Source organism: Eulemur rufifrons, chromosome 23 (genome assembly GCF_041146395.1).
Source record: "Eulemur rufifrons isolate Redbay chromosome 23, OSU_ERuf_1, whole genome shotgun sequence".
Classification (NCBI taxonomy): Eukaryota; Metazoa; Chordata; class Mammalia; order Primates; family Lemuridae; genus Eulemur; species Eulemur rufifrons.
In genome coordinates, this window is record NC_091005.1 from 21,854,764 (window position 1) to 22,059,892 (window position 205,129).

Consider the following 205,129-nt stretch of genomic DNA (forward strand, 5'->3'; position numbering starts at 1 on the left):
TTAAATGCTTGTTGTAAATGAACCCTAGCAACAGGGCTGGGTTTTGCAGCCAGGTCACTGCTGGGCTGAACTAAAGACGGTGTGTTTGGTGACACGTGCAGTGTAGGTTCCCTTTCTTCTTTGCTGATCCCTGCCGGGGTACCTGGCCCCAGAGACTGAATCTTGATTGGCCTAAGCCAGTCACAGCATTCCTACCCCTCCTCCCACTGATTGGACAAGATGGGCATGTGACCTAGTGCTGGCCAATGAGGGGTAAGGAGGGTTGCCCCCAGCCTTCTTAGATGACTTGTGGCCACAGGAAGATCTCGTCTCTAAATTCCAATATCCTTTAGTGTCGTCGCCAAACATATTCCGCTTGACCATTCTCTGCCTTTCCCAACTTGAATTTTGCTCAGTTCCACCCAAACAATGACTGTAACTCAGGGCTGCATTCAAAATATTTAACAACCAGAATGACATGGGCGCCGGCCAATGAATGGCCATTGGCCATGTGGTAAATACCAGCTGAATATCAACCGCAAACACACTCTCCACTGTGGGCCGCCTGGGGTTGGCTCCTGGAGACAGAGATAAATTATGCACACTTACTGCTCTGAAGGTGGGCAGTCTGGTAGCTTCTATGAGAAAAAGTAGGTTAAGTCTAGAATACGACGTTTCGCATTTTTCCTGTAAACCTGAGGTTCTGGCCTTGGCTGCACATTAGAGTCACATGGGGAGCTTTGCCCAGACTGACTCAGCACGCAGGAGTGGCAGGGGCACCTGGGTTTTAACAAAAAGCCCCAGCTGAGAACCTCTGCTGTCAGCTCCCCATTCAGAGGCTAACTTCCACGGCCAAACGTTATTCTTGAGCCTCCTGCCAGTAATACAACTATCTGACTATCTGCAGGAACGGGGCCAGCCTATTAAAAGGTGTTTCCTTCCTTTTTCTTCACTGCTTACAAGGGAGCGGGTGTCTGAAGGAGGAAGAACATGCATGGGTGCCCTTCTGGGGCAACACGATGTCCCAGAATAAAGGACGGAACCTCACGGCCCCCCCCCCCCCGCCCCCGAAAACTCAACAGTCAAGTGAATGTCGAGACTAAAGGGACCTCTATTAACCCTAAAGTCAGCCAGGCAGGGCCTTAACCTATGGTTTCCCAAGGCCGTGCGGCCACAAACAGCCAATCTTCCAGCTAAAGGGAGGCAGAAAGTGCCTCCAAGGCTCCCCAGTGTCTCCTGGTTTGCAAATACACCGATTTGTGCCAGGGGATGCTGCAGGGACGCCACGGCACCCTAGCTACTCGCGTTTCCGCCTCCGGCACCAGCGGAGACCGCAACTCCCAGAAAACATCTGGGTAGGAAACGGAAGTGGGTTATGGCGCACTTTGTTCTGGGAAATATAGTTCATATAGGAGGCCGAGGCCGGAAAAGCCCAGAGAGCGGTGCATTCTGGGGAAGGTAGTTTTTAATGTAGCCTGAGAGCCAGGTCGTGGCAGGGGAGTAACAATTTTTGGTTTGGAGTTTACCTGTGGGATTTGGTTTTGTCACTCTCCACCCCCAACACCCAAGGAGACAGAGAGTAAGAGCTATGCATGCTTCCGTGATGTCAGTGGTGTCTGGGTCCGTTATTTCTCACTCAAACTTGAGTTAACGGGCTGCTTAACCTCCCTGAGCCTCTGTGTGCTTATCTGTAAAATGGTCATATTAATAATTCCCACTTCGCAGGCCTGATAACATCGATCAGACAGCTAGCAAGTGCCTGGCACACCGCATTGCTTAAATCCCTCTTCTCTTGGGATCATAGCAGCCTACGAGGCAAACCGATATGTTTTGTAGCAAGGGGCAAAGAATTCTGCCCTAGAACAGCGCTTTGGACTTTGTCATACTTTGGGAGTTATGGTTTTATTCAAATTCCAGCCAAAACTCATAGGGAAAATGTAAGGAAATCTTGTCCCATACAGAGAGGTTCAGCAAGGGTAAACCGTCTGCCTTACCAGCCAGGACATCGTGAAATGACAGTGAAAAAGTAAGACGAGCTCCTGGGGCAAGCAGCCTCACACAGTGCTAGTGAGAGTATTAATGAGTGGATCCTCTCTATAGGGTAATTGGGCAATAGCTTTCAAAATGACAAATGCATATACGTGTAGGCTCAGCAATTCCACCTCTAGGAATTTCTCCAAAGACATAAACATTTTCAAAATGACAGAAGTTGAAGAATATTCGCCGTAGCCCTGTTTTTCAAATAAGTGATTGGAAATCATCCATGGATAGAGGATGAGTTACATAAATTGTGGTGCATCCATACTCTGGAATACTATGTTGCCATTTAAAATAATGAGGTGTAACATTATTCCTGCAAAAAATAAAAATGTTCAACCTAAATCTACTGTGAGGAAAGAATCAGAGAAATCCAAGTTGAGGGAGATTTGCAAAACTGGCTCAGGCACTTAAAAATGTCAATGTCATAAAAGACAAAATAGACTGGGGGACAGTTCTAGATTACAGGAGACTAAAGAGACATGACTGTTAACTGCAATGGGTGATTCTAAATTGGAACCTGGATTTTTTTAAAATGACTTTTAAATAAGGCATCTGCAGAAATTTAATGGGATATAGATTGGATAATAGCATTGTATCAATACTGAATTTCCTGAATGTGACAATTGTGTTGTGGTTATGTAGGAGAATGTCCTTCTTAGGAGATACCTGCTGAAGTATTTAGAATGGAAATACTGTCAAATAGTTTAGAAAAAGGAAGCAAATGTGGCATATATTAATAACTGGTGAATCTAAGTTTAAAATATATGGTTGTTCATTTTCCTATTCTTGCAACTTTTTGATAATATTGAAAATTTTCAAAGTAAAAAGTACAGAGAAAAAAAAGAATGAAGAAGCTCTGTATATATTGATAGGGGGAAACCTTCAGGAAATATTGGTAAATTTAAATTTAAAAAAAAGGCCGGGTGCGGTGGCTCATGCCTGTAATCCTAGCACTCTGGGAGGCTGAAGCGGGTGGATCGTTTGAGCTCAGGAGTTCAAGACCAGCCTAAGCAAGAGCGAGACCCCGTCTCTACTAAAAATAGAAAGAAATTAGCTGGACAACTAAAAGTATATAGAAAAAATTAGCCAGGTATGGTGGCGCTTGCCTGTAGTCCCAGCTACTCAGGAAGCTGAGGCAGGAGGATCCCTTGAACCCAGAGTCTGAGGTTGCTGTGAGCTAGGCTGATGCCAAGGCACTCTAGCTGGGGCAACAAAGTGAGACTCTGTCTCAAAAAAAAAAAAAAAAAAAAATTAAAAAAAAAGCAAGATGCAGTGCAGTGTATGTAGAATGGTGGGGCATTTTTGTGGAAATGCACAAAAGACTTACCCTGGAGGAAGACACAAGAAAGAGGTGAAAGGGCTGCTCTGGGGAGGGGAACCGGTGTGGAGGGGGAGGGTCAGGAATAAGAAGGAGACTCACTTCTCACAAACCCTTTTAGACCTTTTGAATTGTGTATCATGTGCATATATAACCTATTCAGATTTTTTAAAATAATAACTTCGAAGAAGAACTGTTTCTGGGAAAGCACTTGTGGTCAGAAAACCCTACACTTGGCTCTCCTATTCCCCAGCTGTAGATCTGGTGGCAAACCCAAAACAGAAGGAAGGAAAACCAGTGACTTTCACATCTGTTTTAGCATCTAATTTTCATTACAACCCTGTGAACCAGGTAGGTTTTATCCAGCCCATTTTACAGACTAAAAAAACTGAGGCTTAGAGAGGCCCAGTGAGACACTGGCAGAGCTGGGATTGGAACTGAGCTCTGTCTAGTGACTGAACCTGACTCTTTCCCCTTCCAGGTGACCTCTCCAGAGCTGGGGGTGGCAGGAGAGGGCTCAGGGTGGAGGACAAGCGTGGGGTTTATTTCCAGACTCAGATGCTCACTCAAGCTCCTTCCATTGCCTGCCACTTTCCTAAGGGGCTCTCCAGGCAGGAAACAGCAAACTGGGAGTTTGATTTACATGATCTCATTCCATGGGTTTGGCCGTTTATCTAGTGGGCTAGGAGCTAACTCAGCCGCTTCTCTGAGCCCATCCCTGCTGCTTTTTACAATCTCTGTAATCCCTGAAGATGCAGATTTTTTAAAATATCTTGATTTTTTTTATCAAATTATATACCTTAAGTCTTTTTTAATTTTTTTAAAAGTAAAGAAATAGACGGATGTTATCAATTCAGACAGGAAAGTATTTGGAGGGCAATTTGGCATTTCCATCACAATTTAAAACCTAGTATATTTTGGTATGTGATCCAGCAATTACATGGCAAACAATTTTTTTTTCTTTTTTCTGAGACAGAGTCTCGTTCTGTCACCCTGGCTAGGGTGCAGTGGCATCATCAGTAGAAAAAAAAAATGATGCTCGATTTCACTAATTGTCAAAGAATGAAAATTAAATCCTGCCCTAAGCACTTTACTCACCTCGCCATAATGCCTGCGCTGTTGATGACTTCTTGATGATAGCATAAAAGACCTGTAACCAGCTGTTGCACTCTGAGACCAGAGTGGTCGTGAATATTTCTGCAGACCTAGAGTCAAGATGGTGCTGGCCAGCACAACTCATTCTGCACCTCGGGCAAGGCAGCAGAGTTTTGGCTTCACTACCAAGATAGCATCCCAGACCCCTTCTGCTGTTCCATTTGGCATCTTGGTAGTGCCGCCTCCTCTGGAGGTGTTTGAGGATTAGACTGTGCTGTGGTGGGGACTCCGAGGGAACCTCTGCAGAGATAAGGATCATTCATTTTTGTCCTTAACATTTTTCTGATTCTTTCTCCATTCATGGTAGCAGCGTGGCTGGTTTTCTCTAGACATATCCTGTCCCCAGCCTGCACCTGCTGCCAACCCTACGTCCAGCTTGGAGAGAAGAGAGGTACCCTGTGGCCCCCCCCCCCATCCTTATGTAACAGTCCCCTGACATGTAACAATAACCAGCATTTATTACATCTTACTGCATACCACGCATTGCATTTAACACCTCATCTATTAATAACACCTCATTGAATTCTCACCGCAACCTTTCCAGATAAGGGCTTTTGTTAGCTCCACTTGGCAGATGGAAAAACTGGGGCCCAGAGAAGGTAAGCAGCCTGCCCCTGACCACACAGCTAACAAATGTCAGGAGCAGGATTCGAACCCACAACTCCAGCAGTATGTTCTTCACTGTGACATAGGACTCCTCCATCATTGGTGAACCATGAGCCTGCTGAGTGTTGGGTGCTGGGCTGTCCCCTGCCCCCTGCTTCCACTGCCCCCTGCCCCTACACCTAGAGCTCCCCAAGGCTGGAGGCCTGGAGGCTCCCAGGGTTCTAGGGTGTTTTCAGGACATCACTGTGGAGTTAAGGTAGGTTCCTTTTCCCAGGGTGGAAGGTTCCAGGAAGCACCAGCCAGCTCCTGCACTTTTCCCAGGCCCAAAGGGGGTGGTGCGGGTGGGGACACGTCCTCTTTCAGGCTCTCTCACTGGCTCCAGACCACTTCCTCTTTCCCCCGGGGTGGAGGCGGCTGCGGCAGCTCTAATAGCAGCTGCCTGGGCAGGGGCCGAGGAGGCCTCTGAAACTCTCCTGGGCGGCTCACCCAGCTGGGCGGGGGGCACAGACCCACTTTGACTTCCATCCCCTCCTCCCTGGAGGTCTCTGTGAGCCCCAAGGGTGGGAAAAGGGACCCCCCCTCCACAGCCAGACCAAAAACGCTGACCCTGAGGCTGGCCACACTGCATTTAGGCTCAGCATGGGCTGCATCTGCTTCCAGCAACTTCCATGGAGGATGTGGCTTTGGGCCAGGACCCTAGCTTGGACAGCCAGACCCCTCAGGATGCCCAGGGAGGTGAGGGCCGCAGCCCAGCACCGGCCACCTGAACGGTGAATGGCTGGTAGAGGCGGAGCTGCTGGCTGGGAAGAGGGGGGTGTGGAAAGACGTGAGTTCTAGTCCTGCCTCTGCCACTTGTCAGCTGGGGGCCTGGGGCAGGCTGCTCTCCTCCTGTGGGCCTCAGTTTCCTTATCTGAGCAGTGGAGATAAATACCAGTACCTCAAAGTGTTCTAGAAATAAATACGGTCATACAAGTAATGTGCTAAGCACAGGGCCTGGTACACAGCAGGTGCTTAATAATGGCATTAGATGTTGTTAGCCAGAACCTGTGACTCAGCTCCTGCTGAGGGTGGCCAGCGATGTCCACCCAGGTCTGCTCCTGGCCTCTCACCTAGCCCTGGGCCCGGCTCTGCCCTCTCTCCACCCCCACCTTGTCCCTGCAGCCCCTCGCCTCCCCCTGCAGCAGGTGTGACCCTGAGCGCGGTTTACAAGAGCACCACCTGGGTTTGGTTTCTGCATGAGGCCCCATCTAGCCAGTCTGGTAAAACATCCGCATTGGTCATTCGTGGGGCATGCTGAGTTAGTTCAGTGTTGTGCCAAAGTCCTGGTGGTTGGTTTTTTGTTTTGCATTCTGGTAAAATATACATCAGATTTACCATATTAGCCATTTTAAGTGTACAGTTCAGTGGCATTAAGTCTATTCACGTTGCTGTGCTACCATCACCACCATTTGTCTCCAGAACTTTCTCATCTTCCCAAACGGTGAGTCTACATCCATTCAATAACTCCCTGTTCCCCCTCCCTGCAGCCCCCGTGCCTTTGACCACTCCAGGGACCTCATATAAGTGGAATTATCCAATATTTGTCCTTTTGTGACTGGCTTAGTTCACTTTGCAGAATGTCCTTAAGGTTCATCCACGTTGCGGTGTGTGTAGAATTTCCTTCCTTTTTACGACCGAATGATATTCCACGGTGTGGGTACACTGAATTTCATTACCCATCCATTTCGTAACGGACCCTTGTGTTGCTCCCAACTCTGGCCACTGTCAATGATGCTCCTCTGAGCAGGGGTGTACAAATGTCTGTTTGAGTCCCTGCTTTCAATTCTTTGGGGTACACACTGAAGTGGGGTTGTTGGATCATATGCTGATTCTATGTTTAGTGTTTTGAGGGGCTGGCCAAAGTCCTGGGGTTTCGATTAGGGCCACAGCATTGGGGAAGCCCCCCTGGCCACACTGTCGACAGGGAGGTTTGGAATCAGGAGGTGGATACTGGGTTCAAATCCTGGCTCTGTCCCTTCCTGGTGGTATGAACTTGGGCTGGTGACTGATCCTCGCTGTGCTTTAGTGTCCTCAGCTGTAAAACAGAAAGAGAGCAGTGCCTGCCGCAGGGGCTTGCGGAGCTAATTAGATAGGTTGATACAGGTGCAGGTATTAATGTATTCTTAGGCTGGTGCTCAGCACACGAGAAGCACTCAGTGGCTGTCAGCTCAGGGTAGCGGCACACCTGTGTTCCTGCTGAGATCCAGCCCTGCTACCTGGGCCTTATGCTTTGGTGGCACTGCACCAGCCTGGCCCATCTGTGGAGCATCCTTGGGGAGCTGGCCCTGTCCTGCCTGAGGACTGGTGCTTTCTTTTTCCCTTTTTCCAGGTTTGTGGGAGTCTCTCTTCATCTAGAGGCAGTTCCTCTTTCCCCCCGTCCATGGCTTACGCTTTTGAAGACAAAAGCCAGGAAGTAACACCCTGAACCAACTTTGGGAGAGCCTGAGCCAAGGGCCCAGTGGGGACACAGAGGATACTGACCCTCAGGCTGGCCAGGCACAGGCTAAGAGGAGCCCCTTCCTCTGTCCTCTGACCAGATCACTCTCAGTGAATTTTGGGAGGAGATGAGGGGAACTAGGAGGTGACCAGTGCCGTGGCCACCGACCCAAGGCCACAGCCAAGGACAAGGAGGAGGAGCCCTGGGCCGAGATGAAGGGAGCTGATGGTTTGGCCCTTTCATCGCCAGGAGAAGTCGCTGCAGGGCTGGGGTCGCGGCCTTGGGGGGGAGAGGCGGCTGCGGAGATGAGAACCCCCCATTCCTGGGCCGGCAGCCACCTCTCAGGTGGGGGCAAAGCCGATGTGAGGGCGCTGCTGGGGTCTCACCTGCCCCGGCTTCATCACAAGGAGAGGTTTCTGCTGACTACGGTGACTCCAGGAGGGCCAAGGACAGCCTCGCAGGGCTTTGCTCCTTGGGAACCATGACTGGGAGTTGACCTGGGGACCCCAGGTCTTAGGGACCCACTTCCAGCTTTGCCACGTCCACCCGTGGTGGGAGGGGAGGAGCAGGCTGCAGGGATACCTCTCCCACCCCCACCTCCTTCCCCTCCTTCCCTGCTGGCGTTTCCTCTTTCCTTTTAGCTGATGCTAAGCCGGGAGGGGAGCCACTTGGAAATTCACAAGGCCGTGCACTTCGCTCCACAGCTTGCAGCATCAGGGGCTGGGCAGGTGTAGGCAATACCTACTTTGGCGAGGGGATTACTGTAGAGCCCCGTGGCCAAGCTCAGCCATGGGGACTGCGACTCTACCTCATGCTCCTCCCCAGCAATGTCATGGCCTCTCAAGAGGGGCACTAACACCTACTCTGGGGTATTTAATAAAACACGTTATGAAGATTAGATGGAATAGTGTGGACGAAATGCCTGATGCACTGTAAGTACTCAAAAATTAGTTGTCATTATTATTTTTTATTTTAAAGAATAATCCAAGTGTGGAGCAGAAGCAGGGACCCCTCACAAAGTTCATCATCAAAGGAATAGCACAAAGCGAGGGAAACATTAGAAGGGAAAGAAGCAGCTGTGTGTCCTCAGGCAAATTGCCTGGCCTCTCTGAGCCCCTATTCCCTGATCTGTCAAATGGGCCTGGAAATCCCCCCTTCCCCTACTGTCGCAGGAGAGGTCAGATGGGATAAAAGTTGTGGTCAGTCTTGGCAAGCAGGGAGGTGCTGTCCATGAGAAATGACCCCCAGCCTGTCCCTTTAACTTCAGCTCCTGCTAAAAGCGTGCTCCTCTCAGAAGCTCCAGGCTATCGGGAAAACTTCCTTCCACAGAGTCCATCTGAAGGACAATCATTTCCCTGGTTCCTGCAGGTAAGGTCATGGTCTCCACCCAATCCTCCCATCCAAGCCCTGACTTCAGGCTGGTCGCCAGCACCAAGCCTGGCTTGTTTCCCTGGAGACCAGGGAAAGCACTGGCATTTCTGGGAGGAAAGATGGGATTTCTGTTCAAGGCCATGGTGGGCTTTAGAGGTCGGACAGGGTTTTGGTAGAGCAGGGTGGTAGAGCCGTTGTTGTTCCATCAGGAGAGAAGGCAGGGTCGGGAGCCCCAGTGGGTGGCTAACTCGCCACCACCCCCGCCTGCCTTCCAGACAGGGCTCTCGGGGAAGGTAGGGCTGGGCCGCTACGCTGCATTATCGTTGTCAGTATTAAGATTTATCTGGCCGGGCGCCATGGCTCACGCCTGTAATCCCAGCACTCTGGGAGGCCAAGGCAGGAGGATCGCTTGAGCTCAGGAGTTTGAGACCAGCCTGAGCAAGAGCGAGACCCCGTCTCTACTAAAAATAGAAAAAAAATAGCTGGGTGTGGTATTCACCTATAGTCCCAGCTACTTGAGAGGCTGAGGCAGGAGGATCGCTTGAGTCCAGGAGTTTGAGGTTGTAGTGAGCTATGATGATGCCACTGCACTCTAGCCTGGGCAACAATGAGACTCTGTCTCAAAAAAAAAAAAAAAAAAAAAAAAAAGTATCTCCTTTAACCATCAAAACAAACTTACAAGGCAGCTATTATAATTAACCCCACTTGACAGAAGAAGAAACTTAGGCACAGAGAGATTAAGTTTGTTGCCCAAGGTCACACAGCGGAGGAGCTGAAGCTGGACTCAAGTCCAGACCCGTGGACAGACCAGAGCTTGTGCAGGGGACCACACCAGATAGTGTCTCAGGCCAGGGGAGGACAGGCACAGAGCTGGGTGGGGGAAAGAAGGAAGGTAAGTACTAGTACCAGCTCCCACATAAAGCTTTCGTTAATATTGGTACTGAAGGGACACAGACTTCACGAGGAGAGTGTTCCTAGCAATATTTTATAGCTGAGGAGCTGGAAGCCTCTAGAGGTTAAGTGAGCTGCCCAAGCAAGCAAGCTACGTTTTGACCCCAGATGCGTCTGCTGCAAAGCCTCGCTCTCCCGGTGAACCTGTGCCTTATCTTGCTTCGTCGGCAGTTTGTTCCAAGTCCCGTCTGTCTTGAGGGCCCCGGGGCCTGGAGCCCAGGCCTGGAACACACAGGCCAGACCCTACACGTGTTTTCGGAAATTGTGTAAGGGATCCCAGTCGTCGTTCCCACTTGCTGCTACTTTGGGCAAAGGAGGGGAAATGTGGTAGGAAGTGCGGTGACCACACATCTTTTGTGGATGGATGTTTGCCTGGGCTCACACACTGCTGATGTGGAGAGTTTTGAAAAGAGAATCCTTCTGGAGTAGCTGCATCTCCTTTGCTTTTGAGTGAGTCAAAGGGAAAAAGAAAGCTCTGGGGCCAAGTTGAAAATTCCATCCCTCTATTCATCTACCCGTGCAATCATCCAATCATCCACCCAACCCTCCACCCTCCAGCCACCCATCCATCTTTTCATCCTCTCTCCATCCGTCCCTCCAGTAAACATTCGCGGGGCTCCAGCTTCTTGCTAGGCCCTGGAAACAAAACCCAAACAACCCCCCACAAACAAACAAAAAACAAAAGAGTAAGCCTCATGAAAAGAAAAGCCATTATTTGAAATTTTTCTCCGGTTCTTTTTTTTTTCTTCATATTTTAAAAACAACTTTATTGAGATACAATTCACATAACCATACAATTTCACCCATTTCAAGCATAAGATTCCATGGCTTTAGTGTATTGATGGAGTAGTGACGCCACCACCACAATCCATCTGGGAGCCTTGTCATCACCCCAGACAAAAACCCCAGGCCCATTAGCAGCCACTCCCCATCACCCCCAGGCCCCTTTAATCACACATCTACCATCTGTCTCTATGGATTTGCCTATTCTGGACACTTCATGTAAGTGGGACCAGGCCACATGTGGACTTTTGTCACTGGCATCCTTCACTTAGCTTAATGGGTTCAAGGTTCACCCGTGTTGTCGCGAGTATCAGCGCTTCATTTCTTTTTATTGCTGAGCAGTATTTCATTGTATGTGTGGATGCAGTCTGTTTACCCATTCATCAGTTGATGAATGTTTGGGTTGTTTCCACTTTGGGCTATTTTGAATAATGCTGCTGTTAACATTTATGTGCAAGTTTCTTGTGTGGACGTGTTTTCATTTCTGTGGGGCATTTACCTAGGAGTGGAATTGCTGAGTCATACAGTGAGTCTATGTTTAACCTTTTGAGGAACTACCAGACTGTTTTCCAAACAGCTGCACCGTTGTCCATTTCCACCGGCAGCAGCGTGCGAAGGTTTCGGTTTCTCCACACCCTCCCTGACGCTCGCTGCCGTCTGTGAGTTCAGCCGCCCCGGCCGGCTCTAAGTGGTTCTCGTTATGGTTTCAACTTGCATTTCCCAGATGGCGTCTTTTCAAGTCATTATCGGCCATGTATCATTTCTCGAGAGAAATGTCTCTTTGGATTCTTTAGCCATGTTTAGTTGGGTTATTTGTATTTTTATAATTGACATAATCTAGATGCAAGTCCCTCATCAGATGTATGATTTTCAAATATCCTCTCCCATTCTGTGAGCTCCAGTTCTTTTTTATTGTATATATATTTTTTTGATTATTAAAGTATACATCCTCATGCTAAGATATTTGAAAAATGCAGAAATGTATAAGGAGGTGGAAACAACCACCCAGAGACCACGCTAATTAAATACAATTAGTATTTAATCATGTTTCCTTTTTCTTTTGTCTTTTTAATCAATTTAATTCTGTATTTATTTATTTTTGACAGGTAATATCTGCACAGCTACAGAATTCTAAAGGTCTAAAATAGGAGATTAAGTGAGTTGCCTAAGCAGGAAAGCTTTGTTTTGAACCTAGGTGTGTCTACGGCAAAGCCTTGATCTCTCAGCCGCCTTATCTTGCTTCCTCTGTAGTTTGTTCCAAGTCTGATCTGTCTTGAGAGCCCCGGGGCCTGGAGCCCCGGCTGCCCAAACTCTTCCTAGGGACAGCTACTGTGGCTACTTTCTTGATGATTTTCTCGAGATAGCTTGTACATATGGGCATATACATGCCAGTTTCCCCTTAAATTGTAGGTTATTATCCCTTCCACTGAGCACTTGTCAATAGCTTCTTTTCAGTCTTTTACCTCTGCAAAGTTTTCTTTATATAGTTAAGAATCACTCTGAAGATACAATGTATCTATCAGTTGTGGCAGGTGGAGCAGGCACCCATTCTGGTGTTAGCAAAAGCAAGGAATTTATTAAAGGACATTAGGTGGCTTGCAGAATCTCCAAGGGGGCAGAGATCCAGGTCTGGAGCCTACACAGCCAGAAACAAAGCAAAACCAGGCATGAGATGGTTCTAGTAGAGCTGGGCCCCCTGCCAGGATTGGGCACAGAAAGCACAGCTAGTTCTGCTGGGCTCCGCACACTGCACCCTCTGGTCCTGCTGTCTTCAGATGTCAGGTGTCTGTGCCACCACCTTTGCCAGGTATGTGCTGTCTGACACCTGCTTCTCCTGTCACCAGCTTCTGAACACAGGCCTAATGCCGGTGCGTCTGACTGATGGGGCAGAGGTGAGCCTCTCTACCCTAGCTGCCAGGGAGTCTAGGAAAGCAAGATTCTGGCTTCCACCTGGGCAAGGTGTGGCCTCATAAGGGGCAGATGCCCCAGAGAAAGGTAAGTTTCACTAGGCATCCAAAAAGAATGGCAGAAGCCCACTACATAATGCTTTAATGTAAATATAATTATAAAATTATAATTCTTCTGATTTAAAAGCAGTACATGCGTGGGAGGTGATATGTTATAATGGCTGAGCTTGTGTTGTCTGGGGGCTGACTGCCTGGGTTCTAGCCACACCTCTTTCCTTTACTAGCCTTGTGAACTTGGGCGTGGTTTAAACTTCATTGTGCCCCCAGTTTCCTCATGAGTGAAGTGTGGATATCAAGGGAATATCCCTCACGGGTTGGGCTGAGGATTGAATGAGCTGACTGACAGAAGGTTTAGAACCGTACTTGGCTCATTGCATCTGCTAGATAGTTGTTTGCTCTTATTATTTTCCCAACATTTTATTATAAAAATATGAAAACATACAGGAAAGTTAAAAGAGTTGTACAGCAAGCACCCATCTAACCACCACCTATGGTTCCACCCTGAACAGTTTACTCTGTCTCTATCCATCTGTCTATGCCTCTGTCCAATTATTAATGTCTTAATTTTAATGCATTTCAAAGTAAAAGCAAATGCATACATACATGGGTATTATTTTTTTTAAACTAGCTGTCAACTGTTTAGATAATATGTATGTAAAATTTGTCTTGTACTTTCCTTTAGCATAAGGAAGAGTATCCTATGGGATGGAACAGAATTTACCAGGTAGAGGGGAGAGTGAGAGAGCAGGCCTTGACTTTCTGACAAGGGGAACAGCTGTGTGAAGGAATATGGGGCCCTCGAGGCAGGCTGATCGTGCAGTATCTCTTCACATGGACATTTAAAAATACTTGTTCAGATTTGATTTAGAGCAGAGACTAAAGAAGAGGCTTTAGAGAACAGCAAAGAAAGAGGGAGTTCCAGATGGCAGAACCCAGTCTCTCTGCTACTGCCCTGGACAATTCTGCTCCACCCCAAACTTGCAAGCTCCTCTCAGCAAGACAAACCTCTTGTATCAGTTATCTATTGCTGCATAACGAACTACTCCAAAACGTGGTGGCTTAAAATAGCAAAAAGTCATTAGCTGGGCAGTTCTGGCGCAGGGTCTCTCATGCAGGTGCAGGCAGATGCTGCCCTGGGCTGGGCTGATCTCAGAATCTTCCTCGCTCTCGTGTCTGGTGCTCATGCTGGGAAGACTGAGGCAGAGGGGAGCTGGAGCAGCCGGGGCTCCCTGGCCACCTCTCCACCTTCCCATCATGGTGAGTTCCGGGTGGCTGGTCTTAAGTCAGCTTGGGGGCTCCTAAGGGATCCCAAGGTAGGCAGAAGCCATCATGTGTTGTCCCTTCTGCCACATTCTGTTGAGGCAGCTGTAAAAAGTTATAAAGATCTGCCAGGTTCAAGGGGTGGGAACATGGACCCCACCTCTCACTGGAAGAATGTCAATGTCACATTGCAGAGGAGCATGTGGGATGGGGCGTGTGTCAGAGGAGGTGCCTTTGGAAAGTACAGTCACCTACAGCTGGGTTTTGAATAGACTTACTCTCCTTGGGGGCACTTTAGCCACATGGATTATTAGCCGAGCATACGTGGTGTGCTGCTCACCTTCCGCCCACGCAGCTATGTTTCTAGCCACAAGCTGAACACTCTGGTCATCCCTGTTGTCTCAGTGGCCTTTAATAAGCCTAATTTTCTCCATCTTGTTCATTATCTTGTGTAGCAGGTTAAACAGTATCCCCCCAAAATTCACATCCACCTGGAACCTCAGATGTGACCGCGTTTAGAAACAGCGGCTTTGAGGCTATAATCAAGTTACGATGCCATCATATTGGATTGAGGTAGACCCTAAATTAATGACTAGTGTCTTTACAAGAAGAGGGAAATTTGGACGTGCACAGAGGGAAGATGATGTTAGGACATGGGGACACAGAGGGACAGCAGCCTGGGACAACAGAGGCAGAGGCTGGAGTGACGCATCTACAAGCCCAGGCACCAAGGATTGCCAGCAGCCACCAAAGCTAGACGAATGGCCTGGAACAGACTTTTCCTCCAGAAGGAACAGCCCAGCCGACACTGTGGTCTCAGACTTCTAGCCTCCAGAACTGCGCACTGTGGCTTTGCTACGGCAGCCGTAGGAAACGGTGCACCCTGTCAGTGACACCTTGACCCCTTCCAAGTGCTGGTCTGCTGGCTGGTTGGCAGCTAAATTTGGACCTGGTGCAAAGGCTCAATCTATGAAAAATGTCCCCCGTGGACACTGCTGCGTAGCCGAGGAACTGAGATGACAGGACAGGGACCTGGGGGGCCCAACAGGGAGCCAGCCCTGTTGACAGGGAGGACCCGGGTAGCAGATACAGTCATTTGCCCTGAGTCATGAGGCACTGGTGTGTGTGTGCTTGCTTGGGTCTTTTTGTACTTTTTGTTTTTTAAATTGAAAAACCAGGCTTGGCCTTCCCAGGTGTGTCCTACATCTCCTGCCTCCCGGAGCCGGCGTGATTCTGTCAACAGGGGCACTGTTTACACTGGCAGCAGCCTCGACCTTTAGAGCCAGGAGGAAATCTGCCCACACTGACTTAGGCTGCTCTCTCCACGCTTAGGCCGTAAATGATTATTCACCAAAATACGGAGGATGCAGGGCAGGGGTGGGAAATGTAGCCGGCCGCACCTAGGGGAAGGCGCTGCTGCTCCCGACTGACCCCATGTCCTGTCCTCAGGCTTTGAGAGGTCCGAGATCTGCCCCCACTGTGCGACCTGTGCCCACTGTGCGACCTTCAAAGCAACCAGGCATCCCTCCAGGCCCCTGCCCTCGCTGAACCCACCGCCTGAGAAGTCTGTTCTCCTGGCACTCAGCCGGCTCCTCCTCCTCAGGTCACACTCAAATATCACCTCCTCCAGGAAGCCTTTATGACCACCCTGTGTAAACCCAGCCCTCCTCGCCCCCCATTCCATTCATCTGCACCATCAGAAATGATCTTGTTCGTGTGTTCCCTTGTTTATGGTCCGTCTTCCCCAGCGGAATAAAGGGCCGTAGGGATTTTTGTCTTTCCCCCCTTTATCCATTCTTGTGTTCTCGGCTTCTAGAACAGTGCCTGGAACACAGCAAGTGCTCACTTAATGTTGGGGAGTGGCAAATGTCTCAGGGAAGAACATCTCGACCCGTCTTCGTGCTTCCCGCCTGGCTCCCTCCTTCTGCCCACTCTGCTGCCCACAGAGTGATTTTTCCAAACCAGAAATCTGTCCAGGTCACTCTTCTGCCCTAAGACCTTCAGTAGCTCCCCATTGTTCCCAGGATAAAGCCCAAATGCATGCCAGTGTCACTTCAGGGCACCAACACCCTTCTCCCCCACATAAGTAAGCCCCTCCCCAGCGCATATGTCATTCCCACTGTCCCTGCTGCCTGGGACCCTGCCCCCGCTCCTGTCCTCCCATCCAACTTTTACAGGTCTCAGCTTAAGCACCTGCCCCTTTGGGAAGCCTCCTGACCCCCTTCCCCACCTTCACTGATCGTTGTTCCTCCCTCCCTGTGGACTTATCAATTGCATTGTCGTTATTTTTTTCATTAAAAAGCGTAATTGGCATTCAGTAAAATTCACCCTTTCTGGTATACATTTCTATGAGTTTTGACAAATGTATATCACAATAAATATATACAATTCCATGACCCCCCACCCTCTAATTCCATTATGCTCTTGTGTAGCTAATGCTTCCTCCCGCCTCAGCCCCTGGTGACTGCTGATCTTTTTTTCTGTCTGTATAGTTTTGCGTCTTCCAGAATATCATATGAATGGAACCGTGCTGTTTATAGCCTTTGATTCTGGCATCTTTTACGTGGCATACAGTAATGCATGTGGCATCCCTCCTCGGTGTGTGTTTTGGTGATTACGTTTTTATTGCTGAGTGCTGTTTCATTGTTTGCGTGTTTGCTTAGCCAGTCGCCAGTTGAAAGACATCTGGGCCGTTGCCAGTCTTCAGTGATTATGAACACAACTACTATAAACATTAGTGTGCAGGTTTTCTCGTAGACCTGTTTTCATTGCCCTTCGGTAAATACAGGTGGGATTGCTGGGTCATTCTGTAAGTGAATGTTTAACTTTTGAAGAAACTGCCCAGCTGTTTTCCAAAGAGGCTGCACAATGGTTCATTCCCACCGGTTGCTGCACATCCCTGCCTGCACTAGCTATTGTTAGTTATTTTTATTTCAGCCACTTTCATAGCTATATTATCATCTTTTTACCAGCCGGTCTCTCCCAGTAATCTGGGCCTCCGGACAGAGAATAAACCTTTCATCTCCCTATCTTCAGAGCCTAGAATAGTGGCTGCCATGTAGCAGGGGCACAGTAAATGCTGTGGACTGACTGACTCTATTCATAGAATGAATGAATTTACTGAATGAATGAATGATCTGTTGAAATGGTGTTTAAGGTGAGTTTGTCTCAGATGCCACGGGAAGGTGATTTAACTCTCCCTCTAGGGGAACTCACTATGAGATGGCCTTTCTGGAATTGTGGCCATAGGTAATGCCTCCTTACCATTACGGCTAATACCTTCCTATATCTGTCCAAAGTGCCCAGACTGCTTTCCACCTCTGAAAAGGCTCCCAGGCGTACTTTTCTCAATGGAAGTCACTGTTGCCCATACTAGAGGATGCCAGAGAATCATAATGGGGGTAGTAAATGCAGATCCCCAGGCCCTGCCCCTGAGGTTCTGATTCAGCAGGCTCAGCGTCTTTGGGCACATCTGAGACCTTCCTGAGAACCCCCCCTGGAGAGGGGAGGGTCCTCTGTGGGAGTGGAAATAGCTCTGGGTCTTGAAGAAGGCAGGGGCTTCGGAGTCCAGCCTTGCCACCAACTGGCACTTAATGCCTCTGAGCCTCAGTTTTCTCATCTGTAAAATAGTCATGAAAACAATTGAGCTTCCCAACTCCATGGTGGGGACCAAACACGTTTACCACATGAAGGGTCCTGGCCCAAGATAGGTGTTCGATAAACATTATTGATTTTTCTAGGCTAAAAGGGTTTTAAATGCTTCCCCCCTGCCCCCGTAGGCAACTGCTTTATATTTTAATTTTTATCGATGCATAACAATGCGGAGAAGTATACAGTTCCATGAATTTTCACACACTGAACACACCCACATAATCAACACCCCAATCCAGAAACCAGTGTCCCCAAACCTCGGCTGAGGCTTCCTGTTTAGTATCACCTTCCCAAGGTGATGGGAAAGTCTCCTGACTTTTAACAGCTTTGTTTTTGAACCAGTTTTAGTTTTCCATAACAACTAAGACACGCCCAATAAAGAATATTTAGAAAACACTGAAAGCAGAAAAAAAATCGGAGACAACTTGTTAACATATTGAACAGCCTTTTCAATACATTAATTTTTGATTGAGGTGTAACAGACATAAAATTGTGCAAGTCATAAGTATAAAGCTCAGTAAATTTTCCTAAAGTGAACACCCCAGGTAACCACCAGGTCAATACCTGGAGCATCACAGTCCCCCAAGCTCCTTCCTTCTGTCCCCGGTCAGGTGACAGTAACCACTACTCTGACTTCTAAGGGCACCGATCCGTTTTGCCAAACACAGCCTCGTTTGTAACAAAACTGCTCTCTCTCTGGTGCTCTTGGAGAACTCTTGCTCATCTTTCAAGATCCGGTTCTGAGGTCACCTCCTCTGAGAAGTCTTCCCAGCTCCATGAGGCAGAAGATTGACCCCTTGGTCCAAGCCTCTAACTCAGCTCTCGCCATTCTAGGACAGTAAATGCTTCTTCCTGCTGTCCCCCTCTCGAGGGGTAAATGGGTCTTAACCAACCTATTTACCTAATACAGGGTGTAGCAGGTTGAACTGTGACCACCCCCACCAAAAAGTTTGTCTACACCCTAAACCCCTGTACTTGCGAATGTGACCTTCCTGGGGAATAGGGCCTCTGTAGATGTAACTGAGTTAAGGATCTCAAGAGGAGATCATCCTGCGTTTAGAGTGGGCTCTGAATCCAGGGACCGGTGTCCTTATCAGAGAAGGGAAAGGGAGATTTGAGACAGAGAGGGGAGGGCAGAGGGAGGCAGCGATTGGTGTGATGCAGCCCCAGGCCAAGGGCTGTCAAGCATCACCATGAGCCAAGTGAGGCTAAGAGAAAGGCAGGGAACAGATTCTCCCGGGACCCTCAAGAGGGAACCAACCCTGCTGGCACCTTGGTTTCAGACTTTTGGCCTCTAGAACTGTGAGAGAAGAAATTTCTGTCTTTTTAAGTCACCAAGTTTATGGCAATTTGTTATGGCTGCCTTTGGAAGCTAAGACACAGGGCCTCGTATTGAGTAAGGGCTCAGTGTTTGTTGAATGAATGACAGAACTGAGTAAAGGAGGCTTGGTGGCCTGTGGTGGGAACAAGAGGGAGATCCCTGCATGATTTCTCTCTCTGTGCCAGCTGCCTCATGACAATGGCAGGACCCCATGGGTTGCCCACATGACATCATTTCCCTTCCACCTGCTCACAGTACCCTGTTTGGTCACATACCTTTGGGCACCCTCACGTGACTTGGGGAAAGCTAATCCATGCCAAGCGTCCAGCCCAATGTGGAATCCCATTTCCTTGGAGAGTGAGTGAGGCAGAACAGGCCAACGAGACAGGAAGGGAAAGCATGCTGGGGGGCTTGGGGAAAGGTTTACTCTTTCTCGATTTTGCCCCTTCAGATTGGATGCCAGGAGTGCCAGCCATGAAAAGAACCTGAGTCCCTGTTGATGCACTTGAACTTCTCATTGCACCGTGCCTGCCACTAACCACTCGTGGGCTTCCAGCGATGTGACATTGTTGATGGCCTCTTTGCGGAAGCTGAGCGCGTCCTAACTGATGCTCTGGCCATTACAACTAGGGGCTTTTGTCTTCAGCAGTGCCGACTGGGAAACCGAGGCTCAGAGAGATGAAGTCACATCCTTGGGGACACAGGCAGGTAAGTGGCAGGGCCGGGATTCACACCGAGATTCAGACCTGCCTATTTCCACATCCTGCGTTCTTAGCCACTCCTGTGCACACACTGTTGCTCTCGGGTCTACACTGCCTCTCTTGATTTTACGTGAGGCTTTGGGCCTGGCCGGGGCCTGGCTGCAGCGTGGTTCTCAGCACGGCAGGGTCATCGTGCCCATCGCAATGCGAGGACTGCCATGTCAGCTCTGGGGGTCCCACTTAACCAGGAATGATGCCCAGAACTTGGACACGTGTTGGCTGACTTACTCCTCCATGGCAGCCCTTAATTAGCAATGAGGAAAGTGGGGCTTCCAGAGGCTGAAGAGTCCGTGCAGAGCCACAGACAGTGAGCGGCAGAGCTAGGGTTCAGTCTGGCTCCAGAGCCCCTGTCGTGTGCCCTTCTGACTACACTCTGTGCTCGCTAGCACGGCTTTGATGATTACTGCTGCATCCCTGGAGCCCCTTGCAGGCACTCAGCTACTGTTTGTTGAATGCTCAAAAAAAAACCAAAACCCATGGAACCAGAGGCTCTTCCAATCAGGCTGCGATTTAAACAGTGGAGGAAACTGCCCCCCACGCAGAAGCTCACAGCCTCACCCCACTGAGGTCTGGAAGCCTGTTTTGGGTGGTACTTCCTCTCACAGAGGCCTGCCAGGCAGCAGCTGGGACTCGGCCCGTCCCCAGGGATGTGTGCTTCTCTGAACAATGTCAGGAAAGGAAACCAGACTCTCGGGGGTTTTCTGGTCATTTTGGCTGTGGAGGTAGAGGGGCAAGGTTGGCGAGGCTCCCTGGGGCGAGGTGGGGGCCTCAGCCTGCTTAGTGGTGTGCTCAGCCTGTGTTACACGTTATCTTCCTTTCTTTAAACAACTTTCTAAGGTGGGTGTTTAAACGGCTTTATCGAGATATAATCCACATCCCATACAATGCACCCATCTAACGCGTACAATTCAATGATGTTAGTATAGTCTCAGAGTTGTGCAACCATCATCAGAATTTGGGAACATTTCTATCACCCCAAAGAGAGACCCTGTACCCCTTAGCCATCACCTTCTTGTCCTCCCATGCCCCCTTGGCAGCCACCAATCGACTTTCTGTCTCTATAGATTTGTCAACTCTGGATATTCCAAAGGTGGGTCTCATGATGGGGAAATTAGAGGTTCAAAGGGGGTAACTTAGCAGCTCAGGGGTGCACAGCTAAGGAAAGGACAGACCTGGGACTTGAACCCAGATCCTCTGCTTTCCAAGTTCAGGCTTTCATGGGGCTTTTTTTTTTTTTCTTCTTCTCAGTAACAGTACTAAAAATTGCCAGGCCTGATTGTTGAACCGTGGTCCGCTCTGTCTCATCTGATCCTTACAACCATCCTTGGATGTAGGTGCAGTTATTATACCCATTTTGCAGAGAAAGAAACGGGCACAGAGAGGCTAATGGTCCGGTGCACCAAGGCTGCTAGCAAGGAGAAGAGGGCTACGGGGCACAAGCACGTGCATTCCTGGGCACCGGGGAGGAGCACAGGATGAAAAGAGTCAAGATAATGCCGATTAAGAGACGATTTTCTTTCAAGTTATTCTTTCTTACCCGCCTGCCCTGTTCTTTTTTCTTTTTATAAGAAAAGGAAAAGCAAGTTCCCTCCACCCTTTGAGGTCACTTCCTGACCCGTTTGTGAATCTACATGGAGTGGTTACAAACTCACTTCTCCCTGCCTGAACACCTCCTGTTAATGCTGGGGCTGGGCAATAGGCCTGTGGACTCATGGGTTCTGGCACCAGACAGACTCGGGTTCAAATCCTGCCTCTGACAGCTAACCTGTCGGGCCTTTCTGCCGTGTGTGTCCGAATATGCAGAGGGTTTCTCCCTCTCCCACTGTCCCTTGGAAAAGAAGAGTCATTTTAATACATTTGAGCCCTCTGGGAACCGGGGCTGCCGTCTCAATTATTTTGATTTTGAACAACCAAGTTGGACTTTGAGAAGGAGCCGGCCAGCCCCAAACACTCCTATTCCTGGCACTGATTCCTGCTGTCATTCACCTGGGGGGGGGAGTGGGTTCAGTAGAAACTGAGGCAGAAAAGAAAAAGAATTAAAAATATGAACAAAAAAGCAAACTGCTATCCACGATGATCATTATCTCATACACAAGGGATATTTTAACTCCCCAAATGCTACAGGCTCATGATCACGGACGAGGACAGAGTCCTTTAAACTGAAGCATGTGCCACATGTTCTCCTGGCTCCACTCCGCAGCTGGAACTAGTCTGTCACGACAGACTTCTGGGAGCCACGGCTCCCCATGGTGGTCCCCAAATGTTCTGATTGGACTCAATGTCACGCTGTCAGCAAGACATTTAACATGCTCCCCTACACGTGCAGACTTTGTAATGACAAATTATACATACATATGGCTGTACTAATATGTTATGTCCATTCTATAAAAATGAACCAAAACAGAAGTGTTAAAAGGATCGGTTGAACAAGTTGAAGTTCTAAAGAGAAACAAGGTAAAGAAATTTCACCGAGATTTAGTCATTATTCCTGGGGAATTGGCCCCATGATTTCAAGTGGTTGATGTCACATTGAGCCTTTCCAAGATCTCTTTAAAAAATAATATTGTAAGCGATCTCTCGTGACTAGCGCAGGTGCACACCTGAACGGGGCAATGAAAATAATGAACTGACAGGTCTTCTAAAGTCAGCAAGCGAATCCTTGGCTTTGGCTACAACATTTACAGTAAGAGTGACATTTAACTGGATTTAAACACGCTGTAACTCAAGCAGCTTAGAAGTGAAATTGAAGCTCTCTGACAGCTCCCTAGGTGACTAAAGGGGGCTCCCCTCACCAGGAAGATACTTCCTGCAAAGAAGCACTGGCAGGATTTGAATCAAATTGCTTCATGAAACACAAGAAAAGAAAAAACCACTATCTCCTAAAGAACAAAGTAGATGCTTCTCACCGGGAAAATGGGAGATCAATTGTCTGGGGTTCTTTGTTCCTTAGGACAACCTTTGGGGCTGGCACTATGTTGATCAGGTTTTACAGATGGGGAAACTGAGGCTGCAGGTGTTTAGGTGACCTGCCTCAGGTGGTAAGAGGTGGTCTGATGCCAGCACGGTCTCAGTGACGACTTCCAATTAGGGCCGTGAATAGTCAGCCCCAGGTGGGTGATTGTGGGGCGTAATTAACTGCACGTGAACGGCGGTGTGCAGGAGGCGCTCATCAATGCTACGTTATTGGGGAAGTCTGCCGGCTGCACCTGGCCAAGTGACCTCGGGCTGCCTCAGTTTCTGCCTGTGCCGGCAGAGGCGGGGCTCCAGGCCTGGGCAGGGAGGGAGCCGGGCGCGGGGCGCTGGGGCGCCCGGAGAGGCGGGCGGGGCTGGGTCCGCCCCGGGGCGGGCGGCGCGGGGGGCGGCCCCGGGAGTCACGTGGCGCGGGGCCGCGGCCGAAGCAGAAGTAGCGAGCGCGGGCGGGGAGGAGCAAGCGGCTGGGGGTGCCCGAGCCGGGACGGGGCGGCTGCGCGCGGGACCCCGGAGCCCGGACCCGCGGCGGGCGGGCGGCTGCACCCCGGCGCCACGGCCAGGTGAGTGGCACGGCCGAGCGGGACCTGCGCCCTGGGGACCCCGCGCGGGCTGAGCTGGTGCAGGGAGACCTGCACCCGGGGCTGGCGGGCGGGCGGCGGTGGGGCGCGCCGTCGGGGCCCGCGGTGCCCAGGGCCCGGCTGGTGACGACCAGAGTCTTGGCCCGGCCTTTGGCCACTTCCTTACCCGGGGCCGGCGCCACCGAGCCTGTTGGTGCCGTGGGGCGGTCCCGGCTTTGAATGGGACCCGGGAGGAAGCGGCGCGGTCGCCGTTTGGGGGTCGCGCGAGCGCCGGCGTTCGGAGCGCCCCTGGCCGGTCGGTGCCGCGTAGGGTGGCGCGGTTGCCCCCCGCCCCTCCCCGCGCCTCTGCGCCCGGAGCTCGCCGGCTCTGGCCGCGGCACTTCCCCGTAGCACACAGGTGGTTGCGGGGCGGGCGGGCGGGCGGGGGAGCGGTGGCACGGAAGGCGCAGCCTCTCCCCGGCAGGCGCTCGGGGAGTTTGCAGGGGGTCGCGATTCCCACCCACGGTCGTGTGCGTGATTATGCGTGTGCGTCTCTGCGTTTTCCTGGTTATGCTCTGCAACCCCCGAGAGGTCATTACCCCCATGGAGGAAGAATTCGAGTTAAGGATGTGTCCCGTCGGACAGAGGGCGCCTGGATTCCGGCGCAGGCTGGGGCCGGGTCCTCCTGGTACCTGATCTTGCACTAGAGTGAGCGAATACGGTGCGCGGGGGAAGGGGTGACTCGTCCGTCAGAACTTAATTTGAATTCCAGTTCCATCTGTGTGACCCCGGGCAAGTTGAAGTATCTTTCTGAGTGTCAGCCCCCCACTCCCACCCCAAACACTGGAGCCACGGGAGCCTGTTTTCCGGGGCTGTGTTGAGAATTGGGGCATATCCATGCCCAGGCACTTCTTTATTTTTTAAATTTTTTTTTTTTTTTTCTTGTTAGATACAGTATGTCCTCATAATGTATACATTATTTCTTGTACAATGATATGAAATAATATGGGAAATATTCATGATAAATTATTAAGTGAACAGTGCAAGTTAAAAACAATAGTTTCATATTTTTTTCCCCACCCCCCCTTTTTAAATTTTTAATGTTTTTATTTTTTAGAGACAGGGTCTTGCCCAGGATGCAGTGCAGTGGCATGGGCATAGCTCACCATAACCTCCAACTCCTGGGCTCAGACGATCCGCCTCAGCCTTCTGAGAAGCTGGGACTGCGGGCGCTCCCACTACGCCTGGCTAATTAAAAAAAAAAATATTTTTTTTTAAATTTTTTTATAGGGACGGGGTCTCCCTATGTTGCCCAGGCTGGTCTCCTCAAGTGGTTCTCCCGCCTTGGCCTTCCAAAGCACTGGGATTACAGGCGTGAGCCACTGCGCTAGGCCCAGGCTGTTCTTGAACCTCTGGTTCAAGGGCCCTTGGTGGAGCACAGGCCATCATCCTTAGCTACGATTCTGCAGGGAAACCTTACAGAATTTGGAGGTCCATGGCGGCCTCAAGCAGTTACTCCTATTACAAAGATACGTGTGTGTCACCTGCAATACTCACTGTGGGCTTCCGTGATGCTTCAATTACCTAATGACCTGCTGTCTCCCCCACCAGCAACTGGAGTGTGGCAAGCTCCTCTGGAAGAGGCGGGGCACAAATAGCCCTTTCACACTCATGGGTTGGAGTCAGTGGAAAAGTGCTAGTGAGAGAACGTTTGAAGACAACTTCTTAAGTTAGGAAACAGTAAAAACACACACAAAAAAGCTTATCCATTACATCACCACTTAAATTAACATAAAGTCAAGTGTGCTCTCTGCCCTTTCCCAGCCTCCGATAGTAACCACTGTCTCCTGGGTTTATAAGAACACAGCCTTTATAAAGATGTAATTGTAATATACTCACTGGTTTGCAACTCTTTTTTCACCTGTCTCATAAATCTTTCCAGATCAAATTGCTTATAGATCTTCCTCATTCTTTCCAATACCTGCTGAGCATTCTTTAATGTGTGGGTGACATTATTTATTTGAGGGACCCCCCAAATGGATGATTAGGTGACTTATTTTCTTTTTAAAAAACAGCCATTGCTTCTATGGGTTTGTATTACACATATCCTTGTGCATGTCTTTCTGCACATGTGTGATTGCTGGGTCAAAGTATATACATGCATTGCATTTTAACAGATACTCATAGGTTGCCCTAAAAAGGGAGGAGACCAATTTATACTACTCTCTATGCAGTGACACTGTTCCTTTGAAAATATGTGCTCCCCCACCATGCTGCAAGGTGGGTGTAAGGTGAGTGATGATGTCTCTCCAGCCATCGGAGGGGCAGTTACTGCTCAAGGATTCAGCCGTGCCGCATGTTAGCAGAACTGCTTAGTGGGGTTTTGGATGAAACCCTGGACTGCCCTAACACGCAGAGAGCACTGAAGAGACAAAAACGTCCTGGTTTTCTGGTTTTGTGTTCTTGTTTCTCAGAAGTTTATCTTGAGGCGAAGGACATGAAATTTACAAATGGCAAAACCTCTTATTAAATCTCAGCCACATTTGTATTTACATGATAAGTCATTTTACAGAATTACCCATTGAGGATGGGAAACAGGAACAAGAGAGGGGTTTCAAGGCTATTTCTTTCTTTCTTTTTTTTTTCTTTCTGAAAAAGCAGAAGCAAAATGGAAATTATTGTGATGGCTAGTGCCCGTCCATGGGGTCAAGTCCTCGGAGACCTGCTTGCCTGAGTTGCTAAAGCACAGGGCTCTGGAGGCCTGAGCTGGGAGCTGGCTGGATTTTGGTGGTTGACTCCAAAGACCCTTTGGCCATGAGCATCTGTTTCCAGTTGGTGAAAGGCAGCTCGAGAGAGCCGGTGTTTGTGGTTGAGCTCACCCACTGGGCTTCTGAGCTGGAAGTGAGTGGAATCCCAGGGAAGGTTGAGTCTAAGTTCCTCCCAGAGCCAGGGTTGGAAAGAACTGAGGACTCTAGTGCCCTGTCCTGGTTTCCATTTAATTGGGGTTGCTGTGATGGGGCTCGTGTTTCCTACTTATGTGCCACTGGATGTTGGCCTGGACACCTGGGAGTGGGGAACTCTAGAGGTGAAGGCCGGGGGCAGTCAGCAGAGTGAATTGCTTCGGAGTTGGGATCAAGTTCAAATCTTGTTTCGGCCGCTTTCTAGCTGTGTGGCCTTGGACAAGTCCCTTCACCTCTTTTGTGAGGGTCAGGGGCTGCCAAAGGAGTTAACATCTGGCCAAATTCTGCCAGGGGATTCTGGTTCCGTAAAGCAGGTGCTGAAGGTTTGGGGGCTTGGGATTCGGATGAGGGTTCTGATCCTTGTGTTGCCACTGATCTACATGACCTTGATCAAGTCATTTCACCTCTCGGGACTTCACTTTTCCCCTCCGGTATTTCTCATTGAGATAAATGAGATGAACCTGGCATGGCAGAGGGTCCACTAAACAGCTACTTCGCAAGGATGAGACAGGCCATGGGCACCTTGGTCATCCCTGTGTCCTGGGTGATGATCAGGAGGTCATTTTAGATTCCCCAGATGAGATGCATTTAACGCTCAGCAGAGTTTGGCTCACCCTGCTAGTTCTGTCTCCTGGCCTCTGCTTAAGCCAGTTCCTCCTGCTTCATCTTACAGAGTGAATTCAGATGCCCACTTTTTCCTCTGCAAGCTTTCCGGGGCCTTTAAGTGCCTAACCCTACTTCATACTAAATTTGAGCCTTTCTCGTTGCTCCCTGGCACGCCCCCCCCCCCCCCATGCATGTCTCTGCTGCAGCATTTCTAACTACGTTGTTTGTCAGTTTGTTGCCAAATAGGCAGAGAGCAGGTGTGATTCTCTCCGCTGCTGGCACAGCTGAGGAGGTGCCTTTGGGATGGGTGCATGGTGGAGGGAGGAGGGGGCAAAGGGCATGGCTGGGCCTTTCCCCACTCCCCCTCATCTGCATCCTAGCCTCTGGCTCAGTGCCTGGCATAGAGTTGACAGTTGATTAATGCGTTCACCAGTGGCTGATTAGTATTAACGGAGGGCCTAAGTGCTGCAGGCTATACAGACATTGTAGGTTTTAGTCCTTCCAGCAGCCCCTTGAGGGGATTTGACTCTCATTTTACAGAGGAGGAAACCGAGGCCCAGATTTGGAGCAACTTGGCAGGAGGCTGAGCCAGGCTGGAAGCGCAGACAGCTCTGCTGAGCACCTGCCTTTCACTTTTGGATCTTTGGATCTGGGAGACTTCTCTCTAGTGCTACTCTGTAACCTGTGGCGCCACAGTGTAACAACTCTGGGTATCAAAAGGGATTTGGAGAGAGAGGAGGGGATAAGAAAGATACACAGTGGCCAGGCCCAGTGTGTGGCTCACGCCTGTAATACTAGCACTCTGGGAGGCCGAGGTGGGAGGGTCGCTTGAACTCACCCAGGGGTTTGAGGTTGCAGTGAGCTATGATGATGCCATTGCACTCTACCCGGGTGACGGAGTCAGACTGTGTTTCACAGGGGTGGGGGGGGGCGGGGAAGATACACAGAACAAATGATAGGAATTGGAACAATAATAGCCAAATCTAAGGAGTGCTGACTTTGTATCATTGTTTTAAAGGCCTGAGAGATGTTATCTTCTTTAACCCTTACAAAAACTTTGGGAAGTGGATACTGTTACCTTCTTTTACTGGAGTGGAAATTAAGCCCAGAGGGTTAGGTGATTCCTGTGACGGCTGCAGCCTCACTGGCCGGGTGGTTCGGCTCCAGACCGAGCCTGAGGAGCCCCTTCACTCTCAGCCCCGTCGCAGGGCAGACGATGTGTCTTTGGACACTTGGGAGGCAGGATAGGGGAGTGCGGCAGAGTGGGGGCTCAGGGAGCTGCGGCAGGGTTTTGAGCAGAGGACTGACATGATTCGATTCATGTCCTAAAAGGATGCTTCTGGCTACTGGTTTGAAAATTGACCCAGGGGGCCAGGGCAGAAGCGGGGAGAACAGTGACCAGGTGATTAGAATAATTCAAGTATGAGATCCTAGGAGGAACCAGTGAAGCTGTGACATGGGCTGGAGTCTGGATTTGCTGATGGATTGGATGTGGGCATGAGAGAGTGCAGATGAAGGTGCCGCCGAGATTTTGGGCCCACAAAATCTTGTAAATATCAACCACCCACAAGAATGAGCAGTGCTCAAGGGCACCCCTGGGTGCCGGGCATTGCACTTGGGGCTTCCTATCTGACCACTCCTATTTTAGGACGGATGAACCTGAGGTGTGGAAAGGGCTCAAGCGGCCTTCCCAGGGCCACACAGTCAGCAGGAACCTACACCAGGGTTTGAACCTGTGGCTTCTGGGCCCTGACATTTTCTACCCTTTTGGCCCCGTTTCTACACACAGGAATCAATTGCTCAGGTCTCCACGGATAATTCTGAACTTTTTAATTTTTTTTTATTTTTTCTATTCCTAATTTTGCTTAGGAAGTGAAGGGATGATTGAAAACCTCTAGGCAGGATAGAAAAGGATGCTGGTGGTGGGGTGGGGCTTGGGAGCCAGCCTGGGGTGCTTTGGCTATTCAAATATTCTACAGGATAAAAGCAGGTGGGGAGAGAGGGAGTCACCTCCAGGCGGGGGTGATTTGGTTATTCAAAGCCCAGGTAACGGTGAAGTCATTGAGGCCAGGGGCTCCTTCCACACCTTGACTTCCATTTAAACCTTTGTGTCCTTCCTGGGCTCTCAGAGTGGCCGGTGATTTCTTGCCACTAGAACCATCTCTTAAAACTCACCCTGAGGGTCATGAGACAGGATTTTGGCTCCTGAAGTCCATGCCCTATTGACCAAACCCCCCCTCAGTTAATTAAAATCAATTCACTCTTTCATTCTGCCCTTTCAGCCTCCTGACTTCTCCTGACCCCGTCCTTCTCCCTGGAGTGGCCGACAATGACCACCATGGTCAACGTGGATGCCCTTCCGGAATATGAGAAGAGTCAGATCAAGAGAGCCCTGGAGCTGGGGACGGTGATGACCGTGTTCAGCTTCCGCAAGTCCACCCCTGAGCGGAGGACTGTCCAGGTGATCATGGAGACGCGGCAGGTGGCCTGGAGCAAGACCGCTGACAAGATCGAGGGCTTCTGTGAGTAGCTGCTGAGCAGGGCAGTGTGGCCCATCCTCCTGGGCCCCGGCCTGAGGACCTCTCCCCTTCCTGTTTCAGTCATCACTGGAATTGTTGGCTCGATGTATTCTTCTGGTCTTCTGAAAATGAAAGTGTTGCCACTTTGTGTGGGTCTCCGATGGGGTTGATAGCAGGTGGGGGAAGTTCAGCCAGGAAAGCTCTGGTGAAATAGCATTCAGACAGCTCGTCTGGGCTGGTGAGTTTGTTCCCTGTCTGACAGCGTCAGAGTTGTCTGGTTCCCAGGGCTGGTCAAGTTTTCTGCCCTCCTAGGTGCTAACCGGCCCGAGCTTGCAGAAACTCACAGATCGGTAGCCAAATGCCTGTTGTGTGTTACTGCAGATGACAGCAGTCAGAGGCCTTTGCGCTCATCTCCCACGAAGTGCTCGAGTCATTTTATGTTTTGTAGCTTTCACGTGAAGTTCTGGTCCCATGGAGGTGTCTTCCCTTTTCCATGTCCTTCAGGTTGGGCCATTGGCTCAGTTCCCAAAGTTTCTGAGACTTTTTAACAAAGAGTAAGGGTATTTAAGCAACTTGCAGTTGTAAAGACTTGCTTTAATTTGTATTTTTTTTAATTAACTAATTTTTAATTGAAAAATGTACTCTTGGGGTTTGGGTTGTCAACTCACAAATATTAATAAGTGTTTCTCTTCCTCTGCCCTTAACCCATGCTCCAGAGGCAAGCTCACTACTGTTTCTTTCATCTTTCAGAAATAGTCCGTGCTTGTGTAATGTGTGTGTGTGTGTGAGTGTGTGTGTGTGTTTAAACACAAACGGGGACTTCTACATACACTTCTGGACCTTGATTTCTTTTTTTGATAAATCATTTTTGGGCTTGTTCCTTATAAATACACATTGATCTACTTACTCTTTCATGGCCACGTAACGCACGATGGCACTGGCTGCAATGTGACTGTTTAACTCCAGAGATGGACATTGTGTGCTGTTTCCAGTCTTTTGTTATTAGCTGAAGCAACCATCTTTGCACTCTTTTAAAATAAATTTTGAGATATAATGCACATAACAATCCACCCATCGTACACTGCATGTGCAATGCAGTAGTTTTAGTATATTCACAAATATATGCCAGCACCCCCGCAATCAGTTTCAGAATGTTCTTATCACCTCAAGAACAAACCCCATGCCAAGCCGTTTAGCCGTCATCCACTAGCCCTATGCAACTGTTAATCTACTTTCCGTCTCTCTAAATTTACCTGTGCTGGGCATTTCATATAAATGGAATCATATGTGACCTTTGGTGACATAATGTTTTTATCATCGACTTTGTAGCCTATATCAGAATTTCCTCTATATGGCTGAAAAACATTCCATTACATGGGCAGACCACAATTTGTTTATCCATTCATCTGTTCATATGGCCATTTGGGTGGTTTCTACCTTTTGGCTAAGGTGACTAGTGCTGCTATGAACATTTGTGTGCAAGTTTTTGTGTTTGCTTTTTCTTTCTTTTGGGTATATACCTAGGAGGGAAATTGCTGGATCGTGCACTAACTCTGTTTAATCATTTCAGGAACTGCCAAACTGTTTTCCTAAATGGCTGCACCATGTATATTCTCACTGGCGATATAGGCGGTTTATCCCTGCTTTGTTCTTTTATGCACACGTGTGGGTATGTCTGATGGACAATTTCCTAGATTTATTTCTGAGTTAAAGGTTGCAGCATGTTCTAACTTCGCAGGGAAGTTTGGCAGCACTCCACGAAGGAGGTTGTTCCACTTAATGCTCCAGCCATGAGGTCTGAGAGTTCCCACCCCCACGCCCTCATCCACCTGCCGGGGGGAGCCGCACGTGGCCATTCACCGGTGGACTCTGGTGGCTTGGTGTCATGCTTGATTTGCTCTGTCACCATGGGTGAGACTGAGCAGCTTTTGAAAGGTTGCTCCTGGCTTCAGGGCCAAGTGGGTCTCAGAAGGCACAGAGCCAGAAGCCCAGCTTTGGGATGTCTGTGGGGGGGGGGCAGCCAACTTGCCTCCCAGTTTTGTTTGCATTGGCCACACTCCAGCTCCCGGGTGGCCCCAAAACCTGTTGCAGCTGGGGTGGGGGGGAAGGAGGGGACAGGCAATGATGGCAAATGCAGGTGTGCCATGTCTCTTCCTGACCTGCAGGTCCCAAGCCTGCCTGCCCATCAGAAACACGTAGGCAGGGGGCCTTTTAGTAAATCAAAGTACAGGGCATTGGCATCTTCTCCTGAAGCTGGTTCTGGTGGAGACGGGTGTGAGACAGGATTTTGGCTGGAAACCCGTGCCCTGGAACTCTCCACTTCAGTCAAGTCCTGTCAATTTACTGTTGTTCCGTCTGTTCGGCCTCCTTGTTTCCTCCACTCTCTCCCTGGAGTGACTGAGGATGAAGACCTTCCAGCACTTTGGCTGGGACTCAACAGTATAATAAGCCCCCCAGCTGACCCTGGTAACAGCCAGGTTTCACATACGCCACTTGCGAGCCGCTCTTTTTCTCCCCACTCCTTGCCCCCATTTGAATGTCTGCTCTGTCGGGCCCTGTTCAAAGTGCTAGACACACAGCAGTAATTAAATTAGATTCAAATCCTCCAGAAGCCTTTTTGTTAGGTACAAACAGTGTGGGGTTTGACTCCCAGCACCACTTGACGAGCTTTGCTGCGTGACCTTGGGCAAGTCACCTCCACTCTCTGAGCTTTGATTCCCTTCTCCGTAGAATGGGAGTGACACTGGTGTCCACCCCGCAGGGTTATGGTTGGGAATAGAAGATGAGTAGGTGTCTCTCAGGGCTTCGGAACAGGTCATCTCACGTGATGGGCACCTGGTCGGTGGGAACTGCTGTCATGGTCTCTGCTGTTGCCAACGAGTGGAGTCCGGCTTGCCTAGGGGTGTAAAGCTTTGCATAGGTGAGTTGGACTTTATCTGGGGAGCAGTAGGGCCCGTTGATAGGTTTGCAGAAGAGGGATGACATGACTGGATTTGCACTTTGACCCTGCTGTGGGAGGTCCTGGTTGAGATGGTGGTGTTTATAAAGTGACTGTAAAAGCCAAATTGGGGGTAAAGAGCTTAAAAACGGTACTGCCCCCACCACCTTGAGAGAGCAGGCCTTCCGCCCTGGGAGGGGACTGCCAGTGCCTCCTGCTGTGAAGGGTGGCATCTGGAGGGGAACCCCCAGCTCTAGCAACTCCTTCTTGGGGTTCTAGTCGGCAGAAATTCATTGATTACTATGGGGTCTGCAGGGGGCATGAGAGGAGCGTGTGGTTTTGGGGTACTTGGCAAGTGGCGTGTAACTTTTGGACAGGTGTCACAAACCCCGTGCAGGCCTGGATGAAAACCCTGGATCCTAATGTCTAAAGCAGTGAGTGGTTCTGAACTAGGATGATTTTATGCCCCCACCCTGGGGTGAGGGGCATTTGACAATGTCTGGAGACATGTTTGGTTGTCACAACGGGGGGACAAGGTGCCACTGGCATCAGGTATGTAATGGCCCAGGATGCTAGTGAACATCCTACAATGCACAGGACAGCCCCCACCACAGAGAGTAATCTGATACCAGATGTCAGTGGTGCTGGGGTTGAGAAACTGCTCTAAAGTCATGTGTTGGCTTTGCTTAGAGCTATACAGTGTCACTGGGTAAAATAGGGTTTTGCTTTGCCCCTTGTCTTGATGGAGCCGTCTCATTTGTTCAGCACACGTTTGCCATCATACTGGGTGCCAGACTCCGCTGAGAGAGAGGAGGAGGGGAGACAGGCTCAGAAAGCAGCCCTTGCAGGATTGAGTGATTAGTACCACAGTGGGGGTTGCACCCGGTGTAGTGTGAAGAGGGAAGGGTCTCGTCCATGTGGGTGTGGGGGAGATGGTGGGGAGTGGGAGGCCTCATAGTGAAGGAGCTGCTTGTGTGGAAAGTGATGGAGAGCTTTGCCGGGGGGCAGCAGGGATTAGTGGGTCCCATTTAATGTGAACGAGTAGATTTATGGATCGGAGGTCTGGGCAGGGCTCAGCTGGGTGATTCTTCTACTCTTTGTGGCCCAGACTGGGGTCATTTGGTGGTACTCAGCTGGTGTGTCACCTGGCCTGGAAGGTTCCAGAATCTTCACTCACACATCTGGTGCCTTGGTGGTGATGGCTGGAAGACTGGGCTCAGCTGGGACAGTTGACCCAGTGCCGACCACGTGGTGGTTTCAGGTTGAAGAGTCCAAGGCAGAAGCTGCAAATCTGCTTATGACTTAGCCTCAGATGTCCCAGAACATCTCTTGCACCAGCTCAGGTTCAAGGAAAGGGAATTCCCCTAATAGAGAGGGCGTGGCCTGCACACGCAAAGTGGGAAGGAACTGATGGCAGCCACCTGGAGCCAAACTGCTGCACGAACATGCAGACTCTGGATCCAGACTTCCGGTTCAAATCCCTGCTCTGCCACCTACTGGAGGCGTGACCAGAAGCAAGTTATTTTAACCTCTCTGTGCCTCAGTTTCCCTGTCCATCAAGTGACATAACAGAACTTCCTATCTTATTGGGCAGGAATTAAAGGGATTTTGTGTACTTTTTTTTTATATGTGGGAAATATTGCATAACTGAAACTTAAAATAATAAAAGCAAAAAGTGAAGAGCCACTGGGTGGGGAGCCCCGGGGTCTGGCCTCTGAGGGAGACGACTGTGGATCCTGAGCACGCCGCCTCACTTCCTGGCCTTTGGGCTCCCCATTGCTTTCCAAGGGTGTTGGCTAAGATGGTGCTAGAATTCTTTCCATCCTGGCCCTCTGCACGGAGAGTTAACGAGCCGGGAGTCTCTGAACGCAGGGCGGGGGCTGCGGAACTTCTGGGCAGCGCTGCGTATGTGGGTTTCCTTCCCTTCCAGCCGGCCCTGGCTGAGCAGTCCCCAGGTGGAAAGGGTCCTGCACCGGGGCCTTTCTGAGTTGAGCCTTAGGTGTCCCCTGGCATCCTGTCCCTTTGGGAGGCCTGGGGTGTGTCTTGGGAGCTGACGTGGTGCCACCTGCCTGTGGTCTGGCCGGGGCTGGTGGTGGCGATGGGGCCCTCTGAGGGCCTGGACCACGTCCACCTCCAGTGAACAGGCTTTTCATCCTGACATTTGTACTTTCGCTTAGGCGTGTTTTCCGCATCTGCTTATTTTGGACAACTTGCGGCTGCCCAGGAGTGAGGGATTCTCAAGCACAGAAGCTGTTTCCTTGGTTTTAGGCTGCTGGGTTGCCTGCCAAGTAACAATAGCAGGAATGATGCCATGGATGAGAGCCACTTCCAGCGGGTGCTCACCGCGTGGCTGTCCCCATGAAGGCACGTCCAACGTAACAGCTCGTTAACCCCCTGCGAGTGATCCTGTGAAGCAGAAATTATCCCCACTTCGTGTATGAGGAGATTCAGTTTTGGGGGGACGAGGTGACGCCGCCAGGAAAGGGCAGAGCTATAATTTGAACTCGTTTTGTGTACGGGTCGGGATCTCACGTCGTCTTCCCGCTCTGTGTTGCTTTCTTCTCCTAAATGATCTCAAAGACGTTTCAGTTCTGCATGTGCGAGAGAAACACCCTGCGTGGGACCCAAGGACAGCAGCTTCCTTTCGACTTTCTTTGTTGCAGCAGGAGGGAAATGCGTTAATTACTTCCGTGTGCAGAGGCCACGCTCTGCTGGGTGCTGGACACGCTCTGCTGGGTGCCGGAGACACCAGGAGGAAGAAGACTTTGTCCCCCTCCTAGAGATGCCTGGATCAGTGGGGCGACAGGACACGATGGGAAGAGACCACGAGGGCGGTGTGGGAAAGTGCCGATGGGGCCAGGGGTGGTGACATGGGGTTTTGCCGTGTCTTGGCTCATTCTGAAACCCATCCTTGGAGTTCTTTCCATTAAAACTATGAATATTGGGCCGGGCGCGGTGGCTCACGCCTGTAATCCTAGCACTCTGGGAGGCCGAGGTGGGCGGATCGTTTGAGCTCAGGAGTTCGAGACCAGCCTGAGCAAGAGCGAGACCCCACCTCTACTAAAAATAGAAAGAAATTATATGGACAGCTAAAAATATATATAGAAAAAATTAGCCGGGCATGGTGGCGCATGCCTGTAGTCCCAGCTACTCGGGAGGCTGAGACAGGGGATCGCTTGAGCTCAGAAGTTTGAGGTTGCTGTGAGCTAGGCTGACGCCACGGCACTCACTCTAGCCTGGGCAACAGGGTGAGACTCTGTCTCAAAAAAAAAAAAAAAAAAAAACTATGAATATTTTTGGAAGTTGTTATTTTACAATGAAGAAGTAGGTGTGTTCTCACTGGCATCCCATAAGAAGAAATCCGTTGTCAGAAAGTGGTCCCCTCGCTCCTGCGGCCGAGCATCTCATCAGAAAGGAGACTCAGCCGGGGCCCCCAGTGTCCACAGACTTGCTTATTTTCTGGGTGTACGCGTGCAGTGATGTGCACGAAACCTCAGACTCCGGAGCCGACCGCCCAAGTTCAACTCCCAGCCCTGCCACTCGGTAAAGGTGCGGCCTTAGTCTTCTCACATCACCTCTTTCTTTGTGCCTCCATTTCCTCATCTGTAAAATGAGGAGAATGAAAGAACCTGTTCCACGGGGCTCTTGTGAGGGTGAAATGTAGCAATACATGTAAACTGCTTCAACGGTGCCTGCCACAGAGCATGGGCTCAAGTATCGCCTGCTCTTGTCGGTGTCATCTTCATCATCATCATTGTCGTCGTCAACAGACGTCAAGGGAAATGATGTTGTGGAAAAGATGAGCTACTAATAAATATTAGAACTTCCATTTGCACAATGATTTTCCTTCCTGCACCCAGTGGATCGTCCTGCTCTCTCTCTGGGACACGCGTCCTCCGTGCTGGAGCCTGCCAGGGTGAAAAATCGAGTTGACGTTTTTATTCTTGGTGGTGACACAGCCCTGCTTTCATGCTGGATGATGGAGGAATTGGTTTGTCTTGTGATTCAAGGGTTGTTTCCTATCCCTGATGGTGATCACCAGTGTGCTTAGGATTCACTCCTTTGTTGATTTTGCAAATACTCAAGGAGGACCTGGTGTGTGTTGGGCATTATGTTTGTCACTGGGGATAAAGTGGTGAACAAAGACAGTGAAGGTCCCTAGAGGAACTTACAGTCTCGTAGAAAAAGTCAAAGTAACACATTCAATCGTTTTGGATTGTGATGGGTGCTAAGAAGGCAAGAAACAGGATGCTGTGACAAGGGTAACCAGCCAGGGGTGCTGTTTTAGCTAGGGCAGGCCTCAAGGCAGCCTTTCTGTAGAGGTGACATTTGAGCTGAGACTTGAAGGGTGAGAAGGAGAGAGCCATGGCAAGCTCCGGAGGGAGAGCATTCCAGCAGAGGGCACAGCAATAAAGCTTCCCTATTAGGATGGGCTAACTGTAGTAACAAGTTATTTCTTGATAGGATACAAGTTTACCTCTCACTCAAGTCATGGTCCTGTGGGATTGAGGGGTGGGACTCTGTGCCATCTGGTGGCACCTTTGTTCCTTGAGGTATTGAAGGCCACCACAGGACCCTCCATCCGGCCAGCATTTGGAGGAAGAGGAAGAGTGGAGGATGGCTCAGGAGGTTTTTATGGGCGGGACCTGGAACTGGTGCGCCTCTTTCTTCCCACCTTCCATTGGCCAGAACTTGGCATGTGACTAACTGCAGAGGATGCTGGGGAACACATGTGCTCTGCTATGTGCCAAAGAATAGGACGTGGGTTTGGTGGGCATCCTTCCAGGCTCTTCCACAGCCCCTAATTTTGGGGGGTACAGAGGCAGCTGTAGGTGCCCCACTGAAGGCCAAGAGCTAGAATGGTTGCAAGGGTTTGGAGGTCCTGGGGGAGTGCAGGACAGTGACAGCCTTTCCACTGGGCCCTGTGGCGAGGGGAGGTGGCAAGCTGTCGGCACTGAGGACCCTCCCCCTCTGTGATGAGAGCCACTGACGGTGACATCTCCCTTAGACAGGCCTGGTCTGCCCACTTAGGTTTCGTCTCAGAGCTTCAGCCCTCCCCTCCTCTGTCCCCACACCTCGGCTTTCCGTTGCTGACACATTGGTCATCGCTTTGGCCTCCTAGTGTCCCAGCAATGGACGCTCAGGTCTCCTCTTGGCCGTGTCTTTTCAAGCTACTGTGTGTGGATTGGCTGCTTTTGGGACCAGTGTCCTCTGGCACGGTCAGCTATGGCTGGGCGTAGGGGTGGGTTAGGGGTGGTCACCTGTTAGAGAACATTGGCTCCTTCAGGGCTTGTGGGCGGGGGTGGGTACCTGTTATGGGTGAATCATCCCCGCCAAATTCACCTGTTGATGTCCTAGCCCCCAGTGCCCCAGAAGGTGGTCTTATTGGGAAGTAGCATCCTTGCACATGTAATTAGTTAAGGTGAGGTCACATTGGAATAGAGCGGACCCCAATCCAATGACTGGCGTCCTTATGAGAAGAGGGGAGAGAGGCGCATGGGAAGAGGAGGCCGAGTGAAGGCAGAGGCAGAGGCAGAGGCTGGAGCAATGCATCTGTGAGTTCGGGAACGCCAAGGGTGCCCAGACATCGCCAAAACTAGCAGAGAGGCATGCAACAGATTCTCCCCTAGAAGGAACCGACCTGGCACCCAACCTTGCCAGCGCCTCCAGAACTGAGACAACACGTTTCTGTTGTTTCGGCAGCTCGGTGTGTGGTACTTGCTTAATGGCAGCCCTAGCACACGAATGCGCTTCCTTTGAAAGGAGCCCGAGGACAAACGGGTGACCCCTGTGAGGGATGGACACATCTGCCCACGGATATTACAGACAAGTTGGAGTTCGGCATAAAGAGCCCTTTATTCCAAGTGTCATCCTATTTTCTAGCTGTGTTGGTCCTGGCCCAATCCCTGATAAGAGCTAATATAAAATAGTGGTCCAACGTGGGAGGGAGAGGTTGTTTCCTGAAATAGCGCTGAGCCCTGGGAACGCAGGTGTATCTCACTTTGTGTCATTGGACTCCTGAATCAGTGCTCTGGGTTCAATCTCTCATGGATTGTGGTCACCAAGGGAGGGGTCTGTGCAAAGATGTCCCATGGCGAATCCTCTCGAAAAGAAAATTATGCCTACCACCCACCCCTCGATCTATCTTTGGTATAAATGTGGGTTTCTGCATACTGGGCTAGCAAAGTGACAGGTCCTGTGTTGTCCTGGGAGAGGCTTCAGTGCTGTGCAGTTTGGGGTTGAAACTGGAAATCCTGGTGTTGCCTTTCTGCTTTCAAGCAAGGCCTGGCCTTGGGCCAGGCCCTGGTGGTCCTCACCTACACACTGAGCTCCGAGGCCGGGACCTGTCTGTCCTGCTTGCTGGGGAGGACACCCAGCACCTGGCCCGTACCTGGCCCACAGCAGGTGTTCCCCAGACACCTGGTCGACAGACACATTGGGAAAGGGACCTGGATGCCCTCTCAGCCTCGATCCCCCTGTTGCTCCCTGACCATGGCAGTGTCTGGAGTTCACAGGGCACCTCTGTGACAACATCCTCTTCAACCACACACCACGGTTCCAGTCTTGGCCCTGGTACTCACTACCTGACCTTGGGCAAACTACTTGGGCTCTTTGAGCCTCAGTGTTCTTATCTGTAAGGTGGGTAGCAGCAGAGCTGACCTCCCCCATTAGATCATTGTGAAGATTATATTTGTAAATGCTTACAAGGTGTGTGCTGTGTACCTAACACGGCGTGCCTGCTGGTCATGCTGCCATAGGGACCTGGTAGGTGGCAGGTGCCTGTACCGGTGTGCGCTCGGGCACACGGATGGGGCCGAGGTATAGCCTGTGTGGGTGAAGGGGTCTTCCTCCTGCTCTGGTGTGGCACATGGAGGGGCCCTATTGGGGTTAAGGTCCCTTGGACGTAAGCCTGGGTGTAGGTGGGCAGCCCAGCTTCTTCTGTGAGGCTCGGGAGGCCTGGGCTTGGAGGGGGAGTGTCAACAGGGCAATGGTGAAGTTCTGGAAACAGAATCGGCGTTGACGCCAGTTCACAGTCGAGGGCCTCTCTCTGGTGCAGCACTGTTGGGAAGAAGCTATACAGTGCTGCTTTCATCTTACGTAAGTTGTGCTGGTGGCCATGGGTGGGCATACATTTTTAAGCATGAAGTATCTGTGTGTGTGAAGGATTCCATTCTGAGAAAGAAGGAAATAGGAACTTACTAATTTGTAGAATGGAAACTAGCAGAATTATGCAAAGCATGGTGAGAGCAAATGCAGCAGGAAGAGGAGACCCTACAGAGCTCAGATGAGGCAGAGGAGGTGCCTGTCCCCACCAGCCAGGCTCAGGACTTCCGGGATCCTGCCGCCTCCTCCCTCTGCCACTGCTCTGCTGCTGCTAGGGCTGGATTGCACAGGCCAGGTGTCCCTCCTCAGCGCTCCCGGCCACTCCAGGCTCTCCCTGGCCTGCCACCAGCCTCTGCCAGTGGGACCAGCCCCCATGCCAGCCAGGGGCATGGCTGGAGGAGCACCTTTGTCCCTGGGAAGGCAGAAAGGGCCCAAGCCCAGGGTGGCTGGGGACAAATGTGCCATTTTCCTGTTTAGACAGCTCTGAGCTGCTCCCCTCTCATCCTGCTTCTTTCTTCTAATTAAAAGTACTCGTTCCCCCCCCCCCCCATTATAGAAGTAACGTGTATTCCTTAATAGAATCATTTGAAAGTGCAACTGAGTGAGGAAAACAGCCCCTTAGCCCCCAACCAGGAGAAATGTGTGTTAGCACTTGGTGGACCCCTCCAGATATATATACGTATTTTTTTGCAAGACAGATAGATTTTCACAATATACAATCCTGTCATAATATACTTCAGTAATCTGCCTTTTTCATTCTGTGCTACGTTGTGACCATCTTAGTGTTGTTAGTTTGAACTCTTTTAAACACTGAGGTTGGTGTAGGAAACATGACAAACACCACGTACTCAAGAGCCAGGGATCTGGCGTCTGACCGCTTCAGTTCCAATCTTGGCTCTGCCGCTTACAGGACTTGTGACGATGGACAAGTTATTTAGCTTCTCATCGCACCCGTCTATAAAATGGGATAATAGTGGTGCCCACCTCGCTGGATTTACAGCATTAGGGGAGTTAATTATGTCTCACACTTTGGGATGGTGCCTGACAAATGTCCCAAAGCACTCAAGCATGAGTTAGCTGCTGTTGCTATTACTACTCTTGTTAATAATAATATATCTGTACACTCTGTGGTAGGCAGAACAAAGGCCTCTCATCTGAAAGGTGTCCACATCTTAATCCCTGGAGCCTGTGAATGTTACTGTCTATGGCAAAAGGCTGTTTGCAGAGGTGATAGAGTGAAGCATCGTGAGATGGGGACATTATCCTGGATCATCTGGGTGGACGTGATGCAGTCACAAGCGTTTTTATAAGAGGGAGGCAGGAGGGTCAGAGTCAGAGGCAGATTGGGAGATGGTTCCTTTCTGGTTTTAAAAATGAAGGAAAAGACCATGACCCAAGGAATGCAGGTGGCTTCTAGAAGCTGGAAAAGTCAAGGGAACTAATCTCCCCTAAAGGCTCCAGGAGGGACTAGCTCTGATGACACCCTGATTTTAGCCCATTGAGACCCAATGAGTTTTGAATTTCTGACCCCCAGAACTGTAAGATAATACACTAGAGTCAAGCCACTACATTTGTGATAATTTGTTACAGCAGCCATACAGAACTGATACTCTCTCCTAACTGACCTAGACAAGTTGTAATATTGGCTTTGGATCTTTTTTGTTTTTAAGAAATAAAATACAAAGACAGTTAAGTCTTCATGAGCGACCAGTATCATGATTAAATAATTATCATTCCCGTGCATTTTTTTTCATTTCAAAAATTTTCATCTGTGATTAACATATCTGTTTTGCAGGTCTTTCCATAAAAGACACTGCCTGGTACACATCCCTCAAGAAACTTGCATTATTTTGCTTGACATTGTTTGGGAGGGTTATCCATGTTGGTATCAGTAGCTTTATTTTAACTGCCATGTGCAATTTCACTCAGGTACGCCGTGGTAGATTGATCTGTCCTTTTGACGCTGAGGTGGTTTCCATTTGTGAGAATCTCCATTCCAACAAATGTGTCTTCCATATTGTTTTAAATGACTATAGGTTTCCATGTTATTTTTTAAATTCTTTTTAAATTTTTTTAAATTCCTAAAATAAGGTGGAAACCTTGCTTTTTGGATATTATGTAGTTTCTTATTTTCCTACATCAAACATTGATCCTGGGAACATTTTTATGGCTAAATTTTGGGCGTAACCTTGGTAATTTCCATAGGATATGTTTCTAAAGGAATTTCTAGGAGAAAGGAAAGGTCATGTGGTGGGCTTTGGGTGGAGTGTTCTGTTGGTCCCCAGGAAAGTGGCACGGATTTGTACACCCGCCCTCTGCCTTTGCCAGTGTCTGGGCATCAGCTCTTACAGACATGAGATTCACAGGCGAAGACAGGGTCTTGTGAGTGCGGTCTGTGCTTCCCTCTCCCCCTGGCTTGGTGTTTATTCTGGCCCAGGCTGTGGATCTCGCCCCCGTATCAACATGACTGTTGGGATGGCAGGAAAACTTTCCAGCCCTCACTGTGGGCTGAGGCAGCTGCTGTGCCCTTACTTAATCCACACAGCAACCCCGTGAAGCTGCTGTTTTGCCAGGCTTCTCAACCAGAAATCTGATGTCGGGGGAAGCCTGGTAACATTTCAAGGTTGGCAGCTGGGATTCAATTCTAGGTATTCTGACTGCTCAGCTCATGCATTTGTTGGTACAAGCCAAATTCTGGGGTACCAATTGGGTGCCATGCAAGAATAAGGCTTTGAGCAACCTTCCGTTTTGAAGTTGGTTCCAAAAATGTATGGCTGTGCAGAATTGTCAACCAAAGTTTGGCCTGGAAGGAAAAGACTAGAAGCTGGTTCCTTGGGTGGGAGGTATCTTGTTCATCTTTGTACTTCTAGCTTCTGGCACCAGGTGCCCCCAGGAGGTGCCTGTTCAATGTGTAACTACCATTTTGAGCTGCTACCTTTTTTTTCTTTTTAGAGGAAGAACCTATAGATTTTATTTTCATTTTTTAAAACAATAGCTTTATTTAGATATAATTCACATACCATATAATTTACCTACCAAAATATATACTTCAGTAGTTTTTAGTGTATCCAGAGTTGTGCAAACATTATCACAATTTTAGAATGTTTTTATTGTTCTCCCCTAAATTCTGTACCCTTTAGCAGTCACCCCTACTTCCCCCGACCCCTGGCAACCATGAATCTACTTTCTGTCTCTCTAGATTTGTCTATTCTGGACATTTAATATAAATGGAATCACACCATATGTGGCTTTTGCTTCTGAGTTCTTTCACTTAACATAATGTTTCTGAAGCTCATCCACATTGTAGCATGTATCAACACTTCGTTCCTTTCTATGGCTGAGTAATATTCCATTGTATGAATAGACCACTTTATTTTTGTATTATAGAGACAGAGTCATACTATGTTACCTAGGCTGGTCTTGAACTCCTGGGCTTCAGCAATCCTCCCGCCTCGGCCTCCCAAAGTGCTGGGATTACGGATGTGAGCCACCGCACCTGGCCTGAATAGAACATACTTTGTTTATCTGTTCATCATTTGATGGACATTGAGATTGTTTTCTCTCTTTGGTTATTGTGAATAATACTGCTGTGAACATTTATGTGCAAGTTTTTGTGTGAATATGATTTCATTTCTCTTGCCTGTGTACCTAAGTGTGGAATTGCTGGGTCATCTGTAACTCTGTTTAATCATTTAGGGGACTGCCAAGACTGTTTTCCAAAGCACTTGCTCCATTTACATTCCCGCCAGCAGCGTATGAGGGTTCCCACTGCTTCATATCCTTGCCAACACTTGTTATTATCTGCGTTTTTGATTCTAGCCCCCCTAGCAGGGGTGAAGTATCTCACTGTGGTTCTGATTCGCATTTCCCTATTTTAAATAGAATTCATTGTGTGATTTTCAGTTGATACAATGATGTCCTTCTAAGCACTTGCTTTCTGTGGGCAAGGTCTTATCTTTAACTTTCTTTTAAGCATTGCCATCTGCCCGGGCTTGGTGCTGACTATGGGTAGGCAAGTGAGGACACTCTGGGAATGTTACATTGGAGCACGCGGGCATGGATTAACAGGGATGTGCTTCCTGGCTTGAGTCTGGAACCATAAATTTTAACCATTACTTCTGCTTTTTTGGGGGGACAAAAGGACCATTTTTGAAGGTGATCACCTGTCTTGGTTTCATTCACTGATGTGGGGGTTTGTCCAAATATTTCAGTGAAGTATAGCACAGCTTTTTCACGATTTCAAGGTTTGATGTCTCAGCCCAGAGTGTCCCTGTTTAGTGACCCTTTTCACAGCATCCTGGGAGTGCCTACTTTCTCCTAACTGCTTCCTGTTTGTCCACCAGTCAATCGCTAACAAGAGTTGGGAGAAATGGCATTGGGAAGTGCTACTGGCACCAGGATGGGGGGGGGTATATTTGAAATTTTGGAGCACCTCGAAGGCACAGTGATTGTTGCATGTACTGAGCATCTGTCATGTGTCAGCATGGCGCTGGGCACTGTGAACATGTATGTGTCTGTGAAATCATGTGTATGGATATTCATGTGTAGTGTCTAGTCATCACAATTAGCCTGTGAGCTTTGCTGTTTTTACTGATAAGTAAAGTGAGATTGTGTGACTTGACCAAGGTTCCCAAGCATTTTAGAGGAATGACATCAGTTTTCCCCTGTCACCATGTGCCAAAAAATCTTTAGGTTAAGAGATTGGAAAGACAAACCACAGACTGGAAGAAAATGTTTGCAAAACACATAGCTCATAAAGGACTGGTATCCAAAATACACAAAGAACTCTTAAAACTCAACAATAAGAAACAACCCAATTAAAAAGTGGGGGAAAAGATCTAACTCCCCCTTCCCCATCCCGCTCACAATGCTTTCCCTACCCATCGTTCCATCCTGCGGTAGCCAAAGCCGGCTGCTTCTGCACCAGTGCTGTGCCCTGGAGCTATGACATGAGCCAGCACCTTCATTAAGGTAAAAAGAAAGGGGTGAAACTGGTTTTAACAATGTGTTATACTTAGTATATCCAAAGTAGTAGTATTTCAACATGTACATGATATAATTATTAATGAGGTAGCTTACATTCTTGTATTTGGTCTGAGTCTTCAAAATCCAGTGTGTGTTTTGTACTTACAGCACATCTCAATTTAAACCAATTCACTTCCAAGTGCTCTACAGCCCGCATACTGGACAGCACAATTCTAGAATACACCTCGCTTCTCCTTAGTATTACCTGCTTCCCTGTTCCGCAAGCAGCAAAGGTGTTCTCCGTGTGGCAGGTGCTATGATTATCATGACAGTGCTCCCTGCTTGGTGAGGTCAGATGGCTTTAATTTCCTACAGAGACCAAAAATGTGTCGTTGTGCACATCTCCTGGCTTTGCCGTGTGTCCGGCACCTGCCCTAGATCTAGGTGTGACATCTCATTGGCAGGCCTGAGCATGTATTTCCAGCTGTACTTCTGCACGTTGCTGGGTAAGTGCAGCAGAACTTTCTCCTGGGGGTTGCCTGTGCCCCAGGCAGTACTGCTCAGCTTACAGCCGGGTGAGTTTGTGTGCCCCTTGGGAGTCCAGAGTCTGCACCTGTCACATGGCCGTTGGACAGTCTTGCAGACACATGGCACAGATTATGACTTGCCTTGCAAATTGTAAGTGAGTAAATTATATGTATATGTATGGAAAGAAATAACGTACCAGGTAGGCGACTGAGAGGGTCAGATGTGGGGTTGGACGTGGAAGACCTCACTGAGCAGGTGGCATGTGCGCACAGACCTGGGAAAGGTGAGGAGTGGGCTGTGTGGACACGTGGGGAAGCGTGCAGTCGGCATAAGGAATGGCTGGGCAAAGCCCTTGAGATGGGGCATCTTCTCCCTTTTCTTTTTTCTTTTTCTTTTTCTTTTTTTTTTTTTTGAAGATGAATGAGAGAGTTTGGTGTTTGTCCAGATGTAGCAAAAAAAAAAAAAAAAAAAAAAAAAAAAAAAAATCAGTGCCCTTCACTTCCCTGTCGTCCAGTTCTGTGGTTTCTCTTCCTGGAGACGACCATTATTCTGTTCCTGGGGTTTCCTTCCAGAACTGTTCTGGACAGGTGCACGCCCATGGGATTATGGATCCTTCCAAAGGAGAATTCTCGTGGGCTTCTTTGTCTTCAGGTGGAGGAGGCCAGTCCTCGCTGGGACCCTGACAGGGAGGTGAGCAGCCTGCTAGGAAGTCTCCCCAACTGAGTTCCTCCTTGGTTTTTTTAAAATTGAAATTTAATTCATGTAAAATTCAACCTTTTCAGGTACAATTCAGTCGTTTATGGTATATTCACAAGGTTGCACAAGCATCATCATTATCTAATTTCAGAACGTTTTCATCATCCCCAAAAGAAATCCTAACCCCATCAGCAGTCATTCCTCATTTCTCCTCCCCAGTCCCTGGTAACCTCTAATCTGCTTCCTGTCTCTATGGATTCGCCTGTTCTGGACATTTCATATGGATGAGATCATGCAATATGTGACCTCCTATGACTGGCTTCTTTCACTTCTGTTACTCAGCAACATGTTTTCAGCTTTATCTGTGTTGTACCATGTTATTAGTTCTTCATTTTTTTTTTTTTTTTTTGAGACAGGCCAGAGTGCAGTGGTGGGATCACAGTTTACTGCAACCTCAAACTCCTGGCTCAAGTGATCCTCCCTCCTCAGCCTCCCGAGTAGCTGGGACTGCAGTTGCGTGCCTCCATGCTCAGCTAATGTTTTCGTATTTTTTTTAGAGACAAGATCTCCCTATGTTGCTCTGGCTGGTCTCAAACTCCTGGCTTCAGGGGATCCTCCTGTCTCAGCCTCCCAACGTGCTGGGATTACAGGCATGAGCCACCACGCATAGCCTGTTCGTTCCTTTTAATGACTGAATAATGCTCCACTGTATGGATAGACCACATTTTGCTTATCCATTCATTAGTTGATGAAGAGTTGGGTTATTTCTACCTTTTGGCTATTATGAATAGTGTTGCTATGAACATTTGTGTATAGATTTTTGTGTGGATATGTTTTCCTTTCTCTTGGGTGTATATCTAGGGGTGGAATTGGTGGGCTCATACGGTAACCTTTTGTTTAACCTGTTGAGGAACTACCAGACTGCACCATTTTGCATTCATCAAAACCCTTCTGGCTGTTTTGGAGGTGAGCCACTCCCCTTAACCTGGAAGGGAATGAAAGCTTGATGCTTTGAGGTCAGAACATCCAGGTGACCCTGTTGGAGAGAGAGACGGGAGGCTCCTGGGAGACTGCTGTAGAGGGCCATGTGGCCCCAAACCGAAGGCACTGGCTTTGAATCCCAGCTGTGCCACCTACCACCTCTGTGACCTTGAGCAAACCCCTTGATCTCCACTGACCTCTGCTTCCCCTCTGCAAAGCGGGGGTCATCACAGCGTGCTCGGTAGGCTCCCGTGAGATCCGGGGAGAAATGAGCTCAGTGCAGCACATGGTATATTGGAACTGCCTGATGAAGGTTAGTGCTCATGAAGGTGGTGACGTCCACCAGGCTTTTTAGACACCTGGTTGCTTAACCCTCCCCAGTTCCTATAAAAACCTATACTCCCATTCTGTGGGTGAGGAAGGAGGGTGGGAGTCTGTTCTGCACGGCTCGTGGAGCACAGGGGAAGGCAGTGCCTGGTTGGGCCTTAGTCTCCCCGAGCCTGCTGGTGATTTGGACCAGTTGGTTTTATAGTTTTGTGGCACAGAAGCTGTTGTGGACACTGTTGGTGCCTGACCTTGTGATCTCGGCACACAGCCCTGCACACCGCAAGGTGCTTGCTGCAAACACCTGTGTCTGTGCGTGAAGCTTCTGCCAGCCTGTGGCACAGGACAGGCCGCGCGTGCTGGAGAGTTAAGGCCTCCAGAGGTGGCCACAGCTGGATGGGAGCTGGTGAATCAACACCCCAGCTCCCTCGCCCTCGGTCAGGACCACCCTAAGGCATATTCTGCACCGGCTCCCAGGGTTCCCCGGTGGATTCAGGCTCCTTTTGCCCATAGGAGTAATGATGGGCTCGACAGAGACCCACTTAGACCTTGAGTCAGGAAATGCACGGACAAGAGTTGGGTCGCTGCAGAACTCACTGTTTTCTCTGTCCCCTGTGGGGTGTATGTGTGTATACACATGTGTGCATGTGTACCCCTATGTATGCGTCTTTGTCCTCTTGCTCCTGATTGGTCAGTCTTGGCACTTCTGGTTGCAGAGAGAGCTCTTGACGGCCCAGTTACCATTGCCCTCAGCAGAGTCAGGATGTTTTTACTGGTAGGGTCAGAAACTAGCTCAAGCAAAAAAGAATTTGCTGGAATGTGTGGCTGAGAAGGGCATTACCCCCGGGGGACTGGGGACCACTGTCTTTCTGTTCTCTGTTCGTCTTCCTGCCAGGCTTAGCACTTCACATCATTCTCCTTTGCAGACCACCCTCATCCACGGCGCAGACGGCGTGGCCGTGAACAGCCCCGTGAGAGCGAATCTCTCTCTCTCAAACCCCCAAACTGATACTTGTGGCACTTTTGTGGTCATTCATAGTTGTGCACAGAGCGGTGAAAAATTTGGGTCATCCACATGCACAGGCCCCGCTGAGGTCAAGCGAGGCAGTTTCAGCCTTCACGCCGCAAACAGGCGTCCTTCTCACAGTCTGCTTAGTGCCGTGTTTTCTGCATTTTTGTGCTTTCTGTTGGCGATTTTGCTGTTTAAAATGGCCCTGAGCACAGAGCATTTATTTGTCATTGCTTCATTTATTCCTCCCATTATTCATTCATTCAATAACTATTTATTGATATCTACAAAGGGCAAGGAACTGAATTGAGTTCTGATCAGAGGTGACATGGTCTTTAGTTTCATGGACCTTATGTTTAGGGGTGGGAGGTGAGCACACATGGGTCAAATATTTACAGGAGTGCATTTATAATGAAAATGAAGATGACTTTGGCTTCTAAGAGGGACCATGGCAGGTTTTGTACCTGATGGGAGACCAGAAAGCAGCAGCCAAACTGATTGAACAGTGGCCTTTTCTGGTCCCAGAGGCTGTGCTCCGTGGCCCAAGGCCCCATCTAACCTGTGTCCCAGAAGGGTATGAGCGTGCACTTCCTGGGATGACCCCAGGTGGTCCGTGTGCTGTGGGAGGTCATGTGGCATCACCCATGAGAGCAGTTTGGGAGTCGAACAAGCCTGCGCTTGCCTCCTGGCTCTGCCACTGTGTCTGCGACTGCCCACTTGGACCTCAGCGTTTGCATCTATAAAATGGGCACAGGGATGGTTTCCTCTTTGAGGGTCAGTATGTAAAACCTTTAGCTCAGTGCTCGTGAGAGCACTTTTGTTGGCTGATCAGGGTCCAGGGCTCACAAAGGGGAAGGCCGTTCCCAGCATCGGTCACCTGAGAAGACCATGTGCTCCCTATACCTGGAAATCAGTTTTGTGTTGCTACGTATGGAACCATATCCAAACACAGGGGCTTAAAACAACAATTCTGTGGGTCAGGAGTTTGGCAGGACTCCGTTGGGTGGTGGCTCTGTCTCCCTTGGTGTTGGCTGGAGACCCTCACCTGAGTACGTGCAGCTGGCGGCTGGACTGGAAGTTCAGAGAAGGCTTTCTGGGCCCTCAGTGCTCCTTCATGCCATGCGCCTGGGGCTGCATCATGAACCCTGCCGAGTGAGGGCTTCTGTAGTTCCCTGGTCTTACTCCATCTGCTCACACGCACACACACATGAACACGTGCACACGTGAGCACCTCCCCCCCGCCACCAGCCCCGTGTCAACTGCAGTAACACAGTTGTCTATATGTAAGAGCACACAGGGTCTTCCCAAGGTCCTCATTCCTGTTTACATTTCCGTAATTCTGTTCTTCTGACGCTGCAAGGTTTCGAGTGCTGTTCTGCGCCTGTTCCGTGAAGTTGGGGGCTGGGCCGTGCTGCGGAGCGGTATGCAGTGCGCCCCTCTGTGTGCTTGGCAAATGAGAGGTGGGCAGTGTCGACAAACAGGCACAGTCGTGTGGCTGCAGGATGAATGTGCCAGTTGGGGACACTCCAGGAATTTTGTTGTTGTAGACAGAGGCGAGTGTAGGTGGTGGCTAAGGACCAGCACGCTGGAACCACACCGTCTGGGTTCAAATCCCAGCTCGCTCCCTTTCTAGCTCTGTGACCTGGGGCAAGTTACTGCACCTTTCTGAGCTGCTGTTGCTTCATCCACAAAATGAGGATAATTGCAATGGCCACCGCACAGATGGCGGCAATTTTTTTTTCAAGTGAGTTAACTCATATAAAGCGCTTTGTTCAATTTCTGGCATCCCGTGAAAGGGCTGGATAAATGTTGGCAATTATTATTTGTAGAGGATTAAGATTGTGGGCTTGAACCAGATCCCCTAAGTTTAAATGCTCACTGGTGGGTGATTTCAGGGTAGTCACTTAACCTCTCGCACCTTGGTTTTCCCTTCTCTTTGAAATAGGGGCAAATGTGATCCACTTCATCCAGCGGCTGTGTGGATTAAACGAGTTAACGTATGAGTGATGAGAAGAATGCCTGGCACAGAGCAGCTGCTAGATGGACTGTGGTTGTTGATAGTAACAGTAATGGTTTCAGTTTATCTATTGCCATGTAACTGTGCCAGAACTTAGTGGCTCGAAACAGCAATGGTTTCTTATTTTGGGTGACTTTGAGGCAGTTGCTTTACTGGAGTAGCAGAGCTTGGTTGTGTCGCTGCTCTCGGTGGGGCTGGAATGTCCCATTGGCCTTGCTCACGTGGCTGGCAGTCGGTGATGGCTGTTGGCCGGGGGCCTCTGTTCTCTATGTGGCCTCCCATCACCCAGCAGTGCAGCCCGGCTTCCGAATGCGCCAGTCTCCAAGGAACATTCTAAGAGGGAGAAGGCAGGAGCCTCAAGGTCTCTTGAGATCTGAGCTCTGGAAATTGCACAATGTCGCTTCTGTCTCATCCCATCACTGGTCACAGTAGGTCAGAAGGCCAGCCCACTTCCAAGGAGGGGGAAATGGACTTCTTGGTGGGAGGAGCTGTGAGATGTGATGGCCGTCTGTGCTCCCCAATGTCCCACGGTGTCCTCTTTATCCACCAGCATCTGTTTTCTTTCTTTCTTTCTTTCTTTTTTTTTTTTTTTGAGACAGAGTCTCACTCTCTTGCCCAGGCTAGAGTGCCTAGCTCACAGTAACCTCGAACTCCTGGGCTCAAGCAATCCTCCTGCTTCAGCCTCTCGAGTAGCTGGAACTATAGGCATGCGCCACCACACCCGGCTAATTTTTTTTTTTTCTTCTATTTTTAGTTGTCTGGCTAATTTCTTTATATTTTTAGTAGAGACGGGGGTCTCACTCTTGCTCAGGCTGGTCTCGAACTCCTGACCTGCAGTGATCCTCCTGCCTCGGCCTCCCGGAGTGCTAGGATTACAGGTGTGGGCCACCGCGCCCGGCCTGCCACTGTCATCTTGCGGGACACTGTCTACTCCCCTCGCACAAGGCACAGAGCGCTTTTGACTGCCCGGTGTCAGTTATGTTGAGTGTTGCTGCAGCGTCAGTGAACATAGCTGGTAACAGAGAAGCTCTCAGACTGCACCTGCCCTTCGAGAAGACTTCACGAGTGTGTGCAGAATATCAAGGGCACGTTGTGATTCTTCCACTTGACACATTTATTGGTAGTTTGCTGTGTAAGGGCCCAGGCCAGGGTGGGCAAGTGCAGGGCAAGCTCCCTGCCCTCGTGAGCCATGTGATCTAGTGACCCTCCTGCCTTGGGGGAGAAGGGGGTTAAGTGAACACTTGGGGTTGACCGTGAAAACCCTAAAAGAGAAGTCAGATTCTGGGAGGGAAGGGGCAAGAGAGAGACCTGGCTGTCATCTACTCTCTGTTCCTTCCTATCATGTGACCTGGGCTCAGTCACTTCCTCTCTGTGGGCCCACGTCCCCGATCTGTGAAGGGAGGATTACAACACCTACTTCATGGGGTGGTTGTGAGGACTCAGTGAGCTAGTGTGAGCTCTTACTGCTGTTAGGATCACGTCCATCCTCTGTGCCTCAGTTTCCTCCTTGGCAATGTCCTTTTTGCTGGAGTGAGTCTATGGTTTACTTCCTCCCCCTCTGTCTGCAATGTACTAATGAGAATCAGGCTCTCGCTCCACCACGTTCTTCTCTTGGGGGGCTTCGTCACACTGGGAATTACTTACATTTATTTCGGCACTTGATGCTCCTCTCTCCTAATCTGCCAGCGCTCCATCACGGCCCCAGTGTTGTGCATGGTGACTGGCTCACGCCACATGCACCATAGACAGAGGAGTGAAGCCTTTCTCCCTCTGCTTGGGCCTTGGGGTTACCCTCGGCTGCAGTGAGATGGAGCTTCCGGAACTATCTGTTTGGCGAGGGCTGTGTTTCTGGACGACAGCCAGTCCAGAGCCAACCAGCCGGGAACAGCCTCTGTCAGATGTGGCAGAGGGGAACGGTTGGGATAGCTGCTGTGAGGATGCCCCTTGTCATGAGTTTCCATGGCAGCTGAGCGCTGCCTGGCCCCTCTCCCTGGCACAGGGGGGTGGAGGGGAGAGCCATGGGAGGGGCGGTCTAGATGGAGCATCAGTGGGGGAGATGGGAGCTTTGCTTCCTCTTCTGTAAGTTAGTGGGGACTCACGGAATTTTGCTTTTTGGTGGGGTGGGGATCTTTGAATCACAAATAGAAATCAATACAGCTTTTTAGTGAGAACTTCGGGTATACCCAACACTGTCATTTCACGTCATCCTTCCAGGCCCCCCGATGCAGGTGTGACTCCTTGCATTTGCAGATGAGGGAGCTGAGGCTCAGGGGGTCCAGCCACTTGCTCAAGGCCACACGGCTGCAGAGTGGCAGAGTTGAGATCCAAACCCTGGTCTGTCTGACTCTGGGGCTTAGAGTGGGTAGGCAAGGCTTGGCTGGCTGGGTGTGGGGCTGCTTCTGGACATGTGTGGTGTGGGTGGAGGATGACCTGTGTCCATCCCAGAGCCAGGTGGGGCAGAGTGGGAGAGATCCTTCGGGTGCTGGGAGCTGCAGGGTAACGACACCACCGCACGTCCCTTTCCAGAGCTCGTTTCTGATGCTTCACCTGGTACCAGCCCCACAAGGCAAGGGGGCTCCTGTGAGTCCCCCTGTATAGCCAGGCTTGGAGAAGTTAAAGATTTGCTCCAAGGCCCAGCTGGGGCCCCTCCTGCCTCCTTACCCATTGCTTTCATCCTTCCCTGGGGCAGGAGGGCATCCCAGCCGGCTCAAGAACGCTGGACTCTATCCCATCTTAGTTTCTTAAATCACATTTACTATGGTTTTATTTCCATTATAAGAGAAATACGTATTCATTCTAGAACCTTTGGAAGATACAGAAAACACAGATAAAAGGAAAATATCTCCCCTTGCCTACCATCCAGGGATCACTGGAACCAAGCTAGCATTTTGTTGCTTTTCTATGAAGATGCTATTTCATCTTTAAGAGTTATGCATTTTAACACATGCACACCTGTGTAACTGCCACCCTAATCAAGACAAAAATTACATCACTCCAGAAAGTCCCCTCATGTCCCTTTGCAGGCAGCAGCCCCTCAACACACACGCGCTGTGCTCCAGGCCACCTGACCTGCTTTCTGTCACTGGGGCTTGTTCTCCAGTTTTAGCATTCCACATAAATGGAATTGTGCAGTGTGCCCTGTTTCGAGTTCAGCTTCTTTTGCATAACGTTTCTGAGGTTCACCTACATCATTGTAAGTATTGGTAGCTTTTCTTTTCTATTGCTGAGTAGCATTCCAATGTCTTACTGTACCACCATCTGTTTACTCATTCTTTTGATGGGTGACCTTGGCCGTGTCAGTGCCAAATGCATGTTGGAAGTAATTACAACGGTTTGTGATCTCTCAATATGTGACAGAACATCCCAGAACTTAGTGGTGAATATTGGAGGTGTTTCCAGTTTGAGGCTTTTTTTTTTTTTTTTTTTTTTTTTTTTTGGGACAAGATCTTGGTCTGTTGCCTGGGCTGGAGTACAGTGGCATCATCATAGCTCACTGCAACCTCCAACGCCTGGGCTCCAGCCATCCTCCTGTCTCAGCCTCCCGAGCAGCTGGGACTACAGGTGTGTCCCATGATGCCTGGCTAATTTTTCTAATTTTAGTAGAGAGTCTTGCTCTTGCTCAGGCTGGTCTCCAACTCCTGAGCTCAAACGATCCTCCCGCCTCAGCCTCCCAGAGTGCTAGGATTACAGGCGTGAGCTACTGCCCCCGGCCAAGGCTCTTTTTAATAACATGAATGAATAATATAATAAAAATTGCACATGTGTAGCTGGGCAGCCATGATGGCTGTTGCCTCAGTTGAGGGCTCAGACACTGTGTGTCTTAGTGATAGGACAGCAGGCAGCCAACACTGCTTCTGAGATGGGTAGGTTTTGTTTTGAGGTGGGTCCTGGGGGCTCACAGTTGCTTAGTGCTGGTCCTACTTGTCACCCTGTGGCCTGCTCTGAGCCTGGCTTGGGTCTTGCTGGGCTGACCCACCAGCTTGCCTCATTCAAGCCTCAGGAAGTGGCCTCTGTAGAAAAAAAAAATGTATAAGCAGTGGGTGGTGAGTTTGGGCCAAGTGAGCAGATCATTGGGGCACAAAGCCCCAAAATAGATCTTTTTCTGCTAAGTCGCCAGGCAAGTGGAGACAGTAGCAAATGCTTTGCATATTTTCCTGCCCAAAAGAAAAGATTTTACTGCAAACAACTTTTTGGGACCCCTTCCTCCCCTCAAAAAAAAAAAAAAATCTCAAAAAGATTCAAGTATTTCTTCAGAGCAGCACAAAGTGAGAGCCAGACAGGCCTGGGTTTCAATCCCAGATCTGCCATTTGCAGGCTGTGTGCTTTTAGACAAGTTTCTTAACTGCTCTGAGCCTTCTCCTTTCCTGTGTTAACTAGTGAAGATGAGACCTGACTCTCAAGTGTGTTTGCAAAGCACCTTGCACTGCATTTGACACATGGCAGAGATGCTGCAAATACGGAGTGTCCTGGAACCTGTGCCCGGTGTCTGTTAGCTTTGTGAGCGTGCTAGGCTGGCAGTGGGCGTCGGGGCTTAAGATTTGGCTTTCCTAGGAAGATGCTTCCAAAGCCGTCTTTGAAATAGCACATTCCTCCTCTGCAGATCGCAAGAATGGGAGTTGAAAAATTGTCTTCCCTGAAACTGGTCCCCGGTGCCAAAAAGGTTGGGGACTGCTGCTTTAAGCCACTAAGTTAGTGATAATTTGTTACAGCAGCCATAGGACACTTATACGGCATGTTAGGTTTATGTTCTTGAAACCTCTCAGATGATGGCACCTCGTGTTCGTTTTTAAGTTTTTGCCTTTCTGACTTGGGTGGACTGTTTTTGATCCAGCCTTGCTCGGGGTGCTCCGGCTTCTCTGGGGCCTGACCTCGAAGACTCGGTTTCTGTGGTCAGGCTGCCCGCGAGCCCCTGTGGCCGGGGAACTGCAGAGAAGCTTCCTCTCTCGACGGAAGCGCGGAGCACACTGCTGGCTCGCAGAGGCCAGGCTTCCTGTCTGGCCAGCCCCTGGGGAGGTGCAGCCGCCCGCCCACCCCCACGTGGGGGTCCAGGCAGGGACAGGGCCAGGGCCAGGGACCCCACTCTCTGTATAATCTCTGAGATGAGTCCCTCCCTGTCTAGGGTGGGTTTGCATTTAAGGCTTTAAAACAACTATTTTCTTGCTTTAGTCCCTGGGGATGTGACTGTTTGGACAGCACCTCCAGCTTCGTGGAGAAGTAAGGCCTGGGCTTAGTGTGGGACCCGGCCTGGCCATGGTTCTTCCTTGGGACCATGTGTGGGTCTCTCCTGGGCTCTCTTGTGTTTTTCATGCACCATGTTAGTGAGAGCGCGTAGTGTGTGGGCTTGGGCATTCAGGTTCAGTGATTATTATAATTAAAGAGCAACGCTGAGCCCAAGGTGTCTGGGATCCTCTCGCTGGCTGCCATCTTGTGACCTCGGCCCTTTCTGTCCTTTCCCATGACGTGACCTTTCGTTGGCTGGTGCCTCCCTGCGTAGGCAGAATAAGGGGCCCTGAGATGTTCCTGTCCTCGTCCTCGGAGCCTTGGACACGTTATGTTATGTGGTAAAAGGGACTTTACAGATCTCGAGATGGGGAGATGACCCGGCTGACCCAGGCAGGCCCTGTGTAATTACAAGCGTCCTTAAAAGAGGGAGGTGGGAGGCCAGAGGCGGGGAGTGATGGGAAGATTCTGACTTTGGAGATCAGGAAGGGGCCACAGCCAGGACACGCAGGCCACCTGTGGAAGCCGGAAAGGCAACAGGTCGGTTCTCCCCTGGAGCCCCCGGGAAAGATCGCGGCCCCACCGGCGTCTTACTTCCCCAGTGAGATCCAGTTTAGAAATCTGACCTCAGAACTGTAAGGTGACAAATTTGTGTTTTAAATTGCTAGGTTTGTGGTCATCTGTTAGAGCTGTAACAGGGGACTAATATATTCCCAAATAAACATCTCCTGACATCCCTTTCCTTGACCCATTCAGTAAATATTTTTTTAAAACCATAGTTTTGTAGAGATGGGGTCTCGTGATGTTGCCCAGGCTGGTCTTGAGCTCTTGGCCTCAAGTGATCCTCCTGCCTCAGCCTCCTAAAGTGCTGGGATTACAGGCGTGAGCCACTGCACCCGGCCCGTTCAGTCAGTATTGATCAAGCCCCAGCCACGTGCTGGATGCTCTGCTGGTCACTATAGTCACCAAACTGACTACAGCATGGTCCTGCCCCTCGGGGGTTCACAGTCTAAGGGGCAGAAAGACAAGAAGATGACAATGCTAAGGCTGTCACACAGGGTGCTGGGGGATCGTAGAGAAAAAAGACACAGAAATCAGACTGAGGGACCAGGGAAGGTTCCTTAGAGTCATTGAGAAGAACTTTGAACTTGGAGCAGAAGCTCCAGAAATGTCATTCAGTTGCCACTTGGGTATCTAGTACGTCCTTCAAAGTCAACCTGTCCAAAATGGAACTTGTCACCCAAACAATTAAGACCTCCGCCTTTGAAGCCTGCGCCTCCATTTGTCCCCGTCTTGGCGAGAGATACGTCACCACCCAGTCAGGTGTCTGTGCCAGAAAGCTGGAGTCCCCCTGGGCTCCTTTGTCTCCTTCATTTCCAACATCCAAGCCACCTCCAAGCTCTGTGCGTTTCCCTCCTGCCACCAGCAGGGCTCTAGGATCCCAGGCTCGGGGACGGGAGACAGAGAAACCTCCAGTACAACCCATGTGCTCGTATAGGTGCAGCAGGAGGCAGTGCTGTGTAGTGGTCATGAGGCAGGACCCTGAAGGCAGACTCCCTGGGGTCAAATTCTAGCTCTGCACTTGGCAGTGCAACCTGAGGTCAAGGTGCTTGATCTTGGGTGCCTTAGTCGCCTCACTGGTAAAATGGGAATAATTGTACCTACCTCTTAGGGCTGTTTTAGAATTCAGTATGTCAGTGTATGAAAAGTGCTTAGAATAACGCACATTCAGTCCACAGCTGTGTGATTGTCGGAGCCTCAATACAACATTCGGTGCTTAAAATCGCAATAGCACAGCTGCGTGTGAACCACGTTCTCTGAGTGGTCTTATTAACCTCTGTCCTTGGTTCTTTAAAAATCTTCATTATGCTTCTTGCCAGAGTCTTCTCATTTTATAGATGGGGAAACTGAGTCTCAAAAAGTAGCATGACTTTTCCGAAGCCTCTTAGCTGGAACGGCTCTGCCTGATTTTCTAGTACAGCTCTCAAGGCAGCCAGAGACAATTTTGAGCAACTCTTGGGTTTTTTGAAAAGTTCTTTCTCCTGTATACATTTGAAGTCTTGGTTCTTACTGCTGGAGATGGCTGGAACCAGCCTCCTGCCTCCTCTGGCTGAAAGCAGAACACTCTGCCCAAGCTCGGCTCTGGATTCAGCCTCCCCGCTTCCCCTAAGGAGTTTTCTCGAGCTCCACAGACTGTCGGTCACCACCCCTGTGTCCTGGCCTAAGGTTGCATTTCCGTGTTGGCCTAGTGCAGAAATAAGGCTCGCTGGAATTTTCCCTGGGACACCCCTTAGTGGGATGTGTGGCAGGGTGCCCGATAAAGTCATGTCTGATACGTCCTAGTCGACTGATGTCATTGTGGGGCTCTGGCTCCTTCTGTACAGGGACAATTGAGTTTCAGACCCAAGCGTAAGACTTTGCATTTATCCCTTTAAGATCCTGCCGCCTCTGTTTCAGATGAAGGATCAGAAACTCAAATACCTACAGGAGACCAGGCAAGTGACCAAAATAAGAGACAGGGGTTGGGTCCTAGGGACAAATGACAGCAGATGGGGGTTGCAGAGTGGGAGAGATAAAAGACCAGGTGGGAACTGTGGCCGGTGGGAGCCCGTGCATGCAGCCTGGTGTGAAGTGGGCAGATCCTACTTCACACTCCAAGCTCAGGTCCACTGGTCTGTAGCTGGAGGTACAGGTCATTATTGTGAAGTCTCCTCATTTAAAAAGATCATTGACTCATTTAAAACATACAAATAAACAACATAACCTTGACCTAACAAAATTCGTCTGCAGCCAGACACAGTTTACAGGCTAAGAATTTATAAAGTGGTGGACAAGAGGTGATTTCCAAACATCCAGAATAGAAACACCCCCTGCGTCTGCGTCTTTGTGTGTGGGTTGATCAACCTGTAGGACAGATTCCTAGAAGGGGACCTCCTGGGTCTGCACATTTAACTTTTCTATAGATTGTGTCCTAGTATCGCTGGAAGAGGCTGTATCTCACCCCTGCTTCCTGGTTTTAGAGGGAGGGGGTCACCGAATGATTTCTCTGTTGTGGGCGCTCTCTCTCAAACACCTGTAGACTCAGGAATAGCCAGGAAATCGCAGACTCCGGGTTTCAATGATGACGAGGCACCTGCCTCAGCTCTCTGCCTGGGACTACCCCACCTGCTCGGTCTTTCTCTGTATCTGTGGTTTTCATTCATTTATGGGGGTGGTTATTAGTTTATTTTAATTAATACATGTTTGAGTTTTGCAATTACAAAATAGTTCAGATATAAAAAAGCATAGAAAAATAATATAAATGGCACTTAGGCACCCTGATAATACCTCCTGTGAGAGCCCACCCAACCCCATCCCCAACCATGCCTCCCTGCACTTTGGTTTAATTTTCGTAGCACTTCTCACCCCCGAATGTAATGTCCGTTGATTTGTCTGTCTGTCTCCCCCGACTAGAATGTCATTCTCGAGGGCAGGGGCTTGGTCTGTTTTGCTCATGGCTGTATCCCCAGCTCCCAGAACAGTGCCGGGCTCTTGGGCCTCCAGCTGCTGTTTGTTGACTGGATGAATGGACGTCACCATGACCATGAGAATCCATGGATGATAGCGGCAAACATTTGAGCACCAGCTGTGTGCCAGGCACTTTGCTAAGCACTTGGGTGTGAACTCTTAAACTCTTGTCTCCTTAAATTCTCTGGTCAAGGCCATGAGGCCAGCCCTGTTTATTACGTCTCTATTTTATAGCTGGGGACACAGGTGGGGTTGGGATTTGAACCTCACCTGACCCCATACTCCAACTGGGACCCCAGGCCAATGCTGAGCTCTGGCCAAGGAGGTGGCAGGTGATGGATTTTGGCAGCTAAGCATTGGTACCCCTGCTGGGGGGACTCAGGTCCTTGTGCAAGGGGGAACTCAGGCCGGAACTACTTGGGCTGGAGGGTGCTCGGGGACCGCAGGAGGCTCAACCCTCTTGCCCCAATCCCACCTTCTCTGAAAGGGAAGGAAGGCTCTCACCTTCTAGCTCTCTGCAACAGGAACTGCCAGGAGGCCACACTAGTCACCCCCATGCTTGGTTTGCAAAACCCTGAGCCTCGTGGGGAAATGAAGGGCTTGCTTGCTAACCACAGTGAGGACTCACTTGCAAAGGCAAAGCGCGAGGCGGGCCCTCCTCTGCCCCGACAGAAGGGCCTGACCTCTGCAGCCCGCTGTCCTGCTGGAGCCAGTCAGAGCCCCGCCACTGAGCTTGGGAGCCCGGCCGCAGTCGCTCGCTGTGGGCTTCACCGTCCTCCAGCCTCAGTCGTGTTCTCTGAGGAGGGGGGTCATAGGGATAGTACAGAGTGACCGTGAGGCTCCAACGAGGAAATGCGTGTAAAGCCTTCACTCGGCGCCTGACTCATTGTGGGTGTGTGCGGGGGACGTTTGCCATCGTTGTCATGGTGGCGGTGGTGGCGAGCACAGAGTTCCCCTCCTGGCCTCCACGCCACGCGACAACCACTTTTTAGGAATCATCCTCAGGTTAAGGCAAAAGGGACAGGAGCTCATCCTCTAATACATGCTCCTCTTCTCCTTTTCGAGCAGAATTTGCCATTTTAATTAAACTTCCGTGAGCGGTCTGAGATGCAGTTAGCGAGGGCCAGGCCGCCTTCCTGCAGCGCTGGAGAACAAGGCAGAGGGACCCCGTCCTGCCTTGGGCCGGCTGCAGGGGAGGCGGCGGGGGGCCTTTGGCCAGAGGGAGCAGGGTGACTGCTGGAACAGGAAGGTGACAGCGTTCTGGGGGCCCGGGCAGCCGCCGGTCAGTAACTACTCGAAGGCCTCTCGTGTGCCGGACTCGGTGCTGCGGCCGCGGCGGAAACGCAGGGACCCGAGTCACTCTGGCGAGATGTGGTGGGAGCAGGAAGGGGAAGTCCTGCCGTGGAAGGGGCCCTCCCGGAGGGGCCTGCCAGCCACGGGACGGCTCTTCCCTGAGGGTGCCCGCCTCGCAGCACCTGTTCCTTCCCCGACCCTGGTCTACGGGAACGAGCACACAGCACAAGGACACCACATGTGGGGGGCAGGGACCCCAGAATGAAAAATCCCCCCTTTCCAGAATGAGGGCTTTACCTCTCGGAGGCCGGCTGCCCAGGGGGCCACAGCCTGGTCGTGCGGTAGTTTGACCCGGGGCTCTGGGTGACCAGGGTCTTCCCTTGCAATCTGCTCGCACCCCTCTGAGCCTTTTTCCTGGCCCGTGGCGGGGCCAGTCCCTGCGGGTGAAGCAGGGAGGCACCTGGCAGTCCCCGGCCTCTCCTGTTACCACTGACAGGGTGAAAGGTAATCCTGCCTTAGCCAGTGACCGACTGTGACGATGGGAGCGTTGCCTGTGCCCACAGAGACTTACCTGACTTCAAAGACAGGATCCACCTTTAGCCAGAATCTACCCCACTCGCTGCAGGGTTTTCCGAGAGGTCGTGGGAAGAGCAGCCCCCTGGACGAGGGGATTTGGGAGGGGAGGGGCGGGAGCTGGCTCACCTTGTCTCCAGGCCTCCCGCCGTGGGCCGCCCTCACTCGCTGCCTGATGTCTTTGGCCTCAGAACCCAGCAGGTGGCCCCGAAGGAGTGACTTCATCTTCCTGAGCTGTCCCTGGAAAATGGGGTTTTCTTCCCAGGGTTGGTGGGAGGGTAAAGGAGACAGTGAAGTCAGCTCTGGCACCTACTAAATGGTCAGTGGGGGGAAGTCTGGTCTGTCTTTCATCCCACTCAGGTGTTCCTGTCCTGAACTTGACCTTGGCAGGGCTCCGTTTTCTGCAGGCTGTGGCAGAATCGTAAGGGCCGTCTACGTGAGCGTCTCAGCCAGCATGGGTGGTGTTGGAGACGGCTCTGGAGCTCGGCTGGCGGGGCTCAGACCCCAGCTCACCCAACCCACCCAAGCCTCAGTTTCCTCTTCTGCAAAACGGAGGTGATGATAATAGTGGTCACTTCTTAGGGCTGCAGGAGGGATGGCTGAGATGATGAACAGCACTTGGCACGTGGGTGATGGACCACGAGCCCTCAGAGCTGCTGCCACTGCTGTGAGGGGTTTTGGGGCCACGGTTCCTTAAAGGAAGACTCTGCAGAACCCACCTGGGCCAAGGTGGGGTCTGAGCTGTCTTCCCTGAAAGAGAACCCAGGGCTACCAAGGCATGTTCCCCTGATCAAGGGCTCCCCCTGACAGGGGCGATCTCCTTCAACAGAACCTGTCAGTCCCTGGAACGTTTTAGTTGTTAGCTGAGGATATTACTTTTCTTGTTTGGTTTGGTTTTTACAGTTAATTGAAGATTCCTCTTGGGTGGACAAGGAGGAGGCCTTGATCCATTGCACAGCCAGATACTGCCAATGAAGTGGCATGTCCTGGCTGTCACCTGCCCTCAGGAGCCTAGATTGGGCCCTGCAGGGCCAGGGAAAGGCACGTTGCTGACTGCCTGGTTTCATGGGTGCTGCGCTTCTCAGCAGAAGGAGATGGAGGGGCCGGATGGGGGGAAAGCTGGGCCTTCTGGGTGCCACTCACTTGGTGTGGGTGTCAGCTCTGCCATCGATTGCCCGTGTGGCCTTGGACAAGCTCCTTTCTGCTCTGAGCCTTAGTTTTGACATCTGCAAAATGGGTAAAATAGTGATTCCTCTGACATAGGTTTGCGGAGATCACAAAATGAGGTAATTTAGGTCTAGCAGTGAGTATAGTGCCTTACACACAGTGAACACTTCATAAATAGCCATTAATAATAATGAAGATACTAAGAAAAAAATCTGCTCTGACCTGTATTCATGTCCTGTGGCTGTCATAATACAAGTACCATAAACTGGGTGGCTTGTAACAACAGAAATGTATCCTCTCTCAGTTCTGGAGGTTGGAAGTCTGAAATCAAGGTGTTGGCAGGGCAGTGTTCCCTCTGCAGGCTCCTTCCCAGGCTCTGGTGGCTGCTGGCAGTCCTTGGTGTCCCTTGGCTTGTAGCTGCACCACTCCCATCTCTGCCTCTTTGCTAACACGTCTGTCTCTGTGTCCACATCCCTGTCTCTGTGAGGACACCCGTCACTGGGCCTACCCTGGTCCGGCATCATCTTGACTATATCTGCAAAGTCCCTATTTCCAAAGAAGGTCACATTCAGATACCAGGGATCAGGACTCCCACATGTCTTTCTGAGGGACACAATTCAACCCTCAACGTTATCCATTTATCCTTTTTCTCCAGGGCCACCAAGGGCAAGACCAGAATTGATGCCAAGCTGTGAACTTTCAAAATGCCAGGGCCGACCCAATCCCTGCCTGTCACAGATGGGATGGAGACACTGGGGCCCAGAGAGGTCAAGTGATTCTCCCAAGGTCATGTAGCAAGGTAGTGGCAGAGTTGGGACCGTGTCCTGGATGTCCTGGAGCCAGGGCTACGTCAACGCCGCTGCGTGCCTGCCCTGCCTTGGCCGCGCAAGCCACGGGCCCTCTTCCCACGTCTGGAGCCACGAGGCTCTTGCTCTCTGCTCGCCTTGGATGAGTCATGGGGTCTCTCTGCCCCAGTCTCCCCATCTGTGGAATGGAGACGGTAATCTCAGCCTCACATGGGTGCTCAGGTGGCAGAGACCCTGCCGTGGGCCCCGGCTTGGACCTGGGGTTCATACAAATGGGGTTTCCCTTCCCGTTTCTCCTCTTGCTTTTCTCTGAAGCCACCAGATCCTTGGTAGGAAGGTCAAGACCAGTGTTCTCCGTGGGAGGATTCAACCTCAATCAGACCTTTCGATTTACTCCAGGTGGTCAAAGTTGAGATAATTGTCCATATTCTCAGAAGGTTTCTTTTTCTGTAACAAAAAAAAAAAAAAAATACAAATCAAAATGCGAAATCAAACTCAGAGAATATGTAAGTGTGCAGGGTGGCTGGTTAGATTGAGGCCTGGGAAGGGTGCGATTGCACAAAAGGCTGTGTTAAAAAGGGTGAATCCTCGTTCACTCCTTGCTGACATCCCTAGGAATTGTGCTCCCCGCTGTCTTCCGTAGCTGCGACCTTTGCCTTTTCCCAAAGCGTGGTCCCCTGCGGGCCGCTTCCTCTGGGTTCCAATGCCTGGCTTATCAGGAGGCTGCACGACCATTGTCCGTCTATTTCTGGCCCAGCTAGAAATAGTCTGGATCCTGGCAGCAGGCGGAGCTCAGCGTTGGCTCATAGAACCCACTGGGGGTGTTGGTGGTGAGGTTGGCCTCTGCAGTGACCCCCGGGGAGGCCGTGCATTGGGTGTCAGAGCAAAGCGCCGATGCCAGATGGTGCCCAGGAGGTTGAGCCAAGGTTGGGAGTGTGGTTTCCTTCTCAGCTCCCTTTCTGGCTTCCTGATCATGACCAGGAGAACAGCTGTTTGGTACCAACATGTCTTTTTTTTTTTTTTTTTCTTTCTTGATACTGGGTATTTTTTAATTGGAATTTTTATTGAGACAATTGTAGATTCACATAAAGTTGTAAGAAATATTAATAGTACAGGGAGCTCTCCTGTAGACTTCACCCAGTTTTCCCTGATGGTAATGTCTTCCAAAACTGTAGTAGGATATCACAGCCAGGATACTGACATTGATAACATCGGTACAATCCACCACCAGTCTTACTCAGGTCACCCTGGTTTTCTTTGTATTTGTGTGTGTGTGTATTTAGATAGTCCTATACCTACCACCCCAGTCGAGATACTGAATAGTCCATCCCCAGAAGGGTTCCTAGTTGCCTCTTAATAGCCACACTCACCTTTGTTTCTAAAATGTTACTGTATCTCTTTTTGAAAGACATGGAACAAATCTCTTTGCTAAGGTGTAACATGCATGTAGTAAGATGCACACATGGTGAGTGTTCAGCTGCAGTCTTTACGCATGTGTGTACCGCTGTGACCGCTGCTGGGGTCTCCGTTGACCCAGTCCTCTCTCGAAGTGACCACTGCTCTACTTCTGTCTCCACCAGTGAGTCTTGAGTGATGAACTGGGCTTCGCTCCTCTCGTGATGGTTTCTTCTCTCCCTTTATAACTCAGAGAAGCAAGCTGAGGCCTTTGCCTTGGGCATGCAACTATTTCTAGGTAGAATTGAACAATATTGTGACTTTTTACCACTGACTTTATTATCTTACAATTCCTATTATAGGTTGTGAGTGTTACTGGTTTTCTTCTTCTTCTTTTTTTAATTTTAATTTCAGAGACAGGATCTTGCTCTGTTGCCATTCAGGCTGGAGTGCAGTGGCTTGAACGTAGCTCACTGTAACCTTGAACTCCTGGGCTCAAGGGATCCTCCTGCCTCAGCCTCCTGAGTAGCTGGAATTACTGGTGCACACCACCATGCCCAGCTGGTTTTTCAATTTTTTTAAAGAGACAAGGTGTCCCTCCCTATGTTGCCCAGGCTGGCCTCGAATTCCTGACCCCAAGCGATCCTCCTGCCTTGGCCTCCCAAAGTGCTGGGATTATAGGCATGAACCACCATGCCCAGCCTTAGTTTTCTTTTTGCCAAAGACATAGAGTCATTCTTGAATTATATCTATCCATGTGAAAAAGGTGAGTTGATTTAGAGAGGAATATTAGATAAATAGTACCAGCAGAATGCAGAGATAGCAAACTTTATAAAGCTGATAATCAAATGACTGCAGTTTGAGAAACAGTGTCAAAGCATAAATGGCTCAAAAAAAAAAAAATAACTGCTCAATCCACTTAGGGGAAAATCTACATATAGTCTTTGTGTAATGAGGGTTTCCTGTGTAATTTTGATATACAGTACTGGTTTAAAGCAAAGCAAATTAAAATTTTAATAGACTATAAGGTAGTGGGTCCTTTTGCACCTTAACAATTTTTGTGTCTGCACACCACTTGTTTCATACTTAATGCTTACTTTAAAATTGACTCACTCTTCTTAATTTAATTTTATATAGAAAAGAAACTTGATTTCTCTGTGTGAGGGGTGTCTTTTTTCCAACACACACTAAAATACACCACAGTGAAGACATAACAAAGGGTGGGTACTACTTAAAAATCATCTGCCATATCCCGTGCCTGGGATTATTCTCATTTAGTTTCCAGAAGGAGGGAGAAAACACCAAATTTAAGTGACACCAAAGCAATGAATATTTAAAGAATTACTTGATGGCCCCCGCTGGGGGTTTTAGCAGCTAGTACCTACAGCCCGGCATTGTCTCCTTGTGTCCTGAGTGGGGACGAAACAAAAGCACCCAACAAACAGCACTGCCCTGTCCCCAGCGCTGGCGGATGCTCCCTGGTGTCTTAGAGGCAGCGCCCCTCCCTCCAAGTGGCAGGAAGCAAGGCAGGGCAGGGGGTCCCTGGTGGGTAGACGGGACCAGAACAGGACACGAGGCTGAGCTGAGCACCCCCAGTCCCTTCTTCCAGACTCACCCATCAGGGTGGTCCCTGCACCTCCCTGGGAGAGAAGCTGAGGTCATTTTCCCCAGTGTCACTTAAAACTCTGGTCCACCAAATATTTCTGCATGAGTATGAAGCAGGAGAGTCACATACCTAATTATTTGAGTATCAATACCCTGGAAGCAGGAGGCCAGGACGTGGAGTTCTTGCCCCGTGGGCAGCACAGTTTTCAATCATCGTGTTGTTATTTTTTAACAAAGAAGATAAGGGCAGCCCCACCCGCTGTCTCCAGGAATAACAGTAATTTTGAATACCTAAAACTCTTAGACAGGTTTATATTTTACAAAGGGATATCTGCCTGTGGGATATATGTTATTTTCTCATTTTACGGATGAGCAGGTAGAGGCTAAGCCAGAATTGGGGAATCCGCCCCAGGTCACACAGCCAGGAAAGGAAGAGTTGGACTTTAAACCCACGTCTGCTAAGCTCTTGTCAGGTTGGGCTCTTTCTACTCTTCCCCGTGGGACCTCCACCTCGGAAACCCTGTGTCTCCTAACTGTGCGTTCTGTTGTGCATCTCACTCACCCTCCAGCCCCAGGGCCAGACCCTGCTGTGCGCTGGAGGGAAGCTCACACCTTTGCTTTCTGCAACAGGGTCCTTGGCTGAGATCAATTGCACCCCCGGGTTTTCTTACTTAAAGTGAAACCAGCGGCAGTGAGGAAGGTGTCGTTCAAAGGTGATAAACTCACCTCTGCAGAGACCTCCCGGGGGCCGCACGAGTTTTTGCTTCATGTCACCTCACTTGGTCTGCACAGCAGCTTGGTGAAGGAGGTCCGGGTGTCACTGTTTGTGTGGACGAGGAAGGAGCGAAGAAGAGGGAGGCAACTTTCCCAGTCCCCCATGCACCCCTGGGTACCCCAGGACTCCCTGAAGGGCTTTCTCCTGCCCTTGCCAGGTGAACTTCAGAACTCGGCTGAGACACACGCCCTGGGAGAATTCTGTCCTCCCCTTGCCGGGGAGAAGCCCTAGTGTAGACGGTATCTCGCTCCAGCGTGCAGATGTGGATTTAAGTGTGCGTGTGCTGGTTTGGACAAGGGTCCACCCTGCCTGACCGGACTGGGAGCTCTCCGAGGGCAGGCCTGCGTCTGTCTGCTTCCTTGTGGCATCCCTAGTGACACTGGTGACTCCCCGGCTGACTCACGACCAAAGTCGGGAAGGAGGGTGGGGGTTCGGGTGGGAAGGTGCCCAAGCCTCTGGCTGTGTTTGTCTCCCTGGGCTACGTCTTGGTCTTCCACAGAGAACTTTTTGTTGAGCTTGGTGGCAGATGGTGCCCCTTGAGGTCGGGTGTGGGAACTGGAGGACAGGCCGAGTTCCTGGCGTCAGGGGCAGGAGGGCGTCCAGGGGTGGGGGGAGCCCGAGAGGCCCGAAGAATCAGGGGTGGGAGGAGGAAGGAAGCAGGAGTTTGAAGGACAGGGTCACAGCGCAGCTAGCGAAGGGGCCGGTGGTGTGAGGCGGGGAGTGAGAGGAAGCCACTGTGGGGGCCAACCTCCCACCAAGGGTGCGCTGCAGGGTGGTGGGTGGGGAGGGAGGGCAGAGGGAGGGTGCCCGGGGTGCCCGGGGTCAGGGTGCTGACCTTTGAGCCTTGGTGGAGGGGGGCAGTGGCTGGCAGACCCGAGGCACCGCTGGGAGGGGCGGGGTTGTACAAACACTCTGGCCTCCTTTCTGTGGCTGGGTTATCTCACTTCTTCAAGCAGGAAGCTGGGCCGTGGAGCCCCACCACGCAAGGGTGCACGGCCGAGCTCTGCCGACCACAGCCTGCTGTAGAATCCAGTGCCCCATGACTGCCTGCCTTGGCAAAAATTCCAACCAGTGCAGACACAGCCCCGTGGCGTGCCCACCAGCCGTCTCACCAGTAATGCCTGTTGTCAGCAAGTTGGTGGGGATCTTTGGTACTTTTTCTCATGCTTTCACATGCACATACACACCTGCAGATAGTGGCATTCCTCCTCAGCTAAATCTATTGTGTTCCTGAAACCGTATTGGAGGACAGCTTTTTAGGATTGTGATATAGTACGCACATTACGTGGATACAAATGCTGATGCATCACCAGCTGATTTAAACACCCCGATTTCCTCGGTGTTGCTTAACACTCTTAAGGACCTCAAAGCAGCTCACCATTTTTTTTTTTTTTTGCTTAAATGTGACACATCTGCAACTATAAATACCTACTTATTTGATGCTGTAATGACTCATTACTGGGCATGTTTGCCAAGTGTGCATAGGATACTATACAGTAATGGTTCTGAATTATAATTTTCTTCTACTATAATTTTCTTTCTTTATTTCTTTCTCCTCCGTCTACCTTGTACTGTAATGCAAATAACAATGAAATAATCTGCTAAAAATATCAAACATGTCACTTAAATTGGACCCTACTGGTTAGTGGCTTTGTTCTAAAAAATAAATAAATTGGTCCCTGGTTGGTAATTTGCTTGTCAGAAGCAAACACCAGTACTCAAGAAGGACTCAATAGGGTGGGTGAGAGGCTAGGTTTGCTGCAAGGTGATGTTCAACTTCCAGAGTACTGGGGATGCTCCTCTCCTATTGCAGACTGATACACACCTTCACTATTTTCGTCAATGCCTGCACGTGAACCTCCTATAGCAGATCTGTGATCTGGATGGTGCTTTTTGGGTAAAAAAGTATTTATAATTTATAGTGGATATTCAGATGGTAAGAATTTACATAATGATGGACATCTGTAAAAATATAATGCATGTACATGTGGACACACACAGATGTATACTTCCAGTCTCCTCTTTGCCCAAGTTGTCATGTGGGTTTTTTTTTTTTTTTTTTTTTTTAGGCAGAGTCCCACTCTTTCACCCTGGCTAGAGTGCCTTGGCATCAGCCTAGCTCACAGCAACCACAAACTCCTGGGTTCAAGCAATCCTTCTGCCTCAGCCTCCCGCGTAGCTGGGACTGTAGGCATGTGCCACCATGCCCGGTTAATTTTTTCTATATATTTTTAGTTGTCCAGATAATTGCTTTCTATTTTTTTAGTAGAGATGGGGTCTCATTCTTGCTCAGGCTGGTCTTGAACTCCTGAGCTCAAACGATCCTCCCGCCTCAGCCTCCCAGAGTGCTGAGATTACAGGCGTAAGCCACTGCGCCCGGCTCAGTTTTTTCCATGTTAGTATATAAGGCTCTGCCTTCTCAAAACAAATAAATTGAGAGACTGTGTTATTTCTTTTGCCTTAAGTGTGTCTAGCTTGAGTCAACTGCATTAATAATTTAAAAAAATAGCTAACAAGTACAGGTAAGTTTCTAATCTTAGTTAAAATCATCAGGCATTATTTTAATTGAAAAATGTGTGTACAAACACGCACTCTAGGATATACTCGAGAATTGAAATAGGTGTTGAACAAAAACTTGCACATGAATGTTCATAGCAGTGTTGTTCCCAATAGCCAAAGTGTGGAAACAGCCCAAATGTCCACCAGTGGCCGGTGAATGGCTAAATGGAATATGTGTGCAATGAATGTTATTCAACCGTGTAAAGGAATGAAGTGCTGATAGACGCTACAATGCAGGCGAACCTCAAAAATGTTACGCCAAGAAGCCAGACATAAGAGACCACATATTACGATTCCATGTATACTGCATGTGCAGAATAGTGAATGTGTAGAGACGAAAGTAGGTTAGCGGTGGTTTAGGGCTGGTGGGGATGAGGGGGGACAGGGAGTAGCCGAAGGGTTCAGGGTTTCCCCTTGTGGTTTTGAAAATGTTCTAATACTGACTGGTGATAGCTGCACATACCTGTGAATATACTAAAAACCATTGAATTGTACACTTTAAATGGATCGATTGTATGGTACGTTCACTGTAACTTAAGGCTGTTTTATATATACATATATACATATATATGCACAGAGAGAGGGAACTGATGTCTGTAATTCTAGACTCACTTATAAGTGAGACAGATAAGAACTCTGTTCTCCCAGGGCTTAAAGGAGAGAGCAGACATACAGGGAACAAATCAAACCATACTTACTAGTAGTGATCAGTGCTTGTGAGGAACTTTATAGGACAGATGTGAAAATAAGGTTGGGTTGAGGAACAGACGTGAAGGCAGCGTGTTGAGAAGTCTCTTCAATGAGATCCCATGTGGGCAGGAGTCAGCTGTGTGTGTGTGTGTGTTTGGCCATGAGTCAAGGTTCAAATCCTCTTCCACTTGCTGGCTGGTGACCCTGGCCAAGGTACTTCACCTGTCCACGTCTCAGTTTCTTTGTTTGTGAAATAGGGGCTGTCGTCGTACCGGCCTCATAGTGGTGTTGTAAGGAATAGTGGGTCAGTGCCCGGGGTGCTGTTGTGCCCCACGCAGATCCCATTACCAGGCCTGTGGCTTCTCCCAGCTGCTAGGGGTGTTGGCTGCTGTGGCTCACAGCTGCCCCTTCTCCCGAGCATTGCTGTCACCAGAAGGAAGCCGCCTCACCCGGAGGCTGTATTTGCTGCCAGGCAGTGACTAGCAGGGAGGACAAGAGGCCGGTGTCTAGGAGGACCCACTTCTCTGTTGGGATTTATGCTCCAGACCCTCCCTCCCCACAATGTGACAAGGCTAAAGCCTGTCCCCTCATGGGGACCACAGCCTTGTTTAACTTGCTTCTCCTGCCCCATCCCACTCCTGTACTCCCCCAGTAAACACTTGAACAAGAATACCTGCCTCAGGCTCAGCTTCCAGGGAGCCAACCTATGACAACATGCAAAGCATGTAAAGCTGTAAGAGCTTTACTTTATTATTATAGCTTTTATTTTTGTCCTCAAGGATGAGGCCACTGTATCTGTAAGACTCTTGAGGGCCAGGACCTGGTACATCCAGTGATGTCTGGCTTGTGGCCAGCTCATATGTATATGATGAATAGATAGTCCATGTTCATGGATAGGAAGACTCAATAGTGTTATGATGTCAGTTCTTCCCAGCTTCATCTATAGATTCAACACAATCCCAGTCAAAATCTAATAGAGATACAGGAAAAAAACCAAATCTTTTCCACCACTCTCATATACTCAATACAACACAAAATGCTTCACCTCTGAGAAAGAAAAAAACAAGGTGTTTTTGCCTCTCTCTCTCCTCTAAGTTCAACACTTGACCCTTCTAACAGTAGATGTGTGGGATTTTTTCCCCTGCTGGGCCCCATGTCCAGTAGGTCTGTCCCTGTCTATGTCTTCATCTCTCTCTGTCCCCTTCCTCTTTCAGCAACTCCTGGGCTCCACAGTGTGTCAGCCACTGTTGGGGTGGGGATGCGGTGGCTTGGAGGGGCACACAGTCCCTGCCTGTGTGGGGTGTACAGAACGGGGAGAGAGCTATGCTTGCACGGATTCTCTCTGGTAAGCTCTTGCCTCATTAAGTGCTGTGGAGGAGAGGTGCTTGGTGTGTGTCGTAGCAAGAATTGGAAGGTTTTCTGAGCTCTATGCTGATTGAAGTGAGACTGGAAGGGAGAACTTGGAGCTAACCAGGTGCAGAGCATTCCTAGCAGAGCCAACAGCACGTGCTAATGTCCTGTGGTAGGAATGTGTGTGAGCTACTCCAGATTCTGGGAGGGGGCCCATGTGGCTGGTGCAGGAGGAGTCAGGGCACACGGTTAGGCCAGGTAGGGTTAGGGGTTCATCACAGGGTGTGATTCTTAGTCCCAACTCTAAAGTGCCCTTTCTCACCTACTAGAGTTGGATCTATCCTCTTCCTTAACCCCAGGTCAGAGCCACCATCTCCTGATGCAAAGTGGGAATCTCTCATTTCCAGGCATGCTGGTGTTCATGTGGTCCCTTCCTATGTGGCAGGGGGTCCCTGCTACCCCAGGCTCATGTTTCCCCAGCCTGGCAATGGCAGTAGAGGGAGAAATTTGACCAATAGCCCTGACTAGATAAGTCCCAGGAGGATGCTGGAGGGTCCAGCGTGGTCCATGTGCTTGTCTCTGAACTGATCACCAAGCCGGGCACTTTGGCCGTTCCTAGGACCCCTGCTGTCACCCTTGGCTTGTGGTTGCAGGTGCTGAGGGGTGAACCGGCTTTATCTAAAGCATGTGGAATGGGTCCCTTCCATAGAAAAGTCTTTTCTCTTTGGCAGAAGAGAGGAGGAGAAGAGACTGGTCATGCTTGTCTCTTTGTGACAGTCCGTCATTCGCTGGCCATCTCATGAGGGGAACAGAGTCAACTTTGGGTCTGGTGGCCATTGTGGCCCAGCAGGTTTTTTTTTTTTTTTTTTTTTTTTTTTTGAGGCAGAGTCTCACTCTGTTGCCTGGGCTAGAGTGCCGTGGCATCAGCCTAGCTCACAGCAACCTCAAACTCCTGGGCTCAAGTGATCCTCCTGCCCCAGCCTCTCGAGTAGCTGGGATTACAGGCATGCGCCACCACACCCAGCTAATTTTTTCTATATATTTTTAGTTGTCCAGCTAATTGCTTTCTATTTTTTTAGTAGAGACGGGGTCTTGCTCTTGCTCAGGCTGGTCTCGAACTCCTGAGCTCAAACAATCCTCCCGCCTCGGCCTCCCAGAGTGCTGGGATTACAGGCATGAGCCACCTCGCCTGGCCGCCCTGCAGGTTTTGACCAGAGGTGGTGGAGTCCTGTGGCAGCAGGAGTTACAGGGAGGATGAATTTCTTTGTTTCTGTTATCTCTTGCTGTGCGGAAACTACCCCAGTCCTTAGCGGCTTAAAACAACAGTCATTTGATGTATTTAATTGTACCTATTTCTGCGGTTGGGGCCGGGAGAGCTTGTCTCTGCTCCGAGTGGTGCCAGCTGGGGCAGCTCACTGGGGCTAGAGGGTCCGTTTCCAAGGCGGTGCTGTCACCCGCTGACTGTCGCTGGGGCCCTTGAGTCCTCTCACGCGGCCTCTCCAGTTGGCCAGCTGGGGCTCCTCACAGCACGGTGGTCCCCTGGTAGCCTGGCTTCCCACACGGGGGCTGGCTTCCCCCAGAGCACAAAAACGGAAGCTGCCAGGCCTTGTTAAGGGTGAGGCTCCAAGCCGGCATGGCATCCTTTATGCCCCGTCTTATTAGTTAAAACGGGTCACAGAGGCAGCCCCCACTCGGGCAGGTGGCCATACGAGGTATAAATACCACAAGCTGTGGCCCATCAGAGGCCACCAGAGTAACCGTTGTCCCCTCCCCGTCCTCTCCCAGTGGGCCCTGTGGTCTCTGGAATCCCTGCGACCATCTCCCATGCCGGGTTCTGCCTCTTTTTTTTTTTTTTAAAGCAGTTGTTCAGAGCTGTCTTTTTCTTTTCCCCCTTGAGTTGAGCCAGAGAGCACTTGTAGCTTAGGGACCCAGGGGAAAAGGCCATAGGTCAGGTCAATAAGCCAGTTGGACCTTTCGTGTTGCCTGGAGTGATCACCAGGGAGCGTCCGTTTGGTCTGTTGTTCTGGCAGAACGTTCTGTGCTTTCTTCCAGTCTGAGCTGTGTTACAAAAGTTAATTGTCCTAGTTTACAATGTGTCCGTCTACGGAAGGGGCCGAGGGAAACCCCAAACCCTTCACACACCGAGGGCTTGTGTGTGGCTGCAAATGCCCGGCAGGCTCTTGGCCTCCTGTCCACTTCCAGAAAGAGTGGGCCCTGAGCCCGGATGGGGACCCGGGGGCAGAGCTGGCCTCGAGGGTCCCTTTGGGGGAGCGAAGGAGCCGGGCTGGGCGTGGAGTCCTGGTGTGCGGTCCCGTTGTGCGGCTGCATCCTCAGGTGACGTGAACTCCAACTTCTAATTGGCTCACGTGAATGTCTTTTTAGTGGATATCATGGAAATAAAGGAAATCCGCCCAGGGAAGAATTCCAAAGACTTTGAGCGTGCGAAAGCCGTCCGCCAGAAAGAAGACTGCTGCTTCACCATCCTGTACGGCACTCAGTTCGTCCTCAGCACGCTCAGCTTGGCAGGTGGGTGCATGCTCCTGTGCTTCTCTCCCTCCCTGTGCCTCGATTTCCTTCTGAGGAAGTTCTCCAGCAGCAGGATGCTCACAGCTGCCCTGCCCACTAATGTGCATTTGGGGCATCGTGGTTCCAAATCCCAGCCCTGCCCCTTTCTAGCTGTGTGTCTTTGGGCGAGTGACTTAACCTCTCTGAGCTGCAGTTTGCTCAGCTGTGAAATGGAGAGAATAATCATGCCTATCTCAAGGGGATGTTGTGAGGAGTCTGCTAAGTGTCTGCCTGGCTCATGCTGAGAGCTGAATAAATGGTGGTTAGATAGTTTTCTCACTGAAGGGCGGGACCTGCTGGACGAAAAATACAACTGCCTTCCTCTAGCAGACTTTGCTCAGCGAACTTGACACTCATCTGAAGGAACTGTCGTGAGATCTTACATCACACACATGCATGCACACAGTGCACACGCATGTGAACACACACATACACAGATGCATGTATCTGCAGGTGAGATTTCTGGCCAGCCCTGTGAAGCCACCACAAAGCAAAGAGGACTCTGAGAGACAACAACGAGAGCTGTGCAAAAGCTCAGGCACTTGGCTCAGGGCAGGAGCTTGTAGTTACTCTCAGGTCCGGTCCTGGACTTTACCGACTCAGAAGTGTGTGTGCAGTTCCAACTGATGAAAGAGGAAAAAAATGCTATTAAAATAGACCAAAGTGGGGGAAGCCGTGAAAGTTGAGCGATCTGGGACATGTAATTTAGGGTTGAATAGCTCTTGTTAATTTCTCATCCCTCGCGTCATCAAGCGTCTTCTGAGCGTGTGCTCTGAGCTGGGTTGCGCCAGACGCCAGGGGGCTGTGCAGATGATGGGGCCCGGCTGCTGCCTTCAGGGAGCTCAGAGTCCCCCTGGGGAGACAGACACGTGGACAGGAAATGACACTGTGATAAGAGCTGTAGTGCACATGTGATGCCATGTGCTGTAGGAGTACAGAACGCCTCATTCCAGGCAAGGCTTTGCATAGAAAATGATGTTTAGATGGGGTTTTGAGGCGTCGGTAGGAGTTGGGAGGAAAGAGAGAGAGAGGGCGGTCCAGGGAGAGGGCATGGCTTGTGTAAGGGTGTGGAGGAGGGAGCTAGCAAGCTGGAGGGGAAACAAGGGGTGGAGTCTGATTCCTGGTATAGGAGGTGGTAGAGAAGGGGCAGGAGGCCCCATGAGCATGAAGCTTCACAGCTCTGTCCCCACCTGCAGGCTGAGCCCTGACCCCTGTTCTTGGAAGGGAGACCACAAGAGCCCAAGGCTTGGCACCCAGGATGCCGGCTTTGGTGTCCGTCCCACTCTGGGGTCCCTCTTCTAGAGTCCTGAGTCCCATCACAGGGGGAGTGATGGGCAAGACCTCTACTCACATCGCAGCTTCTCACTTACTGGCGCTGGGACTAACTCTCAGCCCTTCTGAACCTTGGTTTTCTCCTCCTCCATGTGGGAAGAGTGAGGGCAGCAACCTCGGCCGCTGTCGTGCACACTAACGAGGTCCCTGGTGCTCAGGAGATGTTTAGTAGCCCCATGAGGTGTTTGCCTTGACAGCTCCATTTTACGAGGCCGAGGACACGAGGCCCAGAGCAGGGCTGTTCCCCTGAGTAACCTGCTGGAGGGGTACGGTGGGACTGGAGCTACGATCTCCCTTTGCCAGAGGCAACCTCCCAACCACCCGCGTTGCCACTTCCCTCACGGGCGTCAGTGTGACCTACTCCCACCTCTCTCTCCAGCCTCGGTTGGAAACAGGGGAAGTACCCACGGCTGCCCAGGATCCTGGTACAGGTTACCCCAGGCCCTGCATCATATCCGTTCGCATGGGGTTAAGAGCTAAAATGCTACTAGAATAAAACAGAGCAAAAAGCTGAAGCTATAAGCCAGCGGTCCTCATCCGTGGAAGGCTGAGTCGTGCCCTCCCAAGACGTCTATGTTCTAATCCCTGGAGCCCATGAATACGTTCCCTGATATGGAAGAGGAGACCTTGCTGGTGTGATGAGGTTAAGCATCTTGAGATAGGGAGACTGGGCCCGGCGTAATCTCAAGAGTTCTTATGAGAGGGAAGCAGGGGGTCGGCCTCAGAGCTGGAGATGTGAGGATGGAGCCAGAGGTCAGAGAGGGGAGGGACCACAGGCCGTGAAATGTGGGTGGCCTCTGGAAGCTACAAAAGGCAAGGAAACGCATTCTTCCCTAGAGCTTCCAGAAGGAACACGGCCAGCCAACCTATGTGAGACTTATCACCTCCGTCGCTCTATGAGAATAAAGCTGTGTTACTTTAAGCCACTGAGTTTGTGGTCCTTTCTTACAGCAGCAGAGGAAACTGATCACTCAACCTTGGAGGCACAAGGTTACATTCCTTCTGGTCTAATTACCTGGGGGTGGCACCTAGGTATTGGGGTTTTGAAAAGCCCCCCGGCGCTTCTCCTGAGGAGCTGGGGTTAAGAACCCCTGCTCTGGAGTCTGATGCTTGGGTTTGAATTCTTCAGCTTTCTCATTCCTGGAGTCAGTGCCATCAGGGGAAGAGCATGGACTCTTGTTTAAAATCTGGTGTCTTCCACTGCCTCGGTCCGCTCTGGCTACTGTAACAAAACACCATAGACTGGGTGGCTTAAACAGCAGAGGCATTTATTTTCTCACAGTCCTGGGAGCTGAGAAGTCCAAGATCAAGATGCTGGTAAGGTTGAGTTGTGGGGAGGGCTCTTTTCCCGACTTGCAGACGGCCGCCTTCCCTCTGTGTGCTCACATGGCCTTTCCTCGGCGTGTGCTCACATAGAGAGGGAGCTCTGGTCTCTCCTCCTCTTCTCTAGGAGGGCACTAATCCCCTTATGGAGGCTCCACCCTCATTACCTCATCTAAACCTGATCACCTTGCAAAAGCCCAGGTCGAAGGTTATGGCTTCAACCTGTGAATTCTGAGGGGACACATTCAGCTCACAGTGGCTGCTCTGAGCTGTGTGGCCTTGGACACATCACCGGTCCCCTCTTATACTTGGTTTCTCCGTGTGTTAAATGGGAGTGTAATAGTACTTCCCTTGTGGGCTTGTTGTTCAGGATTAGGTAAATAGAGGAAAAGCACTTAGAACAGTGTCTAGCATATATGCAGTGAGTGCTCAAAGGGTATTAGCTGCTATTCAGTAGTAATGACAGTGATGGTTACCATGACTACCTCCACTCTTAGCCAATTCGATGTGGCACAGGAAATAGCTCACTTGTCACCCCTGTGGTACAAAGTTCATCATGAGCGTGTGGCCTCATCTCAGACAAAAAGCAGGTCTCAGAGCCATGAAGGTGAGAAGGAGATGGTTTCTTTGCCTCCTGCAGAACTCTTCACGGGCTGTATGGGGCTGGGTCCCCAAGCGGAGGTCTTCCTAGGAAATTAACACAGCCTTTCTGTTCCCCTTGCCCTCCCCAGCTGACTCTAAAGAAGATGCAGTTAAGTGGCTCTCTGGCTTGAAAATCTTACACCAAGAAGCGATGAATGCGTCCACACCCACCATGATCGAGAGGTACTTGGCTTTTCCCTCTTTTTATGTCCGTACTTGCTCACTCACTCCTTCATTCTGCTGCCTTTCGCCAACATGGGCTGAAAGAAAGAAAAATGGGACATTGACAAGGTGCCGTGGCTCACACCTGTAATCCTAGCATTCTGGGAGGCCGAGGTGGGTGGATCGTTTGAGCTCAGGAGTTCGAGACCAGACTGAGCAAGAGCAAGACCCCGTCTCTACTAAAAATGGAAAGAAATTATATGGACAACTAAAAATATATATAGAAAAAATTAGTCGGGCATGGTGGCGCATGCCTGTAGTCCCAGCTACTCAGGAAGCTGAGGCAGGAGGATCACTTGAGCCCAGGAGTTTGAGGTTGCTGTGAGCTAGGCTGACGCCACGGCACTCTAGCCTGGGCAACAGAGTGAGACCAGAGTGAGACTCCATCTCCAAAAAAAAAAAAGGGAGGGGGGACATTGCATCTTGGAGGCTCATTGGGTGTCTTGTGCATAGTGGTGTGGGCTCTCCGGTGTTTCAAATGAGAGCCTCTTTCTGTGCTGGTCTTTAGCCTTGGCCCATTGGGGTGAGCAGTGCATTGGAATTGAGATAGAAACATCCGCTGGTGTTGCACGTTGGGGGAAAACAGGTGTGCTTCCTTCTTAAAAGATTTAATAAGGGATTAAGCAGACTGATCAAAGGACAGGTGGACACAAGGTCTGGAATTTTCTACCTATTGTTCCCTCAGGGGTTGCAGAAGGCCTTGTCAGTAGTGTTTCCTCAAGGTCATGGGTGTCTGGGTGGGATTGGGTGTGAGTTATTTCCACCCTCCCAGTAAACCAAAGCTTTCTACTTTGTACCATTTTTCTTACCAGCTTTTTGGGGATTAATGACTACTGTCAGAAGGAATTGTTAATTTAAAGAAATCAAGCCTTTTTGAGTTGACATCTTGGCTCACGTGGGGTTCTTCAACCACAAGGAGAAAACTGCTTCCCAAGCCGTGCCTGTCAGAAAGTTGTCAAAGCCCTCCTTTTTGTTCCTGTTTCTTTTGTGTCCATCCTATAGAACTCAAACTTGCACTATGTTCTAACTTTCTCTCTCTCTCTCTCTAAAATCTCTTTCCAGTTGGCTGAGAAAGCAGATTTACTCTGTGGATCAAACCAGAAGAAACAGGTAAGATTTGTTCACCTTTCTGCAGTTTTCTTACCATTTCAGACTCTGATTTTTGTTTTTTTTTTTTTTTTTTAAATGTTCCAAGGGGGTTGAAGCATGATTTGCAGTGGGCAAGGTTCTGTGTGATCTACAAATGCCTTGCTAGGTACCGGAAGTGGATAGTGACAAAATACCCTCTGCCTGGGTGGTGGAGCCTCCATTTGTTGGAAAATTCTATCGCAACTGCAGAAATGATGTCTCTGCCATGGGGCATTCTGACCTTGGCACCAACATTTGAGTGCCTTCTGTGTCTTGTGAACACAGCCGTAAACACGGTCTCCATGGCACCTGCCCATACTTTGTGGCAGGAGAGAAACTGACCACGAGGAAATAGACCAGGTTGAAAAGCTGCGGTTCTAAGGGCTGGGCAGAGGTGGGTTGGGTAATGTGCTAACATGTGTTCAGTTGACTTAACTTTTCCACTTAACAGTACCTCTTGGAGAGGTTCCCTATCAGTATACACAAAGCTCTATGCCAGGCAATTTTTTTTTTTTTTAAAAAAAAACAAACGTGGTTTTTGTTTTCCTTAGATGAATGCAGTATAATTTCAGAAATTATTTCCTTATTGATGGGCATAGAGATGTTCCCAATCCTTTATTATTGGGAATAGTGCTGCTGTGAAAACCTTTGGGTCTATTTGCAAACTTGTGTGAGGTAGCTGTGAGTAGGATCCATTCTCAGAAGTGGAATACCGGCAGCAAAGCATTTGCCAGTCTAATAGTTTGATAGCTGGAGGCGGTAGGAGTTTATATATCTACCAAGGGTGCCGGAGAACATTCATCTCCAGTGAGTCATGGTACCGTCAGACTTTGACTTTTGTTAATCCGATGGATGAAAGACAACAGGAGTGTTTTTGCTTAAATTTGCATTTCTTTATGGGTGTGTTTGAACATCCTTTTACTCATTCTTTTTCTTGGGGTTACGATCTGGTCCTTATTTAATGTGTTAAAAACTACCAGGTATGGTGCACCTGAGCATGCGGCACACTGTGCTAAGCATTTTAAAGTCACTGTCTCATGTCAGCCTCACATTAGATATTATTTTCTTTTGTAAAGTTTTTTTCCTTTCACCGGTTCTTGGTTTAGCTGTGTCAATATCACACATGAGGCAACAACTAAACTCCACCAGCTCTCCCATTTCACTCCTAAAGATCTTTCCGTCTTTACGGTGGCTCTGTGTCTGGCGTGTCCTCCGTCACGTGTCAACTTCAGAGTTCAGGCTTGCTTCCCCTGTCCCTTCTACACGTGCCCAGTGAAGGATTTGGAACTAGTAACCAGGAAGTGGTTAAAAACCTAGTGATGTTAGATCAGCTGGTGGCTCACGCCATGTTTCTCTGTCCACCTGCCTTCCTCTCCCTCCTCTTCCTCTCATCCAGCCTTCCCCGTGCGGTCCTACGTGCGGGGACCACCCTCTGGTGTTCCGAGGGGGATCCGATGAGGTGCCTGTGCTGGAAGGTTCTGTACACACTGGTCTCTTTCAGCCTTGGAGGAGGTGCCGCCTCTGAGCGGTTTTTTCTCCGTGGTTTGTGGTGACTCACAGTTGAGACTGGCACAGGGAGAGGAGAGGGAGCCACCCTGGGCGCCGCTCCGCGTGGCCGTTGGTCTGGCTCTGAAGTCTGTGTCTCCGTCTGTGCGGTCACGACATGGGAGCCTCCCTCTTGCTCTCCTGCTTGGGGGGCAGATTCCTGCCAGGCTCGCGTGGAGACCCATCTTTCTGGGGGCTGCTCCAGGACCCTCCGCAGAGAGGAAGCCCGCTGCTGGCCCGGGTTCCTTGTTGCGTGCTCACTGGTCCCCTCCCGGCGGGCGCAGTCCTGCGCCCTGTCAACACGTGGAAAATGCCACCTTTCCTGTGCTGCTCAGGGGCCTGGAGGGAGTTTTTCCAAAAGCACTTCGACCAAGGTGCCAAGGATAGAGCAGCTAACGTATGCTGTGCCAGCCCCCTCCCCTGCCTTTCCTGTCGCCCACGGCCAGTCATTTCCTGAAGGCAGACAAAGGAGCAACAGAGCAGAGGAAAGACTGCGTGAGGGGGAGGCAGGCGTGAAGAGGGTCCGGCCCGGGCAGCGCCAGAGTCATAGGTGTTTTGCTTGGCCCAAGCACCCTGCTTCATTTTGCAGCTTTCCTAGAACAGGAGGGTAGCGGTCGGCAGCCATTGAGAACTTGCTTTGCAGCCTGTGCCGCAGTGAGCACGTCACACTCTGTGGAGCACTCGAGGCCGCCTGGGGAGCAGGTGCTCTTCGACCCATGTCATATGTGGGACCCTGAGGCCCAGAGAAGTTAAGTAACTGGATTAAAGCAACTCAGCTTGTCGGGGTGGCACCAGGGTTTGTAGACCTTCTGTCACCACTTGACATTGCTTTTCCTTTCTTTCCTTTTCTTTTTTTTATTGTGCTATTGAGAGCTGGGGAAATGCAGAAATCTTCCCTTCTCCACCCTGACCATAATTTAAAAAAATTAATTTTATTTATTTATTTATTTATTTTTTTGAGACAGAGTCTCACTCTGTTGCCCGGGCTAGAGTGCTGTGGCATCAGCCTAGCTCACAGCAACCTCAAACTCCTGGGCTCAAGTGATCCTCCTGCCTCAGCTTCCCAAGTAGCTGGGACTACAGGCATGCACCACCATGCCCGTCTGATTTTTTCTCTATATATTTTTAGCTGTCTATATAATTTCTTTCTATTTTTAGTAGAGATGGGGTCTCGCTCTTGCTCAGGCTGGTCTCGAACTCCTGAGCTCAAGCAATCCACCCGCCTCAGCCTCCCAGAGTGCTAGGATTACAGGCGTGAGCCACCGCGCCCAGCCAAAATTAAATTTTTAAATTTGTTTTCTGGTGGCAAAAGATCCATAACATTTATCACTTTAACCCTTCTTAGGTTTGTCGTTCTGTGGGATTAAGCACAGGCACACTGTTGTGTGGCCATCACCACCATCCATCTCCAGAACTTTGCCATCACCCCAAACCGAGACTCTGTCCCCACGAAACAATAACTCCCTGTTCCTCCCCCCTTGAGCCCCTGAAAACCACCATTCTACTCTCTGCTCTACAAACGCGTTGACGCTAGGTACCTCACAGAGGTGGAATGATACAACATTCGTCCTTTTGTATCTGGCAAATTTCACTTAGTATAATGTCTTCAAGGTTCATCTACATTGTAGCGTGTGTTAGAATTTCCTTCCTTTCTAAGTCTGATATTCCATCGTATGTATCTACCACATTTCATTTATCTGTTCATCCATCTGTGGACACTTGGGTGGCTTCCACCTTTTGGCTGTTATGAATAATGCTACTCTGAAAATGCGTGTGCAAATATCTGTTCGAGTCTCTGCTTTCAGCTCTTTTGTGTCTATACCCAGCAGCAGAATTGCTGGATCCCATGGTTATTCTGTTGAACTTTTTGGGGAACTGCTGTACCGTTTTGCACAGCGGCTGGACATTCCCACAGCCTCACCGACACTTGTTTTCTTTCTCTCCTCTGCCCTTGCCTCCTGGGCATACCCCATTGAATTTGCATAAGCAGAACGTGCATTTCCCTTTCTCCCTCAGCGCTCACAGGGATGCTCACAGGGACGGAGGGAGGAGTGAGTTGGGCCTCGGAGGTGGTGGTGGGGTGTGCGTGTGGCAGATGAGTGGGTCCTGTTGGCGCCTTCAGCCTGAATGCAGATGGGCTTCCTGTGGTTGATAGCTGAGGCTCCTAGGCTGGAATTGCCCGGGGAGCTGCAGAGCCCCACCTGCAGAGATTCTGATTCTTTTGTCCTGGGCACGGTCTTCAGCATTGGAAATTTTTAAAAAGATTCTACTCTGAAGACAGGGTCTCGCAGGCTAGGGTTCTCTAGACAGCAATGTCAAATTTGAGCTTGCGCGAGAATCCCCTGGCAGGCTTGTTAAAATGAAGGCTCCACCTCCACGGCTTCTGGGGCACCGCCCAAGAATTTGCGTTGTAGCAAATCCCCAGGTGAGGTAGGTGCTGCCGGCCTGGGAACGGCTTAGGGACGCTGGACCCTAGAGCTGTGCTGTCCAGCAGGGGAGCCACTCGCCACACGTGGCCATTTACAGTAAGTTAATTAAAATAAGATAAAAAATAGTTGATCAGCCACACTCGCCATGTCTCAAGTGCTCAGTAGCCACGTGTGGCTAGTGGCTGCCGCATTGGACAACATGGATACAGAATATTTCCATCATTCTGGAGAGTTCCATTGGGCAGTGCTGAGGCTGGGCTCTCAGCTCCAACACGGACTGGTGGTTCGAATGGGGTAAATGATTTAATTTGTCTGGGCCTCACTTCCCTTGTGTGTAAAGAAGAGAGAATCCTAGTCCCACCTCCTAGCGTTGCTGAGGGTTCAATGGGTTCATATGTGAAAGGTGCTTGGACAGAGCCCGGCTTGTGGTAAACACTCAGCAAATGCTCATTATTGTCGTTGTTGTAGTAAAGAGCTAGGGGTGGTGGAGGAGTTTGTCCAATGTCAGGGTGGCCCGTAAGTGTCATGCGGCTGCCAGCTTTGATCCTCTGGTAACGGCGGGGGTGCAGCATTGGAGGGCCCTGAGACCCTCCCTGGGCTGAGAAGGGAAGGCACCGTGATTGTTTAGTGCCATCTGCCCTGGGAGACAGAGGGGCTCTTGGTGGCCCATTGGGGGAACAGTCTTGCCATCCTTCCCCAAAGGGATTGCCTCAGTTCCTCACCCACTGACTGTCCCGGGTGAGCCCCCAGGACACATGACCTGAGATGGAGGTTTGTATGCAGGAAGCTACTGGGGACCTTGTCAACACCTGTGGGCAGCAGGAGAGCCACAGCCATGGCCTCAGCTGACCCCACGGGAACGGCCCTGCAGAGCCGTGCTGAATTGAGGCCAGGCCCCTGTTCCCATGCGTGGACCAGGCATTGGATGCTGGCTGCCCAGGAAGGGACTGTGACCTTGGGTGAGGCCACCCTCTCTATTGGTGGCAAGTCCCAGAGAGGGATGGAGCTGAGGGCTGCCGGTTTCCTCCCCTCCAGTGCTGGGGACTCAGTGCCCTGTGCTGGCCAGATGTGGGAGTAAGGAAGGGGCTCACCTAGGGGAGTTGGTGGGGTGATCCTGGCACTAGGAGCCCAGAGAAGCTCGGGGCCCCCAGCTCTTCCACTCTAAGGTGAGACCTTTGAACCAGCTGGGCTCCCCTGTCCCCGGTGTTCAGATGCTCGTGCCCTGGGTTTGCTCCCCTGGTCTCTGAACAGCTGCACTGGCTCCCCAGCCCCGAGATCTCTCTGTTCCTGGACGTGGGACATACTCTTTGCCCTATTACAGCCTGGGCTCCCGAGGGGGCGGCTCTGACCTCTTCCCTGCTCCCAGGGTGAGTCTACCGTGCCGCCAGTTTGGTCCAGCCCCCTCCTGCCTCCTCTGGCATCGCCAGTCCCTGCTGCTCCTCCACCTTCATCCTGTCCTGGCCTGGGCTCCCCCCGGGCCACTTCCCTGCCCAGCCAGCCCCAGCCAGCCCAGCGGGGCGTTGGCTGCTCTCAGTGCCTCTCTGTGGAAGCCACTGGTGCCGTCCCTGCAGGAGGCGTGGGTGACGGGCATCTTGCTGGTCAGGGTCTCTGAGGTCAGAGAGGCTGTGAGGACCAGAGGTGAGCTGGCTGGAGGAGGGAACGCCGGGATGGCCTGCGGTCGGCTCCAGGGGCAGCTGCCGGACAGTGACATGCTGCCTCCTTCTGAATGTGGTGGCAGAGGCCGGGCGCATGGCATGGGGAAACGGGGCTGTTTTCTGTCCACAGCCGGGGTGAGCTTCTTTTCTTGGCCTCCCTCTCCAGCTCTGCCGGACACTCAGCTCTCCAGCCAAAAGGTCTGGATCTTGCACCCTGGGCCCACCCCCCAGTGCCGCCTCTCTGGGCGTGTCTCGTCGTGGGCACTGCTCCCCGGGAGGCAGTCCAGCTCGCCCCGATTCCCTGACCATCCCGCAGCCTGTCTTTTGGAAAGCATTTAACATCATGAAATAGTCCTTGGGTAGATCATGCAGATTCCTTATCTGGGGTGTGGCCGTTGCAAGGAAGATGGGGCTGGAGTCTGAGTGTAGCAGAGACAAGGGGGGGTCTGAGACCTCCCGGAGTCTTGGTTTCCTCCTCACCTGAAAGACAGAGATGATGAGGGTACCTACCTTGTAACGTGGTTTAGGCATTAAACGAGTCAATGTGCATAGACGAAGCACCCGGCAGCTCCCACAGAATGAGCACTATTGAAGTTCCAGCTGCTGGATCTCTGTTCGGATCTCTTTCGCCCGGGTGTGCCCTCCCTGCCTTTCCTTTCCAACTGAGCCTTGCCACCTGCCTCGGGAAGGTTTCCGTGACCAGCCGTTCTGCTCCTGTGACTACATGTTTTAGAATTTGATTCAAATCCAGGCTCAGCCCTGGCCCAGCTCTGACCTTGAGCCACTTCCCCCCCGATCCACGCCTGTGACACCCACGCTGGTGACACCCTGCCGGTAACACCCTGCCCTTGCCTGTTCTGCACCCAGGAGTGGGGGTCAATCGTGTGTACTTTGTAGGGGGCAGAACGTGGCGAGAGTTAGGTAACGTTACTGCCTGGACGACACCAGGGCTGCCTGGCACACAGTAGGTGCTCAGGTAGGGTCTACTCCTTCCCACTTTCCCTCTCTGGCCTTTGGTGACCTCACCTTGCTTTGAATCCCTGTGGTCTTAAAAAAAACAAACAAACAAAAAAAAAACTTTATTTTCTACTTATTTATTTTGGGGGGATGGGTGCCGGGGCTCCTCAATTACTCCACACCTCTCTTGTCTCGTCACCGTGCCAGGTCACAGCCACGCTCAGCAGGGTCGTCTTTCCCTCTGATTCTGTGAAACCCATCCCCGTGGCTGTGGTTTCACTGGATCCTAGGCAGGGACAGTGGGAATCTCCTTCATCCATTTGTGCGTGTCTCTCATTAGATGCATTTGGCGACTTGAGAGAGTCTCGGTTGCTCCAGCCGATTACCTGCACCGTGTTGGGTTTCTCCATGTTGACATTCAGAGCACTGGGCAGAAATCAGTCCCGTCAACACCTGCCATGGCCCTTGCGATCCCTGTGGCATTTTGTATCTGGGCTTATCGGGTCATCTGACACTGCGTTCTGCCCACGCCAAGTCTCCATGACCTGTCTCTATGGCTGCGTCTGAAGGGTGGGGACCAGCCTCACTTATTGGGGTGTCACCTCCAGCTTGAACCCAGGGTGTCTTGTTCCTAGTTAGTGCTCAGTGGACAGCCGCTGGCCAGGCTCTCCCACAGGGGGACACCTGAGGCTGCTGATGGGCTGGCTAGACCCTGCGCTGCAGAGGACCCTGTAGAGTGACAGAGCCGGGGTTTCCCTTTCTTGCAGCATCAGCCTCCGAGAGTTGAAGACCATCTTGCCCCTGGTCAACTTCAAAGTGAGCAGCGCCAAGTTCCTCAAAGATAAGTTTGTGGTAAGTTTTGTAGCCCCGCCCGGGAATTTTACAAACTCAGGGCTACTTCGTGCCTCCTGTGTGAAGCCACTGTGTGCCTTTGAACTCGATGGAATGGTGCCGGAGAAGGTCTTTTGCCTCCTGGGTGCTTCCTCGTCCAGACAGAGGGCTCGTGTTTGATCTGAGGACCGTGCTCTCAATCCTAGCAGACGACGTAATCGATGGAGACCACGTTTGCTGAGCTGTTTGCCTTGGAGCACCCGAACTCGGATCTGTTCCCAGCAGTTCTGCGTTCCCTGGTTCCCTGACCATCCTGCCGCCCATTTTCTTCCTAGTAGCATGAATACATGTGTGTCTTCTGGAAAATAACATGAAAAAGCTCATTCAGTTTTGTACAGATGAGCTCCCAGAAGAGTTAACTTACGTTATTGCTTATTAAGCATCCTTTGACCTGCTCCCCATTATTCCACACTAATCCCAGAATGAAAGAAAAAAAATATTGAAAGGGTGGGATTTAAGAAGAGAAGAAAGATGGGAGAAGCATTTACCATTGATCACTGTATAACTGAGTTTTTTTTTCCCTATCAAGTATTTACTGAGCCAGACATTTTGTAGTTATTACCTTGTTTGGTTTCAGGGAAGCCACAGGAGTGTAGTGGTGGTTCTCCCATTTTATAGATAAAGAAACTGAGGGTCTGAAAAGGCCAAGGAAATTGCCAACGTCATAAAGCAGTTGATTGGTGCTGACCCCAAAGTCTTGGTCAGATTTCTTTTTTATGCTTTAAAAGATGACCTATCTGTATATATCCTATAAATATGCCTGGTTTTAGAAGTCCGAAGAGGGTGTCTTCTGCCTGAAAAAGGAGGAGTTATGCATTATGGCTCTTGGGAATCTGGCTAAGACTCTTCCCTTTGGGGCTCCAGAGAGGGTCCGTGTGAGCATTTTCTCCCAGTCAGGTGAATTAGGAAACGTGTGGATGGTTTCGGTTCAGAGGAATGCAAGTTTGATTTTAGCCAATGTTGTACAAAAGCCATTTTATTTCTGTAAGCAGGGTGGAGGCATTCTTGCAGTGGACTTCAAAAACCATGTGGTCACTTTTTTTTTTTTAAATATATTTACAGGAAATGGGTGCACACAAAGATGAGCTCAACTTTGAACAGTTCCATCTCTTCTATAAAAACCTTATGTTTGAACAGCAAAAATCGGTAAGATGATTCTTGAGCAAATGATCACATGATGTTTCCATTTTCCACATATTTCAAAGTCTGGCATGTTCCTGAGAAACCCACAAGAACTGTTTAATCTCCCTTTCAGTCAAGGAAATATAAATGGGAATGACAAGAACATTCCACTTTCACTTATGAGATTGGCAAAAGTCTTTAACCGTGACAGAGCTATGGGAAAAATGTAGGGAAGTGGAGTTTGAATACCTCCCTGGTAGAAATGTGAATGGCATAAGTTTGATTGGAATTGGATCTGAATCTATTAAAGTAAAAAAGTATACCTAACTCTACTGTCTTAGCTCATTCTCAAAGGAAATTTAGCAAATTGTGAATTATGTATGTGTTTCTTCCTTTTATATGTTTATGTATATTTTTATGGGGACATATTTTTGATTAAAATAATAGATTATTTTAAAATTAAGATGCACATACCTTTTGACCTGACAGTGGCATTTTGTGGACTCAGAAGTGTATTATCTGATTGTTTATTGCAGCATTGCTCGTGCTGGCTAAATACTTAGGGCCCATGGGAATGCCCCTCAGTAGAGGCGTAGCTGGGTAACTTCTGTCTGTCCATGTTACTCAATATCACGCAGCTGACTGAGAGGCCCGCATCAGTTCTGTTTCTGTTGATCTGGGGTGATGTTTGTGATACTTTGTGAGGAAAGCCAGTGGCAGGTACACACGAGGAGCTAGATCTGATTTTTTGCTAAAAAGCACAAAGTGCACTAATCCTCTTATATATGCAAGGAAAAAGCATGGAAGAATACATCCCTCACATTTAACATTGATTTTGTGTGTGCTGGAGAGGTTGGGAAGGTGGACAGAGAGAGGTAATTCACTTTTTCTTTGCACACCTCAGTTTTCTCTGACTTGTTCCAAGTAGCATATTACTTTTGCAATTCAAAAAAGTCCCCTAAAGCATAAAGCTTAAAAAGTGGGGCCATTCTGTGCAGTGCACCAAGCACAGTGCCTGGTGGGCAGCACGCACTCAACAAACAGGAGCTGCTGCTGTTACTGTCGGGGAAGGGTTTTGCAGACTGCAAAGGGGCTCCAGGGGAGAGCTGTGGGGCAGCGGGGAGTCTGTGGGACGTGGAGCTAGATGGACCTGTTGTCTCCAAGTAGCTGTGTGATCTTGGATAAACCACTGACTGCTGCTAGACGCGATCTTGTCATCTGTGAAATGGGAAGGGGTCATACTCGACCCACTGGGTGCTGGGAAGGATTGAATGAGAGACTGGGAGTTGTGAGTGCAGGCATTTTTAAGTGATGGGTGTGAGTGGTACTAGAAGACAGTTATTAATTGCCTTCTGCGTGCAGGGCTCCAGGCTGGCCACATGGTGAGGCTGCTTGATGCGTGACCACTGACCGTGGGGATTTGGGTATAGCCGAGGTAGAGAAATGGGAGGAGCATTTTCTGTCTGCTTAGATTGGGGGAAAACACATTTTATGCAGTAAAAAATTCAATTGCAATGTGTTCACTTTTTCACATATATCATAATTAGTTCTTGGCTTGCCGACTAGAATAGAAAGATTGGGCTTGGGAGTTGGAAGGACCGAATTCTAGCCCCGCAAGTGATGTTGGGGGAAGGCATCTCCTTCCTCTCGCTCAGACTTCTCTGTGATATGCAGATATTAAATCAGATCAATGGTTGTAAAACTTTTAAAACGATATAATCCCTCCCTTTATATATGAAACCTTAACAAAAAACCTGTGCTTCATAAAAGCTGATCAAAATACTGTTTTAGGTTAAAATCTGTAACTTTTATTTATAGTCAGCCCTTGAGAACAATGAAAATGTTTTGATGACAGTGTACGTATGAAATTTGAAATGATGACAGTTGCTGTCTTATGCAATTGAACAGGACCGAGAAAAGCTTGATTCACTCAAGACTAGTAGTTGCAAATAACAGTTTTTATGATAATTTGCCTTGAAATTTCAGGATGCTGTTCTGTTAGAGAGATGGCAGGCAAAGCTGGAGAATAAGGTTTGCACAAACGCTAGCTTACCTGCTAGCACAGGTGCGGGTCCACTGATGGTCTCCACTGTGGTCAAATTCACATAAGATACATTTAAACCTGTACTTTTAATTACGCTTCTTTTTGAGGCTAGTGTGTGTGTTTGCATTTGTGGGGACAGAAAGAAATCAGAGTTTTGCAGCGTTCCTGAATCCTCTGGGGTACCCTAGGCGGCCCAATGTGGAACTTCATGTGGGAAAAATGCAGTTGTGTCAAAGGTTGCCCCCTGGTGGTCAGAACGCCACATTGCGCCTACAGCTGGTTGTACTTGGCCGATCTGTGGTTTAAATAGCTTAAAAATGAGTTGCCTACATTTAAAACTTGGGAGATTGTATATTAAAATCCAGATGTTTGGCTTCTCTTGAAAAAAATTGAAATCTGGCTATAGATGGGTCACAGTTCCCCACGGAATTGTCTGCACTCCCTACTCATTTATGTGACCCACTGGACTCCAAAGAAGTTTGAGTTGGGAACTGTGTAATCTCCGCCATTCCGGGGTGTAGCTCTCTAGTTTGGCCTCTGCGTTTTTAAATTCAATGACTTAGAATTTGAATAACAAAGTTCCAACCTATATAAATCGTTTGTCATTGCTCTTGTGTAGGTTAATGTCCGCCCCCTAACCTATTAGCAGATTCTTTGTGTCCTGAGGTCCTCTTTGGAGGCCAAGGGCAGAGAAAAGCGTTAGCCTTGTGACCTGGGGGAAGGGGGCCCTAGCTGGGTTTCTCAGGCTTCTGGGGAGACACAGGTGTTTATGGTGACTCGTGGTCCCCAGACCTAGATTCAGGGAGTGGGTTCGTGCCTACCAGTAGCCAGTGGTTTCCAACTTGAGGCTACCAGTTCCTCTTTGTGTCTAACCACCTGCCTATGCTGCAGCTCTCAAGCCTAAAAGTTTCCAAAAGTTTGGTGGCAGCTGGAAGATAAGAAATTTAATTTCATGTGTCTCTGGGTGATGGGACATACCCCTAACTAGGCTGTAATAACAGTATTATTAATGAAGACGACAGCTAACTTGCGTTAGGTGGACTGTGTGCTAGGCACTGTGCTGAGCATTTTACATACATAATTCTCCTCAGAGCCCTGTGAAAGAGGTGCTACTATTATCCCCATTTTATGGATGAAGAAACTGAGGCTCAGAGAGGTTGCTTGTTGGAGCTCACGCCACTGATGAGTTACAGAGCTAGGATTTGAGTTCTCCTGCCCAACTCCGATACACAGCCACTGAATACTTCTCAATGTGTGAAACTTTTGTATGAAGGAAAATTTCAAACGTACATACAAGTAGAGGGAATAGCATAAGGAACCCGCACGTACCATCAGCCAACTCCAGCAGTTACCAGCTAGTTCATGCCCTCACCCACGCCCCTGTTCTCTTATGATTTGGAAGCAAACGTCACACGTTGTATGATGTCATCGCTCAATACTGCACCTTAATCAGATCTGTGAAGCCCCCCCCCCCCCCCCCCCCCGTGGTTAGAGCACTCATGAAATAACAATAGAAGATGCTTACAAATAAAACTACAAGTGAAAAGTCTACCAGCCTACCTGTGGCCGTACCTGTGGTCATACATTCAGTAAGAAGTTGAGTGATTGTTCTTCCGTATTTTATGCGGTGTGAGCACGCGGGAAGGGAGCGATTGGCATCCTGTGATGGTGTTTTGGTAGAGGAGCTCAGGGCAGGTGCAGACTGTTCTAGTGGGCAGCGGCTGGGGGAGAGGACAGTCCCCAGCACAGAAGTCCGAGTCTCCGGTTGGCTTTTCCATCACTGCGATCTTGCCCTTGGCTGTCTAGAACCAGATGGTTCCTACAACCTGCTAAGTGCCAGCCAGGGAGTGTTAGGAGTGTTATGGCTCCCGAAGTGTGTCTGCCCCCAGCCACATGGGAAAACTCCCTTCCCTGACCTCAGGTGGCCCTCAGTGCCCTGGGCCGTGCTATTGCAGCCCCTCCCTGTCGCATGCATGTTCCTTTCTCTCTTCCACCTGGCAGCTTCCTCTTCTCCTGGGGCCCAACTCAAAGGGGACACATTTCCCTGCAGCCTCTTAGCTACAAGAGAAAACTTATTTGTCCATTATTTTAGTCATTCATCCAATAAATGTTTGCGTGACCCAAGAGGGCACAGTGGTTCACAAAATGATGTCTCCTCTGACCTCGCTGACCCCTCTGGCTCTTGGAAGCATCTGTGTCCTGGTGCCCCCCGCCCCCATCATTGCAGCTCCCTGAGCAGGGGGAGGGGGCGGGGCTTTTTCTATGCTTTATTGAAGGGAATATAAAGGAATGAGCCACGTAAGAACTGTGGTTGGGGTGGTCAGTAACAGTGGGCCACAAGCTGGGCTTAAGGCCAGGAGTCTGAGACCAGCCTGGGCAATATAGCAAGACCCTGTCTCTACAAAAAGTTAGCTGGGTGTGGTGGTGCATGCCTGTAGTCCTAGCTGCTCAGGAGGCTGAGGAGGGAGGATCGCTTGAGCCCAGGAGTTTGAGGTTGCAGTGAGCTGTGATGACACCACTGCACTTTAGCCTGGGTGACACAGCAAGACTCCATCTCTTGAAGAGAAAAAAAAGAAATAGCTATGCTGTAAATTACAGATAAGTGACAGGAAGTACTTCTGAGTTTGCCATTTAAAAGAATGTCTCACCCTTTTGGGTGACCTGCTTCTCTGAGATGCTCATCAACGCCATGGGTCACCTTCCCAGAAAGAAGAAAAACACTTGCACAAACTGGTGTGAGACCCCCGTGCTTCCCGGAGGCCTGTGGGTTCCCTTTCTAGCATTGGTATCCACAGGTCATCCTGGCTCCGTGTCGTTCGGCAAGAGGATCTGGGTCACCTGTTTTATATCATTAGTGTTTGTGTATCACGTCCTAGTGGCTACATTTCCATTTCTGCCTGGGATTATTCAAACGCTTACCCAATCACAGGGTCATTGAAGATTGTTAAATTAATGCTACCTAAGCAGAAATGGACGCGATGTGGGGCTGTGTGCGTACGAGTGGGATCGTACAGTGCTCAGCAGACGGGCTGGTGCAGGTAGAAGCCGGGAGGAGGGGGCTGCACGGCCCTGCCTGGCGGAGGACCTCCTCCATTGTGTTGGTACTGCGTCAGCCGGCCGTGGGGAGTGGAGCCGCAGCTGTCCCATGTGTCTGTCTTCCTCTTGAATGCAAAGATTAGGAATGTCGTCTTTGAGATATTAGGGATTTGGAATGTAGCCGTGAAGTACAGGAGAGGGGATGTGCACGCTAGTGGGGGTACATCTCAACTGCATCGAGAGTAACCAGGCAGTTTTCAGTTAATGTGCCCAGCCCACGTATAGGCGCTTTCTCTCCTAGGAGTCTGCCCTGCAGAAAAACTGGCTCACGTGGGCAAACATACATATATATATATATATATATATACACACACACACACACATATACACACACATACACACACATATATAAAAAATATATGTAAACTATATACGTATATATGCATATATGTTATATATAGGTGTCTATTGATATATATGTACACACAAGCATTTAAAAAATAATACTGGGTATAATAGAAAATTCAAATGAAATGCAAATTATGGAATACAGTGTGGCTTTTCAAAGTAGTGAGGCAGAGCTATTTGAGGTTGCAGAATAATGTAAAGCTTGAAACAATAGCGAAAAGCTGTGAGACGTATGTAATGTGACATAATGTGACGAGGTATCATTAATTAAATGAATACCCATAACGCAAATGCTAGGAAGAAACCGACCAAATCATTCAGAGTGATTGCTTCTCAAGAACAGGACTAGGGAGGGGTGAGGGAGACTTCTGTCTTTTGCTCCCCAAGTTTCTGTTCTATTTGGCCATTCACACCTCACGCAGATTACAGTGATAACTTTTTAACAACGATCTCTCCATTTGCGTTAAGTGACTTGTCTAACGTTCTCATGTTGTGTGTGTGTTTCCTTGTGTTTTCCATTTCAGATTCTTGATGAATTCAAAAAGGATTCCTCGGTGTTCATCCTGGGGTGAGGAGCCTTGTGTGTGGTGTTGTCCAGGGTGGCCGTGTGGGACACTGGGGCCCTTGGGGCCAGACAGCCCCAGGAGGGGTGTCTCTGTGCAGTTTCTGATGTCCACAGAAACGGGGCCCCCCGTTTGGGGATTGGCCACCCCATGCCTGTGGCGTGGGTAGAGACGAACAGCAGCGACTGGGTTTGTGAGTGTTTGAGGATGGCCCAGAAGGTTCCGTAGAGAAGCCTGCGTGCCTCAGGGCTTCTTGTCCCAAAGCGTGCCCCATGGAACATGACAGATTGATACGTTTTTTACGGAAAGTAAAATAATGTTAATGGTCAAGTAAGTATGGGAAATTCCTGAGTAAGCAGGTTTAACTGAATTAAAATGAGTTGAAGTGTATAAAATGCTTCACACGGTGTTTGGCATGCCTCATGGGTTCTTAAGTAGTAATATGATTACGAAAAAGTCAGTGCTGCAGGACTTGTCAGCACCTTTCCTATGCTTCGTGATTCCCCAAGTGGGGCATTTATGAGATGTTCAGTGTTTCCTGAGCCTATCTGAGAGACGTTTGCCACGAAGTTAGTGGCACCTAGAACGTGGTCTGTGGCACTTGGACCCAGCCCTCATTGATGAGCAACTATTTCCCTCTGACACTTTCTAAACTAGAAATCCCAAGACTCCACAGTAGATATAGAACAAATCTAATTTTTAAGTAGTATTTTAATGAAAAGCTTAAAGTGTTAGACCATGAGGCCAATGGTAAAGAAGGTTGGAAATACCCTCATTATTAAAGACGACAGACTTCTGGACCCTGAGTGTTTATTAAAGGGAGAAAGCTTAAGGCATGTTTTATCTTCTGTGATATTTCTGAAAGATTTCTTTTCCCTGCCCCTCTGCAAATGCTCAGGGAAACGTGCCCATTTCCCCGGAAAGCTCCGTCCTGCAGAATGCACTTCGTAGAAGCCGGGATGGCTGCTGCCAGCCCAGCGAGGGCCTGGTTTTCGGTGGCTTCTCCACGAGGCCATCCGCCATCCCCTGCGGCCGGCCGAGGGGGAGCCTTGTCTTGTTCCCAGGGAAGGTTCCCTCCTTTCCGGTGGAAAACATCCCTGATGGTGGCCTCTGCTCGCCCCCTGGTGGTGTCCTGCCAGCGCCAGCTGTTTGTCCCCATCAGCCCGGAGTATGGGGGCTTCATCTGGCCCCGCTCTTGCGTCAGAGCCCCCGGTGGACTGTGGCTCCCTGGGAGTGGCCCCTTCGGCTTTCCCCCCTGGGGTCCCCCTAAATGGGCCGCACAGCTGGCCCTGCCCCAGCACAAGCTGCACGTCCCAGGTGCCTGCCTGCCCTCCCTCCCTTCTCTCCTTCCCTTTCTCCCTCCCTCCTTGCAGGTCAGGGATGTCGGGGATGTCGTCACATTCCCCGTGTCTCCCCAGTGGCCAATCTGGTACCTGGCATGGTGGAGGGACTCGGTGGGGCGCTCTGGGTGGCAGCCTGCCCTGTTGGCCGGCGTCACCTCTTGACTCCTCTGTTGAATGTACCTGTCTCTAACCGCCCTCCCTTTCCCCGAGGACAGGAACACTGACCGGCCTGATGCCTCCGCTGTTTACCTGCACGACTTCCAGAGGTTTCTCTTACATGAACAGCAGGTGAGAGAACAGCTGGGCTTGGGGGTGGCTGGCGGGTGCTGCCCGGGACAGGTCTCACCTTCCTGCTACCCGTGTTCCCCTGTCCACCTGTTTCCGTGGAACGACTGTCATCTGCCTGACACGGGACACTTTAGCCTGTTGTCTGGGGCCACTTCCACTCTGGAGTGAGGGCAGCCTCCTGCCTCTTTTTAAGGCACTCACTGAGGAAGGGGAAGAATGGGAATATTCCAGGGCAGAGCGGGGGTGAGGGCCTGAGGACGGCGATGCCGCCATCTGGCTGGCTTTAGCTCCCCCAGCATCATCTCAGGTGTTGCCTGCAGGAAGCTGTCCCTGAGTGATGAGAGGATGTGACTAGAATGACCGAGCCTGCAGCCGCTGGGGGATAAGCTAGCACAGCTGTCCACGAACAAATGCCACGAGGGGAGTCTCCTTGGATGGTGTTTACATACAGCTCCGACCCAGCTGCAGAGTCAGAGGAGTTTTGTGATGGGCAGTGATGGTGTCCCCAGCGACACTGGGCAGTATCTGGGGAAATTGTTGATCTGTGGTTGTCACCACTGGAGGATGCTACTGGCGTTTGCTGGTAGAGGCCAGGGATGCTGCTGAACATCCTACAACACACAGGGCAGCCCCCGCGACAGAGACATGTCCAGCCCCAAGTGTCCCCAAGTGAGAGTGAGGTTAGCCTGAAGTCCTCTGCCGCAGGGGTCCCCAACCTGTGTTGAGTCGTATAATTATTTCATTGTATATTACGATGTAATAACAATAGAAATAAAGTGCACAATAAATGTAATGCGCTTGAGTCATCCCAAAACCATCCCTGCCTCCCTGGTCCGTGGAAAAATTGTCTTCCATGAAAATGGTCCCTGGTGTCAAAAAGGTCGGGGACCACTGCTCTACTGGCTGCACAGCCTTGGACAGGTAGCTTAACCTTTCTGGGGCCCAGTTTCCTCCCCTTTCAATGGGGATGAGAGCCCCTGCCTCTCAGAATCGTATGTAGATCTTTGTGTGTGTGTGTGTGTGTGTGCGTGAGTACATATATGCATGAATATTTACATATTTAGAATTTTTATTTATATCATTCAAGTCTCAGTTACTTTTTTACTCATTTATTTAATTTGTTTTTTAAAAAACACTATATTTTAGAGCAGTTTTGGATTTCTAGCAAAATTAAGTTCGTGTACTTTTAAAAAAACCTTGTGTTGTGGAGCATTTCAGACATGCAAAAGTGGATGGGTATCATGAACCATCATGCACCCAGGACTCAGATTAAAAATTATGAACATTTTGCCAATTTTATTTCCCCTACTTCTGTGTCCATATGCACATGTCTCCCTCCCCTCCCCCCTTCCTCATTTCATTGCTGGAGAATTCTAAAGCAACCCCAGACTTTGTATCATTCTGTTTGTAAATGCTTCCATATGTCTCTCTTGCAGATGAGGACTTTTTTTTTTAAAAAAAACAACGTAGCCATGATACTCCTATCACACCTTACACAACTGATGATAATTGCTTAAAGTCATCCAATACCCAGCCCGTGCTCAGCTGCTATTGATTGTAGAGAAATGAATGAGTAGAGAAGGTGCGTTTTGCAGGAGGCCGGCACGCGGGGGGCCCAGGCAGTGGCAGGAGCTGCCCCGCTATGTTTGTAAATGGTAAAGGAGGAGGTCGATGCGTGTTATGGGCATCATGCCATCCTAGCATGGCGGCTGAATGAAAGTGACCAAAAGAAGGCTTATTTGCCCAGCCTGAGACTGTGACTGAGGGGGAGGTAAAATGAAGGTGATACATTCATTTTATTGGGCACAGTTACACACTAGGTGCTGTGCTGGCGGTACAGTGAAGTAGAGAGAGACGCATGTGCTTGTTTCTTTTTTCAGCATGCATTTCCTTGCACTGAATGATTCAGTTTTGTAGGAAGCGATTAAAGTGAAATTGGTTAAATTCTTAGGGACAAGCAGCCTTACCTAGAATTCACCATCTGGCAGGCTGACTGGGGAGAATAGATTTAGTCCCCCCTAGTGGTGATGAACTTTATTACAGGGAGACTCACACCTCTGGCCCCAACCGCCTGTCCCCCCAGCTGGCCCCTTTGCTGGGCAGCCCTCGGAGATCAGGGTTGTGGGGCCAGGAGGGACGTGCAGGAGCTCTCCCTGCATCCGGGCAGTTAGGACCCAAGCAGCCTGGGAGCACCTGGGTGGCATCTGCTTTCGGGTAACAGGTGCTCATATGGAATAATCACCACAGCTCGTGGTGTGCAAATTGGTACAACTTTTCTAGACAGCACGCTGGCTTTCATTAAAATGAAAACTTTTCAAAAAAGGTTTATATCTTAATTAACTAGTTGTCCTCCTAGGCACTTATCCTAAGGAAGTAATGATCACATTTTTAATAGGAATGAAAACTTGGAACTAATCAAAATTTCCACTAGAGGATTGACTAAATACGCCACAGTAAGCCCTGGGATGGATGTACGATGGGATTGGAAGGGGGTTAAACGTAAGCCCCTAGAACTGGTTGCTCCTGGGTTCGGTCTGAGGCTCTCGATTGGGTCCAAGTTAGATGCATTTGTAAATCCTGGAAAACTGGCATTTTAATCAGGCAAAAGATTTCTCTCTTCACAGCCAGTCCAGTTCTAGGTTTTGTTAGCTAAGTACCCACGCCTTTTGATAAATCCAAAAGCTTTGCAGGGGAAGAGAAAGAGCACGCTTCCAGCCTCTTTGGGGCATCGTCTAGGGCAGACAAGATGTTTTCATTGATTATCCTACAATTTGGGTTTCATGTTGTAGTGTTCAAAGATTTTAATCCCTCTGTGTTCAGATGAACTCGCTGTGGCCCAGCCTGGCTGTCTGGTGTCCCTGGTCCAGGAAGACTTACAGGACTCACCAGCTCGCTCATTGCTGTCTTGCACCCACGTGCCAGTGAGGCTGCTTCCTCACCGCCGCTTTTGTGTCCGCTGTTATGCTTTTCATCCTTTCAAACATCCTCATCTGACTCTGCCCATCCAACCACACACAGGTCTGGCAGCTCATTGGCTTTCATTCTTCATGAAGGTGGAGGTTTTAGAATATTTGAAACCCAGAAAGCATCAGTCAAAGCTGGGTCTGCGTGTCATGTTTCATCCCCTTTGCCTGTGAATATCTGGGGTTTCAGGGCATGGAGAGGAAAATGATAAAGTTACTTTACGTGATGTAGTCTGTTTCTGAAGGGATCATGAACTTCCTGGGACTGCGCAGAAGATGTTTTGAGCTGGTCGGGAATATTCCAGATATTATCAGCATTGCTTGGCTGTCCTCTCGAAGAGTGGGCATTAGGTTAGATTCCATGTCGGTTTTCCAAAGTGGGTTTGTTTGGAACCCTGACTCTGCAGCCCATGAGCAGTGAGATTGTTGTGACATTCCTGAGCTTCTGTTACCTTGTCTCTGAAGATGACAACATATGACTTGCAGGGGTGTCGTATGGACTAAACAAGATGACCAGAGGAGGAGGAAGATGGTTTGCACAAGCTGCCATGATTTGAGCACTTTGTGTCCCAGGTGCTGTGTTCAGCACATAACCTTGTATCACACGGTCCCTCACAGAAACCCTGCGTGATAGATACTATTATTGTTCCCATTTCAGGATAGGGAGGCACAGAGAGGGTATGTAACTTGCCCAAGATCACCCAGGCGGAACGAGAGGCCAAGCTGGTGTAGCCCTGGTGGGCTGACAGCACCACTGTGCTCACTGGCTGCTGCATGCTAACAAACGTGAAGAACTAGCACAGGGCAGGAGTTGGCAAACTGTAGGCCGAGTAAGGCCCGCCACTTGTGTTTGTAAACAAAGTTTTATTGGAATGCGGACACGCCCATTTGCCTAGGTATCCTCTATGGCTGCTTTTGCACTGCAACGGCAGAGCTGAGTGGTTGCGACAGACACACCGTATGGCTCGCAGAGCCCAAAATATTTGCTCTCTGGTCCTTTGCAGAAAACATCTGCCGCCAGCCCTTGGCAGAGGGCCGTGCGCAGAATGAGGCCTTAACATGTGGCACGTGCTTGCAAATGAATTCAGAATTGCTTGACGCTTTGGTCTTTGATTGCAACTGGATGGACCCTGACGGGAAGAGTTTTGTCGCTTCTCTTTTCGGTGATTTCTAATTCTCTCTGTCATTTTAAGGAGCTCTGGGCTCAGGATCTGAACAAAGTCCGTGAGCGGATGACAAAGTTCATTGACGACACGATGCGGGAAACCGCGGAGCCTTTCTTGTTCGTGGACGAGGTGAGTGGGCTGGGGTCGTTGTCGAGGGGTCATGGCTTTTTGTGACTCGCCTGTGTCTTCTGAGGTTTTATTTTCTGTTTCTCTTCCCTTGGATGGCTTTGCTGTCAGATGTTAGACCTGGTTTCTGGTTACTGCAGTCTTTCATTTTTCTCATTCTTCTCTATGGACTTTGTCGCCTGCCTGTGTTTTCATGTTGCCACTAGAGGGCGTCTGCCACCAGGGAGAGTCAAACGGTCACACATTAGCACAGAAACCAAATTCAGAGATGCCCACAGTTGAAATGGTTGTACTTGACCTTGTACTGGGCAGGAGGCAGGTGGGACTGAGGGGAACTGGGAAGTACCTGCCCAGGTGAGTTGCTCCCCGGCAGCGGAATGTAGCCTCAGGTCACCCAAGCATCTGATCTATTTAATTGTTTTAGGGGCTAGGAGTTAGGATATGAAATTTCCTGCCTTTTCAACATTCTGATATTGATGATGTTCTGTTTCTTAAGTTGGATAGTGGATTCACCAATGTTCATGCTACTATTATGCCTTAAAACTTACATATGGTACACGTAAACTCTTGTAGTAGCCAATATTTTAGGAAAAACGTTGAAAAGGGAAACGTTGTCCAGGTCAGTGAGACGTGTGTCAGTGTAAGCCTGTTGCAGTCAGAGCCTTCTGCACTGAAAACGTGGGTGACCGAGGTCTGGGGACCATCTGCTGATTTCACCCATCAGAGGTGCTGTCTCCCCATGTGGGCACAGGCTGGAAACAACCGGACACTGTCCCTCCTGTCAACACGAGGATCCGCTCTTTGTGTTTGACTCTTTTAGTTCCTCACCTATCTGTTTTCACGAGAAAACAGCATCTGGGACGAGAAGTACGACGTGGTGGACATGCAGAACATGAACAACCCCCTGTCCCATTACTGGATCTCCTCGTCCCATAACACGTGAGTTTCACCGCGCGCCTGCCATGGCTCAGGCAGAGCACAGAGCGACCAGGCGGCTGCTCTGGCCAGGCCCGTGTGAAGTGGGCAGAGAGTGCAGTGCCACGTTTCTCAGACTGGAATCCAAAAACTTCTGGAAATGGTGGGGGAACGTACCTCCCTTTCCCAGTTGCCGTTGCAATAACAATCCTGTTTCTGTGGCCCTGTAAAGCTTGTCAGCAAACCCACTTTTTCATGGTTTGAGCAAAGCAATTCAATGATCATTAAACTGACATTTACAGACCCTGTGCCTGGTGGGTGCTGGGGACACAGCAGTGAACAGACAGGGACCCCATCCTCGTGTGCAAGGCCTCCATTGCATGTTAGCTATGGACAGGAGTCACTGTCACTGAGGGGGAGTGCAGGTGGCAAGGTAAGGAGGAGTGTTTCAGATGGAGGAACAGCATGTGTAAAGGTCCTGTGGCAGGAGCAGTTGGTTAAGGCTGGAGTGTAGAATCCAGGTCAGTGGTGTCAGGAGAGGAGGCTGGCAGGGCCAGCTTGAGCAGAATCTTAGAAGTCATAGTGAGGGCAGTGGGGAGAAGCTAGTGGCTTTTTTTTTTTTTTTTTTTTTGAGACAAGGTCTCACTCTGTCACCCAGGCTGGAGTACAATGGCGTGATTATAGCTCACTGCAGCCTCAAACTCCTGGACTCAAACCATCCTCCTGCCTCAGCCTCCTGAGTAGCTGCGACTACAGGCATGTGCCACCATGGCTGGCTAATTTATTTTTATTTTTAAAATTTTTTGTAGAGATGGGGTCTCACTATATTGCCCAGGCTGGTCTTGAATGCCGGTGTCAGTCATCATCCTGCCTCGGCCTCCCAAAGTGCTGGGGTTATAGGCGTGAGCCACTGTGCCCTGCCTGCTGATGGTTTAATAACCAGAGGGTGACTTGTTCAACTGGACCTCGTTGGGTGATGGCCATGATAGCAAAAGATGGCAGTACATCGGAGGGGAGAAAGGAGTATTGAGTCTGCCTGGGGAGTGAGGGGTGATCTCCTCGGATCACGGTCACCTGGCGAGCTGTGGGTTGGTTCCTTCCCCAGTGTCATCTGAGAAAAGTCCCTTAAGGATGTCATGGGCGTTTGGGGAGGTAAAGTCCTTTTCAAGGGCAAGTTGACCCCACGGTTCTCTCTTCGCCACCACGCCCACTGTTTTAAGAGTTTGTGTCTTAGATGGTGAATTCTACCACACCTAGAAGACAGCTGAGGAACACAAACTCTTAAAACAGGGGGTAGGTAGGAATGTGCATAAAAATAAGCATTTTTATGGCAGTTTTGGTGGCTACGGTTCAGAGCACGGCACATTCCGCCAGGAGCTGGTGAGCACCTGTTCCGTGCCTGGCCTGGAGCCTGACGTCAAGATGAGGGCCCGTCTCTGTCTACACGGAGGGTCTGGGCGGTGTCCGTGGGGACCTGCCAGCCCCTCCTGTGTCCTTCTCACTCCTGCTGCCCTTTGACCCAGTTCTCCTCGAAACAACACCCTGTCTCCACTCCACCCTGCGCTTGCTCTGCCAAGGTGGTGACGTCCGTATCCTGCGACAGTGGCCTGAGTCCGGGGCCCGTGACCGGTGTGGCCCCTGATTGTGTGTGTCTGCGCCAGGTCTTTCTAGACGGAAGAACTAAGGACTCGGGCGCTCGGGCTGAGCAGTTCCCTGAGGATGCCCCGAGGTGCAGCCCCCTGGCCCCCACGGCTACCTGCCCTTTCTCCCTCAGGTACCTCACAGGTGACCAGCTGCGGAGCGAGTCGTCCCCGGAGGCCTACATCCGCTGTCTGCGCATGGGCTGTCGCTGCATCGAGCGTGAGTGGCGTCTTCCCGGGGGAGGTGGCAGCGAGGTGACGCGAGTCGTGTGGTTGCTCGATGCTTTCTTTTACGTTTTTAAAAATTTTTTAACGGACATGATTATTTACATATTTATGGGGTTTTGATACACGTGTGCATGGTGTGACCAAATCAGGGTAATTAGCATATGCATCACCTCAAACGTTTCCCGTTTCTTTGTGGAGGGAACACGCGAGATCCTCCCCGGGCTGTTCTGAGACGTTCAGTACCTTAATGTCGGCCGGAGCCACCCTCCTGTGCAGCAGGACGCCAGAGCTTGCTCCTGCCCGAGCGTGACTTCCGTCCTGTGCCCATCCCTCCCCTCCCCGTCTCTGGTGGCCACTGTTCTAGTCACTCCTTCCTCGAGAGCAACCGTTTTAGATGCTCCCTGCGAGGGAGAACGTGGGTGTTTGTCTTTCTGTGTCTGGCTGATGCTTTTTGGTCTTAAAGTCTGAATGGTGGGGACGGGTGGGACGAGCTGAGGGAGACCCAGGTACCCGCAGCATCTGCAGTGAGGGTTGTGACCGAGGACATGTCCCCAGAAGACAGGGGTCCCCAAGACAAGGAGTGGCGTCTGGGGCCTGATCAGGTGGGAGCCACTGACCCCGGGTCGAGGGCTTTGGGCATCCGGAAAGTGTCCCGATGTGGCGGGACATTGGGAGGCCGGGAGGCCGGTGACAAAGCTTTGTTCTCCCCTGTCCTCCCCCAGTGTCCTCCCGGGCTGGTGCTAGAGGAAGGCAGACAGACGCCCTCTGGTTCCTTGGGCATGTGCAGGTGTCCCCTGTCACCTGTGCTGGGGGGTCTGTGAGCAGCCGTGGAAACAGCGGGCAGCTGGCACCTGTGGCCTGCAGAGGGCAGAGTCCCGTTTCCTCCTTCCTTCTCGTCCCCTCTCGGGGCCTTTCCCTCCCGGCCTCGCTCTCTCGCCAGAGGCGCGTCGGTGCATTTGGATGAGAAAAGTCACAAACTGCGGATTCAGGCTCCAGTGCTGTCAAAACCTCTCACCCTGGTGTCAGAGTTTAGTAGCAGTGATGCTACGGACTTTCCCAGTTCATGCTTTTCCTCCCCCGGCAGGAAAAACCAAAGGTGAAAAGCTAAGGCTCGAGCCGCCGGCGCCTGTTCCCTCTGGGGCTGAAAGGATGCGGGGCGTCCACCTGCCGCCTGATCTATTTCTGTGTCAATATTTTACCGTGAACCTTGATAAATAAATTTCCCTTTGCTCGGTATTGTTTCCACTGGCAGAAAAGGCAAGTCAGGGTTTAAACAGGTGAAATCAGGAAATAAAACACATTATAAATATCTTCTTAAAAAAAAAAAGCATCGGGACTAGCTTCTCTTGTACAAATGTATTTCGTTACATAAGCGCACAGGTGAACCCATGTCCTCGTGCCGGTGGCCCTGAGCGCAATGATGGCGTCTGGGCCTCTGTGTCCTGGTCCCTGACCTGGCGTGGGGGCTGGGAGGTGGCCTCTGTCCGAGTGGCGTGTCTGCTACCAGCAGCCACACGTGTGTTGAGGCTGCTTGCGTTTCTCCCCTCAGTGGACTGCTGGGACGGGCCCGACGGGAAGCCTGTCATCTACCACGGCTGGACGCGGACCACCAAGATCAAGTTTGATGATGTCGTGCAGGCCATCAAAGACCACGCCTTTGTCACCTCCAGGTCAGTTGGCTGGTTTCTGGGTGGTTTGCCTTCAAGGGGAAGGCAGCTAGGGTTGAAGGGATGGATAGACAGATGGACACGCACACGCACACAGGTGCACACACATACACATACACATACACACACACGCATGCAAAAACAACCTCCCACCCCCAGCACACAGAGGCCTGGTTCCCATCCTGGCCAAGGTCACAGCCAACTATAGTCCTCGGCTTGGTGTTGGCGCCCCCTGCAGGCCAAGAGGGCCACTCGCTCTGGCTGCAGAGCCTGGAAGAGGCTTTGGCAGGGAACCCCGTGGCTGCTCGGTGCCGTCTGCCCCGCCCACCTCCTCATTCCAGCCTGACCCCGGTTTCAGAACCTGTCAAGAGAGAAGGACAGTTAAAATTTCCTTCCTATCCTAATTCCCTCTTTTCTTCCCAATCCTCCAGGCCTGGTTCTGCAGGTGGAACCGGTGGTGGTGGTGGGAGGGGGGAATTCATATATCTTGGGCACCCCCTGGGGCCGGGCTCTGTGCGAGGCTCTTTGCACACGTGATCATCTTGATTCTTTGCCACAAAGTGGGCACAGGTTGTCCCCATTTAACAGATGAATAAACTGAGGCACAGAGAGATGAAGCGGGTAAGTGCCAATGTTTAGGTTGGTTTCTAGGACTTCTGAGCCCAGGTCTAATCCTTTTCTGTCTCACCCGCAGATCTCAGTCTAGGCCGGGGGTCAACAAAATTTTTCTGTAAAGGGCCAGATAGAAATATTTTAGGCTTCGTGGGCCCTGCAGTCTCTGTTGCATCTACTCAACGCTGTTGCTGTGATGCAAAAGCAGCCACAGACAAGATGTAAACAAGTAGGCGTGGCCGTGTTCCAGAAAAACCTGAATGACAAGCATAGAGGCCGGCCAGACTGGGTGTGCAGATCAGCGTTTGCTGACTCCTGGCCTAGGCTCTTTACAATTTCTGGGAGCCGGCAAGAGGTCTTCTTCAGCCTTGATGGAAGGGTGGTGGCCTTTTAGTCACTCCTGGTGTGGAATAGCAGTTACGAGCATGGGTTCCGGAGACCCTTAGAGCACTTTTGAGGTCACTCGTGGACGTGCACAAATTGGTGGAAAAGTGGAGTCACCCACGGCGCACGCACATGGTGAGGCTGAGGTTGAGCAACGCGATGCTCTGCTGCCTGGTTTCAGCTTTCGTGCTGCAAACAAGAGTCCTTTCCACCATCTGTTTAGTGCCACGTTTTTCATATTTTTGTGTTTTTTTTTTTTGTTGGTGGTTTTGCTGTTTGAAATGGCCCCAAGCACAGTGCTAAAGGGTCGTCTAATGTTCCTGAGCACAGAAGGCTGCGACGTGCCTTCTGGAGAAAACACGTGGTAGCTACGCTTTTCCAAGCACGAGCTACGATGTCGCCAGCTGTGAGTTCAAGATTAGTGAATCGGCCGGGCGCGGTGGCTCACGCCTGTAATCCTAGCACTCTGGGAGGCTGAGGTGGGCTGATCGTTTGAGCTCAGGAGTTCGAGACCAGCCTGAGCAAGAGCGAGACCCCATCTCTACTAAAAATACAAAGAAAATTATATGGACAGCTAAAAAAAAAATATATAGAAAAAATTAGCCGGGCATGGTGGTGCATGCCTGTAGTCCCAGCTACTCGGGAGGCTGAGACAGGAGGATCGCTTGAGCCCAGGAGTTTGAGGTTGCTGTGAGCTAGGCTGATGCCACGGCACTCACTCTAGCCCGGGCAACAGAGTGAGACTCTGTCTCAAAAAAAAAAGATTAGTGAATCGACAGTGTATACTGATAAGGTGTCTGTAAACAGAAACACACATAAAACAAGGTCACGTATCAATCAGCTGATGAAAATGTTGTGACCAGAGGCTCCAAAGACCCCAACCCTGTATTTCCCCCGAGGAGCAATGGCTCAGGGGTTTGCTGGTCACGACTTTATGGATGCACAGCTCAGATAACGAGACTTGACTGTAGGTACAGATACAAATGATATAGACACACGTACTGTATATCAATATACATGCATACACATAAAATAACATAAATGAATACATGCATACATATACACATATAAATGCATATAAATCATATGTAAATATATAAAACCAATGTACTTTATAAGAAATACATATATTAAAACAGATGTACTTATGAAAAGCGTTAACATTGGTGACTCTTGGTGAACCATGCACAGGTGCTCATTGTACTGTTTTTTCATCTTTTCTGTAGGTTTGAAATTAAAAAAATTAGGGACTTTTTCTAAGTTTAAAGATGTGAGTGGATAGAGAGAAAAGTATTGGGAAAAATCACACTCTGGGGTTTGGGGCGGCCTGAATCGGATCGAAGCTGTCCTGAGTCCTGGGGCTCGTCCGCCCTCACCCTCCCAGGATGAGGTCTGTCCATCAGGGAGGGCGGGCGTGGAGGGTGTGCCCTGGGCAGCGCCTGGTGTCCCCACCACCACCAGGGCTGCTCGGGCAGACGCGGAGGGTGCCTGGTCCCCTTGCCGAGCCGCCTGGCCTCTGCCGCCTGCAGCTTCCCGCTGATCCTGTCCATCGAGGAGCACTGCAGCGTGGAGCAGCAGCGCCACATGGCCAAGACCTTCAAGGAGGTGTTTGGTGACCTGCTGCTGGTGAGGCCCACGGAGGTCAGTGCTGACCAGCTGCCCTCGCCCAGCCAGCTGCGGGAGAAGATCATCATCAAGGTAGGTCACCTTGGGCGCTGCCTTCTGTCATCCAGTGCTCGGGCTCCGGGTCCCACTGCTCAGGCCCAGACCTGCTCCCCTTACTAACCCCAGCACCCCGGGGAAACTCATTTAACCCCTTGGGGTGCCTGTGTCCTCACCTGTCTGGGGGATAGTACCTGGAGCCCGCCTGGTTAGCTTGCCAGGAGCATGGCGTGAAGGCAGGTGTGCAAAGTGCTTAGAGCTGCGCCTGTCCCACAGGTCCCAAGGGTCTTTGGCGAACTGTCGCCATGCCCCTGAGTCAGCCCCATGCAAGGTGCTGGAGATGTTCTTGCCCTCGGGAGCTCCTAGTCGAGCATGGGAGGTGGGCAGTTGCTAAAAAAGGCTGTGTGCTGTGATGAGGCCAGAGGGCTAGTGTCCTACGTGTGCTGGGGGAGAGACGAGTGTGTCTGTGCCCAGGGATACCAGGGTAACATTTGGGTATTTATATTATTAGGATAAAGAGACCATATATACAGTGGCTTAAAACATATGAGAGTTTATTTCTTCCCGGCATGGGGAAGAATCTTCCAGGAGTTTTGAGCTGTGCCCCACAAGGTGATTCAGGGACTCAAGATCCTCACATACTGCTCTGCTGTTTCCCAGGGCAGGGTTTTCAACAAGGATTCCATGACCCCAAAGAATCTATGGTTAGAATCAGGGGGTCATGTGAACTTCAGTGGGGAAAAATTATATCTTTATTAACCTGTACATAAAACTTCCCATTTCCTTCCATTATGCACATTGGCAATAAGCCACTTGGGGCTTTGTCACCAGCAGAAGTCACGGGTATTGTCATACCACGTTTATCGTTGTCGCAGATGTTTCAGAATAATATTGTGCCTGACACTGCTCTGGAATTATGGAGGTCATTAGATCTGCCTCTAGATCTTATTTAAGATGTTAATAAAGAAGAACATCTATTAGCATATTGTGAATATATTTTATTTAATATTTTAATACTTGTATTTCAAGATGATTGGTTTCCCTTATAATTTTATGCATTATTAACATTCTAAGAAAGGGGTCTGTAGGCTTCCCCAGCTTTCAGAGGGGCCCGTGGCACAGAAATGGTGAAGACTGTCTGTTCTAGGACATTGTCCCTGTTTGTGTGGAGAGGTCTTGGACACAGCCAAGTTCTAGCTCATAGGAAGGGACATGCAAGGGCGCCCAGGGACAAATGGTTTCTGATAAGCAAGTGGATGTCGGCCATATGTGTCACTTCTTGTCGTCGTCTGTGCATGACAACTTAGTCACGTGACCTGCAAGAAAGGTGGCATCTGGAGTCTCTGGCTGGGCAGCCATTCATGGAAGGAGTGAGGGGGATTTTGTTGACAATGAGCGAGCTCTTAGGGAAGGACCAACAGGCATTTACTAGATGTCTTAGTTTGTTCAAGCTGCTGTAACAAAATACCACAAGCTGGGTGACTTACAAACAATAGAAATCAATTTCTCACGGTTTTGGAAGCTGGAAGTTCGAGATCAGGGTGCCCGTAGGAGGACCCTCTTCTGGGTTGTAGACTGCCAGCTTCTAGCCGTGTCCTCACGTGGTGGAAGGGGTGAGGCAGCTCTCTGGGGCCTCTTTTATCGGGGCACTAATCTCATTCACGAGGGCTCCACCTTCATGACCTAATCACCTCTCAAAGGCCCTGCCTCTAATCACCTCTAATACCCTCGCAGTGGGGATTAGGTTTCAACATAAATTTGCGAGGGGAGGGCACAAACATGCAGACCATAGCATGAGGCAGAGAAGGGGGATGCCCTTCTAGGTTGGGGGAATAGCACACACAAGGGTGTGGTGGTGTCAACACGTGGCACATTCTCTAAATTGTCACTGGGCCACCAAGATGCCTTGGGCACAGTCACTATGTTCCAGGAGGTCATGGTCTGGTGGGGAGACAGACCCATCAACAGAGAAACACCAAGCAGCGTGAGGGGCTTTGGCTGAGCCCAGCCAGGGGAGGGGATGTTGGTGCCCCATGGGTAAGAGTCAGTGCCTTGGGAGTGTTTGGCTTAGACCTTCAGCTGCTGGGGACATTATTGCTGAGATGCCAAGGGAAGCTTCCGGCACAGTGAAGAGGCATTTGCTCTTCCCTGTTCCCAGCTTGTCTGTAGCTTCCCGCTGTTTCAGTTAGGGCTGTTCTCTGTGTGTTCCCAGGGATTTTCCAGCTCTTGTTCCTGGGTGTAAAGTACTGAGGGCCCCTCTTCGGGCACCCACTGTCCCACCCATGATATACTCCTGGGTGGCTCAGTCCTTTCTATTTCAGGAAATAGCATTTGTCACACCATCAGATGATCACTGTGAGCCATGCACTGGGCTGGGCGTGGTCCTAAGTACGTTCCTATTCAGTCTTGTCACGACCCTACGAAATGGATAATCCCAGCCCCCAGCCCCAACCCGCTTTGCAGATGTGGACACTGAGGTTTAGGGGTTAAGTGGCTCAGCTGAGGTCACACGGTTAGTACCTGCCAACAAAATTGTTGAGGGCCAAGGTTGTCTGCCTTTGAATCCTGTGTTTCCACGCCTGTACAAAATATATACATCTAACGTGTATCAATAAAAACAAATAAAGCTCAGTAGAAATGATACCTGTAGGTCCAGCAAATTCATGTCTAGGAATTTATCTAAGGGAATGAATGAATGAATGAATGAATGACTGTGCAATAATAAAAACAGCCAGGACACCAAGGTCCTGCTTCGCTGTTTGCACTTTAATGCCCATTGGCTTACGGGATCCGACAGGGGCTGTCATCTCCCCATTCTACAGGAGAGGTTACCGAGACTCTGATTGTCACTCGGCCAAGGTGACACAGCTAGTAAGGTGATAGGCCCTGGATTTAAATCCAGGTGTGACTCCCAATCCTCAGCTCCTTCACCAGGTCATTGCATCCCTCAGCTTGCAAATGCTTGCCCGGGTGGGACTTCAGCACTCCCAGGTGAACGTTGCTGTTGTCTTACCCTTGCAGATGAGAGGTGTGAGGCTCAGAGAAGTGTATCTACCTGCCCAGGGTCACACAGCTAATAAAATAGTAGAAGTGCTGTCTAAATCCAGATCTTCTTAGTCTAACCCCCAGGGGGCCTCCTGCTGCCCCGCCCGGCCTGTTCTTGCTACACGGGCTGTGGAGGCTGCGTTTCCCTGTGTGCTGGACAGTACCAGGCACACGGGCCTGATTATTCACAAAATACTTATTGAGCACTTACTAGCTGCTAAGTGCTGTGCTAGCACAGGAGACTCAACAGGGAGCAAAACAAAATCCCTGCCCTCCTGGGACTTATATTCGATTAATAGCAAGGAAGACAGACAAATAGATACGTGTAGGGGTAAGAATACAGGAAAAAAAGCAGTCCTGGGGCTAGAGAGTGGCAGGGACGGAAAGGGGATGAGGGATGTTTCTAGTGGTGAGGAAAGCTCCTCTGGGGGTAGAGGTGCGTGTGGAGAGAGGGAAGCCTGGCAGAGACAACAGGCCGTGCAAAGGCCCTGGGGTGGGACGATGCAGGTGAATGCTTGCTGGCCGGCTGATGTGGGTGAGTGCTTGCTGGCCTGGAGACCTACACTTGGATCTCAAGGGAGACCGACTGTGTGGATTTTTTCCCCCTCAGCATAAGAAGCTGGGCCCCCGAGGGGACGTGGATGTCAACGTGGAGGACAAGAAGGATGAACACAAGCAACAGGGCGAACTATACATGTGGGATTCCATCGACCAGGTGGGCCCGGGTCCCTCCTCCCACCTGCCCTGTCTCGGAGCTCTGCTGGAGAGCTCTGAGAATGTTCCTGTCTTATTCCCGTTTTGAGCCAAGTGAATTTTTGCCAAGGGAATTTATCTTCATACTTAAACTTTGTTTATCTTTTGCATTTTTAATGTATTTTGAAATAATTTTATATTTAATATAAGATGTATTCACATAAACAAACAGTGCAGAGAATTCTCATATACCCTTACTCAGCTTCCCCTAATGTTAACATCCTATATAACATAGTATAATTTTCATAATCAGGAATTGACATTGGCACAATGCTAATAACTAACTTAGAGACCTTATTGCAGTGTTACTACTTTGTCCACTCAGGTCCTTTTCCTGGTCCAGGATCCAGGCCAGGATGCCTTAATGCATTACTTGTCCTGACTCCCTCCTGCCTTCCGATCCAGGATCATTCCACTGGAAACCCTATTTTTCAAGCTCCAATGCCGTTTCTCAGATCCGTTAACCTAATGTGTAAATCAATTTGAGCGTATTTTTACATGTCTGCTCTTATATCCTAGATGTAAACATAAAAGATGGCAATATTAAGTAAAGAATTAAGCCACGAGTAAATGTTGAAGGTAAAGTCTTTAGACAAACTGGCCAAAAAGTCCTGGAAGTCTTAAAAAGTAGATGAAATAGCAAAAAACCGTCGTGAAGATGCATAAAACAATCCCATCACCCATAGAGGCTGCAGATTAAATGAATATGCAATAGAAATCAAATATTAAGTTGTATCTGTTTAAGTTGTGTCCTTAGACACACAGATTTAAAAAGTCCAAAAAATGCCTGAAGAAGCCAAAAACAAATCTATGTTTTTAAAAAAGAAATATCTCAAATGGGGTTGAATTCAGTGAAATCACTGTAAATGTCTGTGAAAGTGGGAAAGGCAAATCCCTAGTGGATGTTGGGGTGATGCCAGGCAGGGCCCCTGGCTGCAGAGTCGAGGGGCGGAGACCTCAGGGAGGACTGATACCTGTTTCGCTTTCTAGAAATGGACTCGGCACTACTGTGCCGTCGCCGATGCCAAGCTGTCCTTCAGCGACGACATTGAACAGACTGTGGAGGAGGAGGCGCCCCAGGTAGGGGAGGCCCAGCGGCTCTTGCCCTCCTGAGCCGGCTGGCTGGTCCTTGGAAGCCCCCAGCGATTTCCTTCCTGTGTGGCTTCCCTTATCCTGTGGCTGTTGCCATGGGGATCCTCAGCTCTAAGGAGCCACCACTCTGGGTACCAAGGCCTGGCTGGCTCCTCTCTGATTGGCTGGCCGGCCCAGGTGCTTAACCAGTAAGGTTTGGGGCACGTTCCTGCTCTCTGAAGGGCCTGACCTGCCTTCGATGGAGGTCTGGGATACCTGGGGAGGACAGGGGTATTTGGACGCTCTCTCTAGCCCCACGCAGCAGCCTGGTCCCAGCCTTCCCTGCCCTCGCCCGCTCCCCTCCAGCTATTGGCCATCTCTCCTGCTGTTTCTTGAGTGCAGCCCCCGGGGCATCATGGCTGTCAGGATTCCTGTAGAACATAATTAAGGGCTCTACTGGGGACCCCGTGGTATCTCAGGACACCAGGAGGCCCCACGAATGGGGCTGTCAGGAGTAGGAGGCAGGCTGGGAGGGCAACAGGGGCCGTCTTCCCAGACCTCTCGGGGTGAGGACGGGCTGAGGCCAACCTCTCTGTGCCATGGTGCCCTGAGTCAGGGTGAGGCAGAGGGACTGGTCTGGTAATGCCGGGGTCTGGTCCGAGAGGCTTTAAGAAACCCCTCCTGTCTTTGTGGCCCAGGATATACCCCCCACAGAGCTGCATTTTGGGGAGAAATGGTTCCACAAGAAGGTCGAGAAGAGGACGAGTGCCGAGAAGTTGCTGCAGGAATACTGCACCGAGACGGGGGGCAAGGACGGCACCTTCTTGGTGCGGGAGAGCGAGACCTTCCCCAACGACTACACCCTGTCCTTCTGGTAATGCCCCCTGCCCGGAGCACGCCTGCCTCCCCTCGAAGCCGGCCACGTGAGGCCGTGTGGCCAGTGGTTCTCGCTCAGGCTGGGACTGGAGTGAGGCCAGTGAGATGCTCACCTGGGTGCCAGGGCACCAACAGCCTCTGTAGTCGAGATCAACGACGTTTCAATGCATTATTTAAAAAAAAACCAAAAGTAATGCAGAAAAATCTGTGATGTGCAAAATATCAACATTTTAAACAAAGACAGGATCTGACCCTGCACTTAGACGAGCTGGGTCACTCCCAGGCCCCTAATCCCACCCCCGGAGTGGGCGGTGTGACCCTGGACTACTCGCCCAGCCTCCTAGCATCTCCGTGTCCTCGTCTGTGAAATGAGGATTCCAGCGGTGGCCTTAGGAAGCCGTCACAGGGGTGTCCTAGGGTGAGCTTGCTCACGCATTCATTCCCTCCTCCTCCCATCCTCCACGCACTAAATGACATTTATTGAGCACTTGCTGTGTGCCAGGCACAGTGATTTCACAGTGAACAGACAACACCCTTGTCCTGAGATTAGAGGCTTTTGAGGGCGACGAAATAGTAACTATACAAACGATATATAATTGTAGCTGTGACGAATGCAGAGAAGAAAAGGCGAGATATTAGGAAAGTCTGCAATGAGGGATCTAGTGTGTGTGGGGGGATTTATGAAAGTCTGGGGGGGGGATCTGATGCGACGTTGTGGGGGCATCAGGGAAACTTCCTGAAAGACGAGGAGACCTGAAGGATAAAAACTATGATACTAATGACACACAGATCATAGCGGTAGCTGCCACCTAGGTGACGCCCACCGTGTGCCAGGCGGCATTCCAGACACGTTTTGTGTGTGATCTTGGTTACTGTTCAGGACGCCTCCATGAGGTGGACACTGTCGTTCTCCTTGTTAGACACTGAGGCTCGGGCAGGACGGAGCACCTGCTCAAGGCCGCTTAGCTCATAGGTGACAGGGCTGGGATTTGAATCCAGGCTTCCTGGCTCGAGAGAAGGAGTTGTGTAGGGTAAAAGGGGGCAACGAGTGGGGAAATACGTAGAATGTTCTGGAATCCGGGCTGAAGGGCCAGCCTATGCTAAAGCGCTGGGTCTGTTCTAAGAGAAGAGGGAAGGCTCTGTGGCCAAGCATCGTGTCTGCCCCTCGGGGCCCCGGCTGCAGCTCTGGCCTGGCCTGTGTGCGCTGCCCGGGCCATGGCCTGGCGCTGACGCCGTCCCTGTCCTTGCAGGCGCTCGGGCCGGGTCCAGCACTGCCGGATCCGCTCCACCATGGAGGGCGGGACCATGAAGTACTACCTGACTGACAACCTCACCTTCTCCAGCATCTACGACCTCATCCAGCACTACCGCGAGACGCACCTGCGCTGCGCCGAGTTCGAGCTGCGGCTCACCGACCCCGTGCCCAACCCCAACCCCCACGAGTCCAAGCCGTACGTTCCTGGGTTTAGTGGGAGGCAGATGGCCGGGCGGATCAGTTCCCCAGCCAGAAAAGCCAGCCTTGGGGCTCTGCTGGGCCCTGGTCCCCTCACCCTGGCCCACCGGGTCTCAAAATTGCCCAGGGCTCCGGTTTCCAAATTCTTGCTGCCTGTTACCTTTGCCCTGTTTTCTCTCTTCTTGTCTTTCCTCCCCTCTCCCTCTCCTCTTCCTCCCTCTTCTTCTCCCTCTCCTCCTCCCCCTCCTCTCCCTCCTCCCCCTCCTCCCCCTCCTCCCCTTCCCCCTCCTCCCCCTCCTCCCCCTCCTCCCCTTCCCCCTCCTCCCCCTCCTCCCCTTCCCCCTCCTCCCCTTCCTCCCCTTCCCCCTCCTCCCCCTCTCCCTCCTCCCCTCCTCTCTCTCCTCCCCCTCCTCTCTCTCCTCGTCCTCCTCTCTCTTCCCCTCCCCCTCTCCCTCCTCCCCTCCCCCTCTCCCTCTCCCCTCCCCCTCCCCCTCTCCCCTCCCCCTCCCCCTCCCCCTCCCCTCCCCCTCTCCTCCCCCTCTCCCCTCCCCCTCTCCCCTCCCCCTCCCCCTCTCCCTCCTCCCCTCCCCTCCCCCTCCCCCTCCTCCCCTCCCCTCCCCCTCCCCCTCCTCCCCTCCCCTCCCCCTCCCCCTCCTCCCACTCTTCCTCCTCCCTCCCCCTCCTCCCTCCCCCTCCTCCCTCCTCCCTCCCCCTCCTCCCTCCCCCTCCTCCCTCCTCTCCCTTTCTTCTTTGTATCTTCCTGGGCCTGAGGTCTTGGGCTTTGATTTTCAGAGGTTAATTCTGGCCCAGTGATAGCCTCCTGCTGTCAAAGCTCCTTCCTGTTTGTTCTGAAAACAAGGAAACAGTAACGTAAAGGTTTCTCCTTCATTTCTTTATGCAGTGAAGTGAGTACCAAGTTATGCCCTGCAAAGGGTCAACAAATTCTGGAAATAAAGAAAAAAACAATTTTTGAGCAGAAGGCTGCTAAAACTTGCATTTCTGAGGAAGCCGCATACCTTACAGCAACCTTATTTTTTTTTTGCTTTTGTCTGTTTTCATATGGATTACTTTTTAAAACTTGCTGTTTTACATCTCAAGAAGTAACCAAAAAACAAACAGAACCTCCCTAAAACTCTGTGCTGTGCTCCCTGGCTCCGACTCCCCGAGACACGCAGCAGCGGCCGTGCCACCTGGGAGAGGCTGGCCTTTCAGGCCGGGTGGGTGGCAAAGCCCCTTCGATTTATTCTCCTGTGCTCCAAGCAGACCCACTCAGTCTCCTGTGTTATTCTCACGAATTACTCTGCTCCAAGGTGTTCTTGGCCAGGGAAGCCCACTGTGTGATTGCCAAGGCCATTTCCAGGGCCACGTTCCAGGCATCACAGGAACCCATTATCTCGTCCTCTGCGGGTGGCCCCTGACAGCCTGGGAGGCCTCTCACCTGTCTCACCCGGCTGTTGTCCCTGGCTTGTGCCGCAGGTGGTACTACGACAGGCTGAGCCGAGGAGAAGCAGAGGACATGCTGATGCGAATTCCCCGGGACGGAGCCTTCCTGATCCGGAGGCGGGACGGCAGCGACTCCTTCGCCATCACCTTCAGGTGGGCGCGGCGGGGGGACGCACACGCTCTCCAGGGGAGGCTCAGGAGGGGCAGGTGTGCAGAACCAAGGGGGAACTTGAGGCGGAGGCTTACCTGCCACTGTCCTCTCCCCTGAGCATCAACAGTGACGATGACGACAGTGATGATAATAGCAAAGCAGCCAGCACTGCACACATGCTTCTGATGGGCCGGGCATGTCTGTATTCCGTGAGGTTAAGCGACTTGCTGAAACACGCAGCCAGTAAGTGGTGGAGCTGGGACTCGAACTCAGACAGCCAGATCTGAGATGTGACAGATCTGGTTTCCTCCCATCTGCAGCTGCCGTCCGAGCGTCTCTAGGACTGTGGTTCTCTGCTTTCAGCCCGAAACATTTGGTTCATCCCTCTTCCACCAAGATGGGGGTGTCGGGGGGATTCAGCCCCCATTCATGGTACCATCTCTCCGTCTCCCCGGCCCAGGGTTCCCTGCATGCTCCTGTGATGGTAACAGCCCCGTGCTGAGTCCTGTACTATGTCCAGACACGGGGCTGCCCCCGAGGCCATCTCTGATTCAGCCTTTCGCTGCAGCCTGAATGAGTCAGTCAGCAGGGATAACAATTTGCCCCCTTCCGCCAGCAGGGAAACTGAGTCTAGCACAGTGTTTCTCAGAGCATGCTGGTGAGGGCTGTTGCCATCGTGTCAGGACGTTGAGCTTCCCTGGCCTCCACCCACTCCATGCCTACTGGGGGCCCGAAGTCATTGTAACAAGAAAAAACCCCTCCCTTCCCCCCACCCTCGGGCACACTCTCTTTTCAAATGCTGTCTGGTCATGGTGTGGGGTGGGGCATCGCTCCCCTTCACTGAGAAATGCTGTCTCTAGTGGAAGATTCGGGCACATAAGGAAGTCCCTGTAATATTGCTCAGTGAGTGCTACAGAGGGATCGGTCAGGCAGGGTGTTGGAGGGTGAGCAGGAGTTCTCCAGGGAAGCGGGTGGGGAGTGTGTTCGGGACAGTGGGAGAGCAGGGGTCTGGAGGAACCCCCCCCATATTGGCAGAGTTCCTCTCCCTGCCAGGAACCATCCTAGGCTCCGGGGGGTGTATACTGAACTTCTGGGTAGATTCCCACAGGAGAGGAGGAGCATCCAGTTTCAAATCCATGAGATGAAGAGATGCAGTTATCTGGGTGTGGCTGGGGGAGACGTCCTTCAGCAGGACAGGGACTTCTGGGGGAAGCTGAGGCCTCAGGCTGTGGCGTCCACTGACCTGGAGCAACATACTCCAGGGGGTTGGAAAACGCAGCTCGAATTCCAGCCCTTTTCCTGCCTCCCCTTCTGATTGGTCTTTTTCTGGGTGCCAAACGCGATTCTCAGGGCCCACCCTGAGTGACCTGAGAGATGACAATCCTAACACTCGCCATGAGACAGGGTTTGCAGAGGAAACACAGAGGACGGAGCCAGAGCTGGCCCAGCTCTTAACCTCAGCACCCCAGACCCCTTCTGCCCTGAGGAGCTCTTGTAAAAAGCTGTAAAATTAATTTTTAATTACATAAATATAGGAATATATTCTCTTTATAAAAAATTAAGACATTACAGTGAATACTGAAGTCCCCGTCGTCCTTCTCCTCTCAGTAGAGATGTCCTGGTAGAAAGCACAGATTTCTAGTGGGTGTCTCCATCTAGACGTTTAAAAAAAAAAACGTATTTATAGATATGTGAACCTATGGAAAATGGATAGTGCCATTTTATGTGTGGGTATTGTGTTCCATTTTAAAAACATAAAAATGGGATCAATCTGCATCTTAGTTTTCTACTCAGCAGTTTCTTTTCTTTCCTCTCTTTTTTAAAAGGAATAAATATTTAACAAAATATCACTGCAAATAAACCACCAAAACAGAAGTCTTCTAGCACTTGTTTTCACAGGACTTTTGGAAGAAATGGCTTAACAGAATACATTTTTTAAAACAATAAAATGTATGTCTAAAGTGCAAAATTTTTGAAAGATGAGTAGTATACCCGCAGAAACTATGCCTCTAGATATTTTCCTAATCTATTGAATCGACAAATAAATTTTGTATATACTTGTGTACAACATGATGTTTTGAAATATATATACACTGTAGAATGACTAAATTAAGGTAATGTATGCATTACCTCACATACTTACCATTTTTTTGTGGTGAGAACATTTAAAATCTCTTTGAGCAATTTTCAAGAATACAATACACTGTTACTGACTGCAGTCACTGTGTTGTACAATATAGATCTCTTGAACTTATTCCTTCTCACTGAAATTTTGTACCCTTTGACCAACATCTCTCTAACACTCCCAACCCTCCCAGACCCTGGTTACCACCATTCTATGCTCTACTTCTGTGAGTTAAACTCTCTTTAGATCACACACATAAGTGAGATGTAGTATAATTGTCTGTGTGTGCCTCACTTATTTCCCTTAGCATAATGTCCTCCAGGCTCATTCACGTTGTTGCAAATGACAAGATTTCTTTCTTTTTTTAAGGCAGAATAGTTTTCCGTTGTGTATATGGGCCACAATTTCTTTATCCATTCATCTATGGATGGACACGTAGGTTGATTGCACATCTGGGCTGTTGTGAATAGTGCTGCCGTGAATGTGGGAGCGCACATGTCTCTTTGAAAGACTGATTTCATTTCCTTTGGATGTGTGCTCAGTGGTGGGATTGCTGGATCATATGGTGGTTCTATTTTTAATTTTTTGAGGAACCTCCGTATATTTTTCATAATAGCTGTACTAATTTACATTCCCACCAACAGTGTACAAGGGTTCCCTTTTTTCCACATCTTCATCGGCACTTTTTATTTTTTTGATAATAGACAGTCCACTAGGTATGAGGTGATACCTCATCATGGTTTTAATTTGCATTGCTTTGATGATGAGTGATGTGGAACATTTTTTTATATACCTGTTGGCCATTTATCTATCTTCTTTTGAGAAATGTCTGTTCAGATCCTTTGCCCATTTTTAAATTGGGTTATTTATTTTCTTATTATTGAGCTGTTTGAGTTCCTTGTATATTTGGGACATTAACCCTTTATCAAATGTTCAGCTCACAGATATTTTTTCCTATTCTATAGCTTGTGTCTTTGTTGATTATTTCCTAGGCTGTGCAGAAGCTTATTAGTTTAATGCAATGTCATTTGTCTATTTTTGTTTTTGTTGCCTATGCTTTTGAGGTCACATCTGAAAAATCATCACCAATGTCATGGAGCCTGTCCCCTTGTTTCCTTCTAGTAGTTTTACAGTTTCAGGTCTTATGTTTAAGTCTTTAATTCATTTTGAGTTGATTTTTTGTATATGGTGTGAGGTGAGGGTCTAATTTCATTCTTTAGAAATTTTTTTTTATCAGAATTTTTACAAGAATTTCTTTTGAATTTCATTTATCTAGTTTTCCCAACAATATTTATTGAAGAGACTTGCCATTTCCCCATGGTGTGTTCTTGACACCTTTACTGAAAATCAGTTGATCATAAATGCATGAATTTATTTCTGGGTTCTCTACTCTGTTCCATTGGTCTATGTGTCTGTTTTTAAGTCAGTGCCATGGTGGTTTGATTACTGTAACTTTATAGTATATTTTGAGGTAAGGTCGTGTGATGCTTCCAGCTTTGTTTTTTCTGCTCAAGATTGCTTTGGCTATTTGGGGGTAGACTTTCTTTTTAGAAGACCCCTTTGGCTATAAAGTTAGGGTCAAAATATTTTCCAAATGTTTCTATTCTCGCTGATAAAAGCTAATGAGACTGAGGAATCTGTTCTGTTTTAGACTTTTTTTTCCTCTTGTTTCAAACGGATAAAGAAATGAAAGACTCATTTCTTTTTTGAAAAAAAGAAAAGTCATTGTTGGGCTAGTTGAGCCACTGAAGACAAGATTTAAGAATTTGGGGTTGGAGTCCAGAGTTCTGGAGAGGGATTGGCAAACACTTTCTGTAAAGGACCATAGGGTCAACATTTTAGGCTTTGCAGGCCATATGGTCTCTGTTGCAACTATGCGACTCTGCTATTGTAGTGCAAAAAGAGCCATAGACAATGTATAAACGAATAGTAGCTGTGTCTCAAGAAGACTTTATTTACAAAAGTCAGTGGTGGGCCACTTTTGGCCCACCCACACCTGATCTAGGCCTTTAGGATGCTCCCAAAGTCAAGTTCTCTAGTTGGGAAGAAGGAGAACGGTAAGGGGAGCTAGCTGCTGAGTCAGCAATATTTCTTCTGAGCCACAGATTCTTCTAGATCTGTTTTGAAAAGACCCACGTTATTTTTAACTCTGTCTTATATGCCACAGGAGGGCTGCACCCTGTTTATTACTCACTCCTCTAAGCGTGGATAACTAGGTTGCTTCTCATCGGTGGGGCTTGCAGAGCAATTGTCTGGCTGCCAGGACTTCCACACGTCAACCCTGTGGTTTTCCCCCAGGGCTCGGGGCAAGGTGAAGCACTGCCGCATCAACCGGGACGGCCGGCACTTCGTGCTGGGCACTTCCGCCTATTTTGAGAGCCTAGTGGAGCTCGTCAATTACTACGAGAAGCACGCCCTGTACCGAAAGATGAGGCTGCGCTACCCTGTGACCCCTGAGCTCCTGGAGCGCTACAACATGGTAGGTGGTTGACTCCCTGGTGACTTGGGGAGGTATCTTGTCCGAGGTTATAGTTCATCTGCTCGTTCATTCAGCAAACGTTTATGGAGCACTTTTCATGTGTTTGATACTGCCCTGGGTCCTGGGGATACAAAATGGAACACAACGGGTAAAGCTCCTGTCCTCATGCTGTTTATAGTCTAGAGCTGGGGGCCAAATGATAAATGAAATAAAAACGATACACATGCAGAGTGATGGGGAAAGGGTTCAGAGGGTGACCCAGGGGGATCTCACTGAGAAGGAGGGAGCCACGCAGCTGCCAGGAGGAAGAAGGAGCAAAGGCCCTGAGCGGTGAAACTGCCTGGAGGTGCAGAGAGGAAGCCAGCATGGCCAGCATGGAGTGAGCCAGGTGGGGTGGAACTAAATACGGATGCGGTCACCAGGGGCTGCATCACGTGGGGCCTGGCAGGCCATCGTAAGGCACACTGGCTTTTTCTCTGAGCCATTGGAGGATTCTGGGCACAGGAGACCTTTTGTGATTACCGTGTCTCAATTCCTATCGCACAGATTCGTTAATTTACTGAAAAGAGATTTATTGTGCCCCAACCATGTGCCAGGAACAGTTCTGGGTGCTGGAAGTACTATGAACAAAGTCTGCTCTTGAGCAATTTGGGTTCTGGAGAGGAGATACAGAAAACGTACAGTTACATAAATAAGATGTTTTCGGGTAGCGTGAAATACAGCAAAGCAAACGATACAGGATAGGGTGAAAGGGTGGGTGCCACATCAGGGTGGGGGTGATCAGAGAAGGCCTCCTTCAGGGGGTGAAAATGTGAGCTGAAATCTAGAAGATGGGGGTGACTCAGCCCTGGGGAGATGTGGAGGAAGAGGGGCCCTAGGTAGGGGAGTGCCCACCTGGACGTGACACAGGAACAGAAAGACGGCTGAGCCAGAGGGGAGCAGAGCGGGGAGGGATGGGTCTTGGCAGCCGTGTGCTGATAAATGTTTAAACAGCTCTCTGGGGGAAAGGCCCTGGTTTGCAGCATTTGCTACTTTCCGTGGTGTAAACACTTCCACAGTGGCCAATTTCAAGCTACCAATGGGCTGTCGTGGATCGTGGGGTGGGGTCAGGAGGGGACGTATGCAGTGGGCCTTTGCAAGCCATGAGCTTACTCCCGCATGCCATTGGAGCTTAGGACTGTGCTTTTACAAAGGAACACAGTGCCTGACGCACAGTAGGCCAGGATAGGGCCTTCTCTGATTTCGGGGTAGTTTCCAAGTTTGGGGGAACTTCCTTATAGCTTCTTACCATCTCTACCCACAGGAAAATTCTGTGAGGTTTCAACTCTTCTACCAAAGGGTAGGCAACCACAAGGAAGCCTGCATCCTTTTTATATGTAAGGGTTGTTCTAGGAGCATGGCTTGTTCTATCTATTTTTCTTTGTTTTCTTTTGTTTTTTCTTCCAGGAAAGAGATATAAACTCCCTCTACGATGTCAGCAGAATGTATGTGGATCCGAGTGAAATCAACCCTTCCATGGTACGGTGCCCGTCCTCCTGTTCCCGCTGTCCCCTAGTCACTAGGTTGACGTGGATTCCATTGTCCCCTGCCTTGTCCCATGGCAGTTATAACCAGGCAAGGGAATATTCTGGAAAACCTGGTTTAAAAAAAAAAAGAGAAGAAACGATGATTGACAATACGAAGTCTAGTTTCAGGGAAAAGGTTAATGGAGTTCCATCCGAATACGACTGTGCCTTGCTAAAATGCTGAGGTTTGATGAACCACCTTTGGGCCAAATGGCTTCTAATTAAAAGTCTTTCAAATGTTTTTTGCTCACTGACTGAGCCCGCGGTGTTTATAAATTCCATTTGGTTCGCTGACCTCCTTGCCGTGCAAACGCTATCTCCTCTTCCCACCCCGATGCTGTGGTGTAATTTCACGCAGGTAGGGATGGATTTTACTCTTAGCCCCCGGCTCCTCCTCGCTCCGGTTTCATCTCGAATTTTGTTTGAGCTTGGGGGACCATCTGGCGCACAGTGAGTGTACAACCCCCCCCCACCCCCGCAGGAAGGGCCCCTGGTTGTGGACTCTGTTGAAATCCGTTTCTTTTTTTTTTTTTTTAAATTTATAATCCTTGGCCAATGCAGATCTCTTTCAAAGTGAAGTCTTGAAAAATCGTGGGCAAACTGAGCTGGGTGCAAACTGCATGAAGGGATCTCAGCCAGCAGCAAAGACTTTTGCTAGAAGTGAAGAATGTTTTGGCGATGACAAGGGTCACCCCTTGTCCCTGTGTGTAGGTTTTGCAGATTTAACTGGGGCCTCTTAAGTAACTTCAGGCAGACTGGATCTTTTTCTCCTTGCTGGGATAGTAGACTTGGAGTTTATTTTGATGGGCTTGGGTTTTTTTCCTTTGCCCCTTGAAATATAATTTCATAAAACGCAGGCGGCAAGCTCAAACGTCCGTGAAGCTTAGGCAGACAACGTGAGCGAGCAGAGCTGGCCCAGGCATGAGAAACATTCCACTGTATCTGACAAAGGGGGTGCAGGTTTGGGGACAAATGGCAGCTGGCATTTGCCTTCCTGGCAGCCAGATGGCAGGGGTGACGGAGACTTTTGGAAGCTGAGGAACACAGACCCCATCTCCAGGGTAGCCACTCCACCTAGCACCGGATTGTCACCTCTCGAGAGGACAGGCCAGGTCTTCCGATTTCTCAAGCCAGGCCAGAAATCTGGATGTTTTGTGTGAAATCTCCCAAGTTTTAAATTGTGGCAGCTGAACCAAGTTTTAGAGAAAATCTTCCTACACTGAGTGAGCTGAGTAAAACACGATCGTACGCCGAGTTTGACCTCAAGCCGCCAGTCTGTGATGAGTGTCTCAGTGTGAAATTATTACTGTTATGACTGAAAAATGATGTAGCAGTTAAACACATTGAAAAAAGGAGAGAGAATCAGCCCTCGTCTCACGACGGGTGAGCAGCAGCTCTCTGCATTTTCGGGTCTTCGTCCCTTCTGGTCTCTGCCCACCTGGACATATTTTCCAGTCGCCGCCACCTGTCCCCGCCATCTTTATTGTATGTTACTTACTTGCTGCTTGGTCACACGTTGGTTTCCCCATCGCTGATCTTCTCATTGACCATTGTGGTCGAACCTGATAGGCCAAGTGATTTAGATGAAATACATAGATTAGAATTTTAATTAAAAAAAAAAAAGTGCTGGGCGATTCTGCCAGCTTAGCTATTTCCCCATCAGTGGCCATGTGGGGTGTTTCCAGCCTTTGCCTCTCAAGTTGACACTACAGTGAACTTCTCCATGCATAAGACTTGGGGTCTCTTTTGCATATTTCCTTCGGGTAAGTCCTTGGAGCTGGGATGACCAGATGGACAATCGTAGGTAACACACGCCAGGCGTTGTTCCAAGCTCTTGGCAGCGGTTTGCTCATTAATCCTCAGAGCAGCCCCGTGAGGCAGGTACCACTTTTGTGCCCATTTTACAGATGACAAAACTGAGGCATGTAGAGGTTGAATAATTGCCGAGGTCACACAGCTAGGAAGGTGCGGAGCTGGAAACGGACCCAGGCAATCTGGCTGTGAGGTGTGTGCTTTTAACCAGTTGGCTCTGCCACACGCCCACTTGGTCATCTGGTGGATGGCTCGTTTCTCCTTAGTCGATGAGGGGCCTGACATGAGGACCTCTCCTGCCATCTGCCAGGCTGGAGGCTTCCTCCCCGTGGAAGTCACTGCAAGGCACCCACCACTGGTGTACCTTCCTGTGGCCTTGGAGCCTGGCTCTTGTCTTTCTGTCCACCCTTGAAGCAGGATATGCAGGCAGAGTCTTCTCTGTTTGAGGGGCGTTGGGGAGAGAAGGGCAGTGGCTCTGTCGGCCTCCGGTGGGAGATCCCCATGGCAGGGCTTCTAGACCCCACGTTGCTTCCAGTGGAACATCAGGAACTAGGGCAACAACTCACATGAATTGATCCAGGTCTGGACTTAGCCACTTACCAGCTGGTTGATCCTGGGCAAGATATGAATACTTCGTTTCTCTGTGCCTCAGTTTCCTCATCTGTAAAATAGGCATAATCATATGACCACCTGCCTGTTGGGGTTGTTGTGAAGATTAAAGCAGATGCTATAAGACTTAGAACGATGCTTTGACTATAGTGAGCCCTTAAGAAATGCGGGCTGTCGTCAGTTTTATCATTACGTGCATTATCTCACTCAGTAGTCTCAGCAGCCCTGTGAAGTACATACAGACATTTAATTCCCATTGCACAGATGGGGACATGAGGATCAGAGAGCCTCAAACTTGCGAAACCACTAAGGGGCAGAGCAGTGATTCGAACCTACCTGTCTGACTCCGTAGCGCGTGCTCTGAGAGACAGTTCCCTGGATTCCTTGTGAAATCCCTGCTCCCGTTTCCTGTGGGTGGGAGGAGAGGGAAGCCGCTGATATAAACAGGCTTGACAATTTCAGAGGTTTTCCCATTAATATTTGCTTGCTGTGTGGGTGTTCGTTTTGTCACGGATTTATGCTTGTGAGCAGAAGGCATTAAAGAAAATTCATTGAAGAAAAATTTTTATCCCAAGTAAGTTTTACCTTACTTATTTCTGCCAGCAGAGACCCCCTTGTGATGCATTTCGCAGAGAAGCGCCTCAGTTGCTCATGCAAGGTGTCCTGCGGTAGTCTAGTTAGGGGACCACTGGCTTACATGAAAGTAGTGGTGACGGCCCCAGGACGGCCCGGCAATGGTGTTGCCCTTGAACTTCTTGGAGGATTGTTGAGCACAGGCACCATGGTGGTGGTCATGGCTTAACCTAAAGGGCACAGCCTTTCTTCATTGAGGAAATTGAGCAATATTAGGTCACTCCTATGTGACTTTTGGGGACTTCGGTTCCTTTGCAATGCCAGTCCCTTGCCAGCAGATGGTGCTATAACCATGGACCGAAGCCCGCTGCTCCCTCATGGGAAGAACCAAATGGTGCCAAGGAACGCAGATGCCTCCTCCTCCTCCTGTCGCCCGGCCTGACCTTTCTTTTCCTTCTTGTTTTTCCTTGAAAGCCTCAGAGAACCGTGAAAGCTCTGTATGACTACAAAGCCAAGCAAAGCGATGAGCTGAGCTTCTGCCGTGGCGCCCTCATCCACAATGTCTCCAAGGAGCCCGGGGGCTGGTAAGGCTGAGTGGGGGCTGGGCTGTGTGGCAGGTGAACTTGACCTCTCCCTTCTTGGTGACAAGACTCAGGTGCTGGCTGAGCTCTGACTCCCTTTGTCTGCCACTCTGGGCTGGCTCTGACTTATTGTGCTAAGTCCTTGGGAAGGTGGCTTGGTGCATGCACCATTTGGGAAAGCGGATAAACTACAATGTTAACAGTTATCATTATATCACATATCTTTTCTATCATCATATATTGTATGCTATTATAATTACATCAGCAGCTACCATTTTTTGAGGTCTTACTCTGTGCTAAGCACTCTGCTAATAGTCTCCATGCATTGTCTAACTAAATCTCCCCTGTAGCCCTGTGGTTGTGAATGTGATTTTCCCCACTTTACAGATGTGGTAAGTGAGGCTTTCCAAGGTCACATAGCTACTAAATAGCGCAGGCTCTGCCCATTTCACAAGCTTGTGCGTTATTTTAAATTTAAATTCTTATGCTATTGCTCAGTCCTATGGTCTATGCAGTGGCCCCATCCTGAATTGAAGAAAGTGCATTTTTAGGCAGTTACTTGAATGTGCTGGGCTTTAGATACCTCGTCCCTTTTTTCACCTTAGATGAAAAATTCACTGCTTGTTGATACGTTCCTGGCAAGTGGTTTTGTGGGGTGACTTCTACCTGAGAGCAGTAAGAACTTGCTCATAACCGTGCACACTGGCAGAGATTCAAGCACCTCGCAGGACTGGCATTTCTTCCTCCCACAAAATAGCTGGACCTGACTTAAAAATTTTATCTGAATAGTAGTGCGTAGGGTGTATTGAATGCTTGTATGTATCAAGTACTGTTTTAAGCACTTTACTGGAAATAACTCATTTGATCTACGTGATGAACATATAAGGTTGGTTCTGTTGTTGCCTGCATTTTACAGATGAGGAAACTGAAGCACAGAGACATGCAGTAACTCATCCAAGGTCACACAGCAGGCTGAGATTTGAAACCTTCTGACTCCAGAGCCCATATTTTTAACCTCAGTTATCTTCTAGGTCCTTCCCTGCTTTATTGCAAGGGGCCCTAATTCAGGGATTTCCAAACTTTTTCTTTAAAAATGAGAACTTCTTTCAAAACCAATTCTTACCTGGATCCCTAGCATCAAAAATTGGTAACAGCACAAAATCTGAGAACTACAATATAGTGAAAGGAAAAAAAAAGAGAAAAGGAAAAAAAAAAAAAAAAGCCGAAAGCAGAGTTATCTGTAGAAGATGGAGCAGGGCTTGGAGCTGCCCAGTCTGGTCCCCCTCTAGACATCCGCTGTCCCCACTGCAGCCCTGGGGTTCCTCCTTGGAGCCTCCCAGGCCCAGTTTGCCAACCATTGTCGTCCATCTGCCTCTCCCCAATTCAGCGGTTTGGCTTTGCCAACGTTCCTCCCTTCTAAGCAGCACAGCCGGAGTTCAGGCCTCTCCCAGGCCCCCTGGCACTTCCTCATTGTGCTCCTGCACCTGCTCTGCCCAGTCCTGGTCCTCACTGGGTGGGTGGAGCCTAGACAATTACTCCAATTCACAATTTTGCATTGTGTGTGAGACAGCCTCATGCCTCTGATGCGGAGTGATCCAAATGTCTAAGGCTAATGTCCTGAGATGAATTAAGAAGCTGGCGGAAGTTCCTCTGGCGAGGGACTGGGGGAAAACCGCCCATTTCTCGTTCTCTTTCTGATGACAGTACTGCCGCCGAGGGGGCTGCCTGCGGTCGGACCACCTTTTTTTTTGCATCCTCCCAAACTGGTTCCCCTATAGCTGGGGGGAGTGAATAATTTTTGTCCAAACCAAGATGTTTTTGAGAGTGAAGGGAATGCTATTATTAATAGTTACACCCAGGCAACAGGTATAAAGTGCCCAGTCATAGGCAGATGGTACATACGGTCGCCCTAAATACGGCCAGCCTTGCCCGAGGTGGGTGTGGAGCAATGACGGCAAGGAGGGCGTGACAGGGCTTCCCACCAGCAGTCCTGTGTTTCCGCCAGGCGAATGGAACCATCAGCCCTGCTCACTCAGGCCAAAACATTTAGGTGCTTCCCACCAGTGTGGAGTGCAGATTTGACTAAGATCCAAAAAGGTCTGGTCCAGTGGGGAAGACAGGTGTGTAATTATAAATTAAATGTAAGGTGTGAATGCTCAGATGGCTGTGGGGACAGGATGCCGGGGGAGCACAGAAGAGTGCTCAGCCTAGGTGGCAGTCAGGGAAGACACCTGGGAGAGGAAGTGCCCGAGCCGAGTCCTACGTGGTTAGTAGGAGGAAGGTGGGTACAAAGGGCAGGAACCAAAGTCTTGGGAGCTGGGCAGCATGGCAGGGACATGATGGGGACAGCAGGTTATCTGGAATGAATGTCAGGTTTGGGTCATGGAGAGTCGGGAGGGGAGGTCCAGGAGTCCTGGGATCAGCGTACGGGGCTCTGGTTGCCAGGCTAAAGGGTCTGGGCTGGATTCTAAAGGCCCCAGGGTGCCATCGTACAGCATGGTCAGAGGTGCATTTGGGGAGCCCCTGGCTGTAGAAAGTGGCCCACAAGATGTCCAGGCTGGAAGGAGGTGGCCTGAATGCCAGGATTGCCTTGGGGTGGGGGGGAAGAAACTTGGAGGTGCTCGCAGTCTCGGGGGCACATTCATGGATCAGTTATGTCCCTTGTTATTAGTGCTGTTCTAAAGTACAGGAGCAGTATTTTAGCTGAATAATAACACGAACTAGTGCTGTTAGGCACTTACTGCGTACTAGGTAGGCACTGATCCACGCTGTTGGCGTATGCTAGTTTAGGTAGTTCCAGTAGACTCATTGGAGCAGAGCACGGGTGTTATCTCCATCCCCATGGGGAGTGTGGGACACGGAATGTCCACATAGCTGGTCGTGGGGCTGGAATTTGATTCCAGGCTGTCTGGCTCCAGAACCTTCTTCATACCAACTTCATCTCTTAATTCACCACCTGAAATGGGGTTGAGCTTTTGTCTTATATGGCCTCTTTCTTCACCTCGAAGCATTGAAACTTTTGGCATCTTTGGCCAAGCATTAGGATCATGTTAAGAGGAAGAAAGTGAGCCCCCAATGACTCATTGCTGATTAAAAAAAAAAAAAAAAAAAAAAAAAAAAGCAGAGGCTCCCTTTGAGATGCTTCGTTGTCATGACAGTGACCCCTGCCCTGGTCACTTGGCCCCTTGCTGCCTCTCCCCCGTGGGGACTGAGTTGGCGGCTGGGCCTCTCCTGAGCGTGGTGGGTTCTTAGTGCTGCCGGGTGAGGGGCCTCGCTCGATGCCTTCTCTTTCCTCCAGGTGGAAAGGAGATTACGGGACCCGGATCCAGCAGTACTTCCCGTCCAATTATGTCGAGGACATTTCCACCGCGGACGTGGAGGAGATGGAAAAGCAGGTGTGTGTCCACCATCCATCACCTCACCGTAGGGAGCCATCTGCCCATCCTGTTTCTCAGGGCATCCCCTGAGCCGCCCCAGTGGGCAAATTTTTACCTGTGCTGCTCGCGGTCTCCGTGGAGCTCCAGGACAGGGAAGACGGAGTGATACGGAGATTGCGATTGTCCCCAAGCTGGTGTGGGTGAAAGTCACTGTGACGAGCCAGTCATGTTTTAATCAGGTTGTGCTGGGCTGGAAGGCTTTGAGTATGCAGGAGAATTCCCACTGGAGTGGAAGTGGCCAAATGGGGAATTTGTCCTTCGCTTAAAGCAACTTGCAAATGAAACACATTTATTTTGGACAGCCAGACGTTCTGAACGTGCTTGGGGTGAGCAAGCAAGTGGCCTAAGTGGGAGGTGCGATGAGGCCTTCGTGGCGACTCTGCAAACCTGGTTTTTGTTCCCCAGCTGCCTCTTGCCCATAAGGTTCAGGGAGCAGCCACTTTCCATGTGACAGTGCCACACCAAGGATAACATCTTTGTAATTAGGACTTTAAGGTCCTGTGAAAGCCCAAGGCATTTATTTTCTAAGGGAGATAGGGTAATCTGGGAAGGCTTCCTGGAGGAAGGGGGCATTTGAGCCTTAAAAGTCGAGTTAAAATTCAACACCAAGGGACTGGCAGAATGGAATTGCAGGTGGGAGGTGCAGTCAGCAAAGGGGTGGTGGTGGGAATGTGGTTGCGTTCCGTGTGCTCAGGCTGAGGCAGAGACATGACCCCCTCGTGGTGTGTATGGCATTGCTCTTGCCTGAACAGTCAGCCTGAGCCTGGCAGGGAAGGCGTGGGGCTGGTACAGGCAGTAGGTGGACACACGGTTCTGCCAGCTCTCCTGACACTGAGATAGTCTCTGTCTCAGCTGGACCCCGGGATGGTTCAAGTGTGGCAGGGGACGTGGAGCTGGGAAGGCTCACTGGGGCTCGGAGGGCCTCAAAAACCAGATCGCAGAGCCATGGATATTGCTTCCACAGGGCATGGGGAGCCACAGAAGGTTCTTGAGCTGGGCTTCAGTATACCACATAGTCCCATTTCATCATAATGTCAGATAAAGAGTCTAGGATGTATCGCGAAACCAGATCCGAGGAAGCATCTTGAAACCTGTTCTAGAATTCACAAGGCGTATTTTTACGGATTGGAAAATGAAACGCTGAACCTCCTGGCTCCTGCTCCGCGCCAGGTCCCTATCAGCCCCATGCTTCATTATTTAGCGCTCTCCCCGTGGACGTATCCTGTAATGGAAACGCATTTTAAACAGTTCCACAGGCAGTGTCTCTGCTAAACGGCGCGCTTTGGAAACGGGTTGTGTTTTTATTATGCCCGTTACAACTGACGTGAGTTATGTCTTGTTTCTTCACAGATTATTGAAGACAATCCCTTAGGGTCTCTTTGCAGAGGAATATTGGACCTCAATACCTATAATGTCGGTACGTGCACACATCATCTTGGCCTGATGCCTACGCAAAGCCCCCGCTGCCTGACCTCTGACCCGCCCCGAGCAGGGAGGCGGCCGACACTGGTCCTGTCCAGCCTCTGGCTTTGATGCCGGCCCCAAGTATTCGGGTCCGACGGGTCAGTGAGTGCAATGTTATCCCTGTGTTAGTATCTGCTAAACTGTAAGTGCTAACGCAGAGTCTGGTGCATAATACGTGCTGGATAATGGTTACCTGTTACCGTTACCAACATCGCTGTGAGTCTTTCAGAGACCTGCCTGTGTTTCCCATGCATTTTGAGGAAGAGCTGAGCTGCCGGCCCAGCTGAGGTGGAGTGTGGAGCTGGGAATCCTGGTCCTAAGCCCAGCTCTGCTACTCAGTGGCTCTGAGACCGTGGGCCTGTCACTTCCCCTCTCTGAACCTCAGCTTCCTGGCTGCTCAGCCGGGGATCGGGCAGCCTGGTCTGTCCCACACTGGAGTCTGCTGCAAGCGGGGAAGTGAAGGCCCAGCCCCGCGCACAGGCTGATCCGGGGGTGGCAGGGCCGTCATCTGCACAGCGCTTCCTAGGCCTCCAGTGCATAGCAGCTCCCATGTGAAAAGGTTGCCCGCAGTGAGGAGGGGAGGCTCCGGGCAGGAGGCCCTAGCAGTCTGCCCCCCTGAGCAGCCCCTGTGTCTGCAGCGGGCCTCACTGTCCCCTGCAGCCCTGACTCACCAGCCCTGGGCTCGCCACTCCGAGACTCTCCTTGGGGAGGCCTGTGCCTGGTCCCCTAGGCCTTAGATGGCAGCAGTCCCAGGAGCTTCCTGCCCGTGCTCTGCTTTCTACATTATGATGCTTCCTTCCCTTAAAACTATCCAGTACGATAGGTAGGAGAGGGATTCTTTGCTCCAGTTAACTGATGAGAAAACCAAGCTCCTAAGGGACCACGGCACCCGCTGAGGTCCCGTGGTGAGTTAACAGATGGGCCGGGCCCGGAGGCATTCGGGACTGAGTTTGCAGAGCCGCGGCACACGGCTCGGTGGTTATGAGTAGGGAGCCTGGAGTCGGGTTTGAGCGTCACCGTTGCCACTACTGGGTGACCTTCCACCTGTTACTTCCCTCAACGAGCCTGCTGTCCCTCCTGCAAAATGGGCCTAATGGGAACGGTAGCCCCTTCAGGTTGTGATAAGGATTAAGTAGACACAATGCATGTCATCTACGTATGAATCTTGCCTGGCATCTAAGAGCTCAGAAATCTTAGCTATTAACATTATTTGGCAGATAATTTTCCCCATCATAACCTCAATTTTCTTCCCTATAAAATACTTTCTCCATGTATAGAGAATCCGTTCCATGCCCGTCTGCTGGCTTCTGGTGACATCGGGCAGTGCTTGGTGTTCACTGGCTTGTGGCTGCCTCATTCCAGTCTCTCCCTCCACCTTCACGTGCCTGGGTCCCCCGTGGTTGTCTCGGGTCTCTCTGCCCTTCCTCTTGCAAGGATACCCATTGTTGGGTTTGGAGTTTATGCTAAGACCAGGACGATCGCATCTCAAGATACTTAACCTAAGTACATTCGCCAAGACCCTGGTTCTAAGTAAGTTCAGGTTCACAGCTTCTGGGCAGTTGACTTATCTTTTTGGAGGACACGGCTCAGGCCACTGCACAGCTCAAGCAGTCGTGTGTGGAGGGTCCAGATGCCACCTGGCGTGTCCCAGTCAGCGCTGACCATGATCACAGCAGCGGCAGCTTGGTTTGGTTCATGAGAGGAACGGCTCAGGCAGCAGGAAGTCTGGTCTTTCTGGCCTTCTAATAGGATGATCCGGGCTTCCTCTTGTTCTCTCCCAAAGTGAAAGCTCCACATGGGAAAAACCAGAAGCCGTTCGTCTTCATCCTGGAGCCCAAGAAGCAGGGTGACCCCCCGGTGGAGTTTGCCACAGACAGGGTGGAAGAGCTCTTTGAGTGGTTTCAGAGCATCCGGGAGATCACGTGGAAGATCGACACCAAGGTAGGCGCTCTGCGCGCCTGGGCGGGGGCCCTGGCAGTCTCTGGCCTCTGGTGGTCTGCGAGGCCGCGGGGGGTCCAGGCAGCAGGAGGGGCAGGCCCGGGGCTGCGCAGAACTCGAGGAGGAGACGCGGTGGGTTCAGATGACAGCAACATCTCTCGTTAGGGAGAGGAGGGGAACAGGGGTCTCCCGGGACCTGGGTCTGGCTTGAGCCTTCAAGAAGGCTCAGAGTGTGCAGCGACGATGCCTGTCTGGCCCTGTGTCTTACCGAGGAAGTGTTGCCTTCCTCCTCCTGATCATTTTGTTTCTAAACCTTGTCCAAAGCGGCCTTGGTCCTTCCCCCAGTTAGCATTCGCTGAGCTCGCCTCCCTGGATGTAGAATGGGCCCTGGGAACACAGTAATCAACACGACCCCTTTTATTTTTTCCTGCAGAGGAGCTTCCCTCTGGAAGGGAACGGCCTTTTCAGGGCCATCCTCCGTGGAGTTCCCGCCTTGGGCTGGCAGGGTCTGGAGAAGGCGAGGGCTTCTGCGTGGGAACTGGGAGGTTTGGGATCAGGCTGGAGCTCGCATCCCAGCAGGGCTGGGCCCTGGGAAAGTAACCAGACTTCCCTGGGCCTCAGAGTACTTCACTCCAAAGTATGTAACCATCGCATTATCGTTGTACAAGGGTGACGTGGGAAAGTGTCACTGCATCTTCGATGGTGGAGTCAGTCACGTGCCGTCTGCTCTTTCTCGTGGCTACAGACCTGGAAGGAAATCGTAGGGTTTCCCGTGTACGCATTCCCCAAAGGACTGATTGTAAAGCGCCCCCGGGCCCCTCTGCGCCCCGGCTGCAGCTGGCGAGTCTGTCCTCCACGGTACTTGCAGTGGGCACCCACCAGCGGCCTCGTCTTCCCTTTCCCCCGGGGGCCTGACCTCTTGGCCTGTCTCCGGTCACCCGAGGCCCCTGGACTCACTCTTCCAGCTCCCCCAGAGGGAAGATGTCCCTTTTAGGAGACTTTGCAGAGTCCCCGGGATGTGAACTCTGGAGTCAGAGGCAGGAGGCATTTTCGTATTTCAGTGACATCTTCTCCGGGACCTGGTGGCTGAGGGTGTGTGGGATGACACAGTGCTGTGACGCAGGGTGGGAGCAGGGACTTTGGGTCAGGCCAGTTGCTTAAGCCTCTGGTCTTGATGTGGGCTGTGTGGCCTGAGGTAAGCTACTCAGCCTCTCTGTGTTAATTCTGCCTCTCAGGGGATGTGTGCACTGACTTAGATGACATCCATGGAGCACCTAGCGTGCAATGTGAAGCTAAGCACCCCTCCCCCCACGGTGACTGTCGTCACCTCAGTATCCTCTCAGGGCTCCCTGTTGGCTGATGGGGAGGCCTGAGAGGGTTGCCTGTTTTGGGGCAAAATGAGCATCTCATCCTTGCTCGGATGGGGTTAGATTTGACGGTGGGTCCTCTGAAGGGACATAGCATGTGGCCTGGGCCCTGGGGACAGATCCCTTCGGACAGAACTATGACAGGGAGGAGGCTTGCGTGTTTCGAGCACGAAGAGGCTGGAGTTAGGACAAGGATGCGGTGGTCACAGCCCACAAGCATTTGGAGAACTAGGATGTGATGAACTATAACAGTGTGGGTTTAGGAGAGGGTTATAGGGAGAGGGCAGGTGACAGAGAAGAGTCCCTCCCCATGCCATGCCGTCCTCGCCCCATCTATTTTTGAGATCTGCAGTTGGTCAGGACTGAGCTAGACACCACACCTGGGAGGAGGGGCGGGGGGGTGGTCTTCAAGAAAGGAAAACACTCAACTCTACTAAAGATCTGAGGGTGCATCGGGGCGAAGTGGGGCTGGAGGAGACTGCCAGGTGAGCATGGGATTTCCGGAGGTTGAAACTAAAGCTCGTGACCCCACACAGGAGAACAACATGAAGTACTGGGAGAAGAACCAATCCATCGCCATCGAGCTCTCTGACCTGGTCGTCTACTGCAAACCAACCAGCAAAACCAAGGATAACTTAGGTAACACCTTCCCCACGACTCTGCCCCACAGCTGCAGTGAAAATTATTTCCTTCTGAGCCTGACGTTGTCAGGAGTTGAGCGAGTTTTCCTGCTTGCCTGTAGATACTGGAGGCAGATGCCTCTCACCTTGAGTTTGTCCTCAGGGTAAGGATGCTGGTGGAAGAGACCCAAACCCACTTAGAGGGTGGAGGAGTTTTATACTGTGGCTGTAACAAATGACCCTAAACTTGGTGGCTGAAAACACCATTTTCTCTCGCACAGTCCTGGAGACCAGAAGTCTAGAATCAGCATCACTGGGCCAAAATCAAGGCGTCGGCCGGGATGCACTCCCCCTCCAGGGGGGAATTGTGTGCTTTGCTTCTTCCAGTCTCTGGTGGCTGCCAGCATTCCTTGGCTTGTGGCCACATCATGCTGATCTCTGCCTCTGTGGTCACAGGGCCACCTCCTCTTCTACCTCCCTATTATTCAATATAAGGACTTTATGATTGCCTTCAGTCCACTGGGATAATCCAGGATAACCTCCCCATTTCAAGCTACTCGATAACATCTGTAAAATCCCTTTTGTCTTGCAAAGTAACATTTTCATGGGTTCCAGGGATTAGGACCTAGGTATTTTGGGGGCCATTATTCAGCCTATCATGGGATCCATTAAGAAATGGATCTTCCACCCAATTCTCCAAAGTAGCAAGTTCTTTGATGATGCCATTTATATTTTATGTCTCCTTTCTTTGGGTCTGTTGAACAACTCCTTATCTTTCATCTCAAGAATCTGTGATTCCAGTACAGAAGACCAGAGAAATAGTACTAAACCTCGTTCACTCTTACTGGGAGGCAGGTCCGCAGACACCCCTATGTTCAGGGACAGATGCCAGAGCTCAGGACCGGACTCAGCATGTTCACTGGTTGGCTGTCCCCCTACCTCCTCCCACTCTTGCTTCCTTACCCACATGGGCACCTCCTCCTGTCACGTCCCTTCCTGCGGGCAGCGGCAGTTGATTCTCACTTCAACAAGATGCTTCATTCATTCATCTTGTGTCTGTAGCATCCTTGATGAAGACGTCAGATCTGCTCTTTTTATCTTATACTCCTCAGATCTTCCGTCTAAAACTATCCCCACCTTTCTTTCCCCTTCTATAACCAGATCATTTTTGTGTTTTCTTGTTCAAGACTTTTGGTAGTTTTAAACAAAAAGTAATTTACAGTGATTCTAGAGTAAAAGGCTATAGGAAAACTAGGGTCCCTTCGAATGTGTGAGCTTCCCCCCACCTTGTAATACCTGGGACCCCGGGAGGGCGAGAGTCCATAGTGGTACCAGTTATGGCCTTCTCATCACAAACCCTTGAAAGTCTTGTCAGAGAGAAACAGTCCTGGTTTCGTCTTACAACTGGAGCATCCAGCCACTGCACTAAGCATTAAGAAATGGTGACTTTTTCTCTGTGTGTGCAGAAAATCCTGACTTCCGAGAAATCCGTTCCTTTGTGGAGACGAAGGCTGACAGCATCGTCAGACAGAAGCCCCTCGATCTCTTGAAGTACAATAAAAAGGGCCTGACCCGTGTCTACCCCAAGGGACAAAGAGTTGACTCTTCGAACTACGATCCCTTCCGGCTCTGGCTGTGTGGCTCCCAGATGGTGGCGCTCAATTTCCAGACTGCAGGTAGAGGAGGGCTGGAGGCAGTGGGTCCACACGAGGTGGCTGGGACCACCCATCGGATGTGGTATCCGGGATGCCAGGGTTCAGCCAGAATGCTAGTGAGTGTGTGGCCCACCAACTGAACGGAGTGTTGCGGGCTCTTGGATCAGGTAGGCCCCATGATCACAAGAGACAGAGGCGGAGCCAGTCCGGCTCCAGAGAAAAATGAAGTATAGCAGCTCATGTGATTAAGAAGTCTGGGAGCTGGTTCTTGGGTACAGCTGGGTGCACAAATTCAATGGGGTCTTCGGGGTTCTCTCCTCCCAGCATGCCCCTTCCAGAGATATTCATGTGCTGGGGAAAAAAATAACATACACAAATATTTGGGCACAACATGGTGGCATAAATCACAGTGCTTTGCACTTTTGTTTTTTTTTTTTTTTTTTTGAGACAGAGTCTCACTCTGTTGCCCGGGCTAGAGTGAGTGCCGTGGCGTCAGTCTAGCTCACAGCAACCTCAAACTCCTGGGCTTAAGCGATCCTACTGCCTCAGCCTCCCGAGTAGCTGGGACTACAGGCATGCACCACCATGCCCGGCTAATTTTTTGTATATATATATTTTAGTTGTCCATATAATTTCTTTCTATTTTTAGTAGAGACGGGGTCTCACTCTTGCTCAGGCTGGTCTCGAACTCCTGACCTCGAGCGATCCACCCGCCTCGGCCTCCCAGAGTGCTAGGATTACAGGCGTGAGCCACCGCGCCCGGCCTGCACTTTTGTTTTTTAAAGCCCCTTGGGGATCTATTCACCAGTAACTTCCTTTACATTCCTTTTATAGCCACAAAGGATTCCACTGTATGGAACCATGGTTTATTTAACAAGTCCCTGTGGGGGCACAGTTAGCCTGTTTCCCATCGTTTGCTATCATGGACAGCACCGCCTCCTGTAGCCTTACGTGAACCTTGTGTCAAGGAGCACATCTGTGGGACAGAATTCTCAGAAGGGCAGGGTGGTAAGACAGCACGTGCATTTACATTGTGATAAACTTTGCCCTGAAGAAAACCACTGAGCCCTGTTGTGCCCAACCTAAGACGCTGTGCCCAACCACCCTCTGTAAAGAGCGTGGGAGGGAATGCAAATTGGTAGAGTTCGAATACATTCTTTGGCGTCATTTCTACTTAGTTTTACTGAATTTTTTAGCCTTTGCCCATCTGATAGGTGAAAATTGATATATTGTTATCAGAGCTTCTCTTATTGGTATTTCTTGCCTGTGAGTGACATTAATCAGCTTCTACTTGTTTAGGGAACATTTGCATTTTCTTTTCTGTGAACTGTTCGTGCTTTATCTAATGCGGTAGGTATGTACAGCGTACGTTTATCAGAGCTCTTAAAATGGTAAAAATTTTTACGTATCCATATTTGTCATTTGAATTGAAATGATTCAGCTTAACACAATTTTTTTTCCTTGGTAGACATTTTTAGCTTTTAGTAGGTTTTAGTCTTTTATGGTTCTAGATTTCGTGACATACTTGGAAAGGTGTTCCCCAGGCTGAGAATTGTTTTTTTTAAACAGCTCCTATTTTCTTAGAGTCAGATATCTCTTTGAACAACTGCCTTCAATTAATTTTGGAGGAAGGTATAATTCCTGGCGCAGGCGGCCAGCATCCTCGTGCCTGACTTACGGCAGGAGTTCCTTTTCCTTCCCAGATAAGTACATGCAGATGAATCACGCGTTGTTTTCTCTCAACGGGCGGACGGGCTACGTCCTGCAGCCCGAGAGCATGAGGACAGAGACGTACCACCCGATGCCACCCGAGTCCCAGAGGAAGATCCTGATGACGCTGACTGTCAAGGTAAAGCCAGCTCTCCTTCTTGTCCAGGGGGCCGGGCCACCGCTGCCTTTGTAGGGGCTGGTGATGCTTGTCACCTTGTTTAAACTGTCACCACCCAGTGCTTTAGGATCTTGATTGCAGGACACTCCAGGGTTACTGTGGAGGTGAGGGAGGAATCCCTCTCTGGGGTCCCAGTAGGTCAGCCTCTGGCTAGAGAGAAACAAAACATGGGAAATAGCCATTTAATGGAGGAAGTTTGTCCCCTCTCTGGGCAGTTTTGGGAGTCAAAGCTTTTTAAAATTCATCCAACTTTCAGAGAATGTGTTATTTCTTTATAAGAGTTTTTGGAAGGTAGATAAATGAATTGCATTTCTCATGAGATTATGGAAGGAAGAAAGAAATGAAGGATATGTAACCAAAAGTCTTCAAATAAAGACCTCTTACACAAAGCATGCCACACTCTCCTGCAGCCTTTCCTGGGTGTAGGGACATCCATGGACTAAGCTTTCTGCCCTGGTAGGCACCCAAGGGTGAGCTCTACCTGCCGAGTCAGATGGCAGGGAGCTGAGCCCCACACTCACCCAGAGGCGCTGTGGGAATCCGTCCACACAAGGGAAACAAACAGTGATGGTGTCCGATTCAGCAGATTGCTATGACTTCTCCAGTAAATCAATCCTCTCAACAGCCTTCTGAGGAAACTGAGGCTGGCTTTGAACTCAGATAGTCTGACTCCAGAACCCAAACACAACTCCGTGCTAGGTGGCCTTTGTGGGACATGTTCAGCGTTTCCAGGAGGTATCCAGGGAATTGCAATAGCTAGGTGGGGGTGAGGCGAAACTTCCCCCTTGCCCTGGAAGGGTCAAGGTTCACGGAAAGGTCAACTCCCAGTGAGGCAGATTAATAAGAGACAGAGGTTTATTTTCCATGAGCACAGGGAGAAACACAGTGATTACCCAGTTTCCCAGTGGGGTCCAGAAGTGTATGTACTTTCGTTTTAGAGGGTTGGGGAGATGAGGAATAAAGGTCATTCTGTTGAGGGGCAATAAATGGGAGGATGAATAGATACTGGGGAGAATGAATGGACGTGGGGAAGCAGATTAGATTGACTTGTAAATGAGTCTCTTTGGAAATTAAACTAACCTGAGAGACAGGAAGTGCCTCGAACATGGGTTGGGCCAGGTTTGGCTGCATCTTGATCTTCTTTCCTGCAATATAGTGAGATGACAGGGAGGGACGGGGAAGTCCACTGTCCTTTTTGGTGGGTCCGTCTGGTGTTATGCACCTAGAGGGAAAGCCCCTTCCAAGGCCTGTTGAGTTCCAAGGGCCTTTACTTCAAAATATTCTTGTACTAAGGAGTCGTGTTTTGGGGTGAAATTTCCTGAGGTCCTTCACTTACCTTTGGTGTCCTAGGTCCTCGGGGCCCGCCATCTCCCCAAACTTGGGCGAAGTATTGCTTGTCCCTTTGTCGAGGTGGAAATATGCGGAGCCGAGTACGACAACAACAAGTTTAAGACAACAGTCGTGAGTAAGTTGCCTTGGCCTTTTCTTCTTTGTGAGTTGCATCCCGCGTGGGGCTGCTGTTTGTCGGGGATTTTGTGATGCACTTCTGTTGTCCAGGAGTTTTTATTCCTCTCTCTTGCCCACTATGGTTCAGCTGCGGGAGGGGAAACAAAGGGCCACTTTATTAAAGTGTTGGGTTCGTACCCAGTGCTGTTTCTCTGCCCCTACGCAAGGCTGTCCCCCCCTGTGCCCTGACACCGGGTTGGTTCTCTCTGTGCCAAAGCCCAGCCGGATTTATCTACCGAGTTGAAGACTAAGCGGCAGAGACACAGGGGTGGGGGACATAAGGGCTGACCTGACCTGGGGAGTCAGCCTAACCTGAGTGACATTGCGCATAGAAGGCAGGAAGGACAAGAGGAAAGCTCGCTCCTCCGGGAGAGGCCAGGAAGGGGGCGTCAACTGCGGGCCTTTTAAGGCACAGGATCACTGCCCGTGGTGAAGGGTAGCCCTGCAAAAGACTTAGGCACCGATGGGTTGAATGGGCATTATGGCGGGGGGCAGGTTGCCTTGCTCGGTGAGGCTGGGGGCTGCCTCTGCAGCAAGCCAGACTGCACTCACTCTCCTTTTATGTCTTCCAAACCCACTCCCCTCCCATCCCCCCCCATCCCAGGGAGGTGAGATGCACAAAGCCGGGTGGTCTCCTGCATCAGCTCACCAGGATGGTTCACTGGGGTGAAGTGTGTGTGGGGGGGTAATTATCCAGATTTTTTTAGATCTTGTTATAGACCCATATTTATCGACATGGTTGCTAAGAGGATTTCAAAGCTGAAGGATGCAGACCGTTTTACCAGGAGAGGGCAGGACGAATGTACCCTCTAATGAGCTTTGATCTCCTTCCAGATGATAATGGCCTCAGCCCTGTCTGGGCTCCAACACAGGAGAAGGTGACATTTGAGATTTACGACCCAAACCTGGCGTTTCTGCGCTTTGTGGTTTACGAGGAAGATATGTTCAGTGACCCCAACTTTCTTGCTCATGCCACTTACCCCATTAAAGGAATCAAATCAGGTAAGAGGCATTTTAATTAAGATGTGCAAGTTGGGCTGGTGTCATTCTTTGGTCGGTCTGCTGGCTTTAAAAAGAATGAAAAAGCATTTTTTCCTGGTTTTGATTAAATCACTGTGAAACTGATTGGGTGGCTTGGAGAGCTGGTGCACGTACAGCCTGTCACTTAGCACACAGGTGCGAGGAGGGGGGTGAGACGGGATGCTGTGTTCTTCGAGTCGGACTTCTGCATGCAAAATTGGATGGTTAGTCGATTGTCAACCTGGCACTGTAGTTTGATTGCATTTTGAAATGTTATAAGCTGTGTGCCTCCCCACAGCCAGGGCTGGGTCTGGCTTGAGCTTTCTGTCTGGCAGCAGGCCAGGGTGGGAAGGGAGAGGCCTTTGGCATCTGGGGGGAGTTACAGTCTTGGATCTAACTCTAAGCTTTCAGAATTCGCCTTCCTCTTCTATAAAATCGGGAGGTTAATTTACTTTGAACTGTTATGCTTTTCTTCCATGCTGAACAAAACCCAAAACACCTGTTCGTGATGTGAGAAGGGGCATTTTGTATTTGCCTGGGGAGCTGGGGTCATGGGACCAGCTCTTAAGGCTCAGGACACCGAGCCCTCCCACACCGCTGAGCTAGATTCCTCTTGGTGAGGGGAGTCGGGGCCCAAGAGCTTGGTGCTGCTTCTAGAGCCAGTCATTTCTTAAAAAATGTGACTGTCTTTAGGTTGTGTATAGTTTCTCTAATTTACTTTGTCACATGGGCCCTTGCTGGATGTTGAATTTCCTTCTTCCCCTTCCTCGGTATTTCTGATGCACGAGACATAAAAGAATAGATGTTTCTGGGTTCCTCAGGAGGTCACTGTTCCCTTGTTTTCTAAGGATCATTTTTCAAGAGAAAGAGATTATTGTCATGAGTCTTTTGGCCAGACACGGAGGCTCACGCCTGTAATCCCAGCACTTTGAGAGGCCAAGGTGGGAGGATCTTCTGAGGTCAGGAGTTTGAGACCAGAGTGAGCCAGACCCTGTCTCTACAAAAAAATAAAATAGTAGCTGGGCATGGCAGTGCACACCTGTAGTCCCAGCTACTTGGGAGGCTGGGGCAGGAGGATCCTATGAGCCCAGGAGTTTAAGGTTGCAGTGATGATGATGATGACGACGACCTGGCACTCCAGCCCAGGCAACAGAGTAAGAACCTTTCTTCTAAAAAAAAAAAAAAAAAAAAGTCTTTTACTTGGCAAGCTTGGGTTCAATGAAGAACTGAAAAGAACTGAACCGGATTTTTTTTTAATTTGGAACATCTCAGACATTTCTCCCATTGGCCTAACTTCTGAGCAGCAGGCATGTCAGGGGTTGCAATTAGAAAATCCAGGTTTCCTGGGCCCACCACGGGGGGCTCCACTTCAGCCCAGGGTGGGGCCCAGGAATCTGCATGTGTAGCCAGCTCCTCAGATGGCCCTTGGATAGCACTTCAGAAATATCATTTTTATAATTTAACAGTAATGGGTATTTATTTGTAAGAGGCCTGATACTTGGCAACCCCTCTTGGTTAACTTGCCCACACTGTAAACTACTTTAAACCCAGCAATTAGGCTGCGATTCTTTAATTCGCTTCTCTCGGATTAGCCTAATAGCTAAGGCTTCAGAAGTGTAATTTTTGGTAAATCTTTATGATCCTGGCCTTGATGCCATGTCCTTTTCATGGCAATTCTGCGTGCTGGTTCCTAACCTACCTCCACCGCACCCACCCTGATGTCCTCCTGAAGGATGAGGGGCATGAGGCTCTTAACCCTTAAGGCCTTGGGGAGAGGTCAGAGTGGATGACACCACCTCACCAGCTGTCAGAGTGTGTCAATTCATCTAGAAAACGCACCGACTTGGCTTGCAAATAAAAAAAACAAAACAGAACCTCAGGGATGACCCTGGCACACGTCCCCTCCCTCAGCTGTGAGACACTCTCAGCAGGGACCTTCTCTCGCTCCCAGCAGTGCCTGGCACATGCATATGCATGGGAGGAATGAAATAAAATGAACAATTCCTTTGTGCATAAGGCATCGAGGGTCTCTGAACTCAGAGAAATAAACTCTGCCCGTTGTCATTTGGGATGCGCTTAAGCTTTTAAGCCAGCTGGAGCTCAGGAAGGGAAGAAACAGCACTTAAAGTGTTAGGTACCTTAAATTCTTTTTTTTTAATCCTCACCATAATCCTGTGAAAGGAGTTTTATCATTTCTGCTTTTAAAATCTGAGCACTTTGAGGCCTCAAGATGTGAATTAACTCGCTCAAGGTCACACACTCGTAGGACCTGCGCTGGGAGGCAAACCGCGGAATGTCTAACTTCAAACCCCATGTGCCTACTCTGCAGGCTGCCCTCATGAGGCTTTCCTGATTCTTACGAGGTGCCGAAAGCCTGCAGACTGTATTACTTTAAAAGGTGTTTCTATTTCCCTTTCCCTGTGAAATGACCAAAAAGAAGGAAAAAAAAAATCCCATTTTTGGTAAAATTGGGAAACACCATTCAGCCCTAACTCAACATACATGAAAGGCTGCCCAGAGCATAAAAGTGAAACTTGGGCAGTGAGAGGAGGTATAAGAAGCTGGAGACAGCTGGCCATGGGGCGCAGAGCTCCTTGTCTCCAAATTCAGAGTCACATGCTTAGATCAGACAGTATTGCCTCACCTGGTACCATGCTATTAGAGTATACAGGCTACCTGACAGCCTCCCCAGACTACAGAGCCCACAGCATTCCAGTTCATCTGAACAGTCAATCGACACCTGGACTAACACCGTCCACAGATCAGCTCATTAGAGCTACAGATCTCAGGCCCCAGCCCAGAGCTCCCAAGTCAGAATCTGCATTTTAGCAAGTTTCACGGTGATTCACATCTACACTAAAGTTGGGGTAGCACGAGGCTAGACTGCAAGAATTCTGTGGGTATCTATCCAGGGAAAAACAAACTAACAACAACAATCACATTGCCTGTAAGAGGGAAATAGGTCAGAAAACTTCACTATAGCAGTATTCAATGAGAGCAATGTCCCCAAAATCCTACAGGGAAAAGAATGGTTATAAAACTCTCAGGTTTTATACTAAAACTGTCACTCAACTATAAAATCAAAGGATGGATGTTTTCAAACATGCACAGTTCAGCAATTACATGTCCCTTGAGCTCATTTTGAAGAAAACAAAAGAGGACAAATTTAGCTCACCAAGACATCCACATGGAAGTTCAGTAAGATGGTGAGTGCCCAGCCATTTAAAAATACAAATTAGTGCATTTTATTGTGTGTAAATTTTATATCAGAAGAAGAACATGAATATGGAGCTCTGGGCAGTGAGACGCATGCTGGGGAAAGCGTATCGATGACTTCATCCTCCTGTGAATTGTATAGATAAAGAAGATGGATTGACGGGTGGATAAATGTGATAAAATGAGTACAGCTGGCCCTCCATAGCCGTGGGTTCTGTATCTGTGGATTCAACCAACCTCGGACTGAAATTTTTTTTTAAATTGCGTCTGTACTGAACATGTACAAACTTTCTTCTTACACTGTAAACAATACAGTATAACAACTATTTACATAGCCTTTTTGTTGTATTAGGTATTTTTTTTTTTTTTTTTTTTTTTGAGACAGAGTCTTGCTCTGTTGCCCTGGCTAGAGTGAGTGCCATGGCATCAGCCTAGCTCACAGCAACCTCAAACTCCTCGGCTTAAGCGATCCTCCTGCCTCAGCCTCCCGAGTAGCTAGGACTACAGGCATGTGCCACCATGCCCAGCTAATTTTTTCTATATATATATTTTTAGTTGGCCAGATAATTTCTTTCTATTTTTAGTACAGACGGGGTCTCACTCTTGCTCAGGCTGGTATGTTGTATTAGGTATGAAAGTAATGTCGAGATGATTCAAAGTATACAGGAGCATGTGTGTAGGTTATATGCAAATACTGTGCCATCTTCTGTTGAGGGACTTGAGCATCATAGAGTTTGGTATGCTCAGGACGTCCTGGAACCAGTTCCCCGCCGATACTGAGGGACGACTGTACAGTAAATGGTTAACAGTAGAATCTAGGTGGCAGGTGTACCAATGTTCCTTGTAATATTCTTTTAGCTTTGCTGTATGTTTAAAAATTGGTATTAAAAAGTCAGAAAAAATATAACTAAGCTGCCCTTTGGGGGAGAATTATGGTTACAAGATAGAATGCAAACACACACTGTAGTCTAAATTAGAAGAAAGAAAGGAGAGAAGACGCAGGGCTGTGTAAGCTGCTACCGTCCTCATCCTGAGCAATGGGGAGCGAGAGAGTCAATAGCTATTGTTTAAAGGTGATAAATCACCTGACGGTGTAAAATGTTCTCCCAGAGAAGCAAGCCAAAACGTGACAGGTGGAGGCGTAGAGAAAGAGTGGGAACGCCCTAATGTGGGCATTGCCGGTCTCGGGGAATCAGCAGATACAAGCTAAATGCTTTCAAGACAAACTAGGGCCACAGCAAGGATCTCTAAGATACAGTGTTAAATAGGAACGCTGAGGCTGCAGTTCCCAACCCGTGGGTGGTGGTGGACTGGTACAGGTCTGTGGCCAGTTAGGAACTGGGCCACACACAGCAGGCACACAAAGCTTCATCTGTATTCACAGCCGCTCCCCGTCATTTGCATCACCGCATAAGCTCCGCCTTCTGTCGGATCAGTGGCAACATTACATTCTCACAGGAGCCCGACCCCTACTGCAAACTTCGCGTGCGAGGGATCCAGGTTGTGTGCTCCTTCTGAGAACCTAATGCCTGATGATCTGAGGTGGAGCTGAGGCAGCGATGCTAGTGCGGGGGAGCGGCTGCAAATACAGATGATCATCAGCAGACAGGTTTGACTGCACAAAAATGTAATGTGCTTAAACCATCGTCTCTATGGTGCCCAAAAGGTTGAGGACTGCTATTGTAAGGTACTCACTGCAATTGAAAAGAAACTCAACTAGACGCATAGCTGACCTTGGGAAAGATACTGTTAACAATGGTTCCCTTTGGGATAGGGAGTATGATTGGGAGAGTTCTGGTTTTTACTCTGTACTCTTTTATACTAAATCCAAGCAAACTTTTGAGATGTATTCCCTTCCGCACGACTTGATGGGAGAGGGGAAGATTCAGCTCCAACTCGCCCCCCTTCGACCCCAAATAAAACATTTACATGACTGTCAGGCGCAGGTCCTGATTGTAAATAGGGAATGGCTCTCAGAAGAGGGAGATCGATAGTGCCGTGAACTGCCGAGGGACAGGAAGATTTCCTCCCACTGGAAATCTTTAAAGAGAAAACACACTCCCTGGTGCTGTGCTTTGTAAAGACTTAAGTGGAGGAAATGGACGTGAGGATTCACGACTCTTTTGAGTCTTTCAGCCCCAGGAGTATTTAAGGAATTGAACCACAGCTGCAATCACTCTAAATTCAATGGGGAATGTTCTGTGGGTTTTAATTTCTTCTGAGTGAATCATTTTTATTTCTAGATGGTAGATATTTTTAACCTTGCTTCCCTGTACGGACCTGCCAGTCAAGGCTGCTAGCCACTCTCCCCAGACATCAGGATGGGACCTCTGACTTCCAGAAAGTCAGCCCCCAGCCTGGGGCGCACGGACTTCTCTACTCCTTGAACTGGGCCTGTGATCCCTGGGTACCCCAAGAAATCTGACATCAATTACATGCCATTGTGTTTTCTCCCCCTGCTTCTGCTGCAGGATTTCGGTCTGTCCCTCTGAAGAATGGGTACAGTGAGGACATCGAGCTCGCTTCCCTCCTGGTTTTCTGCGAGATGCGGCCAGTCCTGGTGAGTGGGAAATGCCAGTCAGGGCTCCCTGAGCTGTGTCTGCTGGTGGGGTGCCATGCTAGCCCGAGCATGACACTCGTAAAAGAATTCCTTTTTGCTAATTCTCTAGCAGTCCTGAGTTTTTCTTCCTTTCTTGGAGAATGCTGTAGGACTCTGAGTAGGCGGCATAGTCAGAAAGGGCAAAGGTCTTGGAAGTTTCTCATGGTTTCATTTAGGCCAGTCCATGCTCTTCTAGATAAGCTCATCCTTTCTGGCTGCCTTTTCCTGCCTGGTGGTCTTTGGTGATCCCTTCCCACGGTCTGAGGGCCTTGGCCTGTCCTGGGGACCCCAGCTTCCCACAGTAAGGTGGTACTTTTGTGACTACTCCCGGAGCAGCCTCCCTTCTTGGTCCTCCTAGTTTGCCATGGCCTTCAAGCCACTTAGTCTCTCTCCTTCTCTTTGGTTGATCTAAAAAAAAAAAACTGATCCTGGATGCCGGTGGGTTGATGTGGGCTTGGTCAGCGCCCCAAGATACTCATCTTGTGTTCTCATCCTAGTTGTTTTCTGGGTAGAGAAATCACAATCTGTGATGTTCTTTCGGCTGTGAGAACTAAACCCTGGTATTTGGAAATTGCTCGTTTGGCAACTTCCAGAATATAGCTGAGGACCTTCAAATGGAAGAGGGAAATGGCAGGCGTGGGGACACCTTTTAACAGTCAAGGCAAGTCCACGAACTGAACTCAGCAGAGAGAACAGTAGGCTTTTCTGCATAGTTGTTTCCCTTCGTTCAACTTTTGCAACCTTGGTAGTAGTTTTCCACTCCAGAGCCTTTTAGAGGCATCACAATGACAAAGGATGCAAAAATAAGGAAAGAAAGCCAGAAAGCAGTAAAAACAGGGAGGAGAGACTTAAAAGGCACAGTAATTGGGAGCCAAACAACCTGAGACAGCCAAGGGCATCACTTTTTGTTAGTGTAAAGAAACTTGGGATGGCACCATTCTGTCTTGAAAATGTAACAGGATCGATAATGGAAAGTTTTCTGTTTTGAAACAAATTTTAAATGTTAGACTATAAAAATAAATGTAACATTTATATAAAAATCATAGTTTTCATTTGAACCTTAAATTATGGATCAAAAAAAATCACCTTCCATGATTCTTATTGTGACAGAAATGCTTGACTTTGAAAGTTTATATAAATTCCTCCCCTTTTACAATGAGTTATGCATTTGTCAGTTTATCGTTAGAAAGTCCATTAAAAGACTTAAGCCAGAATTTTGTATAAATGGTTAAAGGAAAACCAAACAACCCACAAAACCACAGCCCAGATGGCGAGGGCAGTGTGAGTGTAGTTTTATAATTAGAAGGGAAGGTCAGTATTTGGTCTGTTTGCTTTCTTCATTGCCTTAGCGTATGCATTCTTTGTGCAAGTGTAATAATACAAACTCATATATACATGTATAATTTTTTCTTAACTTTGGCACTTTTTACATTTGGAGCTGGAGCATCGTTTGTCGTGGGGGAGCGTCCTGTGTGTTGTAGGATGTTTAGCAGAAGCCCTGCCCTGAACTCACTAGATGCCAGGTGCACCCCCGACAACTCAAACTGTGTCCAGACCTTGTCCAGTGTCCCCTGGGTGGCAAACTCATCCTATTACCTAATCTTCACTAGCATTTAAATCCCTGTTAGGCTCTTCCATCAAGTTGACCAACCATACCTCAATCATTCCCCCAGGCTGAGCATTTAGATGGAATCCACCTACAAATAAGGCTATCATGCACATCTTCGGGTGGGTACCTGTTCCGCCTTTAAGTCAGAATTAATTATATGGAATTAGTAGGATCCACGTAGCAGGATGGTAAAATTGTAAAACGTGGGCCTTCAGCAAAAGCCTTACCCAAGTAAAAACTTGAAGATCCTTTGTTAAGCTTACCTCTCCCCAGCTCACCGAAGGATCTGGGCTGCATCTGTTTGTTGTCTAGGAAAACAAACCAGTGCTTCCTCTCTGGGTGCATAGAGCCCATCTGCAGACATTTCAGAGAAAAATCAAGTGGTAAAAATGGTTTCAGATGGCAGTAGGGTAGCATTTGTCTAGGTACGACTCTAGGCACTGCTCTGCGGAGTTGTCATAAACAACCCGGAAACATTATAAATAATTTCAGTGATTAGGTATCAGTAGCAGCAGAGAAAATTAGTATATTTAAAAGAAAATTGTGTTTATGCACCTTTGACTTCCTGGATGAGGAACACTTAATGTGTTTGGCTGCTGTCGGGGGGTGCCGCTGCAGAGTGTGGGGGGCTCCAAACGGAAAGTCGACTTTCCCAAATCTGCTTTCTGCAAGTTTTCAGGGAAGAGGTCTCTGAGCACGTGCACATTTCATTTCAGCTTCTGGCTCTTGAGATTTCGTTTAATTGCACATCTGTCACCTGGTTCTGAGCCACTCGGCATTTCCATCCACACTGGGATGGGGGGCGGGGGTTCTCCTTTAGGAAGGGACCTTCTCCTTAATGCTCAGGGTCAGCCCTTGTTTTAGTTATCACCATATCCTCTGGAAGCCAGGGAGAGACTCTCGTAAACAGCCTCAAGAAAGACTTGTCTGCGCAAATGATTGATCCAACGAGGGCTAAAATGCAGTTTACTCATAAAACATTTGCAGAGCGAGTGTAAAGCCCCGCAAAAGCGTCAATAAGCACTTTAAACACCTTCTGAAGAAGGCCATTTACATGTCACAATTACTTTATCAATTCTCAATCCTTTACTTTGTTAGCTGTATATATAGTTTATAAAGAGTATTTTTAGTACCATTTTATTACCTACTATATTTAATTTGAGAAGTAGGGGGAGAAAAGGAGGAGGAGTTGGAAAAATATCCCCACAAACAGCCTGTGCATTACCACTGTTAGCACCGTGGTAGATTTTGTTTTGCCTTATAATTTTTTGCATGTGATAGTTCCATAGTTGGATTCATTTGTGTGCCCTTTTTCTACTTCATAGATGCCTTTAAGCATTTTTTTCATGTTATCATTTGGTTTTGAAAGCCTTTGATGATCTATTTCATCAGGCGTAGGTCTCTAATTTACTTAGTCATTCTTCCTACTCATGGACAGTTGTTGGCAGTTTTTTATTTTATAAATAAAAGGTCTCCCTGTATTATTTTTTGATTAAAAATTATTTCCCAAGGCTAGATATTTAGCAGTAGAATAATAGAGCTAAGAAAGAAAGGATGATATTTTTTCATACATGTTGAATTGTTCTCTGAAAGTAAATAGTTTCTTTTAAGATGATGTATTATATCCACTCTGGCCTTACTTGGAATGGGCCTCTACTCAAATGATTTAAACCGGCCAGATTAGAAGCCTGCGACGGGGAAAGTATCCATCACCATCAACGAGCAAGCTGGCAGTTGCTGGAGGGTGCATTTGAGAGAACTGGCTGCTCTAGAATCTGCTGAGTACTGAGTGGACTGTGGTTTTCTTTGTGCTGGGTGGGAGCTAAGGAGCAAGGGGTAGAGAGGCTTGGAGGAAAAACCAGGATGTTGTGGTTCTGGCTGGAGGCTCAGCCAGTGCAGGTGTGTGAATCCCTTTGGAGAAGAGCTATAGCATGCACTCTAGAACCCTGGAGGTCTGGGACTCGGAGCTGCACTCTGGAACTGAGCAGGTCCTGGTTGTTGAGGTTGGGGAAGATTTCCTTACACTTGGGGAGACCTAGAGGCACACAGAAGGGCTCTCCATTTGTCAGGTGGCCCAATGCCAGCTCCAAAGAGCAGAAACCACTGTTCCTACCCACCAAGACCCAATGATTTGACATGGCTACATGAGCATGCAATGAAAACAAAACTGGCACACAGCAACAAGACAGACCCAGGTGAACACCTGCGACAGGGGGCTGGCAGTTGGAGTTGAGCCACCGGAAGCATCAGATGAAAGTCATAGGAGCTTTCAAAGATAGCTAAGCAGAGCACTGACAAAACCTTTCTGGAATTTGAAACAAAGACCTGATTTGTTGAGTTTTACAATTCAGCATACAAAGCGATTCAGATTCGTGACCCAAAAGGTAATATGGTAAACCAGAGCAAATAATGCCATGCGATGGAGGTCAAAGGACAAACTGGGCTGGGAGGACCGATTGATGCCAGTGACCTAACGTGCAAGCATGTCCCACAGGAGATGGTGGAGAGCTATTAGTGAAACAGTTAACAGCGGGAAAATTTCTCTGATTTGCTGCTTAAGAGGGCTCATTTGGCCCCAGGTGCGGTCAATATTTCAGTAAAAATTTTAAATTCTGAGGATAAATTAAAAAACTTGGATTTCCCAACACACTAGATTGTCTACAAAGAAAATTGAATAAGTCTTATATCAGATTTGTCCTCTTCAGCACTGACAACTAGAAGGCAGAATTCCATCTGTAGACTAGGAGAACAGAAGAATGCAGCGTCTAGTCGCCCACGTGCCAAGGCAGTAGAAACTTATTTGTGGATATGCAAGATTATAGGCTACTTAAGGGAAACTTCAAGGCAACTCCTGAATCAGTGGTCAGTAGAGCAACTTCTAGATAGGGAGGTGAAGAGAGGGAAACCAGTTAATTTTACAGGACAGTTACATCTTACAGGATGATGACAGTGTGATTAAAATTTTATGATGGTAAGTGCCAAATAAGGATTCTGGAATCAGAAGCAATATACCTTAATGAAGAATTTCATAGTCTAAAGCTAAAAATAATCAAATATCAACACAACCCAGGCACTGAAAGGTAAAATAAATGTGTCTACAGGGTTTCAACTTTGATAACTGGGGAATCAGTTGGCAAATACAGCATCTTGGAGAAGGAGAGTTAATGCTAATATTTTGATATAAAAGGAAAATGTAATTTAATTAGGATTGTTAAAAAGCTAAGGATAATTACTGTAAGAATTAAAGAGCAAAGGAGAAATAAGGAGATAAACAGAAACTTGACTGAGAGTGTAAAAATAAGGAAAAGGATCAAAGAATAAATTACAGCAAAGTAAAAACATGTAGTAATCAAAATGAAATGGAAAAGAACTTACATTTAATTTGGTGAATGGGCTGAATTAGAAAAGAAATCTGGTTATTTCTTGCAATGTTTACAAGAAGTAGACCTAAAAGCAAACAGGAATGGATGGAGGGGCCACTGGGAAAATTGAGAAAGAAAACTATCACAGTAGAGATGAAGATCAAAAGTACTAAAGAGCATTAAGAAGAACAGTATGTGATGATAAAATGCGTGGTTTGTAAGGGGACACAAAAGTCATTAGGACACAGCGTAGCACCTAAATATATGCGACAAAAGCACCTACAAATACAAAGACAACTGGATAAAGAAAAATCAGAGTATGGAAGGTCTAGTATACATAAAATTAGCAAGGACAGACGATCAAAGTAACTCGCTTTGAGATGTTCAACTGTACAACTTTGTATCCTACAAATGGATAATGTATACTGTTAACTTCTATTTCTCAAAACTTTATAAACTTGATTGCATAGTTGGTCAAAAAAAACCTTAATACATTTTAAAAAAAATGGTTTCTTAAGTCATTGGCTATAACCTGATAAAATTCAAAGGGTAATAAAAAGATGACAAAATGCTATTTAAAAATGAATTTTCTAAATAAGAAAGCAAAATAAGTAAATTATCTAGAAAGTAATAAAACATTTGTGCCCTAACTATATTTAGAAGAGGGAAGTGTTTGCCTTAAAGCCTTGCAGAATAAAGACTAAAAACATATGCATATGTTTCTATAAACACATATCCTAGCTCTGTCTGCTGAGAGAGCCTAGAACCAATGACACCCCAGTAGCCATGAGCACACCTAAGCACCCAGATATTGCTTTCTAAATACGACACTATTCTCCAATAAAAGAAATCAGAGGTCCTTAGACAAGTGGTTGATTCCTGAGTTGGGATAAAATATAAAATGAGCCTGGAGCATCTTAAAACTCCAGTAAATAAAGATGTGCCAAGAAAAAGATGGGAGCACATCAAAGGGGCCTGGGAGCCAGCTGGAAAATGCTCCCAATGGCCAAAGCTAGAGCACTTTGGGCAACAAAATAAATGATAATATGGATATTTTATTCTATGTGTTATCATGTAGTATGTCCATGAATGGGTGAAAGAATAAACGAGAGAGAAGAGATACCACTTCCTTTACAAGACAATTGCAATTACTAATAGAGAAAGAACGAAGCAACTAGAAAGTCAGCATTGGAACAGCGCAGTACCAGCTGCCGCGGGTAAGACCCACCAATGAATGCTAAAATTAGTGCAGGTTGGAGAAATGGGATATTCGCATTGTCCCCAAAGTATCTTCCTTCAAGAAATTTACTAATTGGAAAGAGAAAAATAGCAGCTTTACAGTGGCTAACCCTGGCAGGCACCATCTTACGCAGATGGTCAACGTTACCACCACCAGGACTGAGACGGGTCCATGTCAAGGACTTCCTGATGTGATACACCGAGAAGGGCCCATCCCTTTGGGGACATTCTTGCCAAAACTGCACAGCCTCCAACAAAGTCACGAGAAAACACCAGGCAAACCCAAGCTTGTGGACGTTCTCCAAAATACCCGACTCTAGTACTCTTCCAAAGCGTCAAGGTCATAAAAAATGATAAAACCTCAGATCGAAGATAACTAAGGTGACACAGAGACTGAATGTAACATGGAATCCCGGCTTGGATGTTGGAACAAGAACAGAATGTTGGTGGGAACCCCAGTGAAATTTAAATTGGTACTTTAATAGTATTGCACCAATGTTAATTTCTTAGTTTTGATGCGTGTGCTATGGTTGTGCAAGATATGTTAACATGGTGGAGTCCGGGTGACTGGGGCGTGCAGGAACTCTCTGTACCCTTACTGCAGCTTGCCTGTAAGATTGAAATTTCACCATAAGCAAATATTTTTTCAGTGATTTTCTCACGAAAGATAAAAATCGAAACGTAGAGAATGCCATAAAGATTTTGTCACGGGCTAGGTAAAACTTATTAGCTTAGGCTTACTATATTTTCTAACTATACACTTGAAAAACAAAAACTAGATTTTTTGTGTGAAAATTCAGACTCAAACCAGGAAATAGTTATCGCAAAATTCTAAGGAGGGAGTCTTGACTCAAAGGAGTGCACAGAGTGGGCAACTTTTTCCTGACGTGGGTGGGGTCACACAGCAGTTTGCTGTGTCATTATTCACTGGACTTGGACCTGTGTTTCATGTCCTTTTCTGAATGTATATCTCATCTACATAGCGTTCGAAGACTGAGTTAGCTGTAAGTGTTTTGGGGCTGAGAAAAGGTGAGGAAGGGCTGCAGTTACAGAAGTATTCCTAGAAAAGTTGGATTTTGAACTTGAACCTGAATAACAATGTCATTACATCTAGGAAAGCAACAGAAGATGAGAAGAGACCTTTCGTGGTGCAAGGTTAAGACTTAAATGGGGTTTTTGTTTTGTGTTGCTTTATTCTCAGTAAGAAGGAAAGCTGGTCTCCTTGAGGAAGGGCATAAATTTAAGTGAAGTCATTACTGACTCTTCCGAAAGCCTCACTCTGTACATTCCATTAGTCACCAGGGACTGTCCTTTTACCTCCGCTGACTCCTCTTCACCTTTGCAAATACCTGGAGTAACCATCATCTTCCCCCTTTCCAAAGGAGGTCTATGATGTTTTGTTAGGTTGCTAAGTAGAGCAAGGTATGGCCTGAGTACATGTTTTTCTAAAAGGAAATGACAAAAGTGGCCTGTTTGTGCATGTTTTTGTAGCACAGGAGTCTCTTGCTTAAACTCTATCAGTAGGAGAGTAGCAATCGACTTGCCCTCCTGAGTAGCCAGCTCTCATGCAATCGTGAGTGATCGTTTAAAACATAACAGAAGTAGGCTGGGCGCAGTGGCTCACGCCTGTAATCCTAGCACTCTGGGAGGCCGAGGCAGGAGGACCGCTCGAGGTCAGGAGTTTGAGACCAGCCTGAGCAAGAGCGAGACCCCCGTCTCTACTAAAAATAGAAAGAAATTAGCTGGAAAGCTAAAAATATATATAGAAAAAAATTAGCCCGGCATGGTGGCACATGCCTATAGTCCCAGCTACTCGGGAAGCTGAGGCAGGAGGATTGCTTAAGCCCAAGAGTTTGAGGTTGCTGTGAGCTTGATGCCACAGCACTCTAGCCCAGGCAACAGAGCGAGACTGTGTCTCAAAAAAAAAAAAAAACAGTAAAACATAACAGAGGTAAAGCATCCTCAGCCTCTCCCTGCACTGAAACCCAAACTCCTTCCTTACCCTGCGGGGTTCCCCCCCCCCTTTTATTCCGCCTTAGCATAATGGAGAGACGATTTTGGCTCCCACAGTTGACATGACAGCAAAGGGCCACAGCAGGACCACTGGCAACTAGTCACCCCCACTCTTTAAGCTGATCCCAAGAAAAGAAACCATCTTTATACCAAGAGCACCAACAAAGGTCCCATGGATGCCTCTAATTGGCCTGGAGTGGTGCCCGTGGGGGTAAGACATCATTACTGGCTAGGATGGAGGTGCGTGCCCATCGCTGGAGGGCGTAGTTTACGGTACCTTGGCTTTTTTTGGCAACAGCTTTGAGATGTTATTTAATACCTTACCATCACCCATTTAAATTGTACAATTTAATGGATTTAAGTATTTTCAGCATTGTACAGCCATTACCACAATCAAATCTAGAAGGTTTTCATCAACCCCACAAGGAAACCTCAGTTGTCACCACTCCCTCCCACCCCCAGCCCCTGGCAGCCATTCACCTACTTTCTCTACGAATTTGCACGTTCTGGACACTTCATATAAAGGGCTTCATACAATATGTGATCCTTCAGAACTGGGTTCTTTCACTTAGCATCATGTTTTCAAGGTTCATCCATGGTGCAGCTGGGTACCTGGCCTTTTAAGGCTCTTATAAGATCTTAAATTGTCTGCGTCCTGCCTGTGTGCCTTCACAGCGTGCTGTTCTTTCTTATCTGCTGGGCTCCACTTTAAGCATGCAGCTGCATAGACACCTTTGCATTTAAAGGCCAGAAGGTGCTGCAGACCGAGGGAAAACTGGCTTAGATTAAAAAATAGGCTCCTTGGGCAAGGCACTTGCTATTTCAGTGTTTCACACTACAGCAACATTGTGAAGACCAAGAATTTTTATTAACGGCGGTACAGTGATTGCGAGTTTTATCCTTGGTTAAAATAGGCCCTGGCTTTTCTGGGACAATCCCAGTTACAAAACTTCTGCCCCATGCTCCCTTCGGGCACACCCGTGAGATGCCATGTTTCGCATTTTGGTTTGGAAGATGGGGTCACCTCACGATTGTTTTCTCCCCTACTCTCCAGGAGAGCGAGGAGGAACTCTACTCTTCCTGTCGCCAGCTGCGGAGGCGGCAAGAAGAGCTGAACAACCAGCTCTTTCTGTATGACACACACCAGAACTTGCGCAACGCCAACCGGGATGCCCTCATTAAAGAGTTCAATGTCAACGAGAACCAGCTCCAGCTATACCAGGAGAAGTGCAGCCGGAGGTAGGTCAGCCTTCCCCCCACCTGCAAATCCTTGGGGGTCTCTGGGCACAATGATGTTGGGTAGCTGGGGCCAGGCTTCTGGAAAGCCCCCAGAATTGCTTTCTTTAGAAATCCTTTGGTACCTTTGACTCTAGTTCTCTTTGCTCTCTAAATTACAGTAATACTTTAAGCACCTCGCTAATTCCCTAAGTAGAACTGTTTTCTCTAGAACACTTAAATGTAATAGTGAATATTAATGATGACCACTAACTTTTCAGGAGCCCTTATTGAGTTCCCAAGAATGGGCTGTCCAATGGTTCTAGATGGGGCAGACCCCCCGTGCCCCCAGGGATGCTTCTGGTTGTGCTGCAGACACGTAGTGGTGGGCGGTGGGGAAGGACAGCCAGGGATGCATAGTGGTTCGAGTTCCAGGCAACAAAGAATTATCCTGATGAAAATGCTAATAGTAGCCACCAAAGAGACACTGTGCTGACCTCCTTACCCGTGTTATTCTCATTTAATCTTTACTTCAGCCTATGGAGCAGGGGTCCCCAACCTATGGCGAGTTGTATAATTGTTTCATTATATATTGCAGTGTAATAACAGAAATAAAGTGCACAATAAATGTAATGCACTTGGATCATTCCCCGCCCCCTCCCCAGTCCATGGAAAAATTGTCTTCCATGAGGATGGTCCATGGTGCCAAAAAGGTTGGGGACCGCTGCTGTAGAGTAGTTATTACCAACGAGGAGACTGAACCTGAGTCTCCATGTCTTAGCAGGAGCCCAGCTCTCTGACTTCCAGCTTCGCACCATCCAGCTGTCAGTGACCCACTACCGTGTGGATAGAGAAACGTTACAGTGTTCAGGACACAGCCCGTTTCTCATGCTCCCCTGATGATGGTGACATGTGTCTCATTTCAGGTTAAGAGAGAAGAGAGTCAGCAACAGCAAGTTTTACTCATAGAAGCCAGGGTGTGTGTGTGAGGGTGTCGTGCGTGTGTGTTTGCATGTAGGAGAATGTGCTCTTTTCACACCCTGGGAAGACGCTAATCTGTGACGTCATCCTCTCCTCAAGCCTGCCATCAAGATGACGTTTCTGAAGAGGACCCAACTGGCACGAGTTGGGGTGATTTCCTGCTAGGGGTTTTTTTTTTTTTTTTTTTATCTTGGACAACTTTCTTAACTTATATTCTCTATAGAGGATTCCCCAAAACGTGCTCTTCATTTTTGGCTTCTCATGTTCAAAATCTCATTGAATAAAAGCAATGAAAACCTCAGTCAGTTAAGCCTCTGTGCACGACCTATACAGTGAACAGGATTTCTTTTCTGGCCAAGAAGATTCCGCTTCTAATGGCCCAGGTAATTGACTTCCACGGAAGATGAGCCAGAAATGTAAGGAACTAATTCATTATATTCTGAAAAGGATTTTAACTAAAAGGCAAACAATTCCACAAGGAGGCCATCGGATTCCACAAGGGCCCAAAGAGGAGCCCTGTCCCCAGTCAGTGAGCTCAGCTCAATGCACTTTAACTACCACCGGCCTGCTCGCCGGCTAGACAGACCACCTGCATGGACCTGCTGCAGTCCACAAGAAGTGGTTGGGTGATGGAGGCTGTTCACTAAGACAATTTCTAATTAACGGTAGAGGCTTGCTTTGTGACTGGAGTTACTGGGGGTGGCCGTGGAAATCCCGGGCCCTCTTTGTTTTAATAAGTGTGCCAGAGAGAGCAGACCCCTGCTGTAGCCTCAGCCAGCTTCCCTGCGCCTGCCTTGCCCCCTGCCAGGAGGCTCCAGCCTCACTCATGGCCCCATGGCCCCACTGAGCTGGCTGGGAGGCCTCTGGCATGGCCCTTGGTCCACAGCTCTCCACAGACAGGTCAGTCGCTGGTTTGACAAAGCAGATGTGAGTTGCATTTATGGGGAGATTTCTCTGGATTACCCAATTTTCTGGAGCAGTGAGCTATGCTTTAATGACTTAAGCATTAGGATGTTACAGAAAAATCTCAAATGCAGCCATCCACAGAGACAAACCCACCTAGTAGATGATAATACATGCAGTTGGCTGGAATTTTACACCGCTGCGTCTTGAGATACAATTTCAATGATTTAATATGGCTTGTAAAAGGGAGAGGATAGTGCTGGGGATAAGGGTGGTCAGTAGAGACACAACTTCACACGCAGGGAATCAAGAACTGACTTAAGGGAAAACAGGTGTAACTGTGACAAGCAGTGACCGTGGAGGGGAGGAACAAACCAGCACTAGACTGGTGCTTTACAGGGATGGAACTGGGCCCTGGAACCATTTGTCTCTCCCCGGGATGCTGGGCCGAGCACACTTTTTGCTAAAGAACATGGTAAAGCCAACCAGGCTCCGTCTGACCAAGAGACCCTATCCCTTCATTCCACAAAAACTTATTGAGCATCTCCACGTGCCAAGCACTGTGCCAAAGTCTGGGGGAAAAGCTGTGGTTACTGGTCCCATGAACCGTCTCCAACCATGAGCTCTTAATGGCACTTACTTTCCCTAAAGCCAGGAGTCCAGGTAACAGCAGTCTGGCTGAGGTGGGGGTGTTATCTGGTGACATCACTCTAGTTATTCTTCCAATGGGGAGTTGCCATTTTACTTGGCGGTCAGCAACCGAGGAAAGAATATTCCTCTTAGTAACAATAGTGACAAATGTGCAAAGCAACTTTCAAGAAAGTTTGGGTGAAAACAGCATTGAGCCAAATGCTGCCTCTGTAGCTGTTGGCCTGGCAGTCACTGGAGCCTAATTATTGCACATGGCAATTCCCCCTAGTCCCTTTCAGCTCTATCTTTACCTCTAGAGCTCTGGTGCTGCTGTCATTACCTCTTTTCACCTCCCCACTTCACTCTCATTTGAAAGCCGAAATGCTAAGGCCTGCATCTGCTTTCTGCCTAAAGTGGATTTGCTCCTGTAGCAAAGAAATTGAGAAATGGCCGAATAGGAGGCAGAAGCTAACCGTCTCCTCAGCTGCTGCCGTGTAAAATCCGTCGGCAGCCAAAGAGCAGGCAGGGGGTTATAACATAAATGGTGCTGGGGAGAACTTCTACCTAAAACTCTCTCCTCCTCCTGGTGCTACAACAACTTGAATCCACCAGTAGAGAGCACTTGCTTTGGTTCTTTCATCCTGACCTTAACAATCTGGTTCTCGGTGGTGTGAGGGGCGAAATCGATTCTCTCAGGAGAAGCACAGAAGATATCACGGCTCTCCCCAGAGTCTATCTGATGCCACACAGCCTGGCTGAGATGTGTTTATTGCATGACTCTGAAAGCACAGGCAATTCGGGTCACGCAGAATAGTAACAGGGACGCTCTGAAAGATGGCAGCAGCACTGACAGGTGACAACCATGCCTGCGTGTGTATCGCACGTCCTTTTTCTTCACCATTTCCCTAAGCATATTATTTAGAATATTGGAAAAGTAAAGGGGAAAGGCTGGTTAGGCCTTTTGCATTTGGGAAACTTAGGTTCCACCAAGTTAAATAATTTACTGCGAGACTTGGATGTACAAGAATTAAGAGGGGTGTAGAAGATCATGTTTTCCAAATTCAATCTCAGAATCCTTTTGCCAGAAGTTTCTTACCGGGTCTGTGTACGGTGGAACACGTGTGAGGACCTGCTGCTCTGTTAAGGCAGCCAGACAACATAATCTAATCATTTACATTTTTTGTGACCTACTTAAAATCTAAATTTAAGCCCCCAAGGCCAGTGATCTTTAACCTGAGCCAGCCTCACCCCTGGGAGTCTGCCAGAGCTTACTGAAGACTATGCAGCCCCACATACTTCTGGGGATCAATTTTCAGATCCTCACCTTCCTGTTGTACTCTTTCCTAAGACTCATCTGCCTGAGAAAATGCTCTTTTCTCACCTTACAAAAGAACACCCAGCTTTCTCTGTCTCCAGTCTTACCGTAGACCATGACCCAAGGTATAAAATTCAAAATATAGATGTTTGGAAAGTGCAAAACTTAACAACAGGGTATAAATCCTTTTGCAAACCTGGTGGTTCCCAATTCTTTGCTTTCAACAAAAATGGAAGGAACACCCAGTGTATTTTTGAGTCTTTCGGCATGCAACTAGGAAGGAGTTGGAAAATTCAGTCACACTGCTGTCACGAAACTACTGCTCCCATCGACTTGTCTGTGTGAACAAGGATCAACACGTCAACACAGAACATTGTAAAAGGAGAATAGAATTGATGCTGTACCCTGACTCATTCTGAAAATGATAATATTTATCTATAAATAGATGAAAGAATTAGGGGGAAAGCCCTCTTTGTCTCATGAAATGATACATTTCCAATGAAGTTTTACTCTGTTTAGTAATTTATTTGTTAAAATTTGTACTAAGTGTTTATTGATCATTCTCAATCCAGAAGAGATTTTTTTTTAAAGGCTTAGGGCCTTATGGTAATAGGGTATTATATAATTTTGTTAGAGATAAAATTAAATGATATAAAAGCCCAAAATGATTAGGCTAAAATTTTTGAGGGGGAAGTGGTATAAAAATACAAATTCAAGGAGTAAAAGGGAAAATGGGACATTGCCTGTTATTAAAAATTGTCTTGTTCCAGTTAAGACGGGTCGTTAAAAAATTGCCTTGTTCATGTAATTTTTGAAAGGGTGAGAGTGTCTATTAAATAACTATATTTAGAGCCTCTTGGCTAAATTTAAAAAGGAATGTAACAGTTTTATTTAAAAATGCAGTATCTACAATATGCCTGCACTTATAGCCTTTTGCAACTATTTATCATGAAAAATTTTAGATGTCAATTTAGAAATGTGGAAGGGGGCCGGGCGCGGTGGCTCACGCCTGTAATCCTAGCACTCTGGGAGGCCGAGGTGGGCGGATCGTTTGAGCTCAGGAGTTCGAGACCAGCCTGAGCAAGAACGAGACCCCACCTCTACTAAAAAAAATAGAAAGAAATTATATGGACAGCTAAAAATATATAGAGAAAAAATTAGCCGGGCATGGTGGCGCATGCCTGTAGTCCCAGCTACTTGGGAGGCTGAGACAGGAGGATCGCTTGAGCTCAGGAGTTTGAGGTTTCTGTGAGCTAGGCTGACGCCACGGCACTCACTCTAGCCTGGGCAACAGAGTGAGACTCTGTCTCAAAAAAAAAAATAAAATTAAAAAAAAAAAATAAAAAAAAAAAAAAATAAAAAAAGAAATGTGGAAGGGATACAGAGTTTCAAAATTCACTTAGGTGGTATCTGAGCATAAAATTTTAAGATTGCTGATCTAGGGCCACTAAATGATGAATTGTATCTGGAAGCCAGAAGAATGGCTGTAAGGGGCATCATCCCTTTGACTTTAAAAGGACTGTAACTTAAACTTCAACTTGTGTGACATTTAACTTTCTGGATACAATCCTAAAAGCCGTATTTCTAACAAAAAGTTAATAATTAGATTTGCAAATATGCAGAATTACAAAATTGGCATTTAAAAAACATTCAGGCTGGGCACGGTGGCTCCGCCTATAATCCTAGCACTCTGGGAGGCCGAGGCAGGTGGATGGCTTGAGGTCAGGAATTCGAGACCAGCCTGAGCAAGAGCGAGACCTCATCTCTACTAAAAATAGAAAGAAATTATTGGACAGCTAAAAATATATATAGAAAAAATTAGCCAGGCATGGTGGCACATGCCTGTAGTCCCAGCTACTCGGGAGGCTGAGGCAGGAGGATTGCTTAAGCCCAGGAGTATGAGGTTGCTGTGAGCTAGACTGACTCCACAGCACTCATTCTAGCCTGGGCAACAAAGCAAGACTCTGTCTCAAAAAAAATTCAATGATTTATCCCAAGTTCTTAATTTTCAAAACATTTTGTTTTTGACGAGCCAGATTCCACAGTGATCCTGTCTCTCCCAGAAGTTTCCGCATTTCCTATTTTTCATCAGGCTTTAAAAAGCTGCATTTGTAAACTTGTGTTTCATTATTAAAGCTTAATTTATTTTTTTATATAAATAGTATGTGCTTGTGTATACATAGAGAATTATGTGAATGAGCCACATGGATGTTGGCTATTGTTAATGTGAAAATTAAACAGCTGTGTCACAGTTTTAAAAAATAAAAATTTGGTCTGGATGAATACAGCAATCTGCCCAGAACTTTTTTAAAACTACTGTTTACTTTTTATGCTCCCAAGTAAAACAACAACAACAACAAAAAAATTCAGCCATGAGCTGGGTACAGTTACAATTTGGTTTTAAAAATGTGTTTTTCTATCTTATTTATCACACATTTCTATAGGTTACAGGTCTATCTTACCTTCACAGCAAAAACTCACTCTATGTAAAAACCCAGGTGAATAAAATTAATACATGACTGCTCTTCAATTTATCAGCTACTGGAAGAATGTTTGGTGCTGGCTATGAGGTTATTATAAGCACCTGTGTTTCTTAGGTAAGGGATAGGGTAAGGCTAGTCACTATATTTTCTTGCCAACAGCTCCTGGTACACAGGAAATCATGCTGTATGTCCTACCTCTGACCGCCAGCCACCAATGATTGGACTAGTCAGCCTGGTCCAAAGACTTAAGAACAGCCTATGACAAACCTCTACATTAGATGACCAAGGAGCAGTAAAAAACAAAGAGTAAATAACTGCTCAATGATCATTTTTTAAAAGGGATACAACCATAACTCTCATAAAGATATAAAATAAACATATATCAATTCTATTTAACTCAATTAATGGGAGAACCAATAAAGCTATTAAGAGAACACATTCAGTACATTTTTTTCAGAATGGGAAAGACCTTCACAAACAAATAGAAAAATCTCCCCCAAATGGATTATTTTAGCATCAAAATTAAGAATACTATGTAATTAAACACAACTGAAAGTTAAAAAGCAACTGTTTGAGAAACTATCCAAGACTTATGTGATAAAAGATGTCACCCAGAGGAGGAAAGAAAAAATATGTGGACTAGAAGCACCAGCTCACCGCTCCCAAGGAAAGCAGGGACAGGTGCAGGCAGCCACCTACGTACGGCTTGCTCTTTGAATCAACACTGAAATCACAGAGAAGCAATGCAGGACACTCAGGGTTGGGGGTGGGGGGGGGAAGGGTGACAGGTGATACATGTAACAAAATCAGAGGATGTGCTGAGAATCATAGGAAAATGGAACCCTAGGGCACTGCTCTCGTTCTGCTGGCGCAGGTGAACTGAACTGCCAGACACCTTCCACCACCCCCACAGGCCTCTGCTTGGTCGGACTGGGGGGACCTGCCTGGAGTCTGCACAGAGCCATTGCACCAGACAACAGGCACAGTGGGGACCAGGCAGCAACTAAAGCCATCCTGAGCTCTAGGGTGCACTGCGCCAGGGCTGCACCAGGCTGGGGAGGGAGCGGGCCGACTTGTCGCTTCCCTGAGCCATACCGGCTGCCAAGGCTACTCCCCTGGAGTGCGAGGGGAGCTGAGCATGGGAACTGACTGGGCACAACAGGCTCTGACCCGAGAGGCTTTGGGTGATCGCGTCAGCAGGTCCTGGTGGGGAGTGGAGAGCCCCGCGGTCCATGGGCCACAGGAACCAACATCTGCCCATCTGACTTGGCATTTGTAGGGCCCCTGAGCCTGTGGAAGTCTGCCACTTTCTTGGCCCCAGCTCCACCCCTAAGGCCCAACTGCCTCCTGCCTGCTTTGCCCTGACCCCACCCCTCCAGGTAGGATTAGCCCCACCATCCATAGCCCTGCTCAGAAGCTCTGCTTCTGGCTCCTCCCCAGTCCCATCTCCAGCACTGCACCTGGACCCCAAGAGCCTCCACCCAGAGCCTCCACCACTGTAGCAGAGCCAGAAGAACTGCTCCAAAGCCCAACGCCCGCCAGGTCTCAAGCCACCAGTACACCGCAACCTGGTTTGAGCAAACGCACACGGCCCAGGAACCCACGACAACCGCATCCAGCTGCTGCTGTTGCCTCTGTGGGGAAACCCTGGGTAGAGCAATCCCCATAACACCAGCCTCCGTGAAGAGGGTCTCGCCCAGCTCCCAACTCAAATATCCTGCAACTGTCTGGTGAACAGCCCAACACCATTCAGCACAGGTTTGAGCAGAGGCAATCACAGGCGAACAGAACAAATCAGAACAGCTGCATTAAAGGCGTCTAGCGCACACACCCGTCCTCTGCCAAGTCAACATTCCAGAGTAGCCAGGGAAGGAAAGAGTGCCGTCTAGTGACCTCCCCTTACTCTAATCAAGCAGGAGAGTTTCCAGCAAGGAACAGGAGGCCTGCAAACCTGCTAGCCCTAAGTTGAGAAAAGAGGTCTTAGATGAGAAGAAACCAGCAAAAGAACCCTGGCAACATAAAAAAATCAAAACAGATCCACACCCCCAAGGGATCACAATGGAGCTACAGCGGTGAACTCCAACCACAAGGAAATTGTCGAAATGACAGAAATGGATGGCAAATAAGATGAACAGAATTGAAAAGAAAGTTGAAGACCGGCCGGGCGCAGTGGCTCACGCCTGTAATCCTAGCACTCTGGGAGGCCGAGGCGGGTGGATCGTTTGAGCTCAGGAGTTCGAGACCAGCCTGAGCAAGAGCGAGACCCCGTCTCTACTAAAAAAAAAAAGAGAAAGAAATTATCTGGCCAACTAAAAAATATATATAGAAAAAATTAGCCGGGCATGGTGGCGCATGCCTGTAGTCCCAGCTACTCGGGAGGCTGAGGCAGTAGGATCGTTTAAGCCCAGGAGTTTGAGGTTGCTGTGAGCTAGGCTGACGCCACGGCACTCACTCTAGCCCGGGCAACAAAACGAGACTCTGTCTCAAAAAAAAAAAAAAAAAAAAAAAAAGCTAAAAGAAAGTTGAAGACCAACAAAAAGCAGCCCTCCAAATATTTCGAGATATTAGTGAAAAAAAAAATCACTAAAGAACTAGACAAAATTAGGAAAGATATAATAGAACTTAAAGAAATGAAAGAGTCATTCATGGATCTTCAAAACACAGCAGAAAGTTTTAGCAACAGATTAAACCAAGGAGAAGAAAGAATCTCAGAGCTTGCAGACAAGGCTATCGAGCTAACCCAGTCATTTAAAGAGGCAGAGAAGAGAACAAAAAAGGCAGGGCAATCACTTAGATACGGGACTATGTGAAGCAAACAAACATATGAATTACAGGTATCCCTTGGGAGAAGAAGAAAGTGCTAAAAGCATGGAAAATCTATTTGAGGGAATAATGGAGAAAAACTTCCCTAGTAGCACCAGATATCCAGACATCCAGATACAAGGTGGGTCACTGAACTCCAGGAAGATTCATAGCAAATAGGACATCTCCAAGACACATAGTAATTGGCCTGGCCAAAGTAAAAATGAAAGAGAAAATTCTACAAGCAGCTAGACATAAGCAACAACTGACCTACAAGGGAAAACACATCAGAATAGCAGCAGACTTCTCAGCAGAAACCTTACAAGCCAGAAGGGAGTCGGCCCCCATATTCAGTCTTCTTAAACAGAACCACCTTTATGGAAAGTAGTATGGAGATACCTCAAAGAACTGAGAGCAGAACTACCATTTGATCCAGCAATCCCGCTATTTGCGTATTTACCCAAAGGAAAAAAAAGTGATTTTTATCAAAAAGACACTTACACCTGAATGTTCATTGCAGCACAATTCACAATTGCAAAGATGTGGAATCAACCCAAGTACCCATCGATATATGAGTGGATTAATAAAATGTGGTGTATATATACTATGGAGTACTACTCAGCCACAAAAAATGGTGACCTAGTACCTTTTGTAACAACCTGAATGGAACTGTTGACCATTCTTCTAAGTGAAGTATCACCAGAATGGAAAAACAAACACCACATGTACTCGTTATTACATTGGAACTAATCTATTAACACACATGTGCACATATGGAAGTTAAATTCAACAGAAATCAAGCAGGTGGGATGGGGAGGAGGGGATGGGTAAATTCACACCTAATGGGTACAATGCACATTATCTGGGTGATGGACACATTTATAACTTTGATTCAAACTGCACAAAAGCAATTTATGTAACCAAAACATTTATACCCCCATAATATTCTGGAAAAGAAAATCACCCAAAAAATATCCTACAAATCCATATAAAGATAAACAACCCAATAGCAAAGTGGGGAAAAAATACAATCATGTATTTTACATAAGAGAAAACTCAAGGGTCTAACAAATATCTAGCAAGATGCTATCTTGAGTAGCAATGACAGAGTGTAAGTTTCAAAAAGAAAATGAGATACCATGTTCTTTTTACTCATTGGACTGACAGAAATTTAAATGTAAGACAGTTCTAGGAATGGTGTGGGAAAAGTAGGAACTCTGGTGGGAGGGTGAGTTTTTATAGCCACTTTGGAAGGCAAACGAACAGTGTGGCCCAGTCAAGCCCCATCCACAATGCCACCTCCCCTCTTTCCAGCGTTGGGGTTGCCATGAGTATCAGTTCTGGCCAATGGATACAAGAAAGATCTCTGAGTGGGCTTTCAGGAAGGCTTTTAAAAAGGAACCCACTCAACTAGCATTTATCTTTGGCCTTGTTTATCTTCCCTTTTTCTTCTTGCCTGTAATAATGCCTGAGGGTGCAGCCACCTTCTCAGAACCCTGAGGAAAGCATCATTAGAATGAAGATCTAATGGAGAAGAAAGCTGGGGGCCATCCCTGATGTTACGCTGAGCTGCATCATCTCAGGCCTGCCAATTCTGGACCTCTTGTTACATGAAAACAACAAACCCATTTCTTTAAGCTATTGTTAGGTAATTTTTTAAATGAGCAGCTAAATACACATCTGATACAGAAATACCCATTAAAATTCTAATTCCACTTTTTGGTGTCTATCACAGAGACTCATTTGCATGCATATGTAAGCAGATGTGTATAAGAGCATTCATGGCTGTGCTGTCTGATAAAGTTGCAAACTAGAAACAAACTGAATACACACCAATTAGGAAATGGCTAAATGAACTGTGGTGTACTGACATTATGGAATACTATGCAGCTGTTAACAAGAATTAGGTATAACTACCTTATTTGATGGTCATAAATAAGACACATTTCATGCCATCATTGTATCAGAAAGTAGCAAACATCCATTGTTCTCATATTACAAAGGCAAGATCTAGTCTGGGGGCCACCAAGCTCACAAGCTGAGCCTCCTTCCTTGGAGCCAGGCTGCTGTCCCGCATGTATGCCCAGGACAGGGAGTGGAAGAGGCATTCCAGGAGTTAGACCTACCAGCGTCACAGATGTCACCTTTGGTGATAAGTCATGCCTATGACCTTTCGGAGACTGGCTGGGAGGTAGGAGAGGTAAATATTGTGCAATCAGAGGCAGGTAGACAGCCCAACTCAGGAACGTTCTAATGTGACACATAGAATAAGAGCTCTTCCCACAGCTGGGGAATGACAGGTTTCTTGGGCAGCCTGGGGTAGAGATGGGAGCCAGCAATGCCACCCATTCCTAACCTTTGTTCCCAACAGGGCTGGCCCAGGCAGGGCTGTTTTATGTTTCCTAATTTTGAGGCATTGGAATGACTAGAATAATAACCATAATCTTGTGAAGGACAATGCATTGTTTGAGGTTATTATTGACGCCACTATGAACACAGTGATGACCAATTATAAGAATAACTTATACTCAGGCAGTGCAGATGGCTTTCTAAGTTTTGAGAAAATGAAGAGTAAAACATTTATGATGCATTTTACAAATACTCTTGGACTTGTGTTGCTATATTTACTGGAATATCAAGTTGCATTTTGAATTGAAATGTTTTCATTGTTGCTTGTTGAATACCAGAGTATTCTGTGAAATAGTTAATTTTACTGCATTCACAAGATTGATGTTGGAATTCTTTCGAGTATATCATTATGCTGCATAATTTGTACCAATATTTACTGAAATATTTATTCTTTTTCATGTACAATGGCTACTTGCAGAGGAATTTATTTAAATTTATTATAATTAGCTACTGATATTAGCTTTATTTTGCATGTACTTCATGTAGATGAATTCTTTCATATGTATTTTACTTTGTGCTTTTCCTAGTTACCAGCGTTCAACGAACTACAGCACCAGTGTTTGCTTGTAACACTACTGCTTGTCAGATTACCTACTCTTCCACCAGTAATTCTGTTTTGTTGCTGGCTACATAAAAGAATCACTGACAAACATACATAAGCTTTTCTTTAGCTAGGTAATTTTATACTGACATTTCAGTATCAACAGGATATTGCTGAAAGCCCAGAATTTAGGATTTCCTACTATATTCTACTAAACTAGTCCAACATGAGATTTTTCCTCAAAACTTCTAATACATGTATTATATGTATTAGAAGTTCACAACTTCTATTACATGTATTATTTAAAAAACTCTTAATTCTTCATACAATTATAATATCTTATATATAGGGTGGCTGTACAATTATACAAAATGGGACACATCTGAGAATGAAAGAAGGCACTCTTAAAAATTAAGATTGGACTATAGGCAGAAAACTGGAACTGTCTTGGGTGAACTGGGACATATGGTCATCATATTTACATACCTGCACACCTCGTACGTCAGAAGATAAGGAATATGTACTAATATTGGTAGATCCTCACAATGTACTATCCACTAAGAAACACAAGTAGCAGAAGGAATGTGGGGTGGGACACTAGCATGGAGAAAGACTCATGAACACTACAGAGTTTTAACTTTTTAAAAAGAAACTACATCCATACAATAGTTGTATAGTTATTTTTAAATCTATGGCAAGTAATTTTTTTAAAAAAAGTATTCTGAATGTGTAGAAATAAGTCCCAGCTACTCAGAAGGCTGAGGCAGGAGAATCGCTAGAGCTCAGGAGTTTGAGGCTGTAGCAAGCTATGACCCACTGCACTCCAGCCTGGGTGACAGAGTGAGACTCTGTCTCAAAAAAACAAAAATAAAACAAATAAGAGCTTGACTAACGGGTCATTTTGGGTTGTTTTTTTAGCCCCACATGATTTAAAACCAAGACACACCACAGTGGGTGTTCATATATATCCAATTTGGAGCAGAGAGGCATAGATTACCATTTTTTCTCTACTACGGTGTGGGGTGGGGAGCCTGCAGCCTTCTGATTTCAAGATTGTTCTTTTTTAAGCCCCAAAGCAGGCAAGAAAAACTTCATCTTTCTCTGCTGTACCCCTTTTAATAAAAGGACTTGCTCTGTAAAATTTGAATTCAGTCAAAAGGCCAAACTTAAGGATCTAGAAGGCCACACGTAGCCTTAAGGCTGCAGGTTAAAACCACAGTAAACAAACTAGCATCTGTTTTGCAACAGTGAATCAATTAAACATTTTCATTACTACCATCACCATCTAGACATTCAGTTCCTCTCAAACTCCAGTCTAATGTTGCTAATTCCTGAACATTCCACTTAAATGTCTCCAACTCAACTACTATGTCTTGCATCTATTCCTGTGTACCCTCCAACCCGTTCCACCTTTCCCAGTGGAACCACCGTTAATTAAGGATCCATGTGCATAGTGCTTTGCAGGTTACAAAAGGCCTCCGTGCCATTTAATCCACACAAGCTCCCCCAGGAGATGAGCAAGGAATGCTTTCTCTCTACTCTACCGATGAGGGGCATTATGTGTTCAAAGTCACATTGCAAATAAGAGATGGATCCCAGACAGGCTGAAGGAAGTGCTAGCAAGAGCAAGAGTTCCCTGAGCGTTGGGGGGTCATGATTACCTGCTACCAAGGATTTCTTTTCCACTTGGGCCAAAAGCTTAAGGTATTTTCCATGCTTAGAGAAACTCCCACTTTAGTGCTTTGAAACAAGTTCACCTTTCTGTGGGAGAATTTAAACATCTAAGGGCATCTCTGCAAGCTGGACTTCGCACTTATATTATTATGGCAGATTTTTATTAGGTCTATGCTCTGGGCCCAGAAGGTGTAAAAGACCGGAGGGGAGGAAATTATCAACACGCAGTGAATAACACTTGGGCTCCGCTCTGAAGATGCTGATTGAGAAAGAATAGGATAGAGGCAATATGACCAATGTCAGTATGTGATTAGGTGCAAAACAAGCATTCTTAGAACCCTGTTTAATAGTCCAAAGGACATCCTCTAACTGCCATCTCCTCACAAAATACATGGGATTCCAGTACATTAACACCCTCCCCTAACCACCCTCTCACACCCCAGCCCCACTGCTCACATACTCACATGGCAAAATAATGGTTTGTTTGCTGCTGTAACTTATTATACATTTGTATAGCAGAAGTTGCTATTTACAGTTATAAATTTTTTTTTGCAACAAGAAAAATAGTTACTTTTAATTGCAAATGCAGTTTGAGTCATGTTTGGCCTTGAATAGTGCCATGCTGAAATGATAAGGCCGCCTCAAACATGACAGTCAAGAGTTTGGTCTTGGATTCAAGAGGATCTGGCTCAAAGTTAAGTGTTGCCACTTCCTAGCTGGATGACTTTGGGTGGCCTTGGGCAAGGTCTTTCACCTCCCTAACCCTCAGTTTCCTCCCATGTAAACTGGAGCTAATAAGTGGACCTGCTTCCTAAAGTCATTGAGAAAACCGAATGAGCCTGAGAAATATAGAGAGCCTCACACAGAGTAGACGCGCAACAAACGGTGGCAATTAACTATTAAGAATGTTCATCTTTGAGTAATTTAGTTAACTAGGGTGACAGGTTAATATCCATCATTAGCCTCGTGTTGAACACACCCAGAAGCAAAATCCCCTACAGAAGACACATGACTGTGAATCAGCGGGGGTGTTGTAATTGCCCCAGCAACATAGCAAATAATTTCTCTTAAAAGCTGGGCAACATTTCAGACCCATTGACAGCTATTCGGGGCACTAACTCCTAGCAACTGTTAGGGCACAAGAAGACTTGTTCTCATAACAAAATTTAAAAACTATATATTGGTAAGAAAGTATTCTTTTAGATCTGTAATAAGGCTCCACTGGAAGACTGAAAAAAGAAGAAACAAGATATCCAGAATTTTTGCTAGGATTAAATTCCTATATATTAGTGATGAAGAATTTTTTAAATTACTTGCATGCTTTAACCAGCTCTGTTAAAAATAAATATTGCAAATCACTGCAGATAAATCCCTGGTTAGTTGAGAGAAACTTGCTCAAGTCACTGTGCTACATATGATTTCTTTGCAGTGAACTACACTTGGCCTCAGTCATAATTGAGTTCAATGAAAACAGTGTTTTTCCTGGTGTGCCCAGGTTCTAAAGTACAGAAACGTAAGAGGGGTAACATCGTATGAATTTGTACATCTCAGACACACTGTGGATGGGTTGACTCCATTTCTGGTTCAATTTTTAATAGCTAAAGGCTATTATTTTTTACTAAAAGAGCAGGACACCAGGCTCAACCAGAAGGGTCATAAAAGAACCCCTTTGGCCAAGGAAGGGGACTCCAGGTTGGCTGGAAAAATCAGCAGTGGGATGTGGCAGTTCTTGTCAGTAACGAAGAACTGGGCCTTGCATAGAGGAGGAGGTGGGAGGTCACTGAATCTAAGGTCCTTCTGCAAGTCCTATCCCCCTCTGTTCATCAGTAAAGAGATACTGAGCTCGAGCCGCAGCAAAGCTGCAAAGGGAAGTCCAATGCAGACGTCAGGATCCTCCCTCTCAGCACCTTGCAGGGCAGCAAGCATTTAGCATCCAGCTGCACTTTCTACCTCCTTGTTGAAAGCTAAGAAACACCTGAGGGCAGATTCCCAACCAACACAGGCCTTCTGAATCAGAACCGCCGGAGCAAGAGCTTGGAGCCTGTATATATATATATATATATATATATATATATATATATATATTTGTGTGTGTGTGATAAAATCTACGTAACATAAAGAGTTGTGAAATCGTTGGTTCTGATTGTTCCCCTGCCTCCCTGATTTTCTGGTTGTTACAGTGCAAGGACCAATTCCAGAGCTTTATACTCTGCCATCTTAAGTGACATCACTCCTCTGGAGTCTGTCTTTTTAATTTGGGCCTTAAGTGTTGTTATTAGGTAGGGCTGGGAGTCATAGGTTTAAAGGAGGGGATAACTGGGAAATGAAATCAGCTGTAATCCCAGAGACGAGATCAACCACCTGGTTGGTAAGTGCTTTCACTCGCTCAACAAGCATTTATTTGGGCAGGTGAAGGAACTGTTCTGTGTTCTCTGGATATAAAATACAAGTTGAAAAAACAGGTGGTTCTTGCCTTCATGGGGCATCCATGTTCTGAGGAACAAATCACTTCATCAAACAATTTTCTATAGAACAAGAGTTTGAACTCGACTGCTTACAGACATGTTGAGCCCAAATACACATGATTTGAATAAATATGATTCAAATGAACATGATTCTAAAAAAGGAAATTAATCTGATTCTGCAAGAAACATTCCAGAAAATGTTCAGTTACCCAGGGGCCAGTAGAGGGTCCCTTTTGTAAAGAAGAGGGCACAGGGGTGAGCGGAGAGTGAATGTCTTTGGAAACCACGGGGCGGGCTCACCTGTGCCCAGGAGAGGACTGTGGACACTGTATGCCAGGACACGGTCAATTCCTAGAGAAAAATCCAACGCAAAACACCGTAAGCAAAAAAGAAAGGTGTACTGAGACTCACGTGACAGGACGCGCTAGGACGACCAGCATCAGGCAGGCGGGTCACGGAGCCCCAGTGCTGTCTTCAAGGACCTTCTTCCTGTCCACTTCTTGGCTCTACTTAACCCACAGCTGGATCCAGGAGCCCAGACAACACCATCAGAGCGCGGGCTTCTGCTTCAGGGTAGGAGAACCCACGTCCGCACCGAACGCCTGTCTTCCCAAAGAAGCAATCCCAGGAGCAAAGCGCTTCTGTAAAAAGCTCTGGGAGCACAATTGAAGGGAGGCGCTGACTGGCCCACCTTGGCCCAATGACTACGGCCAGAGGATAGGAGTCTTCTGGTTGGCCAGGCCTGCACGTGGAGGTCAGCCCCCGGAAAGGGCTGGGAATGGGTTTTCGTCATCAAAAAGGAGTGTGAGGTGTCATTCTCCAAAGCAAGAGACGCTAGCCGACAGTGAGAATTTCAGTAAGGCTGCCTACGTCGGCAACAGGTCTGCCTTTAGCCCCACGGGGCACCCTGGATCAGGGCTGGGGAACGCAATTCTTCAGGCTTCCTCTACCCTGCAAGGCTATGAACCGGAGATTGGGAAAGGAAGTAGAAGATGCTGCAACAGTCACGAGAAAGCAATACTGACTGCCTTAGAATTATCATGTTATGTGATGTAGGAAAACATAACCTTTTCTTGAAAAGAATCCTTAGGCCTATTCCATAGGCTTGAGAAATACCATAGTGTAGGTAATTTGGTGCCAGAATTAGTCATTTGGCCCTCCAGTAACTGCTACTGCTCGTAACATGGCACCATTTGCCCTTATGACCAGAAACATCACTAAGGAAATATAACAACTATCCCAGCAGCCTTCCAAACTCCTCTTCCTCTTTGCAGCTGTGGACAGTTTGGGCATTACCTTTGGGTTCCAACACAGGGTTCTTTGTTGCTCACACATCCTTCCTCCACTGTGATCCTCCTTCAGGCTTGGGGATAACCCCTCGATACTCCTTGGAAGCAGTGGACGAGGTGGCCGTGCTGGTGGCTTATGTCCAAGCTTCTGGGAGCGTCCCCGAGTGATTCAACACAAAGTTGAAGGAAGATAAGGGCAGCTGAGAACCCTAGAAATAATGGAATTTCTTAACTGTAGCATCTCCTGATCTCAGAAGGGAAGGGGAGCTCCCTTTCAGAAAACTAAGTCCTCAAAGTGGTAAGTTTTCGGCTGAGAGGTGGAGAAAGGAGAAATCACTGTCTACTCTGCCACATTCCTCCCCCTTCCCTGAACAGCTTAAAGCATTTAATATTTCCACTCCATCACATGCACAATGACCTCACTTACGAGGCCTCACCTGGTGTTGCTTTAGTTAACACACAATTCTCCCATAGGTTGGCCATTTTCCCCGGTCTTCAAAAGATTAGAGACAGTGAATTATCTGTTTCAGAAAGGAGTGTTCACCCTCAGAAGGAAAAATAGCATTCGTTCAACAAATGCTCATCGAACTCCTGCTTTGTGCTAGGCATTAAGAGTAGAGTAGGAAGCGAGACAGAGTGCCTGCCCTCAGGGAGCTTACAGGCATTAACAAATAATTGCACAAGTTATTACAGTTGTGATAAATGCTATAAAAAATTAGGCAGAGTGGCGTGACAGCTTGTAGCAGGAGGACCAATCCTAAATTGTTGGGACCGTGGAAGGTCTCTGGAGGAAGAGACTTAAGCTGAGACGTGAAATATACATTACACAGGTCAAAAGGGAGAGGGAGGAGCCTGGGAAGCTCGGAGGCTGGGAACCCACAGGGAGTCGGCGTAGCTGGGGTAGAGAAGGCAGAATAACTCGAGATGGGCATGGAGACGTGGGCAAGCAGCCAGGTCAGACGAGGCTCTCGGGCCACATTGAGGATTCTCAACCTAAACCTAAAGAGAGTTTTGAGCAGGGAAGTGAAGTAAGAATTACATTTTTACACTCTGATGTGGATTGAAGGCAGGCAGGAGTGGCAGCAGGTGGAAGAACAAACAGGCCATTATTGGAGTCGGGGGCGGGGGTGGGGTGGGGAGAGAGGTAATACCTGTGCCTTGGGCAGCTTTAGGGCATGATTACTAGGTCAAAATCAATGGGCTTAAACAGAGGTTAGGGGTGCCAAGTTAAGGAGGGGAAGATGATCCTAGATTTCTCGTACGAGAAATTCAGTGGATGGTGGAGACATTTACTAAGGAAAGAAACACTGTAGGAAATTTTTTTGTAGGGGGAGGATTATGAACTCCATTTGGATATGTTAACTGAAAGGTGCACATGAGATATCCATGTGGAGATGTAGAGGAAGTTAATATGAGCCTGGAGCCCAGGAGAATGTTCTGGAACCATAAATGCAGCAGTTTACATTCAGATTAGAGATAGGAATGGAAGCCGTGAGCTGAGATCACTTAGGGAGAAAATACGGTGTCAGAAAAGGGCCTAGGACTGAGTGCTGAGAAAGTCCACCTGTGCGAACTGGAGTGGAGGAGACCGTACGACAACTGACGAGATCTGGAAGCAGGAGTGTGGTAGCCAGGGCCACACTGGCCTGCAGTGACTCCACCTCCTGGAGTCATGTCCTTGTGTGGTCTCTGCCCACACTGAATGGGGCTAAGCTGTGTATAAATATGACATTGTGGGAATGACAGTGCACGACTAAGGTTGTGGCTACAAAATCAGAAAGGCCAGATGTGGCATCTCAGAGAGCTGTTCAGACAATAAGGCTTCTAAGAACCTTAAGGGCATTATCCCTCAGCCATCTGAGCAGAAGCTCAAGGTAGACGAATTTTCTCAAATAGGTTGTGGGTGTGGCTCTTGCTGCAAGAAGACTCATAGGAGACAACGGAGTGTTCAAAAATATTCATAGCAACACTGCCAGCTTGAACTGAAAGAGATACAGGGCAAAACGTAAAGCTGCCTTTGGATCCCTAAAACCCTACTGGCAGGAGGCAGGCAGAGAAATCTACGTAGCTGCGAATGTGGGCTACCATTCACGGAAACGGAAGGGTGACTCAAGAGCCTGAAGGCCCCCAACAATGCCCCCTTCTGGTATTCACACCTTTGTGTATTTCCCTCCCACAATGAATAGGATTGACCTGTGTAACAAATATATTGTGGAGTGACAGTGTGACATTTGAGGCCAAGTCATGAAGGACAATGGAGTTTCCACCTTGCCCCCTGGGACCCCTGCTCTGGGGGAAACCACTTGCCACGTCCTGAGGACGTTCGAGCAGCGCTAGAGATGCCCACCTGGGGAGGAACGGAGGCCTCCTGCCAACAGTCACGTGGGTGAACCAACCTGGAAGTGGATCCCCTGCTATCAGTCCAGCTTTCACGTGACGGTGGTACCGGCTGAGTCCTCCTAAGCAAGAACTACCCCGTGAAGCCACACCCAGACTGCTGACCCACAGAAACAGGAAGGTAAGGCTTGCTGTTTTCAGATCTTACGTTTTGGGGTAATCTGTTACACAGCAACAGGCAACTGATACAAGGAAAGACCAGAAGAGTGTGAGTTCATGAAAAGTAAATGTTTCAAGGAGGGAGTGGACAACTGTGTCACATGTTGTGGAATGGCCGAGTATGTCTCATACTAGGATGACAATAAAGCCAACGTATTGAACAGGAGTTTCATTTAGATATCTTAACTACAGGGGAAACCCCCCCAAACAAATAAAAACCCCTCTATGCTCAGTATACCTGTCTAAGAAAACAGAGGGGGGGGTGTGTGTGTGTGTATAAATAAATAAAAAGATGTATCATCTTTTCAAAGATGTCATATGCTTTGTCTAATCCTCAAAAGAACCCCATGAGGTAGGACAAATGTCTATTTGTTTAAACACCAAACACCAAAACGTGGTCACATAGGCATAAAGCCCTTAGATCACAAATGACAAAAGTTAATCCCTAAAATTAACGCTGTGAGCAGCTAACGCCTTTCCTGCAACAGCTACCATCTCCTCAGAGGGTTGGTCTGTTCGGGATCTGGGCCAATTTGGTGTTTTCCACACATTTTCAAAACTGATGGTGTCTTGCGATTACCATCAGTCTGAGTTTTAGTCCATTTTAAGCAGATACAGGGTGTAAAAAACAGAAATAAGTACATTTTTGCCTTCTGAGAAATTCAAGTAAGACATTTCCAGCCCAACTATGCCCATCTCTATGGCTCCAAACTGACTTTCCCACACCCATCTAAAATAGGACGCAAGAAACCAAATTTCAAACTTTTCTTTGCTTCTTTTATTCTCTCACTAGGATTAGTGCAAGGGAGTGAGAAAGACTTAACCCAAGAACCCATTCTTACGTAGCAATTTTAAGAGCCAAAGTTTGGTACCAGATATAATAGCACTGTATAGATTTTAAAACCCATGTTTCTTAAAAACCATCTCAGCAGGTGTGACCAGCTCTTTATTTCCAGCCCCTCCTTCATAGCAACAGAATCACAGAAGGCAGCAGCCAGGTGAGAACTGCTATAACCAAGAGGAAGACCACCAGCCCTCCCCAAACATGATACTCTGAGTCACGACTTCCAGGACTTCTCCCGTGACCGTGGGCTTTAAACCATTCCACTACTTCCTGGAGGTCAAAGGGCTGAGCTTCATAACCCAGCTCTTTCTTGGCTTTCTCTAAGCTAAAATAATGTGTGACACCAGTTTTATAAACTTCAGTGCGGGTGAGAAAGGGCTGGAAGTTGTAGAGTCGACCCAAAATGAAGTGGGCCATCTCTGTTAGGAAAGCAAAGCAGTAGACGAGGTCCAAGGGCAGGCGGGTGGATGGGAATGTGTAGCCCAAGCCCTCGACCAGAGGCCGGAAGAACTCGAAGTTGTTCACTGGTCTGCCATCTGAGATGAAGTAGGGCTGCCCAGAGGCAATGTGGCCCTTGTCAGCTTTCAGGGCCTCTGAGGCCAGAATGTGAGCCCGCACCAAGTTATCCACATGGACAAACTCAACCAGGCTCCCGGGATCCCCGTATACAAACTTGAACAGACCCCTCTCAATGTAGCTCACGATCCTGGGAAGGTGCCTTTGTTCTCCAGGCCCATAGATGCCAGCCGGCCTCAGAGCACAGGTTCTTAAGACACCATCGCCTCTTTCCAGGAGTGTACCGTTTGCCTCCAGCACCTTCTTCTCCGCAATAGATTTGGTCCGAGAGTAGTGATCGGGGTGGAGGTGAAGGGGCAGGTAAGGCAGAGATTCGTCCCCGTTTCTGATAACTTGACCTCCAAAGATGACATTGAAAGTGCTGGTGTAAACTAACCTGGGCACCCCTCTCCTGTGACAGGCCTGGAGGACATTGTCTGTGCCCCCCACATTGACTTCTTCGATTAGGTTTCGATTCAGTTGCTCCCTTCCTGACATGCCATAAGAGGCGATATGGAACACACAAGTGACGTTCGCATCCTGGAAGGCGTTCTCTATGTCAGAGAGGTGGCGGATGTCTCCACGTACAAACTTGATTCCTTCTGGAACGGTTTCAGCAGGGCTGCGGATGTCAAACAGAATCACATGGACTCCCTTCTGGTTCAGAGCACAGCCTAGTCTGAAAGCAGAAAAAGTTAGATCAAGTCACCTTAAGCTGTGCCTAGAAGTATATAAAATAATTTACCAATCAAGGTGGGGCTCACCCTGAGTCCCTGACTTCACGTGTTCATTGGTACAAGTCTTACTTACTCAAATTTTCAAACCTAAGAATCCTCTTGTCTGCTTAAATTACAATGACAGAGGTTTTCTCTTCGAGGAATGGTGGCATCTATTATACAATATGACATTTTCCCCCTCTGTTCTAAGACCCACTGTCCATTTTTTGGATTATTTGTGAATAATAACTATGAAAGAGCTATTATTTTAAATTGTTTTTAGTAATGTGAATAATCACTCCTTCCCAATTTAATGGGTTTATAAAGACTTTTTCTTAAAGTGGAATGTATCCATGGTTCTCAATTTCAATGAGCAGTGAGGCAACACAGTTTATTTATTTCCGGTTTAACATTATACAAACAAGTAAACGTTTGCACCGTATTAAGTGTCAGAGTTGAGAGCTACATATTTTCTGGCAACTACTAGTAAGATAATTCCATGGGCATATTTTATAGATGCACTGACCAGAAACCGAAATAACCACTTCCTCCTGTAATGAGGACAGTTTCGGCTGGAGATCCTTGGGAGTCCATGTGCACAGGCAAACAATAACTGAACCTGTAAGAAAGAAGCATGCAGCACTATTACTGACCCAAATGCAAATGTCATTCTCCTTAATTTTGAGTTAACAAAAGCAAAAGGTCAATATGCACTAACAGAACCAGAAGCTAAGGCCCAGCGTCTAGTCACAGTGTGTGACGTTAGCCACCCCCTTCACTTCTTGGCTTCAAATTTCTTCACGTGTAGTACGAGGACAGTGGTATCTGTTCTGCTTACCTGACAAGGTCAACGTGAAGGTTAAATAAGATAATGTGCCTGGGAGTGATTCGAAAACCACAAAGCACTTTTCAAATGTAAGGTATTTGGCCGGGCGTGGTGGCTCACGCCTGTAATCCTAGCACTCTGGGAGGCTGAGGCAGGTGGATCGCTCAAGGTCAGGAGTTCGAGACCAGCCTGAGCAAGAGCGAGACTCCGTCTCTACTAAAAATAGAAAGAAATTATATGGACAACTAAAATATATATATAGAAAAAATTAGCCGGGTATGGTGGCGCATGCCTGTAGTCCCAGCTACTTGGGAGGCTGAGGCAGTAGGATTGCTTGAGCCCAGGAGTTTGAGGTTGCTGTGAGCTAGGCTGACGCCATGGCACTCACTCTAGCCAGGGCAACAAAGCGACACTCTGTCTCAAAAAAATTAAAAAAAAAAAAAACAACAAAAAAACAAATGTAAGGTATTTAATTCTTGGAAAAGATTAGAGCCTTTTTGAAAAAAAAAAAAAATTCATTCAAATTTGGTAGAAAGGCATTTCCCCCCATACATCATAAAATCAAAGATAGAACTCTAAAGGAAGCTTCCAACGTCTTTTGTTTGAAATAGTATACTGTGGCATAGTTTAATACTATTTTATTAAACCTACACTTAAAAAAAATAGGGGAAAAACTCCTTTATGTAGCAAATCACACCTCCCCCCAAATCTTACAAGTGCTCCAAATGCAGCACTCACTGCCTTTGAGGGGTCCCACTTCTCTCTCCCTTCTCTTCTATGTCCCCTGCCAAATTCCTCTCAAGGCTCCAAGAACCCCTTCTCTCCAAAATAAAACAAGCAAAGAGTGGGCCACCAAATTCCTCCTACGTACGAGGAGAGACCTATAGAACAGGAGGTCCTCAAAGGCACTGGAAATATACACATACACACACTCACACTCATGCCAACAGAGACACTCAGAAGTGTGGTGAGGCAGGGAGCGGGCAAGCAACCAAGAGCCCTACCACTGTCTCCTCTCAGCAGGGCACCCACAACTTTGGCCACCGCACCGTGTCAGTGGGTTTCAACAAGGAAGAGCCAGGAGGAGAGCAGGAACAGCAGAGGTTGGGGCTTTCGCAAGAGGAGGAGTTCGTGCAGCAGAGAGGCTGAGTGTGAAGTCAGTGCACATATACAAGGAAAGAAAACTGGGGGTGGGGAGGACAGGAACACACAGTTGAGACATCTTGCCTCTGCCCCTAAATGGTTACGTGGTCTTGGCCAAGACACTTCACTTCTCTAGACTTCACCTTTCTCTTCTGTCAAGTTGTGTGTTGTGCTGTATTATAGGAACTCTTAAGGTTTCTAAAAAGCAGCTCACAACAGTGGAAATAATAATGTCAAACACACAGTGCTTGCTACCTGCACCAGGCAGCATGCTAAGTATTTACAGCTATTTAATCCTTTTAATAATCTTAGCAGGAAATTACTGTTAGTACCCTGTTTTCCAGCTGAGGAAAATGAAGCAGAGTGACATTAGTAAATAACTTTCCCAAGCTTACCTGGACTCACACCCAATGGCAGTTTGGCCCTGGGAATTTGCACACTCAACCACTAGGAATCCACTCACAAGTTGTGTGACCTTGGGCCAGTTAATCACTCTGGACCTGATCCTTCATCTAAAAAGTGGAGTTGATAATAAGCTCACAGGCTTGTGAAGATCAAACAGGATAATGTATTAAAAATGTCCAAGAAAATGCCTGACATAGTGTAGGCACTCAACAGATGTCATTTCTCAAATTCCCTTTTCTTCAAGCTCTAAAGTTTGGGGGTTTGATTGTTCCATGACATTCCCACCTGCCATGATTAGAGCTCTCAAAAGCACAGGGTTACAAAGAGCTCGACAGGTTCTTCTGGATGCCTGTACAAGCGTATCAGATTGCCAGTGAAGCTAATCAGATCGTTCAGACAGGATCAGTGGGTGTGACAACTGAAAACAAGGTTCAGCAAGTGGCTGTCTCAGCGGCCTGAGGGTACCCGGAAGAGAAGAGTGAGAAATATGAGGGAAATGGAGCAAAACGGTGTGGAGGATGACCAATGGATTCCAAAGGTTCCACTAAACAATCGCCGCAGTTGTGCTTACGAGAAAATGCATGAAGAATGAACGCACCAGTATGCCTTCAATATACCTGGTGATTCTATTGTTTTCTGAGTGCAGAACTCTCTCATTTGGATTTGAAGTAGCCATAAAACCAAATGTAGTCAATTCTACTATTTACTGTAATCATATGACTTTGTCACAAATGCTGTTTCCAAAAACAGTAGACATCAGTTACTGATGCCTCAATCCAGACTTCTTACCTTCAGCTCCATGAACTGAGCATTAGCACTTCCTGTTCTCACCTCAGTGTGACATGCTATGCCACCAGGTCCTTGCCTGGCTGCATCTCTCTCAGTATTTCAGCCCACTCACATGTCACTTACCTAGAGAGGCTTCTCTGATCACCCTAACAAAGCCTCCAAAGCCTCAATGCTGCTTACATCCCCCATGGTATATTACACAATCTCAAACCATTACGTTTTTATTATTGATCTCCTCCCCACAGAATGTAAGTTCCATGAGAACTGAGGCCTTCTGCCTTCCGGGGTGTCCCTAACCAGAACCCAGAACACAGTAGATGCTCAATAAATATTTGTTGAATTTATGGATGACTCTGAACTCTGTAAAATATTTACAATTTAGTAAAATTGTGATGGGCACAAATTATGCACGGCCCTGTAGTGTCTAAGAGTCACTGCCACGCATGACAATTAATGCTGCCATTTTAACTTAATGTACCCCGTCGTCTGCTAAAAAGTGCTGGGTTAGGGAATAAAAAAGACACAAAGCTAGATGGCACAGAGCTCCTGAGTTCTGGAGCTTACATCAGAGGAGAGTGGCTTCTGTAAATATCTAAAGGACAAGGCAACAAAGGTGAAAACAAGATTACTGTTATAATGTTGGTATAAACAAAGTGCTGTGGAAACACTGAGGTGGGGTGGGGAGATTGACTCTGCCGGGGCAGATCAGAAGACTTCATGGAAGAGTGAGCTTAGAGGTACAGGGGCCATGGGAGGATTCAGGCAGGTCGAGAAGAGGGTTATTACAGGCCGAGGGCACATCATAAATAAATGGGCCAGCAACAGGGAAGGCTGTGTTGGACAACTAATACAGCCAGTCCGCTATGGCTGATGTAGCTGGTGCTTTAGGGTGGAAAGACAGCCTGGGGTTGGCTGGAGACAGCCCTTCCTCTCCTTCTGGGGAATCTATACTCCATTCTGCAGACAACAGAAAGCCTTTGCAGGTTTACATCAGGAAACTGGCAGGATAACCTTGGTCCCTGTGAAAGAGCAAGCTTCCTCTGGAGGAGGGAGAGCCCAGAAACAGGCCAGGGGCCAGGGAAGGGGAGATTAGGATCTAGGCTGGGGGGTTATCGGTCAGGACGAAATGCCAGTGTGCTCAGCTGAAATCAGGGTGAGGGCTGGTGAGCACCTGAATGAAACAGCAGCAGGCAGCATCCAGGTGAAGCTGGAGGAAGGTGAAGTCATTAACTGAAACAGCAGGTTCTGGAAATGATCGTCTGGTTAATAGAGTTTTGATTAACAGGATGCCAGATAACAAAGTTTAAGCTATTCTTCATATCTCTACAAGAATTCCACTGTAAGGGATTCAGAAAATGGACAAGGCCTCCAAGAGCCCAATTAAAAAATTCCAACAGAAATGCTTCCTAATCTCTAATTATTCTTTGTTTTTAAAATTACACATTCCAGTCTAGTTGCAAGACCACAGGTCAATCATGGTTCACGTGCACATTAATCAAGTCAGCAATGCACAGTATCAGATTATTAATGCTTCAGAAACCTGCCAGGCCTATTGATGCTACTCATTACCTTCCAACTAGTTCCAGAAGGATAGGAGGCAAGAACGTGTATAACCAACCTGATCGGGGAGTCAGATGAGAAAGGTAAGAAAAATTAATAATTTAACAAGACAAACAGCAACGAAAGAAGCCTATACACCAGGTCAGGACGACTTTTCGCAGTTACCAGCCGTTAACGGTACTGCCAGGGAGCCACCTCCTTGCTTCCTGGTCCCCTGCCATCAAGAAGCACATTAAAAATCTCAGCAAACACATTTCATAGAAAACCCCAGAAAATTCTCATGAATGCTAAACCAGAAAGGAGAAAAGAGTACACACAGTTTTTCTTCAACCAGCCGCCCAATTTTCATATACTTTATAGCTTCTGTTTTATTAATTAGTTTCCATCTGATTCCTTCTAGAACTGGGCACTCAGACCTGCCTTTATAATGGCAATCGCTTGAAGCCTCTTCCAAAATGTGGCTTTGTTCAGTAATTGCTTTCCCCTGGGGTGGAGGGTTACATCTGACCTGAACAGTCATTTTAGCAGATACAGGTTCAAGTTAAGCACATGATCAAGAAAATGGAATCTTAATTACAAACACGAAAAAAAATGAAATTTAAAATCTGCCTGACCTCTTGATAACACTAAGGTAAAGTGAGGGTAATAAAGTTGACATCTCAAGGGGAGTTTTGAGAAGAAACTAATAAAAGATGACCGGGAGTACTTTAGATTTACAAAGACCTAATTAAATGCTAAGGATCAGCAATAAGAGCCTTAGATTATGCACATAGTTCCTTCATTCCTATGAGTTTAGGGTAATGATGCTACTAACCCTCTGGTATTACAATGCAATATAGAAATCTAGGTGCCATTAGCATTTCACCAGTAGAAAGTATGCAACAAAGAGAATTTAAGGCTGTTTCCATAAAAATAAAAAATTACTATATGTACCTTAAGAAAGAAAAATATCTGCAAGTAGTATAACCCTATGATTAGGTGTTTTAAATTGCTACACAAGTACTGACCAAAGGTATTAATAAAAGGTAACTGTATTCTTACTATATTGAGATCTGGAAAATATCCTGAAGCTAGATGGCTTATGAAATAGTGCTGTTCAAACTCCAGTGTGATCTGAAAATTATTTGTGTTTAATATAAAGCAGTCAAAGCAATAAAGATGAAGTTGTTAGAGACCATAAGGAGGGGAACCCTGATAGAGATGAAAGGGATGTGAGGTATAAAACCTACACAGCCAGACACAGTTGGGAAGAAAATTAACTAAAGACACAGCATTAGTGAAAAATCGGTACACTCATAACAGAGATGGGTATTTCTGCACACAGTTTTGAATATAACTCTAGGTGGCAGGGCAGCTGTCTTTAATTCAGGATCATCACCTTAGGTGTAACAAATCTTATTCAGCTACACTCAAACTCCTTTCATCCAGGCATTAATATCTGCTGCACAAAAGATCCCTGCAATTCTTCACAATGCTGATGACAAAAGAAATGAAATAATTTTATAATTGGTATTTCCCATCTGTTTCCCAAACTACCATATAAACTCCATGTAAGCATAGACCAGCAATATCTGCAGGGACGAGGTACAGCTGGCAGAATGTATTTATTTATTTTTTAATTTTTTTTTTGAGGCAGAGTCCCGCTCTGTCACCCTGACTAGAGTGCCGTGGCGTCAGCCTAGGTCACAGCAACCTCAAACTCCTGGGCTCAAGCAATCCTTCTGCCTCAGCCTCCTAAGTAGCTGGGACTACAGGCATGCGCCACCATGCCTGGCTAATTTTTTCTATATATCTTTAGTTGTCCAGCTAATTTTTTTTATGTTTAGTAGAGACGGGGTCTTGCTCTTGCTCAGTCTGGTCTCGAACTCCTGAGCTCAAATGATCCGCCCACCTCGGCCTCCCAGAGTGCTAGGATTACAGGCGTGAGCCACTGTGCCCGGCCCAGCTGGCAGAATGTAGACCCAGAAAATCCAAATGGGATAAATATTTTGCAAGCTCTTCAAATACCTCTTTCTGCCATACCTGCATGGAGTCCTACACTTGTACTTCCCTCACTAGGTCAACAGTTTGCCACTGCAACAAATTGAAGTAATATCAGCTGCCATTTATTTAACACTCAGTGCCAGGCACTGAGCAATACTCTGTCCACAAATTATTCCACTTGATGCTCATAACAACCCTGTGAGATGAGCACTAATTTGTTAATCCCATTTTACAGAAGACAAAACTGAAGCTCCGAGACACAAAGTGACTAACCCCCAAGTCCTACAGCTAGCAAATGGTAGAGCAGGGATCTGGACTCCTAACCCAGGTGCAACTGACTCCATAGCTTATGGCTCAACCTCAGGAGCACCTGGAGCTGTGTAGCATCCCTGACCTGAGTCCTGTGTGGGCTTTTACAGTTAACATATTCTTTAGCCTCTTAGGGGTCCTACAGTTCCCGGAGGAAAGAGGTGGAGACACCCCATCTCCTACCACGAGGCCAAGGCTGCAGAGACACAAGGTTAAGATTCCCAGGTTGGAAGTCAGAAAATCTGGGCCCTACAATTGGCTTTCCTACCAAGTCCCTGTGCAACTCACTGAATCTCTCTGATCCTACTTCCTCCTCCTCCCCAAAATGAAAACCACCACCATCATGGCTATATTATGGGCTAGGCATTGTAAAGGTTTACCATGTAAGCCTCAGGACAATGTTCCGCGGTAGTTACTAGTATCACCATTAGCTTTTCAGAGATGAGGAAAATGGCTCAGAGGTTAAGAACCTTGCCCACAAATTACGCAAGTCATAAGTGGCTGGGCTGGATCCAAGGCTCGAAGCCAGGTCTGTAGAGCTCTTAACCACAGGTACAATGCCCCATGGCAGGGCAGGGGCAGTGCGTGTTCTCTTAGGTCACTGTCTTATCACCTTCACAATTTCGGTCATACCTGGTACATCTGGTACTACCACTCACCTCTTAGGTTTTCAGTCCACTTACCTTTTTACAATAAATACATTAATCTCAGATAACAATCTCACAGTGCCACTTTACGTGGGAAACCAGAATCTGTCATAAAGAGAAGGTGATCCTTCCCCCAAAGAGTGAAGAAAATCAAAGGGAGGAATCAAGTTTAGCAAGATACCTGTTGAACGCCCTGAGCTTGGGGCCTGATGTCTTTAAAAAGAAAACAAAAAATGCGGAGAACCAGTGTTTGAGGCCTTAGCGACATTCTAGAAAGCCAAGCTGAGCCCGGCTCCTTGGAATCAGAGAGAGGACTGAAGGGGATGGTTCTCCCAGCCGCCGGGGTCAGCGCTACTCCTCACCGTCTCCGCCCCGCCCCTGGGGGCTGCCACCTGCCGCCCTCGGCGGCCCCCGACGCGCTCGGCCACGGGGCCGCCTTCCGGGCCAAAGCGGGCCCGCAGGGTCCCCGCGGAGGGGCGGCTGCCCTCCCAACCCTGGCCCACTCACAGCAGCTGCAAATGACGGCGCGGCCCGCTCCTGCGCGAAGAGAGACAGCCCAGACCTCCACAGCCACCCGCCGCCCTCGCTGAGCCGCCCGAGCCGTCGGACCGGCCTCCTGGAGCCACTTCCGGGCCTCTCTAGGCAGCGGAGGTCTCGGCATCTCTATGGTGCGCGGGTTTGAAGTCTATCCACACCTGTGCTGGGGCAGCAGGTCCACTTCGGGAATCTCCCCCACGTTCCCAGACCGTGTGTTCCACCGTCGCGGGAATCCTTATAGGTCGTTTTAGGTCACGTCAACTGCTCTTCCCACCTTCAATTTCTGCTTTAAGACATCCACTTCCGTCTTTGTGTACCTGTCAATGAGCACAGTGCGTGATAAAAGGAGGTGCTCAGCTCACCATTGCTTGAGTGGGTGGATGATTCACTCTCCACGTATCTTTTTAAGTTTCTGTTGTCTCTGAGTGTGTGTATCCATATATTTTCCCGTGTCCTTGGTTTTTCTTGTTTTTCCAGCTCCACTTGTTCTGGTCCCCAAGCAAGCAATGATGAGAAGACTAACCTTTGTTGCTGAAGGAACCACGGACTTAAAAGCCAGGTAGAAAGGAAGGTTGGCATCCTCACTCAAAGGCTTCCCTGAGAGGCCCATCTTTTGTCTCCTCGTCGTGAGTCGGTTCTATGGAAAGTTGCAACTTCTCTGCACCCATGCACCTCTGCCCTACAACGGACCCCGGGCTGGGGAGGATTTCACTTTGGTGGCTTGAAGGATGGAGGTTTTGGCTTCATATACTGCACTTTCCTATAGAACTGGTACCAAATTCAGACTCAAAGAGGCTCATGTGAATTACATCATCTACTGCTCAGTTTTCACTAAGAACACAGTTACAGGACAAACTCCAGTCCTGGAATATAAAAATAAATGAAGGTGAGTTGAAGAAAGCCAAGTCCCTGGCATTGGCCTCTCTGATGGGCCCTCTGCCCTGCCTGCTTGTCTTGTCCACAGCTGTGATCCAGCCATAAGTCTCAGAAGACAGAGGATGGTTGAACCAAGTAGTCTTAAGTGACAGTCTTAAGTGGTTGCTCAGGATACATAAAGATTAGAAGATAAGAGGAAAGCAACTCAGGGGGCTGGGAGACCAGCTATATGCTCTTGAGACCCCCCCCCCCATCCAAGGAAGAAAAGAGCCCCTGAGGATGCAGTGCAGAGACAGGTTTCCTTTGGGGGATTTCAGGATCCTTTGAGGGATACCCAGATTCACTGTGTGTTGCTAAACATGAGAAGTGGTGAATTTAAATGTTAATATTCTTGTGCCACAAAGTACTCTTTTAAAATATAAGCACATATGTTTTAAAGAAAAATTACACACTTTATAATTACTTCTTTAGCTTCCATTGCGATTTAGTGAGTTGATTTTGTAAAGCTCTGAACAAGAAATCTAAGATGGAAATGACTAGAAAAAGAAATTGATCTCAAGGTGAGTTTATATGTTGATGCTTGTTTGGTTTTGTTTCCTCCCAATAATATCCAGACAGTGGATGCATTTCGGAAAGATCAGTTTGCTTTCGTAATTCTTCACAGATGTACGATACTTTATACGTTACAAAGCACTTTCATGCCTATTAGCTCATTGGATTCTCACAGATATTGATGTTAAAGGTCTTTGGGTTTCAAGTAATAGAGAGCAGCTCTAGCTAATGTAAGTGAAAATAGGGCAATTTTTAGAATCTCAAAAAGAGTTGAACAACTGTATGTATTTATGGTAAGAAGAGCTAGCTTCTGTAATAGTAAGCCCTGAAATCTCAATGCTATAGTGAGGCAAAAGTATATTTCTTACTCTGGTCACAGTCCAATTCAGTCTGCAGGGAAGAGGAGAGTGCTCTGCTCTACCCAGTCACACAGGGACCCAGGCTTCCTTCATTTATTATTCCATCATAGTCAACACTTGGCCACCAAGGTCACTGCAGAAGGGGAAATAAGAGCTTGACTTTTCCCAACACCCCTATTTAAAGTCTCCTGCACCCCCTTGAAATTCTCCAATCGATCTCTAACACCTAGTCCATCTGAAATTATCTTGCATATTTTTAGAATGAAAGCTCCATGAGGGCAGAGACCTACCTGCTTTATTGACTGGTATATCTTCACTGCCTATTACAGTATCTGGCGTAGAGAGAGGTTTTTTTTAATTGCTAAATGAATCAGCAAGTGAATAAATGTCACGTTTCTGGTTGTCCCCGTTCAAAACCTGAGGCTTGCAGATGAGACCCTTTGGCCCAGCTTGGATCAGAAATCACCTCTACTATAGTCAGCTATGGCAAAGAGGTACAAGCACAACGATTAATGGGCCACTGCTATAAACTGGGGCAGTTTCTAAAGAAAGGAAATAATTGTGAGCCTGGCAGAGACCCTAAAACTTTGCTATCCAAAAACGTGGACCAGTAACATCAACATCTCCTGGAAGCTTATTAGAAATGTTAGGGCGGTCCCACTCTAGGGTTAATAAATAAAAATCTCCATTTTAGCAAAATCCCCAGGTAATTCCTGAGTATAGTAGAGGCTCAGAAGCACTGCCTTAGAAGTGCTGTGACTTAGTAGTAGCACCACAACGATTCTCTGAGGTGGCTAAGAGAGTTCTTTTAATAGTCCCACACTACACCTGGAAACCAAGTGAGGTTCAGTGACCTGCTTAGGGTCACAGGACCAATAAACGACAGAGCTGGATTAAAAGCCAAAGCTTCTGACTCTAAATCCCTCTACACTCCATGTTGTTTCTACTGTGCAGCTCTGTCTCCTGGAGAAACCTGTTTTCTCTCACTAATGAAAACAAAATTAAAAGGGAATAGACAGAAAAAAATTGAGCTATATTTAAATGGAGGTTAATGGCTTCAAGAATTGACTTGTTTTAGAAAAGAAACCAAGCATTTGTCACTTACAGTACATTTGATAAAATGTTTTTCCCCATTACATATTAAAGAACTCTCCAAGCAATAATAATGAATGTTTATATTTCATTTATTCAGCAATTAAGCATCTTAACTTTCTTTTATAAGCATTTATAGCACTTATTAAGAAGTATCACACATCCTATTTGGGTCAATGCTTTTGCTTTTTCCTTTTAAAAACTTTTAAAAAATCTCATTATTATTACCCATGCCTCTCTTATTACTGATTAAACTAAGTGTTTAAATAGTGCTGATTAAATCTACATGTTATTTTTGAGTGTCCTGGCCAAGGGCTCTCACTCTTTGGGGATCAAGCATTTGTAGCTCTTCTAGGACACAAGGGATGCCCTGAAACAGTGAAGCTTATGTTTGCTACTTCTGTTCCTTAGTGTTTTCAGGAACTGAGGAGTCCAGATACCAATTTAATCGGGTCTCTTTGGGTTGAGAATCATAGAAATCCATCACAATATAGATAAATCAAAGGTAGGATTAGCATCTGTAACCAGAAGCTCAAAAGGTGGGTATAGCTTTAGGACTTCAAACATCATCAGAGCTCTGTCTTCTCATCTCTCAGCTCTGGAGAGAGAAAGATGATTATAGAACATATCAGACAGATGTGGTTTCCCTGAAAGAAGGGATTTGTAGCACAGACCAAAGAACATATTCATTACACCAACAAACAAAACCAGTTTGTGCTTTGTGGAAGACTGTTGGTTGTTACCCAAAATATGTCTTTTCCTTCTTCCATAATAATGGTGTTTTGCTAATACATGACCATCCAGAATAAAAACTCCACTTACCAGCTTCCCCTGCAGCTAGATGTGCCCATGTGGCTAAGTTTTTACCAATATATGTGAGTGGAAGTGATGTGTGCAATTTCTGCATCACATGCTTGAAAGGAAAGCCGTTGCCCTCTTTTCTTTCTTCCCAGGGACTGAAACTCAGTTTTGTTAGTAACTCAGGGTCAACCCTGTACATGAGCATAGTGCCCCTAGAGAATATCGGAGCAACAAGATAGAAGGATCCCTGGATCCCTGAATGACCATGTGGAGTGGAGCTGTCTCACCAGTCTCACCAATCTAGATTACCTATATTTTTATTTATGACACTATCTCTTTTTAATTGAAATTTTAATTGAAATAATTATAGATCCTATGTTGTTGCAAGAAATGGTACAGAGAGCTCCTGTGTACACTTTCCTCAGTTTCCCCCAATGATAACATTTTCCAAAACTGTAGTGTGTATTACAACCAAAATATTGACATTGATATAATCCATAGATCTTAGATTTCTTGTTTTACTTGTACTCACTTGTGTATGTACGTGTCTCTGTTTAGTTTCTCTACAGTGTTATCACATGCATAGGTTTGTGCCACCATATTTTGAAGGTTTGCTTTTTTACAGCAGTTTAGCCTTTATACTAATACAAGATAGTAGAACAACATGTGCCACGAAAGAATAAAAAGAATGTTGTATTGTCGGGGTTTGGGTGTGTCTTAATCCATTTGTGTTGCTAAAAAGGAATACCTAGGTCGGGCGTGGTGGCTCATGCCTGTAATCCTAGCACTCTGGGAGGCTGAGGTGGGTGGATTGTTTGAGTTCAGGAGTTCGAGACCAGCCTGAGCAAGAGCGAGACCCATCTCTACTAAAAACAGAAAGAAATTATATGGACAACTAAAAATATATACAGAAAAATTAGCCGGGCATGGTGGCGCATGCCTGTAGTCCCAGCTACTCGGGAGGCTGAGGCAGGAGGATTGATTGAGCCCAGGAGTTTGAGGTTGCTGTGAGCTAGGTTGACACCACAGCACTCTAGCCTGGGCAACAGAGTGAGACTCTGTCTCAAAATAAATTAAAAAAAAAAAAAGTGAATACCTGAGACTGGGTAATTTATAAAGGAAAGAGGATTATTTGGCTCATGGTTCTGCAGGCTGCATGGTGCCAACATCTGCTTCTGGTGAGGGCTTCAGGCTGCCTCCATTCATGGCAGAAGGTGAAGTAGGGCTGGCATGTGCAGAGTTCACGTGGTGAGTGAGGAAGCAAGAGAGAAGGGAGGGAGGTGCCAGGTGTTAGAAACAACCAGCTCTTGTGTGAACTACTAGAACAAGAATTCACTCATTACCTGGTGGGCAGCACCAAGCCATTCCTCAGGGATTGCCCATTGGACCCAAACACCTCCCATCAGGCCCCACCTCCAACACTGGGGATCAAATTTCAACACCAGGTTTGGAGGAGTCAAATATCCAAACCAGAGCAGCATGAAATGTCTTGTGACTGCTAATGGGTTGCTTTTTATATTTCAAACATCATGACATATAATGATGGTTGTAAAACTCTGTGAATACTAAAAGCTGTTGGTTTGGACACTTTACATGGGCAAATCTTATGATATGTGAATTACAGCTTAATAAAGTTGTCATTGAAAAAATATTACACCTACAACAACGTCAATCTCATTCTCATTTCAATGTTGTCTGAGTAGAAGAAGGCAGGATGACCTATTACCTTGGACATGCCTGTGGAAGTGTGTCATGGGTGGCAAAATCAATGTGGGTGAAAGTTTAGGAGCAACTGCCTTAGAAAAATAAACATAATTCTCTTGCTCCATTATGATATAATATGATAACTGCTCCTGGGATCCTCCTCTCACCTTCATTTCTCTCAGGGCAAGGAGAAAAACGTACAAACCAGTAGGGAAAGTGAGGTTTGAATAATAAGTGGTATTCAATTAACTGCATTGAAAATTGAGAGTCGACTTGTATTAATTTTCATGATCAAATTACTTCATTTTGTCTCTCCTCTGACTGCTAGGGTAATTTTATGCCAGAATTATTTTAGTTATTCTAATTATGCATGCACCAATATTTAGTGGGTGTTTACTTAACCCACAGCATACTCAAATGTTTTTGCTCCCTCAGAGACCATGGCAGTAGAATATAATATTAATAGGTGGTGCACAACATAGAGATGAAGTTCCTTTTATTTCTTCACCCTTGTTTGTAAGGAATGTTCAGGTGGTGTTTCTTGGAAAGCAATGTGTATGCTATTCATATGCATCTACAAAACTAAAAGCAGTACTATGAATGCAATGGGTTCATTATATGATACTAAAAGCAATTCTAGCACAGATGTTTCATTAGGTATTCAGTTATGTAAGACAAATTAAAATTTACCATTTGTTTAGACTTTCCTTTTTGCAAAGAATGTTTCCTCTCTGTCACGTGTCTGAATTTCTCTGTCACTGACAGTATAGCATATGCACTTTTCCTATAGAATCCTTTCTCCTTTAACTACCACTCCCGTACTTCACTCTCATCTGTCATCTCCTCCTCCTCCTCCTCCTCTTTTTCTTCCTTCTTCATCTTCTCCCCTCCCTTCTTCTCTATTGTTTCTTTGGCTCTTTTGTATTTTCGTCCCAGCACCTAATGGACTAAAACCCAAGATTCAATCTCCAGCCTTCTTTTCTTTTACATCTACACTGTCTCCCTAAAAGAACTCTTCAATTCTTTTGGTTTCAACTCTGAACCCTAGGCAGATGACTTCCAAATGAGTATGAACTTGCCACTTCCATGTGTTTAGTGGGAATGGTCCAGTTTCTCTTAACCTAATGTCTGGAAGTGGATTCCTTATCTCTGGCAGTCCCTGGCATTTTGACACCTCCCTTTTTCTTCATTCTCAGATTAAATTTTGCTTTGCCAAATCTTTTGGACTCAGTTTCTCTTTCTGTTCCTTTTGCCCATTACCTGTTTTCCTGATGGCCTAGAATAACACCTCAGCGGGTCAGCAAGTTAATCTTGACAATCTGCAAGGTTTAAGAATCTCTTAGACAATCCATCCTGAGGCCAGACCACAGTGCTGCCTTCTTGCTCCCTCTTTCCACTCCCATGGTCCAGAGACACCTTGCCCTGCACCACTCCTCCAAGTCTTGCAGAATGAGATGAGGCTGAGAGTGAGCCTCAGGTAAGAAAGTAGGACAAGAAATGGGACAATGCAGGCGTGGGCTTGGGGACCAAAGGCACCACATGGACCACAGGGCCTTGGTCCATGGCACCACGAGTCCATGGGAAACCTTCCTGCTGGTATTTTCTCTCTCTCCTTCCACCTTGGAAACTTGGAAAACACCAGCAGAAAAGTTTCCTGCCTATCAGTGGGGCGACCATGTAGAGTGGCTAGAGACAAACAGGATGCCACAGGCAGTGGAGAGGTGGGGGAGGAATGAGCTAGGTACGGGAGGGAAGATCCATTTCAGAATCTCTCCTCTCTGTGGATGCCAAGGCTTAGTGCATGGCACCTGACATAGATTCTTTTTTTTTTTTTTTTTTGAGACTGTCTTACCCTGTCACCTAGGCTATAGTGCAGGGGTGTCATTATAGCTCACTGCAACCTCAGACTCCTGGGCTCCAGCAATTCTCCTGCCTCAGCCTTCTGAGTAGGTGGGACTACAGGTACATGCCACAATGCTAAGTTTTCTATATTTAGTAGACATGGGGTCTCACTCTTGCTCAGGCTGGTCTCGAACTCCTGAACTCAAGCAATCCTCCCACCTCGGAATCCCAGAGTGCTAGGATTACAGGCATGAGCCATTGCTCCAGAACAGGTTTAGTTCTTATACCCTGTGACCATAGGCTTTTAGTATGAAATTTCTTCTGGATTGAGTTAACATTTTAATTATTGATCATATACAACAAATAAAAAGACTACTATTAATAAAAATTTTATTAATTATTGAATATATTGACCGGGCGCGGTGGCTCACGCCTGTAATCCTAGCACTCTGGGAGGCCGAGGTGGGCGGATCGTTTGAGCTCAGGAGTTCGAGACCAGCCTGAGCAAGAGCGAGACCTCATCTCTACTAAAAATAGAAAGAAATTATATGGACAGCTAAAAATATATATAGAAAAAATTAGCCGGGCATGGTGGCGCATGCCTGTAGTCCCAGCTACTCGGGAGGCTGAGACAGGAGGATCGCTTGAGTTCAGGAGTTTGAGGTTGCTGTGAGCTAGGCTGACGCCACGGCACTCACTCTAGCCTGGGCAACAGAGTGACACTCTGTCTCAAAAAAAAAAAAAAAAAAAAAAAAATTATTGAATATAAAAAATAAAGTATTAATTAGGTGGATGTGGCTTTTTCACATTTGTTCATGTATCTGTAGAAGAATGCTACTTATTAATAGAATAAGACAGGGCTCAGCATGAATTCTATTGCTTTTTTAACAGATGTATCACTGAGAATTCTCATCCATAGAGGTGAGTAGATGGGAGTGGAACCAATTTTGAATATCAGGGTTACTAAATTTTTTAAAAACCCATCAATATATTTCATAATATTAACAGATCAAAGAAGAGAAACCATATGATCATATCCATGAAGAGGAAAAAACATTGGACAAACTTCAACATCCTGTCATGATAAAAATTCTCAGCAAATTAGTAATGAGTGGGATACTCAATTTTTAAGATTCCTTTTAAGTTATATGTGCAAAATTAAATTTTATGCTCAACCGACAACTAGGTTAGGTTCTTCAATTTTCCTGAAAGCTGACAGTTGGAAACAATATTACTTGGAAAAGAATTTATTATTCAATTCTTTTCAATTTCTGGAAAGTAGACCAGAATAGGTTTAAATCTATACCAAACGAGTTTTAGTTATACTTGTTATTCTTTTACTCAGAGGCATCATGTTTAACTAAGTGCACACAGAGTTGGGTAAATCAAAATAATGTTAATGTTAATTTCAATATAAACACAATACCATGAATGTAATATTTTTGATAAAATGCTTTTATATTATGTGTCTTAAATATATTTTAAAACAACTTTGTAATTGAAGATTTAACTCATTCACATTATAGGAAATATTCATAATCTAATTGGCAAAGCCATTCCACATTGTCAAATCAATCAGCCAAATCAACGTATTCGAATTCTTTTTGAGTTATAAATTATATTTAACCATCAGTTGTTAGAAAAAAATATGAGTTCATATTTCAGTTCCAGTAAACATGTTACCAGTGTACTCATGACAACCATTTCATTTTTGATAGATAGACAGACGGTGTCTTACTCAGTCTGGGCTGCTATAACAAAGTGTGAGAGACTGGGTAGCTTACAAACAACAGACACTTGTTTTCACAGTTCTGGAGGCTAAGGTGTGAGATCATGGTGCCAGCATGGTTCCGGTGAGGGCGCTCCTCCAGGTTGGAGGCTACTGGCTTCTCGTTTATCCTCCCATGGCAGACAGAGGGCAAGAGAGTTCTCCGGGGTCCCTTTTGTAAGGACACTAATCTAAAGTTTCCACCTCCAAATACCATCACATTTGGTTAGGATTTCAACATACCAATTTTGAAGGGCTGCAAACATTCAGTCCATTGAAGACAGAGCATAAAATTTGTTGTTGCCATGAGTTTGTTATTTAGACATTTCCATGGAAAAACTCAGAGCATGAGTGTGAGGGGACCAGGTGCATTGAGCAGAAACCATTTGAACAAAGAATTATAGGAGGTGAGGGAATTAGCCAAGTGGACAGGAGCAAAGCTCCAAGGCAGGAGGGGCCCTGTGTGTTTGAGGAGCAGCAAGGAGGTCCTTGTGACTAGAACGGAGTGAACGAGGAGAGAGAAGTCAGAGCCATGGTCCGTGAACTACAAGGGCCAGATCATCCTTATGGCCATTTAATGATTTTGGCTTTTACTCTGGGTGAGATGGGAGCCTTTGCCGGGTTTCAGCAGGTAAGTGGTAAGACAGGACTAAGGTTATGTCAATAAAAGGATTTTTCTGTTGCTGGGTTAAGAATGGACTGTAGGGAGATGAGGGTGGAATCTGGGGGTCTTACTGGAGGCTGTTGCTGCAATCCAGGCAGCGGATGATGAGGGCTCAGACAGGGCTGGTAGCTGTCAACAGGTCAGAAGTTGTCAGGTAGTGGACGTATTCTGAAGGTAGAACCAGCAAAATTTCTTGATGGACTGGGTGTGTGCTGAGTCCAGGAGCAGAGTTGAGGGGAGCCCAGTGCTAGTGAGCTGTGCCATTGGCAGGATGAAGTTGCCCTCTCTGAGATGGGGAAGGCTGTGGGCGAAGTAAGGTTGGACCATGGAATGTGTCATTGGATTTAGAGCCCACCCTAGTCCAAGATACTTAATTACACCTGCAAAGACCCTCTTTCTCCAAAAAGATCACATTCACAGGTTTCTAGAGCTAGGATATGGAGGGACATATCTTTGGGGGGGCCACTTTTCATGCCACTACAGTAATGTAAATACTTCTTCCCTCCCATCCATCACTCCCACCCCAACCTCCAAGCCACTAGACATAGCTTTACTGCTATGAATTTTGTTTTTCAAATAGGCAAGAGAGGTTGAGTTGCACATGGAAGTCAGAATGGTAGAGAGAAGCAGTGGCTGACAAGAGGCAGAAGGACTCTGAGAAGGTAGGTCTCTAGGAACTTGAAGAAACTTTGGCAAGGCTTCCCAAGGCCATGGGATTGGGAATTTGGGCCACTCTTATCTGGATCCCAAAGTTTAGGAGGTTCCAGCTGATCTCTCAGTTATAATGACTTAAAGTATGATCATACTATATATTCTACTTTGTAACCTGCTCTCCTTGCTTAAAAAATATTGCAAACATTTTCTCAAGTCATTAAATATTCTTCAACGACACGATTTTTAATGGCCGCATAGCAGTCCATCAAGTGAAAGTACTGTAATTTATATAACAAATCCTTTACGGTAAGCCATTTAGGATGTTTCTACATTTTACATATGATAAATAACACTGAAATGAACAACTCTCTTTATAAATCATTGTGCACATCTTTGATTATTTTCAAATGGGCTCATTTTAAATAACCATGAACCATGAATTGCTATGTTGTGATAGCAATTTCTGCTCATTGTTTTCTTTATGAACTCAAACTTTTCCTTCAGGCAAAAAAATGGAAACGAAGTTCCCGAACATCTGGCTTATGGTGTAATTTGCTTTTGGTATTCAGCTGTGCTCCCAAATATTGAAACGTCTTCTTTCTAATAGACTCATCCTCAGTTTCATCTCCCTTCTGGAGATACAGATGCAAGTGTGTTTACTTCTGTGAACCTTGGCCTGGTGTGCATTAGTTGCCGTTAGCTCTTATTTCTCAATTTGTAAGACCCAAGAAAAAGGGACAGAAACCAGGAAGAATTTCACTGCAGGAGTTTTCACTGGGACCAAAAAGACTTGTGACAATGGCTGTCAGTGAAAATTGTGATATGCCAGGCCTTTTGCCCAGACTGTCCTTAAAACCATAATATGAAGTACGTATTATATTATCATCTCTGATACTGATGAGCAAGCTGTGGCTCAAAGGGCAGGTCACATTGTCAGTTAAGCCGCAGAGTTGGAATTCCAACTCAGGTTGGTCTAACTCAAAGCCACCATGTTGTATGTTAGCAGGGCTCCCGTATCTTTGAATTCTGAATGCTGGCAAGATTTCAGACTAAAATTGGGGGAGTCACATAGGCTTGCCGACTTTTAATCTTGTCAAGTAAGGCCATCAGGACAGCAACAACCACTGAACTGTGATCACCTGTCACCACGATTTCATACACAAAAAGGTATTTGAATGCCAAAAAGAGGAGGAATGCTATAATCTCTGACGAAAGTCCTCTAAATGAAATGAATTCAAGATTGTCCTTACCGATGATCATCATCTCACCATGGACCAGTGGAAAGCAGATGCTGTCTGCAGACCACATTTAAGAACTGCTTCCAAGAGTCACGCTGTCATCACCACCTTGACAGGATGGTTGCTCTGGCGTTGCCGACCCACATGGCAGAAGGTGCAAGGCCTCTCCTCTGCTGCTGGAAGGAGCAGGCAAAACATTCAGCCTAGTGCTAACAGGGTGTGCATCGTATCACCTCCCTGTATTCAGGCTAGAATTCCTACACTCTGATTCTTTCCCAGAGTGAGGAAAGGAAGCGGGGACAGTGGCCATACAATTCAAGAAATTTAAGAGGAAGAATAAGGAAAGAGAGACGGACAGACGCATGGACACATGGGCAGAGAGATTGTTATACATGTTGATCCCTTAATGGATTTATGAGACATAAAGCTATGTAGATGGAGAATACTTGTCAGTATCCGAGTGGATAAATCAAAAGAGAACTCAGGGATCTTTCAAGTTGGCCTTTTACTAATGCTACTGTTGTATGCATGATTCACCAAGTATGGGAGGCAAGGACAGCGTTTGCAGGAGTACCCCTCACTCCTGAACCTCTCAAGGGCAAAGACTCGTCTGTCTCTCCAATGTTAGTATCAGCCTAGAACGAACACTTAGTAAATAATTGATGAATCAGAAAGTAGACTAAGATCCAGTTATAACGTAGATTGGTTACTGTTTAATTTCAATAGATTTCCCCATCTTCATTGCTTCATTCTTGGGTTTATGGTCATAGTGCCTCATAAAGGCAAAGTTGGTTGAGTCGGTCTGCACAGATAGAAAGGTCACAGGGAAGGTAAAGAAAAGGCAGGTCAGGACGGTCTGACCCGTCAGTAAGGGTACGGTTCTTGAAGTCAAATATTATTGAATGAGGGCACTGGACCACACACGGAACTTAACACTCTATCAGCATCCACCTCACCTCACCTCACTCGATCCTCCTAATGATAAGGGAGAGATTATTCACATTATCGCCAGTTCAGACTGCACAGCCCAAGGATGTGTGCAGCTGCTGGGCTTGCAAGCTGTAATGGAGCAAGCCTGGAGCCCACATCAGCCTCCAGCTGCCTCTGCACCAGCAGCTGCGAGAAGGCCTCCTTGCTGGCCTCACTCACACGCTCACACATATTCACACAGAGACACGTATAGATCCACTTACACACATATATACATGGCACATGCACACACATACACAGTACAGGCACATACACCCCCTGAGAGACACACATAAACCGACAGATACACGCACGTACACACACACACACACACACACACACACAGACACACACACTGCAAAAGCCCAAATTTTGATGCTTACTGTCCCTAGGGTTCTGGTCAAGTATTGTCCTCTCTCTGTTCCTCGAATCCCTCACTGCAAATTGCAAGTTTAGATTAAATCAATGATAATCTGATTATGTGCCCAGAAGCCACAGGGTCCTGTGGTGGCACCTTGGGGCTGCCTTGGGGTGAGGGAAAAGCCCAGCACGATGGTGCCCGCAGCTCCACCCAGCTTCAACAAACTTCCCTTTGTTCTTGTACTTCCTATTCCACTTGATTGTTTCATTTGCACAAATGGTCCATGGCTTAGAGAGTTTGGAAGCAGAGTGTCGAGCTCCAGAAGAGAAGGTCAACCAGAGGAAGCTCTCCAGGGGCAGGCATGGCCCAGGGGTCTCAGTGACCAGCGCTCTGGCGTCCCTTGTTTCACAGGGCACCGTCAGCCCCTCTTTCACCACACTCCTGCCCCCCTGCTGCCAGTGAAGGTCTGTTATGCGCAGCAGCCTTGTCATGCCAGTGCTGTGGGCGGTTTTGGGACAGGATAGTCAAGGGAGGTGCAGCCTGTCCTGGTTCACCTCTTTCTTCAGGCTAACGCAGTGATTGCCCTGTTATAACAGGTTTCTTCAAAGTTAGAGTCCCAGGCAGCGGCCCAAAGGGAGCTGCTGGGGTTGAAGGGAACTGTGAGTTGCTGGGAGGAGCCAGACCTCCCTGGACCTGCGGAGAGCAGCAGGAAGTGCTTTATGAGAAATGCAAATCCCCCCAACACCCTCAGAGACAATGTACACAGTTGCATGTGAAACGTTAAGAATCCAGCCTTAAGAAAGAGAAGGAAGGTCCCAGAAAGCCCAACACTTGGAAATATTCCAGTTATATATCTATGTGCATATGAAGCCAAAATTACCACCGGGATAGTAGAGGAACATTTTCATTTTTAAAAGTTGGAATTCTAAAGCTCCTTGGTGGGAAGAGAGAACTACCCTATAATCGGTGCTTAAACCTACTTGTTGAACTTAAAAAACATACATGCACGTGTGTATGTGTGCGTATGTGTGTGTGAGATTGTGTTTGACTTTTCCATCCTTAATGCTGCTCCTGCTCCCCTGCTGTGGCCCGTGTTGAGAAGGCAAAGGCATGTGCCTGGGGGCAAGAGCAGAGATGAAAATATCTGGCTTTGGCATGTCACTTTCTGTCCACAGAATCTATTCCTCGCTCTCTAAATTTCGTGAGCATGAAAATTTGTATGAGTTGTCTTAAGAGCAGAGCCCTTTACACTCTCACACCTTACATCTTGGTTCCCAATGGCAACCCATTGTCTCCTGCCAGTTGGTGACAAAACTTTCATTGCTCTGTGATGTGACCTGAAAAATGAGGACAACTTAGAAAATTTCTCGCAAACTTAAATTTATGTAGTGTAAGAGACCACGTTTTATTCTGAAACTATGTCCATTTTTTAAATATCTTTCCTTTTGTAGACTGTTATAGTTGATTTTCTCTTATACATTCTAGCTTGGCAAAATAAAAGACTGGGGACTCAATATGTATCTATCGCCCTTTAAAAAATTTTACTGATCTATAAAGTGCAAAGTTTGAGAACTACTGACTTATGTAATTTCACTATTTATTGCAGTCCACTTATCTGTTTACAGTCTCAGGAAATTATTAGCCAGAATCATGTCAAAGGTTTTCAAGAAGAATAAATACACAGGAAGAATTTGGAAGCCTAGAAACTGAAAATACCAAATGTTACTAAATTTAAAGACAGGATATCTTCCTCTGTGATGCCAAAGTCCAGATATGAATTTTATCTACAAACACACTTGATGTCATGGTCACATTCATGAACTAATTATTCTAAGAAATGCTTCTAAGCTCTGAAAACCCCACTCTCCCAATTTTTGTCTTATTCAAAGAGGGAAAGAAAATGTCTTCTGAACACCACAGACCAGAGGTGAAACCAACTCGTGTTGTGGGCCTTACAAAAAGAGCGGTGTGAGTAATTTTAGAAAAGGAAGTGACATTCACTAGGAATTAACATGGCTGACATAATTAAGTATGTCAGATTAGCCGGCTTTACATTTTGATAGAATTACTACACTGATAAGTAGAATGAATAGACACAATGATTTTGACAAAGTCATTTTTGATATCATTGTTGGCAAGATGAAAAAGTCAGGTGATTAATATTGACTTGAAAAAGGTTTCCAGTGGTCTCACACAGCTGTAGTGCAGTTGCCTAGTTACTGGCCTGTCTCCCTGACTGGGATGTATACTCTGTGAGGGCAGGAATCTCATCTGTTTTATCCACTGTTGTATTTTCAGTATCTGGCACATAGTAGGAACTCTGTAAATATTCAGTGAATGAATGTTTGATTCAATGTCTTGCTTAAACACTCAGAAAACTCCATGGAAGGTATGCTTCTTAGATTTTCTCATGACATGGCACCAGGAGGGTAGAACAGTGGGCTTAATCTTAATAACATGAAATTTAACAAGGTTTCCACCTTGATACAAATAAAATACCTTATAAGGCCAGGGAAGCTGAGCCTTACAATAAGGTATAAAAAACATTTAAGAACTTTTCTTCTGGTAATGACAAGGTAATGACTGGTAATGACTCTCTTGTTCAGAGTTTATCCAATACAAACACTGGGAAATGATGCAGAGCAACTGGAACTCTCATATTCTACTGTGAGTTGGTGTAATCATTTTGGAAAAAAAAATTGGTACCACAGTTGAATGTATACATATACTATGAATTCTATAATTCCACTCAGTGACTATACCTAGGAGCAATGGATACATATGTATCTCAAGAAATGTTTATAAAAATGTTTCTAGTAGCACTATTCACGACAGCCAACAACACAAAAAACTCAATTTTCCATTCATATAACGGAGAAATAAATAGTGGCATATTTCTACAATGGAATGCTCTACAGCAGAGGTTAGGGGACGGAAGGGGAAGGGGAAAATGAAGCAATATGGCGCCTGCCGATTGGCTCTGGCCTGCCAGGCCGGGAGGTGCCCTGAGGGAGCTGGGAGCCTGGTGCCCTGCCTGCAAGAGGCTCACCGCTCACTGGTGGCGGCCATCTCTGGGCTGGTGTTGGCAGGTCTCTCCCTCCGCTCAGGAGCCCACCCACAGTCCGAGACGCAAGGGAGGGGAAATTTAACTGCTCCACCTACCCTTGTCGCTGGTCTTCAAGCCTCTCCGGGACATTTCTACTTCCAGTTCTCCTCCGCAACTTCTTCCCGTGAAGTGTCCTGTCGTTTCAGGCACCCTTCCTACCGACCCTCATCCCATCTATGTTTGTCTGCCTGTTTATTTTTTTTTCACTTTCTTCTAAAATCTGCCTTTCTTGCAGAGACTCCCTGGCTGGCGTTTTTTCTCGTCCGCCATCTTGCCCCCATCCCTAGAATAGTTTTAGATTCACAGAAAAATTATGAAGAGAGTACAGAGAGTTCCCGTCTACCCACACCCGTTTTCCCCTATTGTTCACATCTTACATTACTGTGGGACATTTGTCACAACTAATGAGCCAGTATTGATATACAAAGTCCATACTTTATTCAGATTTCCTCTGTTTTTACCCAATGTCTCTTATCTGTTCCAGGATCCCACATTACATTTACTTGTCCTGTCTTCTTGGGCTCCTCTTGGCTGTGACTGTTTCTCAGAATTTCCTCGTTTTTGATGACCTTGACAGTTTCAAGGAGTACTTGCTGGGTGTCTTGTAGAATGTTCTGCAACGATAAAGGTGCCGTTTTCATCATATTGTACTGTCAACAGGATTTATCATGGTCCATAGGGACTTTGGTCACCTGGTTGAGGTAAATATTTGCCAGGTTTCTCCACTACGAAGTTATCCATTTCCCTGTTTTCATATTGTGCTCTTTGGAAGGAAGTTACTATGTGCAGCCCATATTTAATGGAGAGCTGTGCTCTATGTCCTTGAGGATCTACATGGAGTATCTATATATATATTATTCATAATTCTTCTGCAAGGAAGTCATGTCTCTTTTCATCTATCCATCTATCTGTCTAATCTGTCTGATCATTTATTTATCTCGATATGGACTCATGGATATTTACTTATATTTCACACAATTTCTCCACGTGTATTATATCTTACTATAAAAACTTAAAAATGACATGAAAACGCCTACAGAACTGCAATTTTATTTGATAACAAACACCCATGGAGTCAATAATAGGACACTACTATCAAAAGAGCAGATGAGTCTTTGGATATAAAAGTAAAAATATAGCCTCAAGGATAGAGGAGGTGACAATCTTGTTCTATTCTATCCTGTTTGCACTGTACTGAAAATATTGTGCCCAGTTCTGAGCATAGTGTTTCAGGGGAGATGTAAGTAATTGGATGCCATTCTAAGAAAGGCCGTGCTGCTAAGGGTCCCTGAAGCTCTATGCAATAAATGAGATCTGACCTAGTTGGAATTAATGATAATTATGGAGTTTAGACATTTTCAGCACACAACATTTCGATTACAGAAAAAAGACTTGATCTAGCCCCAACTTCTGGTTGTCTTCTCATGATATTTTTTGCCCCTCACTGTGTAAAATAGAGAAATATAAAATATACAATATTTACACAATTGTGATTGAACACTGAAAACATTAGTTATCACCCAAATGTTCAAAAAGCATAACAAAACTTGTGTTAGCAGCAAGATCACCATCATGTCCCTGAGATTATCTGTTATGACTTGTACCATCCTGTCCGTATCTTGAAATTTGGGTCACTATGTCATTCTCTGCTTGGTGAATCACACCATCACCATGCTGTACTCACCATGATAAAATATTGTTCAGTTATTGCAACAACATGATTTTAAAAACGTTTGAGCTCCTAAAAGTGTGGCTGTTTCAAGCACTTAGCACCAGATAAAACATATTCTACCATACATAAGGGGCAAATAACTTTCTAACATCTGTAAAAAATAGAACTAAATATCCTCTGTGTGACTTCAAGTGGGAAAGGAAGACAAATGCCAAGTTCAAGCATGGCCTAGAGAATTTTTTAGTACCCCAAGCCATCCTGACCTGACCTGAAAAGTCAGCCTTCAGAGGCAGTGAAGTGCCTGTTCCCAGAGGTGTGCCAGTAATGGACAAGATGAGCACTTGGTATAGATGTTACAGAGAATCCCCATTTCAGATGGGAAGTCACTTCTTCAAATTCCCATTTAAACTCAAGAGCCACTGATTCTAAGAAAGTATACAATTGAGGATTTTCAGCAATTTTTTTTTTTTTAAATACATTGGGAAGTCCTCTCCTTTGCATAAGATAATCTTGTTTTCAGACGGCACTCTCAAAAAGGCCCCTGGGCTGGCAGAGGGAAATAGCACAGTGACCCACTGGCACCATTAGCAAGAACAAGGTGATCCAATTGGCTCCTTCCCTTTGGAAAGCTGACAGCCTGTACACTGGCCAGGCAAGGATGGTTTCAAGAATAGCTTTTAGAAAAAATAGTGGGAACAAATACTTAGTTCAACAGGATGGAGGGAGTTGTCATTCAGAGGCAGCTCTCAGATGGACTGACCCTGAGGTCCTCAAGCAAAGAGATGAGGACATTCGGGGCTCAGAAGGGGTTGGGCTGGTACTCACCTGGAGATTCCATAATTCTGTGTGCTCCCTAATTGGTAAAAAGCCTTCCTCTCCACCACCATGCACCCCCACTAGTCGCTGCTCCCATGACCATTCCCTTTGGAGCACTGGGTCATCAACTCTGCAAGGTCAGGAACTGGGTCCATATTATTCACTACTGAATTTCCCCAGGGCTGGTGCAGAACCGGTCACCTAGAAGGCTCTCAATAAAGTCGTGTTCTTTCGTGATTCATTCAACAAATATGAATTACGTACATGCAATGTGCCAGGCACAGGGCTAGGCATTTGGTGACCAATAAAGGGAAAACAACAACAACAAACAGATAAGGTCCCTGCCCCCATGAAGTTTATGGTCCAGTAGGGGAGACAGAAACATTTGTTACAATGAACAAATTAAATACATAATTGTAAATTGAGCTAAGTGCCATGAAGGGAATGAATAAGGAGTGATGATATAAGATACTTATCTTGTAGTAGGAAGTGACATATAACAGATGTCTGAAGGATGATAAGGGGAAGAGCCATGTGAGGGACTAAATGAAGAAATAAATGAACGAGGAAGAGGCTGGCAAAGACCTCTCTCCCTGCCCAGAGGAAAAGGGCTGAGAGGCAGTGAGTGCTACCAACAACGAGAAGAGTGGCTGCCATCCATGAACACCTATCAGTGCCAGCCACAATGCAAGAATTATGTAATTCGTTTTTCAAAACAACCCTAGGGAGCAGGACTCCTCCACCCCTATTTTACAGAGGAGGAAAACTAGGACTCAGGAAGGGAGGATCATTTGCTCAGTGCCTCACAGCTAGTAAGTGGCAGAGCCAGGATTCTAACTCAGTTTAAAGTTCATGAGACTTTAAAGCTCTTAAGCTGTGCAGCTGCTTCTCCATCAGGGGCCAGGAAGCACCCTTACCTGGACTTCCCTGAGGTCCTCAAACACAGAGATGAGGACATTCAGGGCTCAGAAGAGGTGGCTTTTGCCAATAGCGTTTACCCTCTTCTTGGGAGCCCCAGGACTGAAAGTTCTAGCACATAACTTCTAACTGGGAAGCCACATGGGCTGCCTCCAGGAGAAGAGTCACCTCATCTCAGGTGGCCGTGCACCTATCAGGAAACCCACACAGGTGTGCTCGGCCAGCCTAGATGTGGGAGCCATTGACAAAGTGCCAAGACCCCCAGCAAAGAGCCATAACTAGTCCTGCATCCCCACCTGGGAAGCTGTTTATCCACCAGAGGTAACTGACAGATTCCTCCTGGCTGGTGAGGCCACAAGACTTGTGAGAGGTGTCCCTTTCCTTGATGGCAAAGGGCTGACAGGAGGGCATGGGCACTGTGGGGAGAGGGAGAGTTCGGGGCTAGCCAAAGAGAATTCCAGATCCTCACCCCTGAGCTTCTTGGCCTGCAGCCAGCAACATCTCCCTGTCTCAGGTGCCCACATGGCCGGAAGGGCAGACAGGAGTTGCCATCACCCCGCATGAGACTGTCACAACTGCTCTGTCACCCCAGTCACAGTAGCACAGTATGGTTGACAAGTATGGTTCCCACCCTGCCTCCCTTGGGTCTTGAGATAGCCCTGAGCCCAGGTGGGCTCTGCCTCACCTTTTATAGCTGAGCTGGCCGAGGGCGGTGACTCACCACGGCCCAGCAGAGGTCGGAAGCCAGCCTCCCTGATGCCCTCTCTGAAGCTCTATCCTCCTCCTTCCACGATGTACCGCGGGGCACGTTCCTCCCCAAACCCTGCCTCTCTCGTGCCATCCATGATACACGTCCTCGCCCCTCCTCCTGTCCCTTAGCCACCTTCAGCACATGTTTTGGGACAAGTCTATATTTCGTTGTTCTTTACTCTTCTCCTGTTTAAGAAACATGAATTGTCAGCATTTATGAAGCTCTTTCTAGAGTTCCAGGCAGGATGTGTGTTATTATTTTACGGACGAAGAGGCAAAGTTCTAGGGAGGTGAAGTTACTCACCCAGGACTACCTAGACAGTAGGTGGTAG

The 205,129-nt window shown here is 48.0% G+C and overlaps 2 protein-coding genes and 1 long non-coding RNA gene across 3 annotated transcripts; 1 reads left to right on the forward strand and 2 right to left on the reverse strand.

Moving 5' to 3' along the window:
• The first annotated feature begins 23,079 nt into the window (after positions 1–23,079).
• On the forward strand, positions 23,080–155,573 carry PLCG2 (phospholipase C gamma 2). Its single transcript, XM_069497952.1, has 33 exons — positions 23,080–23,169; positions 29,015–29,254; positions 73,136–73,279; positions 76,705–76,798; positions 77,900–77,947; positions 85,319–85,403; positions 86,505–86,588; positions 92,577–92,620; positions 94,174–94,246; positions 98,403–98,504; positions 99,322–99,440; positions 101,191–101,276; positions 102,834–102,954; positions 105,477–105,645; positions 109,265–109,369; positions 110,398–110,487; positions 111,177–111,352; positions 112,605–112,805; positions 114,284–114,403; positions 118,825–119,005; positions 120,452–120,523; positions 124,039–124,148; positions 127,444–127,540; positions 128,933–128,999; positions 130,830–130,987; positions 132,888–132,990; positions 134,438–134,647; positions 136,330–136,475; positions 137,865–137,979; positions 138,855–139,022; positions 144,728–144,816; positions 154,133–154,317; positions 155,220–155,573. The coding sequence occupies exons 2-33, from the start codon at positions 29,062–29,064 to the stop codon at positions 155,260–155,262; spliced, it is 3,798 nt and encodes a 1,265-aa protein (XP_069354053.1). The 5' UTR covers positions 23,080–23,169; positions 29,015–29,061; the 3' UTR covers positions 155,263–155,573.
• On the reverse strand, positions 138,061–172,004 carry LOC138402190 (uncharacterized). The gene is made up of 4 exons (XR_011236619.1): positions 171,793–172,004; positions 170,797–170,847; positions 146,728–146,818; positions 138,061–138,108 (listed from the first exon to the last, which is right to left on the reverse strand). It is a non-coding gene; the product is annotated as an uncharacterized lncRNA (long non-coding RNA).
• Positions 172,005–175,074: 3,070 nt separating this feature from the next.
• SDR42E1 (short chain dehydrogenase/reductase family 42E, member 1) lies at positions 175,075–184,715 on the reverse strand. The gene is given in 3 exon segments (XM_069497970.1): positions 175,075–176,419; positions 176,983–177,075; positions 184,626–184,715. Coding segments are annotated over 2 exon segments (1,182 nt in total). The 5' UTR covers positions 177,051–177,075; positions 184,626–184,715; the 3' UTR covers positions 175,075–175,305.
• Between the last annotated feature and the right edge of the window lie 20,414 nt (positions 184,716–205,129).

Coding starts and splice junctions, on each gene's coding strand:
- PLCG2 (XM_069497952.1), top strand. CDS start 29,062: ATGACCACCATGGTCAACGTGGATGCCCTTCCGGAATATGAGAAGAGT. Junction 114,404..118,824: donor TCCTTCGCCATCACCTTCAG/GTGGGCGCGGCG, acceptor GTTTTCCCCCAG/GGCTCGGGGCAAGGTGAAGC. Junction 130,988..132,887: donor CGTGGAAGATCGACACCAAG/GTAGGCGCTCTG, acceptor GACCCCACACAG/GAGAACAACATGAAGTACTG.